Consider the following 288,358-nt stretch of genomic DNA (forward strand, 5'->3'; position numbering starts at 1 on the left):
AAAAACAAAAATACAGCATTGTGTGGGGAAAAAGGGAGGCAGCTCTCACAGGAGAACTTAGCAGCTTTTTTGTTTTGTTTTTTTTCCGCACCAACAATCCAAACTCTCCCTCAGAGATCCCTTCGCCTCCTCGGAATGAAAGGATTGGTCAGAAATAAAAACACATCTATATTTAAAGACATCCTGCAGACTCATGCATCCCCACGTCCCCACCCCTATGATTTCTGATTGGTATGAATTTGGAGGAACAGAAAATATAATGACAAGATGAATGCAGCCGTATGTGGGGAACATAACTGGATTTCAAATTTATTGGAAAAAAAAAAAAAAAACAAGAATGCAGCACCATGAATCATAAGACCTGTATGTCTCAAGTACAATATCAGAAGTCTACAGTGAAGTAGTCCTAATGTGAAAAACAAAAACAAGTCCAGTGGGGATGAGAGAACAGAAGAGAACCCCAAATCAACAGAATATCTGAACAGACGGAGAACCTCGAGAAAACCAAACACGGGGCTGTTTTTTCTGCGTCCGCTGTGAGGACACAGAAGCTGGTAATCATATGGAATGATCCTATCGGGGTGGAGAAACCCCCTCCTCCTCCTCCTCCTCCTCCTCCCCCCCGCCTCTCTAATGCATCTTTAAAACGGATGATTAACGTGTCGCTTTTGCTTGCATCATTCCCCCCCCCCTCCCCTCCCCTCCCCCTTTCCAAAATCAAACACTTGTTTACTGCAGCACAGACTCAGCAACGTGCCAAATCAGAAAAAAAAAAAAAATATGGAACGCTGACAAAACAAAAATAAAACAACTCTTGCTTTCAGTTACATCTCAGCATTTATCCAACCTGGGTACCATGACAACAGGTACGACTTTTTATAACTTTGTACAGACATTTGTGTGGAAGTTTGTACTTTCCAGACATAATAGAGCCTGTTTGCACAGTCCGGCACATGAGGAAACACTGGGGGGGAAAATTTCAAGTTACATGTGATTTCTTGGTTTTTTTTCAGAGTCCAAATCACTTTTTTTCCACTGATTCTGTAATGACGTCCAGAGTCAACGATCAGTTTTGAGCAGAACGTGGTCATTTTTTTCTTTTTTTTAAAAGTTTTTCTGAAAATAAAGAAGGAAGAGACAGAAAATAAGAAAAGGAGAAATCCGTGAAGAAGTCCTTGCTTCTCTTAGGTCTGTACATTTTCCCCTCCCCAAACTCCCTGAGCCCCATTTCAACGCAGCTTCACGGGGTCGAGGAGGTACACAGCGTCACACACACTCGCGCACACACACACACCAACACTCATACATACGCACACTCGACAAAGGTCCTAAAAGCTTCCTGACTGTGTCCTTACTCCGGGTCCCTGGAGGGGGGAGTGCTGGAACTGGCTGAGGCTCGTCCCTCTCTGTGGATAGTGTGTCTGTCCAGAGGCCGACAGCAGCCTGGAGCCGGCCTGCAGCGTTGTCTGTCCAGGGCTGCCGGACTTCAGGCTACGTGACGCCTGCGGCTGACTCCCTCTGGAGGCCTGGGCGCCTGAGTCTAGTTTAGTCTGCCCATGAGCCCTAGGTCCCGGGCTGGGAGACCCCACCAGGCCGCCGCTGTTCAAAAGGCTTGCTTTTAAGTGACTGTTGCTGTAGCCGTGGCTCCCGTCCACGTTACTGCTGCTGCCGCTGTGCTGGTGAAGGGAGCCCCCTGGTGGCCTGGAGTCTGAGGAGGAGGTTGTGGGGTGACTGGGGTAGGAGGGAGGAGGGTGGTGGTCCTGGGACATTCCTGGGTGAGACGAGGAGAGGCGCGGATGGAAGCTCTGGCCCGATGAGGGACTGCAGGAACCCCGGAATGGAGAGTTGGAGGTTTGCTGGAGGAATGACGGGCTGTCGGTCTGACGGTGGCTTTCTGATGACTGAACACACACAAACACACACACTCGTTTGTGACAATGACACCATTTCTGAGGCTGCATGTTAGGTCAGGAGGAAGTGACCTGGAAGACATTTGTGATTACATCATGCAAGTATTCATGACGCTGGTCACTACAGGATTGCATCTTTTATAACAAAGTGAATAAATATCTGTATATCTATGTACTCGTTGCTCCATAAAAGATGGTGATTTAAATCATCAGTATTGTCAGTTACTTAACCATTCATTGTTATTTTTATCTCTGCAATTGTTTTCTATGGCAGAGTCGCCGTGTAAGAAGCAAGTCAACCACAACATGACTGTGATTCTCTTAAACTGACACTTTCAGTCCACAAGTAGACAAATTATCTGCAGAGGTCTCCTCATCACTAAAACAAAAACTTTGTGATACAAGTGGTGAAGACTGCACAAAAATAGTTTCATGTTTAGAATCTGTGCTTCTTGAATGCTCCTTAGCTTGTCATCTGAGCTGCTCCTAACTAAACTTCAGCTTCAGTTCAGGTGTTTTTAAGTCTGTTATTTCACTGGATGAAGACGTGACCACAGACAGTGAGAAAGTAGCCATTAATGTTTTAATGTCGGACTCACAGCGGGGGCTCATGGCCACGTATCCTGAGAGTAAAACATCTGGCTTCAGTTGATCGGATTTGACTGACAAATGTTTAGTCTGCATGGACTAAATACTGAACTAGTGATGAAGGCTAATCAGGAGTTTACTAAATGTCCTACAATGGAATGGATTATTAACAGACAGGAGACAATAACAGCAGATGAAAATGTAGGATCCATACTTTACATTTGAATATTAATGTTAATATTGTAAGTCAAGTTTAAAAGAAAACATCCTGCACACTACTCTTGCTCAGCATCACCGAAACGAGCAAGCGGTATACTTGATTTCTTCTTTTCAATGTGATAGATTTTATGTCCTATGCTCCCACTTTATGAGAGGGTTTGAGATGCAAACACCATCTTTAAAATATTGCGGGTCAAAAATTTAATATTTTTCCATCAATTTTAAATTCAAAATGAATGTTTGGCAACAAATTAAAGTCAAATGTGAATGCTGCCGAAATGCTTTAAAGACGAGGTCGTTGAAGTTGAGAGATTGTTGGATCTTAAAAGCAACACAGAAATAGACACTAAAACAAATATCATTGTCACAAACAAATACTCTGGGGAAAAGATGATAAATGGTTTGTATGGGGTACCTGGTACACAGAGGGACTGTATCTATGAGGACTCTTCATGGGAGAGGCCATGGACGCCGCCGGCATGTCGTATCGATCTGCATCTGGAAGTTGATGCACAACATATTTGAATGATTCTTATTAAGATAGCATACTGTGTTATTCTAGTATTCTATGATGAGGGCTGCATACCAGACTCCTTCTCTGTAGAGCCGTCACCCCTCTTGTAATTACGCTCCATCTTGATGCTTCGTAGCACTCGCTCCAGAACCCCCTGACCTTCCCTGAGACGTTCAACAGTCGTGGGAACCATCCTATGAAGAGATATGAATAGACAGGTTATCTTACAGTGAACTGAACATTTTCATAAATGTCCTGAATACCATCACCAAGCTTTAAAATATGTTTGAATCTATATCAGTATGTGTTCAAATTAACTTCTTAAAACATTCTCTGGGACATGCACTGAAAAAAGCCTGAATCCAAATGTCTGCACTGTCTCAGTTGAGGAACATTATTTTACGCATGTTCTGAAAGCGGTGATGGAAACTCATCCAGCTCTCAAGAGAAGAGGCCTAAATGAACTTTGAGCGAGAACCATTTGTAGCAGGCTTTAGCATGAAACCTCACTGATTAAATAACAATAAAAAATGAAACTACACATCAGATCTGTATCTTAGGTCGAGGATTATGAAAACCCAAATCACGTAGAATGAATATGTTTAATGTTAATTTTATTAAAACATGACCAGAAGTTATTTTTAGGAAAATGATGACAGAGTGAAATGTTTATGGATCCATATTAGTATTTGATATCGTTGCCTTTGAGTCTGCGTCCATTAGGGCAGTTAAATGAATCAGAATGTCATCATTATCCAAGCACATAAAACACGTTACAAAAGTCTGAAACTGATTTTACATCAACAAGCAATCCCTTTTTACCTGATGGATATAATGTTCATACTATAACAACATTTCCATGCAGTCTGCTAAAGCATACGGTAGCTATCTGACCGTTCAGTGGTGAAGAAAACTAAGATTTTAGGATTCATCTGGATTCAGGAGTGTCATGTTGCAAATCCCACTTCAGATCGTAAAACTGAAAAATGTTATTGGATATTTTTCTCATTTCCTGAAGGCCTACTGTGTAGTTTATAAAGCCATGCATTCTCACAACACTGTAGACTTAACAGTAAGACAGTGAAGGCATCACAGTGTGTATAACTGAGTGTGGACTCAATTTGGATTCAGTCTTGAACTTAGTGAGCCATCATAGTCGGCCTCTCACCACTGGTTGTTGTCCTGGCGTCTGGGCTGCCCTGACGAGCCCTGGTGGTCAGGAGGGCTGACCTCCTCTACCTGTGGGATGGAGGGTGTGTGTGCTGTGGAGCTGAAGGAGGAGCTCTGTGGGGAGGCCAGGGGCTGCATCTGCATCTGCTGATGAGGATGTTGATGAGGATGAGGATGGGGATGAGGGTGAGGATGGGGATGGGGATGATGGGAGTCCTGGCTGTAGTGGGAGCTGGGCCGGGTGGGGGTGCCGCCCATAGACGAGCTGTTTCCGATCAGCTCCAGGTCGCGCCCGCTGCCCTGCTTCCTCTTACGGTACTCCAGCAAAGACACCTGCGGCCGCAGAGGGAGAAGGAGTATTAACGACGTGGGACTGACACAAGTCTGATCTGCAGGTCTGACACACAACCTCATGTCATTCACACCGATGCTGGGCTGCATCATTCACCAAAAAACTTCACTGAGTGATGAGCAGACCGCATGCACCACACCAGAGAGGACTCACCTGGAAACAGTGCTTACACAAACATTCAATATGACAAACCTTCGTTACCATGGAGATAACCTTTAACATGGAAAAAGACACTACGCATCCCTGTTTCATTCCGTTAATCTACTCGTAGAATCCGTCAAACTGTATAAAAACTGTGTTCTGAATGTTAGTAACATACAGCAGCTGAAGCTTCGACGACAGAGCAGGCAACTTGAAAATGCACCACGCAATGATGCAACCACGCCGAAATAACAATGACACAAACACAGATATCCACAGAGAGATCGAGCACACACACACACACCAACATTTTATACACACACCTCCACTATTGACAATGAGAATGAAAGCACTCTTCCTGGTTTAATGCTGGCATGATACAGAAAATATGGAGGATATGAAAGAGGCAGGGGAGCAGGATAATGACAGCAGGTCGTATCCTGACATGGACGGCTCTTTTCTGCATCCTGACATTAAGATTATATTTACAGGAGTATGCAGAGGTCAGCTGTGTTGTCGTCGGGAGATTTGTCAGGGTTGGGAAATTACCAACCACCAGAAACCACTCAGGTGTGTAGTGATCCCACGGGTCTCCTGCTATATTTGCATTGAGGCATTTCTGGGACACATTTGACCTGTGTCAGGTAACCAACACCTGGTCAGTTTGTGAAGAGGATGTCATCAATGAAGGGTTTTGCACATTTTTCAAGCAAAAAAAGTCAAAACTTTGGTGGCTCCAGCTTCTTGTCATTTGTGATGCTGAATTAAGAGTCCATGGGTTACTGGAAATCTAAAGTAATCGTTAGTTGCTTCTCTACAGGCTTTAGATATTTATGTGTTATGTTTGTTTTGTCACGAGCACTTCAGGTGGAACTGAAGCTGCAGCTTTGCATCAGAAAAGTCTCTGATGAGTCTCCTCTTCTGTGCCGCTGAAACACCGTTTGATGGAAAACATTACTGATAATGAAAATCAACGTCTTTGAGAACTAGGGCTGGAAGGTGTATCACGATTCGATTCAGAATCTATTTTGGATTCAAAACGATTCTGGATTCATGATTCAAAGTCTATTTTTGAATGAGTACATACTTCAGGATCTACTCCAGTCATCTGTGAGACTGGATGAATTTCTTGTTGCTCTATTTGGCATTCTACTAAGTTAAAGAGCTGGCCTTAGCACTTAGCAGGGATGGACTGATCAGACCAGTTATGAATCTATTTCAAGGATCTCCATTTTTACATAAATCAATTTTTTCCCACCTCTATTGAGAACCATAACTATTATTAAACTTGTGAACAGTCTTATTGGCCAACGTGTTGCTTTACATTGTTTTAAGTAGAAACAACAATTATAAGAGTTTGTCCAACACTGTATTTTATTGATTGTGTAGATGTAATGTGGGCACATGAGAGATGACCTGTATGATTTATAAAAGGTTCATCTTTATCTTCTTGATTTGTACTTGGCCTATTATTGAGTTGTTATCATTTCTGTTGTGTTAATTATTATTGCTATGTTTGTCTTTTTCTGTTCTGCCTTGACCTTTGAATAATGTCATGTGTGGATTTTTGTTTGGACGAGTGGAGCCCAGGAAGAGTAGAAACTACTTGAGTGGGGTAGTGGGGGAGTGGGGATCCAAATTAATAAATGCAGGCAGGTAGACGGGCAGGTGGACAGTCTAAACTTGGGTCAGACGAGGTCAGAATATAAAGATTAGAGAGACTTAATACAAGCTTTTAAAAGCCGTAGGTTTAGTTGTTTTCTGCCTGAGATTTTGATTTACCTATTGCTAATAGGACGACTAGAGTTATTTCCAATAAATTGTCTACTCTTGCTTTTATAATAGAAATGTTCATAATGAGTTCTGGGCCAAAATTGCTGCGTGTAAAAAATCCCATCTATTTCAGGTTCAACTCTGTATTTCTGCCCTTCCGTTTGGGTTAATGTGTGACATTGTTAACGTCCCATGTTGTAGCCGAGCTTGTCTTTTCTAATGTCCAACATTAGGGAGTTTTAGCCCTGCTTCCAGTAGACATGGATGATCACAGTTTGAAAACGAGCCATGGATGAGATGGAGCAAAGACACACATGGCTTCATCTCACGACCATCATGAGAATTCATGAACCATTGGCCTCTTGTGCTGAAGGCAATGGATGAACCTTTAACACTCTTTGATGAGTTTGACTGAAATGGCATAAAGGTAACTTGGAACTGCTGCGTCGTAATTTGATGTAGGTACGTGGGAGAGGAGGGGGGGGCGGAGCCGTCGGTGCATGGCGTGGGTGTTGTATGCAGATGCAGAGAAACAATATTTACATGCACACTTCTAAAGATGTAGTTGTAGGGAGAATATTCACCATATTTTGTACTGGCTTGTATTCACTTCTTACAGCTATAGCCTGGTAATCTGGCTTCCCTGTCAGCAGACTAATGGTATGCTGGTTGGCCCTCTGCCTTGGAAGAAAAGTGGAAGAGAGACTTGGCAAAAAGTTTCAAGGAGCAACGACTGAGGGAGAGGATGAGGGGAGAGGGAAGGAGGAGGAGGAGGAGGAGGAGGAGGAGGAGGAGGAGGAGGAGGAGGAGGAGGAGGAATGGTCAAAGCTATAAAGTGGAAATCATCAGGTATACACAGAAAATGGTTAAATCGGTTTTTAAATGCTTGTCGCTTTTGGATTTGACCAGCCGACACAAAAGACCAATCATATATTTCAGACAAAGGTCAAAGACAGAGCAAGGGAAGAAGCACATCATGAAGTTTGGCTTATCAGTTTGCACAAAGCACACTGCCTGAGAGAACAGATACAACGCTTCAACATTTACCTGAAAACCTTTCAGATTATCACGCAAATTAAGACGAGGGGAACTTGCCTTCTTCTTTTGTGGCGGGTTGCTGGTGTGAGGAGGCGTGCCACTATCCGGGTAGCCACCCCCATAATGAGGCTCGCCGTAGGGTGACATGGAGCCAGGGCCCACGTCTCCCATAAGCCCCTGGCCGCTTATAGAGCTGTGGAAGGACTCCGCCGGGGAAAAGCCTCCCTCCGACTGTGAGAGGCGGCGGTCTGTGGCAACAGGGTTTCCCAGGTTTGCGTTGAGGGGCGAGCAGGTGTATATGAGGTTGAACTCTGTCCTGAAGGCCTGCTCCCTGTTTTGAGGGTTGAGGTCCGATGAGGGGCAGGACACTGGGTTTAGGGAAGTGGCCCCTAGAGAAGACGAATCGTGGCCTGAGGGGCCGCCGGGAAGGGGAAAGTCATCTAAGGTCACAGCCACGGGACTCTCCAGGCTGCAGGGGAGGGACAGGTCGGGGAACTGGGGCCGAGGGACATCAAAGTCCGTCTGCAGACACGGCTGAATAAAACACAAGAGGGAGAGGACAAAATGAAAAAGCCATATTTTGAATTGAAGGTCGTTAGCATTGAACCGTTTGCATTAAGCGTCAATGAGAGAAGGAGAGAGATGTAAACAAACCTCAGGAGAGATGGACTCTGGTCGATGGACAGGAGACGCCTCAGGGGATGATATGTTCTAAACAGACGAGCGAAGGCGATTAGAAAACTATATTCAGACAATCTGCACAGGCGAATTAAAAGCCAATTGGGTTCATTAAAGTCTAAACATTCATAACAAAGACTTTAATCCAAAACAGATTTAATGATGTCAAGCCTTAAAGGTTAATCCGTATACAAACAGTAGTGTATCCTCATAATTAAGAATGTGCCCTAGATATACTTCCACATAATTATAAACACTAAATATACCCAAAGGGACTCGAGTCTCTTAGATACACGGTTAGCGTAGCAGCAACCTCTCGCCAACTGGCTACAAGAGAAAAGACCACTCCCCCTTCTAGCAGACTTTTAAGAAGTGTGCGAATATTTAGGTTTTTAGTACTCACAGGATGAATCACCCCACCTAACAGTTTCATTTATCAAAACGAGCTAATCCAATACTCAAAGTTATGATCCAAATTGTACTTATTGCACCCCCAGGTTATATACAATTAACTCATAAGTTGGAAAAGGTAATGTAGGACAGCTGTTTCAGTTTAATGTTCTTTGGATTTGGCAACACTATTGATGTCTGAGAGAGGAATTTAGAGGCTCTGTTTAAAAATACTAATGGATCGTTTTTAATTCAGAGGGACAAAAAGCCAGCACGCTAAATGGCCAGTATGCTGATGAAGTCCTAGTGCTGAAACGCGTCCGTTGTTGATCCATACGCTGCTGCTCTACATGGATAAAACAAACTTTGAAGGACATTTAGCTGCTAACTTTTCTGTCTCTTTTTAGTCTTGTTGCGGTCTTGCATCTGAAATATTGTATTACGGTTGAGTGTGCTCTGTATTTTTTAATTCATGTGAGCTCAGAGACTTTATTTGTATATCTTGGGAGTTGATTGGGATGGACGCCTTACCTCAAATTGCAGCGGTGTGTTGCAGCGGCTGGCGGGCAGGGAGGGCATGGGTGAGTAGACCAGGCCGTTTGGCAGCAGGGAGCCACAGGGGGTTTGGAGCAGCCGGTGGAGGGAGTCGTCTGGGAGCGGTGGTGTGATGGGTGACAGCGGGCGAAGCAGGTGGTCCAGCGGTGCTGGTGTCATCTCTGACATATACTTGGAACGGCGCTTCTTGAAAGGTGCGTTAACCTCTGTGATTTGAGAAAAATAAAGAGGGGTAAGCATCAACAGGAAAATGTTTTTATTTTCTTGATTGTAATGACATCACCCTATGTAGCATTTTGGATCTTAATCATAGTTATTTTTCTTTTCAACTTTTAATTTTCTTTTTACACCACGTCTTGATTCAGAAGACCCCCACCCCCGTCCTGTCTGACAGGAATAGTGTACCCCTTTGATGTGTGAGCGACCAGATGAGGAGGATTTCAGGAGCAGTCTTGCACATGTGCACATGTGAAAACAGATTAAGATGGACAAAGGTGGGGATGTACATACCAGTGGAGAGGGGGTTGGGGGTGGATCTGCTACTGGTGCTTTGCTGGGAGGAGGTTGACTCTGTGCCGTCCTCCACACTCGCTGAGCAGCTCTCATCCTCCAGCTGTTTCAACCATCTCTGCATGAGACAACAGCGATGTTAGAAACAAACAGTAAACTCTAGACGGACCATGTTTGACTGAACTTTAAAATGTATCTTCATTAAACGGAGCACAACAACTATGAAAGTCCACTTTTACAAAAGAAGAAGCGTTTGTAGAATGATGTTGTAATGAACTGTCATGCTTTGATACATCCAATTGTATTTCAGACAAGATTTCTGACAACTTGTTTAAGGGCGTGCAGACAGAAATGTACCATATTTCTCTAAAGTTTGTGTAAATAAAAACCTGGCCTGTTAGTCACACCTTCCTGCATCTCTCACCTTTTTAAAGCAGCCATAAGTGCCGTCCATTTGGAGCGGGCGCGGCCGGCTTCTCTCAGGGTTGAAGGGGGAGCCGAAGCGAACGTAGTGTCTGGGTGTGGTGCAGATGAGCGATGAGTGGGAGAGGCCTGGCAGCATGTTGAGGGTGGTGGCCAGCACTGTGGGGTCGGTGGTTATCCGCAGCGTGCGCTCAACGGGCACCTCTTGGTGGATCTTGTCCCCTGCAGGTATCTTGTCATTCAACCATTCAGTAACCAGGTACTGAGAGCAGAAAGAAATAAAAATCATCAGCTCTGAATTCACACAGCTACACAACAAGACGAATAATGTCCACAAAGTCTTACGGCCTCCTACCTTCTTTGTCTTGGGGTAGCGCAAATTGCCTCTATTAATACAGTTCAGACCCTGACCGTCTCCATCAAGGAGATGACCTAAACTGTTTTCTTGTTCAGCACCGTATGGGCCCTGAGATCCCTCTTCATCCAGAGCAGCACCCTGATCACCCGACGACGGTGTGGCTGCCATTGCGGCGGCCGCAGCAGCTGCCTGCTGTGCGAGGGCTTGACGCTGCCGCCGGGCACGCTGGGACGAGCTGGAGCGGTAGCGAGAGATGCGACTTTTGGGCCGGGGCTTGGTTGGTCGTGCAGGTTTAGGGGGAGCAGCTGGGGCGGTCAGGTTGTTTAATGAAGTCTTTTCTTCATTGGATGGTGGGTCCTGTGATTGAAGGTTTCAATAACATATATTAGAAAATCACAAAAGAAAGAAAGATCGACGGAAAGTTGGATTTTGATTTTCCTTACTGACCATTACATAGGTGGCGCGTCGCGTGCTGATCCCTACTCCAGCGTTGCTGGGTGTGGCGGTGTTCCCTGCGGGGTTTCCTGCCCCGTCCTCAGTTTCCACACCCTCCTCCTTTGCGTCTGCTCCTCCCACTCTCCTCCGCCGTCTCTCCAGGGCGTTACATGTCTACATTAAGTCAGAGACAAAAGAGAGGATGAAATATCTGAAACATTTACTTCACAGTCAGTTTTTCCTCGTTTATTGCTGGTACTGGAATCGATGATTACGTTGAACAAATATCAAAAACATTTTACTTTTTTATTGGAGATTGCGACCCCGTTTTCATCTATCTCTCCTTCCTCTCCATCTTCCCCCTTCACCTCGTCCAGCAGTCTCTCCTAATAGTAAAGAAAAGCAACATGTTAGGAACAAACCCCAACCTCTGACATCCAAGCAATGACGGCTGTCTGGTAGAAACTTTTTTTTAAAACACTCCCAGTTTTTAGAATACTTCACGGTCTCTTGTTTTTGGCGTTGAATGAAGCTGAATGCCTTTATTAGACTTTATTATGTGTAACCATTTTTCACACAGACCTCTGCATCACTGGTCCCGATGCTGTCTTTGGCCTCCTGGATCTGGTCCGGGGTCTGGTTGCTGTCCCCAGACGTGCTGCCTTCTAGCTCTCTCCTCCGGGCTTTTCTCCGCCGGGTTTCAGCGCCGACCAGAGAGGAGGGAGGCGGCAGGGAGGGCGGACTCAGCAAGCTCTCCCTGGGCTTCAGGTTGTGCTTTTGCACCGGGCAGTTCTGGTTGCCCTTGTGGCAGGCACAGTCCACTTTGTAATTACTGGTAGATTGTGATGAGAGAGGAGAAGATTACACTGGAGAACGTGACATACCGCTAAAAATATGCTTTCACCCAAACAAGTGATTTGTTTAAGGGCAGGTGGAAAATATCGAGCTTTACTCACCAGCTATTGAACTCGTAGTCAAATCCAATGGTGACCTCGGCGTCCTTTGTAATTTGACTCACAGCATAGATACATAGATGGATCATGCCCTCAGCAATCATATGCCGGACCTTTTGAGGGAAACACACGACGTAGATGTCTTAGTTTTATTAAAGAAGCCTTAAGTTCAAAGCGATCAAACAACTCAAAACAACAGAAAGAAACATAACTGACAAACATGAAGCTTTGTGTCTGACCTCAGCATTGGGTGTACACGACCTCCTGATGAAGCGAGCATCGTTTCCAAACGTCCTCGCATCAACACACATCTCAACATCATTAAACTTTGAGTAAAACAGCACAAATGGGTAGGGTCTGGAGAGGAAAGAGGACACACGGTATGAAAAACCAGGAAAACAAATTCCACAACAGTGGAGTCTTTGTGGGTGTAACTAACGGAAAATAGAAAACCATGATGTCTTACTTTTTGAAGAAGTGCCCGTTGACTTCAAACTGCTGCTTGAGCATGACTTTCCCCCGATATTCGATGATGAGCGTGTCTGGCTCCAGCGTCTTGGCGGCTCGGAGGATCTTCCGGTGTTTCTGCACCCGTGTTACCCGCCCCAACTGGAGCTACAAACAGCCAATACTACATTACTCATTTGCTAATGCAGACAAAGCTCAAACATGGTAAAATTTGAAAACACTTAAGAAATGATAAAATTGCCAATTTTAGCCACAGTAAGATGCTCTTCTTGAACCAAAAACTCTACAGACAAAAAGAGTAATTTTACTTTGCAGACCACAGGAGGCTCAACTCTATCTCTTCCTCAAATGGTTATATTTGGGAGCTCTACATTATTTATGTAATTTGCAATCTGCTTCAGATCCCCAAAGTCACACAACAACACAGACAAAACAACCCACTGAGCCAGACAAAGACGTACACAGTCCTGTGTTGATGTGAAGTAAAAGCACTGAAGCGGGTGGCTTTGAAGAGAGAGCTGTTATGGCTGTTGCTCGTAAAAAAAGAAAGCCTTTAACAATACAACGGTCCATCTCTGTAGGGATAATTGTTGTAATGTTGTCAGAAGGTTTTAATAAGAATGTGAGACAAAGCGTGTTAGTTAATCGGTCACATTCACTGGTTCAGATTATGTCGCAGCCCTTAAAAGATTGTCTTGCTGTTACTGGCAGAAGCAATCCATCGGAGCAATTCCTGAACTGTTTGAACCTATTAGTCATTGAGGCCCTCCTGTGTGTTAAAATGGGGCCAAGATTTAAACAGGCTGGAATTTCCCCTTTGAGACGGGAAAAATGTGACAGGGCTTTATTTTTGAAAAACGAGCAAACACATTGTGATCTTGCTAAATTTGGTCTTTTCTTGGATGGCGAGCTCTCTTGTTCTCTTGATTTGTCATTTAAAAAGAATTATATGATGTGTGTAATTGGCAGAAATGGGAGTAAGTCACACATGTACAAGTAACAAATAAGTCTCAAGCAAGTCGCAAGTCACTGCGGTAAGAATCAAGCAAGTCATACAAAATTCTTCAGTTACTAATTGGCTTCATTATAACTGGCTAATCTCATTGCATCCTTTTGTGAAAGCAGTTGAGGTAATGTAACGTTTGGTGTCAAAGTGCATGTATGGGACTGACCTGCATCTGTGAGCCCAGCACTGTGTTATTACAGGCCAGCTCCGTGAGGTTAATGGTGTCCATGGTGTCCACCGAGGCGTGGATCTGTGTGTTGGAGGGAGGTGGTGTGGCACCGCTCTCAGTCTTTGAAACGGTGTTGCTGGCAGTACGATGAAGCTGGAGAAGTGTCTGGACATCGGCACTGTACTGGTTTGCCAGAGCCTCCTCATACTGGTCCGTCCACTGGCGGATCCTCGTCTCCCACCCCTCTGCCGTGTTCTCGTCTAAAACACTGGCTTCGGTTGTCGAGTTCTGAACAAAAAAAGGGGGGAAGCATGAGCTAATAGAAATGCTAAACTTCAGGGTCAAATATGTCAGATTGACTTGGATATTACCTTCATCCTCATGGACTTCCTTGAACCCTCTCTGAAAGCCTGAAATAGAGAAAATGAAACCACATTGAGACACAGCAGAAACTATTTACCAATCGAAAACAAATTGAGGAAGTCATCTTGAGGACAGCTTGTAAGAGTTCCTAAATGGGCTTTCCAGAAGCAGTCAATAATTTCTTGACTGATGCTAATCCGCAGTTCTTAGAGTATCATTACCTTGACTTTCTTGCCCTTTGGCGTTCCACGGGCCTTCTCCGTGCTCTTCTTCCTCTTTTTGGATTTGCTCCTCTTCACCCTGTTGACAGTCAGTTTGATGCTGGTGGGCGTATGCTGGGTGGCCGTGTAGGAGATGGTGGAGGGGGATACCTCCTCGTCACCACTCTCAGTGGCACTGCTCTCTCCAGCTGCAATAAAATAAAGTCATCATCAAACATGACGGGGAAATATGTTCTTCTTTTACATAGCAACGAATATCGCATTATATGAATTTACATCAAAACAAAAACAAAAAGAGAGGAGAGGGACAGTGTACCTGAGACATTTTCTGTTTTTCTGTGTTGGCCTTCTCCTCCTTTCCTCCTGTCCAGACCGCTGCAAAAAAAACCACAAAAACACTTTAGGACACGATGCAAAAGAACCATAAGTCATGTGCAAGAGTTATAGATGGCCAACAGTTTTGGAAAAACAGTTTTGATTTGAAAAGTAACCATAAAGATTAAGTATGGCCGTGTCAGAAGCTTTACACCAAAAAGACCCCAGAAACATTTGGTCCAATAATAATAATATATTTATCAAAGTGTGTTCCTACAGGACATTCATCTTTCTGTTTGCAAAAATATTTATTCCAAACTGCAAAAGTTGCTGATGTAGGAAAAACAACAACAACAACATATATTTACATAACAATATGTAGTAAACAGTTACTTTTTTTGTGTTTCTGCACAAACGGAATCATTATTACAGAAAGGAAAGCCTGTCCTTTAACTCAAACCAGGACAGAGATACAGGACAGAATTAGAGATGGGACAGATCCGATCTAATATCAGCATCGGGTCCAATATTGACGTAATTTACGCATCGGAAATTGGACCGATTGTGCCGATCCACATCACTGATCAAGAAGGATTAAACATTCTTTGCTCGTACAGTCTCACTTTAAAGACGCTCAGACTGAACTGTAAGAAGTGTTCATAAATCGTCTCCATGACGACGTTCAGATGAGATGGAGCAGCTCCTTCTTTATAAAAAGTACAATTCTTACACTTCAGTTTTAAATATTTATTTTGAAAAGCTTACAGTTATTGCTGCTTCCTGTTTGTATGTGATGCCAGCGAAAGTTCAAACTAATAAATTTAGAATAATTTCAATTTTGACAACAGCTTTGTGTCGCCTTACACATAATACCAACAGCAACAGAATTGGACCGGAACTGAAGAGCATTCACGAGAGTAAAATCGGCTCTGTTTTGTTCTGACTTAACGAGATAATTAGCTTTGAACTGAGACTTGTGTTTTTCTGATTTTTTCTCATGTGAATGTAAAACGCTCCCGTCATTTCCTCAACTGCACGTAAAACAGCGGCTGTAACTTCTTCTCCAGCTTCCTGACCGGGCTGGTTTCCCATCTCTCACCTGCAGTTGTCACATTTGATGAGCAGGCCGTCCGGCGTCAGGCTGCAGTGACACCAGCTGGCCACAGCCCCGTCCTCGTCTGAGGAACTGTCGCTGTCGGCTGAGTTGTCCTCAGTAGTGTCGTGGTAGCGTGAGCCGCGTACCACGCCGTTGAGATCCATGCGGGGAATGATGGTTTGGGAGAGCGGGGAGGCGGGTGGGGTAGGGGGAGGGGGCGCGCCATAGTTGTGATCCTGACAACACACAACGGAAGACTGTTGCATCTTCAAACAACGGGTGTTCAGGCAAAAAGGGAAACGGAAAATAGAGACGAATGAAAATGAGGGCAAAAAAAACAGGTATGTGAAACAGTACAGCTGTTAATAACAGAAGTAGATCGTGGTTACAGAAGACTAATAGCAGGATAGACATTCATGTTCTCAATCAAACTAGAGGCAAACCCAATCCTTACTCTTACTGCTCTAATTTAACAGAACAAGCAACAAAAAGATTAGGAAACAAGACAAGATTGGTCCATTACACCCAGTTATTTAGTGTAGCTTTGACTGAATGAAGCTACTCTTTAATACAAAAAATGAAAGTTACACTAATTTCATACAATAAGACATGCTATGATTAGAACTGGTGATTAGATAAGAGCTCGTTTGAACTCACAGCATATGGTAGTCCCCGATACCCATGACTCTGTGCGCTCCCACAGCTGTGGTTGTTGTAGTTTTTCTCATTCACGGCAGGGCTTGCTTCAACTGACTCAGGGCTGCAAAAATAACACACAAAAATATATTGTTTAAGAATGAAAAGTAAACGGGAATGATGAGAGGATGCAGCAGAAATGTGCCGTTATGCTTTTTATAATCAGCTTACATCGAGAGGCTTAATTGACAGGATCTTAAAACATGTTGCCAAAGCATATCCACGCTGATTATGACTCAAGGATATGTGCATAACAGAATGAAGTCGGGCTAGACACTCATCAGTCACTAGATGGCACCAAAACCCTGAAGTTGCTCTGAAGCGTCGAGAGATGCCGTTTAGGAAATGGAATGCAGGCCGCCATTATGTTATGCAACTCCTTTTCTGCCCTTTAAAGTCTGGCCAGACATCATCGAAACAACCTTGTCTTCACCTCACCATCTCTGAACTCTCCAAAGTTATTCAATCAGCTTTACGATTTACAAAGAATCAAAATGCCAAATGCCCCGACACAACACGACATGGATCTGTGTGTGTGTGTTGTGTAACAAAGCAGAGATGGCTTATTCTCCTGTGTTTCAGAAACAATCCTCCTGACAGAAGTTGGGAGGAAACTAAAAGGGGGCCTTTAATGGGGTGGATGAGAGAGAGAGAAAGAGAGAGAGAGAGAGAGAGAGACCAATGCAATCCACATAAGCTCAGTCACATAAGAAGGCTTACTGTCAGCAACTGTTCTTACTAAGGGCTGTCTTTGGAGCCTTCTTTATACAAACAGAGCCTGATGTGGGGAAAGAACTAATGATTACAAGACCTCTGAAACTGTAATTAAAACTACAGAAACTCACTATTTAAGTCACTATTAAAGGCTGCATAATCAGCCAGTTATTCACCATTCTGATATCCTTAAATAAGGAAGTGATAGTTTAAAATAAGGTCACAGCAGTGTTAAGAAATCCTCTGGTAATAATTGTAGTTTTACATAAGAACTGGCATTCAGGCAGACAACAGAATATTTCTGCTGTTTGAAGTTTCATGTCATGCCACTGCCTCTTTTAACTGTATTACCAAACAAGATGAAGGATTTAAGTGAGCTAAAGTAAGCAGCAGTTTGGCCTGTAGCCCCGCAATCCCGTTCAGAGAGGAGAGCGTCAGAGGGACACTGATTTTTTAATATGAAACTGCTTCGTTTGGTTCACAACCAGTTTTTATCAAAGGGTCCCTTTTGTTTTTTTGAGGGGAGGGAAAGACCATTGAGCTGGGTTAGTTTACAGAGTGCCCTGCGATAAGTCCCACATTGCCCTCTGTGTTCAATGACGCAGCTAAAAACAAAATCATCAGAGAATCGACTGATGATACTGGAGCTAACTTTGGGGTCTCCTCATCTGACGTTTTTAAAATCAACAACTTCCAGCCTTAATAAAGGTCAATAAAGTGAGGATATTATGATTTTAGAGGACATATTAATACGACCCCTTACGCATGACACAAGGCCTAACAAAGATGTTATTTTATATGGTCAGCCTAATGCAAGGATCAATGATAGACTGCTTCTTTTTTGAGAAGCCCATGGACGTCCTCAACACCCATTAGAGGTGACCGAAAGGTAATCAACCATAGACAGCAAAAGGAAATGTCCCACCACTCATTAGCACAGTTCTGCCATCGTTTACATTCGGCTATTGATCAGAACATTTTTCCACCAACCCGACGGCTTAGATCTGATGGTGCGGCAACCAGAGGAGAGTTCACGAGGCAAGTAATGAATGCAGCCAGACAATAACATAAAAATGGATGAATCCCCGGTTTAACCAGACTGTCAAACATGAAAACGACAGTGATCACACGTTATATTAACCCCTAAGATACAGAAGGGGAAAGAGCCTGCCAGTGCTTACACGCATGTTTTTATCTATGTTCTCTTTTGTTGGATTTTTCAGATGCCTCACATACCTCGAGTCTTTACATCTGAAACTAAAGGTTATGTGAGTCAGTAATCTTACCTATTCATCAAATTAAAAATTTGACCTTTTGTTAAACAGACTGAATTAAACAAATCAAACTGTGTAAACTGTATGAACAAAATACTTCTCAACATATCAGAAGTGATTAGAACTATTTACACATTTTAGTGTCTGAGATAAGCGATGCATTTATGTGTTTTTAGCACTGACGCGTCCTTAAGTTACACACAAAACAGAACGTTATGAAGTCTTCGATGAACATAAGTTTGAAGACAAAGTAAAAAAAAAAAAACTCCCAGCTTTCCACCTGTAAAGGAATGAAAGCTCATGCCTTCAGTTTTTTAATTTATATTGTTCCAAACAATGACAAACAAAATGACGCAGCTGCTGCCTGAAGTATCTCCATCGGGTTACATTAATCTGCATTTAAAAATAGTGCCCGGTAGAAGTTATGTGCTGATCAGTCCCTTGGGCCCTTTCTTTGACTTTAAAACTCCCCTTTGTTTTCTCTGCCTGCAGCTTTTCAAGTGATGTTGATGATCAGGTTAAACAGGAAGTTTGTTTACAACCTGTGGCACTGTGCACGCTTTCTTTGCATAACAGGTGTCAACAAGTCTGTCGGGAGAGGTAAATGTGTCAGAGGTGGAATTGAAGGGTGAACGAATAAAAATATGGCCTACGTTGTATATGAAGCTTTTTTTTGTAAGAGTAGGTCACATTCATCCGAGTCTCTATCCGCTAGTTGTGAGTACTTACTCTGATCCAGCAGCCATATCTGAGTAAGACGTTTCAGGTGTGGTGACTCCCAGCGCGATTACTATGCTCATGACGTCCAGCACAGCGACGCGAGGGAGGGGGTAAGAGGGGGAAGGAGGGGGTGGGGGCGGGGAGGGACAGGATGGGATGGGGGAGGGGGAGGAGGAGAGGTGAGAAGAGGAATCACAGGGTCCCAAGTACAGCAGCAGACCACTCTAGAGGTGGGGCGCCGCGGAGCCGTAGCCCACGGCTGACGGTCATGGGGGGACCTGAGGAGAGAGAGAGGGGAGCAGATAGAGAAACCATCAGACATCCGCACAGACACAACCAGGATACAGGCAACAAACAGGCTGCTGCATGACTCATCATGTCATGTGATGTGATGGAAAAAACCCACACTTCACTGGCAAGCACTGCGGTGTAAACATTTTGGATTGATTCCCCTGACAGCTGATTGTCTGAATAAAATCTGTCATCTTTAATTACATGATAAATATAGTGAACACTTGTTTTAATTAAAAACATCTTAAGAAGTGAGGCTTTAACAAAAAACATTGATACCATGATGCAACCATGACAAAGCACCAGCAACCACATTTAAACAATCAACTGTGAAAGACTTTTTTTGTGGGGTCGGCAGAAGTTTAAAGGCTGTTTGACCTCCTCACTTACCAACGGGTCAACAAGGGAAAGACACTTAAACTTAAAAGTGATCGAGCTGCCTTTCACCTTTTACTGACTGTTTTGTAAGTGACGCAAGATCCTCAAACATTTTACAGGAAGAAATGAAAGGTAGCAGGAAGGGAAGAGTTGTGAATAACAGTAGAGTACAGCAAATGATTTGCCAACCAGCACAATACCTGTGAGCTTGAAATTAAACCACAGTAGTTATTTGAAATGCTACAAAGCATGGTCCACCTTCAACAAGACAACAGGCTGTGATTAGCAGCACCGTCTGCTACCACAAAAAAAAAAACAGATGTGCAAATGTAGAAGGAACAGAGCGGGGTCGTCACCAAGTCAATCCAACAACAGAAGGTCACCTTGGAGACAGCAGCATGACTTAAGTGAAGGGCAGCGTTATAAAAGGACAGGATATATGGCTAAATTCAAGGCCTGTTCTTTTTAATTATTTAAACCAACTATTTAGAACCGAGCTGGGGCGGAGAGCTTTTAAGGTTTCTGCACATTTTGCTTGGATTATTATTACATTATTATGATGCAAAACTTAGTTAATCTGAATGTTTTGAAATAATCCTTATTCATTATTTTTCTTATATGAAATGTGTACTGTATATGTTTGAGTGCTTTGTTTTTAAAGGTCTATTTTTGGGCTTTGTATGCCTTTATTTGAGAGATAGGACAGTGGATAGAGTCAGAAATCGGGGAGAGAAAGAGTGGGGAATGACATGTGGGAATGGAGCCACAGGTGGGTTATGAACCTTGGCCACCCACTTGGAGGACCACAGCCTCCATAGTGGCGCGGGCGCACTAACCACTATGCTACCAGCGCCCTCCAGTTTGAGTGCTTTTGTTGTTGAAATTGTGTGTTGCACATATTCTTGTCCAGGTCTCCCTTTAAAAATAGACCTCCCATCTCAATGGGACTGACCTGGCTAAGTAAAAACTCATGAAATGGTCAAATACCAATTTAACAACCAAAATAATAATGCTTGACTTGTATGGTGGTAACGGTTTGATCATGTGCCGGGGTGCCAGTTAGGTTTTAAGCCTAACAATACTGAAGTCAGAGTAATGCAAGTCAGTATCTTTTATGAAAAAGGAGAACTCTTCAAGAACCCACACTGACACAACCAAAAAACACTAACCAATAAAGCATCACAAACAGTCTGGTTATATTTGTTATTTTTCACACAAAAAAAGCAAAAGAGAGGAAAGGGGTTCCTTCTTGGAGAAAATCCATACAAGGGAAAAAGGGAGCAAACAAAGACAACATATAAGATCCTATAATAGGGACATGAAACCCGTAGCATAGGTGACACACACGCACTGAAATGAGTACGTTAAATTATCAATCAAAGCACAAAAACCGAGGAAAATAAAGATGTATGCATCATGAATGAAATGCAAAACACATAATGTAACTACCACTAAGTAGCTGTTATAGTTACACAACATAATACTGATACTGAATAAATGACTGGTCTGTTCAAGAATAGCAACAATCTGTCACATATGAACAAGCCCCGAAACTAAATGTTAGCCTTAGTTGAACATTGACAGATGCTTATAAGGGTCATTAAACAGCTCCCCTACACAGGGAAAAACATCCTTCTCGCACGCCTAATAAAGACTAAAAATGCGCTGACTCATGTTGCCAACGACGGCTTACATGTGAGAAGCACTGGAGAGCATTCATCTACGTCTAATAATATAACTTGATATGGACAAGATGTGATAAGTCTGTGTCTCTTCCATACAGAGGGCCCAAGCATAGAGGGGAGGGGGCTATTCAAAGAGCAGAAAAACAACCAGGGGCTTTACAGCTCTGCTTACACTCAGCCTCACATAACTGTGCACTAAAACTAGGAACCAGCAGGGGGCGCCTTCCTCACAGACGCCTGGAGGGGTGACTCATCCTACATCAGGCCCGACCCTCTTGTCATGTGACTGCTGAAACACTGACCCACACTCCTCTGCTTTCTCTCGAGCTCTTTCTTCCTTCCTCCCTGCTCGCTCACTCAGCCTCTCAGTCAGATACAGACGTTGAGACAGAAGAGCAGGCCTCCCTGTGCTCCATTCACATGCTCAGGAGGAGAGGTGTGGATTTTTAGAAAGGTTATCCCCAAGCAAACACATGCAGTTACGCTACCAAACAAACACTGACATGATCTGATTCACCATATAATAACCGCAGCCATTTTTCTCAGACAACCCTCTTAGGTCTGGATGCAAAAACTAAAACTAAACTAAAACACTTCACTCCAGGTGTAAAAATGGACAAACATAAATAATCTGGTAAATGTATTCTTCTAAGTAAATACAACTGACCAGATCAGTGAAAATCAAGAGGGACATTGCTACATACTGGAAGTCAAACAGCAGAAAGCATATGGTACTGGCAGCTAATTCACAATAACTTAAACTAGCATGCTAACAAACCATACTATGAGGTAAGATCTTAAAAAAGGTTCTCAAAATGTTCGGATACTTTTCAATACCAAGTGTTAGAAAGGATACCATCTCTATCATTTTAATGATTTATAATATTTGAAAAAACTTCAGATTTTATTTTATATGTTAAACCAAAAGCTGCTCCGAGCTAAATTTGTGCAATTTAGACATTTTACAGAAATTTGCCTATATTTTTTTGGTAATAAAAAACAAGAAATTAACCAATATTGGGGGCCTAGGACTTTTAGTTTTGTTGCCGTGGTTTCCAAATAGATATTCAGACGCTTAGATTTTCACTAAAATTGTATGCAAGTTAAAAATGTGGCATCTTTCGTGACAACTAATACTATGCGGTTACTATGGTTATGCTAGCTAGGAGGGGGTGAGGCCATCTTTGGTAGTTGTCTACAGTAATAAGTTATCAGACTGTTTCTCATAAATGCTCTTTTACCAGAATTTTCACGATTTTATTGTGATGAATATCAACGCAAATGGTGACGATTTATGAGATTCCCAATGTTTACACTTTGAAAATCTAGAAAACAGAAGAGCAGCTTCTTCCACGGCAAAATAGGAACCCTAACATTCAATCATGGGCTGTGTTACGTACAGAGCCACAACCAGCAGATGCATGACATTTCTGTACGGGCCCCATGGCTACAGCGACTGCTGCCCTCGCTCTCCGGCACCGAGGCAACCACAGTCGGGCCGGGGACTTCCAATAATGTCAAGGTCAGTTCAGCTGTGCTCACTGTCAAATGGAGAATGTCAGTCCCATCCAGCTGGACACACACTGGTAGGTAGCAACAGAAATGTCAGCTGGCAGCTGATTAACAAAGCAGAACTCAAATGAGAACATGAGACATGGAGGTGGATATAGACAGAGATTGGTTTTTCGATATGGGGTTAGGGTTTGTTCCTCTTTGAATTCACAGATAAGACCAGCATGAAGGGGCACAAAGAGTTAACATGAATCTGTAACATACTTAGATGTGATGGCATAGAGTGGATCCCATGGTGCCCCATCCAAAAACCACTGGTGGTTGGTTTATTATCCCTGTGGTTGATCACTGCCTCACAAAAATAGCCAACCCGCTCCTACCTAACTCACAAAGGGAGTCACTATTTGGGCCTCTTCCAAAAGAGCCAGACGGTGAACTAGGGAGGTAAATTCCATACGAAGAAGGAAAGCCTTTCTTCTACCTCGCTCCCTCCTCCTCATCCTCATCCTCCTCCCCCACCTCCCTCCTTTCCTTGTTCGTTCCTCTGGCCATGAATACCGGGCTCAAATTACCGGCAGAGCTCAACAAAGTCTTTTCACTTCCACTAGAACAGAGGCCATTTTGGAGACAAGTCCAAGGGGGAGGGACATACACACAAAATGAACAGCAAAACCTCTCTCTCCCTCTCCCCCTTATCATCTCTCACATTACCCTTCCTCCCCTCTTCCTTTTTATTTTAAACAAACAACAGCTCTGGCATATGGGCATTGTACTGCTCTAACACAAACTATTTGAGAATCCTTAAATATCTTAATGCATCTCTTGGGTATTAAATTAATCAAAGCAAATGCACAACACATGACAGGCACAGAACCTTGTACAGACAGATGTCTACTTTCAGTTTTATTCCTGTTAAATAACAAACTGAAGGAGAAAAAAAAACAGATGTTTTATCAATCAACAGCATACCAGTAGGTACATCAACAGCAGAAAATTTTAATATCTAATAACTGCAAATACATAAATGATCCGAAACACAACAAAGAGCAGATTCTAAAGCATGTGTTTTGTACAGTTTCTGATATTTAGTCTAGAATTAGTTATTTTTTACTTTGCTGCTGAGATGGCAAACTTGAGAAATTACAGATGTGTGTTATCTATGATGGCGCAAAAATCATGATCAATTTCAAAAGCACAAAACAAGCAGGAAACCCAATAACAACTGTACAGCAAGTGGATGTGTCAGAAAGGAGATTGAGAATTTAACTGAAGTCCCCATGAAACAGAACTATCTAACTGCTGTGTCGTGACGTATTTCCAACAGAAACGTCAAAGAACCAATCACAAGATAGAAGGCAGGACATAATGTTGAGATAAGGACCTGACCGATATGGGATTTTTTGGCAGATACCGATACCAATATTAGGGATAAAATGTATTCTGTTACTGATTTATCGGTCGATATCTTTCTTAGAAACATACACACACATTTATTGAGTTGATCCATCAAATGCTGTTATAAAGACTTGTAAAAAAGACTTTTATAATGAAGACAAGATTTTCTTTTTACAGCCTTATTGGCCAGAACAACAAAAATGAAATTAACAATTAAAAATGAATTTATATTGAATCAGCACATATCGGAGATAAAAACTAGCCAATACAGATAGTCATGTGACATGCTAATATCAGCCTATATTATCGGCTGAGTTTGGATGTATATGATTGGATCGTTTGCTACGACAAAGCTTCATAATTGGTGGAAAAATTAGTAAACATCCCTAAGAGCAGAATGAGTAATCAGACATTTGAATCGTTTTACAGGAAGATAAAATAATTATTTTGATGTAAAAGTACTCAGATAATGAAATGTTTTCTGCAGATAAATGAACATTTAAAACAATAACGCTGGTTTAAAACTGTGAAACTGTATTTTTTTATTTTAAACACGGTGTTAAAAAGAGTGTAGTTACAAGACGGCTTTGTTTATGGTTATTCAGTGAGCTCTAAGGTGATATTATGACGCTGCTTACTAGCTTACATAAGGATGTGAGATGTCGTGGTACTGTTTCATAAAACGGTTGCTTTATCACTCAGTGTTGCAAACAACATGACACTGCAATCTTTCTAACAGCCACACTTGAAGCTGAGCATATCTGGACACTTTCTGCAGACTCTTGCAACTTTAGAAGACAAGAAAAAATTCAGTTCGGTTTCCGTTGTACACCCTGAAACTCTCCTTTATTCACGTGCAGGAGAGACTCACTTCCCATATTAATTACTTCACATGGATATGTTACCCAATGGACCACTAACCACAAAGTAAAAGGCTCCATCATTAACACTACAGAAGTAGACGCATAGACAAAAGACAAGGTGCATTTTCCAGGTAAACAACCTCAAACATGTACACTCGTTCAAAATAAGCTCACAGGGAAGTTCAGTCCCAAATGGGAGACTTCAAAGCAAGGTTAAAAAAAATGTTGAAGGGGAGAAAATATGATTTAAACATAAAGTCGATACAGGGCATCTGTCTGGATCTGTACTACAACTAAGGGGGTAGTTAAACCTCTTGCAAAAATATACTTTGGTTTACCTGCCAAGTTGATGGATGAGAAGATCAATACCATTCTCAAACGTGTCTGTTACAGGTAACCATGGGAAACAGCTAGCCTTGCTCAAAGTGCTCCTTTTAAGCTGCATAACATTTTCTTCTACTGTTTGTGTAAAGAGAAAAACCATCAAGCTAAGCTATCTGATAGAGCCAGTTCTAGCTATGTTTGGTGTTTGCAAAACACAAACATTGTGTGTCCTTTCGTTTTAGGAAGGGAAATGTGTTATCCTGCAAATTTCGAGAGAATTTTAGGAGAACTGAAATTCTCCTGCTCTGATTGTTCACACATGCACCTCACAGGGGAAGACTATCCCCGTCGGACGAGAGGGAGGGTTCTCCTGAGGCAAGACATGGTTTACAAAGAACAATGCAGCAACAGTGTCAATAACACAGCAGAATAATGAGAATATTTAACTTTATATCAATGCAATGTGTAGTTTGACAGAATCACGATATCAACAAAAGAGCCGAGAACAAACTGAAGAACAGAAGACGTAATGCAGCAGTTTAATTACATGCACAGAGATCGTACCGGACATGTCTCGTCTACTCCAGCTGTGCATACAGTCTAAGGTCATGCAGCGATCGCAGGGACGTCACCTCCGACTCGCTCGAGGTCAATTGTCCTGATTATATCTTGTGTTCTCACAGCTCACTCAGACACCCAGATTTGTAGAATGCAACCGCTTTCTGCCTTGTTTTTACCTATTTTTATCTCTATTTGGTAACATAAACAGCTGTAAAAATGTGTGTAGAGAACGTCAGCATTTGTAAAGACCGCATATTCTTAAGTTTATGAAGTAGGGTACATCAATTGTGTTACCGATTGCATGTTGCTGATCTTTCACAGGCAGTCTAAGACCTCCACACTGAAGAAATGCACGTTCATGTCATGACTTTTTCTGCCCAATAAAACCCCTCTTCTCTGAATCAGCAGTTAGATATACTAGTTTGCCAGCATTATAGTTGTGACACAACAGATACACATCAGCTCATAACATCAATGGTACCACATTATTTGCCCATTACTTGATCATATAAAGGGCTGATATCAGCAAATAATACCGATGCCCATATCGTTGCATCTTTAGCCCACTCAACAGTGTCATCAGCGTAACAGCGTCATCTTCAAGTTAATCTAAGACATATTTCATCCTTTACAGTCAATTGTGCATTTCTCAATATCTCAAAATTTGATTGGATTTCGAGTCTTGGGTTTACGATTTGTTTCAAACATTTTCGCATCAAATTGATTCCCGATTCACAATACATCCTATACTTTTTTACAAAGAGGTGCTCCTTTCCTGATCTGCTCCAGTCTGCTGTGCACTTCATCACTTGAGAGCTTCAAATTATTATTTGACAATAAAAAGATCAATAAAATGTGTTTAAATGAAGTCAGCTTTTATGTTTGTAAAGTTACAATCAGCTGATTTTCATAATGAATAAATATATACACAGAGGAAAACATCAAACATAAATAAAATGTATTTATACTTGAATATAAATATAGTTTCAGTAGATCATACTGTAAATCTAAAGCCTACATGGTTGACGAGACTGAAGGCGACGGTCTTTCAAAACAGACGATGGTATGTTATTTTAATTGCCCGTTCTGAATTGGCTGCAGATCGGTAAAGTGACGCAGTGCGTGGGTCTGCAGTTCATGTGTGTTGTTCCACTTATTTCAACTCCTGTCTCTGGTAAACGATGTGTGCTCGGGCATTTGAATCGTTCCTGAAGTACTTCACTTGCATTTTGCAGATGCTGCATATGAAATACTTGGGGTCAGGCTTCCTCTTACACGGGGGGGATTATATCCACAGTGGGCTCTAACGCTTGCCTTCAATGAAAACAGGACAGACTGAATGCCTTGTTGCTCCACCTACAGTACAGGCAGTATGTTATTATGTCTGAGAGCCATACATTACTGACGCTGAGCGCTAGCTAATGTGAACAGCGCGACTGACGAGCAGGGACACCTCATGCTGCATCAGCGTATAACTGAAGGGTGGAGAGGGTGCACGGAAGAAAATGCCAGCAGCTGGTTTGCCGAGCTCAAACTGGCTGTTGGTGAAAATCTACCTAGGACATACGAAAGTACATCTTTAAATCTATTTTTGGATGTTTTAAGTCAAATCAGAATCTAAGAAATGAATAATTAAGATTCTGACGTGAATCGATTTTTTCCCACATCTCTTCATCACAGTATTGAAGTTAAAGAGCAAGAAACTGCTGCCATATGTATTATCCTTAATTGCCATGACAACGTAACCTTCATCCTTGTGCATACTTGGGAACATAATTTATTTAAGGGCTGAGGTCGTTTGATCTTGTATATTAACACAAGAGAGAAAACTACAAACAAAAGGCAAATATGAATATACATCTCAATATTCATTGAATATGCGTAGTGTCCATCTAGGCTTTAATCAGCAGCTACAGTAGTAAATTCACAATGCAGACAGGCTTTACATGACACTAGCAGACGGACAGGTTTTACACACACACACACACACGCACACACACACACACGGATGGACACATATCAACAATTTGGCTTTGAACATTATGTCCATACTCGCAGAGTGTCCACCTGTGCCTCGCCAAACCTCCACAACACATCCAGTCCAGTGAGATTACACCAGCCCCCTCAGTCTGCCCCCGCACACATGCTTGCTGTACAAGGCAGGATATGAATATATCTGCCATTCCCCAGCACTGCGCAGGTCGAGCTGCACTCTCTGAGCTACAGCAGGAGGAAATTGAAGATGAAAAACAGGCAAATCAATAGAGCCTGGCTCGAGGGCCAGCGGGATACGTGGCCAGAGGGAAAGCAAAGCTCATTGTAGATCTTATTTCACACTCACCCAAACACAATTTACAATATCACGAGGTAAAAATACTCAAATGCACAAATTATACTAAACATTTAAGACGCACACTTTGTTGGGTTCATGTGATACAGAACATACTGAACTGTATCACCTGTCAGTTTACTGATAGCTCGGCTCTTCATGGATTAACAAAAGCAAAACGGGGAACAGAATGAGGAAATTAAATATATAGAATGATGATTTACTAAATGTTTTATAAATATACAGAATAATAAATAAGAATATTGAATTACTCTGTATTTTAGCATATAATCAAAAATATTTTAATTTTTTTGAAAAAGGAACACACAGGTGACAAACATGAAAATAAATGCAAGTATTTATTTATGGGTTTAATGGTCAGTATCCATTGTCATGGTGACAGGACGGGCACAAAAAAGAAGCAAACACGAGGAGGCACTCACACAACACAAAAACAACACTACTACTTCACCATTTCAACCACCACTCTGTTTAAATTGTGTTGTCTTCCAAAGTCTCCTTTACAACAGGCTAAGTAAAAAGATAACGTGATGCAGTGGAAGAGACTGTTTCTCTCTGCAGCAGCACAATCACAGACCTTCACTACGGTTATAGTGCATGCTCTGGGGGTGTCTGAAACAGACATGGCTGCAGCAGAGCTGGTTGAAAGCACTCCTGGAGCAAGCTGCGATCAAATTGGCCAACTGTTGGGCTAGAGCAAAAATGATGAACAGCCATGCTAAGCCTGCACAGGCTGGATATGTGAATGTAAAGAAAGGACATACAGAATGATGATTACATCATTGGCAATATAATACATCTAAAAATAAAAATTATAAATTATGTGAGCAAGGCAATTTGCTGCCTTTGTGAGCCTGTTTCATGTATTTTTTGTCTAGCGATGTGTACTTACATCAACCCGTCATTCTATGTTGTTACGTTGGAGGTAGAGATAGATAACAATACCATTAAGCAGTCAGTGTTTCAATTAAACACACATTCAAATCCCTGCCATAAAAGTTTGTATATTCTCAATTTTTTAAATAGATACAGGATTTATGAGAATCCATGCAGCACAAAAAACTCAATTGTACCGATATATTTTTGCACCTTTACTGGAATATGCTTCAAGTCTTGCAGCAACATTGCTGTTGTCATGCTAAGCAGGCAAACATACTGGTAGAGCAGTGAGGCTCGCCATTAACACACCCAGAATGTACAGGGACCAGACCAGGAATGAGGGACGCACAATGGAAAGCACTTGCTATTTAGGTAAAATTAGAGGGGTGTTAGAGAGCGCAGTCAACAGCTAAGTCAGCATGACACAAAATCAAACCATGGATATCGGAAACATCTGTTTCAGGGCAAAAAAAAGCCAGCCACTGAGTAATGTGGAGGAGGAAAAAAAGGCAAAAATACTGTTGCCTGTTTGGGCCTGACTACTTCCTTCTGATCTGCCTCTGTTTCCCTCTGAATTCAAATTAAAAGCAGGCTTTTCTGTGGAAATAATTCATGCTTATAGAATGCATGAACAAAGACAGCTGCAAGACTTAAAAGGACATTTGAAAACAGAGATACTGGAGTCGGAGCTGACACAAGATCTTCACATTGTGCATCTGATATTTAGGACACACTCTTCACAATAGCAGTAGTCCCTGTAGGACATGTCTAGTCTACTCCCAAATGTGGGAAGGAATGTTTTCCTAATAACAGTCAAGCAGAGGCATGAAGCCAAGGACAGCCATCTTGTTGTTGGATAAGCTCCTAACGTAAACCAGAGATAACCTCTGTCTCTCATTCTTGTTCACACTACATGACAAACACATTTACATCACATTTCCATTTCCTCTTTTGGCTGGGAGTCTATTCCAGAGCGACACGAGGGCTTGCCCTGGCTCCACCTCGTGACAACATTTGCAGCATAACACATATGTGAGACTAACCAATGCAGGATTGCAAGGTGTCGCTCTAAGGGGGAAAAAAACACTGAGGTTGCCATTTTGAACTGCTGTGGAGCTTTTACTGTCTCACTCTGAGTTGAGTTCATGAAGTGATCACAGCAAACCACAAAAGGTCTCGAGGAAAGGAAACTAAAACTGTACTAATATTATGGAGAAAGTCTTTGTGTGTGAATAAAACAACATCCAGCTTTAAGAGTGGAACGAATCTAGGTTCAAACAGTTCAGAAGTGCTGCTCTATTTTAAGACCCAATCTGTTTAGGCATGTGAATGGCCAAGATGAAGCCTGTTGACAAAAAGGGAAACTCCCACCTCACTTATACCAACAGGAACCATTTGCTCAAGGTGACAGAGCAAGGATCTTTTGAACAAGAAAAACCTGGCACTAGACATCCAGTTACCCTTTTGTTTTTAGAACTGCCGCTGTGTATTACAAAACAAGACAGCTGTGAGCGGGTTGGTGTCGAGTGGCTCAACTTCGGTGCAAAAAGCTCTTGGTTGTTTTCCTTCTGCCCTGCTCCTTATTTGCTCTCTCATTCCCTGCCTGACAACACCCTCTGAGCAAATACACTCAGAAATGTGTGTGTGGATTTTGCAATTTTGATGTTTTCCTCTTTCACACAAAGCATTTTGGTATTTTAATTGCCGATTATTATCTTGTTGTTTTTAACATTACGGTTAGTTACATGAAAAGAAAGAAGCAGTTAGTAATTAGGGAATGGAAAAGAGAGAGAGAGAAAGAGAGAGAGAGAGAGAGAGAGAGGGACAATCTGGTGAAGCCTAAAATGGCTGCCTGCAGTTCAAAAGGTGGAGAGACAGAAACTCTGAATATTGGTGGGCTCTTTTCCTGCTTTATGCTCAGCCAAGTGTGGCAAGAAAGCAGGATGGACAGTGTAACAGTGAGAGGAGAAGAGGAAATGAAGGACAAAACATAAAACAAGACCAGAAGAGAGCGAGAGAGAGAGAGAGCAAGAGAGTGAGATGATTACGTAGAGTGCCTGCCTCACCCCCATTCTGCCTTGTTTCCCCCCCCCCCCCCCCCCCCCAGCCACCTCCTCCTCCACCATTATTCTCCCAAGAAGCATTGCTTCTCGGCACAAAACAGAATTAACCAGCACAGCCCTCTGCAACACTGCTCCCCCAGCGCCGAGGATACACTGCGCTCAATTGGAGCAGCTCCAGAGCTCCTGCACCAATAGGAAGACAGCGCCGAGGCAGGCGTCAGAGCGATTTGTTTTTAACCCCGTTGTGCAAGACTCTGAGCCGCACAACACAGAGCAGCTGCAGAGGGAAAGCTACAGAGGGGGAAGATATATGGACTGAAGTGAAAAAGGAAAGGCAGAAGGAACATTCAGTAAACACAAGAAATCAGGACATTACACATGCTAGCCCTTCATATTATTAATATATATAAATAGATAAGAAGTACATAATTACAAGTGTGCTTTTACATCTTAATATTTTTAATATAAAAGTATCATATAAATTGTATTGGTCATAAAAAGCAGTTTGAGGATTAAGTAAGCATCACTGCTTCTTACTCTTGTAAACTGTATCTTTCCATACAGATGCAGATTCACAATATTGGCTTTGCTGACATGGTCAGCCGGGCACGACACACATGAAACCATATTAACATATCAATAGCTACACCTGCCCTCCATGTAATGATCCAGAGTGCCATCAGCATGCAAATGGTACGCGAAAAAGACAGGGTTTCCCCCCCCCTCTCTATTCCTATTCCTCACACACGTACACCCCCTGCTCCTTTGCTTCTCCAACCGTCTGCAGCAAGACCGAATCCTGTCTTCTTCTTTTGGGAATGTGCCAACATCCTGCTTCACTCCCCCATGTACAAGCACACAAGCACACACACACCATACTTTACATTCTGTTCTGTGTATGATCTATACTCATTAGACCACATTCCACCTATTCTAATTGTGCTCTCCTTTACCAAACAATTACATATCTTGGTTTGTAACCGCTCCCTATATGTGAATGAGAGAGACAGACTTTATTTCCTCAGTAAACAGAAAACTGGGCCAGGCGTAACCTTGAATGTCTGCACATTCCTCAGATCTCAAATGTTTCAGAGGCCCATATTGGGAAAGAAGGGTCCACATCCTGCAGACAGATCCACACATACAAGCATAGGGCTTCTCTTGTAGGCAGTCCTCCTTCAAGAACAGATTTTTTTTAGGTCTGGAAAATGAACATGGCTGGTCAGTACACAACAGAGCAGTGATAAGCAGCCATGCAGTACATTCTTAGCTGTCCCAGGGTGGAAAGGTGAGTAAAGAAGGCAGGCCAGGGTCAGAAGGAGTAGTGGAGGGGCATATATGTTTCCTATGGTTCTGAGTGGCCAGGTTTGCATGCTGTAGCGGCCCACACAGTCTATTTAAAGATGTGAAGTATATTCGGAGAATGCCAGTTGCAACCAATGAAAACAAGGCTCGGCACACTGCAATCCAGCTTCCAACAGACATCAAGATCAATCCAAATACTTGTCGCTGGCTGGCTGAGCACTCCTAACAGGGCACGGGTGTAATCTTTGTACTCCTCGTGAACAAGGTCGACAACAAGCACACTGTACAGCCACATGTATACTTTTTTCAATAGATTTTTGATTGAAAAACATTGGATTACTGAGTGTAGTACTTTTAGGGTACAACCAAACATACTGACTTTGAAGCTCAAATGTTTTTTTCCTCATAATATTCGACAAGCAGATGGCATGAGTTGAAGAAAGAGTGATATAACTGAAGCCTGAGGTGTAACCAGTTGGGTCTGTGACACGTCAGACCTAAGTATCACTATAGAGCTGCTGCATTCATACATCCGGTGGCATATTCATTGACCTAACCGGGGCTTATAAATCAAGATAACATCGCCTTTCTCTCTTGTTATGTCCACTCTGCTCGGTCTCAAGAGTGCAGCACAATGTGAGGCTACGTGGTGCAACTGAGTGGAGCACAGCAGCTACTCTGTCGACGGTGAGGGCAGCCATTTGTGCCTGGGAAAATTCCGTACACATTAAAAAATAATACAAAAAAGAAACAACAGCAGGGGGTGTGTGTGTGTGTGCTTTATAATATCACTTGTTCCTGTATCTCATGATAACTTTAGTCAACACACTCGCTTCCTGGGTGTTTAATTTGAGCTCAGATCAATTACACTGGAAATGACGAGGCATATCAAACCGTGAGACCGAGTTTTGACCCTTAAAATGTGTGTGACATGAAAGTGAAACACTTAAAAGAAAATAACAGAATTATGCAACATTATCGTGTGTTTAAAACGTTGCTCCTACTAAAGCCCCTGAACTGGGTGGAAACCTGTGATTTGCTACTTTACTGCTCAGCATTTCAACTCACACTTTGAAATAAAAAATGGAGTCTTAAAAAAAAAAAAAAAAAAGGAAACAAGAGCTCCCCTCTAAAATACCACCCATTTCTCCCAACCGCCACCGAGGCTGGGGGGGTTGGTAGGATGGGAAGGGGGGGGAGGAGGAGGTGAGGAACAGCAAGTCACTACCCGACAGATCTGCTGGGTTTTTTTTGTGATTACTAGAGAGAAATTTCATACACAAACAGAGAGAAAACATAACAGAGCTTGATTCACACGCCTGAGCGAGGTTAGGGATTGTTGCCAACGACGACGTGATGTAACGTCAGCTAAACACCACCATGATGCGGGCTCCATGTTTTTTTTTTTCTCTCCCCCATAAAAACTAAACATTTTGCACCAGAAATCCTCAGCTTAACCTCTCTGTTTCAGCGTGTACACCAAGAGAGGCTCGTAATAAATGTGTAGTGTTGAGTTACGGTTCAAAATAAGGGACACAATCAGCTGGAAAACATCCAGAAAGTTGGCTAACAGGCTAGCACAGCAATTGTTGCCTATGGCTTGTCAGCTAAACCAACTGCTGGTTGCTTTGCTAACATGAGTCGTCATTACTGATCAAATTGCTGGTTTACGCTGAAATAAATTCGACAGTTTTGTGTCCTCCCACTAAAGTTAAAGACCCTACTGTTAAATTAAACATGCAACAAATTGTTTTGGTTGCAATTAAACTAATATGTTTGCTTCCTTAAGAGCTGTGGGTATAAACTTCCTAACCAAAAAAAACAGGACGGTGTCAGTCTAAATTTAACATCATAACAACAAGTTAAAAGTACTAATAATGTGTGTTTGTAACCTGTGTAGAAGGGGTTGTTAAAGCAACTCTATAGACAAACCAGGTTTATTTGTTATGGCTTCAAAATGACCACAATATGAAGCCTTTATTCGGATTTGGGCGTCAAAATCATAGCCCAGGTTGACTGCTTCATCCCGGGTATGAAAACTGAACCCCCCCCCTGAAAAGCAAGCAGACTGAATGCTACACGACCCAAACTCCTAAAAAAAAACTTGCAGAAAGCATTTAAGAGCTTGGGGTGATGTGATTGTTTTGAAATGTGTTTCATAGCATTTTTAAGTACTTTTTGACTGTATTTCTAGACTTGGTATGAAAAACAACACGAGGGGAGCTTGATGTAAAAAAAAAAAAAAAAAAAAAAAAGCCATGGGAGATGTGATGTCCACACACAGGCAAAGAGCAAACCCTGCAAAGCACACAACCATCAATATGGAAGCTTTACAGCAAAGTGAAAAGATAGTGAGGCCAACCAAGTTGTTGTAATAAACTTAAGGGGACGATAAGTAGTCAGCTGGCTGAGTTAGGTAGCTTCACAGCTAGTTGAAAACATGGTTAGTGCGTGACTGTTGTATTTATGTAATTGCATCCCTTTAGAGTATATTAATAAAAAATATTAACACATGTGTTAAGTACTCACCTAAAGCGGCATTCCAAACTTGTACAAGCGAGGTAAGTTAATGTACAGTGTGAAGTCCTTATAGTATCCCAACATCAAATCCAAGTAGGCCTGTAGTCCGACCTCGGCGTCTCCTGTATCCTTTGCCCTCAAAAGTAGCTCCCTCTCCAGGGGTAGAAAACAAACTTCTCAGTGTCTCCCACGCATAGACGGAAAGTTAAATTCCCTGTCCTGTTCGGGTGTACTGCATCCATTGAGTGTCTATTATAGATCCCCGGTGATTAAATCCATTTATATTAGTGTTTTTTATATTTAAAGTCGCTATTTATAATGGGGTATATGCTGCTGTATGTGATACAGGGCTCTGATTCTGTCTCGGGTCCTTACATTCGCCGAGGCGCCCATCCCCCTCATCGCCGGCATCGACCGCGGGTCCCAGCGAAACTGACACACAACCACGCAACGGGGTTTCCCTGGCGACCGTGCAGGGGCTCTCTCCTTGGGCGGCCCTTGCCGCTACATCCCGCCTCTCGCTTGCGATTGGACAAGAGATGTGTCAATCATGGAACACACGTTAGTCTTTGGTGAATTACAGCGTCCAATTTTTTTTTTCGCCATCTACGTATTTAAGGGGGCGGGACCTTCTTTGGGGAGGGGTGCGAAAATTCAGAAGCGTTATGATATGTGTACTGGTGGCGTACACGGAGGAGAGCATGGAGGAATCGCTTTGCACTCGGGGAGATAATTTGACACCGAACAGAGGATTCGTATCAACAAGTTTCGGGAAATGCTTGATATAAATTCAAAATGCCGAGGAGTTGATTTACAATTCGTTAGCGGGATTAATGTTTTTATCATTTGAGGGTTTACATCCGTCAATCTACCGTGGAAGGAGCTCTCATACTAATACATAGTAGCAAGCTTTAGCTACACGGGGTCTCTGGGGCCCACTTCCAGGGACACCAGAGGCAGGGTTAGCCCACTGGGTCAGCCCCACCTACCGGAATGTCAGATGAATGGAGTATGAGGTGTCGCTCCGGTAGCATCTGGTAAGGGGGTTGGACAGGGAGATTGACCAGTGCTCTCGGGTTGCACCTCCTTATTACTGGTCCCTCCTACTTTTGTTCCCGCTGCTGAAATTAGTGTCTTCCCACACTTGGCAGAGGCATGAATAATGGCCGTCGCAAGAGAAAATATATCTTCTAGTTGTGTCTCAATATAATTATTGCATTACTGCTGTTGTGTCTCATGAAGGGGCTTCAAAGCGAGCGCACATTTTGCAAAAGAGGTGCACCCCATTTTTTTCATACGTATTCAACTATTTTATTTTATGGCTACCATGCACACACAGATACTGTATAAGCCTGTTAACTCATCTGAACTGCGATACCAGTATATATTGTACATTCCTGCACAGCTCTGCAAGTCATATTGCACAGACATTGCTTTATATTCCTTATCAGAAAACCTCCTACTGTCTTTATTGCAGTGCACAAATAAACCAAGGTAAAATCCTCCTACAGTATATCTAAATCCAATAAAGATACTGTTTCAAGTAGTTACAATGACCCGATTGGTTTCTTGTCATGTCATGTCACTTGGGGGGGGGGGGGGGGGGGTCGGTCGGCTTTGATTGGCTGTTGTGACGAATGCCCACGTCATTTGTTGCAGTGGTCTGAAGACGATGAAATAAGACAGCAGTAGTAAAATGCAAACTCTAATAATGCGGGCAAAAGGTGTCCACAAAAGTAAAGACTATGCGCAACATACGAGCATAATAAGGAGGTGGCTGTCAAATATGTTTTCTGATGATTGTGTAAGGATGCATGAAAGGAAATGAAAGATTATAAAAGGCCTAGGTGATGTGATGTGAATTCATGCTCTTACGATGACGGATTTCCAATTAGTTGCACTTACTGTAGGTTTTCCCTCGACACAGCAAACTCTTTAAATGCTGACAAACCATCAGTAAGGCAGCATTTACTGGAACTGTGAGGCACTATTACATCAAAGTTAATACTTTACCATATCTTCCAAAACATATCAACACAAGTACCCATCGGAAACACAAATACGGATAATGAAACCAATAAACGTATCTTTCATTTTGATTTATATTCTAAAAATAGTAACATGTGTCACCGTTCCTTTAAGATAAGAACCCGATGTTCGTTTTTGAGTCAACTCATGGAGTGTTTCCTGTCTGTTTTTTGTTTTTTTTTGGTTACACTATCACCAGTTATTTCCGAGAAAACGTCATGTGGTTAATAGTTGAAGGGCATTTTCGGAGATTGTGGCAGCCAGACTGCCATGTTAGGCACTGAGCACATTTAACAATAGTGCCATTGTTACTGCGGCGAAACAGCAATGTCATACGGCCAGTCCAAAGAGCAGTTCACTGCAACATGGCTGTGTTCAACCCTCCCCCACACTGCTTTCACTGCCACAGCTCCTGCTGCAGCTCTCTTCTCATAGACACTCTGTATGTACGACTATATGAAGAGTACAAAGATCCAGTCTACTTGTTTTGTTTCTGCTTTTAATCCAGAGGCATTTTAATTGTCTGCACAGTCTGAAGCACTCACACGTTTTTTTTTTTTATTGTATAACACAAGAGGTATCAAAGTGTGGAAGTGTGGGTTAAAATTGACTTTGGGATTCCCAATGTTTTGTTCCAATATAGTATATTTCATTTTGCATGCATGACACTGCCTTTTTTTAAACATTTCTGTTACAAATAAATCTTCGACATTAACATAGCCAAGAATCCAGGGAGTGGCAGCGCCTCATGCCCACAAATACTTGTTAGTGAAAACATTGACACACAACAGCTCACACATCATTCTTTGTGTATCAAGATTATAAGTGTGCAAGACTATCATCAAGTCTGTAACAATTGTCATCCACCTTCTGCGTGTTTCAAGCTGCAAATTGATCCTTTTCATTTATGTAAACGTTCCACAACAGGCAGCCAGCGTCCTTTAAGTCAGGACCTATAAACTACATGACATGTTGGCTTGCCCATCATCAAATTCTATCAATAGTGTCTAATATTGTAGCTCAAGATTTTTTACCCCTTTGCAAAAGGAAAAAAAAAAAAAGATACAACACAACAAAGTCCAGTATTTGTGTGTACTGTTTAGGATGGCACACCACAGATTATACAGTATATGGCCCTAACAGGAATATGTATTCAAAATATAGCCATTTATCAGTAATAGGTAACATTATTAAGACTACAGGATAGGAATCTTTGGGTGAAGTTGCATACATACACACACACACTATCATTTAAATGTCAGAAATGAGTGTTCACATATCAGTTAATAAGTTACTCGTCACTTGAGAGTAGTGGATTGTACAGGAGAACTCTAAATGTGTTATGGGTATAGTTGTAATTACAAGATGTATTAGGCTACAGTACACCGCCCGTTAAATAACTATGTTAACAATATTTTTCATTCACCAAAAATACTTCACTTGACTTGCCATAACTGAAACTGGACAAAAGACAAGATGGGGTTGAAAACAGATTATGATACTATTAAGACTCTTCTAGGTATGTGACCTGGATGAAAAAAAAAAAAAAAAAAAAAAACAGAAAAAAGGTCACCAGCAAAGAGACTGCCCTCATCTCGTTCTCCTGTGAAGAACCGATGTCTCTCCCCCCTCCTGCTCTCAACCGCAGACGAAGCCGCTCAGACAAAGAATGAAAGGGAAACAAATGGCTGAGAGTGTTTGTTTTCTGGTGTTGGGACATTCCCCTTCTTCTTCAGTTCTTTTTTAAGGTTGTAACACTCTTGCATGCCGAGACTCTCTGTGCCGCTGGGAAATGTTGCCCTCTGCTGGTTGCACGGTGGCACTGCAGGGTCATGCCTTCCCCAATGTGGATTTCAGCCCCTCAGAGCAGCTTGAGGCTCCCAGTGACATTGTTCACCATGTCCTCCTCGCCCATGATGGCCAGGACAGTGCGGGACCCAGACTCCACCTGCAGGAGATACGAGAGCTCGTTCTATTGCTGATATTCTCATACATCATCACACCAAGCACGGATAATATTTGATAAGACTTTAACACACAAGATAGTTTTCAAAATGGTCAAGTTTTCTTACCTGGGTCAGCCCTGCATCCTGGACCAGATAAGTGGGCAGGCTGAGGCTCATGGCCAAGGCCTGCAGCTCTAGTAGATGAGCCACGTTGGTGCCCTGGACCACCACCTTCTTGGATCTGTATCAACATCCAGAACAATACCAAAAATGTATTTAAGCAGGCCCAAGATGTCACAAAAACAAAAAAGATCCTTTCTGTAGAAATTAAACAGAGCAAATAATCAAGTACAGAAAGCCTGTAGCTATGCCAGGTCAAATACATGAGGTCGACCTACGACTGAAAAAAGAATGCAAAGTGGGGCAGCTGTCCTGACCCACTTTAAAGATTACACTTCTTTAATTCTAGAGAGTTCGGGGGAAAAGTGATTAAGAAAATGAGGGTACATTATATGTGTACACACTACAGGAATCTGACTGTATTGGATTAACATTTTGGATTTATGCTTGATCCTCCTAAAGAGAAATATGCAATGTTCATGGACACATATCTTAATTAAATGTAAAAGCGATTTGAACTGCAGAACTGTGTACAAGCAGCACAGTTAAAGCCTTTAAGATTGCTACTGTTAATCGTTCTCAAAGGTCATGCCTTGCAGCTCTAATGCTTTGCTGTAATTATTAAATGAATGGTCACTGAAGCCTCATTCACAAGGGATAAGTATTAGCAGGACACCTCATGTGATGTAGAAATGGACCCCCCCTGTGTCCGTGTTATGGGCGTCACATTTGAACGGATAAGCAAAGTCATTATTTTGCTCAAATTTACAGATATTTCCCCCCCAAACACAATGTCACAGCTTAGTGCAACATTCTTATCTAAAGGAAACTGTAATGGGCTATGAGGTAATAACAGTTGATCATGCTGAAAAGTTGTTACATTTCCCTTTTGATGATCTTAGCTACTTCTCTATGCTCGCACAAAGAAAACAATGAAGCTGGCAAAAATGTATTACTTGTAATAAACAAGATGCAGAGTCACATCCAACTAAGACTTGAGACTTGTGTTTGGTAAAACATAGCAGGTAGTTTCAATGGAACTATGGCACGCTTACACAGGAATAACATCCCTGACCTTGACATTTTTTTACAAATCGCAAGAAATCCCCAGTGTGTACAAGTCCATTGCTATTGGGTTAAGGAGTAAATAACAACAATTCATAACAAACAGCACCATAACATTTGATGTATAGGACGCACAAGAAACCTGACAAGCCTTACCCGCTGTGGTCCCACTTCCAGGCCATCTCCCTCCAGCTGTTCTTCTCCTGTAGAGCCTGGTACAAACCCACAGCAGCATGGCCGACCTGGGCTGCCACCTGCACAAGCAGTTCACACCTTCACATTAAAAGCATCCTGCAACTGGCATCTATGTGTTGTTTCTAAACAGACTTCAAATAAAGTCACATGCTAAAAAAGAAAAAGGAACTGCCTTATAATCAACAACTTGGTGTATTGGAATGCAAACTCGGTCCTAAGACATATTTTTAAAGGTTTTCAGTGCTGACATGATCATAAAGTACACCTGGTAAATTCCAGACAAATACATAAAGGCTTTGTTAAATAAAAGAACACAGAGCAGCTTTGTCTGTGACCAGAGATAGTAGGTTTTAAATATAGCATTAAGAGCTTAAAAGGAGGCCTGATTAAAGAAAGAGTTGTCAGTAGCAGAACACCATGACTAAGACATTGTTCAATGTAGGGAAACATTGTCTTTGTGATGGCTTGTGTATCAACACTGAACATTTCCCTCAGTCTTCTTTGGCACTACTGGACTTGCCTTTCCAACACCCATGGCGAGGTCCATATTCACCACAAACACCATTTTGAACATGAGGTCATCATCTCCCTCCTCCTGAGGGTCAGAGCACACAAAGGGGAACACTGAGATTTGGCTTTGGACAAACTCCACAAGGTCTAATGTACCAAGGTGTACCTGTAGGGACTAAGGCTAGCTTATGGGCACCTCATTCTCCAGCTTGTTGTAGTAGTACATGGCCGCTTCCTCGGCAGACACGTTCCGAGTGTGCAGTAGTGCCTGGAGAGGTGAGGAACAAAGACAGAGGTCAGTGATCGGAGCAGTGAATATCTTTCATTTTGGCAAACATGTGATAGATTGAGTAATACATTCAAATAAACAAAATCTTTGCACTTTACTCTGCACAATATCATATCAATCATAACTTAAAATTTTAATAATCGGGGGTCGAAAGCAGTAGCAACGAGTCTAGCCGCTGTTGTAAATAACAGGTCAATCCTGAAGATACAGAGCAAAAGCTATTTCTAGAAAACATCTCAATATTCTACATATTTAAGAGTGTGTTATTGAAAATCATTAGATTATTTTAAAGAAATGAGTTCTGTATTGGGGGGGTACAGACATTTGACCGGCTGTAGGATGAAGGGGCATTGAGTGGGTGCACTATAAGAAACACTGAAGCGACAGTGTTAACTTCAGGTCATGTGACTTCATGCCAACATTCAAAAAAGGTACAATTCGCTTTTATCAAAATCCAAAGGGGGGTGTGCGTTGATGAAGACACTGATTAGGAACTAAATGTTATTTTGATGAATTGGATTTTCAACACTTTGATAAATGTATGAATCCTGGAGGATACATGGTCCAGATAGTTGTATAAAACCAGGATAATTACTCACATAGAGACATGTACTTTATAGATGATTGATAAAGAATCACTCTCTTTTAAATGTGTTTTATTGATTATTTAAACCAGTGAACCCATGTTTGATTCAACGGGACCCCATCATTTCTGACAAGTGCAGAGTGACGCTTTACATTGTGCACTAGTTTAAATGTTTGCTAAATGTTTGTATAGGGTTGGTAATATAATAACAGGAATATTGTTGTTAACAAGTAGATTTTTATTCAAAGATAAGAGTTTTTAAATTGTTTTTACAACATCTGTCAATAACTACTCTTCAACTTGTATGGAAAGCATAAATAAATATGTCAATTCATTGTTTATAAAATGTTTCAAACGTTGGTATGTTTATCAGAAGGGGGTAAATGTTATATCATATCCTAAACAGTCGATGTATTCTAGGAGACACAGAGTGTATATTGGAGAAAAAGGGTCATCTCCAAATATTCATACGCGTCTGCCCTTTAAAGGGTTAATGAGGTAATATTCTCCAAGTTGCAGTGATGACCAGGTTACAACGATCGACACATGGATTGATTCATCATCGACGCTACAGTAAGTGAAGAACCTGCATATGAGCATAGGATATTTTTCCGTAACCTTCAGGGGCCTCTGAATTTATTCAAATCGATATTGTACGGTGGCGACTTTGGCCCATCAGCACACACTGTATGACTGTAAAACAATAAATAAAGTAGCATATATTATTGTGATGAAACGTTAGATTTACTCCCACAGTGGGGAATTGGGATTTGTCAAGTAATGTCGTATTTATGTTAGAGAGTATTTAAATCATTGAAGGTCAGTGATGTGCGTATTTACATTTTAAGACAAGTTTCACTGGGACTCACTGACAGAATAATGAGAGGTTTCCTACCATGGCGCTGTGTGGTTATATTAAAGACATTACTGCATTACTGTGGTACAACACTGCCTCTCTTCTCTGCTGTTTACATTACTTGCTGCTATTTATCATACCAAGTCACTTTAATCATCACTTGTCACTTTATCTTGTCATTCTCTGCAAATACTGTCTCAATTCCCCCCAGTGAACTTCATTCATTTTGTACTGTATATACCCCCTGTTTTTATTTTTATTTATCTTATCTATTCTGTTTAATGTGTATTTTGAGCTTTCTTGTCTGTGCTGCTGTAACGCCTGAATTTCCCCTCTGGGGATCAATAAAGTATTATCCTATCCTTGTGAAAAATCAATCAATCAGAACTACCATGCATAACTGGGAAACCCTTGTATAAAGATATGGTGTATTGTAACTGATATGGTCTTAAATAATATTTGGATAACATTTTAAAGTCATAATAATAATGTATGGTTCATATAAATGTGGCCTAAATGCTGAAACAAGCTCACACCTGTTTCGCTGCCTCCTCTGGGATGTCCAGCTCTCGGAGCTGCTGCAGAAACACAGGGTTAACATCCTGGGAGGCAGAGTCTGGACCTGACTGCTCTGATGGCTCCATCCTTCACTGCAAAAGGGAGAAAAACAGTCAAAGTAAACACCCTCCGTGCACAATGCATAAAGAATACCATCAGGAAAAAAAAAAAGCTGGCAATGCCACCCAGGCCCGACTTGATAACATCAGCACTTACATGAACATGCAGACATATTTAATTTCATTCAAATGCAATGCAACCTATGCGCAAAACACAACAGCTAGGTGATTAAAAACAGACATTTGGCCTTGAATTCACACATTTTGTTGGATTTTCTGCACAGACTGGTGTGTGGTGGTAAACTGAGTCTACTTGAATTGGGTTAAATCGTCCTTACTTTCCAAACAAGGCCGTATTATAACTGACTGAACTGAATATTAACGCCCTCTACATACTCAAGGGTTGAATGTTAAGAGGAGTCAAAATATCTTACATGTCCTTCAGGAGTGACAGGTTTATCTGAACAAGTGATGAGTTAGAAAAGACAAAATTGTGTTGCACGCCATTCATAGTAGCATCGACAACAATGCAGCTAACGTTAGCGAAGCCCGCTCTCTTATATACTAATTTATATTATAATTTACTAAAGCCATACTGCTTATCACATATTAAACCATGCTGCTAAACATTTCTGATTTCTTAACTCACATACAACACGACTGTTTCGGTTTCTTTAAAGATAATGACACAAAGATGGCTAATGTTGGCATTAGCCGCTGAAGCTAACGGGGCTAGCTTGAGTCCGGCTAGTTGCCTATAGTTACCTGTTTTTGCGCAGCTTGCTCGACAGCAGGAAAGAGGACGGCGACTTCGCTGCGGGTGCAACAAGGCTTCAGTTTTAACCTACAATTAAGAAATGTGTGTTTGAATGTGTTTCAACATTCAGCGGGGACTCCAGACTGCTGTCTTCAGCGTTACTCCATCTTGGACTTGTGTGTTTGATGATGCCTCTTGTCGAGTGGGGTGTTACGGATTTTCTGGCGATATAAATTATGTTGTGATGAGATGCGCACGCAGCAAATGTAGCCTCTTCAACGTTCTAAAGGAAGATTATATTATATATCCATGTGAAACAGCTGTAAATTATTTAATTTAATAAATATTAATTTTATTATTAAATAAGTTTTATACTTCTTCCTACTCCTTTTCAGGCATATCAATTGAATATATGTAATTTGCTTTTTATTTTTATTTTTTTGTGAAATAATTTGAACAATATTTTCGTTTTTGTTTTGTATTTTTGATATGTTTGATTTTATTTGATGTGTCTGAAATAAATTTAATCAATCAATCAATCAATTGTAACTTAGTGTTCTGCAACTAGGACCATTTGTAAACTTAAAAACCCACTACACCAGTCCATTCAAATATGTGTAAACTGTAAACAGGCAAGATTATAGCCACCCAATTAAATATTCCCCCATCAATAAAAGCACACTGTAATGGCGGATTTGTAGTCTGATGGATTATTTATCAATAATTAGGCATTTATTGAAAATATTAAAATACATTGTTATTTTCTCTGTCCACCCCATGTGATGGAGAATCTGTACAAAACAATGACAGTAAATAACCATAAGAGCGGAGCTTTAAAAATGTTTTATTCTAAGAATATATACATATCAATATATAATATATTCATATTTAAGACTAGTAATGCTTAGTTAAATCCTGGTTGTATATATTCACATTCTTATTTTTGATATTTTTAGTACTTATTTACTTTGTATTTAATATTATATTGTGTTTAGATTTGCTAACATTGTGTTTTTTACTCATATTGTGTGTTTGGATAACCTGCTGCTGTAACGCCACAATTTCCCAGTTTGGGATCAATAAAGTAATTCTATTCTATATTTTTGACTTAAGTGAACATAAAGAAAAAAAAAAAAAACAGTGTGCATAAAGTCTCCTTAGTTGATTTTTTTTTCTGTGATGTTTTTTTTTTTTTTTTTTTTACAAATAACTACAATGATCTGATTGTAACATGAGAAAAATCACATCCTAACAGTACAAATCAAAATACTAATTTCCTTTTAATGATATTTTAATCCATTCCTATTTTGAATAACTACAGAGTAAATTTAAATCTTTCAGATGACATTTTAAAATCTATCAGTAATTTAATATCTCATGTTAACCGTAAGCACAGGTCAATCACAAATCATGCTCTGTAATTATAATTATAATACCCCCGACAAATGGGGGTGAAACTCTACTGTGGTCTATTTTAAATAATGTGAAACACTCTGATTGGTTTATTTGTTTGTGCTTTTGTTTTTGGAGTCAGACAGAAGTAGTCATACACTTTGACATCTTAAAAAGTTATATTTATTGCAAAAGTTGAGAGATCTGAGTGGTCTAGTACTGACAGACTTTGTATCAAGTTCAACATTTGTTAAAGGTGTATTGAATCATTTTAAATCTGGAACTTGTGCAATGTGTGTGAAGTGTCTGATGAATTGTCCCAAACAGTGAGACCATGTATCCTACTGATTGACAACTCCATTATTCAATATTCATTTAAACTGTCCAATGCACTGAATCTTAACCGGTAAATAATCTGTACATGTGCAATACTAAAACTACCGTTCATACTGCACTTTTTTCTTATTTTCTTTAACTCTCTGTGCTTTATTCATATCTTACTCTTCTATAACGTGCACTTGGTAGTACACATGTAGTATTTTTTCAACCCTCTTGCTTAATCTCTTATTTGATTCATATGACTTTATTTCTACAGCTATATTGTTTGTAAGATCTGTAAAAACCAAAATTCCCCCAGGGGATTATGAAATGATCTGATTCTGAAGGTGTAATGGTTTTAATGCTCTCATACACAAACCTTATCCAGGAACCTCAACAGATTCAATAATAATGTGGCATCTGAAAAGAGAAAGAAAACACGTATGCACATTTTAAGAATACTTTATTACATCAGTATCTGTGAGAAGTTGCCCCTTCTCTTATTAAACCGGTTAAATCACTACAGTTACATTTTAAAATCAGTATGTACAATGATATTAACACACAAAATATCCTTAAAACTGCTCCTTGCAGAGCCTGCTCTACATTGCCAAATTTTTACAACAGTTATAGTTTTGTTCCTCAGAGAGCGCCGACTTTAGCGACACTGAACTCGTGTTGAAGGATGCATGTATGAACCTATAGGTGACGCTGAGCATGGCTCCTGGGAATGACACACTTTAGGCCAAACACACACACTCACACACAAGAAGGAGGAGGAGGAGGGGCAAAGAAATGAGACCGAGTGAATCTTTTCACTCACATCCTGTTGGGTTACTCTCTACTAGGGCTGGGTATGAAGCCTCATTACTTATTTAGAGGAGACTAAACTGTGTCAACAGCTCTTATTACAACAGCTGGAACCAAATTTGGCACTTAAATGGGTCAGAATCTCAGTCTGGGTTTCTTATGGATATTGTGTGATTATCGCACCTTGAAAAAAAAAAGTGTAAACATCCTGCAAACTTGATTAACTCGCTGCTGATACTGTTGTGTACTCATACGTGTCAGAGGTTGTGTTAAAGTCAGTGGATAGATGACAAACATCCCATCATACCCAGCCCTGATAATCCCCCTGAAACCATCTCATTTTTGTCCTGTCAAAAAAAAGCAAACATCAGCAAACACGAGCTCATGTTTAATAGGCCTCTGTGCTCCAAATGAAAGCAGAACAGTGTGAAAACAGCAGGAATATGATTAATGCCAACCTGTAACAACTGGACCACACAGACCCTTCAGCGGATGACGCAGTGCCACCTCATGTTCAAATAAAAGACAACACCAAAACGTTTTCAATACGTACCGACACCTCAAGCTTGGGAGTGGAAGAGGATTCAAGATCTAAAAGGAATGTTAAAAATGTACAAAATAAGAGTATCACTGACGTGCACTATAAAACACAGCGGTTTGCACTTCATTTAGACGAGCTTCTTCATGGAAGTTTTCCCCCAAACATCTTTCCAGTGACGTGTACACTACAGCCACAGCCACATGAATAAGTAGAAAAGCAGGAAACAATAAAAAAAAACAGTCACTCAGTCTGGTTTAAGTACCTTAAAATGCTCACACGAGCAGATTGTGATTTCTAGTTTCACACAAAGGGAGAAGATACACTAGACATGTTTGAAATGTGTGTGAGTGTGTGTGCAGGTGAGTCTAGCTGATGTCTATGTGCAGAAAGACAGATCAGTCATTTGTTTCTCCAATAGTTAGAAATGTTCGCAGCAGTGTTGTGTTGGGTCAACAGAAGTCCGTTTAGTATTCAGAGGTAGAGAGCGGCACTGACTTGTTCAAGTCCCAGCATTCAGTGAAGGGGCTCGTAGAAATGGATGTGACCCAGGTTTCACTCTTAAACAGATGCCTGTGTCCAGAAAAATAAACTATGGAGGAGGATAAGGGTCATATGTAAAAAAAAAAAAGTACTTAAGTTAAAAATGTAAAGGGTGAGTCATGTCTTTAATTTTAGCAGAACGACAAATAAAAAAAATGGTTAAAAAGGAATAAAAGAGTCAGAATTTTTTTTTGGAGACACATAGCGGACTATAAATCTCAGAATTCTGATTTTTTTTACTTCCTATTTTTCCCGTTATTCTTAAAAATCTTACTTTGTTGTTGAAATTCTGAATTTAATCTCATGTTTAACACATGTTGACTTTCTTTTACTTATAAACGTATCATCAGACGTCTGACTTTATTATCAGGGTTTTCACTTTACACTCAATATTTGAAATTTGATTTGCATTTTAAAAAAATAAATAAAAATCAGTTAAAAAAAGTCAGAACAAAATGATCAGAGTGAGATATCTGAGTTTTTAACTTGAAATCTGTCTGTTGAAACCATCTGACGTCATTGTTTTCTGAATACTGCTGAATGTAACATCTTAAACTATAATAACCATTACTTTGTACTAGAAGCAAGAAAAACTGAAAACATCAGATGTAGATTGATTACCAGGGCAACACGGATAAATGGTGACACACACAAATCACCACACACACACACGCAGAGAAATCACTTTGGACCGTACAGCAGTGACAAGCACAAAAGGCATAAGAGGTACCGCTTCATAAAATTCACTCCAGAGTTTTAGGAGAAAAAAAAAAAGGGGGGGGGGGGGGGGGGGGCATCTAAAATCCTGATTCTTCAGTTTTTAGATCCGATCAGCTGACTGTGGATCAGCGGGTTTCTTCTGCTGTGTGAGACCATAAAGTTTGACATCCAGCACATGTTGTGAGGAGATAACAATGTTCCTTAATGAGTCTCTTCATGAAGTGAACATGGGGACAGCAGGCTCGTCTGGTATCACATCCCTCCTTTCTTTGTGTCCATGTGCTGCTCTTCCTCTATCGAGGGTCTCACAGTGTCCAGACTGAAGATACTGGTTCATCCTTAGCCAACTCCAAAAGCAAGGATAGAAGACGTCAGGGTGCGAACTTCAATGCCAAACTGAATCTTCTGATCCTCAGTGTTAAAAATAAAAAAAAACTTCTCTTCAAAATCTCTGCTTTGACTCCAACTCTTCCTCCATAGAGGACGGTGAGTACTATCCTCCCATTAGTCTGTCTGCTGTCATTTCTGTTTTCAGTTCAGCCTGCAGGGGGTGCAAGTCTCCTCATCCTCCGCCCACTTCCCGTCCCGCTCTGTGTACTCGTCTCTGGTGGGTGTTTCCTCTGTCACAAGTCGGTGACTTTATTCTCCACGGCGGCCGCGATCTGCTGCAGTCTGTAGCCAAGCTGCATTTTCTGGGCTGTGGGGTCTTCCTCCAGCGCTGTGATGATCTGATGGAAAAGAAGGATATCATACAAATATTAGGTTTATCATTCTCGTAACAGAAAGACAACGTTTAAGAAAAAACATAGTATCTAAGGGTTGACCTTTTAACAGACTGAAGTAGGTGATTTCCTCTTTAAAGGTTTGTTGTTTTTTGTCCTAAAGGGAGTTTTTTTACCCAATAGACTTCCACCTCAACCTGCCATGAGAAGCAGTGATTGGTTTGTAGTTGGGCTCTTTCACCCCGTAGTGCAGGACATTGTTATCTATGCCCATGTTGACTCGTTTAAGCCAGCTCTGATGTTTTCCTCAAACTACCCAAGTTGAGTTGGTGCCTAAATGGTGAGTGGGGCAGACATTATGAGTCTGGGTCTTTTACTACTTGCCAACATCCTCCCTTGTTAAAAAGTCTTGAAAACGATTCTGCTAAAGCATGAAATTGGTCACTAAAGCCCAGTTTCCACCAAGCGGTCCGGTTCAGATCGGTTCAATACCCATTTATTGGTGTTTCTACCGTCAAAAGTTGGGAATGGTACCAAAACCACCGTCCTACTTTTTTGGTGCCCTTCTGTTGGGGTGCCAAGGGTACTGATCTAACCCTAAAGGGTCCCTTTTGTTTACTGTGCCCCGTTCTTCTTCTTCTCCTTACGTTTAACTTAATAAAAGCGGTCTACACTGTGTTGGGCTGCTATGATATCACACTATTTCTTAGCTGAACCGTACCAAACTGTACTGAACCAAACCGGACTGCTTGGTGGAAACAGGGCATAAATAACTGTACTGAGTAATAAAACATACTGTAAGTTTAATATTCAGTCTTTATCACAACTGTTGGGACTGATTGCAGTAGAGCTAATGAGTTAAAAAAGGAGGCATGTATCTGTCTTCTATCAACACTCTTGTGCATGAAACAACTGTCAATAAAAACAGTGTCCATCATCTCTTGAAGAATGGATTAAATATTTTTTTTACAGTATGCTTTACAGGTCAGAAGTATATAAATACTAAAAAAAACTGTTCGAAGAGTACTTGAACATCTGCCTCCTTGCTGCAATTTTCAAAACCACCACCAGGGGGTGCTAAAGTCAAAATAATCAACTGACAAAAGACTAATTCCTCATTTAAAATGAAAACAACTTAAATCAAAAAGCTGCTGGTTTGACATGCAGCTCCTCAGCTTTAAATGCAGGTTTGTAAAATGTCAGGAAGAAGTTTTGACCTTTAATATACTGTACATTCAAACTTTAAGAAAGGCCTTACGATATGACGACAGTGCACAAACCATCACATTTTTGCATTGTTCCCTCAGTGATGTATATACACACCTGGTCGTAGTATTTGTTGATGTACTTGTAGAGCTCGTGAAGGGCCACCAGGTAGTTCAACTCTCCAGAATAATTCTGAAACACAAAGTATTCGTGTTAAGAGGTCTGCATGCTGCATCGCTCACACTGAGGAGCTCTGAGCAGTGAAAACACTCACCCGAGAAAGTTCAGCCAGAGCGGAGTTCATCTCCTGGTCACTGGCTGAGATGGTCTGCCTGATGTCTGCATAGTACCTGAAATAATCACACCAATGACATCAGGTTCACATGCATGAGTGAGGTTAACGGCTGCTTTAATAAGTAGAAGTTACAGATTTTACATTTTGTTTCTAAATTCTAAAACAACAAATATCAGATACTTCTATTCACACATGTCCGCATCCCCAAGAAGATGTTAACATGTTTTCATTTGAAATGAAATCCGAGCCCACCTTTCTACCATCTGCTTGTAGCGGGGGATGTCTCTGGCATACAGCAGCTTGTTGATGGGAGAGTCCTGTGCAAAGAGAACAAAGTGATTGAGAACCAAAGAGAAGCTGTTCATCAGCTCGTGTCTCAGTGTCATCAATGCTGCACAGCTGCCGGCAACTCAAACATCATTCAAAAGCTTTTGAACTTGATATGCTCTCACCCGTCCCAGCTTGTGCTCAGCGATGGTGCAGGAGTCCATGAAGGTCTGCGAGATGACGGTGAGCACGGCGTCCACGTGGTCCGACGCCTGGACGTCGAAGATAAACTGAGGGTTCTTCACGATGTTGATCCAGAAACGCAGAGGCAGACTGGAGAAACAGAGAGGACATCAGGAATTTAGCGTCAGGTCATTTTTAGGGGTTTGCATTCATTTTCTTAAACATTAAATTATAAGACGACTAAAAAACTGTGGACAAAACTGTGTTTGTGTTTGTGTCTCTGCTCTACCTGTTGGTCTTCCAGATGTGTATCGTCTCCGGGTCCGAGATGCCGTGCTGTCCCGCCTGGTCGTCCAGCAGGTCAAAGAAGTATTTGACAGCCAGCGGGACGGGACGACTGGTGCTGAGGATTACAGTGAACAGATCGTCCACAAACTTCTGCAGAGTCCCCTGAAGAACATGAAGGAGGAGGAAGAGTTTGAATGATTCTGTGTTACTGTCCCGCAAGAAACTTGAAAGATATCAGGAGGGTGTCAAAGTGTCAACTCCAGGAACTGCAGCACATGGGTGCAGCAGTTTATGTATTATGTAAGTTGAATACGTCAGGGTGCTGTGAAACTGTGCCTACTCAGGGCATCGAAAAAGTGACACTCTGGTGTGTCAGACGTTCTTGTGGTTTTTTAGCTCAGTCCAGTTGATGTGTGGGTATCTCCTCTGACATTTATGAGTTAACACATAAGTGACTCCTGTTGCTGTATGCCCACATGAACTACCCCATTCAGTATTCATACTTCTGTACAGGATTTGAATATTCCAAAAAGGACTGTGAAAAGGCAAGAATCTGGGACACAATATGCATCACAATAGAGCGGGTTCAGAATAAAAAAGTATGAGGTGACACATAAGTATACACCCCCAAAAAATGTTCTATTTTGTGAAAATATAACATTGAATCCTGCACTTGTTTTAGCACAGAGGAGTAATGTCAAACATCACACCACTACGTTTTGTGCAGTCTGAGTGAAGACGTTAACATTTGCCAACATCGGCTAAACAGTAGAGTCAACAGAGTCAGTAAAGTATCCCAAAATAGTTTTGTGATACTGAAGTTTAATAAAAATCTTCCTCACAAGCCATGCTTTTTATTTTTATTTTTAAATATATATTTTTTTTTGCCTTTATTCTGACACAGAAGAAGCAGAGCTTTTTCTGACACAACTTCACCAACTACCAAGGTGCATGAAGAGTGAAAGGCTTGAAGAGGTCAAAAAGCTCCAGCAACACTTAAAGTATGAAGATCAACTTGATTAACTTGATCTTTATGGTTGCAAAAATAGTTTCTTAGTGATTTAAAGAAAAAGTTGTGCATCAATTATTTTTAGTAAACCAATATAATAAACATACCAGTTTAATATAAATATGAAGAACTGGCATGGCAGCTGTATTAGAACCTCACTTGTTTGTGTGTGTGTGTGTGTGTGTGTGTGTGTGTGTGTGTGTGTGTGTGTGTGTGTGTGTGTGTGTGTGTGTGTGTGTGTGTGTGTGTGTGTGTATATACCTTCATGGACAGCAGGCGGGTCAGGTAGATCTCGGGGATGGCCTTGGCCCTCTCTCTCTCCCTCAGGCTGCCTCTGCGGTGTTTGGGCAGCTCGGGCTCCTCGCTGGCTTTCACCAGATGCCACAGCCTGACTCCGCCTTCATCTGCATCCTCCAGCATCGGAGTCTCTGCGGGGGGGAAAAACAATCACAAAACCTTTATTTAGTCATAGCTACCTCCCTGCGGTGATGCCCTTCTGTACCGGTGACAATAATACTGCTGACTCACTCTCTCCTGCCACGTAGTCGTGGTTGTCATGGTGAATGTGTTTGGTGTGACGAGGGACCAGCGCTACTGTCGCACCGTCTGGGACCTGATGAACAAAAAACAAACATACAGTGAGCACTATCTCACCACAAACCCTCCTTAGTGAGTAAAAACATGAAGAGTAACTGTACCTTGTAGTGCTGTAACGTGTTGAGGCGTTTCCAGTTGCCCTGAACGACGGACGTCAAGTCCTCGTCTGACAGGATGAGATGACCGGCAACACCCGACCTCCACTCTGAACGAGAGACAGAGATGATTCATTATAGAGGGACATAATAATAATAATAATAATAATAATAATAATACATTTTCTTTCAAAACTCTCAAGGTCACCTTACAAAGCAGAGATAAGAACAACAAAGTAACAACACAACGATAAAATTAAGATTAAAAACACAAATGTAAAGGATTTATGAGGCCGGGTGGAGAATGATCAGACTGAATAAGCCAGTTTAAAAAGATGTGTTTTGAGATGAGATTTGAAAATGGAGAGAGAGTCGATGTTATGGATTTGTGGTGGGATGGAGTTCCAGAGGTGGGGGAGGGGCAGAGCGGCTGAAGGCCCTGGACCCCATGGTGGACATGTCAAGCATGCTCAAATAACACGCTGCTAATGTAGGATTAGGATGACCTAATGACCCTTTACTTCTTTCATAATGTGTGTGTACTGATGTCCGATGTTGCCATAACAACAGATTGTGATTACAGTGAAACATGTGCCTTTACTCCAGCTTGTGCTTAGCTTAGTGGAGGTTCTTTAATTAAAGATTTACAGCATATGACGTCATTTTAATGTGAGATAACTTTGGTGAAACACCGACCAGAACATGAACCGTCCTGCATTTATTTCTGTCTTACAGTAGGGGGCGCCACTGGACCACAAATAAACACACACTTAAATACCAGAGTGTAGCCGCTCTGCAGAAGATGTAACTCTTAAAAAAGCTTTGAAGTGATGTTTATAGATCCTCACCCAGGTCCAGTGTGTCAGCGTGGGGTCTGTGGGAGAACGAGGTGCTCTTGTACACCTGATCCAGCAGCTTCTCTTTCACCTGGGTGATGGTGTCACAGTCTAAAACTTTAGAGGGCAGCGGCTGGCTCTCGTTCACTCCTCCGCCCTGAACCAACACATTCAGAGTCTGCAGGAGGAGGAGAAAAAAAAAAAGTTGATTAAAAAAAAAAAAATCAGAGGAGTCAAGGGGGATGTGTTAAGATTCCTTAATTAGATGCAAAGGTCAGACTTCTCCTCACCAGGGTCTTGTACTCCACGTCCTCTCGCAGCAGGCGGTTGTCATTGAGGGTGTACTTGGCCTTCCCCGTCACAGCGTCCACCGGGCCTTTATCTACCTGGTGCTTTATTGCCCTGAACAGCATGTAGAGAGACTCCCCCGCAGAGTCCTGCACAAACAAAAAGAACAACCGCAGACATGCCAAAGTTAATTAGTTAAAGCCTAACTCACTCTGCAGGAGAGAATGAAGCGTTCACATAACATGGACGTAACAACAAGGACGTCATTTAACCTGCGTTGAGTCAGCGAATTACACGCTGAGGGGCTGTGCTTTTTTTTTTACAACGTCTAAACTTTATCAAGAAAGTTGGACGTCACATTTTCACAAGACATTCTTTAACTATTTCCTTAAAGGCTTTATATGTGATTTTTTTCTAGCTAATGCTAGCGATCTTTATTTTGCTCGTATCTTCACACTGCGTGTAAATTTACCTGAAATGAGCGTGATCTAGAAACACAGTTAAGCAGTGAGTACAGTATGTTATTCTTCTTTTCTCTAGTTCCTCAATTAAACAACTTTTATACTCGAGGGGAGGAGTCAGCCGGCCGTCCGGGCGACGTAAACAAAGTGAAGATAGGACTCTGAAAACTCTGAAAACATCACAGACAGTGGGACTCGGGTGTTACACCCATTGTAGACAGTCATGACTCACAGAGTTATTTTCAGAGGAGATACTTGATTTATATTATATTTAAGTGTGAAAAATCACATATAAAGACTTTAAGCTTGATTGACACCTGTTTTGTTTTTTTTGTAGAAGCTAATCATGCAATCATGTCGTAAGCGTTGACTGACCCTGAGGAAAGCATAGAGGCAGATGGACATCCAGTTGGTCAGCAGCTTCTCCACCACCGTCTCCGTCCTGCAGAGAAGAACACAAGTTCAACCTCAGTCTGTAATCTAAATACTTTGTACCTTTGCGATCACACTCTTAATCCTCCTCCTTCTTCTTACCGTCGCAGCATCAGTTTGGGATTCTTGGCCACATACTGCTCGACCAGGTCGTTGAGGAGAGTTTTGAGGATGTCGGTGAAATACTCCAGCTTGCCGTGCAGGGACACGGTCAGCAGAGAGGCCACGTACGCCCGGTCTCTGGGGGAGAAGGTCCGCTGGCTCTCCAGAGTGTGAATGAACTGAGAAGAAAAGGGGCAATTAATCAATCTGCTCAAATACAGTGCATGTTTTTTGCATGGTGTTGTCGTTGTGTGTAAATGACTAGCAGGTTTAAACCGTCCTGGAAAATGTCCAAATTATTTCCTGAGCCATCAGTCACAAAACGCAGCTGTAACGACTGCAACATAATCCCCCGCTGGCCAACGAGCTCGGTCAAAGTGCATCCACTAAACGTGTTTGTTTTTGCCACCGACAGGGCTCAGATTGTTATTCCAAGTCTCTCACAGCATTACATAAAGATCCCTAAAGAGATGGACCTTTTAGTGACTGTAAGATCATTTTCCTCTAACCAGAAACAGCTGTGTCATCGCTCGCTTGAAAGGCACCAGACTCCATTGACAAAGACGGCAATTTAACCGCACAGAAACACAATTTGATCAAGTCAAAAGCTGCAAGAACATGTTACTTTTTTAACTTATTTTTAATACTTTAGTGTTTCAAATGGATCGATTAGATACAACAGAAACTTTGCACATCATAAAATCTTATAGATCGAGGAAGTGCTGGACAAAAACGACTCCACTGTTCTGCCTGCGGACGTGTTCTGTAAAATGACAGAGGTTTGGCTGTTTTTAAAAAAGAAGGATTTGATGACTCCTGATTATTGTTAGACGCTTTCAATACATACAAAGCCTGTACTTGGACAGGGGGCGTTTTCTCTGAAAGATAACTGTGCAGCCATTAAAGCCGCGTCAGAGCTGCCGGCTGAAGCGATCAACTGGGACATTCCAAAAGGGTTTCATTTACTATCATTTACAAAATACAGGCTGGTGATGATGGTGAGGATAGGTACCTTGGTGAGGAAGAGTTTACTGTTGAGCAGGTTGGACAGCTGCACCAGACCCTGCTCCACCGTCTGCCGCCGACACTCCTGAACGTCCAGGTCTCTCCTCAGAGGAGACTCTCTGTGGCCCGGGAAGAAGATGCGCTCGGCGTACTTCTTGTAGTCGAGGAAAGGGATGCCGGTGCCCACCAGGTCGCTGGACATGTCCATCATCTCCGTCATCAGGTCTGAAGGAGAAGGAGGGGGGTGGATCAGGGGTTGTGTGTTTTTTTAACTTTCTAACATTGTATTAAATTCAAACCGTGTTGGGAGGTAACAGCAGCAGCTTAAATATTGACTCTAGACTAAAATTAAACTCCTCTGCTGCAGACATGTGGGATGAGAGGAACATTTCATCCAGGACGAGTGATGTAATGGGTTGATTTCATGAGGCCGGTGTAAAAACAAAGTGGATCCTGTTAGCCTCCATGAAATAAAATAAACTTTCCTCCCTCTCTCTCTCTTTCCTGCTCTCCTCTCCTTTTGTCGTGTCACTCTTCTTACCTGTGAACTCTTTCTTGCAGCGGTCCCTCACGCTGGTCTCCAGGTTCTCCAGTTGGATCTGGACCTTCTTGTAGTCCCTCAGAGCCTGTTTACTCTTCCTCCTGACAGGAGAACGACAAAGACAGGAGCGTTGGGGGGGTCAGGCAGGGAGAGAAGCACAGAGGATAAGTAAAACCAGTTTCACACTGGATTAGTGGGATCCACTAAAACCTGTGAAAAAGGTTGACTCAAGTAATCTGACCCAACAAACCCCCCACCACCACTAAGGATCGGGGTTAATCACAGAGTCAAGCTGGGTCAGAAAATGGAAACACTACCTGATTTGGTAACACCCAAAGGGGGACTACACTGATCCCCTCTCTGTGCGGCGTCTTGATCGTACCTCACAGTGTGATAATGCTGTTCAAAGCCTGGCACTCAGACAGCTGCTCCTCCCCCAGCCTTACGGACTACGCTTTTGAACTACAGGTCCCAGGATGCTTGGTAGATGTTAACCCAAATAATAAAGTTGCACTAATTTCAATACAGTATGTTGTGACCTACTACTTTAACTTCTGTTGCAGATTTATTTTTTTTGATCACGGCCAAACTCTCGAGGCTGATGTTTGTTTGTTATCAGAACAGGAGGAACATGATTTAGGCTTAAGGAGTCTAACTCAACAGCAGACAAGACACACAATCAGAGTCCAGCCACCGACCTGTAAATGAGAACGATGATGAGGACGATGAGAGCGACAATCGACGCCCCGACGCCGACTCCAATCTGAGCCTCGAGGGGAAAGGTGGCCAGGCCCAGGTTGTCATACTGAACCTTTCCCAGGGAGAAGTTCAAGTTGCCCATTTGGACCTGAAACACACAGACACAAACACCTTTACTTCTTCTGGCCGAGGCTGTCCAGGTGTCACACTGCGTTGAATTCTACTACTTGTATTTCTACATGTGAAACGTGCTGAGGACTCACGGTGAACTCGGGCAGACTGTCGGAGCCCTCGCGCTTCTTGCCGTTGTGAAGCGGCGCAGGCTGCTGAGGTGGAGGCTCGCAGTACAGGTGGTTTCTAGTTAAAGTCTTCACAGCACACACACCTTCCCCGACCAACACAACCACCTCGTCCTTCGTGATGGCCAGATCCAGGTTTTCACCCTGAGAGCAAAAGGAGATAGGAGTCAATCCAGCATCTAGTTTAACCTCTAGTTCTTCTCAAGCTCAGTAAAAACATTAGCAAGGATTTTGTTTTTAAACGTCAGTCGAGGATATTCATGTGACTAAAACAGTTCAAGCTTTCATTCAGAGCACTTTTTACTGTGACAAATGTTTTAACAGCTGTGAAACACACACTCGTCTGTTCCTGTACCAAAATGACAAACAGTGATGCTGAACACCAAAGGCCATGATGGAAAGAAAAACCCACTGGATTCAAACTGATTTTCCACAGCTGTGTTAAGATTTTCTGATTTTAACAGACAGCTTGTCCTACTTTGTTAATCTTGGCATTCAGCTTGACATCAAGAGTGAAATACCCCAAAACCCACTTTAGATGTTTGATGAAGCATTCAAATTGATTTAAAAATAAAAAACGTTCACGGTCACCACAGAATAAATCTTCTTAAATAGTTTAAAATATTGTGCCAAATGTAAATGTCGACTTGTCATGTTTGGTTACTTCTTTATTCTAACATTCCCGTCTGCCTCAGCTGCGTCGAGCTAAATGTTAAAGGCCAGAAGTCACACCTCAGGTAGTGGTTCCACATTCCACTGATAATACTGACACTGTTAGCATGTTGGAATGCAGTGGTGAAGTGAAAATATGTTTATGTTTCCAGATCTTGCAGGAGTTTGTTTCTCAGAGAAATACAAGTCCCAAGAATAATTTGATGATTTGTACATTTTACAGTTATTTTTGTAGGAACATTTTTGTCTAAGCTAAGAGAGACAAAAAATGTTGGGAGAATAGAGTGAGGGATGACGTGCAGCAAAGGGCCAAGGTCGGATTCAAACCCACGGCCGCTGAGATGGAGGGCACGACATAACAGCTAGGCTACGCATACATTTCAGATTTGAATTTTAGTGTCAGATTGCGCAAAATATATGGGCTTTGTGAGAAACGGATCAAATATTACCTTCAGTGAGGCAGAACGAATCAGTCAAACTCTGGTCATAGAGACAACAAAATATGAGCCACACATCACAATCACACATTAAAACCGGTTTGAAAAGGTGAGTCTTGAGTAACGATTTGAATGTGGACTGGTCAGTGCAGGGTTGAATATGTATATACACTTTTTGACCTGTTCAATATGGATGTTAATGGTTCCGCCTGAGTCTTTACACTTGTAAATGTGAGAATTAAAGGTTTGAGTATTTGAAAGAGTGATAATGGCATCAACAATGTGAAAGGATAAATCAGACAAACACTATGCACGGCTGTATTTTTGACCTGTTTGTCATGTTTACTCTAGTTTTTGAAGGTTCAGCCTCAGCATTTAAACTTTTAAATTTGAAGGTATCAGCTTTAGAGAAACTTTAAACACCATCAACATCTTCTCCCTCTCACCTCCAGCTGGATGAAGCTGCCGGGGTTGTAGCGGTAGGCTTTCACCGGGTCCTGCTGGTTCAGGGGCCTCAGGACCGGGTTGGGTTCGTAGCTGAAGGTCTGGGTGCTCAGGCCGCTGAAGTCAAAGCGCAGGTTGTCCAGCAGAAACTCCACGGTGACCTTTGAACCCCAGACGGACGAGTCCACCACGGGGGAGCGACACAAGATGAGGGTGGAGGAGTTGACCTCGCAGCGCTCCACAAACTGTAGGAGACGGAAAGACGTTAAGTCAAGGGAGGCACTTGGAAATAACAAACCCAGAACACACAGACACAGACACACACAGACACACACACAGACACACACACACACACACACCCACACACACACACACACCTGTTTGACAGAGCACAGCGGGTCTCCAGGACAGATATGGTCAGGAAGCATCCTCACTGGCCTTTCCAAAGTCTTCCCTCTGCTTCCCTCCTGCTGCTCTCCACTCCTCCTCTTCCTCCTCCGTCGCTTCCTGCCTTTATTCTGGAGAGACTCTAACGGGGAGACCGTCACCACCATCCTCGGCTCCTGCACCACATCCAGGTTGTGGCCTGACACATAGATCAGCCGCCCACCGCTAGAACCAGAAACACAACTTGTGAATTTCTCAGCACTTTTCACTTCTGACACTTAACAACTTTTTTTTTTTTTTAAACAACAGGAGAAGGGAGGGGAGATGAAGGTCATACTCACTCCAGGAAGCTCTTTGCAGGCATGGCGTGGGTGATGTTGGGGTTGTTGGTGTAGCGGTAGGCGGGGGTGTTGAGGTGGCGTTGGCTGCTGTGGTAATGCAGGGTGACCCGGTGATCTCCGGTCTTATTACTGCTGCCTGTCACGCACTGAACACTGGACCTCTGCACCTCCGACACACTGAGGAGGAGGAGGAGGAGGAGGAGGAACAGATTCATAAACAATGTGACATTTCACTGACCCAAGGTCCAAAGTGTCTGTTCTCTTTCCTGCCCATCGGGTACAAAGAGGCCAAGGGTCAGACAGTCAGCAGGAACATACAGTATATGAAGGTTAATAGTGACTAAGAGAGAAACAGCAATTAGAGCAGCTTCTACTCCAAATAAATCAGTTTTAGGACCCGATCACTTCTCTGTTTTTCACACAGTTTTGGGGAGTGCATTAAAGTTAAACAAATTTAAACTTTTCAGCTGAAGACACAGAGCTGCTCATCAGTGTCACTTTTGACCAGAGCAGCCAATCAAATCAAGTAGAAGGCGCGCTTAACTACTTCCCAGACTTTTACTATGGGAGAACTGAACTGGTTTTTAAAAGTATAACTTTCAATATGTTTGCACCTCCCTCCATAAACATTCACACTTTGTTGAAACTCCTTTATTGATGGTTTGGGAAACAGTTCTGGCCCTGTTTGAGTTTGAAAACGTAGCGATGTGAATTATTGTATCCCGGCAGAAACAAAGAGTTCCTGACACAAAGACACTTTCGGTCAGGATTAGTCAGGATACGTCCTCCCTGATTCCTAAGGCCCAAATCATTTGACCCTCGTCTTTAAAAAAAAAGAAATATCAGCCTTAAATGACATGGTTGACTTATTTCAAGAATGACTCATCTTGTTGTCACTGAGCAGTGAAATTGAGCTTTTTCTTATCAGGCCAACACTGATTTATGCTGTTTTGCCTTTTTCTGTGTGCTGACTTACACCAACACATGCATGCTCAGTATATGTAAAATTATTTTTTTATATACATGTCAGCATGAAAGTATGGAAGGAGTTCCAAATTGGTTACACGGTGCCAGAGATCCTTTTCATTTGAAAACTATGAAAATCATCTAATGTGGATGTAGCCTTACATGTTACAGGAGACCCCTCCCACAGTGATGGTGAGGTCAGAGGGACGTCCTGTCAGAAGGTGTCGGCCAGTGATCGTCAAGGTCGTTCCTCCAGCTTTGGGCCCTCGCTCAGGAGACACACCCATCACAAACGGGTCCTGAGAGGAAGGAGAGCACAGAAGAAGAAAGCTTGTAAAGAACAACACCACATACACAGAGAGAGAGGGACGGCTGATGAATCAGATTAAGAAACAGCTGTGCTTAAAGATCATATTATACAACATGGATCTGGAGTCCCTCCAAGGGGACAGTTGACCCAGGTCATGCCCTCAAATTGGCCCTACAGATTAACAGAACCTGAAAATCCCATCACTTAGTCAAGCATTCAGTTTTTACTTTAATGTGTTCCCCCTTTCTAAATCTAATATAAACTTAGAAAACTACCACAGACAGAGGTTCATTTTTGGTTGTCTCATATGCACGGCTCAAATAACCTAAACACACACACACCTGCAAAAAAAACGCTCTCGAGGATACGATCTGCGTCCCCCCATCATCACAAGATTACTAGAAGCTACATCAAAACAAATATTCCCTGTCAGCTGGACGTCTGTAGATATTTCTGCCAACGTTTTCTTTCATGAATGGGGAGGGGGAAAACAGATTAAACAGGCGAGCCTGCTGTTGCCATGGTGATTTGACATGCTGCCTGTCAGTTTGTGCAAGGGGAAATTAGGAAAAAAAAAGTCCTGGATGAGGGAATCGGCTCGTGGCTCTGCAAACACTCTGAGTTTGTGAGCAGTCGCACGACCAAAATATCAAACATGTCAGAAATTCCTGCGACCAGTCGGGAGCAGCTGATCGGGCGCTGATCTGATGTCGTGCATCAGTGAACACGGCGGGAGTAACAACGTGCTATCAAGGCTGAAATTCAGCCCAACTCCCCAAAATCGGACTGAAATCGCACAGTGTACTCCTACTTACATTTAATTAAATAGACATAATGTATGTCGCCACACTTCAGTACGTCACATTTGTCAGTGACATAACCTTCCATGCACACGCCCTAACCAGTCGGCCACCGGTGCCCCAATGTGTTGCGTTTCCATGTTGCACTGATGTAGAATAATTGACTGCTGCTGGTTGACATCTGAAGACACTTTTCAGTATTCGTCATCAGACATTATGAAGTCTAAGCAGTTAAATGATTACTTTCAGAATTTAAATAATCATAGGATTCCCTACTTGTAATACTCCTGATGTGTTTGTACCTCATATTGTGATTGTTGGTTATAATATTCTGTCGCTACAGCACAATTCAGAGACAGTAAAACTAAATTGTAACTTCTTATAGTGATCTAATCTTTTCTGCTGTACCTGGTAACTGAATGTCTGGCTGGAAATGCCAAACTCTCCTCCGCTCACTTTAACAGACACATGGCCAATCTTCTCTCCTCCGCTCGCTTCGGTCCTGCACACAATCCTGAAACACAGACATCCCTCTCTGGTTTAATGCATGCACCCTGGAAGTATTTTAACCATTTGAAAACATGTGAACGACATTTTGCAAGGCTTCATTTTAATCCATTAAGAATTCTTCCCAAAAATGTATCTAATTTATCTGTTTGGACTTTAAAACAGGAAAATAAAGACACCAAACGTCTCCCCAGCCGGCTGCACCCTGCAGCTGTGTTTCTGTACCTGGAGGAGACCTCATAAAGGCGGGGGATGACGGTGCAGGGAACCCCAGCGACCAACACAGATTGGAGGATGTCTTCAGCCTTCTGGCCGAGGTTGGAGCCGGAGATGGTCAGCGGGGTGCCGCCGTCCAGCAGTCCGGAGAGAGGCTCGATCTGAGGGAAGACGGGAAAAACTTTAGCCAAAAAATTAAAAGATTGCACTTCAATATCACAGATCTCAGTTTAGACTCTGAAGGCAAAGAGAGAGCTGTGATTTGAAGATAAACGAAAAGGTCAAAAGTCAGTACTCACAGAGTGGATGACTGGAGCGGGGCACGTCTGCTGCACCGGTTCACTGCAGGAGTCTGAATACAGGCAGCTGGCGTGAGCACCGCTGCACCAAACACAGCCGTACTTCTGGTCGGCTGTGTGGCAGCGGCTGCAGTCGGAGCGTCCCACAGAGCAGTTATACAGAGTCACTGAGGACGGAGCAGACGCAGGTTTAATGGTGTCGACATTGAGTGTTGTGGTCAAGATAGTTTAAGAGAGTTCTGCTTTTTTTTTGCTCTCAAGGTATGATGAGAGGAGAAAAGCAGAAAGAGAAGAAAACAATCTGACACAGTAAATGTTAAAAAAAAGAAGATTTGATCCTCACCGTAGAGATCAGGAGAGCTGTCCACATGGAAGGTGTCCCTCCTCTTCACATACACCATGGCATTGTACTCCTCAACTGGAGCAGAGTATGTGTACTGGACCAACAAAAACAACATATTGTTTATTACTTTCTTTTATTATTTACATTATTTTGAAACATTTTTCCAGTATTTTCCTGCATGACAAACATTTCTTTACATCCTGCACAGTTTCAGACCTGGTGTAGTTGACAGGTGATGTCATAGTTTGATGGATTCGTGTCGTCCGTCTCCACGTAGGCGTCCACCACCACAGTCTGCCCCTCGATGACCAGCACACACTCGTAGTCCAGATCTGAGTCCTACACACACACAAAGACTGATGTTTAGCGAAGGGATCGCAAAGCAGGCAAATAAAGAGAGATAATATGTGTGTGTGTGTGTGTGTGTGTGTACCTGGTAGAGGTGCAGGTTGCGTGCCAGCAGCGTGATCTTTCTCTCCACTTTGACAGGCAGCAGTGATGAACCTTGGACCTTCTCCACGCAGGGACAAGCTGAGGAGCCCCAGCTGACATAAGAGCCCTCATCCCCCTGTTACCCAATACACACACATATACAAAAAATAAAAAACAATCCCAACACATCCTCTCCTTTTGAGTTGCATCGTGGGTAAAGTAGGCTCCAGGTTTTGATTCGGACAAAAGAATGTAAATTATGCACATTATCTACAGCCCTGATTTCAAACACTGATGAGTAATGTAGAAACGATATATGTTTGAAACTAACATGTCTCACTGTGTGAAGGAAATGTTGTAAAAATGTCTCGCTAATGTTCCCACACAGACACAAAGCTCAGTTTTGGTTTTATATTATGCATGTATGTTTTTAAAATCTCCATTTATCTGTCATTATTTTCATACACTATGGATCTCTGGTAGGCTCTTGACTCGTCAGATAATAATCAGAGGTCAAAGAAGGGTGAACAATTTGTATTCTAAAAAACAAAAACAAAAACTTTCAAAGTGATACTGAGCTGCAAATGAGAGCGAGAGAGAAAAAAAAATATGAGAACATTTAGAGATTTTTAGGGATCAGTCTAAAAAAAAGGGGAAAAGCAAAAACAACAAAAAGATCACAGGTGTGTGACAGCAGAGGAAGAGCAGGGAAACAAGGGCACACAGGGAGGCCTGTTTGAGCTTTGTTCCTGCAGCAGGAGCACAGAGTCCAGAAGAAGAAGAAGAAGGAGGAGGAGGAGGAGGAGGGAGACGGCTGGACTCACCGGGAGGAAGGCGTCAGCTGGATCATACTGGTAGTCCAGCTCTGAGTCAGAATCCATCAGTTGTGGGTAGGATGGGGGGGCGTGGTCGACCTCACCGTCACCTGACAACACAGCAGCGGCCGAAAACGAGGTCGTGTCGTTTTCCGGCTCGGCGTGGACATCTGGGTCTTCTTTTTCTGGCATCAGGAGCACATCCGAGGGCGCTTCTGGGCTTTCAGTCTGAGAGTCCTGTGTCGGTCCTGGAGTGGGAGCGTGGGTGAACAGATCCAGGTAGAGGGAGGGCTCAGGGTCGTCGGGTTCGCCCATCGGGAAGGGCAGTGGAAGGGGAAAGCCGGATGAGGTCGGAGTGGGAGGCTCTGCCAGGCTCAAAGCTCCCTCGGCTTCCTGGGCGTCGCTGGTGGGCGAATCAGTCACGACGTCCAGGTCGGGGGAGCCAGGATCTTGAGGCGGGATAATCAAAGGCACCACAGGATCCAGATCTGCGCTTAAACCTTCAGCTGCTGTTACAGGCTCCAGATCTACGGCACCCGTGAGGACGGTGGGTGTCACCGCGTCGCCTTCAGTGTCACTTAGTGTAACTACATATTCCCTTGCTTCAGTCTCGTCTTCCATCGCCGTGGTAACCTCTGGAGTGGGAGTTGTGGTAGGTGCAGGTGTCGTGGAGGGCAGGGTGGTGGCCGGCTGAGTTGGCAGGGTGGTGGGTGGGGTCGTGGGCTCAGGGGTGGTGGTGGTGGTGGTGGTGGGGGTGGTGGTTGTAGTAGTCGTAGGTGGGGTCGTGGGTGCGGGAGTGGTGGTCGGCTCCTGAGTGGTTGCTACAGTAACAGGGGCGGCAGTTGTCGTGGGCGTAGTAACGGTGGTTGTTTGTGTTGTTGTCATGGCGGCGGTTGTTGGGGCGGCGGTTGTGGTAGTGGATGTTGTGATGACTTTAATAGGTTTGGTGGTGGGAGGAGCTGAGGTGGGGAGTTTAAACTGGAGGAGGGGGGAGGAGGAGGGAGGAGGAGGGGAGGACATGAGGAGAGGGTGAGACAGAAATAAAAATCTAATGGACAAAGGGAAATGGAAATAACCAATAACTGAGCAAAAATATGATTCATAACACATAACCTGCTGTTATTGTGTTATTGTTGCTTATGACACGTACAAAGCAATGATTTTAGTTACAAAAATGTGATTTTACAGAAGAGGCACAAAAGATGACTTATGGGCCTTGATGAAAAAAAAATGAATCACTTGGCCCATTACTTACCTTTCAGAAACACTCATGTAGATTCACACAGTGCAACCTCACAACAGCTTTTTATGTAACTGAACCAGAGACTGAACATCCCTTTGTTTGGAACCGGTTTTTAACTGAGATTTACACGAGTAACTGTGTTGTGCAGCTGTTAAACAAAGAAGAGAAAAAGGTGGCCTGGAGATATATTTGGTGTTTTATTCATAATTCATTCTCTCTGCCTCATTAGAGGCGTCCTGAGGCAGCCTGAGCTTTTTGAATTTTAGGATGATTTTCAGAGCGAATGGGGTGGTGGCAGGGAGTTAAAGACGGCTAAATCAACGAGTGACAATAGACTCATTCAGACTGATGTTTCAAGACATGATATTTACACCCCTGTGATGTTTCTCTTTCAGTTTGAATGTTGTGGAGACGTGGGGGGTTTACGAAGTGATCCGTCCTCTGTATCGTCATAACAGAGGCGTTTACTGGGACGAGACAGCACAGGCCGAGGCCAGCGGGGGAGCGCAGCGCTGTGTGTGTGCGGAGCTCCTGCCGTGCCAAGCTCTCGCACTTCCACAAGGCAATGTGAACCCACAGACTGAGACACCAATATTACACATGATGACCACGGAGCCTCGTTACAGCGCTGTAGCGGAACGGCAGTCTGAAAAGGGCTAATGCTAGCACGAGGGTCAACGTGCTAAACTTGCTAAACATTTGGGATATTGAGGACATTAAAGAAGACAACTACTTGTAGTGTTATGATCTGAAAGTGAGCTGATTCTGTCATATTTGCTGTGTGGCTCAGGCTAAGGTTAGCAACAGCTGGCAGGCAGCTGCTAACAGGAGTTGTGTTCTGCAGTTTCTTTGGCACTTCATGAAACTCAAGCCTGGGCTACAGTTGTTTTTTTTTTTAAATCACTGCAACATTATTTTATAAATCCACATTTGCTTTAGTGTAAGGAACACAATCCAATGAAGACATGCTATGCTAATTAGTTTACAAATTAGCATCAATGTGTTGGTTCTGGACGGTAGCTAAAAGAAGTATAGTTTCAGGCAATCCTCAAAATCCATTGCAGGTTATTTGTTGCCTGTTATTTAGGGTAATTGTCTTTAGAGAGAAGTTCACTTGTTCGTCTTTTAAATTCAAATATCAAAATGTCTTTTACCTAACTTTTCTCAAAAAAACTTAAGCACATAAAAAACACTCAAACTAGAATCATATCGAAATCTGAGTTGGCTATAGTTACATCCATCCTTTACCGATTGAGTAACTTACATGGTGGTTGTAGATGACCACCCCCTCCTCACAGGTGGGCTTGTGGGTACACAGGTGCTGGTGAACGCACCAGTTACAGCCCCATCTGCTCGTAACACAACCACGACAGCTGCACAGAGAAACGACAGAGGGCACAGATCAGAGAGTTTAATGAAAGCGTCCGTGGAAGAATCTGCAGAAAGAACACAGATAAAAGCTGAAGGAGTCCAGGGTCAGGAACCATGGAGAGAATAATGAAGAGAGGGTCCAACAAAAGAAGTGTGAGCTTGGAGGAAAGGATGATGTAGAGACAGAAAGGCAGAGCTACTGTATCTGAGAGCACGGCATAATCAGATCACATCCAATCTGGTCCCTGCGGTAAGAAAGGTCAGCGATCTAATTGAATCGAGCCTCGGGTTTGATCAGAGTGCAGGAACAAAGAGAGAGAGAGAGGGGCTGATAGAGAGAGTGTGTGTGGAAACATAGTGAAGGATGTTACAGTACGCAAAACGCAGCCATTCCAGACTTTAATATTCACAAAGCATTTTTAACAATTTGATTCAGGGCTTATGTTTATTTTCACAAGGCCGAACCAGATACAGTTAGCCTCATTAGCGTTCGCTGTCTGCACTACAATTCTGTTGTGCTGAGCACGTTTGTGCAGACACAGGAGCGTGGTGAGTTTTTAGAAAGATTTGGAAAAACATGATTACGCCAAACGGAGCTTTCTCCTGATCCTAAACCAGAACCAGAACCAATCGTGGAGGAGCACAGCTAAGCCATGTTCTGAGCGTGACCGAATGTGAAGATGTGGAGGCTACTGAGAGAGAGTGAAGGTACCTGCAGCCCCTCCTTGGAATACTTTGGTGAAAGTATTTAAAGTAAGGGGTTACAGGTGTGGAGAGAGGAGTTAAAACCAGGACAGCAAGAAGGGAGAAAAATGTAACAGTAAAGTTGAAGGTTGAACTGACGGAGGGACAGCGTCTGGGAGGAGACAGGAGAGCAGAGAGCTTATAAATCATCGGTTTGTAACTCACGGCATGCTGCCAGACAGCTGCTTTACAGCCGTGCAGTCGTAGAAGGTGAAATCCCTCGCTGTGACGGTGACGTCCCCGAAGCGAAGGGACAGGGGGACGGTGACAAAGTCTGGAGGAGGAAAAAAAATAAAACACAGAGAGGAAGAGAGAAGAGGGCATGAGGACACAGAGGAGCTGGAAAACAACAAGAGTGACATCATGTTTCACCTGAGCACGGAGCTGAGCGAGGAAAAGCTCTGAAAATATTTGTCCAGGGCTTTATCGCCCTCTGATTCAAGAAGTCTGGGATGAGTAAGATCTTTCCCCCAAAACACGGCCAGAGAACGTGGGATCGAGGCTTTGGTTCCTGTTAGCCAAAACACACAGGCTTAATAGAAGCCATGTGCTCTCCTCCATCCTCAGCCCACAGAAGAGCAGACATAAACACAGCCCCGGCTCAAGGCTCTGAGAATTCACTCTACCAAGCAACACGCTCAAGTTCACCTGTTTTAAAAGCGGCTCTGTGAAGCTACATAATCTGAACCAGCTCCTGTTTTCCATTTCCATTTTAGACCATCATGTCTATAAGTGACAGTAGCATTGTAAGATGTCTGTGCAGAGTCATCCAGGTCGAGGTAATTCAAAGCTCGATCCAAAAAGGGAAACTTGACTTTGAGATCTTGAGGATTGTTTCACCTCTCCTCCAAACAAAAAAAAAAAGTTTCTTCAAATCTAAACTGACTGCTGGATGGAGCGAGAAATATAAGCCTCTCGACCTAGTTACACCTGGAGGTAACTCTGTGTCGTCTGCGAGCTGTTAGAGGCGTCGTATTTGCTGAGGTATTTTCTGAAATCAGAGAGGAGCAGGGAACAATCGCGTAGGTGAAGTGTAGTGCAAAAAAAACAGCAGACTGAGGAGGAAGATACGTCTGCTCACTCGCTCAAATGCTTCAACAAAGTTTTTTATTCCATCACAATCACAACGTTTCAACCCGAGTTCTTCTTCAGGTGATCATTTGTTCATATGGGTTGCCTTTTGTTTTGCTGATTTGACCCCACACAGTCCTCTGGTGATGCTCCTCGACCGATGTGACTTCTGCATGTTCTCAGATCTCTGCATTTAACAACTTGGCAAATGACAAGCTGTAAAAGGATTTTTTTCTTTAAAATAAAAATAGAGTTCTAACTAAGCGTATTGCTACTGAAGGGTCCTGACACATCAGACTGGGGGCATTTGAGGTCTTTGTACCTACTTTTTGTGGTGTGTTCAGGATTTTTGGAAATTGTTTGCAATGGATGGATAATGTCTTTTACGTCATGTCTGACCTCAGGAGACCCCCAAGGCCCCCCCTCCTGCCTGACAGGGATAGCCTCCCGCTGTGAGGAGCATATGTCAACAGCCAGGTCGGGAGAATCTCCTGAAATGATCTAGATATCTTCAGAATGGCATCTGTGAAGACGGCTTGAAGTGATGTATTTCTGATTTGTTGCCTCTTTGTCTTCACATGTTTTTGCTCCTAGTTTCTTATTTATTGATTTTCCACGAGCTGTGTGGCAGATGAGGACGACATAGCCTGAAAACATTGTGGCCTCGCAGATAACCCGGAGTCTGAACTTTGCAATGTATTTTTAAATCTCAAAGCACTCAGATGAGAATCTGTTCTTTAACTTAAAAGCAGCAGCTGCCCCGACAGGCCTCCAGCTCCGTCTTTTATTAAGTGAGCACGGACACTAACCCTCTTTAAATAAAGGAAAGCCACAGCTCGATCCTTAAATACCTCCTGTGTGTCTATATCTTAGGAAAGCCCCTCCAGGCTGAATCTCTCTGAGCCCCGCTCCCTGAGAACTACAACAAGCCACAAAGTTTCAGGAATGCGTGCATGGGAACCGGTGATTGTGTGTGTCGTGTACCTTTTTTTTTTTTTTTTTTTTTAGGAGTGTGACCTCTGCAGAGGATTAAATTTTTTATTTGCAATCCCCTTTGGTTTTTGCAGCGGACTTCCTATAACACACAAGCAGCTGTCACTCTAAACAACAACCCAAACCTAGAAAACCGCAAAAATGAAATGCAGTATATTTATGGGGGAGTTTTAAACTTTAAAACACACATGACTTCCTGCTGTGTAAGCTGGCTTAAAATAAAGAATTTGGGTTGTCCTAGATTGATGAAACATGGATTGCACTGTATATGTGTGTATGGTATGTGTGCACATGCAAACACATGCTTAAAACACACAGATATAAATCTCATTATGACCAAATCCTCCGGACACAAAGAGGGATGAAGAGTTCAGACCAGAGATGAAACTTCACCAGCTTCCTTCCTGAAAGGATAAATGGTCATGTCTTTGGCCTCAAACGCACTCACCCTGTCCTGGAGGCACCGTGGGTACACGGCGGGTGTCCGGAGAATGGCAGTGGACCCCGGTCGCTGTGACGATGGCGGGACTGTGGACGTCCTGGAAGTAGCAGGAGTAATACTCGTCTTTCTCCAACACAGGAAGTCCTGGGACCGACAGAGACACCTGAGGAAAGACGAAGAGTATGGCGTTAGATCAGATATCTGTGTGTCTTTCTCCACAAAATCTGATCTCAGACTGAACTTTACTGTCACTATACCAAGGTGCAGTGAACATTTGTAAGGATTCTCTACTGTGTAGTGCAGAGAAACAACACTAACAAATAGTGCAGGACAATAAATAAGGTTAAAAAAACAATAACGTCATAAAAAGTTACAATTAAGGAAGGTGCTTTAAATCAGTGGTTCTCAACTGGTTGAGCTTCAGGATCCACCAACTTCCCAAAATTTGTTATATTTTTCAATTAATCCGATTTATTTGAAGAAAGATTGTGCAGTTTGGACCTCAGTCGGTACGAAGTGTGATAAAACAAAGAAACTTAACAAAACAAACTTCATAGACTTTTTGACAGCATTTTTTTCTTTCCAAGCCCACATTTGCAGACCACTGAAAACAACTCGGCGACCCCCTTTTGGGTCCCTACCCACCGGTTGTGAACCGCTGCTTTAGGTGTGTGAAGTTAGCACGTCTCTGACAGAGAGAGGACAAACAAGACTGTCGAAGCAATGATTAAAAACCTCTTGTTAGAAAAGGATAGCTCTTCATATTCAGCAGGCAGAGTCAGTAAGAGGGGAATCTACACCTGAGCTGTTTGGAGGACAGTGAAGGACGAAGTGACAGCAGGCGATTAAACGCATAAATCTGACCTGCTCACCTGTAAATGTCAACGTGGAAAAATTGAGTTTTAAAAAGTGAGTTATATCTTCCTGCTGCCTGCAGGGACATGAACTCTACTCACATCTGAGTCCTTATTTTTTTTCATGCTCAGTGTTTGTTTTTTTTTTGGCTCCACCTGTCCTCAGGTGATGTTCCTGCACTGCACTTGGACACGTCATCTGTCAGTCCTATAGTGTGACCTCTACTGTCATGTCTCTCCTCTGACTGTCAGGTGACTAAACGTTGATGTAGGAGTGTTAGATCGTGGTCGTTCCCTTCAAGGACTACATGCTGCTGCACTAAGAGTTCTTTTTAAGTTTCTACAAATAAATCTGCATCAACCTGTGAAGATTGTCTGAGCGTGTAGTTCAGAGTCTGTGGAGACCCTCCCAGGTCTCTACAGTCGACCTTTGTAATGTTGTTTACAGATATGATGATACACCGTACAGACGGTTAGATGGATATCAAGAGTTTTTTTTTAGTTTGGCACCATCGCTGCTCGGGCACATCGTGTACGTTTTGAGCAGACTCACCGTCCTGCTCTCCTCCCGGCTGATGTTGGACGGGTTCAGGTCCTGGATGGTCAGACACTGCTGCTCCATGTCAAAGCTCCACAACCACTGGCCGGGCTGGTTCCCACGAGAACACTGTGACTGCAACGCACACCTGCAGGGAAAACGGCACAACACGGCGTCATGTACTCGACTCGACACGTCTCAACAAGCGGAAATGTAAGACGAGAAAAAGAGTTTTCTGTTTAGACTGCAAGGTGTTTTTTAAAGTGCACACCAACTTCTTCCTGGAAGCGGTTTTATTCCCTCTCTAGCTAGATGTAAACAAACTAGAAAGTAAAAACATGTTAGGAAGCCGAGAGGAAGGAAGTAAAGGGGCAGAGAGAGAAAAACATCCAGGTGGAGAGGCAGAGCTGAGAGGAGAGAGGAGGAGACACAGATGGGATGGAGAGAGGTAGATTTCTTTCATCAGACCTCCATCACTTTCCCAGCAGACCCCACTCAGTCCGTCCTTCTTTTTTTTTTTTTTTTTTTTAACATGACTTGGCAAAAACACTCCAGAAGATTGCCAGCTGCTTCCACGCCCGCTGACACTTCATCCCGCGTCAGAGCCGAACTTGTTTTTCTGCTGCATTTCTTTGAACTAGTCGCAAAACATTTCACACAGAAGACTCATTTGTGATGCATTTTTGCATTTCAAAGAGCAACAACAAGAATTAGCCTGCAGTCGTCACCGCTTCTTCTGATGTCAAACTTTACAAAGGAGTGAGAAGATGTTATTAATGCTAAACTCAATCCTATTACTAAAAGACAATAAATCATGTCTTCTCCTTCAAAGAAAGCACCATGACTCACTTCATGGCCTCAGGGTTCTTTTTTTTTTTTTAAAACGACAGCTTCACTTTCTGATTGGAAAGTAACTTAGCAGAGACGCTAATGCTAATTGGTGTTCGCAAACATTAGACAGATATTGCTGTGTAGCTCACATGACAGATGGAGAATCTTCTCATCTTGTTTCAGAGTTATGCTACATGTCATCATTTTAAGCTCCAGATCTTTGCCTGTCGTTAGGTTGACTGCAAATTGCATTGAGACAGCATTTCCAGCATGGCGTCCGCCATCAACAGACGCCTTTAGTTACCAATAGGTGATGTCCCTTTATGTCAGGGGTGGAGCAGCGATTTTAAAAGTGCGGGTGTTTTAATGCTAATATATTAGCACCCTCTAGCAAATCAACACATTCTGTTTCATTTAATGTCCATTAACTAATGTTAGCTGACACATCATACAACAAGACAAAGTTACTAAAGATAATTAGACTCTAACTTTATGAACATCCATTGTGAGTAACCCAGTTAACTCTAAAAACGAGATTCAAAACTGCTCTTTCTGATGCTTTTATTTTGCTTTTCTTATTGCCTCAGTCTCTTTATTTCCAGTCTTCATATAAAATGTGCTTTTATTTTGAAAAACTGCAAAGGGGACTTCCGCTACATCGTAAAAGTTACGGGAGTAAATAAATACAGCTAAAAGAACAACCAAGAGGAGAAAATGTAAAGATCTCCATGCTGTGTGTAAAGTAAATAAAAAGTGTGGGGGATGAAAATACGTTTCAGTGAAAGTGTGGGTGACGCAACTTCCACAACACCCACGGGTGAGACGCCCCTGCTTTATGTTACCACAGCTTGGAATTCCCAGAAAATGTGTGCAGGTTTCCCCTCAGGATCAAGGGTGTTAAAGACTTTTTGGACACTACTAATTCTAAAAATCTATTTCATTTTCATTCTTAATTTTCACATAGTTCATATGTTAAACTTTTTCTTTCTTTTAAAGATAAATGCAAAGAAATTCTTCTTTTGCTCAGACGGTTAAAATAATCCCTGTAATGATGTTAAGGAGACTGTAATTAATAATACAGAGTGCTGATTATCAGGATATATAGATTTGATGTACCTATTAGTGTCCTGACCTCTTTCAAACACATCCTTACATTAGATGTTCAAGGCTGTTATTGGAAAACTTCCACCTTACATAACAGACCTGTTGGAGTGGAATGTAGGCGCCTACACGACCCGTTCTTCCCTCGAGCTTTTACTGAATTCGGTAAATCAGCATTTTCTTTTTGATGCCCCAAACTCGTGGAACACCCTTCAGCAGACTCTAAGGATCTGAGTTCTTCCCTCTCTTACAGAGTTTAGGAATTTGAGTTCGAGCCCCTTTGTTTCAAATTGTAAAATGTTGTTTAGTGGATCAGTGTTTGTTGTGTTTTTTTCTTGTTTTACTCGACGGCATTGGAAATGACGGCAACCTCAGTGTCCTTTAGAGAATAAATAAAGGTTTGAAATGAAATGAGGTTTCAAAAATTACAATGGGGGGGGGGGGGGGGGGGGGGGCAATCGTGCTTAAGGGGTACAGGGTAACTTTGCCTAGAGTGAGTGTGCTCTCAATCTAGAAGAAGAAAATATCTACATATCAATTATTCTATGATAATCCCTTCAGGTAAATAACTAACATATCCATTCATCACATGGTCTCACCTTTTCTTAGGCTTTTAAGAGTCAGTAATTGGTTTATATAAAGTCATCAGAATCTAGAAGACGTACTCAGATTATAACGGAGGAGCTGTTTCCGTCTATCTGTGTGAGTCAAAGGAGATTATTTTAAAAACTTGACCTCTGGTCTTGTTAGGATGAATTTCAGCTGCACTTTCTAGGGAGCTTAAATCGGCGACACATGCAGGCCGGGCTGTCGTTTCTCTCACCTTCCCTCCAGGACGCACCAGCCACAGTAGGGGTCGTGTCCGAGCAGGCAGGAGTGGCAGTCTGGATGCTGCTGGCATTCAGCCACGGGCCTCTTCTGCAGCTGGAAGCAGGACAACACAATTATGTTCGGTCGTGCAAACCGCGCACACTAAGCTCAACAAAATCTGATTAAAGAGAATAGGTGGCCCACATACTCCGGGGTGGGGGGGGGGAACAATGGAAAATGAAAATATGTTCATTAGAATAATCCTAATGACCGGCTGCATTAGTGGAAGGGAGAATTGGGGCAGAAAAAAACAAAGTGAGTCAAAATGATTTCTCTAGCTTTAGAAGTGCAGCGCAGGAAAGACGGCCCTGAAACGAGGCCGAGAGATTACGACAGCGGATGTCTCATCTCTCTGAGTGTGCAGGTACCATGTTATGAGTCATGATGAAGAGATGCTCCTCGTTCTGGTCCAGGATCAGGTCTGAGCTGATGGCTGCGTTCTGCTGGATGGAGATGACATAATACTCCTCTACCTCACCGTTTGGCCCCAGGAACACCTGCAAAGACAAAACGATGCGGTGATTATGTAATCATGACACACTCTGCCCTTCTGTTGGGTCCTCATTAAAAAAGAAAACATAAAAAACAGATTCATTATTTTGACATTGTTCAGGGAAACCCAGGAGGAGGATTCTACAAAGGCTGTAATAACTGTTTATTGGAGAAAAACCAGTTGGGGGGACTTGAATAGGGATTGTTTTGGCATCGACTTTTTCAAATACCCATAATAAAGTTTGATGATTCATTGGACCCTCAGAGGCGCTGCTCTCAACTTTCAACTTGATTGTTCCCGAGGGGAAATTTGTTTGGCAGCCAGATGAAAACATTTAGAAACACAGAAACTTAGACTCCCTGAACGACATCAAACACATAAATACAAGAGGTCATCAGGTAACAACGGGAAATGTATAAAAACGTCCATAAAACCAGAATCAAAAACCCATCATCGATCATCATCTGTTTGTCAACAGGCAAGGTGGGCAACTGCTCAGGCACCAGACTAGTAGGGGGCTCACAAACTTAAACATAAGCAGTGACCCAAAATGTACAGATTTTGCAACGACAGTAGGAATCCTCCCTAAGGGGGCACCATCTCACCATCTGACAGGAGTCACTCTCGTTGCCCTGATAACCCCCAGCCCTGCAGAGATCTCTATTTATGACCACAAGTTCAGGAAAATTTGCTACATTTCGACTAACTTGGTTGACAAGTCCCACTCCCCTGACCACATCGTATTTCATATTACAAACATTATATTATGCACTTATATGCACTTGTATATTTGGATGCAAGAATACTTATTAGATTATTTTTCATGCATCTTTTGGTTTGTTTGGATGCATTTTTATCCTGTGATTTAAGTTGTTTATAGGTTTTTTACTCTTATTCCTGCACCGGTTCATTTTAATCTTATAGCTGTAGGTTTCATTTTTTTTGTCACAACTTTTAATAACTAATTATCAATTCTGCAGGTTTTTACATTTCACTTAAGCCTTAGATGTAATGTTTCAATATCTTATGTCATGTCATGTTTTGTAAGCTGCTACTGGATGCTATAATTTCTCTCAGGCTCAATAAAGTATCTGTCTGCATTGTTAACCTGCTTAACAGTCTGACAGAGTGAGGTGTTGTGCTACATGTGCTGCAGACAGTTTCTTAATAAACCTGCATGTTCTCTTGCAGCAGATGTTCTAGAAAACTTTTTTTTTTCTTCTTCCCATTGGCCCACATCAGAAACCATAGTCTTAATCAGGATATCTGTGAGAGGCCTGCTGACATATCAGAACTACAACGCTAATAAAGGAAATGAAGTGACGGCATTTAGGAAACGCCGCACCACAGGATAAGATAAGTTTAACAGCATGACGAGACACACACAGGTCATAAGACACGACAAGGCCCTTTTTCTGACCTTGTTGCGAGCTGTTTAAAGTCCGGAGCTGCTGTAATGTGGGTTAATACGAGAGGTCAGCCTGACCAACTGCTCCGCACTGGCCTCTTGATATCCTAAGATATTCCACTGTGAGGGCAACTGTGCTGAAACGAAGACCAGCGATCATCCTAATGGGAAAATCCAGAACAAGGGGGCAAGTCCACAATCTGCCCTGTGGTGTGCCAGGATGTGTCTCTGATGCCCAGCTAATCCCATCCTCCAGGTATGCAGAGGATTTAGGGTCAGCAATGCAGGCTGACACGCTTTGATCCCACATTTCCTCACAAAACGCACAGAGTATATCCTCTTCTTCTTCTTCTTCTACCCCAGCTTTAATATAAGTCTGCTGACACTGCAGAAAGTTACGGGATCTTCACAAAAGACAGGGAAACAGAGAAAAGTGAGAAAATGACGAGAGGTTGTCAAGGTTTAAAGCAAGCCCAGGACAAAACTTGATGTTTCATATAATAGAGAAAAGCAACAGAAAAACTGAGAGATGACATTTTAAACTGGAGAGGCGTCACAGCCGTGGCATGCTCGCTGCACAAAACCCGTCTTTCTTCCAGCATGACGCTCTGAGCTGACCTCGACAAAACAAACATTTAGAGATGGAATCTTAACTGGTCAGCAGTGCGTCTTCATGCAACCGTTAATTAGACCGGTTAGGTCCCAGCAATTAGACACCCCCCCTCCCCCCTCCCCTCCCAAAGAAAACACAACACACTGGCTTCTGTGTCCTGAACACCAGCGTCTCTTTATTTAGTCCTCTTGTTATTCCGAGTAGCTGCAATAAGCTCATCAGTGCTGCTAAGTCACCAAGTTTATCTGCCAGGGAGCTGAGGTTAACAACGCAGGGAGGGAGTCAACATGCTGCACTCAGAAGCTGGAGGCCTTTTTTTTAGTACAATTAAAAAAGGATATTTAAGGTTATAGCTTTCTTTACTTGTGACCTGTAGAAATGTTTAAAAGGCCTTCACATTCATCCTCAAGGTAAGAAACTTGGGACTGAAAGTTGCTGAATTGTTGGTGAATCAGCTTCCTGTTGAAATTGGTCGAGGGACAAACGAGGAAGTATTGGCAGTCATGTTGTGTTATCGTTCATTGATTAACTGTGTCTCGTGTGATTTGATTACGCCGTGCAATCGCTTCAGGAAATTGTATTTTCCCACTAAAATGAACGAGCAATTAAAAAGGTTATAAAACAGCTGACTGAATGGGTTATGGAAGTCGTCGTGTAAAAAGAGCTTTTTTACACGATGACAGACCTGCCTCAACACATCTGCGATTACTTTTCGGACCGTTAATCCTTCAGCCAGGAATGTGCTAGAAGAAAGCCTCCTCTCACTTGAACGTGACGAAGCACCGAGCCAGCTCTTATTATCCGACATCAGTGTTGGACCACTTTGAAGCTCTATTAGCTGTGGACAGCGTCGACATCTGCTTAATGGTCTCGTTGGCGTCTGTAACAGCTTGGATCGTCGAAAGAAAAATCCAAAATTATGATCTGGAAATTGGTCTGGTAGCTGGAGAGGTGCCAGTTCACGTCATGAGCATTGGCGATGTAGCCCTTTAGCAAGGCACCGGCCCCCTTAAAGTCAGGGTTGGCACATTTTGAAAACTAGCATGGTTTTGAAAGTAGCATTCCCTCAGTGCTCCGTCTGCACCCAGCCCCTCCCCTCTGTGCTCCCTCAAAAGCCACGCCCCCCTCACTCACACGCACGAGCGCCGTCGCTCCAGAAGTGGACCTCAGCTCATCGCTTTCATTGTGTAGAAACTACGTCGTCTCACGTCTCATTCAGCTGTAAGTAAACTCACAGTATAAACTCCGTCATCTGTGACGCGCTTTGAGAGTAGGCTAGAGAGCGAGCAGGGAGACAGGGAGGCTGTGATTGGTTCATCAGATTGGTAGCTCGTGGCAGACATTGGTTGAAGGTTTAACATGCCATTTCATAGACATGTCATATTTTGAATTAGGAGCTGCTGCAAGGGAAAGACTAGGAGAGAGCACGGCCTGTACTGCACAAACACGTTGGCAATATTTGTTCTGTTTGTTGCTGTGGTATCGATATCCTTTGATTACAACAAATCTTAGTGTCATGACAACCCTCTTAACAGCAGCACATTGATATTTAAGGTCAAGTTTTGGCGGTATAGAAAAGATTGCTTTCATGATGTACACCAACGTTTGAAAGACAAATAACAAGTTGGGTTACTCAACATTTAGGAAGCGCTGGACGGACAGACAGGCGGAGAGCGGCCTGATTCACTGTGAGAACGAGACCTCACAGATGAACTATGATCTAAAGCTGCTTCAATCAGCTGGAAAATAAATCAAACCGCTGAGTGATGCAGAAGGAGCGATCGGACAAACAACAACAACAAGAATCCTGGAGCCCAGAGACGACGCACGCATCAGTCAGTCAGCACACTTCATGAAGTACGTAATCAGATTCTGGGTCATGTGTCATATGGAGACGATGTCATCATGCATCATGACTAGAGACAGCAGCAGCTCAACCACGTTACCATAGTTACAGATAATAAAGGGAAATAACTGACCTTAATAAAAACGCTGTTCAGTCATGAGTGAATGTTCTGCATCACATATAGAAACGTTCAGATTGTCCCCACATGAATTTATTATTGACTTTTTAAGATTATATACTTATTATTTGTTGTGATTGACTTTGGCTTTGTGTAACCGACAATTACACAACCCGATCACGGTCTTCTTCGTTATTTCTTATTTTGGGGCTTTGGGCTTCTTCTTGATAGGACAGTGGATAGAGTTGGAAATCAGGGCGAGAGTGGGGAACGACATGAAGCCACAAAGAAGCCGCATGTCGGACTTGAACCCGGGCCGCCCACATGGAGGACTACAGCTAAAAGTCTGGATGAAAAATTCTGATGTTTGCGCTCGAACATGCGCCCCACCATGATGCAGTCTGGGAATTTTCATGTGTGCAGTGCATAACACTTTAGGATCCCATTTTACTCAAAAAAGGTTAAAAAACTAAATAATAATCAGTCATCTCCGGTCTTAATGAGTCCGTGTCTAAGGTGTTCTACCTTTAAATACTCATGATAACCCAACATTAGCATGTGGTTATCCTCTGTCAAGATGAATACAATTTCAAGGCTGTAGTTTGTCCTACTTTTTGTAATTTTACGTACAACCACAGCAATTCTTATTACAGTTCAACGATGACAGCCACTAGAGGGCATAGGATGACTATGAGCGATAAATAAAGGACACATTTTCTATATGGCAGACGGGAAAGACAGCAAGTGCCTGACTTTGTGTCTAATATTTGTTTTGCTATTGCAGAAATTGTGTTTTGTGTTTATCTCGTCTTCCCTTCTTTCTGTTCACACACACAACACGTTCACACACAGAGGATGCTACTGAGGTTTCAAACCGAGCGACCCATTGCTGGTGGTCAGGAGGGCAGAGAGTTGACAATGTGTCCCATTAAGGACGCTGAGATTGACACCGACACTGTCTGCTGTCGATGACTGATATCTCTTCATGGCAGTGAATGAGTCTCTCTGTTGGGAAGCGCACGTGTCTGCCAGTCAGCGATGATGAGCGCGGAGCTTCAGCATTTTCTGGTCTCTGGTTGATTGTGCAGCTCAGGCTTTAGCTGGCTCTGTGTGTGTGACGTAACTGTGCAAAAATACGTTAATGGCCGTCATTGTGCTACTAGTAGTGCCTGCGCAGGGGGGGCCTCAACCACAAGCTACCATTGAGAAAAAAAAAAGGCACAAAGAGGCAGTGTGTGGAGAAAACTCACGATCTGTAAACTACTGATATCAAGGGGTCTGCCTACAACACCCAACGTGTAGATTAAATCTAATCTTCTAATCTTCTCAACCGAATGGTTTAATTACATATGCTCACTTTCCCCTTTTCGTTTCTCTTTTGTTGTTGTTGTTGTTGTTGTTGTTTAAATCCACAACTGGACAACTCCTGTGTGTGACCGAGCCTCACTCTGAACTCTGTCTGAACCCACAGACACACCGTCATATGTGACCCCACAGTGTCGTGACGGCAGCACCTTGCAAATCTAATTGACAGCCGGTTGAGGGTTAACGACACTTCAGAGGAGCTTCACATGATCCGGCCAAAGAGCCGAACACTCGCACACTGTTTCGACATGACTGAAAGGTTGAGTGGCCCCGAGCAGGCGAACAAGAACATCCTGATAATTGAGTTGGACGAAGGATTGCCAACACGTCAAAGTCAAAACTACCTCAAACAAAAGTCTACAAAATCATGACAAACTGATGCAGAAAAGCTCTGGAAGCTGTGATATTATGAGACAGAATCAGACGTACCTCAGTGTTAATAAAAACACCCTAAAGACAAATATACAAATTTCATTGTTTTGACCTCAATACTGAATAAACTTAATTTACATGCAGCTTAATCCAAAATCACATTTTTAAGAAGCAGTATTCAGAATATATTTAAGGAACAAGTCAAGTTTTTGTTTTTTTGCACGACACGAGTAATTACTGTAATTAACCGTTATAAAAAAGTGATTAATCCCAAAAGAAGGTTAACTCCCTATAACTTCACAGATGTAAGGTTTTTGCTAACTTCTATTAACACACATTTACATGATTTATTTTAAAACCCTTTTCTTGTTTTTAGCTATTTTTGCCTTTTTAAAAACAGGACAGCCACAGAGAGAGAGGAGATGTTGGGCGGAGAGATTGGGGGAAGACCTGCAGCTGCGACAAGAACCACAGCTTCCGCAAAAGGAGCGCTCAACGCGTTTGTTGTGTTTACTTTGAAATGCTCATATTGCCATAACGGTGAAATTGCGATTAGTCGTGCAGCCCGACTGAAAAGCAACCCTGGAATCTGTTGGCTCCTCACTTTTAATCGATCTTTATTACAAGACTGCAGTTTTTAAAAGCAACATGACCAAAGGATAGAAGACGCCCAGAAGTCTTGGCCCCTAATTTTGAGTTATTCAGTAATCCACTGTTGATTGTCTCCCCTAGAGACAGAATCACAGACAGTCACCTGGATCCAATGATAATGAGTTATACGTCAATGGATGGTTTCTCATCCTTAAAAAAATGAAACCTTCACCATGAAGACCGGATGACTTCCAGATGTTTGTTCCATATGATAAAACCACTTTAGACACATTTTATTCACCAATGTTTCAATGGTCTTAGAACACCAGAGACGCTGTCCAAAAACAAACACACACGCCTCAGTGTATGTTTGCATCATTTACTGGATGAGTGGATTTGTAGCACAATCTCAGAGCATTCCTTCAACAAGATGTAGCAGGACGCTGCTCCTGAGATTATTTCAGCCCGCCTGCCTCTACACACTCAGACTATTTCAGACCTGGTCGACAGATGTCAGTTTTCTGGAGGTGAACAGAGAGAACAGCTGAACATGATGTATGCGGGGTCGACTGCCGGGTCTGAACAGGGACAGGTATTTCAGTAATGCAAGAAAAACTTAAAACATGTAAACAAAAATAAGGTCTGAACTCAAAATAATGACACTTGTTGCGAAGTATGCCAAGCTATGACTTCATTTTCCCAGCAATAACAACACAATGTCTGCATAACATCATGTACAAAGCACACTTTGTGAGTGATAGTGGTTTGTGCGTGTGCAGAACCACACCAGCATGAAAGCTGGCAGCCTGTCGGTGCATGTCTTCTTATCTGGGAGACCATCTTACCTTGTGCAGGTTCCCCTTAGAGTCCCCCAGGAAGGCGATGGTATGTCCCGCCCTCACGCTGACGGCCACAGCAGTGAGACGAGCAGACGGGCTGTCCAGGATGGTTTCTGCCTCTACGGCGATCCTGCTGGCCATCGGGCTGGGGGTGTGATCGGAGCCGCAGGGGTACGCTTCCAGAGTGTTCTGGTTGGGGAGAGGACACAGGAGAGGATAGTTAGTGAATGTATACTCTTAAGTTTCAAGTCAGTAGAGATGAGAAATATAGAAGAAAAATCATAGTATCAAAAGTCTCAAAACACATAATTAGAATAAAGTCAAATATGTTGATAAAACACATGTTTTAAGGTTGAACACCTTTTTAAAAGTTAACTCAAACTGCTGCATAAACACTTGGATGGAAAGTAGCCACAGGTCGGATTTAAACCTGGTCCGCCTGCAGCCTCCACATGGGGCACGCACCCACCACTTAGGCTACTGTCGCCCCTGGTTGCGGATGTTTTAACGCCCAGAGTTTTAGCTTTGATATGCATACTGACTGGCTGTTGTCCATTTTTCCTTCAGATGTGAATTTAATCCATCTTTTCCAAACAAAAGTCCACCTTCATGGACATAAATTAAAGAATTGCCCCATACTGAGATCATTTAATCTCTCAGCCTTATCAGTCTGACAATATGGGTCTATGAGAGATAAAATGGCACCAGGTTTTAAGTTGAGTTTTTCGGATATGCACCCAAAGGAGAGCTTAAAGGAAAAATGATATGCCCAGATAATGAAGAGAAAAGGCTGGGGATAATTCAATACTTTCTTTACTTTTAACAACACTTTCAGTTCCTCTCAAACAGGTTATTTTAAATCCACATTAGTCTGACAAAGCAGCCCTCAGAGTACCATGACGTAATGGCGTCATCGTACAAACCACTGTATCAGTGGATTTTTTGTACATCAAAATCGTCACCGTATCAGCCCCAAACATCTGTGGGGCGCCAGTGATACTTAAAGTACCACCATGAATAAATCACAACACCACCACACATCACACTGCATGTGGATTTCAAAGTGTATCCCTTGTTTTTGTACAAAAAAAGAAGAACCCCCCTCAGAGTGATTTGTTATTCATCTCTGAGCAACTAAGCTGGTTACCAAAAATAAAGCAGCAGTGCTCCTTTTGTGGTGGGTAAAAATCCCAGCAGGATTTAGTGTGGAGGGATTGGGGCTTTGGGAACAAACCATCACAGGATCCTAGTGACTTCTACCCTCAGTGCTTTTAAAGCTTAAAAGACAATTTGTTTTTGCCTCCACAGTTTGGCAGCGGGGAGTCTTTGCTCTGGCTGCGTTGTTGTCGTTTTTGGTCGAGGGGGGAACATTAAGTTTCAACAAGAACTTTTGGGGTCGACCGCTTTATCGTCGGTTATCCCAACAATAGGAAGTAGAGGCAATAAACCTGAGAGCTGTTGAAGCTCTGGTTTGCTCCGATGGATTGCTGGAGTTGGACGGCATGTTGTTTTGAAGAGACTCCTTATTTGGCCTGCTCTTAAGAAATAGAGACAGCCGAACCACCTTCACACGATCAACTCAAGTGGCCAGCTTCAAACTTTGTTGTACAACATAACTAAAGTGCTGCTAGGCTGCAGAGCATTGATCCAGTTAACCAGAGAGAGGGAAAGAAAGTTTAGACGCCCCTGTTTTGTCTGAACCATGAGAGGAAAACAACCAGGGGCTGACTGTATGCTAAGAATAGCCCCTGAACCACATTATGACTACTGTAAAAGTTATGAAGTTATGACGTCCAGTCTTGGACCGTGGCCCGGGAGCTTAAAGGCTGACTGCCCTGGCTTATGGCAGGCTGTGATTACACTGTAATACCTCATACTACCACTCAGGCTCCAATCATCAGGACGTTTAGCCTTCAACTCTCCGGGGAAGTAATAACCACGAGGGAGTAAGATAACAAGAAAAGATTGACTACAGTCGCGTCTGGGCTTCTATTTGGTACAGAAGGAGGCCTGATCACCAATAACAAAAGCATGTTCCCCAAAGCTTTGCGTGAGAGCAAGTCCCCCGTGCAGATGGACTCTCCTGGCAAAGTCTGGACCATGGATCAGGCTGCTTTGGTGTTGTTTGTGCAAAGGGATCCAATTGAGATTTGACATCTTAATGACACTGTAAATCTCTTTTGGGCTCCAAATCCCTCATCACTGTTCCCCTCTTAAGCCATATGGTTTGATTGGATTCCCCTCTAACCTTCACTTTAAAAACATGTATCGATATTAAATCTTCTAAGGGGTCATGACAGGGGGGTAGAGTGTCAGCCCATTCAAAAATGAATAACACAAGCATCTTGTAAAATATAATCCAATGCTGTAGAGTATTCTATCATACAAAGGAATATGTGTTGGATATTGCAGTTTTATTATGACTCTGAGTATCAGAAATTCCACCAGTAGCCTGGAAATTCAGCAAAACCTCCAGGTGGTAACACAGTCAATTAATTGACTGGTCTTCTCCACTTTTCAGTGCAGGGTAAATATCTATTAAAAGATATTTTTAGCAGCCAGCAGAAAAATGGTTACAGTCCAAACCTCAAACAGGCACCGACTACAAAGATATTGTGACTGATAAGGAAAGTATGGAGACGACTTGCAACTGCAGTACTGGGAAAAATGGATTGTGTTTTAAACTGGAGAGGTGAACCATGCCAAGTCATTTCCACATGTATTGTTATTTAATTATAGAATGTGTGGATGACTTTTATATATAAAGAAAATCTACCTTAAACAATAGACTGCTGATGACATGATCCAAGCCTTTGTGACTTCACCCATTGGTTTATGAATTGGACTTTTGAAGCCGATCGATGGCGCTCGACATATTGGAAACGCCGTCTCAAACTAAGTTTGTGTGTTTAAAGTTGAGATGATTTAAAGAAGACAATTAAGATAAAAACAAAGCAGGTTCATAATCAAAATGTGCACATATGGAGCTCCAGTATGTAGAGCTGGCACCCCATGTTCACAGGCTACAGTTCTTGTCGCCAAGTCGCTGGTTCGATTCCCTATCAGCAACCATTCTGTGTATTCCATCCTCATATGGTTCTATCTAAATGGTGAAAGGCAGCCAAAAAAAAATCTTTAAAGCGTATTAATGTTTTTTTTTTTCCATGCTCGGCTTTGGCCAAAACTCCAAGTCCAACTATTGGAAAAGGTCATTGGTAAGAAAAAAGTGGTACAGGAACACAGGCAACCAGTTGTGACCAAATTAAGTTATAACTTGTAATACATAATAAGGTTGGTTGCACCGCATTAGCTATTTTAAAAACCCATCGGCATGTTACATGAAGGCATTCTTCATTTTTCATGAAGTCATCACTGTACCTAATATTTTACAATTTGGAGTGAAATGGCATGAGAGCCCTTAACAAAACTGCAATTGCAAATATTCAGAGAGCACCTGGATGTGAGCACACATCAAAGACGCAGCGCTCCGTGTCCTGGGATGTATTCATATCTGTCCCCCCCCCCCCCCCATTTAATTCTCTTCTTTCCCTGATTGGCTGTGATTTTCCGCTCCACTGTGCATCTGTATGCCTTTAGTGTCTTATCCTCTTTCTCCTTCAGAGTCTCGTCTCTGCGGGGGTGTGTCTTTATCCGCCCTTGTCAGGCCTTGTTAAACATTACCCTCAACCCCACCCCACTAAGTACGTCTAATGCCGCCGATCGATTCCCTCCCTAACCAGCAATTCAATTAAATCACACCGCACCGCCCTGCTCCCCATCGAGTCGATCGGTTGCATGTGGCTACAAAAAGGTTGAGGAGGGTCAGCGCTTCTGTGTCCTCGACGCAGGAGGATGTGATAATAGAGACGGATGCCAAACAAGCCCATGATGTCCATTAAAATGTAATGTTTACATGCACACCAAGTGGAGTCAGGATTTCCAGAGTTGGTGTAATGACAGAGCTAATTTGATTCAATTCCTCCTCCGCAGCATTACATGTGCCCTCTTATAAAAAATGTCTAATTTCATTTGATGCTCCCTGTTACAAAGGTTGCTTTTGCAGGAAGAGGGCTGGACGGTTTCAGCTGGATGGTACCAGCTCCAGCAGAGGAAAGCTTTTTACTCAGTGTAGTCGTGAAACTGTGAAAAAAAGAATCATCTCATCTGTAAAGAAAAAATTCAGACATGTTCTTTTGTAAACAGAGCAATGAAAACAAGAAGATTGAGCCATTCAGTGACTGGTTCACTGTGTTTCCTCTGAGCCTTTTGTTTATGTGGACTCTTTCATTCAAAGGGGGAGCAAGCAAAAAAAAAAAAAAAAGCAGATATGTGGTCACACGGCTCATTCTTTTTCCTGTGGCCAGTCATTTTTAGCTCGTGTGCTTCCTTTCAGTAACACCCGGTCACACAAACATACAATTACACACGGTGACACATGGGAGTGGACTGCTATCTGCTTCATTATGTTGACCACTGCACGGTTTCACTGGAGAAAGTGAAGAGGCCTTGTGTCCTCTCCTGAGCTGCAGAACCTTTTGGATATATAGACGAGATGGTTCCACTACTTTTGTTTGAAATTGTAAAATGTTGTTTTCATGTCTGAGACTGTGCAGCTATTCTACTCTCTACGCACAGATACTTCTAAATCTATATTTTTTATCTTAATGAGACTTCCTGGTTGAATGAGAAATGACAAATATTGAAATGTTGATTGATTTCATTTAATCAGAGTAACTGTTGAATAGGGTAATTATCTGCAAGAGCTGTTTCTGTCTCTGAACAACTCTGCATGTCTTTAGTCCATGAAATACAGACTAAACATGAGGTTTATATTGAGTAATGGGAAAAGTCAAATTACTACTACTTCATCTTGATTAATTTTAATATTTTAGTGTAACAATAAATATAATCTTTAAGAGTTCAAAGTCACAGTTTATGAGACCAACAGTCTGCAGCGGGCGATGATCCAGTTTAACAACCTAAGGAATCATCCAGATTTTTCTCTGTGTGAAGTATAAATAGGCTAATTGGTTCTTTTAAACTGAAAACAAAATCTCATACACCTCCATGAAATGAAGGATCTCTTTTGACAGAGTTCATGGTTGGCTCTGACAGGATTGATGAAAGAAAAATGGAGATAAATTCAAAGCAGTTTGGTTCCCCTGTACGACTTCTTTACAGTAAAACTACAGAGCTAGAGACGCTGAAGTCAGCTTGTTACGTCAATCAGAGCGAATGAATGGTTGTAAACTTAAAACACAGTTAGGGTTGAGGCTTCAGGGCTGCATTGTAATTGGTCTGAACCAATGAAATATTACTACATAACTGTTTGTAGATTATGTTTTAAGGGGCTTCCAGATAGAATGAAATGATACACTGCACTCACAGCGGGGTGGGGCGCAGGGCAGGAGAGGAGTGCGCACACACAAAAACCATCAACACAAGTTGCTAGATGACCGAAAAAGATAAAAAATGTTTCTTTTTGGATGCACAATGTGAGCATCCAAAAAGTCCACTAGTGTCCACTATTCAGTAGAAAGCCATCGCCTTTCTTCTGCTGAGGAGGAGGAGACGAGCAGAAAAGAAGAAGAGGGTCATTTTATCAATGATTTTATAAACTACTTTTTCGTCAATAACTTTTCTGCACTCTTGTAAAGCAATTTGCAAACTGCGATTTAAATAAAGTTTGATTGATTGATGATTGATTGTGGACCATGAAACCCTCAGGGCACGACAGGATGTGTGGGAGTTTAGGCTCTTTAACGAATGATACACTTCATTTTCTTTTATGAAAATACCAACTTCTTGTTTTTTAAAGTCACATTCTAACATTCACATTTACCTCTGGCAGGTTGGCACAGTTGGATTTGACTTCGTACTCGATGTACGCCGCCTCCACTCCTGACTCTTTGCCCATCTGCGTGTAGCACAGGTCCCGGGTGGAGTTAATCCTGTGGTCCACATCTTCCAGGTTGAACATGCAGAGGGCCGAGTCCTCGCTGGGACGAGTCGATGAAGCCAAACGAGTGGAGAAGACGCCGAGAAGAGTCCCCGAACCTCGACTCCCGTCGCCCGCCTCGGTGAGCCCGAGCTGCACCGCCTGCAGGAGGTTGTATATTTTTCCCGCCCTGGATCGACACGTCAGAGGAACCTCCACGTAGGAGTAATACGCCTGGTCTTCCAAGCAAACGCGAGACACGTAGGTGCGGTACTCCCGAGACTGCGACTTTAAATCCCGCCTGTAGAAGAGGAAGTACACGTGCTGGCGGTGGGCGAAAGACGCTACAAAGTGATGGTCGTATTCTGAGAGGCGGCCGGCCACGGCTAACTTGGCGGTTTCCTCGTAGGAAAAGATGGGATCCTGGGCGAGGTTTCGCGTGGAAATAGGAGGGTGGCTGCTGGTGTAGCCCCGTCCCACAAACAGAAGAGGCTGCCTGTCGGGATGAGAGCGCACCACGAGTCCCACGGTGCTAACGTTAGGATGATTAGCTGCTACATATTGAGTATCCACCGGCCTCTCCGTGGAGAAAAGTACAACATCCACAGAGTCCAGACTTCGTTTCTGGCAGATTCCTTGGTTGACACTCCCGCACGTGATGAGCTCCATGGAGTACGGGTCCACCAGCAGGAGCTTGTTGTGGTTGCTCGTTGCCCTGGCCTGAGGGCAGTTCACCTCAGTCACGGGGGGTAAGCACTCCCTGCTGTCTGTGACGGGTCCAGTGGCAGCGTGGCGATCATACTGGAGGAATCGATCCAACTGGAACAGGTGATCCCGGGCCCCGACGTAGACCCGGCTCACAGAGGGGTCGGGGTGCAGGGCCAAGTGCTCGAACAGAGTGTCATTGCGTATAAAGGTGGGGTAATCACTGGAGGGGAAGGACTCCGATGCTCCGACGAGACCGCTGTGCAGTGAGGTGAAGGGCCGGCTGACGGCGAGCAGCAGGAGTGATAGCAGCGTTTGGACTGCTAACACCGAAACACAACGCACCATCCCCGGAGGCATGGCAGCAGATCTGAGGAGACGGAGAAAGAATGTCTTCATTCACAAAGGGTATACAGAGCACATAGATTCAATCATTTTTTCCATTCTATCTTTTCCACACAATGTGAGGTGTAAATGTTTTCAGAAATATTTTAACATAAGATAACAGAAGATTGAATTTCTCATTTGGAAATGGTGCTTCTTCTTACCATTTGTTCCCAGTGCTGTTTCACAGAGGTATGTCACCTCATCACCTCCCAGTAATTTGGGTCTAAACATGCATCCTTCAGGACACCTGCAACACAACGCAGAGAGAAGATACATCAGTATGCTGAATATTAAAAACAACCAGAGGGGTTTAAATGTGTTTACCTTTGAGCCTCTATTATGATAGAGTGATATTATGATGATTGATGTAATGACAGAGAAACGCTTTGAAAGCAGCAGCTATATACAAAACTGGATTTGAGAGCTTGACTATTGGACAATGCCATTTAAAGACACTTGTGACTGCAAATCAAAAACTTTGCATATCCAAATATTTGGGATTTTTGTCAGGGCGAATGCTATGCTTGTTGTTGAGCTAAATCTGGTGGGCGGGACCTTTGATAAGATTTTTGGGTACTAAAGCAAATCTTTTGATTTAAAAAATGCAAGTTATTCATTTGCATTCATAATTTGAAAAAAAGTGAATTACGTTAATGAATCTTTTTTTTTTGTTTTGCAGAATTCACTGTCAAATCTATTTTTTTCAATTCCAGTGTGAAAAGATGCTGCTTCACAAATGCTGAAACGAAGAACCCTCGTCCCCAAAGGAGATCACTATAAGACAAACATTGATGGTTCAGAAACCTCGTGGGAAGCTCTTGCGCATTAAAATTCCTGTCAGACTTATGTCTCACAGGCTACATCCGTTTTCTTGCTTGTAGAAAAGCCCTCAGCAGAGGCCAAGTCGAGTAGTGTCAGTCCAAGAGCTCTTTCATCGCCACACACACTCTGTCCAAGAATACAATCCCCCCCTCATTGCTAGGATACAAGGTACAAAACCCTTTCGGCTTCAGAGAGGGTGCCAGTAAAACAAGTTTGTGTGAGGTAAAGGAGGTGGCATGAGAACCTTTTGGTGGGGTCGAGTTTCCTTGTTTGGGGCAACTGAATCTGAACCACGCTCAATTTAAGAAAACCATAATGTCTCCTCTAGTTATGATTCCTTAACTACACTCATATCCTCCCTTTTCCCCTCCTCATTATCGCCCTCTTCTTTCCATGCACCGCTCCTCCCCACACTCCATCTCTGGCACAGAAGCGGGATTATCTCCTACGAGTTCAGGCGGATCTCCAGTGGGCTTATCCAAAGTGGAGGAGAGGGAAAAAAGACGGAGACAGACTGAAAAAGACACTATTCAGTCCGCTGAACAGACTCCCATCCTCGACGAGTGTATACACACAAACACACACACACACACACACACACACACACACACACACACCTCTCTTTCCCTGCCACACTAGGAGCATTAGAAAGCTTGCTTTGTTGGTGGCAGTCTTCTGTGTGGGAACGAGGGTAAAGTCCTGGCAACAGGCCAAAAAAAGAACACAAAAAAACAATCACCTAGAGCACAATTACGATGATCATTGTTATCTAAAACATTTCAAACCAAATGCGAATGAAATCTAAAACTCCTCATCAGGCACTTCCTCGAGCATGTTTGTTTTTCCGCGCTGATATCGAACCACCTCCTGTTCCAGCACAAGCAGAGTCACAGAGGTTAAGCAGGCTGATTGATGCCTCTGTGACGGAGCCTGAAATCATCTGATCTAAAACCAAACAGGGAGTCTTTAACCCCCTCGGGTTGGGGAAGGGCCAAGTTATCAGTGCCTGGTTTTTAAAGCTGCGACTCCGTGGCCCTAAAAGATCCTGCCATGACTCTCTGGTGGAAAAAAAAAAAAAAAGCACTTTACAGCCAATGCAGATAATCCTGAGAAAGCAGCGGCCCAGCGCTGCACGGAGCACAGAGACAGGAATGACAGGCATGTTAACTCATGGAAGCACTGGTTCAACAAATACAGTGCTGCTCCTGTTTCCTCCTCCAGCTAACAGTTTCCAAAAAGCTGGATTTAAACGATGCCGTGGTGGGAAAGAGTGTTGGATCTGAGATGGTGTTTGACTTTCATAATAACTCTGAGAATGCATGGGCTGTCACTTTAATTATCCAAGATGTCAGATTTGTGATCTTTGATAAAATTATAGTAAAAAACACGTTTCTATACCACAGCAACAAAAATATGAATCCTAGGCACCCCAATATAAGAGAATTCTCTTGTTTTTAAGTAAGACGAAAACAACAGAGTTCGCTATAAAATGCTATAATGAGAATATTTGCCTTCATAACAATGCTATGTATGGTACGGCAGAATCACAGTGTCAACAAAAAGAGTGGAGAACAACATACTGATGAACAGGAAACGTAATGCAACCTTCTAATTATGTGCAGGGAGATCGGAGCGTCTATGCACTGACTCCAGTCATAGTATATAAACATCACTCCCCCTTCCCTTTCATTGGCTCGTGCTGAATTCTCCGGATAATATCCTGCTGAATTCTCACATCAGCTCACTCTGACCTGCTGCAGAGAAAATACTAGAGGTCTGGCAGGAGAGACTCGGCTGTTTGTGTTCACACATACAGATCCTCCTGGTAATATCAGGAGTTTTCTGGAGATGTGAAAGCCCCCTCACCGTCTCTAAATGCAAACATTACACTATACAAACGTTTGTCAATGTACTCATGCAATAAGACAGTGCTCTCTGGCTCGCTCTCGTTGCAGCTTCTGATTAAAAATACGCTCAAAGATCTGAGGTTTTTTCTAAGCTTCTGTACTTTTTGAAACTTTGGATCTATAAAATAACAGATGGTTATTTTTAAACGAGTGGTATCAAACAGTATTCAACATTGTAACAACGTTAATCTTAGAGAAGAAGAATAAAAAGTCCTCTATTTAAATTCCCTTTGTGCTGAAAGCTGTAAATCAAATAGCCAAAAACGACGGTAGGCTCGACCGCCATCAACTTTTTTTTCCCTTTACTGCAGTCTATAATCCAATCACACTCATCTCCGTTCACAGTGTGAGATACATGAGAACAACAGAATGGACTTCTGATTGGATTCAAATCGCATCTCACCACCGGGTTGGAAGTCCATATTTTTCTGTGACTCCAGCCGGTCAAAAGGTACGAGTCTGTCGAGACGAGGAGGAGGAAATGTGTGCCTGTAATGGCTTCGTCTAAATGTTCCGGTACTTTTAGGTAATGGACTCCACTCTGTTCAAGCACTCTCTGTAGAAACAGTATCGGGAGTCAACAAAAATGTTGTTTATGGAGAGGAAAGCAGGCGTAATGCTGTGCCCTGTAGTCGGCTTGGATTCTCTCCGGTCCCTCAACAAACACACACTCAGTGACAATGCAACTTTCTTCTTCTGCTGTGACATTCATATATATTATTTTTTATTATTTAAATTGGCACCCACAGTATATATGTATAGCAAAAAAGTAAAAAAAACTTCTTGAACCTGCAATGCTTCCTTAGGCATTTTAGTTTGAATTTAGAAACAGGAAAAAAGGAAATATAAAAAGTAAAAGATTCATTGAAAAATGGGAAAATATGTAAAAGTGTAAATGATAAATGATGGGATGAATTGAGCTTTCAAACTGTGAGTATATGAATTTAGGCAGGCAGGCCATCGAGTCTTATTCCTCTAACTTTAGATAAAACCACTTCATAAGTACACGTGGTGCATTCATGTGATGTCGGACACATAAAAAAAAAGTAGTCTTTCAAAGATCATTACGAAGACATGATCATTCACACGCTCGCTTTTATATTTATTTACATTTAAACTGTTCATGTTGTTGTTTGTGTTAGAACTTTTTGAAGATTATTTCTCATCAAAACTCTTTCTGTACTTCAGTCCGTGTTTATGTTTAATAATGTTTGTGTTGCTCCAGTGTTCGTCCTGATCTGCACGTCGGTCCACGCTTGTTGTTTTCACATTGATACAGCTCTGTAAAATAAACGGACTGGACTTCCCGGATTGTGTGTCGGCCAACAGAAGCAACAAACCTCGTCCTCCCTAATGTGTTCATTTTAACACATCGCTGACTTTGGCCGGATAGTCTGAAAACATTAACGCTCATATTTCATCATCAGGCTGCTGGATGTCGAGAGTGATCGACCAACGTTTGCTTATTTGAGTTACACATGCATCCATATCAGTTGATCAGAATCATTAAGTGACAGTATAGAAAAGTAACAAATAGAACTTAAATCACTAAAACACTGTGATGCACTTAAGCCTCGATTAGACATCAGCACAAAGACAGAATGTGAAATGTATTTTTCTCTAATCGTGAAACTAAAAAAGGTTGATTTTCCTGCACATTCAGTGGACAAACTTGTAGTCAGGAAGTCTCCGCAACATCCTGCAAGCTTGGGCACCACGCTGAACCCTTAAGACTGGAGAAAACATAAATCGGCCATAAGATTTTTTTCTGTCTTGCAACATATGCAACCCACTGACACGATTGAAACATTCTCAAATATCAGTAATTAAAATCTGCTCAAATGAAGTTTCTTTTTTTCAAACTTTCTGAAATCAGTTTTGCAATGGGCCTTTAAAATCCATCATGTTTGGGGCGCTGGTTGGCCAAGTGGTATGCCCCAGGTAAAGAGGCTGGTGTCCTCGAAGCGGGCGACATGGGTTTAAGTCCAACCAGCAGCTCCTTTCCTGAAAGTCATTCCCCAAATTCTCCCTGTTTTCCGAATATATCCACTCACTGTCCTATCGACAAAAGCCATAAAAGTCAGAAAATAAATCTTGTGTGTGTGTGTGTGTGGGGCAATTCTGATTTATTTTGGTAAATCTTGAGTTAGTTTTTAAAGGGACAGTGTCAGAGGAACATGCAGAGGCCGGGGAACATGTGTCCCATGTGACAATCAGTTTTATTTGTTTTGGAGATTTTTACACCGAGGATGTTCCTCTCCTTGCTCAATCCTCGACAAAGTTCATCTGTCAGTGAAATATTCTCTCATTAATCCATATCTCTCATTGTTTAACATTGAAGAGCGCAGGGCGATAGCATCAGAGTGATGGATCATGGGAGGATGGTCTCAACAGAGCTCTGGGAACAGGATTACTTTTGATAAGTTGAGCTGCCAAAGTCGACAGAAAGCAAACTGGGGACGGGAGGGGAGGGGAGGGGGGGGGGGGGGCACTTTGTTCATAAAAGAGAGATTAAAGGTAAATGCATTTTCTACCTTGTGCTGATGTATTGTTTAGAGGTCTGATACTAATGGGGCCGTAAGAAGCAGACAGAACCAGCAGAGTGAATCCACCGTACAGCAAACAGGAGTACCTCAACCTGCCACAAACCGGACTGGAGCCGGAGCTGCAGCCTAAAGACTGCACAAGCCGCAGAGGCATTCCTGGGAGGCACATTCAATTGAGCCATCATCCGCTTCATTGAGTCCAGCCTTTCATTCATTTTCAATTCAGCTATTCCTACATTCTGGTGCAGACAGAGAGAGAGAGGGACAACAGCAGGGAGAAGGACGGAGCAGATTTGAAGTGAAAAAACGCTGGCAGTGAAACATTAGCGGACAGAAAAACGGGGTTACAGGAAAACAATGGGGAAAGGGGAGGACGGGGTGAGACAGAAAAAAAGGGGGGGGGGGGGGGGGTGGGAGCGAGGGGAAATCGCCCCACAAACAAGTGCAACAAGCTTCAAGGCTCGGTGCTCACCCGAGAACTGATGGAATGTGACTAATGATAATAAACTGTAGAGAGACGGGGGTGTGAGGGAGGAGAGGAGGGAGGGAGAGAGAGAGAGAGAGAGAGAGAGGGAGGGACGGAAAGGAAGGATGATGGCACAAAGAGAGAGACTGACGAGGGGAGGGAGGGAGAGAGAGAGAGAATAAGAGATTAGGGAGGGAGAGAAGGAGGAAGAGAGAGAGAGGCAGGGAAAGAGACGGAGAGAGATGAGGGAGGGAGAAAGAGAGAAAAAGGAGAGGGGAGACAGGGGTAAAAAAGGGGAGAGGGAGAGACAAGACGAGGGAGGAGAGAAGGGAGAGAGCAGGTAAGAGACGAGATAATGAAGTAAGGAGGGAGAGATCGAGAGAGAGGGAGGGCGAGAGAGAGATTAGCAGTGAGAGAGCCAAGCGAGGGAGGAAAGGAAAGAGAGAGGAAAGGAGGGAGGGAGAGGATGAGGTGGCCATTAATTACAGTGCCTACCCATAATGCCTCATTCAGCACCCACTCATTGACAGAACAACGGGGAGGGGAAATAAAGCAAGTTTCTAATTAGTGACATGATTGTGAGCATAAACACACAAACTTGCACACACACACACCCACCCAGGCCTATAATGAGAAGTCCTCCTCTGCACACTTTAACAAATAAACACACTCCAAATGCCCACACACACACACACACACACACACACACACACACACACACACACACACACACACACACACACACACACACACACACACACACACACACACACACACACACACACACACACACACACACACACACACACACACACACACACACACACACACACACACACACACACACACACACACACACACACACACACACACACACACACACACACACACACACACACACACACACACACACACACACACACACACACACACACACACACACACACACACACACACACACACACACACACACACACACACACACACACACACACACACACACACACACACACACACACACACACACACACACACACACACACACACACACACACACACAGTGGAATAATGGGACTGTCCGAGGCCTTGAGTGAACGCAGCCATCTGCAATCAGTCATTGCCTTTACATCAACAAACAGCGTTTTTACAAAAGGACGCTTTAGCGGCTGAGAGAGCGATGGTGTTCAATTACAGAAACGCTGAGAGGAAACATCCTCCTCCTCCTGCTGATGATGATGTGATATACGACCTCCGTACAGAAAATGAGCTACTTTGTAACACTTAACAAATGTTCATACTGTCTTTATCTAAATCCTAATAACGCTGTTTACAGACCATTGACTGTATATACATATGGACAATGCATCTCCACATGCTCCAGTTGTACAAAAAATTGAAGCCAAAATACTCCATGCAATGGAAAACTGAAAATCTTTGTGCTGGTGATGTCATTTGGAGTCTCGCAGTATGGGATCTGATGGTTGAATGTCCCGCCCCTTTCGCTAACTAAAACACACATTTTTACTCACCAATAACATCAACAAGGCAAAGATCCCTCAGGTCGGTACAGGTCACCGCAGAAGAACACACTGTTGTGTTGGCTTAGACTCACAGATATGAAAAAGTTCATCGCCTCTTGTGTTTTTTTACGTTTACTCTACTCTGATAATCCGATGCACGAAGCGCCACAGGGAGCCGTATTTGTCACCTGAGTGGAGTTAAAGCTTTTTAACACATCAAATGACTTATTGAAACTAAACTTCTAAGGAAAGTGAAGTGACAGAATCCATGTTTCAGAAAAACTAATGCACATGTATTTTAATGATAATGTTTGATCCACGTCCCTCCTGTTAACATGCGGAGACCTGATTTTGTATCGGGATAGCCTTTAAAACAACAACCCCCACGAGCCTCTGCTTCAACTTTTTGTGCCGGAGAAGCCAGTTGGAGTCGAATCAAAGCTGGAGCAAAATTAAGAGCAGCTCGCTGTTGGGATTTGAAACAGGACACTGTTGAAATCTTAAATTCAAACCATAAACTGACCCAGTTCACCCGACGTGAAAGTGAACTAGTTAAAGCTGCTGAATGTTTCATAACCGTTCTAAAACATGAAGTCTTTGTGTCATGGTGTATTCATGCAGAATATGCAGAATGGGGGAAACCTCCTGTTAGCCTGTTTTTTTCGCTCCAGTGATTACCCTAAAATTGCCATTTTTTTTTTGAATATTTTCCATAGAACTGTTTTAATTTTGTTGCATTTCCTGAGTGGTTAAAATGACACCATGTACAAACAGTGTGAAATATAAACGACAGAACCCCGACTAGAGATGCACCGAGTGGGAAAATCAGGGCTGATATCGATGTTTGAAATAACAATTTAGCCGATTGACCGTACCAATGTTTGACTCATGACTTCTTTTTGGTGTAAGATTCCACAATGCAACCTTTTTCTCTCTCACAAGTCAGAGTTTGTTCAACAGGTGACTTCCTCTGCACGATAAAAACCCCCGTCTCTGTACCAACAAACATCGGCTACTGACATCTGTTCATGCCACATTATTTGCCTTTGTGCCGATGTCTCTCAGCCGGGCGATATCGGCCGATACCGATGTTGAACCGATGCATCTGAGCACCCCTAACCACAACATGACAGGTTAAAGGGGCTTTTGTCTTTGCACTGCTTCTGGTCCCCCACAGCGTCTGAGTGTAATCATTTCCCCCTGATTAGTTACACATAGGTAACACATTTACTTTTTAAATCCCTGCAATAAATCTTCCTCCTCTGCAGACAGCGAGTGTGGAGAGAGATTTTTTTTTACTGTTCTGCCATCTGCCGCGGTGTCTCTCACCCTGAAGGTAGCTCTTTATAGAAGCTATTAATAACAGACCGGGTTGGTATCTTCAGAGCGGACGGATCACTCGTGCTGCCAACATCGCTTCCGGAGATGTTCAGGCTGCAAACTGAAACCTGCACAGCTGTTCGTTATGAAGAGGGAGATTTCCATTTCTTACACGGGATCAAATACAAAATCTGAGAGTGGAAATTAAAACACATTCTCATTTTTTTTTTTTATCTTTCTGACCTTATCTGCAGCACACAAGCATGTTTTATAAGACAGCTGTTCACCTCTCATTTTCTAATTCTGAGTTTCTTTTCTTATTTTGTATCGTCTCGTTCAGAAGCAGCAGTCGTGCTTACTGTACTGTGTGTCAGTTGGTGAATTCCCTCTCTCCGGCCTGGACAGTCGGCTGGCCGGCTGACAAGAAAGTTATTTATAGAGAAACCCCCAACAATGGCTGCCCGGCTAAAAAGAACACATTCCTCCTCGGCTGATGAACTTCACGGAGGAGGAGGAGGAGGAGGAGGAGGAGGGCGGCAATCATCGCCCTGCACTCTTCTGGGAAACGTCCGTCTAGAAATGAAGACATGAAAGTCCCTCTGATGAGGCCCTTTAAAGGAATGAAGTCCTTCAGTGACATGACAGTGGACATGTTTCAGTGGTCAGTGGTTTAGCGGCGGCGGGGGGGGGAGACACTTGTCGCTGCAGAGGAGCTGTGTGTGGGTAAAGGAAGTTCCCATGGTAGTTAAACTTCATGGCCCTGAAGTAATCGCCCTGGGGTGACAGAGGTCGAGACTGGATACAAGACAGGACGGATATCCGGGCTCTCTGGGATCACCTCCACGTTTTGGGTGAATCGTGAATCAGAGTTTCCGTCTGGGTGTGGAGGTCAAAGTTCACTGAGATCAAATGTGACTGACACAAAAGTATGATTAATGCAGGATGAGGGTAAAACAATCCCTCTCTTTATTTGTTTGGTTAGTTTGTTGTAAGTTGCCTAACATGTAGGTTTGGCAACTTTGATTTGAATCAGAGCAGAGAAATGAGATCATGAGCTTCACACAGACTTCTGTAGTTAATTATTTGCATTGTGATGGATCCAAGATTTAATGTTGTTTCTCTCATAAAGGATCAAATGGAGCCGTGCATTGTCTGTTTTCTTTAGATGCGTTTACTTATTTGTGTCAATTGGTATTTTTTCTTTACTGTAATTGTGTATTAAGTTTTCTTAAAGATTTATTTTTGGGGCTTTTTGTGTCTTTACTGGAGAGATAGGACAGTGGATAGAGTCAGAAATCAGAGAGAGAGAGAGAGAGAGAGAGAGAGAGAGAGAGAGACATGCAGGAAAGGAGCCACAGGTCAGATTCAACCTGGGCCGCACGCTTGGAGGATTACAACCTCCAACATGGCGCACGCACTAACCACTGTCCCACCAGCGTCCCCATCAAATGCATTTTATAAAGCAGTTCATAAGAAGAAGAGAGATGAGGCACTTTAACATGTGTCATTCGTAATACTCACATGAGAAACAAATAAATATGCTTTTAAACTTGTATGTTGTATTTAATCTTTTCATATTTAAGACTAGTAATGCTTAGTTAAATCCTGGTTGTATATATTCACATTCTTAGTTTTAATATTTTTAGTGATATTTACTTTGTATTTAATATTATATTGTGTTTAAATTTGCTAATATTGTGTTTTTTACTCATATTGTGTGTTTGGACAACCTGCTGCTATAACGCCACAATTTCCCAGTTTGGGATCAATAAAGTAATTCTATTCTATTCTAAACTTAAATGTTTATCTGATCCTGAACTCTTTTCTTACACTTGGAATTTGGGATCAACACTCTGCATGTCCCTACATCATTAAAGTCAACAGATAAACCTACAATATCCATCTCTACCACTTTTCCTGTTGCAGGGTCTGGGGGATCTGGAGCCGATCCCAGCTGTCATTGGACGAGAGGCGGGGGTACACCCTGGACTGTTGGCCAGTCAATCACAGGGCTGACATACAGAAACCTACAGTATGTGAAGTAAATGACAAGATATGATACACACTAAGTAACCACCTTCTTTAAAAAAAAAAAAAGCAGAGGGACACAGATATTCAGTAAAAACAAAAGAGGAACAAAGCTGATCGGACAGGGAAGGAAATGCCCGACGTCTCCAATCACGCTGAGCAAGCAGAGCACTGAGTCATGACATCATGATGAGGGGCACGTCCGCGGGTGGAATTAGATGTTAAAAGGGCATAAATGAGTGCGAGTAGCTGGTCATCGGGGCCATCATTATAAACAGCCACAGCTGCCAGACAGGAAGCTATTAAAGTCGCTGGAGTTTATCTGCATCGTAACTCAGACGCAGACAGGTGCGGCTGGCAGCAAACACATCATAAAGTATCTACAGCGGCACGAGCGATAACTTCTGAACGCGCTCGAGTGGAGAGGCTGAAAATGCTTCGGGGTTAAGTTGTAACTCATGTCCCTCCTCTGGTTTTATTCAGCTGTGGGGGATCCGTTTCACAACCGGACGGAGCCTTGAAACAAAAAAGAAATCACATCTCAAAAGAGACACAGAGACGAGGCAGAAGTCCTCCTGAGCTGATAATGAGGGGTCAGCTCACTGGAATCATCTCTTAACGAGGTTTACATTGTTTTTCACAACGCTACAATAAATATTATCAAACAGTACTTCTATTTTTAGAATTAATTCATTTCATTGTATGGATTTTTTTTTCTTTCTGTAATTTGCATTTTCTCTCAGCATTGTTTGCAGCACGAGGAGTGGAATATAAAAGTTCATAGCACTAGACTGAAAGGCCAAGGTATAATAAAAGTAATAAAAGTAAATGTATATCAAGTGACCATCAGTATTAACTAATCCCATTCATACACCGCCGACGAAGCAGCGGGAGCAACTTGGTGTCTCGCCCAAGGACACATTGGGCATGGGACCGACTCTACCACTGAGCCACATTTAAAAACAGCAGTGGTTGACCAAAGTGGTGAATAATGCACTAAAGAGTGATGCATATAGAGACAGAAACAAACAACACATGAAGTCGTTATCAGAATAATTTAAAAATCAAATGTTAGTCGAGGCGTTACCTGATCCAGTAATCTACTCTGAGCACCGTCTGCAGCCTGTGTATCCCAGAATCACATGTGAGAGGACAGTGGACTACAGTAAGACATGATACACATAACATTATATTTAATAACATGGCTAAGTTATTATATTTTATATATTGAGATGACTTTTTGGCTATGTTTTAAAAATCTGATAGTTTCCATTCTGATCATTGTGTTTTTTACCACAGGTGGTTTGATCAAGTGTTGTGTGTGCATGTGCGTGTGTGTGTGTGTGTGTGTGTGTGTGTGTGTGTGTGTGTGTGTGTGTGTGTGTGTGTGTGTGTGTATGTGTGTGTGTGTGCATGTAAGTGTCTCAAATCCAACTTTTAAACCCCGTTGTTCAGGTCAGTCAGTGTGGATGGCAACAGTCCAAACGAGACGTATATTTACACGGCGCAGACCGAGTGGACACACAAACACTCAGGGTGTCATTACCAACTTAAAACACTGAGACACACTCCTGGAAACTGTGTTTAACTGCTTAAAAAAGTCTGAATGCTTGAGTGGGCCGGGGGGGGGGGGGTTAAAAGATGACATTCAGTCCCACAGACAGGAAGAGTCACTCGACCAGGTGAGGGGGGGGTCATCAGACAGGGGCGGAGCTTAACTGATGATGATGATGAAGTCAGACTGGGCCTTAAGGACAGGTTAGATAACACATTTATAACAAACATTAAAGAGGCGGGGCTGAGATAGAGAGGGGGGTGGGGTGGGGGGGTGGGACAGAGCTTGTTGTGACTCCAGCAGGAGGCGATGAACCAGGACTCTGCAGCAGACTGTAAAAACTCACTGAGGTCTTTTCAGTGAATAGCGGCGCTGTTCCGTCAGAGCTCCAGTGGGCCGGAGAGCTCTAATCCTGAGGCAAACGAGCCAAACACAACCTTTGACATTGGTCTGCTCTGTCCCGCTCACTCAAGCCCTGCCCACAGCACATCGGAGCCTATTTTGGACACAAGTGTGTGTGACCACCGGGCCTTTTTGGGCCCAGCGGGTTTCTACACAGAACATCTTCTTCCCACAGGCTGAGGGGTTTAAAGGGGTCATTTAGGACCAGTTATCTGCTACAGGCTGCACAGAGCTCTGCAGCAACCACAGGACCTGGGACAGATGTTTAGTAGTTATGTGTGTATATATATATATATATATTTATTGATTATTGAGCTTTATTCTCTAACCCATTTCAGTTTGTGTCTTATTTCCCTTTCATTCTCTTTGCTCAGACAACGTCACTCGTGTTTTGAATTCTGTGATCACAACAGAGGATTCATTCACGTGTGGAGGCTTATTGTTGATGACGCAGCGTGTTGTAACGATCATCCTAAACTTAGAGGGCAGAATAACAGACCACATAAGCAGCGTCGGCGTTGTACAGGAGGGACGACCCTGCATACGTCATACGGTTATATACAGGTTTAAAAAAATTAAAAATAAAAAATGTCCATCAATAGACCTGGGTCGCTCGTCCGAGTATCGTCAATGTGTGGAAAACCCTGTTACCAGCTTTTATTATCGGATTTGAAAAAATCTAAATCTGAATCAGATCTGTTTCATATTTAGTCGTGTAAATATTAGTCTTTTCTTATTATGTTTGTTGTTGATATTTAATGTTGTACCTGTACATTAGAGAACACAGTTCACTGAAGTTAAATTCCTTGTGTGTGTAAGCACACCTGGCCAATAAATCTGATTCTGATTCTGTAAAAAACAACTTCTGGTGACACTGCCTTGATCGCAGGAGTCATGATGTCATGCTGCTGCCTTCTGCCCTCTTTGATTGTGTTTTTACTGTAGAGGAAGATATAAGTGTCCAAGACCAATCTCCCAACATCACAACTGTGATACTTGCTTAGCATTTATATAAGATACATTCACAGTTTAACCATTGAACCACCTTCTGAAGGCATGCATCATTAATGGGAAAAAAACACAGTCAGCTTGCTAAGTTTAATACTTTTTTGAAAGTGAAAAACAAAACAATCATGTTTTAACCAGCGCTAGTTAAAAAAACAATCTTACAATCTACAGCTCTTTAGATTCCTGAGGATTATCTTGATGTCTATATCCACACATCACAGAACCTAATGAATGAGACGTGATCGAGGTAAAGACTAGAGCAGACACAAACACCAGAGGAAGACAACATACTGTAGGCCGGGTCATTTAGCACTTAGACAAGTTGTGAAACAATAATCAGGATTTTATATCTCCTGGAAGCAAACAGAAGCTGCAGCTTGTCGTGCTATCAGGTGTGATCATGCTCTTACAAACAGCACAAAGTCACTGTGTAGAGTCTGTGTGTGTTTGCATGCTTTGGGTGGTGCACGTTTTAGTCTTCACGAGGCAATCCCTTCAAAGAGAAATTAAGCTCGTGTTTAAACTCTCGTCATGCCGATTGGAGGCGTTCAGGGCTGTGCTAACGTTATCTGAAAGAATGCAGAAACTCCTCTGACGGAGAGGGGAAAGTAAGAAGGACACACTCTGTCATTAAATGTTCATCACCGAGCTGCACAGCTCCGCAGCAGTCTGGGGCCTTACAAACAGCTGGAGAAGGGACACACAGCTGGAAGCGCAGCACATAAAGATTGCACACATGAATGACGACGTGGTTGAGCAGGGGCTGAGAGTTGGAACTTTTGTGAAACGCAGATGCTGAGCCGCGATGGTTAATGGGTTAAAAGCACTGAAGCTTAAGTATGAGAACAACAATGTTTACTAAATTATTCACAAGTCACCAGAGTCCAGATGCACGTTTTCTATTCATATACACCGCCGCCGAGTTCGAGAATAGCCACTCATAAAAAACCTCCAACTAACGTCAGCTTTCTCTCTGAAGCCGTCCTGACCTCTTTTTCTTCAACACTTCTGTCTTTTCTTGTGCCTTTGTAGTCTCGGGAGGAACTCAAAAGGAAATGCAAATAAGAGCTCACACATTTGGACAGCCTCTCCCTCGGAGGCATTTCAGGGTATCGCCGGCTTCTGCACGCAAAAAAAGTGACACGAGGTTGTTGTGTGCAGAGCGAGGCTACTCCGACAAAAAAACTCCTCGCCTGAAAGAAAAGTCAGGCCTCCGGGGCAGGAAGCCCGAGTGGCTGACAGCCGGACAGACTGTTCACAAATTCACATTTGTGTCAATGGATTCACAAGAATTGTTTAAAAAGAAGAAGAAAAGAAGTCAAACTTTAGTGCAAAATCATTTCTTTTTTGAATATAAAATGTGAAGGAGTGAGATGATTCAAACACTATGAAGCCTGCTTGGTTTATGTGTTAGTACCCTGTTTTTAAAAATGACAGAATTGACGAGGGAATTCTTGATGGTTTATTTACATCGTGTCCTTACAGCACTCGACGTCAGCGACAGAATCAGCCTGATTTAATTGTTTCCTATAGGAGTGGTCTGACTGCCGGCGAGTGAATCAGCGCAAAGCAGCTTGACGCGGCGCAGTGTTTGTACCCCGACGCTCCGTTTCTAGTTTCCTCTCTGTGGCTCGCTTAGGCGGACGATGAACGATGAAGGAGGAGAAGCCACTGACACTCGCCTTTCTCACTCAGCAGAGCTCACTCGCTTGTTTTGCAAAAGTGAAGATGACGGTGCATTAATGATATCCACATCAGTGATTTAAATGTTGAGCTTTGACTTTTTCTCGGCTCACAGCGAGCCTTTAATTAACGAGCGTCTGAATGTTGGGATTAGAGTCACAATACAAAAGAACCACACATCCGTTAATCGACCTTCAACACAAAAGCACTAGATGTCCCATTGTTTGAAAGTGGAATCTGAAATTCACAGAGCAAAGAATGAAAAACTTAACCGATGCAGTGTGGATGCTCTCGTGCTGTTAGGACACGGTCATGATATTCTAATATTCAAATAGAGATTTATTTTTAAAAAGTGTTTATGCGACTATTATCTCGTCTTGTTTCATATACAAATTGTATTTAAATAATCACCAGTGACTTCTGGATAGTAGTAAATCTTAAAATTCCGATCCCTTCTTCAGCCTTGATTTCAATTTAGTCTCTTTTTTAAATTATTGTTGAACAAATCAGACGATGTCATCATTCACTAGGGTGAGTTAAAAGCTGTAAAAAGTAACTACAAGATTTGATGGTCTATGAAATGAGATCGTCAACCCCCGCACCCATACACGAGGTCCTCACATCCCCACCAGCTCCTGCAGCCAGCTGAGTCGCACCTCCACCTGGGTCTGTGTCCGCCTCACCAGATAAAGTGCCGGTTCAGGGCTTGTAATTCAGCCCGGTCTAACGTGCTCTGAAGGCACACTCTCACTCTGACAGTCTTATCTTCTTCTTGATGCTGTGTGTGAGTGACTGAACAAAGCCAGAAGCTGCTCCATATTCATGACTGCAGTCACAGGAGAGGGGACCAGACACACACACACACACACACACAGAGAGACACACACACACACACACACACACACACACACACACACACACACACACACACACACACACACACACACACACACACACACACACACACACACACACACACACACACACACACACACACACACACACACACACACACACACACACACACACACACACACACACACACACACACACACACACACACACACACACACACACACACACACACACACACACACACACACACACACACACACACACACACACACACACACACACACACACACACACACACACACACACACACACACACACACACACACACACACACACACACACACACACACACACACACACACACACACACACACACACCCCTCAGGCCTTGACAGCTTGTTAAGGCTACTTGGCCTTACAGTACAGGATTTCATACAGACAGCACAGTACTGACTCTGAGAATTGAACCCGGCGGTGTAACTGGGAAAGTGTGATCGGTCAAAGTTTCCTGGCAACAGCGAGAAAGACAGTTCTCCCTGAAACATGAAACATCCACTTAAAAAGCTCAGGAGTGTGCACACGTGGATCTCCATCTGCAGATACTCCCATCCAAACACTCTCACCTCATTTTTAATGATCCTGCCATATTCTCTCTGAAACAGATATTCAAATGAGATGATTTACTGCCCGATTCAGATTTTAAAGAGAGAGGGACTGCTTAATGAACTCCACCGACAGCGAGCCAGCTTTCCCAGAATTCGGCACAGAGCCCCGTTACCACACATTATCAAAGATGGCTGCAACAAAGACAGGCTAGACATCAAAGAGGCTTCATGCACAAGAGGGAGTCTCGTCTCAGTGTGAGATCATTGGTCATTTTTTTTTTTTTTTGCAGGAATTTTGGTTAAAATGTTGAATAATGATGGTAGAAAGAAATTTGAAAAATAAGCCTTATGTGGGGTTGTACGGTGGTGCAGTGGTTAGCGCTGTTGCCTCACTGCGAGGACGATCCTGGTTTGAATCCCCGTTCTGACAGGAGCCTCTCTGTGTGGAGTTTGCATGTTCTCTCCAGGTACTCCGGCTTCCTCCCACAGTCCAAAAAACATGCTCGTTAGGTTAATTGGTGACTCTACATTTGACTGTAGGTGTGAGTGTGTCTGGTTGTCTGTCTCTATATAATCAGCCTTGTGATTGACGGGCGACCAGACCAGGGTGTAACCCCGCCTCTCGCCCAATGACAGCTCGGATCAACTCCAGACCCCTGAGACCCCTGAATAGGGAAAAAGCATTATAGATGATGGATGGATTGGGAATTTCTCAGAGATTTTCTAACTGAATCTTTGTGCAACTCTGGTCATTTAACATTTTAAAAATGACCAGTCTAATTTTCCACCTAAAAGAGGAATAGAGTTCAGTGGTTTTTCAACATTTTGTCAAGCAAGATAAAAGTTTAAAAGGCTCAAATACGTCTCTGCGTGTGCAAGAGAGTGAAGACAAAGAAGCAAAATCGACCGTGTGTCAAAGATCATCTCCTCTGGCAGCGTTTCAAACTCTTATATCTCATTCCCTGGGGTCATTTTCATGGTCATGTTTTTTTAATGTTGCTCTATAATAATGAGATAGGTACAGGTCTGGGATGATCCTCTGTATGCAGAGCACATTCATTTGCCTCTTTTAAAAGAAAGGTTTCGGGTACTTGACTGAAATAGGCTGACATTGATCTGCAGACACCCGAGAGTCTCTATTATCGTTCAGCATACAGCCGGTCACTGTGGCATTAATATTTGAGAAAGGAGACACAAAAGGCTGTCAGCTGAAGGATGCTCATAGACTCTGCAGGGTCTCTTCAGCTCCCGGCTGTCCTTTTAAAACTACAAGAGTATGGATCACTTCTTCAATCTGCAGGACATCAAAACAACTTTCTCTTTATTTATGGTCTTCAGCTTCTGAAAAATGTTTGATGTCTAGAAACTGAAAAGTTTTGGGGGTTTTCTACAGATCCTATTTTTAAAGTCTTTTGAATTATCAGTTGATCGTCATTTTTTTAGAAGCCTTACACCCCAAGTTAATCATCTAATCTAACATCCACATCCGGCAGCTGCGGGTAAGGACAAACGGGGAGGTACTGTTCTTAAAAACATTGAAAAAATAAGACTTTTTCCAGAGACAAAGTGTGAGCTGAGTGACCTACAGCTTCTGCAATGACCATAAATCATGAGGGAAGGGGAGAAAGACAAACAATTGGGACTCTCATGGAGCAGAAACATTGCTTGTGGCACAAATAAACAAGCTATTTTTACAATTAGCTGTGAATGGGACGGTATAGCCGCGCTGCCAAGCCGGGACAGATGGATGTGATCAGAGATGGAAGGAGGTTGTGATTGCCTCTGGGTAAACTCTCAGGGGAGACACGGACTGTTTGTACGAGCAGCACAAAGACAATATGGAGGAAGTGACCACATGGGCATACATGAAAACAAACACACAAACATGAGAAAAGCCCTCGTCTCGGGTCGAGAAGCAGAAGCAGAGTTTGGGGGGATTGTTGCTTTGATTAGCCTCCTGGTAGATTGTTACCTCTGATCTTCTTCCATATCTCCAGGGGAACACACACTAGTGTTTATAAAAGTGGAGTTCATTCCCAAACATGCTCTCTTTTCTCAGTCGTCTTGAAGCTATTTCTGTTTTACAGCATCTACATTTAATACCACTGCTGTCCCGCTGGAGAGATGTTCAAGTTACCGGTAAGAGTCCAGCATCCCCAGTTACCGGTAAGAGTCCAGCATCCCCAGGATCCCCCCCCCCCCCCCCCCCCCTTTAAAAAACTCGATTTTTAAATTTTAATTAATATTGTTGAATAAAATGTGTGTACCGTTTTGAACCACGTCTCTGCTCAAGTGATTTTGAACCTCTGTGACCTTTTTCTGTTTAAAGTCAAAAGGTCCCCCCCCCCTTTTTTAATATAATTTCCCGGGGGTGAAATCCCCCAGGGTGGCATCGTCGGATTTAAATAAAACTAAAAACAAAATAAGCCCGCCACCTTGACACGGGACTCGATTATTCCAGCATCTCAGAGTATGAAAAGTGTTTGGAACTGGAAGTTAAAGACAGAAGCAAACTGAACTAAGGCTGCCCGACTTTACGATACTTTTCAATACCTCCAAATCTCCAAAGCTCCTAAATGCTGAAGCTTAAAAAAAAGTCATAATTTTACCGAAAGCTGCTGCAAGTGATAGAGAGAACGAGAGAGAGAGAGAGAGAGAGAGAGAGAGAGAGAGAGAGGTAATAAAAAACAAGAAATTAGCCACTATTGTAAGCCTTGGACTTGTATTTTAACTACTGCGGTTTCAAAAGATGAAGAATTGATTTGACCTATAATCATAGTTTTGACAAAATCTGGTATCGTGACAACCTACCCTGACAACACCTGTGAAAAAGAAAGTCACTTTTATAAGATCAAATTGATAAAAAAAAAAAAAACATTAAAAGGATGTTTTGTAAGGCTTATCACTCTGCATCCTTTGTGATTACTTAAAACACTGACTTGAAATGTAACGTGTACTGACTTGAAATGTAACGTGTCTGCACTGACAACCTGTACAGCTTGTCTAGTTAATATTCAACAGGTAAACCATCATTCAGCCGAGATAGAAAAGAAGATTTCCATGAAGATTTCTTTCAGATTCAGGAGCTTTCCCTCTACAATCTTGAAAGAAAACTTGAAAAATGTCGCAATCTAAGACACATAACAAGAAAAAAAAGGACTATTACGACCACAGTAAAGAACAAGACTAGCTAATCCACTGTAAAAACATCATAAACGCCTGAAACATTTTCACTCAGGCAGCAGGAAAGTACTTCAAATGTCGAGAGAAAAACTTGAGAAAAATCATATCTTCTAGTTGAGGAACCGAAAACATCTGATTCACGCCGACTCTCATTCCTCATCACTTCATTCTCCTCAACAGGTACCAAGAGGTCTGCTGTACAGTAAGCACAGATTTGGGACAGGGAACAATCTGTGTAAGCTGACATGATTTATTTTTGATGATGAAAAGAATCCAACAACAGGACATGTTCAGGTTCTGAGTGGTGCCGAGTTGGGTGAAAGATAAGCCTCGACAGACCTCTGAAACATTGAACAACCATTAGAGAAAATTCATTTCCTACTGACATGGTGCTCACCTCTGAGCATGCAAACACAACTCTCTCTCTCTCTCTCTCTCTCTCTCTCTCTCTCTCTCTCTCTCTCTCTCTCTCTCTCTCTCTCTCTCTCTCTCTCTCTCTCTCTCTCTCTCTCTCTCTCTCTCTCTCTCTCTCTCTCTCTCTCTCTCTCTCTCTCTCTCTCTCTCTCTCTCTCTCTCTCTCTCTCTCTCTCTCTCTCTCTCTCCCTCTCCCTCTCCCTCTCCCTCTCCCTCTCCCTCTCCCTCTCTCTCTCTCTCTCCCTCCCTCTCCCTCTCCCTCTCCCTAAACAGGCACCATAATCCTCTTTTCTTTGCAACACTGCTCTTTTTCCGAGCAGCGTTTTTTGACGTGCTGCTAGCTGTTGCAACCGGAGGATAATCTTAACGGCTGTGTTCTTGAAGGAAGGGCAGCAGTGGTGATTTTTTTGCAAATAGCATGCTCTCATAGAGGGGAAGGGCAAACCTGCACACACACACACACACACACACACACACACACACACACACACACACACACACACACAAACACTTTGGCATGTATAAAGGCTCCTTTCTGTGCCTTGCCTGGGCAATAACAAGGGCAGCGCAGAGGGAGTGAAGGGTAAATGTTAGTGTGGCGGCTGTGTTGTCTGGTCCTCTCTGAATGCTGTGTGTGTGTGTGTGTGTAAAACACACCGCTAACACAAAGAGCCTCTTTGTCGTCACATGCTTTTCCATAGTATTGCCTGCCTTCATAAACATTAGGGTGTGTGTTGCTTATGGAGCCGTGCTGTTGTATAGCATATAAAGGTGAGAATGAGGCCGTAAAACAGTTTGAAGACCTCTGCTGGAGCTCGTTTTTTTTTTTTTAATCAGACTGCTGAAGTGTCTGGAGTGCAGTAAAAACCTGAATGAGATTTTTAAAGGCAGAGTCTTAATTAAAAAAAATAAACTATTGTCCTGTCAAAGTACAGCCGGCCGCTCGGCAGCTTTGACGAGCCGTGTGACCATAAAGAGAGTCTGGCATTCCCGTAGCTGTGATAACGCTATAGGTGAAGGGACTTCTGTATAGAACTGACTGAAATAGATGTAGCCTCTTGGTTTCAAAAGATGCAGAAGTGCCATAAACCTGCACTCTTTAAACGTCCAGAAGGGGGCGACTCCTCCTGCTTCTAAAGGCTCTCAGCTAATCCACAATTTCCCAGTTTGGGATCAATAAAGTAATTCTATTCTATTCTAAATATAACAATACTATTCTGTTTTCTGGTGTTGCGCAACTCGCAGTCCATGCAAATATCCGCCGAGGGCACATGAGGATAATCTCTTTCCCACTAAATGCATTCCAGTTGACGTCCAGTCCACTCTCGGCCAGCTCTCTTCACCGGGCTCTGTGAAATGCCGTGGATTCCTCTTGGAGGTGAGCATGACGGGGCTGCAGAGCTCCAGGCTTGGTGAGGAGACGCAGACGTAGACCAGCAGCGAGTTATAGAGCTCGGGAGAGGGGGATTTTTTTTTAATTTTTTTTATGAGCTGCTGCTTACAATGCAAATGCCCTCCATATTTCAGGATATGGCACTGGGGGAGGGTGTGTATGTGAGTGTTAAGTGTGTGGATGTGTGGGTGAATTTTAAGTGTCTGTGCAAGTTGACGTTGTTAGCAGAAGCCTCGAGAGCAGAGATGTGTCAGAGAGAGAGAGAGAGAGAGAGAGAGAGAGGAAGGCCACAGTTTGTCACACAATATAATACAAAACCACGACTGTACAGTGAGCTACCGTTCTGTGTAATACAATCTAAGAACCATGACACTGTCTGAAGCCGTGAGTAATCTCTCACAACAAACCAGACCACCCTGAAAGATGGGCTTGGCATCGTGGGGGTTTTTGGCCACCGTCTGTGAGCGCGCCAGTATATGAAGCCGCTGCTGGGCGGGAGCAAAGCATGCTGGTCCGACAGAGCTGACAACCAGAGGAACTTCATGTGGATTAAAAAAAAAAATGAACGTAGATAAGAGCTCTGCACATTCCATCAAGATTGCATCAATGTTGTTTACTTCCATGCTGACAGTGTGTGTGTGTGTGTGTGTGTGTGTGTGTGTGTGTGTAGAGACATGAAGAGATGTCATCACCCTGACTTTCTTTCACCTCGGCCTGTTTTACAAGCGGGTGGTTCACAGTGAAGTGCTAAAAGATTCAGGGGTTAGTCTGGTTATTAGAGGGATGGAGGGAGGGGTAAAAGGAGGAGGAAAAAGAGAGACACACACCTCCTCTTCATCACACATCCTTCAAGACACATCTGTCACTGACTTCAGTAAGCCGGGGACAGCAGAAAAGAGCAGAAGCAGATAAACATGCCAACTCTCCTAAGCAGTTTTCACATTATGCACGAGTGAACACTTCTAGAGAAATCCTCCCGATCTGGTCGTTCACACTTCACCTCACAGCGGGAGACGATCCCTGTTGGATGGCAGTGTTTGTACGTTATAAGAAGAGAATGTTTGTACTCTAACTGTACTGTGATTCTTTATGCGAGGGCTTGAACAGTTCACACATTAGCTAAATCCGAAAAAAAAAAAAAAAACACAGAATTTGTATCCAGGGGTTGGCCGGGAAAAGTCCGGTTAAACTGATTTGGCTTTCGCCTTCTCGCTTCCAGCTCCTCCGGGCAATTATAGGTTGGATGTGTTAAATGTCAAAAACTTGGGACTGGTTTTTCTCTCCTCTATAGTCACAGATACATCCCTGTTCTTTTCTCCCAAACTCCCTCTATTGTTAACATTTTTGCTCCATTTTTTGCATACGCCCTTTACACTAGTCCTCTTCAGGTCAGTTTAAAAAAGAGATACCCCAAAGCCAAATATTTTCCCGAAGCATTAAAGACTGTGTAAGATTTTTAAAGTCTGTGACAACACTTGGATGAGAAGGTTGACATAAAGTGCTTTCACACTTTCACACTTGAGTTATTCATAATGAGGCGCATGGAAGGAACTGACTGAAACGCTGGCATAGTTTATCCGCATGTCAGGACCCGCGTCAGCTCCACCTCTTTGCCTGCTGTTAGATTGACTGAAAGCTAGTTGGGTTGACAGCATTTTAAGCATGTCGACTGCAATCGACGGGTTTTAAAAATCCCCTTTTAGGCACCGATCGGTGACATCACCATGACTTCTTCTGTGTTTACTTTCAGTCTACGGTCTCAGTACAGCTTCCCATGTAGTGATAACATGGCACACAAACTGCTAGACCATAATAACATTCTTTCAATGTATTAATTTATTAGAGATGACGTTTCCTGACTTGCACAACTGTAAAAGTCACTCATTGCATATCATCATCCTCTGTCTGTCAACACCAAATGGTAAAACAAGTGAACAATGAATAATAGCTCATCTCAGAGTCACTTATTTAAACTCCAGCTCTCACTCCAGCTCTGCACACCAGTCCTGAGTTATTAAAGTTCAGGTACAAGAACGCCTCTTTCACTCCCTCGCCATAAATAGTTCAGCATCTCTGCAGAAAACTCTCAGCATCCAGAGTTTAAATGCACACGAAGGGAACATTTTCTCCTCGGCTCTCAGCCTCACCTCCTACTGGGAATATACAGAAACGATCTGCACAGCGCAGCACGCTTTTTAAAAGGTGAGCCTAGAACGAAACAGGGCCTTAAATTATTTCTGTTACACGAGACAATAGGGAGTGTAAAAATTTCAAAAGGTCTTGAAAATTTATCTCCGTTTGAAAAGAGCATGACATGGCGTCCCTCCGGGAAGTCCACAGTGAAGTGGCCTGTTATAGCTGTGTGGCTCCACTCCTGCACAATAACGTCACTGTGTGTGTGTGTGTGTGTGTGTGTGTGTGTGTGTGTGTGTGTGTGTGTGCCGCTCGTTGCATGGGCAAATTGTTTGGATTTTGTGGTTGTTGCAGTGTTCTGGTGTAGAAGTTAAGTCACATTATGGTGAGTATTTTCAGCTGTGTGATGACTGACTGTTCATTGTGCATTCAGCAAAACGAGAGGTTCGAGGGACTGAAGGGCTTTCATTTTTTTTTTTTTTTTGAAACGAGCAGAGGTGCCTTCACACTCTTCTGCCGGCAGCAGCTGGTGACGTTTACGGGCTTACTGCGGTTCAATGCGAGCTGTGTCTGCACACTAATATCTTCGAGTACTAAATGAGCCCATTAGCAGGCAAAAATTAGGAGCAAATTAAAGAAATATAGAAAAACAGCAATTAAAGTGGATGCAGCTGGTTCTTTTTTTTTTTTTTTACACTAATTTTGCAGAGTACCGGGTAATTTAAGAAAAAGAAGTACTTTATTGATCCTGCAATTTTTACACTCTGTGACTGAGCCATGCTACACACACAGGCTGAAATACACACATGCACAAGCAGGTTTGAGGACATGCATTAATGGAGAGATGTCAGATTGAGGGAGGTTCCTTACTCAAGCGCACCTCAGCAGTGCTCAGGAAGTGATCCGGCACCTCTCCAGCTAGCAGACTTATTTCCAGATTTGGTCGAACCATCCGGCTCCCAAACAAAGTCCATACAGACTGAGCTGCTGCCACGCCCATTTTTGATGATTCTGCACATTATCGGAGGTTTTATTAAGCAGCAATTTCTGTCGTTTTAAGGATCACTGTTGCAAAGATGTGTTTTCATTAACCATGGTACTGCAGAAATATGTAACCTGCTCATGTAGTCCTAAATCAGAATGACTCGGCATTAATCCAATCTCTGTTAACTTCCTCAAACGTTCTTAAAACATTCCTCAAACTTTCTAGATAGTGACTGATGTATGTGCTTAATAAAACTTTAAGGCAACAAAGATTGATTCTGTGCTCTAAGAAGGTAGATATTCAGTGATGACTTTCTTGACATTTCTGGATCCTTTGTGGATCAGACATCCAGCAAACAATGTGTTGAGGTGATGTATGAAGAAACAGTATTTCTCAAAAGGGCTGTGCAAGAGACCGTGTGCCTGTGGGATGGCATACTCATCATGACTCACTTTTTGGATGAGCCAGGAAGAAACCGTTGGTCAAAAGGTAATTTCTTCGAATAAATCCAAATTCAAACCAACAGGAAACATCACACCTATAGGCGGATCCAGTGGCAGATTTGTGGGAGCATAACTGAGGGAACATCTCAGCGTCTACTGCTGCCTGCTGACTGTGATTAAAAACATCACACAGCATCTGAAGTCTAACCTACTGTAATCAGGTGATCTTTACATTATATACATCAGACACCGGGAGCAACAACAGCCTGATACAGAGAAGAAGAAGAAAAGTGACCTCCAGCCACACATCTGTGATTTAATATATTACACACTATAAAACGTTATCCTGCTCACTGTTTAGCTCAATTATTTAACAGCTGCTTTAAATAATCACAGACTAGATCAGAGCAGCTGAGACGTACCCATGTGTTTCCTGCTTCACATGGCTGTCCAAAAAAAAAAAGTAAAAAATAGTTCACTTCTACAGTCAGCTTGTATTCAAACCAGCAGAGGTTGTGTTGAGTCACCGTCGCAGTAAAGGCGGCTTGTCAACTTCTGTTTTATCTCTGGATTCATCCAAAAAGAAAACGGCAAATCCACAAGATTTTTTCTATCCGTTTGTGATGGTGAAGATATATTCAGATTTGTACTTGTTGTAACTATGCAGCTGGCCTTCCTGCAACCTTATAGACTGATTTATTTTCTGACACATTGCTAAAGTTTAGTGAGATTTAAGCACCAAAACAATCAGTCAGGTTCAGTTAAAGATCACGGTCAAAGCGCTCTGATGTGACTCACGTTCTTTGCATGACATGTTTTCTGTTTTGTCTTGCAAAGCTGTGTCCATTCTACTGAAATAATGGGTCTTTGGGGGGGTCTCGCACCCTGCTGCAATGACAACTGTTCAGCAAATTCAAGAAAGCTCGCCGATGGTTGTTTTTCTTGATTTAAGTAACATCCTTCTTTCACGCTGGATTTTGTCCCTAAATGTTTAACATGCATTTCAGAACATCCATTCACTTGAGACGTTTGTTTCTCATTTTCTATAAAAAAAAATAAAAGCATGCTACTTCTTAATTAATATGAAAGTTAAATTGAAAAAAGCATTGTTTATGATCAGAGGTGACATCTGAATGGAAAAGCCCGTGTGTCGGCACAAAGGGGCATAAATAGAAGAAGAAAAGGAATGTGTTGGGTTTAAATTATACTTCATGGAGGACAAAGAAAGTAATCCAGCATGTATAGATTCATGCATGAGTACATTGTGTGAACATGAATGCTTAGTGTGTGTGTGTGTGTGTTTGTTGGTCGGTGAAGAAATCTACAGTCAAGTCTCACATCTCCACTCATTCATCATTGCGCTCCAGACAGCACAAGGGTCAACCCTCTCCTTCCCCACACACACACACACACACACACAGCTCATTATACGGGAAGGCAGAGGATAACAGCACACACACAGACGCTGCTCTGAAATCAACCAAAGCATCAGTCACATCTAAACAAGGTCTGAGTGACCCGACCTTGAGAGGCAGAGCGGTGCTTTCATCTGGCCAGGAGGCAGGAAGTCAAGGTAGAGGAAGAAGCCAAGTGCAGCAGCTGGGACTGCAAACGTCTAATTTACTGAAAACACCCTGAATGTTTCAGTGTGTGGTGAAGCGTCTGACCTGAGCCACTGTGGTCCGACGATGACAGGATGGAGGTTCTCCCCTTGAGCCAGGCGTTCACAGGAGGTTCAAGTAGGATGAGAGTAGAGGGCAGCACTTCAAACGGAGAGGCGACTTTCTGAAAAAGAACGAAGGGAGACAAAACATAGAACATCAGTAAGACAGCAATAAAGAAATAAAGAGATGCCAGTTCAACATCAGAATACACAGATAAAAAAAGGAATTTGGCATCGGCATGGTCGTTAGATTTCTACCTAGCAACCAATTAGCATATTGCATTGGAACGAGGGAAAAGTAGAGAGCAGCACGCTGTAAAAAGTGGTTCACACCCTTTATACCAAATGTAATACAGTGAATAGTACTCCAATACACACACTAAGATGTTTTCTCATAGTCCACTGCACAGCTGCTACATTGCACCTTTTGTGTTTTTTATCTTATATATTGTAAGAGCTTCTTTTACTGTATTATTTAAGTTGTTTCTAGTTCTGCTTTATTTCCTTGTTAATTATTTAGCACCAATACACCAATTCAAATCCTTGTATGTGTAAATGTACTTTGCAATAAACCCCGATTCTGATTCTGATTCTGCATCGAAGTGACAACAGAAGAAAATAAACTCTGCAGTGAAATCAATAAGATCTAATAAGTGACATTATTTTATATTTTTTACATGTAGCTAGTGTTCCCACATTTCTACAGGGGTTAGTTTCTATGCAGTGGAGCTTCTTTGGATGCAGAGTAACTGATAGCGTATCTCTCCACACTTTGCAGGAAGCCTGTCTTACATTATGCACAAGGTTGCATCTGTTTAGGATCTGCTTCATGGTGCCCTTAAGTGCCAGTCTAAAAAAGGTCCTATTGTTTTACATGACTCAGATTAGAATACACATCGTGCTGTGGGTTGAAAATAAGACTTAAGTGTGACTATTTGTTACACATGGGCTCAGCTATAGTGTGAAAAACAGAGAGTGTGGGATTTCTACTCCTCCCTCTGCTTCAGATAAGATCGCACAATCGGCTTAAATTTATATAATTCACAAATTACAGTGTTTTAAATATGCACAGTGAATGAGAACAGCCTGATTTTTTTTTACAAACGCATGTTTTGCGTGCATGTCACCAGATGGGGGCCACTCAAAAGCACATGTCCAAGTTAAATTTTAACTCGCACACACACTCAGAAATTGGTCGCAGTCTGGTGCCTCATGTGGAGGAAGCCCTGAAGAACGGAGATCTGGTTCAACGTGGTCCGTTACGGGATCATCGGTATAACACAGAGTCAGGTGCACAGCTGTTTGAGTACTGATAGCGGGGTGAGGTGTCAGTGTGTGTGTCACAACCTCCAACACACACACACGCACGCATGAAGCACCACCAACTCAGTGTTGTGACAATAGCTGCCTCAGGAGGTAAAACCAACATCTCTCTCCACCCTAAAAAAAAAAATCCATACAGTGGTGCTGTCTTAAAGCTAGACCTGGAGGGGCCACTGGTGCACCCCCTCTTCCATCTGCATTTAATGACAGCCCCAGCCAATTCCCAGAGAAACCAGTCCCAAACCCAGCCATGGTTAAGACACCAAGATACCTTTCTGCAGAAGGTACGGTGAGTGTGTATGTGGGGGGGGGGGGGGGGATGATTAGGAGCTGGGACAGGTCATGGGCTTGATTTATGACTCATCCCAACCGTTGTGGGGCAATCAAAACGCACCAGTGGTCCCATTCTGCATCCGCATCCTCCTCCCCCCGGTGGCTGGGAAAAACAGGAGGGTGTGTGTGTGTGTGTGTGTGTGTTGGTCCTGAGTGAGCATCTCTCTTCCCTTCTGTTCTAATACAAGGGATGGACCAATGCATTAAAAACACAATAGGCGCCGTCCCAGCCCCCCCCATCAGTCACCTGCTGGTACCAATAGTGTTTGTGTCAGTTTGTGTGTGTGTGTGTATAAAAAGGGCTCAAAAGATGCCCATTCCTACCAAACACACCATCTTTAAACATCTCATCCAGTCCAACAGGATGATAGCAGCTTCATGATAAGAAAGGATCTGTCCTGCTGAAATCAATAAACCGTGATACAAATAAATAACCGTGTATTGAACTCAAAATATCTTCTGTTTGTCTCAATCTACAAACTCAGATTGGAGATTGATTCCACTTTAATGTTGTTCTCACTCAATCACCGTGCTGATAATACTTTTTTTTTTTTTTTTTTAATATTGGACACATGGATGGACGCTCGGAAAATACAAAAATCACACACCAATGCATCATAACACCAGCAGACATACTGAGAATGTTTATGTCCCCTGCTGTGTCACAGATGAGCTCCATGACAGATCAATACACACACACACACACACACACACACACACACACACACACACGCGCACACACACACACACACACACACAGTAGCGTCAGCCAACACCATACAATCAGCCTCGTCCGTCTCATGCAGGATCAAAGCCTCGGAGCCGAGTGAGTGCACGGCTCCCTTCTTGCACGTTGGAACAGGATAATCACCGGTCAGGTTTGTGTGCATGCTTGTGTGGTTTTGGGCTCTACAAGTACACAATCAGACAACAAAAGACCTCCAGTGTGTGAATGCAACCACGCCCTGACTGTGCCATAGACGATCAGCAAACACATCTCTCTTTGCTCACTTGTCCACAGTGAGAGAGAGAGAGAGGGGGGGGGGGGGAATCAGTCTGATCTCTTGAAGCTGGAGTTAATGACTGAGTCTGTTACTGGTTTCATTCTGTTTAATACTTCTCTCTCTCTCTCTCTGTACTGCAGCTAAACTTCTCCCTCCAGTTTTTTCCACTTCAGTGACCTGCGTGAGGATCCACCCGGTCGCCTCCGGAGGAAAGCCGCCGCTTTACTTTATTTTCTGTCCAGCTTGAACCTTATTAACTGGGAATCACTAAGAAAAACACTGAGCATGTAGAAGACTTGTTCATTGGTTAACTTTCTGCACAGGAAATTTAAACTCAGCAACAGGAATACCCCAGTGCTGCCAGATCCCAAATGATGTTGGTGTAGCTGCTTAGCATGACGTTATTATCCTTCACATCTGTACGACATCAGAATAACGCTCAGAAAGTCAATAAACAACAACATTGTTAAAAATATTAAAATATATTAATGAGCCAATTCTACACAGAAAATCATTGAAGGACTATTTCTATGCATGGAAAACGTCTACACGGACAAATATCCAAATCTATCAGCTGGATTATTATCTAGTAGAGGAACATTTCACCAGAGAGGGTCACAGTGGCATTTTTTTAAACCTCCATATGATTCTGGTTAAGATCAAACAATAGCGATACCGGTTTCACTTCCACTGTTTCACAATCCAATCCAAACAAGTCCTATAGGCACCTGATGTTCTAATAACCAAGAAGTGCAGGCCAACTCCTGCAACCTGTCTAAACTACACAAATACGTTGGCAATGTTTCAGTACAATATTGCCAACGTATTTGTGCAATTAAGACGATGATCCCTCTTTTTTAGCTCGCAGCAGCTTCTGTTTTAAAATATGACTGAAAGATCTGAAGTTCTTTATTGAAGCTTCAGGACTTTACCAAACTATTGATCATTCAAATAAATAGATTATCATTTTAAAAACACATTAAAAGTATCTATCATGACAACCCTAGTCGCAGTAAAACTTTGACCTTCCATCACAAAAGAGCTCAAAATTCTTCAGACCAAGATGGTTTTTGTGACACATTTGAAACTAATAAAACGTCAACATTTGGTGGACAATGAGGTTTTATTCTATTCTCTTCTATTCCATCGTTCTTAACAGCTGGACGGATGTAATGGATATGAATCAGGACAGTGTCAATGTAGAGTTCTTAACTTTTGGGTAACACTGTCATTACTTCATCACAATCCAATAAAACACGTATGTGAAGTGAATCACGTGTCCAAAGATGAGGAGATATTTGTTTTAAGTGTTCGTGACATATTGTGTTCACGATGATGCAGACGACGGACAGCTGACACGGAAACATAAAGCCTCCGGGCTCCGGCTGTCGCCAGCACGGAGGCATTTAAAAAAAAACAAGTGAGAGGATTTTGGAATCTCAGTGTCCCAAATCTGCGAGGCCTAATTAAAAAAAAGGATTGACTGGCTTCTTACAGTAGCTCTGCGTTGCGCGTGTTGATGTGGTTCAGTCTCACAACCGCAAAGAACAACATGTTTGTTTCCTCTTTTGTCTGAAACCCACACGGCCCGAGCAAATATTTGCGCTGCCGGTTTTTTAAAAGCTCCACAACAGCCTCCCCATGTGCTTCAGCGCACCCCGCTCCTGTCTTTGTGTGTGTGAACGAGTGTGTGTGTTCTTGGTGCCGCCTTGGTTATGAGAGCGATATTGAAGGATCAACAAAGTCCACCCCCCACACACACTGTTATCTGCACAGTGGCCTGACAGCAGCGTAACTACCAGTCATTACTCTGTCCTCCCTGCTGGCCGCCTCAGATAGAGCGAGGCTCACAGAAAAAAAAGCAGCAAACGCCGTGACTGATGCTGCTCCACATGTCCACACCAGCAAACTATAATCACACATTACACAGTAAATGCATAGACAGTTTAAACTCCAATCCATTTTGAACTATAGCAGCTGACAGGTAGAGAGCAGAGCTGCAGCTTCACAGAGTTTGTGAGGTTTTTTTTTTAGCTTTCCTGTGCGTCTCCTCACGCTGTGATGTAGACGTGTTTGCACAGCTAGTAAACAGCAGATGAGGAGGATACAAAGTGTGTTTGGTTTCACAGGCTGCTGGTCCTTTGGATGTGGAGGGGCTTTGAAGGTGTCAGGTAACAGATGCAGAGGCTGGCAGTAAACCAGAGACCAGCAATTACACACTCACTCAAAACACACACACAGAAAAACACCTCATCAACATGTTAACAAAAAACGCACAGTCACACTACTGTATAAGTGCGGCTTCAATTCCCACATGTCTTCATTAATTCTTCTTCTTCACAGCAGCAGCAGCAGCAGCAGCAGCGAGCACTCTGCGGTTCGGGGGCCGGGCACTCAGAGCACCGAAAACCACAATCAAAGACGAGCGGCTCCACAAGCAATCTGCTTTTCCAATCAGCTTCCTTCAGGCTGTGTGCACGTTCGGTTCAATTGGCCGCTCTGTTCTCTTGTGAGTTTAAAAGAGTCTGCATGTCCGTAAGGTCATTACACAGACTCATCCCCCCCCTCACCCTCACCCCCCACTGTGACAGGGCCCACACGCCCCTGTTTAATTGCTCCTCCATTCTCCTAGGCTCATCTGGGACGTCCCGTTTGTTAGAGAATATGTTTGATAGTTTCAGAGGAAATCAATTGATCTACGAGCCAACATGCTCATCAAACGCAGGGACCATGAATCAGTCCTCTGACGGGGTTAGTGTCCAGGAAGCCTCTGGTCTTAAGAAAGCTACTCGGTTAGCACATTTAAGCGTCAGACACACCCAAAGACACATTACAGAACTAGCTGCAATAAAAGGCCCACGGCTGGTTGTCTTTATGTCGCCTGATTCTGGGCAAGACGTTACACATTCGTTCTGCAATGCAGAGGAAAATGTTAATAGAACGAACTCTCTAATATAGCAGTGGGTCGTATTCTGTATTCATGATTTAGAGAAACCAGTAGACTTGTCATTGCCCCTCTTTCTGTTGTGCTTGTCGTCTGGTAAATCCAGTTGAACTGAGCTGTTTGTCACTTTTGCCCGAGGCTTCTCCCCCCTCTGAGTCGATGAAATATATCTTATCTCAGAGCTGCATTTATCACTGTGTTCACACCGCTCTTGCTCAACAATCAGCCAGTTTCATAATAACGCTCCCTGACCCTGATTACAAGTCTGACTAAACGGTGCAAATATCACTGGGCCTTATCGGCTGTCCTCGTTTTGTCTTCTTTTGCCGTGATTCAATAAGCTGAACAGCCAATCAATTTGATTCCTCTCCGTGAGGAGTTCAACTACCGATCGAACGAGCCTCATCAGCCAAAGAGCCACAGACAGTTCACTGTAATTGTTTTTTCTGATGTGCTTTTAATGCTTTCTTTACTTTCTTATTATTCCTGTCGGTCTGTCTGTGCTGCCACTGACAAGAGCTGCTTTCCATGGTTCTTATAGCAATGACAATAAAAGATATATTCTACTCTATAACTGTATGGACACACTAAAAACTATAAACTCAGATGTTAGCCAACGCTCAGCGACACCCGACAATGACCGATGGCTGACCGTCTGCCTGCTGAGTTGGGGACTTTTGCAAATCACATCTGTGAGAGCAATCATTCCCGATACCTTATATCATTCCTGATGCACATTTTCGTCACCTGGAGTCGTTTTTTTCAGCTGACTGATCGAAGATAAAAAAAAGATTTCCGTCTTGGTAACAGAGCACTGACTTCCTGTCATTTAAGCGACTTGGTTTCTAACAAACCTACAAAGTCAGAGATCTGTTTCTACTATCTCGATCACATTTCTTTTTCTCACCGGTACTTGGGAGCAACATGCCTCCATTTAAAACTTTAAAAACAAAAAAATGTGTTTATATTAGACATTTTGGCAGCTTTGCATTATTTTTAACAATTAAGCTCTGACACAAACTTCATTAAGCAGAATTAAAACCTTCACAAAAGTGGCTCTTAATCAGTGCGACTGCACATTTCATTGTTCTCCTCTACAATACGACAACACAAGCTTCAGCTGATGCAGGAAAATGCTCGATGCACTTCTTTTGACGAGCGAGTCCGAGGTCATTTGATTTTGAGTAGTTTTGCTTTTCTGCAGCTCTGCATTTAGAGTTTTGTGGCAGGTTGATGTTGATGAATGACGGCATGCATGCTAACATCCCCGTGTGTGTTTATAAAACCAGAGACTCTTCACTTCAGCATGTTTCAACGCAGTCGGCTGTAGTATTCAGTTTTGAATCATTTGACTCGACTTCGATCATTGTGGCGTTAAGGTGATACTATAATCACATAGCACCTCGTATGATGCCCGTCGATGTGTGCACTGTACTGGTGGAAGGCTTGCATCTGTTCTGAAGTCATTGCTGCACACATAGAGGGGTTTCCCTGCCCTGCAGAGCCACACTACTGGCTGTGATGACATGTCTCTTTGGAGGAGGGGTGGGGTGATGTGGATCTATAAATACATTTTTTAAATTCACTGATCTTTCCCATAATTCATTTTCAAACAGAAGGCCACTTCTAAAAGCCTGGTCATGCGGCTTTCTCTGCCGCTTTACCATGCTTTGGTTTTTCTGTTAATGCTTAATTGCTCGGTGGTTTAACGCAAAAGGGAAACAGTGAGGATGGGTTCCAATTTGCCAGCTGCCTCCCCCCCCCCCCCTTGAGACCAGCGCTGGCGTCTGTGTGTAAATGTGTGAGCAGGGAGTTGGGGGGTAGGGTGCCAAATGGTGTGTGTGTTGTTCTTTCGCCACTGTGTGAGGGTGTGTGTTGTGTGTGTGTGTGTGTGTGTGCATGTCAGTGGGTCAAACTCATTCCCTCGGGAGTAGCAAACGTTATTGATCAGCCCCATATGTGTGTTTAACTGTACCTCTGGGTATCATCTGGCCTCTATCCTTAATTTGTCCATTGTCTCTTTCCATCTATTCTCTCTCTCTTGATCTCATGAAGAGTGATCTCACTCCAACCACCAGCCTTGGCTCCATCCACTTCCTCATCGCCCATCCCTGTATTACATCTAATTTAGCTTTCTGTCTCGCTGTTATGCTCTTTCCCAGCCTCTCTATTAATTTAGTCTATCTTGGATGGATTGATGGATGGAGGGGGAGGGAAGGAGAACAGAGACAGAGGACGGACGGTTGAAATGAGAAAAGGTGACGAGGTGGAGGATGGGAGTCATTGAGAAGCAGAAATAACAGACGCCCGTCTGTGTTGAGACGTGTCTGTCTGGGAAGGCTCTACTCAGTCCTTAGGAAATCTCTGAATCAATCCAACAAACTCAAAAAAGAAAGAAGACCTTTTTAAACATCCTGACATACTTATTTGTTTGCTTTTTAACCTGAGCTGGAATGTATTTGGCCCCTGATTGACTAATGGATCCAAAAAGCTTTGGCTTGGAGCTCCAGTACATCACCAGCAGTTATTAAACAAGCTGCAATGGCTGTAATGCAGCTCATGGTGGCAAATGCATCTGATTAAAGTGTGTCCACTAAATGTGTTTGATTTATTCCACTGACGATTGCTCATATTGGAAACATTATAAAAAAAAAAAAGAAACCAGAAACATCTCCCACAAATGTCTCGGAAAAGCATCCAGACTCAATGAGTAACACAGACGTTTAATCTCCACCGTGGCCCCAGATCAGAGCCTGCAGTAATTGTCAATTTGACCTTTGAATTTTTTTTTGTGATTAGCTTTGTGTATGACCCCACCCACATTCTTCACCAATGTTGTAACATTTAACCCTCTGGGAGAAGATTCAGAGTCCCTCGAGCCAGACTGAACCTCTATAAACATTCATTTGTGCCCATTTATTTATTTAATTAGGACAGTGCACATTAATCAACAAATAGCATCCATGTAAATATGCTGGAATTAGCACTAAAGCTAAATTTCATCCGTAGTCCTGAGGCAGGTACTAAAAACAAAACAGATTTACAATTACAGGACGCCTCATATATCTAAATAACAGGTACTGCAGGATGAACCACGGGGTTGAGCAATAAGCCAATATATCACTGCTGCAAGAAGGGGTTTTATGTTCATGTGGAAACTTGTTAAATGAAACTGCTGCTGTTATGGGATGTTTGTTGATGTTTATTTTCTATGTGTAACCGCAGGACAGAGTTCAAGACAAATGTCCCGGTGAGGACATGAAGAGTATATCTCTTATTTTATGTCACAGAAATACTGAGGTGGTATTCAGTAAAATTCAATAAAATAAAAAGTGTTCTTAGAGGTAGAATCATTGTTCTTGTCAATGGAGTCCGGTGGCTTTGAAGAGTGTTCTGCAAAGGGAGTTTCTTATTCCAATAAAAATCATTTAACTCTTCAAAAAGGTCTCTTCCTTTCAGTGATTTTGTCAGACACTTTAACTCTTTTTACACATGCACTCCTGAAATGTCCAACAAGAAGATCCCACAGATGTCATCACCCCCTCACACTCAATTTCCTGAATACTATGATGCGTTCAGTCCGGGGTGGAAAATGTGTCCATCTGTATTTAAACATGCACCAAACAATGTCTGAGAACTTTTAGGATTTATGATAACAGCCTTAGAAAAGATTTACAGCCATCAGTGTCCAAACCTATCGTGGCAATTTCCAAAAACCTTTTGAGTGATTTGGAAAGAAACCATGTGAAAGGACAGGCCATACCTGAATGAACCTTTAGTTAGTGCAAGACTTTGGACATGTTTTTTTATAATCTCATAACAGATGGGGAAACAAATTAACACAGCTGCTGAGCCCCGAGCCTCGGCAACGAACAAGCAAATAACTACAACCAAATACCAACACCGCAGCAGAGAAGCATATCCTCTCATTTCAATACATTTGAATAGTAAAAAAAAAAAGCGGAGTGTGTAGCTCGCACGGCCCGGCTGAGAATGCCTCATTAGGGGCGAGTCTACTCAGTGGTGTTTTTGTTGTTGTCTTGTTTTTCTCTCAAGGGCTTTTGGACAAATTTGCATGCATAAATGGGGGAGTGGGGGAGGGGGAGTGGATCACATCAATTAAGCGAAAAGTTCTTTGTAGTTTGGGGATGTTTGGGTTAAAAGCTCTTCCACTCCAAACCTCCTTGTTCCAGCATTTTCCTTTGTCAAAGCCAGGCACAGTATGGAAGGCATGACCCACTTCTTTCACCTTTTCACAGCCCACCCCCCTCCATCCCCACACACACCACACACACACTTTTGATAGCAGGGGAATCCAAGATCAAAAGCGGTACACTGCCCGGTTAAAGCACTCAAGCCTGCGTGGATCTCATATCCTCAAGGTGTGGAGCATCTTCAAGGAGGAGGAGCATTAAAAGATGAGGTATGGGAACGAGATGGGACAAAAAGCTTCAGGCTGGGCTGAAAAAAGCCCCAGTCAACTGAGTGAAAGTCACGGGGATGGTCAAGCAGTGATTGAGATTCTGCAGCGTGCTCCGCTTGTCCGGGAAAGCCAAAGATGAATGTAGGTGACTTTTAAAATTTCAAAAAGAAGAGGACTCAATCAGTTGGATGAGTTGTCTTCATTCCTCCTCCGTCTTGTTCGTGGAAGTCATGTGAAGTTCGAGCATAGATCATGCCGCTCCCGAGATGAAAATACAATCAACCAAAAAAAAAAAAAAACAGAAGACAAAAGGACGTCTAAATGACATGATTTGATTATATTGTCCTGCTTTCTGCGAGCGGTTTCCAGCTGCCTTTGCTCGGGGGGAAAGTCACCTTGGTTCTCCCACGGTGCCGAGATATGGCAGGTCTGTTGTGATTTGAATGACATCACTTGTTTATCAACACTTTCATGTACTGTTTAGAAAAAAACATACTCAATCATTAGGTTTACCTCTAAAAGGAAAAGAAGAGCGGCGGCTTAGAAAAAAAAAAAAGCAGCATCTTCGTCATCTGGAACATTTCGTCCCTGGGAACAAATGGCCTGCCAGTGATTTACAGTCCTCCTGGGATGGATTTATGATTAGCAGCCACTTTCTGAGATGACCACATCCTTCAGGGATACACACAACAAGAGGACACCCAGTGATAATGGACTCTACTACTGACGGACTTTCTTAAGTACTTCACTTATGTACTGATTACAAACACCGCTACATCCCAGGAGGTTACCTCTGCAGGGAAACGAGCTGTTTGTTGTCTTTGCCTTCATCTCCTCAAGGGGCAAAACAGACCGTCTATTTTTAAATCCTTACATGGCTTTGATATTCTCCTTATAATTCAGTGCATGGATCACACAGTCTGCTTGGACCTTCCTTTTTAATCTCAAACAAAGCCAGGGGTGTTCTTAATTTCTGATGAGAATAAAACGGTTTCCCTCCCTAAAGAGTGTAAACATCATCATTTAAAGGTCACATATTATGCAAAATACACGTTACCATGTTTCTTTAACACTAATATGTGTCTCTAGTCTGTCTACAAACCCCCCAACTAAGAGAAAAGAAAATCTCTCTGTCTTTTGCCTGCTCCACTTTTCAGAAAACGTGTGCTATAAAAGGCCGTTTGGAGATTTTCCCTTCATGACATCACAAAGGGCAGTAGCCCCTCCCCCAGGTGGGTGACACTCCCACAGCGAGGTGTTTGTTTCTGCCCTCTGAGTCTGCCTTCTCACCGTAAACAATAGGACATGGAGCGAGAAAGCACGAGACACCCAAGCCCTTCCAGAGAGGGGGCGTGGCTAGACACCGCTCATTTACATATTTAAAGGTACAGACACAGAAACAGCCTGTTCTGAGCAGGGCTGAAATAGAGGAGTTTATAGACATGATCAAATACAGGATCAGAGTGGATTTAGAACAAGAAACTTCACACACATGTTTTGAGGAGCTCTGAGACTTATTTAAACTGGTTAAAAAGGAGGAGAATATGTGACCTTTAAGTGGTCTATGGTAATGTTATTTCTCTGTAGTCATCAGCTTTAAACGGTGTTCAGGCATAATCCAATTACATAACTTAACTTTCCTCGTCGCCCCCACTGTCGTTTTCCTTCTCCAGGATTGTTTAATCAATACTAATTAGGAGAACAGATGCTACAGTTATACACTGACAGCGTGTTTTATGAACAGCAGAGTCACATTATAGCAGCGGGAGTTAGATTTCACTCGTCACATGCCGAGAGTGAAGAAAGTCAATCCAAAAACAATGAAGACAAAGGCAGGGGACCAACATGACAATGGCGGAGTTACTAAAGTTAAAGATCAAAGATGTTCTATACATACAGGGAGTCAGAAAGACGACACACAAACAAACACTGCTGGAGAGCAAAGGAGAGAAACAACAAACAGTGTGACAGAAAAGAAAGACAGCGACACTGTTGTTCTTCTTGTCCAGATGGCCTTTTTAAAAAAAAAGTTATGTACGGTAGCTTCCTTAGACTTGGTGTATATTCCATCCAAGAGCACGGCAAATAGATTGATTTATTATAACTCTGGATAGCAATGCAGTCCACCATTTACAATGTTAGTATTTGCTGGCCAGACGTATTTTACTGTCTTTTCATTGTCCACTTAAAGTGAAATCTGGTTTTCTGTCTATCCTCTGCCTCTCTAAATACATACAAATGTAAAATTAGCGTCCTTCAAGTAAACAACAACACCACAGATCCTCAATCTTGGAAGGAATGTTGTGATGAGTTCATTTGAAAGATGGATGAAGTCCTCACTCTGGCAGCTCTTGTCTAGGTCAGTAGTGTTAACCCGATTCAGGCTGCCACTTCAAGAAACAATATTTATGCTTCTCTGACATTTGACCTTCATGAATGTCACAGAGGCGGAATAAGGGGACGAAGTGATCCCACCTCTGTGTCGCCATCAGAGGAAGTCAGCAGGGGAGAGGAGCACAGCGGGAGTGTATGTATGTGTCTGAATCTGTGTGTGTGCGGACTGGAGCGCCCGCTGTGAGTTTGCGTGAATGCACAAAAAGGTGTAATGACACCTGAGCTTAGTTACGGCGCTGTTACTGAAACACACGCTAAAAAGGTCTATTGTTTCATTTGGCTACAGAGCACTTTGAAATATAAGCACTCGCCAATGGGGGCCCATAAAACACATTTCATTGAACCACAAATGTGTCGGAGAATGACTGGTGTTTATGACCAGCAACCTTATCTTAAAGGACAGTGTTGTGCTGAGGCCTTAATGAGCTCTCACAGATGGTTCATAAAGACAGAGGCTAAAAACAAATCATCAGTCCACCGTGCTAATTCAACTAAAAAACAGCCGCTGCACTCCAAGACAACACTCTCTTAACGAGAGGAGAAAACAGACTCAGTAGGTGTGGTGTGTTTCTCCTCACCCTAACCCCCGATTCACACATACTCTGAGCGTGCAGCGTATATGAAACGTGCTCCGTTTCATATACGCTGCGAGTCTATTTTTTCCCGGAGTACGCTGCAGGCACACGTCAAGCTGGACAGAATATGACCGGACAGGAAGTCAGACAAGGAAACGGACAGAGCATCCGGTCAATTTCAAAATAAAACACAACATACGGACTCGTGATCGTATTGTTCATCACTTTATCAACATTACGTCAAAACAGGAACCGAATTAAGAACAATGCATCTTCAGAAAGACAGAGCAACACGTTGTTTGCGTGTTTTTCTCTTTATTCCCGCGGGATCTTGTAGTTCTCCTGTGATGTGTCAGGGGTGCGTTGACGTCCCAGAGACGGATCCAGTGTGAGTGGGCGCGAGCCGTCCGACGGAGCAAAACCGTGGGGCTGACGGACCGCGGCGCGCACGGGAAATATGTGTGAATTGGGGGTAAGGTGGTCCCATACAGGGCAAACAACTAACCACATTTTGACCTATGTCAAAACTAAGCGATCTAATGTTACAAATACATGGACTGAAATCATCAAAGAAAGATCAACTGAAGGCTAAAGTTAAGACATATTACACACATGCCGCCCCCCCCCCCCCCGAGAGGCAACACACAGCAGTCCCCCACTCCATGAGCCTCGCTCTCCCAGGAGCCAGCACTGGGCTCAGAGGCCAGGTGCAGCTCGTTGTGTAATCAGCAGCTTCACCTGGGCAGAGCGGGAGACAACTGAAGGACAGACGGGACAAACAGCACAGGAAACCACACACAGCCGTAACAGGTGCTCTTAACCACCGGCGACTTTTGCACTCGGATGAGACGGGGAGCTGCCGTCATCACTGTCGTCATTAGCAGGTCTCACCTCGCTTTGAGTCGCTTGTTTTGCTTGCTGGCAGCACCGGTTAACATCAGTCTGAGAAGACTTTTTCCACTTTGTTGAGTCTGTTTCATGTGGAGCCGGAGACACACCTCATAGCTGGCTCATACAAAAACTTCCTTAGAGTCTGGGCAGACAAAACATCAAGCCCGTTTGTCATCCACCACATCACTACGACAAAGGAATACCTGCACAAACAAAGTATTGTACCAAACTGAATAGAAGAAAGGGATGAACAAAGTTTCAAGCCAGCTACAGGGTATTTCCGGGGCTCAGGCTCAGCGGTCTTCAGATGAAGCCCATGACTTGAGTTAATCTGGTGACGCAGTATGGGGCTCGTTTAAGCAGGTTTATTTGCTATCACTACAGATTTTTTTTCTTTTTTTTTTTCATCAAACCCCCCTAATGTTAGTTAAGATGTCTGATACGCTTAAAAGCACGCTAATCTGCAGCCCCCCCCCCCCCATCTATCCCTCCCAGCTGAGGTCTGCACAGGGGCGAGTCTGAGCAAAGGTTCAGAGAGACCTGTAGCAGGCAGCTGTGGTGCAACACATGGTCACAGTGCAGGCTGAAGAAGAGGCTTTGATTCTGCATCAAACACATTTAAATATTTGGGTCCAGCTGTTAACTCGGGGGGGGGGGGGGGGGGGGGGGTGTTGTTTTCCATCTCAATAACATGTACTGGACTGTTGTTGTGAAGAGCCTTTTCAATCAGGATTCAATGATGAAATGATTTGATTCAAGTGAAATGAGATCATTGCTGAGAAAAATGGATTACTGAAGGGGGGGGGGTGTGGAGGCTTAAAATACATTTGGGTTTATACTGCAACATTTCAATACACAGGCTGATGAAACACAACACAGATCTTTCTTATGGTATCAGGACTTGTCATGCTTTTCATAATTTCCTCACATGGCGTCTCTATGTCCACTTCAAAGGGGAGCAGCATTGGTTAAAAATCAATCTACTGTCATCAGGGACAGCTGGTAGAAATGGACTCACAATGCCAAGCCCTCACTTTCTTATACATGACAGATGACATAATAAGTCATCAAATAACTTACAGCTGATTGTTTTAAATTCTGGTGCAGCCTAGAGTAGCAACCAAACTTAATTATTAGAAAAACAAAAAGTGTCTAAGGGCTTATTTATCACATCCCCAGCTTTGTATCATCCTTTCATTCACTTCTTTACTTGTAGTGTAAATGAGTGACAGATGTCATGACATGGCCCATTGACCTGCTGACCATTTAATCTTAATTCATTCAGAGCAGCCCACAGACTTTTGACCAATGACACAACATAGCGCTACAGACCGTAAAGATGCTAATAAACCCACTTAGCAGGTCTAAACTTAAGAAACAAGTTACATTCACCATGATTGCAATGTTTATTCTGTTAGCCAGTGGATGGTGTTTACCTTTATGTGTTGGCATCAAGACAGCCAATTAAAGGCGTTTTCACATTGGAACTACTGGATATTCTCCTGACCTGACTGTTCACATATGCTCCTCACAGCGGGAGACTATCCCTGTCAGACGGGGGGGGGGGGGGGGGGGGACGCAGAAGTACAGAGCTCACTCTATGACGCTATAATGAGAATATTTGCCTTTATACCAATGCTACATGTTCAACGGTATGACACTGTCAACAAAAGAGCGGAGAACAACATACTGATGAACAGAAAACAAAAAGCAGACGTTTAAATTACGTGCACGGAGATCGTAGCGGTCGTGTTCAAACAGTCAATGCACTGACAGGATATAAACGCCGCCGCCGCCACCACCTCCTAATGGTGAATTCTCCGGAGAATATCCTGCTGCGTTCTCACAATCGGAACTTGGTGCAGAAAAACCACCAGGGGGCCTGGCAGGTGTGAAGTGAATAAATCATACAGCTCCTCCTGGAAATATCAGGAGATTTTCACAAGTTTACAGCAAGTGTGAAAGCGCTATAAGATTTACATCCTGGTCGATCTGTGAGAAATTGTGCATCCCTTGGAGAGTAATGCACCTGCCACCAATGATTTAATTCTCAGTCAACTTTCCCGATATTGTGTTTGGATTAGTTTGTATATTTCTTTCAAACTTCATTTAAAAAAGCATCTAGTCCCTGAGAGCTTTGTTAGTCGAGCTCAAACTGTGATCGTGTAATTTCAGCTGCAGGCTGCTGATGATCATTTTTGACCAGCAGCGACTCATGCAAGCTGCCGTTGCATGTTTCTGCTTACTGCTGTCATATTAGTCAATGACCAATTGAAATGCTACTTTTGCAAGGCAGGGCTTTAGCTTCCTCCGCTGGCTCTGACTCAGATGATTTAAAAATACGTTATAGGACTGCACAATATCAAGTATGTATTTGTAACCATTTCAATGCAAATTTCCAGAGGCTTTAAGACCAACTCTGTGCCTCAGTCTGACAGAAGCAGGACAGTTACAATAATGGACCCTGGCCTGCAACCAAACTGAAAATAAAAACCTAAAATGAATCACGGCAAAGTGAAGCCAAACAGAAGATCCGATTTGCGTTTCCTTTCGCTAAATCAAATCAGAGACAATTGGTTTCATTGTGGTTTCAGGGGGTTCTGAATGCAGTTTTATTTTCAGCGCTTTCATGGGCGCAGTTTTCACTTTGTATTCGATCAAACAGAAAACGTTGTGTAGTATTTTAAAAGGACACTATTACGGGCCGCCGGTTGTTTTTGAGTGTGTGCCCGAGGAAAGGAAGCCAACACACCTTAAAATACACCACACATTTCACTCTCCTGCAGTGCTTCCTGTCTACACTGGCTGATCATTTCCCTGTAATCTAATGCTCGGCTTCTCATCTCCGGTAGCCTCAGCTATGTGCATGCATGCGTGTGTGTGTGTGTGTGTGTGTGTGTGTGTGTGTGTGTGTGTGTGTGTGTGTGTGTGTGTGTGTGTGTGTGTGTGTGTGTGTGTGCCATGGCTTTTTTTCCCCTTATAAAACAGGGAACCAGCATTTCACAGATGACGACGACAACACAGGATTTAAACCTGGCCATATTCCTGAACTAACTTGACTCACAATCACATGTAGGAAAACCTGTGTGTGTGTGTGTGTGTGTGTGTGTGTGTGTGTGTGTGTGTGTGTGTGTGTGTGTGTGTGTTTAGGTTTGTGTACCTTTATGTGTGTGCTAGAGGGCTTGTATGTTTTGCATGTAACACAAGGTCAAGTGTTGAAATGAGGCGTGTTTGGAGAATATGCTGCTCTCTGTTTATGTGTGTGTGAAGTGAACTAATCAGCAAGATGTTTTAAACTTTGAAGAGAGAATGGTCGCTCACGTATCGACGACAGACAAACTGTTTAAACACAGCTACCCAAAGCAAAGTTCATGTGTGCCCTCAGAGTCTGAAGTGTTCTGCACGTTCAGCTGAGTGAAAACAGGCAGCGGTTAATGTGGACACGATGATAACCTCTGGTGAGTGTAACTAAATGTGTCTATGTCCTTTGGGAGTAATGCTGTTAACCAGAGGGCAGGTGCTATTTCACAGCACTTACATGGTTAGTAAACTGGATCGCTGCAATTCCTATTTCTGTAACAACAAAAATCAAAGCAGGTCAAATTGATCCTACGAACTCAGACATATATCCTGAGAGGTCGCGCTGAATGAGTGGTTAAGGAGAAATGTGAGGAGAACCTGCCAACAGTGTCATTACAGGACAAACCACTTAGTGTTGATTTAGTCCTGAACAAGTCCAGGTCAGTGATAGGGCCGACACTGTTCTAGATTTTGCACTGATACAGAGTAACAATACATTACTAATATTAGCCAAAACCTTTGTTAATCCACAACCAGTCCAGATTTCATCAGAACTCCACAGCACAGTGTTTCCAGTTAATGTACATTTAAGGATTTATGTGATTTTTTGATCCAGCAGATGTCGCCCTTGAGCACCAGCATGAAACCAAAACAACTTGCGCTGCATTGTTGTGTTAGCATGCTAATGCTAGCGATCTTTATTATGCTCGTATCTTCACACTGCTTGTAAATTTACCTGAAATGAGCGTGATCTAGAAACACAGTTAAGCAGTGAGTACAGTATGTTATTCTTCTTTTCTCTAGTCCCTCAATTAAACAACTTTTATACACGAGGGGAGGAGTCAGCCGGCCGTCCGGGCGATGTAAACAAACTGAAGATAGGACTCTGAAAACTCTGAAAACATCACAGACAGTGGGACTCGGGTGTTACACCCATTTTAGACAGTCATGACTCACAGAGTTATTTTCAGAGGATATACTTGATTTATATTATATTTAAGTTTGAAAAATCACATAAAGACTTTAACTAGTCAATGACACATTTTTATTTGGCCGTCTGTGAACAGGACTAATCAGCCTCTGTCATCACAGCCTCTGCTCACGACAAACCGTTTTCTTGTGATGCAGTTCTCTTCCCAAAAAACGGGTCTAAGCCTCTGTCCTCCAGCTGAAGGACACTTGGATGGCGTCTCAAACCACTGAGCCAGTCCTCCACCCGGTTACAGCCAAACCTGAATGATGGGGTTCGGGGTTATGAAGCTGCTGACAGTGGGATGCGACCCTGGACGTTATGCTTATTTGAAACAGATGGCTGAATGCACGGGCCACAAAGAGAGGTTATGAGAAGACATAAACGGCTGACCCAACACCATCCCGCCCCATTCAACCACAACTGCTTCCTGGCTCCCCCCCCCACCCCCCCTCCTCTGGCCAGCCAAGTCCTCCAAACTCCACCCAAGCCTGGGAATAAATAGTCCTGGCTCATATTTCACAATGTAATCAAAACACTGGGCTTTGTGGGAGAGGATAGCAGCCTGGTAGAGTGGAGGGACAGGGAGCAGGAGGACAAGGAGGAGAAACAAGGAAGGGGGATTAGGCTTTAGTTTATGTAACCAAGGTCAGCTGGAGGAAAAACACAATAAGCCTTGGCGAAGACAAAAACATTAAGAGCGCAAGGGAGGAGGGCTGGCAGAGGAGAAGGGAAATATGAAAACAAACAGATAAAAGTCGCAGCAGGGAGGCCTCCGTTTGCCTGGCCCGAGCTTCTGGTTTTGGCGTGGGGAGGAGTAATTGGGAGCAGCCGCCAACACTTTAAATAGCTGCTGACTGTGGTGGGATGCGGTTGGAGGGAGGAAGTGGACTTGACACCACGGGAAGAGGAAACTGGAATCCCATAAGCCATTGTGTAACTCAGATGAATTACAGAAAAAAAAGAAGCTTCAGTGATGGTCCTCTACACAGATCTATTGGTGCAGTTTACAGTCTTCTCTGTTAAAATATGAACGAAACACATCTGGGCTAACCTAAGGAGAAAAGTCAGCTTCCTACCTATGGAAGTTCAGTGCTGGTTTCCTTCCATGTCGAATTCTTCCACGACCCCCATGAGGATTTGTCCAAACCTGCAGGAAGACAAGTAGAGAGCATTTTTTTTTTTACAGCTTTCTTCAATAAAATCCAAAAAGCATGACATAGAATACAAAAACAGTCTTTCAGGAGCCACAATGTGGAAAAAGATGATGTTAGCAGGAGTCGGTGGCTGTAATAATTTCTCTCTACAAAGTGAGCTTAAAGCATTCGCAACGCCTGCCGTGTCTTCTTAATTCATGCTACGCAGGTGAAGGCTCCTGTTCTCCATACAAGGCCGCTATTGTCCAGTATGACAACAAAGACCGCGCTGAACATGGCGAGGGAAGAGCAGCCACAAAAGTCACCGTTGAACAACAACAAAAAAAAAAAAGACAAATGGCTGCCATAGAATAGAGTTCCTGGCACAACATGAGACATGGCCTGTCAGAAATAATTCAATGATGGGTTGGAAAAAAATCTAATTTCTGATCTTCTTTGGGTGGAAAATTAACTTTTAAAAGATTCAGGGTAACGGTTAAATTCAGCAATGATGAAATTAATTGGATAGCCAGACATTTATTTTCCAATCCCACACCTCTATGCACTAATACCTATGCTTCTAATTGGTTGGATAGCCGGTTATAATGCATTCCCGATGTAAAGAGGCTAAATCCCCTGTAGCTGCAGCCTGGGACAGACTCTGACCCTCAACACTTTACCACAATAGTGTTGTAGACAGTAAACAAAGTTTTGATGGATGACTGGTGGACGAAATTCACTGAACTCACAAAATACATGAAAATGAAAACATGGCAACATCTCAATTATATTTTACAACATTGCTTAAACCTATAAACAAAAAACTTGAGGCTTTTAATTTACTGCTCAGAAGTTGTAGACTGCATCAACTTTATTCCATAGTTCTTGCTCAAATAACGTCCAGGATAGTTAAGCGTCTTGATTCTTAATGGCTTGCCACTTCACCCTCATTCTGGGTTTTGAATGACAACAGAATTGGAATATTTTCAATGAATATTTTACACTTAATTTATAAGTATGAAATAATAATTGTATACCAAATTTGAACGATGACTCAAATTACAAACAGTGACATCCAAAATTGGGCCGACAATACTTGTACTGAATACATCTTCACTCAAACAACCAAGCTTCATGGGCCGTATTCTGGAAAACAGTTAAAGTGAAATAAGACCTTCATGACTGCAGCAGTATTATTCCCTCGCCACGGGATATTCAAATGACAGTCATTGTCCAGGAATGCTGCCTTAACTTGGACGAAACTTGGTTAAATCTGGAGTTTTTCCAATCCACCCACAAAGCTTTTTTTTAAAAATGTGGTTTTCTGCAGCCCTCTGCCAGCTGATCCCACATTTCCTACCTCTGCCTTCTGGCTGGGATGCGTTGGGTCTTGTTTTACAGCAACTCCCAGAGTTGAGAAGGTGGCTCGGATGCAAAACTATCTTGTTCTCATTCATCTTTGACCCAGGCTGTTTGTGGGGTGAGGCCTGAGATGAGCAGGTTAGAAGCTGGAAATGCTAAGAGCGGTGTTGTGGAATTGTGGTTGAAGATTGATGGGCTGATAGTATTGACATGACAGGAACAGGAAGGATTGCGGTCTTTTCTCTAACGTTTGTTCCCCTCAGCGAGTTTCCTTTTCAAGGATTAAAGTCGACTTGCATCATACAATGGTTCATCAGGTTGAGCAAACAGAGAGGAGTTATCGGCGAGCCCTTAGCACCTTTGCTATGACAAAGTAACATTCAGCTGTCCAACGCTAAACCTAAAAAGTATAGTCCTGTTCTTTTAGCCAATGGCCCTTTGCCGTCAAGCCAATGAAAAAAAACCTTATGTAAGAGCTGTTAAGGGGGTGACTTGAATCCGGATGCATTCAAGCCTCAATGGCTCCAATTGTGGCCATGCAAAGAGACGGTGCCAAATTCAGCCAGCTCCCCCATTGTTAGAAAATGTACAGTGACTCAACTGGTGACATAGCTTGTTCGCTCGACCTCCAAATCCTATTACAGAGGGACATCACACCCAGGAGTCCTTTCACAACGCATCCACGGCTCCAAATACAAATGGACCTTATGACATTGCCGAGGGGGGAACCAACTCAGATCAGGACAGATTAACATGGGAGAGAAAAATATTACTCCCAATTGCGCCGTTCAGGCAGGGGAGCAGATATTTCTGTGAAAAGAAGGGTCACGTCCTTCAAAGCAGCTCGGACTGTCAAAGAAAAGGATTCTCGTAAGAAAACAGACTTTTAAATTCCACTTCCAGGCAATATAAAAGTCCCAGAACTCTGTTTGGGCGTTCACACTTGCCAGGCAATGATGGTAAACTTGGGTACACATGATAGCGCCGCAATGTTTGCCTTTTATTCGAATACTTCATTTTGCCTGTTGAGAAGAGCTTAAACAAGTAAATATCCCAAACACATCAAAAAAAAAGTCATCTCTTCATGGGAGGAAATGACACAGCACCACCAAAACCAACAGTGCCACCATTCCTGAGGTTGTTAAGCTGTCGGCCTAAAAACTTGCCTTGACAGTGTGCCTTGGGATGCAGCCGCTCTGTAATTAAATACCAGAAATTTCTGCTTTTTCCCCTCTCTGCTCCTTGGAAAATATATACAGGGTCTAAATACAACTTGTGCCCTGCCCTCTTCAAGCTCATTGGCAAGACTGAAGCCTTTCTGCTTTATTCCTCAACCCACATCTGGTCATTCAGCCTCAGATTGAATGGAGGATATACACCAACAATTCCCACCAGAAATAAGTCATGAGAGGCAGCTTTGGTGACGAACCAGGACTGAAACTGTGTAGTGGTTAAATAGGTAAATGTGTTACTGAACACTGAAAGGAGAAATTGGAGTAACTCAGGGATAAATCTTTTGACTTTGTAGTGAACTAATGAGAGACTGGGCATCTATCTCTAAGCCTTAATGAGATAGAGGATGAACGCTTCCAGCGACAGCTTGGTCATTAAGTTTAATTGTGTTCTCGCAATGAACATGACAACCACAGTGCTGTGTCTATGGCCAATTCATTCCTTTGCAGTACGTTTTCTAATGGCATGCAAAAAAGGGATAAACTCATCATCGTAATCTGACAACAACACATGGAATGTGTGCCAATTCCCCCAACTCGTATTAGTCATGATTGATTTTTAAAGTCTGAGGGGGAAACATGCAACGGTCATCAGCTTTACCCGTCTGTCGGCTTTAATTACCAACATTATTCCCTCCGTCCTCAGTGTGTGTGTGTGTGCGGCTCCAGAAGTGAGAATAATAATGCTTAATTTAATGTCTTCACACTCAACACTGCTCTCTTCAATACACCAACAAATCACTTTAATTATTGTCTGTAAAAAACAGACGGAAACCGCAAGCAAAAGTTAAGGTTTAAATATGATTTTGCATTTACTGGATATTTCGCTTGGGTCTTATTCTTCTAATTTTTGTCTTGTCAGTTGCACAGATCTTGGAAACCGATCACATCACTTCCCATTCACACACTGATGGTATAGGCTGATCAGTATTAACTCATCCCATTCAACATATTCAACAGCGGGAGCAATTTAGGGCAAAGTGTCTTGCCAAAGGAAACCTTTTTAACAAAAGTTGTCAGGAGTCAGAGCACTCTCTCAATGGCACAGATATGTTGGTATGGTTTCAGTACTGTTTAGACTGTGTGTGAGAGTTTGCCTCCATATTTTGGTTTAAATATAATCAAGAAATTGCCCAGAATTGGCTGGATGGGACTTAGAGTTTTGTAGCTATGGTATCAAAACAGGTTCTGATATTACTAGAATCATATCAAAGTTTTAGCATGTGGTATTGTGACAACCCTACTACAGACTATGTGGAACATCTGCGATAATAATGATCACACCAACTAAGTCAACGGTAACTTGTGGCTAGGTTTGATTGTCACTGATGTTAATCTTCATTGGGTTTCAGGAAGTCTTTTGCGATGTTTGAATCAAACATGTTCACACTGAAATACTATGAAAGACTGCAGCCCTACAAGGACGTTTACTCGGATGACTTAAGAGTTTCAGTTTGATTAAGTTTAAAGCGTTTTAAAAGCGTTCCGTAACCCGGTGACACCCGCAGTCCTTTCAGACGGACAATGTGACACAGGTTAATCCTGCATCAGTGGCTGAACTGAAGGGGTCAATGCACATCATCTGACCCGGCTCTGCCACATCCTGACTGCAAACTGAACAAAACATCTGGGTTTTGGTGAACAGATTTTACCAGAATAGATGAGTTTTTAGTTTAACGGTATTGAGGTGTAAATATCAAACGAGTGTCACTCATTTTAAGAGAGGCAGTATGATAAAGAGAAGTATCTTCAAAAGAGATATATTTGAGGATTTATTGGAATAATATATGAATTGATAGAAGAAAAGTGGTGGGTATATATATAAGCTGTACTTCTACCTACTCCCTTTGGGACTCTGTAACTTTGGTCTTGTTTGATTTTCAATATCTTATTTAAATTTTTTGGTCCAAAATAAAGTCTTTCATTCAAAAGAACAGAACTACAGATGTAGATTTAAATCTCAGCTGAAATGATAAGAGGCTGACCCATGACTCATTTGCCTATTATTAACCTAAAAGGTTAGTTGAACACACTTCTTGTGACAAGGGGAGGGGGGGGGGGGGATAAATGGAAAGAACAGCAGTGCTTCAGGCTGGTAACCCTGGTAACCCTGCTTCCGTCCTCTCCACCTCAGGGTTTTTACTCTCAGACCCCAGAATCAGTAACCTGGTGTGTCACGACTGTCAGCCACTTTCACACATCTGCAGAGTTCACACAAAGCCAAAGCCTACACAGCGCTCGGAGTCAACCTGTTTCCGCGGCGGCAGGCGGCAGGTTTGTGTGGCTCGCAGCCACTAACAATCAATTTGCTGAAGAGGATGTCATGCTTAAATTATCCAAGAGCAGCCAGAAAGAAATCTTCACCTGCAGCACCAAAAAAAAAACATCTAGAAATTCAAGCAAAGTGGAGCAGTAAATGGAGTGTGAACTTGTTCTTTTGCTCTCAGATTACGCTCGATAATGAATCGGATATGCAGCGGCAGCAGCTGAAGCCCAGGGGCAATCGATGGGGATACCCCCCTCCTCTGCCACAGTGCTAGACCCATGAAGCAGACAGTATTTACTTCAGTTGTAAAACAGGCCAGACCCTTTCCACTAAATCAGGACAAGTGTGTCTGACTGAGTGGTAGTGACTTTTATAAAATACATCACTGCCCAAACACTCAGCTCAAGGTTCAACTTTTTAAAGTTTCCATTCCTCTTTGGACAAAATGCAGCTTACAACTCGATTAAAATAAAAAATCCTCATGCCCTGCGATCCACCCGTAGATGACGTACATCGTCATCTGACTGATTGGAAACACAGAGCTTGGCCTACACCTGACTCGTACGGGGCAGAGCTGTTCGATTTTCATGTTTAAAATTGTGTTTCCACTACTATTTAATCAGTAGTGACAGCTCCTACAAAGGCTGCTACCAAAAACTCCCACAGGATTTCCACAGTTAAAATTTGATGAAATGTCAGTCTCCCACACAGAGCCACTTCTATTTCATGTGAAAGTGAGGGCTCCACAGTGTCCACAGTGGAAAAAAAGTACAAGACTGCGAGACTACAAGCTGCAAACTAGAGTATGAGGAGGCACTGGTGGGACAGGATGAGGCCTAAAGGTGACTGCAAATAGATTCATGGTATCAACAGTCACAAGCCCCATTCACACATTTACCACAATAACCCTGAGACACTGCATGTGAGAATGCAAACACATTGGACTTTAAAGCTTTTTTTTCTTACAGCCACCTAGTTTAGTTTGTCAGGGACTCTGTTCAACACACATTCATCTCGATTAGTGAGAGGAGATGCATTGCACCAGATTTGGCTGATTCCATCTGCAGTGCCTGGGCGTTACCCGCCTAGGTGAAAAAGTTCACATAAAGTCGGGACGAGCAAGAGTGAATGGAGCTTGTATTAGTTTGGAACATTCCCAGCGAGCAGGTCGGCGGTCTGATGAAGTCACTGAGGGGATTTCCACTCTTGTACACTCTAAACTAGCTCACCTTGATTCCCTGTAAGTCGTCATTCATTCTTTCATGTGTATTGCAGATGCGTCCTTATTCATGTTGTAGGGATATTGGCCAAAGAAGCAGTCACCATAATGGAGGCCAAGTACTCCTCCACATCCTGAACGTTCTACCTAAATGCCTTCCTCACAGTATTCCCAGTAGCTGAGGACTAAAGTCATTCAGTTAAGTTTCCACTGAGAGGTACATGTGTGAAAGGGATAGTCCAGAAAATGTGTCTTGAAATTGTCTCTAAGTTTATGGGTGAAAGTGGTGAATGAGTTATTGTTATATTTCTGCACTGATGCGCTTCTATTCATTCCCCATTTTAAAAGGAGACTTCAAAGGTTTTTTGTTATTTCATTTCAGCCCTAAAAAAAAGGTACTCGCATGAAATGAACAAAACAAAGAAAGATCATCTCTGCAGAGCAAGTGTGCCAAATTTGGAAAAGCTCCCTCGAGGGGTTCCTGGGAAATTGCGCCCGCATGTCTGCGATGGATGAACAGACAACCTCAAAACATAAAGCATCGAGCCAGAGCAGTTTAATTGCCTTATGATAGCGTGATATGATCAAAAACTTCGTAACCACAACTAAAAAGACACTTTTATTTAAAAAGGTTAAACGGTCTCAATGGGGAACTACTCATACACCAGTTTTTTTTCCAAATTAGTGTCAAAGAGCTGAACCAAATTTGTCTTGAAATGTTGTTTTCTTTTCTAATTTGACAACGAAGAACAGTTTTTTGAAAAGAAGGACTTTTACAGTGTTCAAATTAGCGCAGCAGAAGAATATGAAATTGCTTTGTACTCAGTCACAATCCTGTTTTTTCACACTCATGACAACGTGGTCTAAATGAGGTCATTGTCTTTTGATTGCCTTCGACTATGCAGCCCGTCGGGTCATGAGGTCGGAGGAGTAATCAGTTTTGTGTCCATGATCGATAAGCAGCAGACTGAACACGGGACACTGTACGGTCTGACGATGTCATCAGACATGATGTGGACCGAGCAGACGGACAGCTGGGCCGTTGGAGGGAACATTTTTATTTAACAACCCAGTCTGAAAACCCGGCTCAATCAGGAGATTTAGCAATTATTCATATTTTTAGATTTACATTTGAGCGCGCTAAGTCCCTTTGGATAAAAGCATCGGATGAATGAACAGAATTTAATGATGATTGAAAGCGTTCTACATGATTTCATCTAAATCAGTTCCTTGTTTCCCCTCACTCTCATTTCAGACGTCATGAGGTAAGATGAAATGTAAAAAAAAAAAAACGCTATCTGTGTGCAGTGATTTGACAACATTTCTGATGCATTCATTTTCCCAAAGCTCCGCCGTGTCCACTCATCATCACAAACAAGTGATTTGGTTTATGAACCCACAGCTTAACCACATTTTTCCCCAGATGGAATGAGTCGTGCCAAAAACCACCGCCCCATGTTGCCTGGATGGTAGGAAAGTGTGTGTGTTAGTTTGTTTTTTTAATGTGAGTGGGTTGTTGAATATGGGGGCACTGACGCCATTTCCCTGCTTCCTAAACCCGCTCCAGCTGGATCTCACTGGGAATAACTGAGATAATAACCGAGCATTTGCTGACTAATAAGCATTTCTTATTAGAAATCACATCTCCCAAGTCCAGGGGCGTGTCCAGGTGTGGAAGAAATCAGCTGCCACCCCAAATATCCTAAAACTATCAGGTCTTTTTTGCAGAAGGCTGCTAGTTTTCTTTAAAAATCAATGTAGGATATGTTTTTTTGTTTGAGCTTTCACTGTAAATAACAACTTTGTACATCTATTTCATAAGACAGGAAAGTAATGCACTCTGTCTTACTTGCAGTAAACTAACTGGCAATGTGTCAGGACCAAAACATTGCAAGTTGGACTGTTTAGGATTTTGCACATTTTTTAAGTGCCTTAAATTGTGACATCTATTTTTGTGTGTCATTAAAAAGGCAGACTAAGGTTGCCACTATCTTGTGTTATAATGTTGATATTATTATTGAGGTTGGAAAGGGTAAATAATTGATGTTTATTTGTGTGTGTGTATTTGTTTTTGTGCGCACATCACACTTAAGGCCACCCCTGTATGAGTTGGTGCCCCAGCTGGGCCACCCTAGTCAGAAAAAGTCTGGACACGCCCCTGCCCAAGTCCATGTCTAGTCCATGTACAGAGGCTGTTACCCTCCCTGGGTTTGAGTCCGGCCCGTGACTCCTTTCCCTCTGCACAGTCCTATCAAACGAAGGCATAAAAGCCCAAAAAGAAATCTAAAAAAACACTAAAAAAAATAATCCACAGAGCAAAAACTTCCAAACACCACGTATTCAGTCTCTGTTTACCCTCCAAGCAAAAAAAACAAACAGACTCTTACGAGCCCAGAATAAATGAGCAGATGACTTCAACATAACCTCTTTCTAATAAGAGCGCTGGTTTTGGCACGTGATAATTAACAATCAGTCGGAGCTCCTCCTGTGGAAACAATGCCTAATGTGTTTCTGTAAAACGCAGCAATAATGGGAGAAGAGGGGGGATGGGGTGGGGATGGGGGGGGGGGGGGTGGTTTGTGCAGTAAAACTTTTACAGCTCCCCTCGCTGATCATCACTCCTGCTGAGGAACACGTGTGGTAAACCGCAAACATTTTACTGCCCTTCTCTTTGTCTGGATTCAGACAAACTAAATGAGGGTTACTACATTTTAAGATTTGTTTTCCCCCGGTTTATTTCAGCTGATTATAGCAGCGTTATTTATTATTTTACAGCAGCACCATTATGTTCGGTTTCCACTGTTGGCCTGAAGAAATACATTTATTACCTCTGCTGATTGATGAAACACTTCACACTACAATGTCGCCAAATGACTGTAAAAAAACAAAGATTATGTGTGTGTGTGTGTGTGTGTGTGTGTGGGGGGGGGGGGGGCATCACTTTACAACTTATTTTAGCAGAGGGGACGCAGACATCTTTACACTCTCGTTCCTCTCATACCTTGCAAACTGGTGCAATCAAAGTGGCTTCCAGTGCAGCCATAGGTGTATCAGACAACATATTAAAATGTATATCAAAACATGATTTAGTTGAAAAGGTTGTTTCTAGCGCTGCCTGTCATTTCCAAAAAAATAATTTTCTTACATTTGTGCAACTTGAAGAATTTACAGAATATCTGTGCATCCAAAAAAGTATATTAGACAATGCTGATCATTCTAATGTTATAAAGTCAATAAAGTTTTCTTCATGTATCACATTTCCCATTGGATGGGTGACTTATGCATGGATAGATTGACACCCTCTCACTGTTAATGATCACTGAAATTACGTTTGCATCAGCTCAGTCTCCAATAGTGCTATTATATATGATATCACCCAACTTGACATGACTGAGTTTTCATTTGAAAAATAGACCAACCCCTGTCCAGATGAGTTTGTGTTGAGCTGGTGTTAACAGGCAAAGAGGAACTGTTTATCTCTTCCAGAGAGTGTTGCTCCCTTTAGGGCAGAAAACCCTTGTCATGGACATTAAAACCACTTGAATAACTTCTTCTTTATTCCCATGAAGGAGGCAGTAACACTATAAAAATGTTAAATTTAACTGAACACCGCAGCTAGAATAAAAAGTGAAGTCAGCAGCATCTGACAACGCCCTATCGTGAAGAGAAGGTGGGTGTCTGTGTATTCATTTCTGAAGGTCTTGAGTTTCTCATTATTTACATAGCACAACTCCAGTTCCTCAAACTTTAAAAAGCAACAGCACCATGTACCAACAACCATGTACGCTAAGTGTCAACTTGACTAAATTTGTTTCCCCAACCATTCATTTGGGGCACCAACGGGATCCCCCACCACTCCAAGAGGAAGGCACAGAAATACTTCATTTAAAAATATTTTGTGTGTGCATTCTTTAGTTTCAAAAGACTTTTGTGACTGGGGCTGCGACTTATGCAGGAGTTGCATGAAGCGGTTGAAAACATATAATTAAATGAAACCGTCTTTGCATTGTTAAAGTCAGGCGACAAAGTGATATTTATCCACCAGAGAGAGAGAGAATGGCATGATGAAGCTTGAGTGAATAAACACAAAGAATCATCGTGTTTTATTGACCTTTACCTCCACCTTTCATATCTACGTCTGACATTATACAAACTAAAAGATTCTTAACCTTATAAAGTCAATGCAACGTGAACAGAGACTTTTGTTCTTTGTTCAGCGATTACGTTTTATCAGTGTGGTGTAATGAACACCATGAAAACTGGTTTCCATCAGAGTTCCACTAAGTAAAGGTGAAGAGATTTTAGCTGTTTATTGTGGACAAACTGGACATGCAACTTACACATTTGGTTGCATACTCTGACTCATGGAAGAACTACATGTAACTGTACTGGACTGTTGGAGTTACGTGTACTTGGGAGGAGGGGTGATGAACACACATACACGCTGACAAACCCCCCTCAGAGCGCTCCATAACCCCTGGAAACAGAGGCCTGGTTCATTTGCAGCCAGATTAAGGCTACTGAGGTGGAGCGGGTGGAAAAGATTATTCCTAGTAAGCAAGAAAAAAAAAAAAAAAACCTTAAGCTCTCCATTAATAACATGAAGAGGGTGTTATTTATGAAAGCTGTCTAAAGGCCTCGCTGGTGTTCACACAGAAGCCTTGTGTGCTGTTAAATGAGCTTTTACATCACAACCTAAACATCGACATACAGCGAGGGATGTAGAGTGCCGATGAGTCGTCGGATTCGGTTCGGGGTTTTTCACCAGGATTACAGCATAGAAAATGAGGAATGCAACCAAAATTTCAGATCAGCTTAAGAAATGTGTAAATCCAAGCCTCCCAAATCCAGCGCGGTGAGGCTGACGGTGCAGCCTGTAAACTGTGTGCAGCAGCTCAGCTTACCAGCAAGTGGCAAAGGTTGCCAGGAAACAGTGTGCGCTCACAGGGCGTTCACGTTCACACATAGACGCACAAACACACAGATGAAGTGACATATTCACAGGAACATTTCCACATGAAGATTCAGCACAGGGGGAAAAGTCCCACTCAGGGAGTGCGGGGTCAATACAAGGATTACCGTGCCCTGTGACCCCTGACCCCTGTGGGAGTTTGAACCAACAGGAAGTGTCATGGTAAGACGACACATGACGGGCAGGTTGTAAAAACACTGCTCCACAGGGGCGATATGTCTACCATCTAAGAATAACAAGTGACACCTACTGATGGTTTAACATACGTTTCAGACTTTCACAGGTTTCTGGCTTTCTGAACATGAACACTTGCTTCTTTTTCTATCATTTCATGTCAGTCTACTGGTTATAATCTGGTAAAACAATTGGTGAAATGATACAATGGTCAGGATTAACTAAATGGCAAATTCATCAAATATTAGAGATGCACCAATTGTAAAAAAAAAAAATCAGAGCCGTACCGTTGCTCAAAATACAATTTAGAAAGAGGAGTGTGCACACATACAGGTAACACGCATACATGAGCAGGACAAGAAAACTGCAGAGAAAGAGTACACACACTGCGGCCTGGCCTGAGGAAGATCTTGTAGATCAAAAATGCAGTAAAATACCCAATTAGACGATTGTCAATTCCGGTAATGGTGTTTTATTCATTGCTTCATACCTGTTTGATCAGAGATGTTTAAATTGTTGTTAGTCCCTTCTCTTGAAATGTCACTCGAACCAGTCTTATAATTCCAAAAGACAGTATCAGGCTCTAATGCCGACTGTCGTTCCATGAGCTATATCTACGCCCCCAGGATGTCCCTCCATCGGAGATAGAAACAGAGGCGTTACAGGGACGAGGAGGGATCGGCAGAACCAGCGGGAGAGAGCAGCGCTGTGTGTGTGTGTGTGTCTAAGTCTGTGTTTTTGTAGAGCTCATGTTGTTTCTCTTCACGTTGTGCTTCCGCAATGCCATAACGAACTGTGAAATGACAGACTGGGACACTGGTATTACACCCCTTGCAGAATCACTATGAATATGCAAAGAGTTAATGATGGTGGTGCATCTTTACGGCGCAGATTCACACTAGAACAAAGGGCTTATGACTCCCAACACTGTCAACATTTCTTTCTACTTTAACTAAGCAGGATAAATATTTGACCATTGCTTGTAAGACCATCTTACAGCAGACTGTTTCAGGACATGGCGTCCTTTAAACCAGGAGCATCGGTGTTCAGCTTGCATACCTAAAGCTAGGTAAGGTCGACGCGTCCCGGGATCATTGTTCTGTACCAGTGGAGTTCACCAGCAGCCGGCCAAGGTCTTGAACTTTTTATACGCCTCTCCAACATTCGTCTTTGGCTTTCCATAGCAACCCCCTTTTCCCAGGCCGGAGGGTCCCTCCCCACTCAGCGTTTAAAGGGAGTTTAAGAGTGGGGGGTGTTGAGTCGATTTAGGGGGAGCTGTCTTAAGAAAAAGGGCGTTTCTGGGGAAACTGAGCGGTCCTCCAAGAGCTTTCATGGTCGCCACTTGGCAACAGTTGGCTGTCGGTATTTCCAAATGCTGATTTTCACGCTTGCCTGCGTGCCACGAAAAAGCCACACACACACACTCTCATGAAGGCGGGGGGGGGGGGGGGGGGAACTCCAACTAGTGTCACCACAGCAGATGCCTCTTGTATTGTTGCCGCTGGAGTCAAAAGCTAATGCTAGCTGCCTGACGTCATGTAAATGATATTCAATTTCAAGCGTGCCTCGAGGTCCATTCATTTCAAACAGGAGTCAGGATGCGATGCCACCTGTTTGTCTGGTGCAAAAGAACAATGCAGCACAAGCAAAAGAGATTTCACACCGATTAACCCGTACATAAAGCTGACCATAAATCTTAAAAGTTTCCAAATGAAAATGCTCCTACAGGTTCTTGGCTTTCATGATAACTCCACCAAGTTTGTTTTTAAGTAGTGCGTTGGATAACGGAGCGTAACTGTAATCTTCCAGATGGTGGACACTCCTCTTCAGCCACACCTACTCACCTGTCCTTCCTCTGAGGAGACGGCAAAGGAGTGTTCAGTAAACACCAGCTGTTTTACCAACTGACAGACAAGAGGAGGAGACACTCTCACATCCTCTTTCTCCCCTTTCCTCCTCGCCCCTCGAGGTACGCCTTCACCTCTCAAACCCCCTCTTTTTCCCCCTCACAATTCCCCCTGCTTTGGCTTGTTTGGCCGGTCTTTTCAGCCCTCCTCCTCAACAAAAGAAACAAATGGAGGCAGGGCAACTTTCCCTCTTTAACCCCCCTGCAGAGAAGAGAAGCACAGTGTAGAAAACTCGCAGACCACCCCCCCCCTTTCAGTCGCAAAGTGTTGCACAGCAAAAAGTGTCTGCAAGCAAGAAACAAATGCAAACTACATGCAAAAAGCTTTTTTTTTCTGTAGAGTATGCACACCAGTGCACAGGTGCAAACACCACCAAAAAATGCAAACCTCGATTTATTTTGTCTACTGCCAAGCTGTTTACACATTCTGGATCAGTTTTCAAGAGCTAACGCATGCAAAGCTCAGCCCAGTGAATTTTAAAAAGTGAACGCTTTGTTCATGTCCTTCAGAAGCTGTTACACCTAGTTTGGGGTTTTTTGGACCTTGGGAGCCAGAGTGTTTGTGAGGGGTGGGGCCCATGTTGGCAGCTTTTCACAGTTTTTTTCCAGTGTGGTGCTGTGAAACTGTGCTTTTCCACTGTCGGAACTGAATAACACGTAGCATAACATGTAGCCATCGGCTAAATCTCAGCTCTCCAGTGTCTATAAAGCTTCATTTGAGCAGAGGGTGTAATACTTTCCAGCTTCGTTTCAGAAGTTGCTGGCATCACATCAAGCACGACTGTGACAAATCCGACTGGTGATTGAGGTCACATTCACACAAGAACGCTTCACCCCCCAAAGTCCAGCTGGTTTGACTAGTCTGTGCTCAAGCAAGATACACCTCTTTGCTTAAGTATGATACGGGACAACTGGGCCTAGTGTGAGTGAATGACAGTCAAAAACGCCCCAAAATTATCTTATGGAGTAAAAAAAAAATGATGCAGCACTGCCACATCTGTATTAACCAGCAGAAACCTTTTAAACAGAGATCCCACTAAAGCTTTGCCATTACACCTACTTACCCTGACAGGTCTATAAACAAACTGTGGGAGCTTTGGATTCAACACCAAAGACGGTATAAAACATGCACGTAGTCTCTAGTAACGTTACTCAAGGGGACATTTTTGAAGCCCCCAATTTGAAGGGATGGCCATATTTGTCTCAACCTAACTCAGTCAACCTAGCGACAGGCAAAGATTTATTAAAACATTCACCCCTGTACAGTGTGTGCAGATAATGACATGAACTATTCAGACCAAAAGTTTGGCATAACTGGCTTTACGAGCTAGTCTCAAGTGGACACTCGAGGACCTTTGGGGTTGTTTTTTTTACGCTTCAGTATTGGCTTCATCTTTCCACACCGGAGGTTGCTGCTCGTTCAACACGCGCTGTTCCTGTCTGCCAGCTCCCGTGGTTACAAAGACGTCTTTTCATCTCTGCTACATCACTGTTACTACCTCCCCTGCAGGATGGGAACTTTGCCCCACCATCCCCACCTTCATACCTTTTACACAGACGAGTGATAACAGTCCCGTCTTTAACAATCTGGATGAAAGCAGCTGATATTTATTTAATAGGACACTACTTGGTCCAACAAAGATGTTCCAAGTCATCGTCAGTATTTGGGAAGAGGAGGCCATGCAGAGGCAGCTCTGTGACTGTGGAATAAAAAACGCTTCTCAGGGTGTGGCATCAGCACAGATGAACAAGGGGTCACAATATTCCCATCTCAACCCGTCACAACACTCTCTTCAACTTGTACCTCTCCAATGAAGATTTTGAATCATTGCTTTCACGGAGCAGCGGCTTTATGGACGTGTTGGTTGCAGAATAGGAGTAGGAGAGTGTCATGCCCCTCCGCAGAAGCAGAATTCATGCAAAAACGCAGTTTGTGAAGCGCTAGTTTGAACTCAAATAATACATAAACAGGTCAGATTTAAATGAAATATGTTGCCTCGTTCGGTTTTCACAGCTCTGAGTCATGTATTAACAAAAAAAAAAAATCAGATTTGGGCCACATTTGCCTCGCCGATTTAATGTCGCCTCAGGGGCCATGTTCTAATTTACATCTTTTTTTTTATTTTGGATTCTTATTATGACAGTTTCTCGTAACGCCGATGCCTTTGAGAAATTTGGTTCAATGGGGAAAAAAAAGATTTCTCCCTCTGCAAATTTTTGGCACACATTAAAATCCTTGTGAGCAATATTCAGGCCTACACAGCAGTTTCAGAGCCTCCAGTCATAAAAAAATTATAACGTAAGCCTTTCATCTGATCCTCTCTGTCTGCATGTCTCTAGGTTTAAAATAAGGGTCTATTAGGATGTGGCAGTGAGGCAGCAGGCTTTGCTTAAAGACAGAGAAAAAGAAGGAGATCTCAGGTGAAGGATGGATTAATTCACGCCTTGAAGGGGAAGGATCTCAGAAATACAAAAAGATGAACAGTATGTGGCTGTTTTTCATGTGTTCAGATTCCCTCCGCCCTCGCCTCCCCCAGGTGGAGTCGTCATCGTGAGTGCAATGACAAAGCCCTTCCTCATCCATGTCACCTTATCTCACCAGCCGGGGCCTCTTTCTCTGAGGGCCTTTCACATGCGGCTGCTTCAGCTCCACTGATGGGGAGTCATATGAAGCGGGGGGGGGGGATGCATGAATACAGGCACCAGGGAATACTGAGAAAATGAGAGCTGGGGGAAAGTGTCAAGTGTTTGAGGTAGAAGCGCTGAATTGTAGAAGGAAGTAAAGGGTGGATTTGCTTCGTTTTTTTGCACTCGATGCCAGACTCATGAGGCTACAGGCAGCATGTATTAAAATGAAGAAAAAGGAGAGCAGGATACAGAACCGATCGGGGTAAATGCCCTTTAGTAGCAACATGTAATGAAGTGAGAGAAGACACTTTTTTCCCCGGTCTCGATTCCCATTTCAAAACTTTTTCTCAGTAATCTTCTAAATATTTTACACAGTACGAGGACACACCCTTCTTGTGCATGAATCAGTATTAAGAGCTTCTGATTAATAATCTCCTTTAGCTTCAAGGGCCCGATATAGTCAAAGGGAATCAGCAGCAGACAGGGACATGCAGACGGTTAGTATTTACTACACTACCACATGTTTGGCAGTGTGTGCAGTCTGTGTGTACATCCATAAATTGTGGGTTACACACAGACAATCTGCCTGCAATGAGACATTTCTACCATCAAGGCTAAAGAGCTCAACAGTGACCGCCCACTTTTATTTTGGCGGCTCTGGTTCCGGAAGTAAATTTCAAATCCACCTTTTTGACATTTCACACAAATCCTAATATCCATAGACCAGGGATGGGCAACTTTGGTCACAGCGAGGGCCACATTCATTTAATTCTGACTGCTAGAGGGCCAAATTGTAGGATACAAAAACGATTCCAATCAATTATGTCTCAAATTTAACTCAACATATACCAGTGATCAAATATTATTATGGACATATTTCTGGGTTTTATGATTTCATGGCAGATTTTGTCATGTTTTCTTCATGTTTCCAATTGATATATAAAAATTGACCTGAAGGCCACCTTGAGGGTTGATTGGGGCCGCCAGTTGCCCACCCCTGCCATAGACTGAAGCCTGGAACAAAGACAATCAGCTACCCCAATACTCAGAACTATAATACAATTTGATTCTGCGCATGAATGAATGGCATTTAAAAAAACTGTGAAAAAAAAGCAAAGGTACAAGAGTCCGTATAGGGACTTGGGTTGGAAACCGGAGGGTCGCCAGTTCAAGTCCAGAGGCGGACCATAATATGGAAGTTGGTCTGGTAGCTACCTAGAGCTGGAGTGTAGAGTGCTGCCGAGGTACGCTCCCTGTGTAGCGGTGTGAAGCAGCCCCACTCTGACATCTCTCCACTAATGCATGTCCACAGGTCCTGTTTGTGCATGTGTGTGTATTTCATGTCTGTGTGTGTGAGAAGCATGTTTCTCATAAGAGAGTGTAAAATCTGAATTTCCCTCAGGGATTAATAAAGTATAATTCAAATAAAAAAAATATACAGGCTGACTGATCACTGATACAATAAACAGAATCTGAATTGTAGAGTTCTGTCGTCTAGTCAAGTTCAAGAGGCTGAATGAGCTTGTGTTAACCATTTAATCATGTGTGCTACAACACTGACCTTAAGCAAACACACAAGCTCCATTCATTACACACACACACACACACACACACACACACACACACACACACACACACACACACACACACACACACACACACACAATGAGCTGCATGTGGTGGAGGCATGCAGCATACCCTGATGAGTTAATAATTCACAGTCCTACAGAGCACTTCACTCGCTGCTTCAAAGGGATTTCAACACTCAAATGTATTTTACAATCCTCAGCACTTCCATGTATCTGGGTCCTCATTAACATATCTGAATAATGAACCGGCTTCCCTGTCTAATTAAATCCTCAGAGAGTCCCGGGGAGGGTTGTTGCAGATCTTTATATCAAAGAGAAATCAAGACTTTTGCTGATTCAGATAATGGACGTGGAGCTACATCCTGTCCACCTCCAGGCTACAGTGTTGTAATGTTCACCTTGAGCGATATGCAGAGAGATGTGGGCGAGTCCAAAATGTGACGAGCGGTAACTGGAGAGTTTGATTCTCGGGGCGCAGCAGCTCCCCTCACGCAGACGGGCGGAAATCATCAGGAATTCATGTTGCTGCGACTTTAAGGGATCTCTTTAATCAGCCTCAAACTCTCCCTCAATATGCAAAAAAAAAAAAAAAAAACCCAATTGAGTTTCTATCACTTTTATCTCCATGTTTGTATGTACAAATGTGCATAATCACAACATGAATATGCAAATGTAACACTGCCACGGTGCAAAAACAAACACGCACCAACTTTATTTATTGATGCATTCAACCATCTTTTAATAATTTCCCTTCTAACACTGACACGTTGAGATACACACAGTGAGCCGTCTCAGATGAGGCTATATTTAATATCTGCCATCTTAAGGTGCCCTATAGGGCATCTCGCGGGGAGGGGGGGGGGGGGGGCACCTCCGCCTCGTATCAGATTCCTTGGCCGCCTCTTATCCCTCCGCCCGGGGTTTGCACCACCAGCATATTGTTCCTAATCTTGGTGCATCTGTTGGCTTACAAAGCCCTATTAAACAGCCAGACCACTCTGATAAGGTTACTGACTTAATGCTCAGTGACATAATTAAATTGAGTATTTAATCTGGCCATTGGAGCCAGAGAGCTCCGGACCCCCTGCTGGGCAATCTGAGTGTTCACATGTTGAATCTCCGCCTGCCCCTTCCACAACAACTTTGATCCCCCTTTTGGGATGATCGTGCTCACCAAACAGGCGAGATCAAAATGGGTGCAGGGATACCATCACCCCCAAAGATTTTCTTTTGGGGCTAATCTCTGGTCCAAATAACTCCATTAGGAAAGTAGAGTGAACTGGGGTTGTAAGATTTTAAAAACATAAAGACTGGGGTAAAGTGGATCAAACTATACTACTCAAACAAATTAAAAAAGGAAGACATCATCTAAATTGACCTCGCCAAAAAAACAAGGATCAATGTTAGGCGAGAGACGCACAACAATCGTAATCCTTAAAGATCTACTTTGAGAAATAAGCATCCTGCCGTTCATTTTTAGAAGATTTGTCTTTTAAAGTTTCTTAGTGCGCACTCCCACTAGTACACTACTCTTATAACATCGTGATACAACACATGCATGGCTTTACGTGATCACGAAGCGTGCTTAGTTTACAAGACAAGCGGACTCGATCAATAAAAGAGACGCACGGTGGAGTCCGTGTCCGCACATCGAAGAACAACATGACGGCTACTTTACTGACTTTTTGATTTTGAGTCATTTTTAATCAGATACAGCCATCACACTTTGCTTGTGCTCGTGCATGAACCGTACCGTGCCGAAGCACACCTCTTGCAAGGCGTGCCCGAGCCAAGGAAGTGTACCATGCTAGAGCACGGATCGGTGTACCCGCGCTAGTCAAACGATCTGGACTTTAGGGGTAAGTTGGATTGGGCACAGTACGGCTTGCCATGTGAGAGTGGCGCCCTAATATTGAAAAACTTCTACCTATTTGTAGGTGAAAATGTCCACACTGGAAGGTAGAACAAAAAGGCCCGCTTTCAGACTAACTTGCATACTTTTCAAACTCTGTCTCGTCAAAAGTATTCCAGGTATTTTTTACAGAAAGTGACAGTAATCGTTGAGTGATATATGACAAAAACAAAATTCCATACCTTGAAACTCTACTACACACCTGGTCATAACTGTGTTCAGTAGACGTGCTCGTCAGATCATTTGTTTCTCCCTCAGGCTTGGCAGCGAGCAACAGTCCTGAAGAGGTGACCCGATGAAGGCCACAAGCTGAAACGCGTCGGTCTACTAAAGTTCATGAAGTTGATCTTCATACTTTAAGTGTTGCTGGAGCGTTGCGACCTCTCCATGCACCTTGGTAGTTGGTGAAGTTGTGCCAGAAACCCCAACCAATCAGAGTTTAGGGAGCTGATCTTACAAGTACACCATTTTTCTCTTGACCAGCCTTAAGGCGATGATGGCGTTTAGAGTCCGACCATCTTTCCTGGTTGAAATGTCCCTTTACTCTTTCTGGCAGATACAGGCTTAAGTTTTCGCCTGTGATGTTTGCGGTCGGCCGCAGGGTCGCGGTGAGGGTTTTGACGCCACATGTTCCCTGCAGCCCTCAAAGTAGCCAGACACAGAAGAACAAGAGCAGTCGACACCCCCCCCCCCACCCCCCACCCCTGCTTCACCTTTTGGCCTTTGGCACCTTGACTGGGACAGAATTTGTAAAGTGAATCTTGTTTATTGGAGAGGCACTTTAACCACCTCTGCTGTCTGTTAAACGCTGCCATCTGTGAAGCTGACACTACGGTTTAAGTCTGATTAGATCAAAATGGAGAGATCAGAATAATGAAGTGTTGACATGTTTTTAAGGTCGTCCCCTTAAGTTTGACTAACTTTATTAATTAGAACTTTTAAATCAAGTGGCTTGGTTCTTCTCTTAAAATACAAGTAGTGCAAGATTCCTCGTGTTGTTTGCGGCGAGCTTTCTAGACTGAGATGATTGAAACATCAAAAAGTCCTCTTCATTAATCGGGCACACTTTTAAAATTGCATTTTTTCCCCCCCCATTCTCAGGTCACCACAAGTCAAGCCTTTAAAGGGGAAATGTGTACACCATAATGACGGCATTTATACACGAGGGCAAAGGTCATTCAGCAGGTCCAGACAGCCGTGGGTGCCGCTGTTCTGACTTTATCCAGGTACAAGTATGAAAAGGTGCCAGGCCGGCAGCTACTACTGATAATAAACAATGTTTGACTTCAGGGCCAAAGAAAACATCTAACCCCACTCAAGCCTCAGAGACGCTCACTTCAACATGTCTTCTATTTCTGTCAAGCTAGAGTCAGTCTTGTTTGTCTCAGCGTGGACTTTACACAGATTTCTTAGAAACAAATGGCGATGGATTTTGTGTTTCATTAAAAGGAAAACGAGTTTACGACAGAGAGCGCACATTATGATGGGAGCAGCAACACACTAGAACAAGAAGGCACAACGTCTGGGCACATCCCAGTTTTCACAATACCACCCAAAAAAAAAAAATCCACAATAAATGAGCAATCATCATCATCATCTGGAGGGTATGCGCCATCTCATTTCCTGGCTTATACTAAGCCATCAATTATGTTATGAGGCAATTGGAGCAGATGGACATGGCTTAAGAAGGCACCAGACTGTGAGAGGAGATCAACACCCCTGGGACACAAAAACACACTCTCACTGGCCGCCCCTCCGATGAACCGTCGGCTGTGACACTTGTTACCGAGTGGATGTTGATTTGCCCGAGATGAGGCAAGGAAAAAAAACATGGAGATCTGCATCTGACCTTTGATCGTAAAGAGTGTCATCATCAGCCACAGCAGGACTCTTTCTGATGATTTGCATATACATTCACTTGTATGCATTGACACTTACACTGCTGTGGCATTTCTCACAGGACGCTGTGATTATTAATGAATGCTCTACTGGATGATTAATCACCGTGGGTTATAAAACTCAACTCAACTCATGAATCTTACAATCAGTGGGGGGTTAAGTTAATTGACCCAATTTGATCTCAAACTGATCTTCTGTGTCTTTAGACTTCTTTAAAAAACCATCAGTCACGCGGAAGATGTCAGAAACAAACCCTGACACAAAAACACCCACTGTACCTTTCATATATAATTCTATAGTGTAAATACTCTCTCTTATCAACATGGACAAATCAATGTCCAAGATGCGTCTCACAAAGCTGCACACTGTCAAATCCAACTATATTACATTTAAATATTGTTATTTCATCATGACATCATGGTAGCTTCACTCATTTTGTTTGTCATTTATGTATTCTCTGCATCATTGTAAAGGAGGGTCACCCTTCAATGATCGCTCCGAGAACTTAAAAGTTGATGATGACATCATTCATTTAGCTCGCTGCACCATTGCACTGTTTTTCCTATCTTGCTGTACCGTCAAGGAAAAGTTAGACCTGAAGATATCAGTGATTGGTGCGTTGTTTTGACTCATCCTGTCTGGTGTACTTGCATGAACACTTTTCTGAATGGCAGTAACAGATTCACCTTTGTGTCCATTTCATGTGTAAATATATTAAGAGATCTGAAAAGTCAGAGTCTGCTCACTTGTAGTTTAAACAACATAAAGCTGGACTCAAACACAAACAGACCTGCTCAACTAGAAAGAACAAAAAGAAAAAAGCCCATCAACATGAATTATTTGACTTCTGTTGTAATTCAACGCATACATAATAGAGAAATAGATCATACATGTGAAGTTTATTCACCTGTTAAAACTTCACAATCCGGATTTTAAATAAGAAACTAAATTAAAGTAAGTGGTGTAGCAACGAAATGTGACTTAAAAGCAAAACTCAAAGTTTGTTTTTGGGCTGGAGAAAGTGTGAGAAGGTTAAAAAAACAGGAGACATAATCTGCTACATTAGGAATACACTAGAATAAAGCGAGTAGGTCTGTCAGACAGATGCAGGGACGAGTTTGGCGTCTCATTCAAAAGTTGTTGTTTTTGTTTCTGTTTAGAAAAAGTGAAGTTTTGGAGATTGGGTCAGCCCCATGGCAGTGTGAATTTTCTTTCAAGGTCACTTCGAGATTTAAAAAAAAAAAAAGCGTTAGACTGAGTCTACACCTCCAAAAGCATAATGAACAGAGTTATAGCCTGGAGCGACGACGCCTCGAGGGGGTGTTATGGATGAGTTGGTTACCTTGCGTAAAGCACACTGCGTTAGCTAACATTGCTTTTATCCAGTAATTAGGAGGGAAAGCATGAGTAAAAATCAAGTGTTTAACTTTAACACGGGGGGGTTTTCTATAAAGAAAAGTTGCCATTTAAGGTTACAAGATTATTGCTTGTAAAAAGAGAGAAACTGGAGGTCATTCAGGGGGGGGGAGTTGACAAACATACGCAGCTGAAATACATTTTAACCTGATAAATAACAACAGAAGTAGTTCCTGTTCTAACACAGTCTGTAAACTCACCTTGCTCTGAGAACTCTTCAGTCACTTGCTCCAAACGCGGGTTTTTACTCCTCGGGAAACTACTTTCACCGTTTTCATTAAATGTATCCAATCAGTCCGGAACCGGTACTTTCTTTTTTTTTTTTTTTTTAATCAAAGCACACACACGAAATGAGCCGGGAGCGATAACGTTGTTTCTCGAGGTTACGAGATCACAAATTCCAACGCCATTCAGTCCAGACTTGCAAGGTTTTTCCTCTCAGGCATCCAACTTTCCCAGGCTTACACACCTTTCAGCAGAAAAAGAAAAATCAGTGCAGTTACTCCGTGCAGCAGAAAGTCCCGCTTTTAGTTTTGTGTCTTGTGTCCTCTGCTCGGTTTAGCCCAGCAGGTTTCTCCCCCCACATGTAGCCGGTAAGTGGTGGTGGCAATGATTTGGGGCTTTCAGCGGCCAGCTCTCCACAGGCGTAAAAAGGGGGTTTGGCAAAGGGGGATATAGCGTGCTGCGTTCATGGACACCTCGTTTTTTTTGTTTTGCAAGCTGTACCTATATGAAACTAGGGCTGCGCAATTTATCGCGATTTTATTGTTACCTCGATGTGAACCTTCACAATGAAAACATCACGAAAGTCTGAATTTTCAGCAATAAATAAAAAAAACTTTAAATGCAGCCTTGTCAAGCAATGATTTTTTACCGTCAACATGTGTAATGTGTGGATGCCTAATGCATAATGTTCACGCTTTAACACCATTTAGATGCAAAAAAAAAACAAAACTATCAGCTACCCTCAGATTTAAATGGGGGGGGGGGGGGATTATTTCAGATTTATTTTGGATTCAGGAGGGACATGTTGTAAACTTATAGGTAGTATTTTGTATCCAAAGACCTAGGCATAATGTCCACGCTTTCACACCATTTTAATACAGCTACCTCAGATTTATGAATGCCAATTGATAAAAAAATAAGTAATTAATTAAGTTAAGGAGGAAATTTTTTTTTTTTTTTTGGTGTATTGAAGTTTAAGGAGGGACATGTTTCAAACAAATGTATAAAACATGAAGAACTGCACAAAAACATAGAAACTGAGTTAAAGCTTACACTCTTTATTTTTATTTTTCATATCATTATTTGAATATTGAACGATGTCATCCGAAATCGCATATTTTTATCGTGTCCTGCAGGCCTACATGAAGCCAGATCCGGTATGTCAATGGCTGAATGCAAAATGTTGAAACTTTGTAAAGGACATGATTTGTACCAACATAAAGTTTCAACTCAACTAAAGCTTTAAAAAAATGACAGGCACCTCTGCATCTACTGTATATAATGGACAATAATAACAACAATACAGCAAGTTCACACATAGAGGAGGAAAATGGACTCTCTATCGTCGCATGTCTTTATTAACATACTGACTTTGGAACGCCAGATAGCCTAGCAGTTAAATCTCACACTTCATGTACAGAGGCTACAGTCCTCATAGCGCTGGCTGTGGGTTTGAATCTGACCTCGTCCCTTTGCTGCAAGTCATCGCCCACTCTCTTCCCCAAACATGTCCTGTCTCTCTTCAGCCGTCCAATAAAGGCAAAAATGGCTCCAGAAGTATCTTTTAATAAAACATACTTATTTTAAGTTGTAGACTTTAACTATATGTATTTGTACACCAATGTACCAGTGTGTAAATGCAATATTTCCCACAGTATGTGAAGGCAACATTAGCCCATAGAAAATGACTGGTGCATGGCAGACCCCTTCTGGCCAACTGGAGAAATGCATCCCATAGAGCTGTCATCTTTGAACCCCTAAAGTTTGTTATCACACTTTTTTTATAAATAAAATATTCCATAATCAACCTTTTAACAACTTAACCATTTGTTAAGAGAGAGACACGTCTAATGTGTCATTTAAAGCATACATGCAACAGTGTAGATACATTTATTTAAGTATATTTGACGTCTGCTTTCTTCTCTCATGGACCCCTGAGGATGCATTTGCAAGATTAAAAAAAACTACCAAAAAAATGTTTTACTAATAGAAGGAAATCAAAGAGATGATTTTTTAATGAGATTTTTTGCATCAGCCTGAAGGGATAATGAAGTTTGAAACATGCATTCGTTAAGCATCGAGCTGGAATGGCTGGAATGTAAGATGTACATACTTCCTATGATCAATGATGTTGTTGAGTTTTAATCTGCCCCCCCCCCCCCCCCCCCCCCCCTCCATTTACAGAGGACGTGTCATGATCGGAGACATCACATGCATATCAATGGAGACCACACAGAAATCACAAAACCCTTACAGGACGCTCGCTCGCTCACTCGCTCTCCCTCTCTCTCTCTCTCTCTCTCTCCCTCTCTCTCTCTATCTTTGTCCCCTCCTCTGAAAAGAAGCCTTTTATCTCCCCTCTTTTAATTCTTCTGTAATGAAACTAAACTGAGGCTGGATAAGTCACACTCACTTCAAAGATCACTCAGCCCCACCCGCCAATATCACTCTTTTAATCCCCCCCAGTTCAAGGACAAGACAACAAAAGAGGGATCTGCTCTGCGCTCTGTTAGTACAGTTGTAACATGTTTGAATGAAAACATTTCAGAAAATACTTCAATCACAGAAGCTGTGTTTACAGAACAGAAGCATGTGATCATATATCCAATAGAACTGTACGGTTAATCAATTCATGACGTTTAGCCAAACTTAACTTAGGCAGATGCTGGCTCAAGTTATAGGTTCATTTTGTATACAAATCATAAGATAATATCAGAAGTTTTTGCATCAAAAGCAGAATAAAGATATTAAAGTCAACCAAGAAGCAACTTAAATACAAATAAATAAAATGTATATAAGAAATATGAGATCAAATATCGACCTAAAGATGCAAAGAAAAATGACAAAGGGTTAAACGGACGCGCTTGTTGTGCATGATGAAGGTTAAAGTATAAATTACACACAATGTGCAGTGTAAAAAAACATAACTCCTCAAGTTCCTCGTCCATTACACATAAAACAGTTAATGTAACGTTGACCATGGGGCTGGATAAAGTCTGTGTCAGGTTGGGGTAAGTTGTTATTGATTTGTCCCGGAGTAGAGGGGAAGGAAAAACTCTTCTAATATACAATAAAATCTCATTTTCAAGGTTTGGATTCTGGGCGACAAACACTCAAATCTTTGTGATTTCATGCAGCAAAGACTCCCACAATCCTCTGCACCGTGTAGAGAGGCTCTAAGAGATCAGAACCGCCAGATATATATTTTTGTTTCCATGAGATTCCCACATGTACCTTTACAAAAACTTCATAATAAATGCCTCTGTGTGTTTGGTGTAAGGCCGTTATTCAGCAGTATTTATCTATGAACGAGTTAAACAATCAGTTCCATTTCATCCTCCTTGATTATCCTTACTGCCTCGTGATATTGACACACAGCATGTAAGGTAATGCTTCTTCACAGCAGATAAAGGATTTGATATAAGACATCTGCTTCGGCTCTCAATGAACACAGTGTTGATATGAGAAGCTAATGAAACATTGTCATATTAGTACAAGTCCAATATCATATCATGCATCCCTACAACATGTAACAAGTACATTACAGCTTCTTTTTTATATTTTTACTTTATTTATTTCAATTCATTTCATTTGAATTATTTTTATTTGAACATATTTTCAAATGTAATAATTTCAGTGTTTTTTAAATTTTCTATTTTTCTTTTCTTTCCTCTGTCATGATGCTTTTTGATGTGTTGTGTGAAGCACTTTGAATTGCCTTGTTGTTGAAATGTGCGACATAAATAAACTTGCCTTGCCTTCTGTAGAACTTCTCCAAGTATACCACCTACAGTGGAAACACACACACACACACACGCACACACACACACACACACACACACACACACACACACACACACACACACACACACACACACACACACACACACAGACGTCAGGAGGTGCATATTAGTGGAGAATCTGTTTAACAGACCTTTGAGCTTGAGAGGAGAAATGATGCCACCAAAACTACAAGAACCAGGAAATTTGGTTAAGGGCGCTGGTGGGGTACGGGTTAGTGCGCGCCCCCCCCCATGTACAAAGGGCGGCCCAGGTTCAAATCTGACCTGTGGCTCCTTTCCCGTCATTCCCCGCTCTCTCTCTCTCTCTCTGATTTCTGTCTCTATCCACTGTCCTATCTCTACAATAAAGGCACAAAAATAAATTGTGTTGAAATAATGAGAAACATTATGTTGTTGTTATCTTCACCACTTAAAGGCACTTGTGGCATTCTTCATACAAAACACCAAATTGGGGGGTAATAGACTTTACAAAAAGTTTACATCCCTGCCCAGGAAAACGAGTGTGAGGCTGTTTGTGAGGATTTTGTGTTTGTATTTCTCAGCACAGACCTGCATTCATCGCAGGGCGAGAGGAAAGTGAGTCTGAAAAGTGAAAAAGTTGTTGTGTGAATGAGCGTGTCTGTCTGTCTGCAGCAACACACTGTATTCATGTCCCTGTGAAAAACACTGCACCATTCATCCCCAAAGTCACACACACACACACACACACACACACACACACACCGTGCACACACACACACACACACACATACACACACAGGGCTCTCGTTACTTCTGAGAACCAACTTGTCTTAAGAGAGGAGCTGGGCGGGCGGGCAGCCTGGGATGGGATGGGGGATTAGGGGGATGGAGGGTGGGAGTGTGGCTGGTGGGCGATGGATGGCTGGGGGAGGAGTGGGTGAGAGTGGGTCAGAGGGCAACCCCCTCCCCTCCCAATATGCTAATTTACCACATACCCAAACAGTGACAGACACTCTAATTTCAGCTCTAATTCATGGAGGATCTTTGTGGGAAACTTAAAATCAACGACCTGATTAGTTATTGCGTTTTTATCTTTAAATTAAAAAATGATGCTCAGCCGTATCCTCTATTTGAAAGGCAATAAAGGATTCAAGGGTCCCAGAAACCTGCCATGATGGAGGACATTATTTGTCAGAAGGTTTTTGTGTGTCAGGCGGATTTCAGTCAGTGAAGAGAAAGTACTAGAAGTGTAATGCATAATGTTATTTTTGCATTTTAATTCTTTTTTTTTTTTTGAAGGTTTGCTTAAAACTTTCAGAGGCTACAGTTGAGGTGATGTCAAGTTGCCAACCTCACTACTAGATGTCACACCCTCTGCCTCGTCCCAGCAAGCAGGCTTCCTCTCTGTGTGTGTGTGTGTGTGTGTGTGTGTGTGTGTGCTTGATTACAAGAGATAGTTAGAAATTGTGTAATTATGAACACTATGAAATAAGCATCTGTGTGATAAATTGTAGGATGTACTTTAAAAGTATATATCTTACAAAATGTTTGAAATCATACAGTCTATGGCTGAGAGTTACATCAACATGTGAAGAGCCTTAATTAGTGATTGGATGCACCTGTGGAGGTAATCACATGTCGAGAAACTCAACATATTCATGTCTCACTTTGCACTGAATAAAGTCATAGTTGGATTGAAATTTCTGCACAAATATTTTTTTATTTTTGTGTGTTAAAAAATATTCTTCATCTGGTGTTTGGAGAACATTTCTTCATTTTCTCCTCAGCTTGAGAAACTCTTCATCCAGTTAAAGGTCCTCCTCACTACTCCTCACAGTTTGACACCTTAGGAGCTCTCTTAAGGGCTAAGACACTTCTGTGAATAACTTTCATCTTTACAGGGATCTTGTCCTTACTTTACGGGGAAATTCTTAGAAAATGTCCTGATTCTAAGAATTTTGTCACTAGGAGCGACTCTTAAGGAGTACTTAAGGAGGCTTTGTGAGTACGGCCCCTGGGCTTCTCCTCCAGCACTCTGCCAGATCAACTCTGTTTCTCACTGCCCCAACTTCTGCCTCCATTATTCTCCTGCTTCTTTTGGATTTCACCTTCATGCACCACCGTTCCTTGCATGTACAATCAGCATGCATCTGTGGATCTCTGGACTCAGGCTATTGGAGAAAAAAAAAGGTTCCAGGTTCCAGATCCAATAGCACCACCGTGTGGCCATTTGTAAAACAACTCCTAAACTATTTTAGGGAGAGGGAAGATATGAATCCATGTTGAATAATGATGATATAGTATTTCTGGAATCTTCTGTAACCTGTACTTTAAACTTTGCGTCCCACATGGGTCCAGGGAGAGACTCACCAGTCTTCTGCTTGAAAGATGTAGGCGTCTGTCCGAACCTCGGGAATGTCTTTACAACAGGAAAAAAAAATCAGGTTAGACTCTGTGGCCGGGTGAGGCTTACCATTAATTTATACATCCATAGCATTTACTGTCTTTAACTTCTTTTCAATTTCCAAAAGATATAGCAAATCGTATTATTGTTTTTAATAGTAAGTATCAAGTAGCCTAACTCTTTTATAAGAATAATAACATCTCAGTCTCTTTCTAATTTCATCTAACACAGACATGGTAAAGCACCACAACAGAACATCATTTTGAAATATGTGTAAATGATTATAGGCCTAGGCTATATAATTTTACTAATTTGTGTTAAAACCACATATAGCCTAAACCTACTTGGCCATACTTAGGCTATAGGCTATCTGTCGATTATTTTATAACAAATAAATAGGTAAAAAAAAATTATTTCTACAATAAATATTAAGTGTCAAATATTGGAACAAAATTTAAAAAAAGCTTGAAGTTTAATGTTTAATCACTGATATTATCTCTGTAGGTAAATCTGGCTGATCAAACCCTTATCACTAATGAGCCACTGGTTGTCATGGTAATAAGGACGGTTTGAATTGCTCAAAAACAATTTAGAGACCTCAGTTCTAAATTCTTTCTTCACTTGAGCGCTGACAGGAGATTCAGAAAAAGTGCAAATCTTCACCTGTGGAAAAAAGTTTTCAATTATTAAAAGAAAAAACCCGGGTTAAAATCTCCGCAGACAGAAGACATCTTCAGGAACTATTAAAAGTGTCGAAAACAATGGCCTCCGCTGGACTACACCGTGAGAAGTACCTGCTGACCTTGGGCATCGAGCACGTGCTTGATGAGTCTTAATGTCACGTCTATATTAAACTTGAGTTGGGCCTACTGCTGTTATTTCAGTGTAAATATGTGTACAAGTGACAGGAGGACAATGTGAGACATTTTAATGTACAGAATGCCAAACAAATTAATTTTAAGGTGACAATTTTTGGTCGAGTTAACATTGAAAATATGGGACAAACATGGCAACCGAGTAATTTTTCATAAAATGCTAAATGTTGTATATTTCGTTCGTCATGACAACGTCGAAGTTTGGCGTTGGCACTGACGTCAGTGTGGTCAACCTTCACCCACTCCACTGCTAAGAGACGTTATGAAAGAGAATTTGTTTGATCGTAATTGTGACATTTGATCGTCAACTTTTGTTAACCTTGTTGGTCACAAAATCTCCTATTTACTGTCGTTTGTGGCCACAAGCCAGATAATGACATTTATTTAATTTAATAAATATAAATGTATGTCTAAGGATTTCTTCTGCTAAATCATTAATCAGTGTGTGATAAATTACAGGGAAAGAAATTTGTATTTTTTAATTAAAATGTTCCAAGAAATGATTTAAGACACAGTTTGTTACCATTTGTACGACAGAGGATTAGGACCCTGGAAGCTCGCATGAATGGAGTCTGGGTCTGTTAAAGTTGGCGGTTTGGGTTACGGTGACCACCAGGGCCATGGGGTGGGTAAATAAGTCGTCAGGGAACAATTTGGTTGAGGAGTTTCTTCATTGAGAGCTTATCCTTTTCTTTCGACTACAGAGAAGTGAGAGGACGAGGATGAAGAGGTTGATAAAAGAAGAACAGGGTTAGGGTTAGGGTTAGAACGTGGAACGTTAACAGCTGGATTATTGTGACCTCGGAAGGCTGGTCTTTGCCCCACTGTCTTCCACCAGGACCCCATGATGCCCCATAACGAGAACCTGATGGGTTTTCATTGTAAATATGTATATAGTTTATGTCATCATGGGGGTGGTACTCAGGTCAGTGATTTTTGGTGCGTCTTGCACATTTCTTTATTTCTTGGCGCTGACCTTTAGGTAAGACATGGGGGGGCAACTTCATGGGAGCTTTGACTGAATTCAATGAACTGGATGGATCACGAGCATCATCAGCCTCAGATTCCAGTTTCAGAAAGGACTGAAAGGATTTAGTGCAGCAGCTGCAGAAACAAAGTCAGAGCCAACATCACTACTGGTTCCCCGAAGAGAGGCTGACAGGAAACGGCAGAAATATGGTAAATGGACTTGAGCTTATATAGCACTTTTCTAGTCTTCTGACTACTCAAAGCGCTTTTACACCGCCTGTCACACCCACCCATTCATACCCTTTCACACACTGATGGTAGTGATCGCTATGTAGTATCATCAGAAGTAACTAATCCCATTCAGTCTTGCCCAAGGACACATCAGACATGTTGCTCAGCTGGGGATTGAACCCTTGACCTTCTGGTTGAGAGGCAACAACTCTTTGAAAAGAAGCCAATGAGGACTTTGATTCTGACTGTATTTCTAATTCAGTGAACCAGACCAGCCAGCCGGATAAGAAGAGACAAGAAGAGGAGACGCCTTGCACTCAGAACTTTTATCATTTTTATATACGACTATAAACACACAAACATACAAACACACATACAATCATTTTATTATATCAGAATTCCTAAAAATATATTTTTATATTATATTTAACCTTTTCACTCATATGCATTTTGTCTTTCAGGAAAACAAGGATACTCCCTGAGGACCAGATGAGACTAGAGACTTAGAACCAAGATAAACCAGAGGACCAGATGCGACCAGAGACTTAGAACCAGGATAAACCAGAGGACCAGATGAGACCAGAGACTTAGAACCAGGACACTCCCTAAGGACCAGATGAGACCAGAGACTTAGAACAGAGCGAGGACACTACCTGAGGACCAGATGAGACCAGAGACTTAGAACAGAGCCAGGACACTACCCGAGGACCAGATGAGACCAGAGCCTTAGAACCAGGACACTACCTGAGGACCAGATGAGACCAGAGACTTAGAACCAGGATAAACCAGAGGACCAGATGAGACCAGAACTTAGAACCAGGACACTCCCTAAGGACCAGATGAGACCAGAGACTTAGAACCAGGACACTACCTGAGGTCCAGATGAGACCAGAGACTTAGAACCAGGACACTCCCTGAGGACCAGATGAGATCACAGAACAATACTCCCTGAGGACCAGATGAGACCAGAGACTTAGAACCAGGATACTACCTGAGGACCAGATGAGACCAGAGACTTAGAACCAGGACACTCCCTGAGGACCAGATGAGACCAGAGACTTAGAACAATACTCCCATAGGACCAGATGAGACCAGAGAGACTTAGAACCAGGATACTACCCGAGGACCAGAGACTTAGAACCAGGACACTACCCGAGGACCAGATGAGACCAGAGACTTAGACCAGAACACTCCCTGAGGACCAGATGAGACCACAGAACAATACTCCCTGAGGACCAGATGAGCCCAGAGACTTAGAACAAGGACACTACCTGAGGACCAGATGAGACTAGAGACTTAGAACCAGGACACTACCTGAGGACCAGATTAGACCAGACACTTAGAACCAGGACACTCCCTGAGGACCAGATGAGACTAGAGACTTAGAACCAGGACACTCCCTGAGGACCAGATGAGACTTAGAACCAGGACACTACTTGAGGACCAGATGAGACCAGAGACCTAGAACCAGGACACTACTTGAGGAACAGATGAGACCAGAGACTTAGAACCAGGACACTAGTTGAGGACCAGATGAGACCAAAGACTTAGAACCAGGATAAACCAGAGGACCAGATGAGACCAGAGACTTAGAACCAGGACACTCCCTGAGGACCAGATGAGACTAGAGACTTAGAACCAGGACACTACCTGAGGACCAGATGAGACCAGAGACTAAGAACCAGGACACTCCCTGAGAACCAGATGAGACCAGAGACTTAGAACCAGGACACTACCTGAGGACCAGAGACTTAGAACCAGGACACTACCTGAGGACCAGATGAGACCAGAGACCTAGAACCAGGACACTACTTGAGGACCAGATGAGACCAGAGACTTAGAACCAGGACACTCCCTGAGGACCAGATGAGACCAGAGACTTAGAACCAGGACACTACCTGAGGACCAGATGAGACCAGAGACTTAGAACCAGGACACTCCCTGAGGACCAGATGAGACCAGAGACTTAGAACCAGGACACTACCTGAGGACCAGATGAGACCAGAGACTTAGAACTAGGACACTACTTGAGGACCAGATGAGACCAGAGACTTAGAACCAGGACACTACTTGAGGACCAGATGAGACCAGAGACTTAGAACCAGGACACTCCCTGAGGACCAGATGAGACCAGAGACTTAGAACCAGGACACTACTTGAGGACCAGATGAGACCAGAGACTTAGAACCAGGACACTCCCTGAGGACCAGATGAGACCAGAGACTTAGAACCAGGACACTACCTGAGGACCAGATGAGACCAGAGACTTAGAACCAGGACACTACTTGAGGACCAGATGAGACCAGAGACTTAGAACCAGGACACTACTTGAGGACCAGATGAGACCAGAGACTTAGAACCAGGACACCCCCTGAGGACCAGATGAGACCAGAGACTTAGAACCAGGACACTACCTGAGGACCAGATGAGACCAGAGACTTAGAACCAGGACACTCCCTGAGGACCAGATTAGACCAGAGACTTAGAACCAGGACACTACCTGAGGACCAGATGAGACTAGAGACTTAGAACCAGGACACTCCCTGAGGACCAGATGAGACCAGAGACATAGAACCAGGACACTACCTGAGGACCAGATGAGACCAGAGACCTAGAACCAGGACACTACCTGAGGACCAGATGAGACCAGAGACTTAGAACCAGGACACTACCTGAGGACCAGATGAGACCAGAGACTTAGAACCAGGACCCTACCTGAGGACCAGATGAGACCAGAGACTTAGAACCAGGACACTCCCTGAGGACCAGATTAGACCAGAGACTTAGAACCAGGACACTACCTGAGGACCAGATGAGACCAGAGACTTAGAACCAGGACACTCCCTGAGGACCAGATGAGACCAGAGACATAGAACCAGGACACTACCTGAGGACCAGATGAGACCAGAGACATAGAACCAGGACACTACCTGAGGACCAGATGAGACCAGAGACTTAGAACCAGGACACTACCTGAGGACCAGATGAGACCAGAGACTTAGAACCAGGACACTACCTGAGGACCAGATGAGACCAGAGACTTAGAACCAGGACACTGTGCAGTATGCAGTCATTTGCATCCAACTTTTTACACCTTCGTTTGTCTCTAATAAACTAGTACTCACTTTTTGAAGATTTCTTTCGGTTAAAGTTGACTTATTCTTTTAGGTTAGACTAATTTAAGGATGTGTACCAACTCAGTGGTTCATTGCTCAGGACAGATGACCACAAACAAGGAGTTCCGGTCCAGTGTTTTATTTCTTGAAATGGTTTAACTGGTTCATCTGGTAACAAAGGGAAAGGGAAGCAAAATATATTAATAATAGACATATGTTTCTAAGTCATAATGAAAATCTTATTAAATGTAGATGAAACATTCTCTATTAATCTGAAAGTAAGGATATTACTTGACTACAATAGCAACTAAATCCGCACAGGAAATAAAGTCATAAACTATCAAAATATTAATATACTGTGAGCTGGCTGCCTTCAGTGGCTCCGGGGCGACGAGAGAGGAGGGCGAGAGGATTTTCTACACCGTTACTTTTTGTTTGTGAATTTGCAGTCCTATGGAAGTCCGATGACCTGTGATCCTACCTGCATAATACAAAACAAAAAGGTGAATGATACCTCTTACTCTGACAAAGTTATGCAGTTGAAGAATAGTCTCTAATTGCATCTATAGGTCTTAACAATGATCTGTGCACTGTATACGTTAAACATAATGGCTGAAGTATTTCACTCCTACAAAATCTATATTTATTTTTTTAAAGTAACAAAAACAGATGCGGACAAAAGTTTTGAGACATTCTTAAAATATTTTCTTTTCTCTTTTTTTTTTAACATTGAACAAAACACTTGGAAGTGATCAAATGATCACCTCCCACAATAATAATAATAAACGTTTTTTTTCTAAACTTTACACTGCTGTTGTTCACTAGAACTGGTCTGTATAGGTTACTGTCTGGTGTGCTGCAGAGGGCAACGCAAGTTCATTTCTGATCCCGTCCTCCTCAGGACATCTGGGTAATAATAATAATAATAATAATAATAATAATAATATAATAACTTCATTTATATAGCACCTTTTAAAAACACAGGTTTACAAAGTGCTTTGACAAACAGCAAAAACAAAAACAAACTAAACCAAACACAGAAGAACATAAACCACAACAAGAACATAACAAATGTAAAATACTAAAAATAATTAAATACAATTCAACAGGAAAGAACCCAAAGTGCACGATACCCAACAGACATATATAACCCGACAATCACAAGAACCATCACAAGAACCATCACAAGAACCATCATGAGAACCATCATAAGAACCATCACAAGAACCATCACAAGAACCATCATAAGAACCATCACAAGAACCATCACAAGAACCATCATAAGAACCATCACAAGAACCATCATAAGAACCATCATAAGAACCATCATAAGAACCATCACAAGAACCATCACAAGAACCATCATAAGAACCATCATAAGAACCATCATAAGAACCATCACAAGAACCATCACAAGAACCATCACAAGAACCATCATAAGAACCATCACAAGAACCATCATAAGAACCATCATAAGAACCATCACAAGAACCATCATAAGAACCATCATAAGAACCATCATAAGAACCATCACAAGAACCATCACAAGAACCATCATAAGAACCATCACAAGAACCATCACAAGAACCATCACAAGAACCATCACAAGAACCATCATAAGAACCATCATAAGAACCATCACAAGAACCATCACAAGAACCATCACAAGAACCATCATAAGAACCATCATAAGAACCATCATAAGAACCATCACAAGAACCATTATAAGAACCATCACAAGAACCATCATAAGAACCATCATAAGAACCATCACAAGAACCATCATAAGAACCATCATAAGAACCCAGGCAAAACAAGAAGAAAACATGGATAAAAAAAAAGTGATGTTGCACCACTCCTATTTTCCACCAGATGGCGACCTGCACTTCCAATAGGCACCTGAATACCTCCGCATGTTGTGCACAGGGCTGTCTGTGATTTCATGTTGTAGAAAGAAAATCAAATTCTATTTTAAATTCTGTATGTTGAACCCGACAAATAAGCTAGTACTGAAAGAGAGTGACATCAAAAGCGAGACCAACAGGTGCAGTTTAACTTGATAAAGATGTATCCTACTTTGAATAAGTAGGCTATAGAGCAGCGGTGTCCAAACTTTTTTTCTTGCGGGCAAAAATTGTCGTGTTAGAATCGCTCACGGGCCACAGGTTTTGTTTTTTGAAATATAGTTGAAAAAAATAGTAAGGCTTTGTAGATCAGAATCAAAAGGCTTGCTAAAGAAACCCTTTAATAGAAGGAAATCAAATATTTTGATTTCTTCGTTCTACTTTATTAGTTTTTTTCTCAGAATCAAGCCTGTAACGTGTTTCATTTTTTTGGAAAAGCTTTCTGCATTTAGCTCAGGTCATTAAATGGTTAAACAACAGTCCGCTTGTTTGCAAAAACTTTGCATATGTTTTTTTTTTTTTTTAAATAGTAAAAGCTGTAGATTAAAAAACAAAACAAAAAAACAACAACATACATGTTACTGAACATTTTCTATTTTAGGAATATTGTTCAGCCCTTGTTAACATGAAAAAGAAAAATAAGATAATGTGCCAATCGTAATCGAGGCCTCGGGCCAAAATCTTCTGATTCTTTATTTGAAGTCACGGGCCGCAAAAAAATCCCCTCAAGGGCCGCAAATGGCCCTCGGGCCGCACTTTGGACACCCCTGCTATAGAGGCTTATTACAGAAGGAAATAACGCTTTAAATGCATAACAATAACTGTGAGTCTACCAGGAAGGGACTTAGATCAACGTATTAGATATATAGATCCTTTAATAATCCTTTACAGGAAATTACAGCTTGAAGATAACACCACACATTTCATCAGATAGCTTCCATAATTAATACGTTAAAATACAATTAAAAAAACTTTTTAAAAAAGTGCAAAGTTATTTTTGTGCATTACGTTTTGATAAATAATATGAGGGGTTAAATTAAATAGAAACAAACCCAAACTAAAACCAGAAGAGAGCGCACGCACTGCTTCCGCTTTCTAAACGCGGACGCGCGCAAATCATGATAGTGCGTGCGCGCTTCCGTGAGGCACAGACAAAAATGGCGGCCGCCGCCAGACTAGGTAAGTCGACTTAAGCGGCAGTTTAAACCGTTTATTTTCGTTGTTTTTCGCTATAGAGGGGCGGCTTTTAACACGGCATAACGACGACGTCAAAGTTAAACAATTACCAGGCGTCCAGTCGTGGGGGAAGTTTTGACCGTAGAGTAAGAAAACCGCCCCCCCCCTCCCCTGTCACTAACGCCGCTAGCTTAGCTCGTTAGCTCAGGAAGCTAGTCCACAGTCTTTGAGAAACAACTGGCTATCCTCGATGTAAAATCAGGCGGTGTGAAGCCTTTCGGGAACATAAATATCTACGTGAGGATTAAATCCACACGACAGACCGCTGTTGTTGTCGGTGTCGTCGGTACACTGTGTTCTGTGTGCGGTGACGCCCGTGATGATTAAGTTGTGTGCTAAGATAACGTTAGCTTCTTTCAGCGACCGGAGAGTCACCGCAAACCGGAAGAAAAAGCACAAACGAAGCCTGCTGCCAAGTTTCTCATCGTTTCTCATACTGAAACACATCAAATATTCTGTGTGTGTTGGTAAATGTAGGTTCATTAAGCAGGAATGTAAACATCGTGATTATCAACCAGCTTTAAGACAGAGTATTAGAGATGAGCATTGAAGACCCGGATGTTCAGACTAAACTCTGCCATGAAAGTTTCATATCTTACAGTTTTGGGTGTTAACTTTATATGACAATGGTTTCTAAAACTTTAAAAGGAAAATGGATTTGAGCTTGTATATTTATTTTCTAGTCTTCTAACTACTCTACAATTCAATTCACTTATATTAGCAGACACTTTTATCCAAAGCGACGTAGATCAGAGAGTAAGTACAACACAAGCAAGGATCTAGAAAAAAAGGGAACAATGTCAGTAAGAGCAAACGATCAGCTTTGAGTCCGATTGGACACACAGGTGCTGACAGGAAGTGACCAGAGGCAAAGCACAACATTGAGGGCAGTTCTTGAGAGCTCTAATCAGTATAGAAACCATCTTATAAGTCGTCGTTATCAAACAAAAACCATTGTCATTACCATCATCATCATCAATGATATGGAGACCATCATCATTAAGTTAGTAGGTATTCATGAAAGAGCTGGGTCTTTAGCTTTTTCTTAAAGGTGCAGAGGGACTCTAAATTCCACCACCGGGGGGCGACAGAGGAGAAGAGTCTAGTCAGCGTCTCAGGACCCTGTTGTGAAGGTTGGAATCAGACGCCTTTCATTGACAGAGCGTAGTGTGGGGGGAGGGAGTGTAGACCTGGATGAGAGAGTTAAAGTAAGGAGGAGCCGTTTTTTCGCTGTTTTGTAATCGAGCAGGAGAGTTTTAAATATGATGCGAGCAGTAACTGGGAGCCAGTGTAAGGAGATGAACAGCGGAGTGACATGCGCTTTTACACCACAGGTCACACCTACACATGCACACACTGTTGGCAGAGGTTGCCATGTAAAGTGTACAGTATTGACTAATCCTATTCATTCATACGCCGCCGACGAAGCAGCAGGAGCAACTAGGGCTGGGCGATATGGACCAAAACTCATATCTCGATATTGTTTAGCTGAATGGCGATACTCGATATATATTGATATGTATTTTATTAACAGTGAAAACACATGGAAAAATAAACTACCTGTTTGTGAATTTATAAATATTATAAAATAAAGATGTTCCTTAAATACAATAAGAGAGAGAGGAGGAGCAGGGTGAAAAGGGACAGACAGTCAGTCATCATCAGTGAGATGAGAAAAAGGTGACCTGGCACCTCTGTAACATTATTTTACTGCGACATAAACTATATCGATATTAACATGGTAACATGGTTGTAAGATGAGCCTCCTTTCAGCTAGGGTTGTCAAGAGCTAATTTTGAACTTTGATACGATCCAAGTAAAAATCTAATGGTATCGATACCTGTTTTGATACCAGAGTAACAAAATGTAAGTCCTTGGCACCAAATATTGGGTATTGTCTTGTTTTTAATGTCAAGAAATTGGAAGCAAACTCCCACACACACACAGTCTAAATTTATTTAGAAGTATCCTTGGTACTTTTCAATATCATCAATCATTAAAAAACAGAACAGCGATTGTATCATTTTAAAAGTGGTATCAAAACATTTGATGATGCAGCAAATGTGAGCATATCTTTTGATAGCAACGTTTGTACAGAGAAATATGTTGTGATAAAGTTGTATTCATCATCCCTTTTTTTTCTATGTTTGAAGGCATTATAGTTCCCCGCAACTTTCGGCTGCTAGAAGAACTGGAGGAGGGTCAGAAGGGAGTTGGAGATGGTACCGTGAGCTGGGGCCTGGCAGATGATGAAGACATGACGCTATCTCATTGGAATGGCATGATCATCGGTCCGGCAAAGGTGAGCCACTCCCAAAGACATAGACATTCCCCAATATAATACTTGAAAGAAAGGAAAATGCCAGCATCACTGTCAACAGGGGCGGCCTGCGATGAGGGGAGTGTTGCAAAAGACAACAGGTCTTAACATGGAGTGCATGTGGTCCAGGAGGTGTCACATGATGCGCTGTAGTTGTAGGGTAGATAAAGAGGATTAGGTGTAGTAAGGGGGGTAATTATCAGACATATGTACAGCATAAGCATCTAACACTTGGGCTCAAAGTAACTGATTCACTACAAATGTCCTGATGTGTATTTTCCCCAACATAGTTAAAGTAGTAACACGAGGGAAATTAGGCGACAGTCTGGTTTTGTGGTTTGAGTGAGGCTCACCCAAGTCATTATGGTAAACAACACCTTTTATTCTCTATGATTTTAGTACAGCATAGCACATGAATGTCTGCTAACTTTTCATAAAAAATATTTAACAGAGGGGAGGGAGGTTATTAACATCAAACTATTATCCCACTTTTTAAAACTCACTCAATAATTAAATTTGAAACAGACTCATTAACACTTCTAAAGCATCTTACAGCTGCTGTTTACACAAAAGATGATGATGTCATGGCTTTGCATGTCATTTGTTAGTTGGGCCCATTCAGCTGCCCCAGTAACTTGAGTCCTGAGTAAGGTGACTGGAGCTGTTGTGCCTGCTTCAATTACTCAGCGACACATGATTCAAATTCTGTAAGTTAAACTGAGTCTAACTGTGTGTTACCTGCTACCAATTAAAAGACAAGGCACATTGTTCCAGTGGCGAGATTTGTCCTTACAAACAGGATATTTTTGCGTTTTCCCTAAATGTTGAGTAAGCTGGCACACAAGGGAAACCGGCAGTGTCTAAAGGATAAGAATTGAGAATAAAAATTCCAACTCAAATCCTCCCCAAATAGGAAATTAGCAACCCTGGCGGAGTTGTGCTGCGCCATTGTTCATTATTATTAGCAGTATAATAATGAGATGCTATATTCTCACACCAGCCGCTCCCTCTTCTTTCACTCTGTGGCGCTCTCTCTCTTTCTGAATGGTTAGTGCCATGGTTATAGGAATGCCAATATATGCCAATGGTTAAAGGAAATGTTTGATCAAATAAGGTGAGCAAGGCTTACATGGGCCGTGACTGGAGACATCTTAGTCGACCAATGTTCAGAGGTCGGGACTGAACTTATTATGATTATTGATATTATTTAGCTATTGGAGACCACACACCATCACACTCCTCGACTCACCCTTTAAACTAACCCTTCTACTTCTTTAACTGCAGACTGTCTATGAAAGCAGGATTTACAGTCTGAAAATCGAATGTGGACCCAAGTACCCGGACCACCCCCCTCTTATCCGCTTTGTGAACAAGATCAACCTGACTGGGGTACACAACTCGAATGGTGTGGTGAGTATGAAGAACACACTAGCACACATTCCTCAATATTAGATCAAAATTATTTTGTACCATTTCCCTCCTTACTTATTTAAAACAATTATTCAGTACTCCTCTTCCCCTCTTTCCCCCCCCACACTGGATAAGAAGTTTTTATCCGTCAGTTTTACATTTGTTTCCTTTCATCTCGACTTCCTGCAGCTGATGCATTGATCAATACCTTAACCATGTTGAGGTGTCGGGTAACACCTACACAATCACTCTACAGCCATTATGCATGTTACAAAAAAAACAGCAATAATGATGGCAAACAATGTGGGATATCAGACCAACCAGTCTTACTAAACATCACGTGTGTAGAAATGTATAGATCTGGTAGAATTGACCACAAAACAACGTACGTAAAAAGCTAGAAAGGGCTTACTGTCTGCGTCGTTTAGATGCACGCCGGGCAGCTACAGGGCCTTGCAAACCTGCGGCATATGCTACGACTTAGATTTGTGTAAACCAGGCTAAAAACTTTATCGTGGACATGTGCTGTCATGACTACAGGTGCAGCCACCACCTTCTGCACACGGCCTCATGTCTTTTTTTTTACATTTATTGCATATTGCAATCAGCCAAAGCAAGGCGGACCGAGCTTGCAACAACTCCTCAAGTAAAGACAAGATTGAGAGCTCCACTACTGTACTGGTAGCTACTAGGATTGTAAACTTCACATGGCAAAAATAGATGCTACTAGAAAGAGCTTCACAGCCGCACAGAAACTTCATGTTGTGGACTGAAAGCAATAGAAATTGGAAGACAGTTAAGACATTTTTCCCTTTTCTTGGTGACGTCCAACAAAGTCCAGAATTCATTATTATTCTCTTTCAAAAAAACTTGTTCGAAATGAAGATAAAGTTTGTAACCTAAAACTACAGTTCCACAAATTGAAGCCATTTGATCAGTATTTTAATGGAGGCCTTAATTTTAATGTCGTCTCTCAGGTGGACATAAAGACGGTGATGCCTCAGACCAAGTGGAAGAGCAACTACAACCTCCGGATGGTACTGCAGGCGCTCAGACAGCACATGATGACAAAAGACAACCACAGACTGTCCCAGCCGCCTGACGGCCAGATGTACAGCAACTGAGGCTCCCGCTGCTTTCCCTCCCTGCTAAACACACACGCACACACACACATTCACTATCAAACACACACTCACACACACACATATATAAAAAGCATCCTTAACACTGATTCTACCACTTTCCCAAAAAAGCAAAACCATCATGTAATCCAAGACTCTCCACTCCCTCTTCCGTCCTTGGGGGCCTCCCATTGGACAGAGGGAAGGGTGCGCAGGTGAACCTGACATCCTCAACCAGTGCCCATTCATTATGACAGAACAAGAATACTGTACATCTTACTAATGTTATTTTTTATTATCTTTGTGTTCTACATCCTGATTGTAAAATAACAAACGACCTGATTGAGTGTACAAGTCTTGTGTGTGTGTGAGAGTGTGTGTGTGTGTGTGCCAGGATTCTTCACAGTTAGTCCCTGGTATCAACTCGCCACTCAACAAAAAACAAGTATGTTAAATGTTTGGACCATTCCGATTTTTATTTCAAACATCTTGTAGAATAATGAAACAGATTTTCCCCCTGAAAGATTAAAAAAAGTAACCCCCCCTAAAAAGCTTTGCTTGGATTCCTAGCCAGGGTTAGCCTCAAGTTCCCCAGCTTCCGCAATCCCGACGATGTGAATTTGACGGGCCTCTCTAAAAACGGGCGCACGTCCGGTACACGGGGATAAACTGCTACTCGACATTCAGCGGCGTATGTATCAACAGGGCACTACTGGCTCATCACTCATGTTCTCAGACTCGTCTTCTGTGTGCCATATGGTTCATAGCGCTTTGTGATAGTGATTGATTATTAGCAGCCAGTGGGAGGGGGATAGTTTAAAGGGCGATTGGGAGGGGGGTGGGGAGGGGGGTACAGGTCTTTGTGCTTTTCTTTCTTCAGAGAACGTAGAGCGTACGTAGAGCTTGAGTGAAGGATCACCACTGTACTTTAGTCTGTGTGGGGCAGGAGGAGCTGTGATTGTTCTCGTTTTCTTTTCTTTTTCTTTGGGTTTCTAGTTTTGGTTTCTTTAGTCTCTGGGCTAACCCGAGTCGTCTCATCTCTCATACAGTAACAAAAAAAGAAAAAAAAAATAGCCCACTGAACGCAATGTATGGATTTGGATGTTTATTTTATAACAAGGGTTGAATCTAATCAGGGTGATGGTGACCTATTGCATGGTTTTATTTGAATTAAATGTTATTACTTTTGCATGCCTTTGTGTCATGATTCTTTTGAGCACATTTCCCTTCACTGTATCCTGCAGCAATACAACATTTGCTGAAAACAAAAAAGAGGATTGTCCTGAAAGGTTATGAAAAACTTTTCATTATGGACACCTCCGTTAAATTATGTATATACACTTGTGAGGCCCCGACAACAGGTGTTTGTATGTTGGTCAGCGACAGTGAAGAGAATTACATCAAAAAATAACTTTTTTTTTTTATCATCGAATTCTTGTGCAAGTCTGAAGCTGGCATATTCTTGCCAACTGTAGACTCAGAAATCTATGGAAGCCCTGAGAGGACATGCATCCATACATTTTGTTTTAGGCCCCGTGTCCACATAGTGTTTTATTTTGAGTGTCATCGTCTTTTTTTCAGTTGATTTAAATGAGGAGAGAGCGTTCGCAGCAGAAAGTGGCCGACTGGAGAAAAAGCGCAGCTCCCAGCTTCTTTTTTCTTCCGACCGCCCTGCGTTTTTTGTGCGGCCGCTCAGAGCGCTCAATTTAAAAGTCTTTCAACTTTTCAGAAAGGCGTCAAAATGTTAGATTTTCCCTGCGTTTTTGCCGCATACTGATCATGTCTTGTACTCGCATCCTCTTTGCTCCGTGTCTGATTGGGTAAAAAAACAAGCTCAAATATAAAACATGCAGTAAAAAAATATTGTAGCAGTGTCGGCCGTACCGCAAACACTCCCGAGCGCACAGCCAGCTCTTTTCTACCTGGAAAAACACTAGGTGGGCACGGGGCCGTACTCATGTTTTTCATGATAACAACGAACTTGTCTTTGTTTTTCTCAAGATAACGCTGCTTTTCCTGTGATATTCATGAGTGTGTTTCTGTGAAACATGGGAAACCCAGAGTTGTTCTCTTGAGATTACAAAAAGTCGAGAACTTGAGAAAACAACTGGAAAATAATCGTTAAACTGGGCGAGATAAAATGTATGGGTGTATATCCCCTTTGGGCTTCCGTGCATATCAGTTGTTTTATTTAATTTTCTTTGTTTTGCTCACAACAAAGCTAGAACAAGTTAGCTGAACCGTTTTGAGGCCCACCCTTAAAAACAAGTCAGAAACAGGGTCTTCCTCACTTCATTATCTTCAGCCCTAGCTTTGTGTAAAACATCACACGTTTATCTGCATGTGAAAGGAGTCATACGCTGACTAATCAGAAGGATAACTCATAACATTTAGAGCAAACTTTAATATGATTGTACAATAAATGATAACGATGAATGAATGGAAGTGATCCTCTAATGGCCACTACTAACAGAAAAAATAATAAAAACATCTTAGATCATGCACCTTCTCTCCATGAGATGTGACAAAGCTCCAGAGGCCCAGCGTACTCCTCATCACACCTAATGTAAAAAATATATTTGTGTAAAATCAACACAGCTCTCTTCACTATTGCATCTTCCAGCTTTGTCCTTCTAAGAACTTGTAGCATAAAATATCTCTGCAATGATCACGGTGTGGGGAGTTGTCATTATTTATGTTGTTAAAGCTACACAGCAAACAAAGACTGCAGCTCAGAGTGCTCTACATAGAGGGAGATAGATGCACTCACTTCTTCAGATGAAAACACAGAGAAGGAACACTAAATAAATGATTGAGTGCCGTTATAATTATAAGGTGGAAAGTGTAAAATCAAGTGACTTAGGCTTAGACTTTATTGTCCGAAAGGGGAAATTCTTCTTCACATCACTGCACAGGTTTGACAGCAGTCAACAAATAGTAACAGCACAGAGAAATACAAAAGAACACATGACACAAAAACACATCTTTTGAGTGAGATCAGTTTTAAAGAAGTGCAGCTGTGCAAAAAAAAAAAAAAAAAAACTACCAAGAAAGTCATTGAAGGTTAAAAACTAATTTGAAGGGATGAGTTTTTCTAAGCTCTTCTTGAGCATTCAGGCTTCAATGATATCTACCTGAATGTGTAAGGTGTTCTTAAGAAGATAGTTGCATCTTCTTGAAAGGAAAAAAAGTAGCAATATAGCTTCCTGTTAGCCCATTAAAGTCTTTGTATTAAATCTGAATTAATGCAAAAGGAAGGTTTTAAGAAGTGATGCTAAAATACAGCTTTCTGTCATTATTAATAAACATGCAATAAAATGGAAAACCTGAGCTGCTGCATGTTCGTTTCTCAAAGTGCATCCTGCTGTTAGAAATGATCCAACAGGCTGTTTTCAGTGCCCGGCCTGTAACACTAATATCATGGTATAAAATCTTCTACATTAAGCTCGTCTGTCGTGTGTTTTCTGTCCTGATTCACATTTATTGCAGTCAGTCTTAAGTGAGACTGGACAGAGTACCCAGCAGAGTTAAGAGGGTTTTCTCTTAATACGTCACACCCCAGTACAATGTGACAGGCATAAATGTAAAAAAAAACAAGCGTTTGGAGCGGCCTGTATCTCCACTTCTCGTCCGTCTTGCCGGTCTGACAGCGAGATGCTTCTGTAAGCGCGACCAGACGCAGCATCCCCGTTCAACAGCTGTTCTTGCTTCTATTTGCATCGTCTCTGCTGCAGGGGAAACAGGACAAAGAGTGGCACGTGACCCGAGCTCTGGGGAGAAGAGACCAGTGAATCAATCACAGTGGGTGATACAGCTGGGTGCCCTTCACTCCCGTATAAACCACACACACACACAGGACTTTCAAGGAGAAACAGTCTGCTAGATGCAGTGCTGGTATTCACAAAGCCTCCTAAATACTAAGAATTTCCCTTTAAAGTTAAGACTAGATCCCTGTAAAGATGAAACTTATTCACAAAGTGTCTTAGCCCTTAAGAGAGCTCCTAAGGTGTGAAACTGTGAGGAGTAGTGAGGAGGACTTTTAACAGGAAGAAGACTTTCTCAAGCTGAGGAGAAAATAATGAAAGGCTCTTTAAACACTGCATGATGCATATTCTTATTGTGTCATAGTTGGGCCGAACAGAAGAAAAAATATATTTATGCAGACATATCAAAAGGTTTGTGAAAACAAACATTCTGAGAATCCTGTTAGAGAGCTCCGAATTTAGCTTTAAAAAAAATTTCCTAGAAAGGATTTTTAGCTTCGGAGTGATTTAGGATTCATCAGAGCGACCCTGAGCGAGGAAGAGACAGAAAATGTTATCTTAGTGAGGAGGCGGGGTCGACCCTGTTCCTAGGTATGACACATTTTTTCAGAAGTTGTTTAAAAGAAATTGAGAGAAAAAGTAATAATAGAAAAAAAAGTAATCATAGAATCTAGTCAGACATTATGTAATTATGAACACTTGAAATTATAATCTGTGTGATCATTGGTAAAGATTCTTTAAAAGTATAAAGCCTACAAGATGAAATCACATGCCCACATGTGCAGCAGCTTCTTCACATGCTGAGAGTTACATCAACATGTGAAGAAGCTTAATTAGTGATTGGATGCACCTGTGGAGGTAATCACCTGTAGAGAAACTCAACATGCATGTCTCACTTTGCACTGAATAAAGTCATATATGGATTGAAATGTCCGCACAAATCATTTTTGTCTCTTCAGCCAAACTATGATTCAAAAATATTCTCCATGCAGTAATTAAAGAACATTTCTCCATTTTCCCCTCAGCTTGAGAAACTCTTCATCCAGTTAAAAGTCCTCCTCACTACTCCTCACAGTTTGACACCTTAGGAGCTCTCTTAAGGGCTAAGATGTGGAATAATTTACAACACTCTCTCAAGATGGACTCTCTTGTTTCTCTTGGACAAATTAAGACGGTGATTTCAAACCACTTTACCACAGTGTGCGATTGTTTTTACTGAGAATCATCCTGACCCTTGACCCCCTGATCCTTTTTGTTTTTTATTTGTAACTCGACGTTATTGTAAATGAGGAAAAACCTCAATGATTTTGGAGGCTTAAATAAAAGTTTGAAATGAAGATTCTTTGTGAATAACTTTCATCTTTACAGGGATCTAGTCTTTACTTTGAGGGGAAATTTCTTAGAAAATGTGACGATTCTAAGAATTTTCTGTCACTAGGAGCGACTCTTAGTACTTAGGAGGCTTTGTGAATACGGCCCCTTAAAGTACATAAAGGAGAAATAATGAATATGACAATTGATGTTTCCTTCTTGAAGGATAAGTAGAAATGTTTTATTGGTTGATTCTTCGTATTTTAATGAATCAGATTTGTTAAAATGAGGACAATCTGAAAAGTTCTACTTAAATTTAACTTCTGTTTGTACCAATAGATGTGACATGTTTGCTGACTGGGGACATCCTAAAGGTGAACTCTGTCAGAGTGACACATCCAATCCCTCTAACAGCCCTAATGACAACGGGACAGCTTGGTCAGTGTGTGTGTGTGTGTATGTGTGTGGGACAGGAGTAAGGCCCTCAATCACTTTAATCGTATCTGCTGTGATGGACAAGCTCCTCACTCGCCTAACTGTATCAAAGAGTGAAAGACGAGGCAGCGTGGTGTGTCGCTCAATCAGCATAATTGTACGTGAACAGTCGCAGTTCAACCTTGGGGCCCATCTGACACACGCTGGGGCAGAAGGAGGTAACAAGTTGATTCATAAGAGTGAAGCAACTAGTGGTCCCCCCCCCCTTTGTGTTCCCTCAAGACCACCAGTGAGTTTTATTAAATTCTATTACGATTCACAAGCTTCTTTATTCTTCCAGGAAAGTCCCAGCACGATCACTTAACCAGAAGAATGACACAGACCCAAAAGGAAGGGCTGACATCTTGTTCCCTCGACCTTAGACCTTTACTCATGTATTCTTTGTTCACACAAGTCATGAGTTAATAATAATAACTTATCATTGTTGTTGTTGACTTTCTGAATTGAAAGCACATGAACAGAGCCTCCAGGAAGTGCGCTGTAAAAATGAAGCCAACTTTACATGGTGGCCAAACCTGGTATTGCAACATCACATTGGGCCCAAAAAGATTATTTGATAAGCTCACATTGGGAAAGAGACGTCTAAAGATCAGCGGGTACATTATTTTAGGTACATGTACTTCCTGATATTTTAACCCTTTTAAAATCAAGAGGTCCTAAAAGTTGTAAAATGCAATAAAAGCCGAATTCAGAGATATTCTGTGAACATGGATCAGAGCCACGGGACTCCCATTCGTGCATGCTCTAAAACAGTGGTGCTCAACTGGTGGGTCGAGACCCAAAAGTGGGTCGAGAATGTGTGAAGTAGGAAGAAAATAATTGTGTCAAAAAGTTTATAAAGAGCTTTTAAAACATGCTTGTTTTATTCTGTATGTCATGTTTTGTACCGTCTTGGTCCAAACCTCCACTATTTAAAACAATCTAATTGGTTGAAAAATATCAGAAATTTGGGTTGCAATGTATCATTAAGGAGTTGGTGGTGGGTCCTGAGGGTAGACCAGTTAGGAAACCACTGATCTAAAGGCGCTGACACACCAAGGAGATCGCCGGCTGCTAGTTGGACCGTCGGTGAGCAATTGTCGCTCTGGTTTTTGCTGTGTGTCCAGCTCCGTCAGACTTTTTACCAAAGCAAGTGTAAGATGGAGATGAGATTTATTTTTGTGAAGTTTTATTTTATAGATCTTCACTTTTCTCAGGTTGAGATAATATACATTATTTGATTTAATGCTAATTTAATTTATATTTACAATTTGTACTTTACAAGAGTATCTGTTTGATATGATGCACTGTGCCTTTAAGGTTACCCATGGTTATGGTTGGAGGAGTGATATTGCTTTAAGACAAGTAAGGTGTCGCTGTTGTTGTTGTTCAGTCTTGATATGTCATGCTCTGTTACGGACGGACATTAAAAGTATGAGACGCACAGCAGAAGTTGTCCCCGTGCTTTTACTTACCCACACCCGAAGATATATCTTTAATTAAGTATGTTTAGTGTTATAGACAACTGAGGATAATCAACATCATCCAAGAAGCGCCGTTACACAAGTAAACAACTCCAGTCAAGAGGAAACTTTTTATTTATTTATTATTCTCCATTAGAAGTATTACGAGTGGTGAGCGACAGCGGTGTAATAAGTGCATTTACATGGACTTAAGTATCCCAGTTTTGACCGTTTATTTTAAGTATGACATTATGTGTGCATGTAAACATCATTTTTAGAAACCGGGTTAAGCCCTTCTTATCCCTGATTTTGAAAACGGGATACTGTGGCATGTACTGTATATGCCTGACCCTGTTGTCTGACAGCTGCAGACTACCTGGGCAGGTGCAAACAAACAACAAAACAAACACGGTGAACAATGAGAGCGTCTTACTTCTGGAGCGATGAAGAAACTGAGTTTTGTCTTTTGGTAATGAAAGTGTTGAATATAATTGAAGGTTTAGACGAGAGGAAGCATCAAAACGCTGACCTTTTCAATTCTGTGGGAACAGGCGACAGGACGCTGGTTTCCCAACGTGTTGTGTGGACGAGTCAGGGGCCTGCGCAAATAAGTTGCAGTAATCAGAAACCAGGAAACTAGTATTTATCATGTATAGAGGGATATGAATAACCAGATTTCTGTGCATGTAAACGGCATATCCTGAATATGATCAAAACCAGGAAAAGGCTCATAACCGGGAAGTCAAGTCGAGGGAAACACACTCAATAAGACTTTTTCTATACTACTGCTACTACCACCTCTATCTGGTGTTTAGGTCTAAAAAGGATTTCAACAGGTACCGACAGGTCTCATCCCAGGTTGTTGGACCCTTTTGCCCTCTCCATTCACTTCTCATTCAGAAACAAAAAGGTGTATTTTGTAGTAAGGTATCTCACGTTTCATACACACATGAAAGTGAAAACTATTCTTCCTGTTTCATCACAATCAGAAATACTTTATCACGAGCAGCTTTGAGTTGGGAAAAAAAAACAACAAGATTTTCAGGAAGGGGGAATGGAACCTCAAATTTGCCAGATTTTCCCGTAGTCCAGGGTTACTGGAAACATGCGGTTAAAACACTTAATGCATTGCTTACTTTGAGTTTGTCCAAGGCCGTGGATCCTGTCTGGACATGCCCAGTTCACACATTGTTGAGCCAAATTGGGAGCCATTCAGAAACCCTCCATTTGGTTTTAAAGCGAGGGCATGATGCCTCTCCATAAAGTGTGCAGGGTAAGGAGGGATCAGCTGTTAGGAGGGCTGTTTTTTTGCGTTCATCTGCTCAAGATGTAAATGGAAGAATCAACAACAGTATGAGGCGGTCAAACTCTGTCCAACCTTACAAAGGTTCTCTCCTTCTGTGAATGGTTCAGACGTTTTATTTATTTAATTTATTTAACCAGGAAAAAGTCTCATTGAGGTTAAAAATCTCTTTTACGAGAGCGTCTTGGCTCAAGACAGGCAGCAGAACAATTACAGGGTTTCAGACATAAAACACATAAATACAGGAATCACAAACAGAACCGTTCATCAGAATCTGTCATAAGTCATCAGCAACAAAGCCATCAAAAAGGGGCAATACGAGTTAGCTAAAACATCTACAGTCAGATATTTCTGCCTCCAGATCATTAAGACGACCTTTAAAAACATTAAAGGAAAAACCAGCTCCCAAAGATTTAAAGTATCTTGCAACCGATTCCAAGAAGAGGGAGCAGCATACATGAACGCCCTTTTTCCTAATTCAGAAACGGGCTTCAGGGATGGTTAGAAGGTGTAAATCCTGCGAGCGAAGATGGTAACTTACATTACATTTTTTGAAGTTTACCTTTAACTGCTCATTTCCTAAAATCAGCTAACTTAGCATAAAAACTTTAAACTAGAGAGGGGAAGTGTCTGTGTGTTTAATGTTGATTGTGACATTTGTGGTGTTTCATTCAGCAGCCTCCGGAACGGAAACGTCCGGGCATGTTGAGGAGTGAAAGGAGCTCATGAGTCAGTGATGAAGCGTCTTCATGAGATGTTTTAGGAATGATTAGGAGCTGCAGATACACCATCAGGAGAAGTAGCCGCGCCTTCTTCTTCTTCTTCTTCTCTCTCCCTGAGTCCAGAAACTCCAAGATGAGTTGTTCCCTGCACACGTTTCACAAGAATACATTTTTCGATATGTCTAAGCAGAATTAGAAAACAAGGGTCATATGAGGGAGGATTTTGTGAATGGACCAAACTTTCAGGATTGAATTCTCACAATACACTCTAATAAACACCTGTGTGCTTTGTGCCGTCGACATCTCTAATTTTCACATGAGAAATCTTCATTCACACACCATCTTGATAATTAACTCCATTGGCCGGATTGCACTCCATTTGTTACATTCACATGTAAAGCGACGGGAGGGGCAGGGTGTGTGTGTGTGTGTGTGTGTGTGTGTGTGTGTGTTGTAGACCAGTTGTCGGAGGTGTCAGATGGTCGCTGACACACACACTCCCACATCCATTCTCCTGCACGACCCCGGTGTGTGTCGAGGACTCAGCAGAGCAGTGTGCAGGAGCCCATCTGCTCGCGAGGTCAATACCACTTTCTCCTTTTCTCTCTCTCTCTCTCCCTTTCACACACACACACACACACACACACACACACACACACACACACACACACACACACACACACACACAGACCCATGCCGGGTGTGCCAATTAGCAGAATGAGACAGATTTTTTCCTCAGTGGTGATTTGCATTTTTTATGGTGAGCACATGGTTTTAATACTCACATTAATTGGTTGAAATGAAGATCCTGCTCTTAAAAAAAACCTGAATCTATCTAAACTTTGGGCTACATTCAAATCTTTGATATGATATTCCTGAGTACATGACGCTCATTTAAAAGTTATAAAGGCGTAATATGGCTTTTATGAATGTTTAGTGAAGATAAAACATTTAATGTGCAGTCTCTGCTCTTACATGCAGCTACAAGTCTTTGCATCACTTTCCTGATTTTCTCAAAACTAAAAAAAAAAACATGCACGATTACAGAGAAATGTCCTCAGAGAAAAGGTAATTTAAAACCTTGGAATTTAGCTGAGTGCAATATATTGTATTTTTTCCTCCGCTGCTTTCAGTCTGGTTGTTAGGCGTCTTTAACGCTGACGTAGGCGTGTTTCTTCCGGTCAAACAGGTTTAACTGTAGATCTGTGGAGTGACGACCTGCTAACCTCGTCTAACCAGCTCATCTGGTGACGATGATGACGATGCATGCTGCTCTCAGTTACGTCGAGAATTAACCATTTGCAATCTGATGTCAAACATGATCTATAATAAAGCTCATTAGGGAGTGCAACAAAAAAAAAAATAGTACTTTTATGAAGTACACATGAGAGCAGGGAGGACGGATTTGCTGCCCCAGAAATCTTTCTGACTCGTGTGTCCACATATGCAGGGCGTCTCAGGAGGCAGGATATGACGTAAAAAGGACGTCTGGGAATGACAGACGAAGCAACAGCTATACTGATAGCTTTGCCTTCATATCAATTCTACGTGCAATAGGACATATTCAAACTATAAACGAAGAAATGCAAAGAGTATTTAGCAGCAACGTCTATGTGCATGACAATCAAAGTGGTGATGTAAATGTCCTCACCCTAAACAGTTTGCATGCCATGAATTTCCCTGAATAGTCCCTGATTTATTCACACATCAGCTCCCCCAAACTTCAAGTTGAAATTTAGCTAGGGGGCTGGCTGAAAAAAGAAGAAGATAAAATCATGAAAATGTGTTGTGTAAGTGTGAAAACACCATTAGAGAGAGCAGCACAGTTACAGTGAATTTGCCTAAAATGTGTAAAAGATGAATAGACAAAGAATATGCACAAAGTTTGTTGGAAAAAAAAAACATAGACTTTGGCTAGTCGCACTTTGTTATTGCACAATAATCTCCGCTTTCTTTGGATCTGTGAGCTCTAAATTGAGGGTGGTTTGTGTCGTCAAACTTCATAAGCTCGTCAGACGGATGTCTAGAGTTAAGCTGTTAGTAGAGGCTGCAGGAGAAACTGTGTCCTGTAACTCAAAATGTTTGTAATCTCTGTAAAGATGGAGTCAGGTACGTTGGCCTGGAAGAGCTCGTGTTGCAACAAAGCTTTCATTGAAGGCAGGTTTCCTTTAGGGCAACCCCTTAGAGCATGCACTTGAAGCACTTGAAGCACTTGAAGCACTTGAAGCACCTGCAATCGTAAGTTGGATTTTGAAAGAAGTGAAAAAAAAAATGCTAATGCCACGTTGTGCTTTCACCTCCTCACTGCAACTTTTTTTTCTTAGGTGCAAGAATGTTAAAGTTCAATCAACAAACCTAACCCAGCTAGTAGCAGCTTTTGCTCCAAAATGCACATAGATACTTAAAGGCTTTATATGCGATTTTTTGATCCAGCAGATGTCGCCCTTGAGCACCAGCATGAAACCAAAACAACTTGCGCTGCATTGTTGTGTTAGCATGCTAATGCTAGTGATCTTTATTATGCTCGTATCTTCACACTGCATGTAAATTTACCTGAAATGAGCGTGATCTAGAAACACAGTTAAGCAGTGAGTACAGTATGTTATTCTTCTTTTCTCTAGTCCCTCAATTAAACAACTTTTATACGAGAGGGGAGGAGTCAGCCGGCCGTCCCGACGATGTAAACAAAGTGAAGATAGGACTCTGAAAACTCTGAAAACATCACAGACAGTGGGACTCGGGTGTTACACCCATTGTAGACAGTCATGACTCACAGAGTTATTTTCAGAGGAGATACTTGATTTCTATTATATTTAAGTGTGAAAAATCACATAGAAAGCCTTTAACATAGTTTATCACCACATGGGACGTTCCGGGCCTTTATAACCCTTCATTGTCTGATTTCTTTGAAACGTCACATGTGCTGATAAACTTCATTAAATGTGATTTGGAGCGGCTTCTGCTGTGCTGACTCTTTTTTCTTTAACCCACTTAACGATGTGCGTGCCGTTTTTTAAATACATTTTTTGTAAGATATTTTAGAACATTTTTCATTTTCAGCTTGCTTTAGAGAAAATAATCAGCGTGTTTCGTTTTTAAACATTTTTTTAATGAACACCATCGTTTTGTTCTTTTTTTTTCCATAACTTCAAATTCTCTCCCCTCGCTCTCTGAAATCCAGCAGGTCGATTTTAAACCCGCGTCGTTTAGTGTTTGGATTAATATCCTTCCACTGCACCTCCTCGACAAAATGAGCAATAAAGCAGAGTGAGTGTTTGGGAAATGGAGAGTTCTCTGAGTGGGGTCACCGAGGCTGTAAATCCCCCCCCCCCCCCCCCCCCCTGCAGGTCTGCAGCCTCCTGTGGCCCCGGGCCTGCCTGCGCTCTGCAGCGTGGATGGTTGTAAGGTGACGGAATGCAAACCCCCACCCCCCACCCGTCCCCTTATCCAGCCCTACCACCCCCCCCCCCTCTCCCTCACACACCCACACTCTCACCCTCAGCACCATTATGAAATCCCAGCAGATGGCCAGGAGACAAAGGGTGTGTGAGGGTGAGAGGCCCACATTTCCCCGACCCCTACCTTTATCCAACAAGAAGCAGGCAGTCTGTTGTCGCATTACAGCTGGAACCCGCTGAAACTTCTCCCTCGCCCCCCCCCCCCCCTGTAACCCTCACACACACACACACACACACACACACACACACACACACTTTTCTTGCCACGTGCCTCTCAATTAAGACAAATCGACAGCGCTTTACTCCGTCCCTTGTTCATGCAGATGTGGTGATTTAGCTCTTTACATCTTCAGCAGAACAAGCTCCTTTAATGTGAGGACATTAGCCTAAATGACTCCCGGTGTCCTTTATCAGACAAGAGCTCCCATTTGGGGGGGCCCGCCGGCAGGTAATTCTTCTTTTAACAGTGCAATTGAACCGGCCTGCGCTGAAGGGCTATTTGGCAAAGAGCCATTTAGTGTAAGTGCTCTCAAGGCCGGCGAATGACACTTGTAGAGACAATGTCACCCCCACTGACACCATCAGTTGATTGTGTATTGAACAGATATGGAGGAGCCGCGTCGGGCCCTCGGCCAGCAGCATGCAGTATTATTGGCAGGGCAAAGTCCAAGGCGAGTGTCCGAGGAGAAGCAAATTCAGGTGCAGGTTCTCTGTCAATACCAGGCGCCAAGGACACGAGGACAGACGCTGCGAGGTGATAAACCAGCGCATTTAAATGATAGTGCTGCTGCAGGATCATTTTTTTACTGACTGCAGCAAAGTGCAAACACCGTCTCCGGGATCGCTCCCAAACATGGCGAGAGAAAGTCCTTGAATATGAATAAGTCCTCCTCCTATTCGAACAGTTTGAGCGCCAAAGATGAGTCCATCAACTGTTTGAGTTTCATTTCTTAGAGTTAGATGTCACATATCTGCATGGCTGATAATCAACGGGGGAAACACAAATTTGTTATTTGTGGGGTTCTGTCACCTCTGAGATTTAAAAAAAAAAAAAAAAGGTATGTGCACGCAGGTTGCCATGTCGCGGACACAGACGCTTCAGTATTTAACCAGCTATGCGTCGTTCTTGAAACCTTTCTGCGTCCGTAATGTGCAGCGTTAGAGCGCCTTCATTAGAGACACAGGAGAGTGGATAGAGCTGGAAATCGGGGGCGAGAGAGAGAGTGGAGAACGACATGCGGGAAAAAAGCCACAGGTAGGATTCAAACCTGGGCCGCCCGCTTTGAGGATTGCATCCTTTGTACATGGGCTGCGTGAGAGAACCACTCAGTCACCCCTGTAGTAAACATTTTGAATTCCAGTCTAAATCTAATTTTAATCCAATCTAATTTTTTTTGTAATTAATTACATTTTTTTAAATATTTTCCATTTTTTCTTCCTATCTTAAATTATTTGATTCTGTTTTTATTTGTCCTTGTCTTCAGATCTCATTGATGTTCCTCTGAGTATTTCAATCACAATAAGTTCTTGTGTTTGAAATGTGCTGAGCAGCTGCTTTACCTTTTTTCTCTTCCCTGCAGTCTGACTCTAGCTTCCTGAGACAAGCAAAGTGATTCTTTAATGATTCATAAAAAAGCTTTCCCCTGTGATGACAGCCGATCGTGTTTCAGCTCTCCACGCTGATAGTTTCACACCGGACGACAAAAAGCTCCCACGCACGACTCTTAAACGCTGCTCAGACCTTGTTATCAGATTCTGCAGTCACAGGCAGATATATCTGCTCGCAGAGATTACAACTGGACTCACTACGCCTGGATTCATTTGCATACAGACGGGAGGAGGGGTCGGGGGTTCACCTTCTGATCTCTTTTGAGGAAGCTGCTGATGAAGGACGGGTTTTTTAAAAACATTAGAATATTTCTACTAAATATAACCCATCTGTTGTATCCACAGCTTCATCTGCCATCCTCCATGTCATCCTTCTCACAATATTCCCACTTCATCACTTTGTTGTTTTTTTTTTTTCCCATTTTGGACGGCATCTGTAGCTCTTTTTTTCTTCTTTGCTTCTCCCGAGAGACCCCCGGCATCCGACCGAGCAGAGGCCAGTGACACGTGTGATTGATGACCCCGAGGATGGAGGGGAGAGAGATGGACAGATTCCTTTTATCAGGATTGAGGTCTGACTAGATTAAAATGCACTTGTACAACGCCTCCTCCCCCCCTTTTTTATTTTTTTTTTGGCATCCCCGTCAGCCTCTTCAGCATTTCTCTCCCCCTGTCAGTCACCTCACCTTACTCATCTCCTCCTCTGACCTCTCCCCCCCAGCCTCTCCACTCCAGGTGACACGGTGCAGACAGGGGCCGATTGTGCGAGACTTTAACCAGTCACTTCCAAATTGACTTGAGGTGTTTTGGTTATTTTGCTCCTGCGTAGAAGTGTGCGAGACAAATCTCAGTGGAGCCTTCCTAACACCATTTGCACAAAGCTGGTTGGTTAAGAAAAAAAAAAGCATGAAATGTGTTGGGACATAAATCACAAGTCTCTCTCTCTCTCTCTCTCTCTGAAGCTAAAAACCACAATCAACCTTTTTAAAAAGAAAGCCTGCGGAGTGAAGAGGGGGAAATTCTCCGTTTTATTCGCACTCACTAAATGCTGATTAAAAGAAAAGAGACAATCACTCTCATTCAGCGGCGCGCAGCTGCCTCGCTGTCAGATGGCAGAGTGGGAGATTTCTGTGGAGGTGCTGAAAAGATGCCTCAGTGAAAAGGACCTGGGTTTGTTTTTCAGATGGCTCTCTAATGACTGGATGTGATTAACACAAATTATCTCACTTATCACCCGCTCAACAGGCTTAGATAGACAGTCTCTGGCTGCCATTGCTACTTAACATGCATTTAATCAGACTCAGCAGGCGGAATCGCAAAAACACACACGAGCAGCGATGACCAGATTTCTCCAGCAGGAAAAACCAGACTCTGCACAATATTATTTCCTCTGAGTTTCAGGGTGTATCGTCTTATTTCATGACAGTTGCAGCGGCGTTTGAAGCTGAATATCAGCAAATATTCCCACAATTTGAGAAATGTATTCTCTTGTATCATGGGGAAGCCCAAAGTGACCTTCCATAGAATTCATTCTCCTCATTTTCCTGTGATTCCTGAGTTAACTTAAGGCGTTTTTTTTATAGAGATCCAGATAAAATACCTCTCGAGAGGATGACATAAATAGGTCAAGAAAACTTTCTCAAAGTGATCCAAAATGTTTGGATGTGTGGCCGACTGAGGGCTTCCGTACCAGACGGACGTTTTTGGTTCCAGTACGGCTGCACTGATTTGTTTCTTTGACACCAGATATTTGCATGTGACATCTTCTTGGTCTCTTATTTTTTAAGAAATACTTCCCTCACTTATTCACTTTTTGCAACAGGATGCATTTTAAAAACTTTTTTTCCAGTGCACAAACTGTCAGATCTGAGTTCCTTTACTTTTCTCTTTGACCTGTCTTATACTTCTTCTTTTGTGCAATAAAGATTCTTATCAACATTAAGGGTGCGTCACTTCTGGTTTTTCCCTGCTAAGAAAGTTGTTAAGGTCAGTGGTTCTCAACTGGTGGTTCGGGACCCAAGAGTGGGTCGTGGAGGCGTTTTCAGTGGGTCTGGTAGGTCAAATTGTGTCAGAAAGTCTATGAAGCGCTGGTTAAATATGTTTGTTTTCAGCCTCTTTTCTTCCGTTGTTTTTCATTAAATGAATCTGATTGGTTGGAAGAATTTCAGAAATTTGGTTTGTGATATCGCATGAAAGAACTGATGGTTGTTCCTGAGGCTAGACCAGTTGAGGATCCACTGGTTTGGATCATCCAGCACCATTAGCTTGTTTTAATGTCTTGCTGCTTGTGTTTCTTGCACCTCTGGACTCTTTTTATTTGTGTGTGATTCGACTTCATGTGTGAGATATGAGCAGTTAACCTGATGAACTCTCTCTGTGTTTCCACAAAAACAGAGGGTCAAAGTGACTCAAGTAAAAAAAGGTGGATTTGTTGAGGACTATTTTCAGTGCCAGATGAATCCACTTTTTGGAGAATTCAGGGGCAGCAGGACATTTTCACCTGGAGTCAAAATCAATACAGTTCAGTGTGAAACCTGAATATATCACACACTGCAACAGCGTGGCTATTTGATGTGTTGTTTTTGTTTTTTTAAGATGTATTTTTTTATTTTTTTAATGCCTTTATCGTAGACATAGGACAGTGGATAGATTGGAAATCACTGTGGAATGAAATATGGGAAAAGAGCCACTGGCCGGAGTCAAATCCGTGCCGTCTGCTCGGAGGACTACAGCCTCCGCATGCTGTGTGTGCACAAACCACTAGACTGGCGCCCCCCTTATCGATGTGTTTTTTTTAATAGCTTGTATCCAACATTGGAGCTCTTTGGCGCATATATTGAAGAAATATCAGGCTTTTTGTAACCTGTTGGTGGGGTCGACTTAATGACAGTTTTGGTCTGAACATTGACTTTAATAACACAAAAAAAAGTAGTAATGTAAGAAAAATAATAAATAATTGTTTTCACCTTTGGGCTGCTCTCTCACGTCACACCAGACACCAGTCTCTTCTGTAAACATGTTGCTGCCAGAGCGACTGAATTACCCCCCCCCCCCCCTTCCCCTCCATCAACATCTGTCTGTGAGATTATATATATTTTTTTATTATCCAGGCAAACTGAACTGTACCGAGCAGAGACCATCTGTGACGGAGCTCCGCTGTGTTTAAGCTGCTGTCGTCTCTCTGTGGCCAACCAGAATTTAACCCCGTGACCCCGCAGGCACCCAGAGGTCAGCCCGTCACAGCCGACGGACCGGAAGTCACCGAGGAGGGCCTTTTTATTCTGATGAGGGTTATATGGCACCATGGAGGGCTGGGAGGGGGGCGGGCGGGGGGGGGGGGGGGAGGCCTTTAGAGAGACATAAAACTGCCAGAGACACGCAGGGGAGGAGAGGGTTAAACGTGCAAGCTGCTTTCACTGAAATACAGAGTTTATAACAGTTAACCGAGCTTCATCTGCACCCCTCGTACAACCTTCAGTTGCTCAGGTCCATGCCTCCTTTCTTTTTACCCTGCGTCAGGCTTCATTTATCCAAACACTTCATCAACACACAGCGCTGTAAACAAAAACATAAAGACATGCTGAGAAGGAAAGGGCCCCTGTATCCACTTCAAATAGAAAGGTTTGAACATATTCTGTTTACATTGTTTGATATGAATGTTGACATCTGACTTAGGCTTCATATGAGTAAGAGAAAAATGAGTTTTTAAATCACGCGTCATTGTTCCTGGAAAGAACGACAGGAGTCATTTGGTGCTTTTCCTGTCGTTTGTTTTTTTTTTCAAAAGAAGCTCAATTACGCCGTCTTTAATTTGACGGTCGAGGACGGGAATCTTTCCTCCGGCTTTTAAAAATGGTAAAAACATTAAAGGGAATGACAGGTTCATCTGAGTATGTCACTTAAAAAAAATTAAATATGTCTGCAATGTTGATCAATCAGCTCAGGAGAAACTGCTTCATTCAAGAGTTTTCTTTTCTATGACTGAAATGTGTCGGTCAGCGTCTGACAGGATAAGAATCAATCAACATATACAGAAGAAGAAAATAACAGATCATCATCACCTTCACATGCACGTGTACTTTAAACACTCACAGGCTTCAAGTATTTATCTAATTGATGCGTTATGTGCAGAGAATGTGATTTTGCATTCATAGGATTTACAACAGCAGCTTTTTCTGTTTCACTGGATTAAAAAACAAACATTAAAATCAGTCCGAACTATTTTAGCCTCTTTTTTTTTTTTTTTTTTGCCTTTTTCAGTTTGAACAATGATTGTCAGCATTAAATAGTTTCATTTAATTTCTTTTTTATTTGTTCCGAACATGTCAAAACACACAACACGTTCACAGACAAAAAAACGATTCACATTTTATCTCAATCCATGTTCGTAAAGGAGCAGGAAGAAGAATAAATCTTATTTATCTTATTTCATTTGTAAATGAAGTTTCTGTTTGGTTTCTTGTGTCTTTTTTTCCCAAACGTTGGTGTCTTGTTATCTCACTTCTGGGCCTGCCACATTTTTAAAACATGACAGGATCACGAGTGAAATAAAATAAATCATGGCCGAATAAAAGACAAAGATCTGCATCCAAGTGACAAGAGCAAACATTTCCCCTACAAATAATTTCAAAGTAAGACTTTTTATTTTGTAATGTTGACAAAAACTTAAAATAAAATAAAAACCTTTTTGAAACAGATGATAAAAAAATACAGTGAAATTCAAAGATAACATATATCAGACTGAATCTTTTTTAGAATTTGACACATTATCAAACCTGTTTCCACACCTGGTACTAACATTTAACACAAGTGACCATAATGCAGACAAGTGTACGTACATTAATAGTAACTGGGAGCTTTTTTGAAAGTGCTGTAAACATCACAAAATCCATGAATTATGACATTTTTTGGTATTTTTGTGCCTTCATTGTAGAGATAGAACAGTGGATAGAGTCAGAAATCAGGGAGAGAGAGTGAGGAATGACATGAGGGAAAAGAGCCAAAGGTCGGAATTGAACCTGGGTCGCCCGCTTTGAGGACTACATCCTCTGCACATGGGACGCGCGCACTAACCACTCGGCTACCTGCGTCCTAAATCCATGTATTATAATAAATATTATCATCAATAAAGCAGAAAGCAAATATTCAAACCAGATGTTGGTAATAATGGAATCAAATGCAGATGTTTGTAAACAGAAATCAGGGGATTACAGTCCAGCAGAGAACATCTCACTCTGAATAGCACCTGACAGTTCAAGATAAACTCGTCACAGTGAACGACAAACGGTGCTGAGATTCCACGCTGCAGATACTTTTACATGAACAGCATGTCTGACCTTAATCTGATGAACACTGCACCATTCATCTGAGCATTTTGTTAATGATCAGCATTAATGATGATATCAGAGGTGGCGGATTTGGTGTGAGGAGGTATTTTTTTTTTGTGTTGGAGGGGGTGGAGGAGAGGTAGCATAAATTGTGTTAGCTACTTCATTGAAAGACAATAGAGGACAAGATGTTGTGTGTAGTGTCACCCACGTGCTTCTGCACCACTATTGTCTGCTTTCCTTCCCTGGGAGAGGGGAGACGGAGGGGTGAAAGCAGGAGGAGGAGGAGGAGGAGGAGGATGTGGGAGGAGGAGGAGGAGGAGGAGGAGGAGGTTTTCTGACTGCTGTGTGTGCATGTGTGTGTGTGTGTGTGTGTGTGTGTGTGTGTGTGTGTGTGTGTGCGTGTGTGTGTGTGTGTGTGTGTGCGTGCAGCATGTGCACTGAGAAGCACAGACGGCTCGTGGTAATTTGATGTGTGTCCCCGGGGATGTTTGATGGATTAATGCTAAGCAGCTCCCTCTTCCAAACGCACCACCTGATCTTTGGGGCTCGTGCCCCACATATAAAAGGCTGCAGTAGTGCTGAGCTCAGCTAGACCAGACATCTCTCTCTCCCTATCTCTCTCTCACTCTCTCTCTCTCTCTCTCTCTGCCTCTGTTTCCATCTTCATCCTCACTGTCCTCAGCTTTCTCTCTCCTCTCTGCTGCTTTCACTTACATCTTCTTTTCCCTCTTCCTTCTCTAGCTTTAAACCATCACCAGGATTCTTTTTTTTTTTTTTTTTTTTAAACCTTTTTTTTTCCTTCTCCATCCCTTCTGTTGTTTGGCCCATCCAAGAAGGCCTCCTCCTGGAAGCACTGCTCTCTTCTTCTTTCAAACCATCAAGGCTGTTTTGACGTTTTTCTATGAGGCTCTAGCGATCCGGTTTGTCATCAGGGTGAACAAGATGCCACGCTCCTTTTTGGTGAAGCAGCCGAAGGTTCATGACTTCTCATCTTCCAGCTACTACCACCACCAGCAGCAGCAGCAGCAGTGGGACGACTCGTACACTGTGACACATGCCATCACTGAGTCGGCCACCAACTTGGCGGTGCGTTTGAGCGAAAACGGTAAGTTCAGCGTCAACTTTTCTGCTGATTTCGGCTGATTTTTAGCTTCATATTCCGTCGTTTTAGGGATGATCCACATGGTCCTTTTTTATGAGATAGTGAGCATGCATTCATGCAGCAGTGTTTACATTGTTGTTGATGTTGTCTCTGCTATATAATCGCTCATGGAAAACCCCCTTAAAGCCCCCCCCCCCCGCAGGCATCGCATACCCCCCCTTCTGTACGCTTCAGGACTTTTGTTTTGTAACTCGTGCGGATGCTAAATAGTATTCAGGTCACGCCGGCTCAATCTGCTTAACACTCAAACCAGATCACACAGCAGCCTCTGGCTTTAATACTATTGTGTACATGAGTGATGAGATATATACGTGCGCACACGGGAAAATCTGATGCAAGCTTTTGTCAGGTCCAACTAGAAAGAAAGGAGGAGAGAGAAAACTCGTGAGAAAGCAGATCGCCACATGGGACTGTGTTGTCCTTAGATGGTGCAGTTGCCCTTGAGTCTTTCCTCTTATCATCCAAGCTCCCCCCCCCTCCTCTTCCACCCCCCCCCCCCCCCCCCCCCCCCAACTCGTTCATCTCTGCATCTCTCTCCATCTGATCCTGCAGGATGTTAGATAGCCACAGGGAGTAGGATTGCAGCAACACAATCCATACGTGGAGCAGGGGAGAGGGAGAGGTGATGGAACGGGGTTTTTTTTTTTTTTTTTTAGAGGATGGGTATTGACTGGAAAATAGAGAGTGCTGCAGGTAATTCAATAAAGTGCAACATGAGCAGTACAGTGGCAGACAGTAGGGTTTCATCCTCAGGATTTCTACACACAGGCTGGAGGGGGAGAGAAGAAACAATGTGTGTGTGTGTGTGTGTGTGTGTGGCTTTGAGAAACATCCAAAGAAATGTGTGCTTTGAGTAGACCCCCCCCCTCTCTCTCCCCCCCTTTAAAAACCACCAGCAGCATCACAGATCTTGTGTTTCGAGTTGAATAATTTGTCCCCCAGATTTAGGATGCCAGCTGTCTGCTTCCCTTTGTGTTCCAGTGTGTGTGCATGTGTGTGTGTGTGTGTGTGTGTGCGTGTGTGTGTGTGTGTGTGTGTGTGGCGTATGGGGTGGTAGAGGAGGGGCTCAATATACCATTGACTGCTGCTGTTAAGATCAGACAGAAAACCCTCCGCCAAGCACACACCCTCCCTTCCTCCTTTTTTTTTTTTTTTTGTTTGTTGCCAAATCGCAGTCCCCCACCTGTCACTCAATCTCCGCCTTACTTTCCTCATGCATACTCAGAAAAAAGAGCACAGATGGGGAATGATCTGATTAAAATGATTTAGTGATTGAGGGGATTTTCGCTGCTTGCCGAGACGCTCTGTTTTGATCACCCCCCCCCCCCCCACCCCCCTCCCCTCTTGCAACCCCGTCACAGAGTCAGATGTGATGCTTTTCCGCTGGTGCGACAGGTGGATTTAGAGCGAGTTCCTCTCGGGCTGTTTTGTCTCTGTCAGCACATTGTGTTTTTTCCTCTTATGGTAGCACTTGTTGGAGCCAGTTGAGGTATTGATTAGGGGCAGAACTGTGCACCAAAGACTCATTAATATTTCATCCCTGAAGCTTGCTGAACCTGGCACTTACAAATAGCTTCCGGTATAGGTTTCATATTGATTAGAGGGCACTTTTCCTCAAAGGTTACCGAGACCATCATGAGGTGTTCCATTACTTTAATAGAAAACAGAAACAACTGTGAAACGAAGGTATTAGGTACTGAACTAATGGAGCTAGAGCTGCAACCTTTGATCAGCAAATTGCATTGATGTATTAAAAGAAAAATCAATCACCAGAGTGTTAATAATTGATGAGAGATTCAAGCTTTTTAAATGTTAAAAGAATTTGCTTCTTTGTGTCATTTTGCAAGGACGTCACTTTGATTTTGATGAGCACTATTTTGGGATTAATCACAAGATAATCAGCAGGTTAATGAATTACAAAAACAAATGTAGATGGTGGCAATTAAAGTTACACATATGAACCTTTAGCTAGGTTCTTTTGGATAGCAAAGTGGCTCTTTTTTTACCGTAATTATATAGAATGCGTTCATGCTTCATCCTACATGACTGAAAACTACTTTGCCATTCTCTCTAATTTTTCCTTCATTAAACTTCAACGTTCTGCTTATTAGGAGTGTAGTTTCCGTCCATGACTGATGATCTCGATATCTCAATAAGCTTTGCTCAGTTTGGGTTTCTTGCCCCAAAAATGAGCAAAAAGCATGTTGGTGGGAGGGGGGTTGGTAATTCATGAACAACGACTTCCTAACCAGCTATGAAGAAGCAGTAGATGGAGGAAAACTCCTGCAAAATCCCCCTTTGTGGAATTATTGACGATAAATTCTGAAGACCCACACTCTGATTTCTGGTGGACAAATTTAAAACCCTTACCTCAGTGTGCAACCTTTTCAACGCAGTATTGCCCTTTTTTTATTCATCCTAATTCTGCGTATCGTAAATATATGCAAACTTTTGTGTTTTTGGACGTTTGAATAAATGACTCAAAAACCAAAAACAAACCTAGAAGACTGACTATTGCTGTGTTGTCATTTTACTGCCTATAACCTCTATTGGTTGGATGAAGGGATCACAGCGTGCAGATAGAATAAGACCACATTTTCCACTATAAAGTATCGCAGTCGATATAAAAAAAATGTTTTAGCAGAAAGATAAAACGGCTTCGTCGACAGGGGAAGTATAGAAAAAAAGTTCCTGTAGCTGTTTGTATAAAAAGTGTAACAAACAACATATTAAATAATTGTTTTTATCGTTTTCCAGGCTACATCCACGATTACATAATCCCCTCAGTGTTGTCGAGCACAAAGGAGTCGGGTCATGGGCAGACCGGGCTCTCCACGGAGCCCCTGTACTCCCCAGGCGGCAGCGTCGGTGAAGAGTTCTCCGACCACGACATGGAGCATCCGGACAGCCCCGTCTCCAGCGGCACCCTGGAGTCCGATGTCAGCGGCCACGAGTTAGAGTCGTGCGGCATCAACGCCTTCCTCGTCTCGGATGGACGCTCTCGCCGGCGGTCCAACAAGCGGTCACCCTGGAAAGCCGGCAGCCAATCGGACAGCGGCGAGGATGCCGAGTCGGCGGACAGCAGCCCCGCCAAGGGGGCGTCCAAAGGGCGCCACATGTGCGGCGAGTGCGGCAAGTCGTACGCGACGTCATCCAACCTGAGCAGACACAAGCAGACTCACCGCAGCCTGGACAGCCAGCAGGCCAGGAAGTGCAACACGTGCCACAAAGTGTACGTGTCCATGCCGGCGCTCGCCATGCACATGCTGACCCACAACCTGAAGCACGAGTGCACGGTGTGCGGGAAGGCCTTCAGTCGGCCGTGGCTCCTGCAGGGCCACATGAGGTCCCACACCGGGGAGAAGCCGTTCGCCTGTGCCCACTGCGGCAAGGCGTTCGCCGACCGCTCCAACCTGCGCGCCCACATGCAGACGCACTCGGCCTTCAAGCACTACTCCTGCAAACGCTGCAACAAAACCTTCGCCCTCAAGTCCTACCTGAACAAGCACTACGAGTCGGCCTGCTTCAAAGGTCACCAAGGAGACGACGACGACTGCAGCTCTGAGGACTGATGAAGAAATATCTTTCTTTTCGCTTTTCTACACTTTTTTCATAATTCAAAACATCAAAGTCAGAGAAAACGTCTCTTCTCTTCTCGTTCTCAGGCTTGTCACATGCATGCATCATAATCCTGCCTTTTTGATAAGCAATAACCTCACTTTAAATTATTCAGGAATCATGTATGAAACCCATAAAAGTCAGTATGTGAAATATTTTATATCGGTTTTTTTTATATAAATTGAATTGCAATAATTTAAATGCCAGTGTTATTTTCTATGCCGATGACTAGCTCTTAATTTACCTCAAACTGTTTCTTATTTGTTCAAATGATGAATTTGCCGTATTTATTAATTTATTTAACTATTTATTTGCCAATGTTGAAAATTATTTATTTATTATTGGTTGATGTATTCGTGAATTTTAACATGGATTTATGAGAAAAGCCATGTATTGGATTTGTTGAAAACAAAAGCCAAAATATATTCTGACTCTCTATATTTCTCTGTCTGATCAATTCGGTGATGACAATAAAACTGATTAAAATCAATAACGGCTGAAGCTTCGTTCGTTTGCTCGTGTCTGAAGAAGTGCCCTGTGATTGACTGACAAACAGTCCAGGGTGTAACCCCGGCTCTCGCCCAATGACAGCTAAGGATCAGCTCCAGCCCCCCTTGACCCCGAACAGGATAAGCTTTATAGATTATGGAGGGATTGGACGGTATCACTAAATTTAAACAAGAACAATAATGCTTTCACCTTCACAAAAACAACTAGATGTATTTCCTTTTTATTCACATGCCTGTCTATCAAATGCCAAGCAGACATTTTTTAAATAAGTCACATTTTTCCACATGTCACATCCAGATCTTATCTGCAAACTGTCACTGCTTCATTGCTTGAAAACTGGTTAGTTCAGACCAAAAGGCGGGTGTGTCATCTCCCTTATGTAACTCGTGAAAGTTTGTCCACACTATCATTGTGCACTGGTTAAAGGCTTTATATGTGATTTTTGATCCAGCAGATGTCGCCCTTGAGCACCAGCATGAAACCAAAACAACTTGTGCAGCATTGTTGTGTTAGCATGCTAATGCTAGTGATCTTTATTGTCCTCCATCTTCACACTGCATGTAAATTTACCTGAAATGAGCGTGATCTAGAAACACAGTTAAGCAGTGAGTACAGTATGTTATTCTTCTTTTCTCTAGTCCCTCAGTTAAACAACTTTTATACACGAGGGGAGGAGTCAGCCGGCCGTCCAGGCGATGTAAACAAAGTGAAGATAGGACTCTGAAAACTCTGAAAACATCACAGACAGTGGGACTCGGGTATTACACCCATTGTAGACAGTCATGTCTCACAGAGTTATTTTCAGAGGATATACTTGATTTATATTATATTTAAGTGTGAAAAATCACAAATAAAGACTTTAAACGCAACCAGTGAATCTACACCACTGCAGATTAGTCAGCTCACCAAACACTTCTTCAAGTATTTTGTCTGGGAAGCTTGACTGCTTTTTCCACTTTATGGTCATCAGTGCCAAATGTGATGGCCTGTAAGCAAGGTCAGGCTCTGCTTTGTAAAATAATTTCTCTGATGAAAACAAACTACTGTGTTTGGTTTCAATCCTAAACCTCAAAAGCCTCTTTATTATTTTAGATATGTATTAAAGGGTCTGAGGGTCTAAGAGTGTTTCTCTTCTTTAGCTCCCACAGGCTTGAATACATGTACACAATGATTAAGTTAGTCAAGGGACAAAAAAGTTTAGTGAAGCAGAATAATATTTTCTTTCTTTACTAGTGTGATCTTGTGACTCTGCTTACGGTGCATAGATAAAGCTGCTACAGGTTCATCCTGGTTTCTGTTGGTAATGATCTTCAAAGTTAGAACCTCTAAATTAATCATAGGTTATTAAAAAGGTAGAAATCATAGAACATATTTCATTCCCTTTTAGCTAGTTACTATTGGACATTATTCCAGTACCTGCTGCGCCACATACCAAACAATCGGCAAACACGCTAGCAAGCGACAAACTGGTCGTTTAAACAATGAAAACTTTACAGCTCTGTTCATTTTGTCTGATACACCGTAAACTGTGTCTCCTCGTCTGTCCAAAAATGTCTGCTTCTCCCACCCACTCAACATCTTGATATCTCTGTCTTCTTTTCTTCCCGGATTTTTTCTACGCATTATCCTGTTTGACTTTTGGGTCCAAGCCCAGTACGGGAACTGTGGAGCAATCCCCGTTTTTTTTTAGTTTTTTTTTTTTTACCATAATTCAAAAGTAGATCAATGTGTTTGTCATAACCACCACATGAGATGCAAACCTTCAGCTGAGGGTGTCGGCAGCACCCATCTACAGCCTGCCCTCCTCCCACCATGCTGCCATGTTAGGAGGTTCCTTATGATCCGATCCCGCTCGAGCACAGAGCAGGATGTGCTCAGGGTCAGGTGTCATGAGAACTGGACTGCTGGTCCAGACACAACAAGGCCTCATGGGAAATACAAGAATGTGTCTCAGTAGACCAGTAGGCTATTTTCAGATACAATGGCCACCATTAAAAAGACATTTTGGTGTCTGATAGATCCATATACTGTACTTACAATGTGCACTCACAAACACAGACTTCAGGAAGAACAGGGTCAACCCGGCCTGATGGGAAGATAAAAATACACCACGCAGTGCGGAGAAAATGTTAAAGTGAGGCTACATACAAAAGGGGAACAGGAGCTAAACTTGAGATGATAACTGCTGGATGTGAAACTTCACAAAACCACTTTAATATGTCCGTGTTGTTCGTTAAGCGTGTCATCTAAGCAACCCTGATTGCACATTTTTATTGGTTAAGAAAACCTATAATTTATCAGTTATGCATGAGGGTGAAATTGTTGGAAGTCATTAACAGAGCAACAAAAATATGAATGTTTTTATGGATAGTGGAACAAGGAAACTCATTGACCGTATTTCACTGCACAAACAAACTAAAGCTATCAACATGGACGTCGATCACTGCTGCCATCAGTAACGGATGCGATGGGACAGCGGACAGTGAAGGTGATGCTTTTCGATTTATTCATTTATTTATTTTAAAGATTTATTTTTGGGCATTTTTTGCCTTTATTAGAGAGACAGGACAGTGGAAAGAGTCATACATCAGGGAGAAAGAGAGTGGGGAATGACACGCGGGAAAGGATCCACAGGTCGGACTCGAAACCCAGGCCGCCCGCCTGGAGGACCGCTTTTCGATTCATTAAAACAAGGTTTGCCTGCTACAATGAATTGTTCTCGTCTGTGACCGTTACTTTGTAATACCTCAGATATAGTCTGACTTTGGAAAGTTTAGCTTGCGCCAATCATAAATGTTAATGATACACTGAGTGGTGATTCTAGAGTCTGGTGGGGCCCTTGGCAACAATAATAACAATAATAACAATAATAATAATAATAACAATAATAATAATAATAATAATAATAATAATAATAATAATAATCTTTATTTATAGAGCACTTTTCAAAAACAAGTTACAAAGTGCTTTACAAGGACAGCAAACATAAAAACAGGCAGGTCATAGAATAATAAACAAGGCAAGATTAAGGAATAAAAATCACTTTAAAATATAAAATCCCTTTTAAAAGAACTTTAAAATACATACAATTATTTTAAAGGAATTCTAAAAAGTGAAAATAGTAAAACAATTTAAAATCAACAAAAATCAGGAAAGGCTCGCCGGAAAAAGTGTGTCTTAAGAAGGGACTTAAAAGAGATGAGTGATTCTGCTGACCTGATCTCCTCGGGCAGGTCGTTCCATAGTCTTGGAGCCCTCACGAAAAATGCTCCATCCCCTTTTGTTTTTAATTTTAAAATCAATTGGGGGCCCTCCAACCGGCGTCCATTACCATCATGTTTGCAAGTGTCCCGACGCTTACTCCTCATACTCTCTTTTTGTTTCTTTTTTCTCTTCTGTAGAAGGATAATTCCTCAAAATGTTTCTTTGTTGACTGTCATTGGCTAACTTTGGTTTTCACAGCAATAATGCACGTGAAAAATTATCAGGGCAACTAGAGTGAGTGCTGTCAGACGGGGCCCCCTTAGGGAGGTTTTGCACATTTTAGGCCACTTCTTTGGTTTAAAGTTTGTCAGCCCTCAGGGGCCCCCTCTACTGGTCTGGGGGCCCCAAACAGTTGCCTGCCTTGCCTGTTGACAAGCAACACCTCTGGATACACAAACAGATCTTGAGTATAGATGATGAAGCCCAGGATGTGACTTTGTCGGACGCTCAACTGATCAACTAATCATTCATCATGTACACATGCTCAACCTTCACCTAAATCCACACTAGGACAAAATGACAGATGAGAAATATACGGCTCACTTGACCTCTTTAAGCCCCATAAAAATAAGCCATCAAGCTGTACCGTACATGTCGGCAAACATGAAACTTCCTCCTCAGACAAAGGAGCGGGAGCATGACTGCAGGTCATCACTGCTTGCCAATCAACATGGAGGATATGGCCGCCGTGTCCAAAGCAGGTTGAATGACCTCGAGGCCCAAAACGGAAAAAAAGTCTTTTTATAGCCGCCTTGATCAGATCCCAAGCCTTGTCCGTTACATCATGTCAGACAATCTTTTTTACAGCCAACATGTCGATGTCTCTGCTGCGATAAACTCTGCTGACCCACAGAGGCCTTGTCTCAGAGAGGTCCCAGGTGACTCTTGAGGAAGCCGACAGACGTGGGCTGAAGGAACGCCGAGCCCCGGCCTGCAGGAACATTAAAGGCAGCGCTGGGCTTCTCCAAAAAGAATCATCGCGTGTGAGTCAACTTCCTGTATTGCAGGGGTTGACCTGATGTTCTGCCTGTTTTCGGGGTTCCCGTGAGAGATGATGACACACTAGTTCTAGCGGCCCCCTGGATTAAGAGACACCTGCTTCTCTCAGATATTAGCCTCGTAAAAAGTCGTCTCAGGGTGTTTGTTTTAGCTCAGGTGTTACCTCAAAGCGAAACGTAATAAAGTGTCAGCCCATAAAACAGAAGATTTTCAACATGTAGAGTTCTGGACTGAATCTCATAATGATGATGTCGCCTCATATAAACGGACAACTTGGAATCTTCAGATGTGGAAGTTGTAAAAATTGAGGCTTCAATCCAAACCAGAGGTAAAAACAAGCGGCGGATGTGGATGGAGGCCATTTGTTGAACTTTTAGTGACACGCCGGCCCACCTGTCCCGGTCGCTCAAAGTGTCAGAGCTGTGAAAGACGAGCAGAGTGTTCAGGAGGGAAAAAAGAGGGGAGAAAGTGAAGGAGCAAGACGGATAGACGAGTGTTATCTTCAGGTCACATTTAGGGTCAAGTGAAAGACAACACTGTTACAGAGGGTTACAGTAGCTTCGATCTGCAGGAGAAGCACCATCAGCTCCTGCGTTTACTGATGGCCTAAATGTCTCCATCGACAGACAGTGGAGTCAACATTTATTCCCATGCTTTAGGTTTAGTTCAACAATGTGGGAAAAAGAACTTCTCTACTTTCTTTGACAGAGTTAGATGAGAAGATTGACCAAACACGCAAGCGGACAAGATTAGTGTATTTTTTCAACTCGGCCTAGTGTGAGCACAGTTTAGATATAACACAGTGAAACACGTCCAACAAACAAGAGACAGACTGACAGTAAAGAGGTTCAGACGAGTCCACCTAAAGTCCGTCTCCTGGGGTTGCTACAAGTCATTTTTATTGTATTTATAGGAGGATTATATTTTGGCATGTGTTAATCTTTGTCCATAAAGTGATGTTGAATGTAAACCACATGAAACACACGATCGAAGAGTATTGACACAGCGATTTTTTGCGAGCCAGGTAACACAGACGTCAGCACATTAGCATCCTGGGAGAAAGAACGTCACAAACACAGGTGATCATTCAGGTGTGAGCTTTCTGTCTCGGAAATACCGACATTATGGTACAACGATAAAGACCTCTGATTTCTAGCAAAACTCCAAATGTTTGTGGCATTGTCTTTGGCAATACAATTTTAAATAAATAGTGTGTGAAAATAGAAATTGCTTTAATTCTTCTGTATTGGTAACGTTATTTGCACAGACATCGTGCAGTTCTTTTGGAGTTAATCCAGGATTTTTGTCTTTAACACATCTTTCCCAGGTTTTCTGATCTCTTAAACTCTCAAATGAAAAAGCCTAATATCTATCTTTTACAAGAGGACAGTTACAGGAAACGGGCTGTGTCGTCCCCACAACCACCGCCGTCCTCATTCATGCACGGCCTGCTCCGACCTCCAGCTCAGCGGCGAGGAAGTGTGGACAACAGGGACGCAAAGAATATTTCTTTCGGCATATTATCACATGTGCTCTTTTGTAAAGCGTCTCGAGATAACACTTGTAATGAATTGGGCGCTAAACAAATAATGATTGATTGCTTTATTGATTAATTGAAACTTGTTTTGCCCTGTAACCATGACACATACAGTGTAAGAGTTGATGAAGATATCAGATCTTGAGATGCAAGATAAGATCAAAACAACTTGAGGCAGTGTGCTCCCCTCGGCTTCACCCCCCCCTACAGTTGAGCACGGAGTGACGAGACGATGAGTGCACGCTCCGTCAGTGTTAGCCGTCTGCTGGGAGAAAAACGTGTGCTCAGATAACTTGACTCATCGGAAACAGCTGCACCGGGGAGAAAAGAGACTCCTCCCAACAGCCAGCTGCAGCCTGCTGCAAACGGCCTTTTTACCATTTATTTTTATGTAATTCTGCTTCATTAGACAGAGCGGAGCAGAATCCAACAGAGTGGTTTGAGTATTTGAGAGGGTTTCATCTACTCTACATGGGTACTTTATATGTAAGTACTATATAAGTAATAAGTAATGGTCCTATGACATCACATGGGACAGAGGACAGGAGACAGTTTATTATTTGGTGCAATGTCTTTTATACGACTGTACTATTCTGTTTTTATTATACATGGATCTCATCATTTTGTAATTTTTCTGCAAAATTGCATCAATAAGCTAACATGCAGATCGAGGCAGATGTGCAGGAACGCAAACTAGTTGGAAACTGGCAAGTATAAGTCGACAGGTTGACACTTTGGAAAGCAAATGGTATGAGTACAATTATTACATTTTTCAAATAAATGATAAATGGACTTGAGCTTGTAAAGCGATTTTCTAGTCTTCTGACTCCTCAAAGTGTTTTTACGCCGCAGGTCACACCTACACATTCACACTCTGATGGTAGAGGTGCTAAAGTGACCATCAGAAGTAACCAATCACATTCATTTACATTCATAAGCCGCCAACGATCTTTCAGGATCTTGCAGGAACAGTCCTTTTTAGCAGTATCATCCAACAATACTCACAATTTAGTCAACACACTCCGTCAGGGCTGTAATCCCCCCCCCCCCCCCCCCCTCATCAGGAATTTAGTGGCATTCCTTAAGGTTGATGTAGGGGCCGAGGGGTTGGGGGGGTTAAAGTATTTACGGTTCCAAACTGTGAAGCGCTGGCGGTGCTGGGGGAGAGAGAGTGCAGCGGGGTCGTGTTGCTGGCTGGCCACGCGTGGTAAAACACCATGGTGTCCCGCTTTATGAGCTGAACCAGGGTCCACACAGGTCACTGTTGTTGGTGCAGCTGAGCTGGGGTCCAGGGGCCGCCGGGGCCCCCGTTTTGATGTGTCGAGGGGTTGTGTTTGTAAAAACAGGCCCTTTGATGACACCCTCTCCCTTTTCCAGCAGTCGGCCCCTCCCTCCCTCCCTCCCTCCACCAGCTACGCTCAATCTGGAAGCCATTTGCTTTCTTTCCACGGGGAAAGTTCAGGCTTGATCACCTCCAGCATCTGCTGAGTGTTTATTTACCCACAGCACTTCAGCCGTCAGACAAACTGACACAGGGCAAACACAGAGTAACGCATCACACACAAAACCCACTGAGCACAGGAGCCAGCACAGTGAACACATAATACACTTTGTTTATGTGCATGCATCTTAAACTGGGAAAGATCCTCATAGCATCACAGTCCCTGCAGTCTCAAAGAAACATTCTCAGCCTGATCATGTGGTGAACAATAACGTCTCTACATAATGAAGTACATGACAACATCTCGATATTTGAATCCCCTTCGATTCTCTTGAACGATAAGAATTGGGCATTTACATTCACAACTTTTTCGGGGTCGTGACAGTTTCTGTGACTCAAAGAAGAAATGTGGAGAAACTCTGGCAAAACTGAGGCCGATTGTGAAAGGAAGTCCAGAATCTGAGAGGAGGAAATTCCAAAGTGCTGATCTGTGTGACAAAGTCTGCAAGGTGCACGACCGCAAGTCACACAAACATTGTGAGATTTAATGCTGTGTGTCGAGCCTTTTAAAAAAAAACTTTCTAGTCCATTTAAGCTGGTGTAACACGCTGAAAATGCTTTTGCATATTTTCATTTTTTTTCTGTCATTTTGTTATATCAGTGTGTCTAGTTAAACTAATTTAATTTCCAGAAGTATAATTTATATTTCTAAGATCATCAGTAAAAGAAAACAAAGATATAAACAGTAAATACTGTGTGTGTTTTATCTACCTTTTAAGATTAAGACGCTGGCCCTTTAAGGGAGGCTCAGTGAAGAAGACACAGAGGTGTGCGTAGGCTGAAAAACTAAGCTTGTGTAAAGCTGTGGGGCATTTCTTTAATAAAAGTTGCTAAAAGTGAAGATGGACGAGTTCTGACCGGTTCATTTCAAGGGTGCAACATTACCTTAGAACTTCTAAACAACGTGAAAAACAATGTTCCTGCAAAACAAATGAAAAGACGTCACTCTGAATGCCTCAAAGGATTATTAGGTTGAGTCACATATTGGTGGATGATATAGTTTGGGATTCAACATCAAAATATTTTCAGCTAGATGCTCTTAAAGTATAAAAAATGAAATGATGTATTGATTCAGAGAAATGACCCTCTTATTGATCTGTTATTATTATTATAATTAAATACACTCATTTATTAATCCATCATTTGTAGAGAAGAGGCAGGGGTAGCGGCTCAGAATGGAAAAAGTGACACTGGGATCATGTGACATGCAGTGTAACCACTCCATGTGCTCCCATTAAAGATTGTTACTGGTTAAACTGGGCTCTACGCTGCTTCACTTTCTATCTGCTGCTGGGCGCTTCAGTCCGTCTGAACACTTCTTTACATTTTATTAACCTCTGATCACAAATACTCAGTTTCCTGTTTTTAGGTTCACTTGACTGAAATCCCTTCAAGGGTCTTAAAGTAATTAGGGGAAATAAAATAGACGTTACAAAGCATGTACATGTATGTCTTCTGTACCCCAAAGAGAGAGTAGTCTGACCTTTTTTTGGGGGCAGCAGCCTTTTGCCTTTTTTTGCCAAATGAAGAAAACCATAATTCTGTTTTTAGGGCTGAATCAGGGCTTTACATTCCTCCAAATCAATGCAAATCTTTATATGACATCTAAGTGATTGCCCGGTAGCTCATCTTCACTTACAAACAGCAGAAGTTTTTAATTAACAGAATAAAGTTTATTGTTTAATGCAAAGTGTATCCATGACTAAAGTTTAACATCAGGCATGCACGTCCTGCAGGAACACAATAGAGCGTAACCAGAAGCTGAGAATGTGTCAAACATCTACAACCTGCTCCTGCGTGCTTCATGTGTCATAAGGCCCAATCAGCATAATACGACCTGATCTGTGTTTGTGGGAAAGAAGAATCATCCACTAGAGCTTCAGCAGTCATAAGAAGCATCCAGGAATCCAGAAAAACAGTCTGTGTGGAGAAAAAGAGTGGAACAAAATCTCCCATAATGCAATCCTGGAACTCGTCATCTAACAATGAGTAAATCTATCAAGCAGCAACCTCTGATGTTGAAAAATGAAGCCAATGTTGAGGTGCAAAAACTGCAATACCTCCTTAGTTTGGTTAAGCTGATGCACCAGATTCTCTGAATATTGCTCAGAGCTCATATGTGAGAAACAGTCTGCTCTCACAAAGCTGCTTTATCTTAAGCTGCAAATTAAAAGGTCACTGGCAACCAAACAGAGGTCAAAACATGAATCATACGTCATCTGTAGCAGTTTCAATCGATCGCTGCATAAAGCCAAGGATAGAGTTTCTAATGTACCATTCACCTGACACTCTTCAGCAACTGCAGGTTCTCTGGAGCTTGGAGCACTGATCATGTGTAAAGAATCATATCAGACGTTGGTTAACAAGCATCACTACTCTTTTGAAAATCCAGCTGCACAATGAGCGAGTGATGCAGCACATGGGACCAACCCTGCAGACTGAAATGAACGTGTTCTCTCAGGCAATATTTTTTACAGTGATTATTCCAAGTGCATGCAATGGCTAACATCGATGATGATGTGATCTTTTTATCAGAGGTGTTGAATTATAGCATGTCGTATACATTTCTGAGATTGAATTACCCTAATGTGATATAAAGAAATGTGTCTGGGGCAGCATTAGTCTTTAAATAAAACTGACTATTGAGGATGAATCTGAATTTAAACGGTCAATATAGAACAATACTTAAAGATATTCCTCTGGTTGTTAAATCATTCAGTGAATAATTGGTCTCTGTGTAAGAATCTGCACCTTAAAGTGTCTTTGAGTATTTAGAACAGTGCTATATAAATCTAATTTATTATTATTATTATTATTAAAGTCACTAAAATGGCACTCAGTGCATGCATTCTTCTTCTTTTAAAGCCTCCAGAGACACATTTCCTGCATGAAAAGAGATGTATAAAGAAGCCATGTGTCATTTCCTAAAGGTTGCTGTTTAAAGAACTGCACATATAGAGCCATGCCTGTTTGCTCTCAGCTCATAAAAACTCATTTTGGTGAAGGTAATTGAGGTGTCCACACTTTGCAATACCCAAATGTGACTTTTAAGAGCAAAACATTTGGGAGAATGGGAGCTCGTGCGTGTGCCCACCCCTCCCCTTACAGCTGAGGTGCTACTGTAGTGGCTATAAGAGCCCTCCCTGTTATGAAGACTAACATACTGACTGGTCCATCCTGTGGGGAGAGACTTTAACAAACCGAGGACTTCAGCTGGCTAAAGGTTGGAGTAACCGCGACTATTACGCGCGGCTCTGTTTTCTTATTGGAAGTAACAGTGAGTCACTTTCCCCCTTGTGATGATGGCTTTCACTATGCTGAGGCCGGTGTCCACGCATCCCTTCTCCTACCCCGCTGACCTGACCTTGATATCGGACGACGAGGAGGGGAACCGCAGCGAGAGCGACGGCAGCACCGACCAGGGCTACGGCTGCTGCGGGACTCCGGCGGAGGGTTACCGGTTGGAGTCCGGCGTCGTGGTGCCGCACAGGAACGCCGCGAACGCCCGGGAGAGATACCGGACCCAGAACGTGAACACGGCCTTCACGGCTCTGCGGACACTCATCCCCACGGAGCCGGTGGACAGAAAACTCTCCAAAATCGAGACGCTGCGCCTGGCGTCCAGCTACATCGCGCACTTGGCGAACGTGCTGGTGGTCGGGGACGGGAGGGAGGACGGCCAGCCGTGCCTCACTGCGGTCTACAAGGAGGTGAAGGGGCGTAAAGAAGGCAAGAAGCCCCGGACTATCTGCACATTCTGCCTCAGCAACCAACGGAAAGGGGTCAGTACATTTTCCTTCACCCTGGGAGCTGTCACACAAAACTCCATTTCCAAATCGTTAAGTTCTAGCTTACAATGTATTTCTAGGCCAACCTTAAACTTATACACTATTAATTAAAATGTATTTATAATTCCTCAAAGTCGACTGCTAATACGGCTTACAACGTTCAAAGGTATAATTTTGTTATTTCCTGCAAAATCATTTCTGTGAAAGACTCAACTCAAGTGTGCATAATTATACTGTGGAACCAATTAGGTCAAATATAGCCAACTTCATGGACAATATGCATGCCGAATATCCAATATACACCAAATATTACAGTCAAAGTTATGCAACTTATTGACTGATCACAAAATGTGTTCCTGCAGAAGGATGAGTGTAAAAATGGAAAATTCATGAATGAGGTTCAGCAACAAGGAAGCAGGGCAGATCAGTGAGTAGGCGTATTAGTCAATTTCATTTTAGTGAGTCATTTTTTAAAATACAGTAGATAACAAACCAGCTCAGACAACTTCTACTGTCACATCACATCCGAGTGAACATGCATCCTTGCGATTAGACTATTTCTTAATACGTATTTAAGCTGTTTGAATATCAGAATTTAGGGTTTCAGAACAATTAATTTATTGGAAGAATCAGCCTCTTAAAACTAGTTGACATAGGTCGTCCTGTGTGTTTTTATTTGTACATCTCTTTGACTATCAATCAGTCAATCAACTTTTATTTGTATTGAGGCGATTCATAACCAACATTTTCACAAGACACTTTACAAAAAGATTCAGATTCAGGCCGTCCACTTTTTTAAAGTTCAGAGTGCATCACATGGTTCTGAGTCCGTTCCACTTCAGCTGGAGGTCGTGTGACACACTGGGGTTAACAAACTGCATGGATGTCTGTGCACGCTGAAGTTCATATCTCTGTGTTGGGATTTAGTTTATTTATAGGTGCCATATCATTCAGTGCATGCATGGAGATATCCTTTAAAGGGAAAAACTGTATTTTTTTAATGTAATTTCCTTTCTGTACCTCCTTTCTCAGGGCAGTCAATGAAAACAACTGAACTTGTGTTTCCTTACTAGTGTTGAAGGTTTGAATTAAAGGTTATTTCCCTCTTTGTTCACAGGGGAGACACAGTTCACATGACAGACGAGATTGTCCCAAAATGCATGGGAGCAGTGCGAGACAGATAAGCCGGCGATGAAACTGTGACTCGGAGTGGGATGAGCTCTACTCTTCAAAGCAGACCTCCATCGACCTTTCCCCCGACTCAAGGAGCATCTCTGCACAATGACAGACTTTTACGAGTGCTCGGATGTTTTCGGGGAGCTTGGCTCATCGGTCCCTTTACCCTGCAGCAAGACCTGAGAGGAGGACTGACACAAAATCTCACCAGCATGTCACCAGCACATACAGTTACAACGGTCTAAGTGAAGAAGAAGGGAATGTTGTAAAAATTAGAAAATTATAACCTTTTTCTGCCTTTATCTCATTGGATAATAATTTAGGCATTTTATTTTTTAAACAGGAAGTAAGTAGTATCTTTTTGGATCATGCTATCCACTTAGCTTAACAACACAACCAGTACTCCAAATCTAAGGAAGGATATCTTCATGTTTCAATACATGAACTGACAGAAGATAATAACTTCATCTATAAAGATCAAAGATTGTTTTAAATCAAATATGTCTTTATTACACACGAGTCAATTCTCTTAAATTTCATCTATAAAGTTACAGTTAAATCCTATCATTTGAAAATGGCCGAGATTGCATGAAAGTTAGCATGACTTCTTGATAAAAGCGTCGGTCAGAGACACAGAGCTGCTGTGGTGCCTCACACTCTTTACTGAGTAAGGACCTGATGAGGTTAACTCGCCCAAAGTTAGCATTGTTTATTTCAAAGTGATAATGTCAAAGGTCCTCATTGTCGTCAAATAGTTTTACACAATGTCGACCGTGCCTGGCATCCACTGAGGAAAAGCTGTTGCATTGTCAAAATAACAAGCTGTGTGTAACGTTGAGGGCGATATTCCTTGGAAAAAAATCTGAAGACTGTATGTGTGGAGAGGTGTGATGTTTCCTCCTCTGCCATCACTGCATGTGAATGGTTCCTAAAGGGAGGGTTGAAAATGATGTCTAGAGATGATTAATTGTGAAACCGACCAAAGAGAAGAAACAGAGATCTTTGAGATTGTCACTTAGAATGATTTTGATTTTGGAAGCGTGGTTCACAATCAGACTGTGCGGCTGCAGGAACGATATGTGAGAGAGGACAGACCACTACTCGAGCTGCTGAGAGCAACAGGAGATAACTGTGGGACACTACTTTGTTTGCTTTTTCAGATACATGTTGTAATGTACTTTGAAATTAAATTTATTTTTACATAGACATTCCTCTCTCTCTCTCTCTCTCTCTCTGTCTCTGTTACAAGTTGTTAAAGGTTTATGTGCTTTTGCATAGTTTGATAATAACCTAAGATTTAATTTCTGATATACAGAAAGTATTCTGGTTGTTGAGTTGTAGTTGTCATAGCTAGTTGTTTTTTATTAGTCTATATTTAAAAGTTTAAAGTCACCATTTGGTCCAGGCAGTTTGTCGCTAAAAAAAACACAGTTATGTAATTTCTCTAATTGTAAATGACCTCAACACTAAATCTTCATGCAGATAGATTTGCATTTATTCACCCAGCTTTGAGATGTTGGTCTCTGACCCAGTTCAAAGATAACATCCTTTTCCAGCAGTAATGTCCATAATACTCTGTATAGTCCATTAAGAACCTGTTTAGAGGAACGTCATGCAATTAAGAAAATAGTCTCTATGAAGTGTGCAGAGGATTTGTATTTGGTCAAGTGCAGAAAGCTTAGATTTAGGTAAATCAAAACCTGGAAATAAATCAGAATGTAAATGTATTATGAGGGGTCATTTGTGTAAACTGAGCTTAGATTCTCCAACCTCAACTCTTAAAACGTTTTGAGAAACGTAAATAAAAACAGAATGTGATGACTGCAAAACATTGAAACCCAATATTTAATTTTAAAATATCACAAAGACAGAATATCAGATGTCGACACTGAAAAAAGGAAATTGTCTTTGTCAAATAATTTACACCTTTTGAATTTGGTGCCAGCAACTCGTTTACAAAAAGTTGATGTTAACCACTCCTTTAGCCTTTAAAGGTCACATATTATGCAAAATACACTTCACCATGTTCCTCTAACTCTAATATGTGTCCCTAGTCTGTCTACAAACCCCCCAATGATGAGAAAAGTCCATCCTCTCTGTCTTTTGTCTGCTCCACTTTTCAGAAAATGTGTGCTCAAACAGGCCGTTTGGAGATTTTCCCTTCATGATATCACAAAGGGCAGTAACCCCTCCCCCAGGTGGGTGACACTCCCACAGCTAGGTGTTTGTTCTGCCCTCTGAGTCTGCCTTCTCACCGTAAACAATAGGACATGGAGCGAGAAAGCCCCGAGTACACCCAAGCCCTTCCAGAGAGGGGGCGTGGTCAGACACAGCTCATTTACATATTTAAAGGTACAGACACAGAAACAGCCTGTTCTGAGCAGGGCTGAAATAGAGGGGTTTATAGGGCATGATCAAATACAGGATCAGAGTGGATTTAGAACAAGAAACTTCACAAACTCTTCACAGACTTGGGGAGCTCTGAAACTGGTTGTTGAAGAGGAGGATAATATGTGACCTTTAACAACCCTCTGTAAACGTTAAGGAAATGAGGAGAGCAGTTTCTGTCATTTTTAAAAAGTGGAATGTTTAACCATTGTTTCTTAATGTAGGATTTCAGCTATTCAACAGCTCAGGGTCTCCTTTGTCTTATTTTACGTTTCATACCGTGCCAAATATTTTCAATGAGTGACGGGTCGGGACGACAGGATGGCCAGTTTAACACCCAGACCCTTTGACAACAGAGCCATGCTGTTGCCATGGTTTGACTTTGTCTTGCTGAAATAAGCAACAAGGCCTTAACTGAAAAAGAAGTTGTCTATTTGTGCAGATAAAATGAGAAAAAATTAAAAAAGACTAGTGTGCATACATCCAATTGCATGGTTGCAGGTGCAGGACAAACAAAGTAAAAACTGCAGAAAAAAAGAGAAAGGTCCGCACACTGTTCAGCTCCCAATGATCAACTTTATTAAGGGCAGCGTTTAGATCCAAAGGATCTTCTTTGTTTGTGCAGATAACCCATGCAATTGTCCCAACACAATGAAATGTCTTTGTTCCAACATTTGATATGTTGTCTTTGTGCTATTAGGCTCACATCCCAAGTCTTTAGGAAATGTTTGCAGATCCTTCTCACTGCAAAAAAAAAAAAAGTAGTCTCTCTGACTCTCACCCCCTCTTAAATCTGTACCTTCCTGAATGCTCTAAAGGTTAAAAAACACATGCAGAGTTCATGTAAGTTTAGGTCATGCTGGAGCCCAGGGGAACAAACCACTTAACCATTACTGGCATCTTCTGCATGAGGAGGAAACATATATGGGGAATTCCAATGGAGCTTTACCTTGTACCGTCTGAGTAAGGCCAAGGAATCTCGACGGAGGAAGCAATCAATCTCTTCCTCTGCGGGCTCCCTGTGAAACCTGTGTATCCCAGCAGTGTGTGACCACAGAGAGCCTTGTTAGGGTGGTAGATGCACAGTGCCAGCTCGGAAGGCATGAATCAGAGTCAACTCTGGGAAAGGGTAAAGGCAAAACAGGAAAGACACAAATTAGTGTTGTTGGATCTATTGTGCTGACTGATGATTACTCATGGGGACCATCAGGGAGTGGAGAACATTACTGGAGCCGTGCCAACAAGATCAACCACAGGGAGGAAGAAGCTAAGATGAACGTTTGGTGTTAGAGCTTAAAAAATCCCTCTTCAGAAATAGATTTGTAATATTCTTGTTTTCCTGAATGCAGCTGGAACTAGAGAAGCTGCTTTTTCTTTTTCATAAATAATACAGGGTTTAAAGGTTTGGGACATTTGGAATTTGAATCCTGGAAAATACTGAAATCTGAGGGCTGGTTTTTTTGGCATGGCTCGGCTCTGGCAGTAAATCTCCAGGGTTAGGATCCACATGTGGTGTTGATCAGTCACAGCTAATATCACCTAGCACCCTGTGTCCAGACAAACACAGCTGCTGATGAATTAACGTTATAGATCACACATGGAGAGCAGAGAGTTGTGTGAGAATCAGTGTACATGAAGAGATGCATAGAAATACAGATTTTTTGATTGGATGAACCAAGAGGTGCACAGAGAGATGTGAGAATGAACGCCAAAATGAATTGGAAAAGCTGCATTATCTTTCAAAAGTCCAACTGTGTGTGTAAAAAAAGAGGCAGAGTCAGAGTTGTGTGCAGAGGGTTGGTTGGGCCCCCCTTGCTGATTGGCCACCCAAGGTGCCACCCCAAAAATCCTAAACTGTGATTGGCTATTTTCCCTGGCAGGATTTTATGTAAAACAGGACAATTTAGGCGTTTATGCACAAGGCTGCCAAGAGTTCTCTTTACATATCAATGAAGCATTATTCTTTTTTGTACTTTAAATTATAAATGAATATTTTGCACGTCTATTTCATAAAACTGAGGCATAGAGAAGTAATGCACATGGTCTTACTTGCGATGAACTAACTGAACTATTTTTTGGGGTGCAAAATATTGATAATGACTTGATACCCAAGTCAAACTAGTCTAGACACGCCCCTCAGCAGAGTACAGCTGTAACTCTCTATGTTGAACCTGTTTTTTAAAGATGTATTTTTGGGCTTTTAATGGAGAGACAGGACAGTGGATAGAGTTGGAAATCAGAGAGAGAGTAGGGAATGAAATGCGGGAAAGGAGGCACAGGCCAGATTTTAACCTGGGCCGCCCGCTTGGAAGACTACAGCCTCTATACATGGGGCGCTCGCACCAACCACTGCGCCACCTGTGCCTCCATATTTTTTTTATTGATAATTGAATAAAAACTTCATGCGACCCCACGTGGTGTCGGGACTCCAAGGTGGAGAAAGCCTGCCTTAGGCCTCTGTATTTCATTGAAATGAATCTTTTGTAAAAGCAAAGCAGCTGTGAGGACTTTGATTTTTCTTACGTTCATAGCTCTTGTGTCGTATCTTTCTGTTGGTCCTCGTCTGTACTGTACATGCATGTCTGACATTCTCCAACATCAAAAACACAACAAAAACTCGTCCTGCTTCATTTTAAAGAATGACTGACTGTGAAGAAACTTTAAACTCATTATGACTTCATTTTGCCAGAAAAGATGTGAAATAAAACCCTTTTTGTGTGAATGCTGTGAAACAGTCACACATAATCTGACAGACATTCAAATAACTGTGTTTAAAACCTGATGATCTCACTTTGGATGTCTTATACAGGAATCAGTTTTAAACAAGGCTGTTTCATAACCAGTTACAAACTCCTCGCAGTACATTTAACTACACGTTTTGTGGCGCAACACTTGACTCACAGCCAACCACCAGATTTATATCACATTTTAACGCTTTGACAACTCAGTTATGACAAAACCGAATCCTTTAAATCACCCCTGAAGGGATGTTCAGCGGTACACCCCTCTGGAAGAAATCTTAGTACTCTCACGGTCCTCCGGGGCAGCACAAATAACTGCACACTTGCACAAAAGTTTTCTCTCCACCTGTCAGAGCCGAGGCCTAATGAGAAGCTGCTGTGTGAGTTTATCCTGCAGCGCTGAGGGCCGGCAGAGGCCTGCTCTAATGGCTCCCAGAGGCCACCCCGGGCAGGAAGATGTCATAGACGAACAGGAAGGAAAAAGGCCTGAGTTCTTGACCCTGCCGAGACCCTCCCTGTGGGGCCGGGGCCCTGGTTTAATGCCAGCTTTGACATCAATCGGGGTCCACATGGTCCAGCAAGCTCAGCTGATCCCTGTTTTAAATCCTGGGTGGGAAAGCACGGCTGCACAAAACTCTGAGTCAGAGTGCCATAAATTCAGATTTCACAATCAATCTGTTAATGAGTTGGTTGTAGGACGTATTAAACATAAAATAAAACACTTAACAATCTCTTCATAAAACATGGAGGTTAATAAAAGTAAACACAAGTAGTAGAGAAATGAAAACTGGAGGGTTTGAGATATAAACACACTGAGAAATCTGCTGATTAAAATATATACAGGCAGATTGTGTTTTCCCTTTTTGTGAGTAAAGACAAACATAAGTATCTACATAAGATAGAACGATCATAAGCAACTTTCATTTTGTCTGGATATTGGCACCCCCTGTGGACGACTCTTATCTCCTTGGTGATCTTGTCTTGTACATCGACCTGGGGCGCCAGTAGCTATAGTGGTTAGTGCATGCGCCCCATTTACGGAGGCTATACTAGACATGTGGCTCCTTTCCCACATGTCATTCCCCACTCTCTCTCTCACACCCCGATCTCTGACTCGATCCTCTCTCCTGTCTCTGAAATGAAGGCATAAAAAGCCCCAAAATAAACCTTCAAAAAAAAGTCTGCACCCCATTTACGGAGGCTATACTGTTGTCCTTCAAGGGGGGGGCGCCCCGGGTTTGAATCAGACCTGTGGCTCCTTTCTCAAATGTTATTTACCACTCTCTCTCTCTCTCTCTCTCTCTCTCCATGATTTCCAACAGTACCTACAATCCTACCTCTACAATAAAGGGCCATAAAGCGCCAAAATAAATCTTGAAAAACGCCTGATATTTCCTGGAGGAGCTGTATGTGTGAACACAAACTTCACCCGGAGTTTCTCCTGACAGACCCCTAGTATTTATTCCGCAGCAAGTCAGAGTGAGCTGATGTGAGAACGCAGCAGGATATTATCAGGAGAATTCACCTTGAGCCAATGGGAGGGGGTAGGACAGGGATAGTCCCCCGCTGTGAGGAGCATAATGTGAACAGCCAGGTCAGGAGAATCTCCGGAGCAGTCCTCCTGAAGTTATCTCGATATTTTCAGGAGTGTATATGTGAAAACGGAAAAAAGAGACATCAGTATTCAATTCAGTCTGTTACATAACCGGTTTAAAACTCCTCACATGAGCTTCAATAAGTAAAATGTGAAGTTGGCCAACAATTTGTTAAAAGTAGTGTTGTAGTATAAAAAAAAGGTCAACAGAGTAGATACAGAGGACGACATAATACAGAGGGGTGAAGTTGAGTCTTTATCATGTAATAAGAATCTTTTATATAAACAATGAGTATAAAGGAATGTGTGGAAAACCAAGTGTGAGCAGTGTGATTTCTTGTTAAAGTTAATGACATCCCCAAACAGGATAATATTAAGTTCCATGTGAACATAAATTAATCCGTCAAACACTTTAGAGACGCTTTTCAGGTCTTCATCTCCATCTGGTTAGCATTAGAGGAGACACCATGGGGCAAATTGGAAGGGGCTAAGATTGCAGTACTGTTCCCCACCACCTCACTTCTAACCCCCTCAGCAGACCCTTATGGTGCTGTATGTCATCTGTTTGACAGGTCAGACATCTTCCACCCCCTCACTGACTCTTACTCAACCTCACAGTTTCCCCGCCCGGCTGGCCCATCAGAGGAGATAATCGCCATCGGACACGCAGCCTTGGATAGACCATTTCCGATTTTTCCGATTCTTTTCCATTGATGGGTGGAGTGGGAGAGCGAGGGGAGCAACCTAATATACTCTGCAGCAGCCAAACAGCCTTTAACTGGGCCAGACACTGTGTTGTGACTGTGTCTGTGTGGGTTTCTATGAACTCTTACATGGAATTCACCTTCAATCATTGTTTGATTGCCATCACAAATATAATTATTTAGAGACTGTGGTAACCCTGTTGAGGGATGTCTGCTTAAAAAAGAGACACACAAAGAAAGCCCTGCTACAGGATATCTGCATAATTTAGCCCAAGTGAATGTCAGCGCTGTTAGCTCAAGTCAACAACAACCTCTGATTATGAAGGAATAATGAAGCCAATGCGGAAGTGCAAAAAAAAACTTTAGTTCCTCGATTGTCCACTTGACGCTGGCGGCAAAAGCCCTGGAAGTCAAACACACCCATTCAAAAAATGTCAGTTTTTACAGCAAAAATTACCATGTTGGCTGCATGGTGGTGCAGTGGTTAGCGCTGTTGCCTCACAGCGAAAAGGTTCATGGTTCAAATCCCGGTCGGACAGGATCCTCTCTGTGTGGAGTTTGTACTTTTCCCCCCGACCAGTTCCCTCTGGGTACTCAGGCTTCCTCCCACAGTCCAGGTTAACTGGTGACTCTAAATTGCCCGTAGGTAACTGGTTGTCTGTCTCTATATCTGTCAGCCCTGTGATTGACTGGAGACCAGTCCAGTGTGTAACCCCGCCTCTCGCCCAATGACAACTGGGATTTGCTCCCCTGCAACCCCAAATGGTAAAAAAACGGTTAAAGATAATGGTTGGACGGACGGATGGAAATGACCATGTTTACAGGCTTGAATAGCTAATTTATTTTCCAGCGCACACTGTACAGGGGGGGTTCATTGTTTTATAACTCATCCTTTTAGATTTTATTAAAGATAAGAGTTATTCATAATAAAGTTCATTGCTGACCTAACCGGCGCGGTGCAGCTGTTCCTCAGGAAGCTTAAAACCCGCCTACATTCCAGCTCTTGTCCTGGTGTTAGGTTGACTGAAAGTTAGGTCGAAACAACCCTCTTGTTTTCATGATTGATGGTTTCCTTACGTGTGATGTGGTTGTTTCTTTTTTGTACATTCATTTATTATTTGGATTTAGCTTTGTGTAAATGTTTCTAATGTAACTTTTATGAAAGAATCGAGAGTGATGCTCTTTATCCGTGATACTAAAGGCCTTTAATAAATTCCATTTTTGCTTGCATTAATGGGATTTTCAGCCTTAAACACAGCAGCAGGACATTCTCCTTAAGCAATAAGCAATCGAGATTTCAACCCTGAGCTGAGCATGACGTCAGAGGAAAAATGGCCGCAATGTGGACGTTTGAATATGTTTGTCAAGACAGGGAGATGATGAGGTGGACAACTTGTATTGGAAGTAAACCTTTGAGTTTGAAACATTTGGACACTTTCTCAAAATATTATCCTGAAACAAACATAAAAATGCATACGGATACTTTCCCTGTCAGCTGAGGTTAGAGCGGATCTATTACAGTGTCAGAGTTGGCCTGTTTATGCCAAGAACGGTTAATTTGACCGAGACAAATCAGTCCAACAGCAGCTGAATGTGTGTGTGTGGGCGTGTTTGTTGGCGTGTGTTCTCAGGGCGAATGTGTTGCAGACAGTCTCTGGGAACTATTGTTTCCCTCCCAACATGCACTGGGAGGAAGCGGAGGACTGACCTGAGACATTAGCACAGACATTATCATTCCAGCGGGGCGGGGGCTCTTGATTGCTCTCTGCTTGGCTCCATGCTCCGGAGCTTCACTTCGGGGCGGCGGTCCTTAATGCCGAGGTGAAAGGTGACTAATCTGAGGCCTGATGTCTGATGGCAGACATCCGCAGCAGCCTCACGTCCATCACAGCAGCTTTGAGGCATTGTGGCTTTCTTGCTTTTATCTTTTCCCAGATAAATACTTGACTTCTTAAGAGATTTGTACATACATATTTGATCCTGCATGCACTGCAGAAGAGACGTAACAACTTGAAGGGCAGATACATCTCAAACGAGGTTTTCCTACCAATCATTTAACCATGCTCTGCACACCCTTTAACCTGCAAAGTAAACACAGTTTGGACGACATTTCTCGTGTCCAAAGACACACACACAAAGCCAAATATATTAAGTTGTGACCTAAGATGGGAAAACTCCACCGGGTGTGAGGCAGTCTGTGAATCTGCGGACAAGAGGACTGATGTTAAACGATAATAAATCAACTGGAGCCTCCTGTAGCTGTGGGTGGATGGGACAGAATCTACGTCCGAAAACTTTGAACCAGTTTCAACACCCAGAGCAATTGTTAAGAGGATATCCTCAATCAAGGCCCCAAAGAGCACAATGAATGGTCTCGCTGACAGAAACCTCGCTGCCCTGCAACAACCTCCCGGACCTGCCCGCTGTGTGCTGGAAAAGAACGAGCGCTCCAAACACAACAGCTCAGTGACACCTGAACTTTACTTCTCGTTGAATGATGCCAAAAGGAGAATACTTCCATTTTAAATCTGTCACTCATGCCTAAGTGGTTCCTCGCATTAAGTAAGCTAAACTTTTAAATGGTTGTTATATTACTGTCTTCACACACCGGTAACTCATGGAGCGTATGAAAAATGAAGCCAATGCGGAAGTGCAAAATCCTGTAGTTCGTCGAAGTGTCCGCTTGAGGCTGGCTCCGAGAGGAAGTCACATAAACACATTCGGCAAAAAAAACTGTTTTTACAGCATAAATAAACATGTTTACAGCCTGGTACAAAAAAAATAGGTCTGATTAGTTATTGTCATCACTGTATGGGGATTTTGAAAACAATACGTGGTATCCATAGTTAGGTGTGTAGCTGACATGATTGACAGGTGGGCGCTATGTAATGGTTCGTCAGGAGGCTTAAAACCCGCCTCCGCTCCAGCTCTCAGCCTGTCGTTAGGTTGACTGAAAGTTAGGCTGAGACAGGATTTACAGCATCAAGAACCCCCTGCAGGAACAGATGGACGACATCACTCAGGCTTCGTCCATTAATATTTACACTCTATAGTTACTGCCCTTTGTGATGTCATGAAGGTAAAATCTCCAAACGGCCTGTTTGAGCACACGTTTCCTGAAAAGTGGTGCAGGAACAAGACGGAGAGGATGGACTTTTCTCATCATTGGGGGGTTTGTAGACAAACTAGGGACACATATTAGCGTTAGAAAAACATGGTGAAGTACATTTTGAATAATATGTGACCTTTAAAAGAACATAATCAATCATCACTCCATATCATCATCACAGTTTGTCTGCTTCAGCTTCTCCAATAAATTGGAACGTCACCCAAAGTCATTTCATTTTGGACATTTGTTTTCTTCTTGGATACGGGTCAAGGTGAAGACATTTCCAAACACCTACGGGGGTGACTAACAGTATGTTTAGAACATGAGGCCAATAGCTAGTCACTACAGGATCGTTTAATATTCAACATGAACCACGCGAGCACAATTAAGTCAAAAATATTTATATTATTTTTTGCAAGATTTTGACACATGGTAAAGTAATGCAGGGTCCTTCTTGTGACGGGGTAGATGAGACTCAGGTCGACCTTTCAATTTTGCATGAACTGTTCATGATCAGCACACTTTATGTATGTCTTTAGATGGAGGCTCATAGGTTATGAAGAGTATCATTTTCCTTTATATTTTAACTTATTGACCATCAAATCAGCCTGAGTGTTCATTAAAAAGACAAACGGGAAGACATGTTTTATTTAAAGAACACTAAGAAGAAATGAAAATAGCAAAAATTCTTCTTACTTGTTAAACATATTTTGGCCAGCTTGAAAAACCACAGTACCATGTGCATCTTGAATGTTTGGGCGCCCCCTTGTGGACATAGTAAGTACTCCCCCACACACTTCCACCATCTCTATTCCCTTTCCGGCAAGATTATATGGTTTGTAAATTTGGTTGAGGACTGGTAAAAGTGATCTGTCATTTGTCCCAGCGCTCCTTAAAGTGTTTCACATATTGTAAATGTGTTTTCTAAAAGGTAAATTTGTTTAGTCCGTGGTCATATGTAATATTGTTTCATAAATTGTAAAAATGTTTCCAAAATTGTATTTTGTCTCAAGCCTTATAAAAGTGTTTCAGACTTTGTAACTTTGGTTTCCACTTCCCAGCCAGCGTAGGTTATAAGGTTTGCCAGACCTTACACTCAAATCAAAATCTGACCACTTATTTAGAAAGCCATGTTTAATCCATGAGGTCAAACTTTTGCATATATAACATATATATATATATATTTTTTTTCCCATCAACTCCATTTTTAATAGATCAATGCCTGTTTCATTTTGCTGATAGAGGGTTAACATTCTCAGTCTTTCTATTGTATGTATGTGTGTATGAAAACGTGCATAGGTTACTGTATATGTGTTTATATTTAATTGTGTAAAAAAAGAGTGTTTTTAGTGGGAGGCTACGGCAGCTAAGCTGCAAAAAGGACAGATTTAAAAACACTTTTTTACCTACTGCAATTGCACTTTATAACGACTTCCCTTTAAGTAAGGACAGAAGACATTTAAACTTTTAAACTTTAGCCTGAGTTGCATATATCATATATCAAACTGTATTGTGGGCTCATGTTTTTTTTGTGTGGATGGGATATGTATGTATATATGTGTTGTGTGTTTGTATGTATGCTGGCTGCTGGAACACCTAAATTTCCCTGCTGGGATGAATAAAGTATATCTTATCTTATCTTATATTTATCTTAATTCGATTTGTTTAGTTGATTTATTTGTCTGAGGTGAGGTGAGGTCCCTTGTATAAGCCTGTTGGCTTCTTGACCTCTCCTGACACACCTTTTATGTTTTTGTTAATCCTATTTTGATGTATTCTTATATGTGTGCTAATAAATAATAAAATAAAATAAAATAAAATAAAATTTGGAGAAATTGCACTTTGATTTAAGGCCCTAATCCACCGAAATATTAATCTTACACGTTTGAATCAAAAGACAGATTGATAAGAAGATGTGAGTTTGGGCAAATACAGCAAGCGACATACAGTAACGCTATCCAAATGTATTCTGTTAATGGCCTGTAGAGGGCGGCAGTACGCCTTGGCTGCGTCTAGCCTGCCGGAAATTAAGAGACGAAGAAGAGGCTTGTCCCTTCACGGCCTCCGTTGCAGTATTCAGGGGACGTAGGTTGGCGGTGATGGTCGGCCATATTGTCTCTGATACAGCAGAAATCACACACCGGCGACGGAGGGAGGCGAGGATCGTTGTCTGACGAAAACTCCGCTTATCGGGAAGCATTTCTGTCGTCGTGTTGTTCAAGGGGGTAAATATTCACTCCTAAATATGATAACGCTGACTCATATTATCAGTTAAAAACCAGTTTATTAACGGGCGCTAACGTTAGCATGCGAGCTACTAAAGGCCCGCATAATGCAGGAGTTGATCCGGTGTACTGTCGAGATCTGCTACCGTGCTGAAAAATGCAAGCGTGGCATAAAACAATAGCAAAGGCTTATCAGTTTCAGCTTTAAATAACCTAATATTAATGAACTACTCAGTCTATATGTGTTATCATATACTAAATAGGGGTGCATTGTATTTAGGATATCAGGGGAAGCGTTTCTAAATAGACAATTATCTCCTATCAAACAATGCAAACAAGTACAGAATCACTTTTAAATGGTCTGTAAGGAACGGGAAGCATGTTTTGATCCTCTGTGATAACACCTTTTATTTAAGGTTTGTAGAGGGGGCATTTCTCGATGGCGACACACACTGCACAGAACCGCATGGTGGCTCATCTAGATGGGTAGCAGAATTCGACATAACACCTGTTGGTCAGGAGAAGGTCTTATTTGGTGTCTTTGTGGATAATAATGGATTTTTTGGGGTTTCTCAGTGGAGGGAATGAGCCTTCAGATGAATATTATTTTATCCAGGTTGACATGAGATATTGAGGTATGCAGCAGTCACCCATTGATGTAGTATTTTGGTGATAGTAAGAGGATGAGGAGTATGGTCAGAAGCTTCTCATTCAGATGCTTTAAATGGTCAGCAAAGATTGTAAACATCTGGCATTAACTATTTGTAGTTGTGTAGCTTTCTTTGTGTAAATCAACATGTTTGGGTCTGAATTTGCACTTGCAACTGTAGGTGGAAATCAATTATATTAAGACAGGTGCATATAGGAGAGGAATGACTTTTTGCAGAAAAATTGCAGTCAAACTACTGCAAGAAGTCTGATTGATCAAAAACTAAACTTTCGTCGATCTACATTGGGTGCCTGGTATTGATATCGTTTGATTTCTATCAAAGTTTTAAATTCTGCTATCATGAAACGTTGAAAATAACACTTTTCAATTCATATGAAAACAGAAACATACCACAGTGGGTCCATTTACGTTACACTACAGTCATTTTAAATGAAACCGCAAAGGCATTTGAATACTGGCTTTCATCAACATCACAAAGGCTGTAAAGAGAGCGGCGTGACCTCTCTATATGTAGATGATCGTAGCCAAACTGAAGGTTACTGTAAACTAATGGTAGGTTGATTAATTTAATGACCCGTTAAGATGGGGCACTCGGGGGGGGGGGGGGTAAATGAAGTGTATACGGATACCCCGAAATGAAATCTACATACCATCTGAAATGTGTTGATTCAATTATATAATAGCCCAGCAGAATTTAAATACAGGCACGGGTATCTTTTGGATTTCATTGATACAGGTATTGACGATAATAAATACTCTCATTGATACATTGATCACAAACTACAGACCTAACTTTTACAAAATCATAGAAGGGTTAAAGAAACGTGCTGCAGAATGAAGCCGGGCAGATGATCTCCAGTCTGTCGGTTTCTGCCCTGGTGATGGCTGGCTGTAAAGTGTTGGCTAAACCACGTTTGAACCAGACGATGTTAATGCTGCGTGACAGTTTTTTCTGCTTTGGCACGCTGAGATTGACTCTTTGGCTCGGTGTCTGCAGCACCACAGAACAGGAAAGCAACTCGATGCAAAGGGATTATACAAATGAATATTAGCAGAAAGCACAGGATTACTTTCTAGATAAATTATGGGGTTTAACGTAGAACATCAACCTCATATAGGCTCTTATAATTAGTGAGGGGCTTAACTTAAACTCAAATTGGCTTAGTCTGATTAACAATGTCAACACCTATATAGTAGTATTATCAGCCCCGCACTTAACACCTACTTTTAGCCTACATGACTCTTGGTGTTTTAATGACTTTCTCTCTTCTGTCATTGTTGTGAAAACATCTGATTTTCTACACAATCTAAATATTACCACTGTCAAGTTCAAAAGTTGTTTAACCCACTCTGACAGTCATCACAGGAGCAGAATGACTCAAGCTGTTCCGCACCTCCTCCTCACGCTTTCCTAAGTCAAACAAGCCCTCCGTATCCGTCACCTTACCGTGCTTTCATCACAGTTTATTTTCATTTTAAGACTCGCTTCATAGCCTTCCACGCTGTCGCTCCCTAAACGTCCCTCTGTATGATGATGCAGTTAAAAGACACAGACGTGCACCCTCTTCCCAAACACTGATATCTTCTGCTTTCATGATTTTATTGGTGGTCATATGTCAGTAAAAGACATGTCCAACCCCTAATTTTACGTTAGAATAAACTGTGCACCGTCCCACATTCATTTGAGGTGACTAATCTAATCAAGAGTCGTAGTTTGTTTCCTCTGGGAAGTATTTGATCTGCTGGCTTTAATTGATTTGATATTGATGTTTGAAGACAAAGGATTAGGAATTAAATTTCTCTTTGTTTCCCTTTCCCAATTTCTTAGCTATCCCACCGTGCCCGTGGTGGCCCCTTCCCCTCCCCGTCCTCAGGCAAAGCCCCCCCCCCCCCCCAAATCCCTTGCCCTGTCGCCCCCCCACCTTCCCTCCTCTTCCTCCCTCCCTCCCACCCATCCTTCCTTCCTGTACTCTCAACGGTCATCTACTGCAGTGACGTCTCCCCACCATCTCTGCCAAGCTGTCGGACATGTCAGGACCCGTGCCGAGCCGGGCCAGGGTGTACACCGAGGTCAACACTCACCGGCCGAGGGAGTACTGGGACTATGAGTCCCACGTGGTTGAGTGGGGGTAAATACCTTGTTTGCTCTTAACATTATGCAGGATGATGCGAGAAACCTCCTCAACCCAGCCTAACACTCGATTCTGATCGTTTCCTCCCAGAAACCAGGACGACTTTCAGTTGGTGCGGAAGCTAGGACGTGGCAAGTACAGTGAAGTCTTTGAGGCCATCAACATCACAAATAATGAGAAGGTGGTGGTGAAGATACTCAAGGTAAGTCGTTAGCAAGACAGATCAAGAGCCTGGAGGAAGTCGCTGGCTCTGATTTGATTTAATGCTTTAATGCCATCTGACTAACTCTGCCCCGTCCTGTCACCTTCAGCCTGTGAAGAAAAAGAAGATCAAGCGCGAGATCAAGATTTTGGAAAACCTACGTGGCGGTCCCAACATTATCTCCCTCATAGATATTGTGAAAGACCCAGTTGTAAGTACAGTTTGTACCTGATTGTTTCATCATGAGGTGACAATTTTATTGCATATAGCTTGTGCTAACATTTATTTATATAAAACATCAGGGGTTCTGAAATATCATTACTGTACCAATAGTTTGGTGAGACCACCAGCTGTGCAAGCGTGTCCATTTCACTTGTGCTTGGGAAATATGTGTCTGTAAGTACTGAAGTTAGTTAGCTGTATCCGATCAGTTAGTCAGCCTCGTATTGCTGTGTTGTGTCAGGGCTCTCTCCAAATAATTCAACATCCATAATCTAATTATAAAGATACCGGACTGCCATCTTAATAAATAGAAATCATACTTAAAATAACCCAAAAATCTGGTGTATAAGACGCATTTTAAATACAGATTTTATCATCTTTAAAGTCGTCTGCATCCTTAAATACACATACGACCAAAATATCAGTATAAATGCTGAAACATGCACGGTCATCATAACACTGTACGCCATCAGATGCTACTGAATACTCGCCCCTGTTCATTGTGTATTGCAAGTGGCCGCTGCCCCGCTCAAAACATGCTGGGATACATAGTGATGCAGACCAGGCGTTCTCCTTTGTGAGGTCATAATCCTGCAGTTTAAAGAATCTTGTGGAGCGCTGCTTTGATTGAAATGACTGCTCAATTTAAGTAAACAAGTGACCAGTGGAGGTTGGAAGCCCAACTTGCGGGCTGTTGGTCCGCACTTCACAACTATCATCTGATAGTACGGCTAAGAGTTCAACTTGCGTATCAGGTTGAAAGTTCAACTACCATACTCTTAGATAGCAGGAGGTCAAACTCAACGTGGCAGAAGGTACTAAAAGAGAGCAACACTGCTGCACAGAAACTGCACGTTGTGGACTTGGAGACTGCCAATAGACACTGCGTCTTATCTACCGATCGACTAATAGAAGATTCTTCTTACATGCAGAAGTCCATTAATACTACATGTGAAGTTGTTTGTTTTATGAAATAGTTCAAATCAGGTCAACAGACTGTGCTGCTCCCAGCCTGTTCAAAACATGTTGACTGCAACCTTTAACTTTATTCATCAAAATATTAAACTATAAGAATCTAAAAGATATTTCACCATACGTTTGTGTCATGGTGATGCAAGTGCAGTTTGCCCCAATGTTAGGAGAGAAAATCTCAACAGCAAGGTCAGTGTTAAAAGCTCATACGTCCTCTACAGTCACCAAGAACTGAGGAGACAAAGTCGACAAGGAACTAGAGGTCTGTTCACACGTCACTGCTTTTCACAAATGGTGAAGATAACACAGATTACAGAGAGGCATCATCCTGTTCTTTGCATCAGAATGGGTTAGTTAATAGACGATACCACCGGAAAGTCTCAAAGTATCAGTCCAGGCAGTCCAGAGCCCTCTGCAGAAGATGCGTAAGGTTTCTGTTTTTGCTGGAACATGGTGCATCAATTTACCACAGATTGAGTGGGACAGGAAGTCACACATCAAAACAACATTAAAAATCTGGGTATTTTCAGAATAAAACACTGCATTTTGACGGCTGGGAACTCCTTGGTCTCAAGACTCCAGTTGTGCAACAGTGCTAATTCTTTCAGCACTTTGAGAACGTAGCCTGGGATTGTTGACGGAAAAGTGAGCACGGAGCGGTGCCAGAGCAGCGCTGACACCAATCTGGTGGAAGTTCTGGTTTGTTTGGCTGTTTCTGGGTTTCAGTGTGACACTTGATGTTTAAGCTTATCAAGTATGCTGTTTGGATGCCACTCCTTGTTAGGCTTCTTTATGCAGTGTTTAATTTTGAAGAGGTGGAGTCCAACAAGTTATGTGATCATCAACCATTTCTTGACAAAGTGATTGTGTGAACGGACGGGCAAATCTAAGGAATCATTAGTTGTGACCCTAGATTTGCCTTCTTCTCTCACTTGAATGATCCCGTGGAGAGCCCTGTGTAGGAGGCACCCTGCTTAGGAATCACCCTGTGTAGGAGGCACCCTGTGTAGGAAGCACTCTTTGTCTAACTAACAAAACTAAATATTAGATTGCCCAGTTTGACAGTAAAATCCTGATAGAATGAAGAAATCACAAGGCACCCATGATGTAAAAATACCACTTTTCTCAAGTTCCCCAGTGATTATTTAACTGTTTTAGATGTGACTTTGAGTGTTTTGATTATTAAAACTTTTATTAGGTTGACAGTGAAATGTGGTAGACTAGTTGCACCTTTAGTTTACACTGTGAGCAACAGACTCATAAACTCTTCCAGAAAACCCTCCAGCATGTTGTTACTCGCCTGGTGTAGTTGCATGTTTTGACAAAGGCAGGTCTCAATCAGAGGTCCCTGTGCCTTAAGTGTTGATAAGTTAAAAAAAAAAACAAAAAAAACATAAAGATGAACTTCAACATCTGTCCAAGAAAGACAGAATGATGCTCGTGTGTGTAGCAGCCGTGCAGCAGGTTAGCATACTGTCTTAAAAAGCAAAAGCAGATTCTTGATGTGAATTTAAAACTGTGCACAGTTGAATATTCTTTCAGGTTTAACTTTACAATTTTACAGCCTTTCCTGTGTTTGGAATTTGTTAAAAAGAAAATAAAAAAAGCATGTCTCATATTGATGCCTGTCCCAAATAGAGGCGGGATCATTTCCTAGACATAACTAAATAAAAGCCTGGGCAATAAATTGAAGTTTAACGATAAGTGAGAATGCTTATTTTGTAAAATTTGCGGTCTTTACTTTGTCTTGTAGTCTTCTGTCCGTTAGTTTAGTAATCCCCTCTGCGGTTGAAAAATAGCCCCCTGCCATGAGGCAACAAAATACGATACTAGGCATATAGAAAAGCTGTTTTCACTACTTCAGTGGTAAAGCTGGTCAACCTGTAAACGGGACTAAAGGAGAGAAACGATAATGGATGAAAGCTGACGCCTCATTGTCTGCCTTGCTCATAAACAGGAAATAAATGAGTTGGTATAAAAGGACTGAATGTTGCTCACAGTGCCGCTCCCTGCTTAGTTTGTGTAGAGCTAGCATTAGTGCCTTAGCTTTTGACACTCTTGTTATATCAGATAGCTCAATGTAATTGGGACTTTTGGCAGAACTGCATACTAAAAAACACTATCTCTAATGTTTTCAGTCCCGGACGCCCGCCTTGGTCTTTGAACATGTTAACAACACAGACTTCAAGGTAGGAACTCAACTTTGTCTTTGATGCATGAAACATTTTGTGGAATCGTAGAAACCTCCTTTCTTGGCATACTCGTTGTTTTCCCGTACACGTGTGTGTATGTGATGGAGGAATAAGAAAGTCCAGTGCTATGTCTTCGGTGCCAGATGGTCACCCGTCTTCTGGTTCTATCCTCAATCGCTGGCACATTTTCACAGAAGGGTCTGAGTGATAACTTGCTGTATTATTAATAAAACGGGGAAACATTACCATTATAAACTCCTCTGTCTTTGTTTTGCTCTCCAGCAACTGTACCAGACCCTGACAGACTATGACATCCGGTTCTACATGTACGAAATCCTCAAGGTGAGTTCTCCATGTTTCAGCCAACTCTCAGCATGTAATTTTTGACCTCTAAATGTCCTGCAGGAGGAGGACATTTTCATTTTTGGCACAAGTGCAGCTCCAAAACTCTGTTTGTGCCATCAACACTGTGTGTTGTCCAGTATACAGAAGATCCTTGTTATCTGTTGATGCTTTAGACTTACAGGGACAAAAATAAACCTGTTAAATAAATATAAAAAATCCTTTCTCTTGTCTGCAGGCCCTGGACTACTGCCACAGTATGGGAATCATGCACAGAGATGTGAAACCACATAATGTGATGATTGATCATGAACATCGTAAGGTGAGTTATAAACAGTCATTGCCCAGCTTTAACAAAAAAACAAAAAAAAATTGAACGATGAAATGTAACTGTATTCTGTTGTTTCATCTCAACTGCTGTTCTTTTTCCATATGTTATGCTTAGGTTTATTAAATCAATAATGCATGACCAGTAAGGCTGCACTCACACTGCAAGCCTTCATGTTCAATTCAGATTTTTTTGCCTGTCTGATATTTTGTGTGGCTCTTCACATTACCTGTATCACACTACTGTGGGAATCCACAATTGACAGTGACCCAAATTTGATGTGATAAGATCAGATTCCATGTGACTTTTCACACTGTGATTCATTAAAAACAGATCTGAATCACATAAGAGCAAAAAAAAAATCAGATCTGGGTCACTTTTGGCTGCAGTGGCCTAATTGACTTGGGCAAATCTTTTGGATGTTTTTTTAGTATATAACAGCTTCATATCTTTATGTGCAGTTGCGTCTTATTGACTGGGGTCTGGCCGAGTTTTACCACCCAGGACAGGAGTACAACGTCAGAGTCGCCTCCCGCTACTTCAAAGGACCTGAGCTCCTGGTGGACTATCAGGTACATGTGGGCTAATTTAGCTTTGGTTGGAGGTGGCATGATTTATGTATCTAAAGTGGTGTTACATGATTAAACATGTTGACCAGTACATGGATAAAAAAGCACACCAAAATATTTAAAGAAATGCTTCTCTGGGAATCTGGAGCTCCTGGTTTCCATCTTACCTGTGCTCCTTGTAAGGCTTGTGTTGTGTTTGTTTCAGATGTATGACTACAGTCTGGATATGTGGAGCTTGGGCTGTATGTTGGCCAGTATGATCTTCAGGAAGGAGCCCTTCTTCCATGGCCATGACAACTATGACCAGGTAAGCTCAATGCAGGCTCGTTTCTCATGACTCAAGAGATTCATGTTTTTCTTTTATTTTTAAACATCAGCATCTTTCTGGTCAAAGAAGTCGACCCAATATGTCTGTCGCTCAGAGCTGACATGCTGTTTGTTCTCCTGCAGTTGGTGAGAATAGCAAAAGTTCTGGGGACTGAAGACCTTTACGACTACATTGACAAGTACAACATTGAGTTGGAACCTCGCTTCAATGACATTCTCGGAAGGTGAGGACTTACTACAGTCTCCTGATGATGTCACAGCGGTGTATGAGGGCTGCATTATTGTCGCAAATGTGCAATAAACACAATCTGAAGGACCACAACGATGCAAAAAGAAAGAGATTTTTGTGCAAGGGCTTTGCATCTGCAGTGATCTACTTCAGAGGTCAAATGTGCTGTATACACACGCCAACGTTTTCACTGTTAACTAATCAGATGAAGCCCCTGCTATCTGCAAGAAGCTTAAAATGCAATGCTCTTTGTTGGTCTTTTGATATCTGTTTTTTAACTTTTGCCTCCAGGCATTCTCGTAAGCGGTGGGAGCGGTTCGTCCACAGTGAGAACCAGCACCTGGTCAGCCCCGAGGCGCTGGATTTCCTGGACAAGTTGCTGCGTTACGACCACCAGGCTCGGCTGACCGCTCGCGAGGCCATGGATCACCCGTACTTCTGTAAGCGCTCATGAAACGTGTGCTTGTGTATAAGAAACTAAACCCATCGTCCACGTGAACATCAAGTGATTTCCTTTTTGCTTTTTGTCGTTTCTTCAATCAGTCCCCATCGTGAAAGATCAGTCTCGCGTGGCCGGATCAGCCAACCTGCCCAGCGGGAACCCAGCTGTTAGCTCATCTAGCATGATCACTGGTGAGAACATGCACGCCATGAAGTGATCAAACTGTCCTGCAGCCTTGATAAGAAATGTATGGAAATGTCTTCTTTTTTTTTTACTTAATGTGTTTCTGTTGATGAAAACTCCAGTCCAGTATCTTTTATAAGCAATCTTTCTCATGCTGATATTTTATTTGACCTACTTGCTGAGATCTCTGAGCAGACTTTGACAACAGCGTTAACAGGTTTTTTCAAGTCTACAGAGTTTAATAACATTAATCAAGCCAGTGATTTAAAAGAGAGAGCAGACTTGTTTACTACTCCCTCTTTGGAAATGTCGTCAGGTGTCATCAGTTTTCTAACCCCCCTCTTTCCTCTCCTCCTCCCCTCCTCAGGTATCTCTGCCTTGCCAGCCTCCACTGCCCTGGGTCCCCTCACTGGCTCGCCAGTCCTGTCTGCTGCCACCAACGTCCTGAGCACCCCGGTGCCCGCTGCCGTTGGTGCCCCACAGTGACACTCCTCCGAAATCCACTCCCACTCTCTCCCCTTAAACACCACAACCATCACCCAGTCTGGGGAAGGGGGGAGAAACTAGACTAGGTGCCACTCTGCCAGCCCTCATCACATCAAACCTAACCCCCCCGGTGTGACCGCGCCCAAACAAACTCCTGGCTGGAGGACGCTCTCGTCTAAGAAAAAGAAAAAGACGTTTTCCCCCTTTTCCTCCTCCAATGAACACGTTAACCTGACATATGAAATGAATGTTCTGTGTAATTGAAATATACAGGTATTCCTTTCATCCCCCCCCCCCTCCCCACGAGTGAATACAAAGGAGTGTGTGTTTCTGTGAGTGTGTGTGGTGATGAGTCTGAGAGGGGTGTATCATCCACGGCTGATTCGGGGTCTCAACAGCATGTTTTTAAGTTTGGCTCGTGAAGGCAGTGGTCGAAGAGTACATCAGCAGACGGCAAAAAAGAAAAGTGTTGGCCATCAGGACCAAAAGGAGCACATCCTGTATAGCTTACTGCTGCAACACAAACCCTGACGAGAACACATAATATACCTACATGAGTGTAAACACCCTTCAGATCACAGCATTTGGAAAGTGTTTGGTGCTGTTCCTGATGCTCCAGGTGTAACACAATGACACTTCAACAGTCTCTGCCTGACTCGTTCTGTCTTGCCTTTTCTTACCAAACCAGATAACCAGTCTCCTTTTTGATATGCGACTCCCCCCTCCCCCCCCCCCCCCCCCCCCCCCCGCCACGGTATCCCTTATTAGTTTTATATTTAAATGTAATGGATTGCTGGACGAGTGGTTTCGAAACCCACTCTCGTGTTGTACAATGGACGCTTAAGGAAGCCAGGTAAGGTTCATTCAGGTTTCTCAAAGAAATGGTTCCTCAAAACGTGCTGCTTTCCACTTCCTTGAATTACTTCAAGTGGCTTTTCTTGAATTATTTCAAGACATAACCAAAGTTTACTCCGTTGGTTGGAAGAAGAGACTGACCAAACCTAGTTTTTGTTATGTTGGGAGTTACTCATGGGAGACGCTGCGACGCAATGTGGGACGACAACATGACGCAAAAAATAACCCGCAGGTGACTGAAGTGCTGTTAAAGTGTTGGAGGAAAGTTCAGTTCTGTAAAGTGTAGTGACATGGGTAAAGCTCTAGTTGACTTTCACCAACATGTTGAGGGAAGTACTGGAAATTGAATAGCACTTGAAGAGTAGAGTCCCCCCTCCCCCCCATCCCAACCCCCCTCCAGTGTTTTAGTGCCAGAGTTTGAAAGTGTAAGTTTTAGACCCTGCTGTAAATATGCATCTTTTTTTCCTTTTCTTTTTTTTTTTTTTTTCATCTGACAACCTGCAAATGCAAATAAATCTGAACATGTATACAATGACCTGAGAACGGAGCAGTTTGAGTCCCTACATCACTGTATATATTTTTATGTCCTTATGTAGAAGACTAGTATTTGAAAATATTTGTGTAAATAAACAGGTGTTTTATTTATCGGGTACATCCGACTGATTCATGTCCGTCATGTTCTTGAAGGTACGATAGAATGGACTAAAGCTGTTATTCATTTATTTTTTGCAAAGTAGGCCACTAAAGCTTATATCATCTCAAATATGTCTTAACAGTTCTCAAGGCCAAGATAAATCTGTACTTTTATAGTTGGGACGGGAGCCACGACAAGACTCGACATGCTAATAGTTGCCATGGAAACCGAACACCGGATGTTACGTAAAAGACGGCTACAAAATGAAGCGACCCTTACTGTCTAAGATTACCTCAAGTTTCTACATGTTTGTTAGGAGAGGAGAATTCAGTTGTATTCAACTGGTTGCAATCTGCAACCTCACCACTAGATGGTGCTAAATCCAACACATTGAATCTTTAAGAGTGTGTAGTGTGTCTGTTTCTCTCTGGTCTAATATCAGTTTGTTTCACATTGGGAGTTAGCACCACTGAAATACAAAATCATTTGTGTCCTGCGTCATCTTTCTAAAAAAAAAAAACTCAAATATTTTAAATACACAGTCCTCATTTAATTAAGTTAAATTTGAAGGTTAACAGTTTCATATTTAGTCTGTAGTGTTCATACTTTATGGATTTGCCTAAATACATTTGTTTTATATTCCCGAAAATTCACATTAATATATATATTAATATTCTGGCCAAAAACTGACCATCTTTAAACGATAGCAATGGCTCAGAATGTGCAAATTATACAATGACAGTAGGAAACCTAAGGTGGACAAATCTGACAGTACTCAATCTTGTTGCACTGCTAAGCGTTCCTGTGAAAACTTACATTGGTCACTTAAAGTAGCCGTTGGTGTCTGGTTATTTTTAACACAATGACGATGAATGCTGGTTAGAGGCCGGGCCCCCAGTGAGCTTTGCTTGAAGCCCCAATCAGTGTGTGAATGTGTAGGTGTTTACCAAAGATGTCAAAAGCTTTTCGATGACTGATAAGGTTGAGAGCGTCAGTTCTGCAGCTGGTTTGTCATAAATAAAACATCAACACATGATTTAACAGAAATCACTTTATTACAAGGTTACTCAAAAAATACAACACATTGATCCAGTGTGACTACAACCAACTTTCAGATGTAAACTTTAACTTCAGATTGCAGTGAGCGACTCTTCTCTTCAAGTCAATCCCTCTATGTGGGATGAGACTTTCTAATTGATAATTATCAGTACTGTGATATTAAATGAATCAACCCGAGGAGCTGACTTGAAACTGTACTCTCTGGTACTTGGCTGTTCTGTTTCTTATAACGCAGCATTCATCATTGTGGTAAAACCTGAAAGAAGGAGGACAAAAACAGAACAGATCAGCATTTTTCACCTGATGTGTTATCAGGTTGTATTTTATCAGACACATTCAGATCGTACCTGTTTGAACGCAGCTCCTCGTCGATCTCCTCCAGAGTCTTGCCTTTGGTCTCGGGTAGCATGAAGTGGAAGAAGGCTGCGGCTGCGACAGCGATTACGCCGTACAGGAAAAACATCCCAGACAGACCGATCCAATCTGGTGCGGTAGAAGAGAACATGTAGTCCAGGGTATGCTAATCATCTAAATCAGGTAAAGAACTAGTAAACTCGTGGTAATTAGTGTATGCTTTTAATTACATAGACATCACCTTTAAAAAATTATGAAAGGAAATATTAAAGGAGCAGTATGTAACTCTGATGCCTAGTGTTTAAAATGGGTACTGCAGTCTAAATTCAAAATATTGGCGAGCGCTGTCTCCCCCCGCCCCCTCCTCAGAGTCGATGTGCATGAAGGTTGCCATGTCCTGGACACTGAAGCTTCAGTGTTTATCCAGCTCTGCATGGGTCTGTAAACCTTTCTGTGTTCTAACCTCTCTCCATTTTTCAAAAAGCATCTCCAATATTGATCCTAGTTTGAGCACGTTTCTGCTCGTGGAGCTTATTAGAAACATGCAGAGGCTTTTTAGGTCGGGTACAATCACTTCTATCTGAACCACTTCTCTTCACCATCGCTGCAACACCTGTTGGTTTGATGTTTGACTGGTAAACCAACAGGTGTTGCAAAACGGCCGTGTGGGGGCGCCTTAAAACCGCCTGCCTTCTCTCATCCAAACAAAAACAGAGCATTCAGGAGCAGAATCTAAAGTTAGAAGGAGGACATACTGACTGCTGCATTGTTGTCAGAGAAGCCAGCACTTCAACATAGCATGTTTCCTTTAATGTCTGATCAGATAGTAAGGTCACTTTATGATTTATTTGGTAGATATCTTACATATTGGATCTTTAATACCCACAGAATAGTCTTACATGAGTTTTTATCTTCAATGTTAAAATTAAAATGACTGTATCCCCTGATTGTAACCCACATGCTACATATACATATTTATTCCCTTCCATCATTTGTAGTTAGATGACTTAAATATACATGTGTAATATGCTCTCATGTGGTTGAACTATCCCCAAACTCTCACTGGCTCTCACCCTCACGGAGTGATTCAGCTCATTCCTGTGGTTTCAGGTCTGGCAGCTTTATGGTTTTAATCCAACAGGTTTCAGAAGCATGCAGCTGTTTACAGTTTAATAGTTATGGGCAATGCCATGCACACTCAGGGAGCGAGTAGCTTGAGAGCACATTGGTGCCTTTAGCAGATAAAGAGATAAAGAGCCAAACACTTTGAGTCATAGAGAGAAGAAGTGGAGAGAATCAAAACTCCTCTAGATGTGCTGTTCCTTTAGCAGGATGTGTAATAGGGCACTGCGCTCTGTCATGTAAGACTCAAACATGTTTTATGTTGGTGTTACACGGATCATTTCGATCTTGAATTTTTAAGTTAGAAATGGCCAAAATACACACAAACAGGACCTGTGGACATGCATTAGTGGAGAGATGTCAGAGTGAGGCGACCCTCCAGGTTTCCATCCCAAGTCCCTACAGATTGACCTACTGCCGCCCCAAATATTTGTCCTGCTTTTTTGTGCTTTTATATCAGAATCGTTTTCTAAAAGTAAATTTACACAAACAGGCAATTTGACTTGGTGTTTTGGTGCAAAGAAATAAAAGAGTAAGAAGCTATGAAAGCTATGAAGTGCTCCTGCTGACAGGGAACTTAAATAGAATAAGACAAAAATATAAAATACAATATGTATGTAAAGAACACAAAGTGTACAAATGGTGGTGCAATGGAGGAGCTGTACAGTCGTGCAGGTAAACAACATGGTAAATAGTTTGAGTTGTTAATTAGGTTTAATTGGTTATCTTGGCTGTACTCCATGCAGCTTTTTCTGATCCCATAGTCTGGGTATTATTCTTGCTGACGGAGCTAAATCCTGATTCATGTTGAAATAAAACTGAACTTTTCTAACTGTGAACAAATACTCGAAAATGTCTTATTAGAAAATAATAATGTGCGAGAACTCACCGATAAAATTCAAGAAAGTGAACGTGACCAGCAGGTTGGCGGCCCAGTTGAAGCAGTTTGTGAACGCGAAGGCCCGCCCTCTGATTGCAGCTGGAAATATTTCACTCAGGAGAAGCCACGTCACTGTCGAAGACAAAGGACGCCTTATTGTTTCACTGAAATCACCCACAAGACAAGGCAACTTTCTCTGTTGTAGAATAGAACTGGACTGATATGGGATCTTTGAGACTAAGACTGATGCTGATTTTAGAGGGGAGGGGGGGACAATACCCATTTCCAACAACATTGTGATTTTTGAAGCTGGAATGAAAATAGCTCTTCTCTATTTGGATTGTGCACAGATTTGCTTCAATATATCACCTCCAGGAAACTCAGAATGCTTCTTTCTTTAAAACCCTGACACTCTTTGTGATACACTGTAAACATATTTTAGCACAGAACAAAGTCTGCTTGTCTCTGATGCTCCGCTACACGTCTGCAGAAAGTGTTGAGTGGGCTGTATAAACGACAGACTATGGAGCGCAGTCTGATGAACAAACTAAAGACACAAGACACATGGGAAAGGAGCCACATGTTGGATTCAGACCTATAGGCCTCCTGCTTGGACGGCTTAACCTTCTGTAGGTTAAGCACATTTTAGAATTTATGTGATCTGATGATACTTGTATATAAAGTATTCTAATATCACACTTTATTTGATAATGGTATTTAATTCAGAAGATAACAGCTCCATGATATTTACTTATGTATGCTGATAGCGTGGTTGTGTTAGAACACAAATTGCTTTGTGAAGCTTTAATGACTTTTCAGTATTTTAAGTATCTGTTATTTTCTAAACTTGCCTTTGTACAGAAGCCCTAAGAGGACAAGCTTCAAACATTTTTTTTTGTGTAAAAACATGTACATTTTCGATTGTTTTCCTGAGATCTAGTTTGGATACTTGCTCACTTGTGGCAAGCCAATTTCTGTAGTTTGATCGGGAATCTTGAAAAATAACCTCATTACGATGTGAAAATGTGAAATAATATGTATTGATTTATGTGCACTTAGGGCTTCCATACCTTTGATTTAGATTTTATTTTGCTGCCTTTTGCGAAGCCCTTTGTTTTGTTGGATTTTGAGGATTGCACTAGAAGCAAAGGTAATTTTTGTTTGTATTTCACATTTAAATCAGCAATTCAAAATGAAAACCTTGACATCTAAACCATTACAAAAAGACAAATATTCAGTAAAATACTAACTTGGTCCAAATCCAACGGCGTATGCACTGACGACAGCCATCAAGCAGAAGAGAATGATCCAGTTCACGACGTGATTATGGACGCTGGGCGACGATTCCAGAGACGTGTTCGTTGAATTCTGTCCAAATTGATGAAGTATCTCATCCTCAGTTTGTGTTTTGTTATACAGGAGTCTTTGGTTCTCTTTAAAAGGTGTTTCGGTTACTGACTGGTTAAAAACAGTCAAATGAGGCAGATCCGTGTTGTTAACATTGAAGTTTGTAGAGTTACACGGCGTCTGAGCGTCCATCGCTGACTGTCCACCGAGGAGGCCGATGGTTATCATGCACAACGCCATCACAGAGCATCCGCTGATGAGCAGAGGCCTCCTGCCCACCCTGTCCGAGAACACCATGGAGGTCAGAGTGGCGACCACTTTGACCAACCCCAACCCCACGGAGGCCAGCAGCGCAGAGGCATCGCTGTGAAACCCGACAGAGTGGAAGATGGTGGAGGCGTAGAGGAGGACGTTGGGCTGGCCGGTGAACTGCTGAAAGAGCACCAGACCGAGACCAATGACAGTCCGAGTCCTCATGTTGTCTTCACGCTGGAAGAAGTACCAGCTGCTGCTCTGAATATTCTTGTTTTCGACTACTGTTGAGTCTTCTGGTGATTCTTGGTTTTCGCCGTCGCCGATGAGGTTTCTTTCCGCTTGCGAGCACTCTCTTTGGCTTAAAGATTTGTTAGTGTTTGATGGAAGAAACAAGACACAAACCAGCTGAATAAAAGTTGGAACTACTGCTAATCCAAACATCCACTTCCACCCTCTTGTCAAGTCAGACAGTATGTAGTTCATGGCGTAAGCTGCCAGGATGCCCACGGTGACTCCAGCTTCGTACAGGGTCACCAGGAAGCCCCTGTGATCCGGGGTAACCATCTCGGACACAAAGATGCAGCAGGACATGGAGGATATACACATGGCGAACCCCACCGTGATCCTGCCCACCACCAGTGCAGGATACGAGCTGATGAGCAGGATCAGACTGCCGGTCAGGATCAGGATGTTGCTGAAGATGATGGACTTCCTGCGGCCCTGGTGGTCGATCAGGCAGCCGCCCACTATAGAGGCCAGCAGAGCCCCGACCAGCAAGGAGCTGACCAGAACCTCCTGCTGGACGCATGACAGTCCGAAGTCGGCCTTGAGCTGCAGCAAAGCGCCTGAGATGATGCCCAACTCGTAACCAAAGACCAGGCCTCCCAAAGTGGACACAGCACTGGCCAACAGGAGGATTGCCCTACCTGAGTGGGGGGGATAACAGAGGGGTTTTTGAAAAGTGCGCCCAAGCAAAAGACTGAATTACATATATTTAAATTTCTAAAGAATCTCTATGGGGAATTAGGAGTTTTCCATTTTCATTAGAACATCTGGATTCAGGATTTGCTGAATCATTGTCCAACCCACCATCATGGTAACTCTCTTTAACGCATGAGGACCCAAACCTGGCCCGGGAGCTGTGCCGGTCCACTCTTCATAATGGCTATAGTCCAGATTTTGAACTGACATTATCCATTTCTGGGTCTCTCACCTCTTTCACACGCACCCTGTTTTGTTTTCAAACATGAACAGGTCCAATGGGATCTGGGAACATCTTTTCATGGTCCATTAGAGTACGGGTTAGTCAAATTGAACCCAAAAAGGCCTCTACATTAAGGCCAGGCAAGACAGACCTTGTGGTGCAGTACAACTGTCAGTATGCCCACTACAAAAATAACTTCAGCATTACATGAACTAATCCATTAAACATTCTTGTTCCTTCTTCTCATTAGCAGAAATCTTGTAGAAGTTGCAGTTTTTCATGCTCAAGTCCACAGCATGCTACCTAAAGGTTACATATTATGCATGATACACAAAATACACTTCACCATGTTTTTCTAACACTAACATGTGTCCCTGGCCCGTCTACAAACCCCCCAATGATAAGAAAAGTCCATCCTCTCCATCTTTTGCCTGCTCCACTTTTCAGAAAATGTGTGCTCAAACAGACCGTTTGGAGATTTTCCCTTCATGACATCACAAAGGGCAGTAACCCCTCCCCCCAGGTGGGTGACACTCCCACAGCTAGGTGTTTGTTCTGCCCTCTGAGTCTGCATTTCCACCTTAAACTACAAGGTAGGAGCAAGAAAGCACAAGCCCTTCCAGAGAGGGGGCGTGGTCAGACACAGCTCATTTACATTTAAAGGTACAGACACAGAAACAGCCTGTTCTGAGCAGGGCTGAAATAGAGGGGTTTATAGGCATGATCAAATACAGGATCAGAGTGGATTTAGAACAAGAAACTTCACAGACATGTTTCGGAGAGCTCTGAGACTTATTTAAACTTTTTCAAAAGGAGGACAATATGTGACCTTTAAGTATTAATGCAAAAGTAGTTACAATCTAATATCTGGAACAAGCCAATCTGGATACTGAGCATCATAGCTTTATGTGTTAGTACATTTGAGTGACAATATGTCTTGAATAAACTTAGATAAATATATTTATATATGGCAGAAAAAGAGAAAGTTACTCATCTGCCCTATAGACTGGACTTCTTATGTGTAAGTGTTAACCTCAGATACATATAGTGACTGGAGGAGAGCAGCCAAACAGACAAAATCTTCTGCTTCAGTCAGTTGTCTAAATGTGAAAGTGTTCGGGTGACTAATTTGAAAAGTAGACTCATAAGGGTTAGAAAGACAACAAATAAACCTGATATTCCAGTATGATTGTCTCGCATGTCTCTGATAGGAAACCTTAAAGTTACACAATACAAACAACCAAATGGTAATAAATGATTTACTGAAGAGAATGAGCGTAATGCAATAGATGAAATGGTAATATATATATCAATCACAGTGCTTTGTCCTTTAGAAAATCAATTAAACAGATTTAACGCAGTTGTGCATTTGACACTGTATCAGGTTTTTCCCGGTGTATCTTATCTCGGGAAAGTGTCGAGAATAAGTTTTGATATCTTTGTCGTTCTATTTGGTTTCCAAATGAATGATACAAATGATATCACTCTGAGTGTTCTGCAGCCGTGCCTCTCATTAACCCGAGTCTTTCATGTTCAGTGACATTGACAGAAATGCAAATGAGGCAGGCTGCGATCCAAATGAAGGCTGCTGAATGTCAGTCCTTCTTAAAGAGTAGCTTTACTGACACAGACACAGTCCAGATGAGAACTCATCAATGTTTTATTTTAACATTTAATTGATTGTTTTTAATAAGTTCATGATAAAAAAAAAAAAACCTTGTTTGTCTAAATGTAGTATCGGAAACACTGGCACAAAATGTCACACTAAGCAGCTTTACAGGGAGATCTAAACCTTATCTGACTTTTATAGCTCAACATACTTTATATTAAAGTAGATAAAATGCACTTAGACCTGCGTGATCATATTCCCAACATTATTGTTTTACACTTACCCATTGCCTCTCTCCTGCTATGTGCACATTGTAGTCAGGCTCTCCCGGTTTTAATTTGTTTAATGGAAGACATCCTCTGTGGAAAAAGAAGCACAAGTATAATATTATTAAAATGTCGTTCCAATCTCCAGTTTCTGCAGCACTCTCCTGGTCTGGTCCCCACGGCGAGTCCTGCTCAGAGAACGGACAGCCCAGAAGAGCCTGTTGCAGCCCCGTCTCCACGGCAACCGTTTTGTTGATTGCCATGATTTCACTAGGAGGGGGTCCACTTGAGATGGAATCAGCAAAACACACAGCTGTGTAGCAAACAGTTATCGTCTGATAACGACACAGGAGTGAGGAATTTAGTGTGTGTGTGTGTGTGTGTGCGCCTCTGACTCGACAACTAGGAGGAATGTGCACCTGTGTGATGACAAAATCAACTTCACAGCTCAGATTAGAAAGACTAAAGGTCTCACAGAAATCCACTGGGAGACATCCAAGAATTGAACACAGGGCAGTTCTGTGAGTACTCACTGGACTTATTTCGGGTTTCAAACTGAAATCCATATCCCATCGACCCCGTCAACATCCTAATGATCGTGAAGATTGCAAAATTTTAGCCCCGCTTAGCTCTTTGTCCAGTGAATTTCAACGTACTAGCTCCTATTTATAGAGCTAAGCTGTTAACCCACTATAACAGCAACCAGCAAGTCATAAATACACTTTGTCCAAACATTTTCTTTTTATGCTTCAGGGCCCTAAAGAGCTGCACATTCCACCCCAGAGCCATCACTGAACAAGAACTCCACACACTTTATTGTGTTGATATCAGACTTTAGAAAAAAACTTCCCGCACAACCCAAAATGAAACGATACATCTTTAACGACCTTGTCTTTGTAGTAGGCTACTCACCATGTAGAGAATTGAATCTGTCGCCCATCCCTTAAGCCATCATACCTCTGCTGTCAACACTGCTGGAAACTGGAAACTTGGAGAGACATTCCGGTAAGTCTCAGGGCAGACAGGACTTCCTGTTCTGATAGAAAAAATGTGATTACAGTTTGAAACCAGCACGGTTGAGAATTCCTTTGAGTGCTCAGATTGACGTGAAACCGAAACGGACAACAGAGCCGGCATGATCTGCTGGTGTCTTGATATCATAGACTGTATAGTTGTATTCACTGTTATATTATTTACAGTCTATGGTTGACATGCTTTAGAACTCAAAAGTAGGTAAGAGGCCGTAGGTTTTTTGAAGACATTAACACGACTCTAAGTAAAATAATCATAAATTAACACTGATTTAGTATTATACGTTTTTTTATTTATTTTTTAGCTCTTTTGTCTCATTGGTGTGGAGTCAATGGCCTGCTTCTGCAGACAGGGGCGCTGCTTGTCACCAGGCAAGGCAGGCAACTGCTTGGTTGCCCCCAGACCAGTAGGGGGGCCCCAGGGGGCTGACAAACTTTGGACCAAAGCAGCAACACAAAATGTGAAAATTTTTGCAATGACAGTAGGAAACCTCCATAAGGGGCTCCCATCTGACCGCATCCCCTCTCGTTGCCCTGCTGGTCAGAGGGCCCCTGAAATAACTTTTACCTATAGGGCCCCAACAAACCGTAGAATCGCCACTGGATGTGGATCCGCCTAACTCCAACTGTTAATACTCTCAGCCAGAGCTGGCCCGGACTCACCTGGTGCCCTAGGTAAGATTTTAGCTGGTGCCCCTTGTGATGCAACCAATTCTACCACCTTCATAGAGCTTTGCGTTTTACAGATTGTCTTTATTTAAACCTGATGTTTATCTGTACGGTCAGTGTCCCTCACTTCTGATAACTGGTCTGCCCTCCTCCCCCACAATGAGCAGGTAGCGTGCAGCGGTGTTGGTATGTGTCAGGTTGAGCAGGGGACTTTTTAAATAGGTGATGTAGTGATGCTTTCTTCACTTCTTTTGTTATATTACTGAATACTAGAATAAAAATTACATTAGATAAACTAACATTTAGTGATCGTGAAATACATGTTTCCTTCTTTTTTTCATTATTATCTTCAACTTTTCTTCCTCACTCATTTCAAATGCCAGGACGGCCGGTTTCTCTCTGTGTTGTAAGACTTATGCAGACTACAAACAAAGGACTGGATGGGTTGATTTCACATTTTGTGGGTCAGTAGTCACTCAGGTTACCCAAATATATGTTCAAAAACACTGTAGAAGTGGATTTTTCACAATATGTCCCCTTTAAGAATAATCTAATAGCTGCTCGACCCAGCTGCTATAAGCAACATTATAGGTCCTCCCTGTTTCATCATCACTACCGTTGTTAATGTTTATAATAGAATGACATATCTATTATCATACGTTGATGTTACTATCTTTTTACCATTATTAATGACACATAGCTTTAAATCTTAAAATAAATTATAAATTTTGTTCTGTTTGTATACTTCTCTTTGCATCTCCCTCTATCTCACTTTCCAAGCCCGACACCGTTTCATCAGACGGCTGATCAACATGAGTCAGCTCCTGCTCTGAGGTTTCTGCACGAGGTTTAACGGCAGTATTTTCTTTCCACTGTGACCTTACTTAACGTTGCCTGACTGCTCATGTTGGCTTAATGTTGAGTCTCTGCAAATAATAACCTAAAGAGTACAGTCAAGACCTGCTCTTTAGTAAAGCGTCTTGTGATAACATTTGTTTTCTGCTATACAAATAAAGATCGATAAGACAGAAATAAAAGTATAACCGTAGATTAACATGTAAGTGTTTAAAAGAATGATTGAATTGTTCAAAAATCAGCACATTTTTATAGATTAATTTCTGTACACTCTATGCTGCTGTCTCCCTTTTAACTCCATTCAGTTCTAATCACACTTATTTAACATTTAGCACTTAAGACAGGCTTTAAAGCTGGAAAACAACAACACAAATATGAGTCCAGTTCTCATAACAAAGCGTTTCTATTCTTGGTGTAAGCTGCTTATCCACGGAGAAAAAAGACTTCAGATCCTTAAAAAGTAAAAAGAACAATAAAAAAAAAATCTGCCAAGTGTACTGTTTGTATAAAAAGTATAAAAACAACTTGTGCAGCACCAGTCCCTTTAATCCTTTAATATGGATATCTAAATATTGGTGGATTAGAATGAATTATTTCAGGGCTGTGGCAGGTCAAGGATTAACTGCATCAGGCTGCTTTGGGTGATTACAGCATTGCATCAAATTACATGAGATTAAAGTTTCATAACAAATTATAAACTTGCAGATTAATTGTTATATGACCAATGAGGTGCAGAATTAAGCTCAGTTATTGACTTTTAAGTGTTATGGAGTAAACGAAAGTACCATATTTTAAATGGTACTGATACAGGAGTAAGTGTAGTCCTGCTTTATTTACATTCCAACACTGGTTCTGGCTCTCTCGGTGATTTTCTCCTTAACAGAAAAACAGATGTGTGCTTTTCAGACCCTCTTTAACAGGTCGTGCAGTAAACAAGTAGTTCTATAGACCCGTTATTCATGGTCTCTGTGTGTCCTCTGTCCAGGAATTCAGCTCTTATAAAACATAACATATCGCTTTGCCTCTCACATTTTGAGCGCAGCAAACTGTAATATGGTGCCGGATTCTATGTTTTTTAGAAATTAGACATCCGGGGGGAAAGAAATGGTCCTACCGTAAACTGCAGAGAGAGACAGGGAGATGCTCCGGGAAACTTCTGTGTCTTCAGGAAGTTTGAGCTCTTAGCGACGTGGCAACAGCGTCAAGTTACAAGAACAGGAACAATGTGGACGGAGTTTGGACGCCAGAGGTCGACAGATGTGTTTTCACAGGAGAGGAAAAAGTCCGACACCACTGCAGTCCAGTTCAGTTTGACCAGTGTGAGTGCTCTGCTCGATTGGAAGAGGTGTGCTTCACGGTACAGGTCATGCACGGACACACACACGCACGCAGGTACACAACTTTGACAGCCTTTATTCTGGAGGAATCCCGGAGTGTTCTGGCTGTGTAGTGACTATCTAATGTCCACATTTCTTATATTGCTTTTAGTCACTTGCATATAGGTGTATGGAAAGTTCTTGACGCGTAAAAAATAAACAAATGTCCAAAATTAAAGTACTTTCTGATGTTCCAGTTTATTGTCACATAAACCGTGATGATGATATGATGAGTTGTTATTTCCGAGATTATACTGTTGTCGTTCTTTTCTTATCTTAAATAGCCGACTTGCGTTATCCTGTGTTACGGTGTGTTACGGTAAGAACCGTATGTTCCCACCACCTATGCCCCCGTTTCCTGTTCACCTGTGACATAGGCTATATACACTCAACCAACCACCTGACCAATTAACCCAAATGATCAATTATCACCACCTAGTGTCCAAATTGAGTACATAAATAAACATACAAACAAAAGCCATTGAAATAAAACACATAAATACACACACACACTAAATTGGCTCCTACAGACTGTATCTGACTAAAATGACTCAAAATAAGACACAAAGTAGCTGTCATGTTCTCCGTTCTTTGTTTAACTCTAGAATTTCAAAATAAAATGTTTATGACTTAAATAAAAAGAAAATGTTTCTATAAATAAAATTGACCACGTGTTGGTTACTGTACTCATGTGTAAATATTATGTAGCCTACTCGCAAGTTGCAGGAAAATATATTTATTCACTGTTAGAAATCTAAACCTCACAAATAAGGAATTGACAGAATCACTTTATTTAACATTTTTTATTTCTATCCTCCCAATAAGCAGTCCCCTCCTCTTTTTTGTTTTGTTTTCTTGTGTCATTTAATATTTTTGTTTTTCTCATTAGCCATAGATGTGCTCTACAAATAAATATAAGAATCCTCGATTTTGATTGGATGGTAGAGGTATACATCACCACAGCTGGGTTATTTTCCCTCAGATACTTGGAACCTTTCAAGGCATTCCCATTGCAGATAATATCTGACTTTAGTTCCAGGGACTTTATTTTACCTCCTAAAAAGTTCCTGCTTTGGGATAGTACTTCCAAAAGTACAATAATTTGAGGGGTGGGGCCCTTATGTGCAAACTCATTTCTGTTAATTTGAGAATTAAAATTCAGCTTGGGGGAAACAGTAGATGCAAAGTTTTGCCCAAATTTTCATGTTATTTCCTATGTTTAAACGTTTTTCCTATTTTTAATACTCTAGTATATGTGATGTTTATCAAAGTTAACAAAGCCTACCTGTACATGTATGTAAATGTTTAAATGAACATGTTTTTGTAAATGAATATGGATCAATGAAGTTTCTAAAAACTTTCAAGTTGCAGGCAGAGGTGATGCCAGGATTTCTGTCCCTATGAAAAGATATGTCACTTGGCCCTTCCACCACAGCCAACAGCCAACCATGAGATATTTATATCCACAACGTATTACACAAATAACAAGCTTTGAATCAAGGCTGTCAAAATGTTCCTCCTTCATACCTTCTGCTCCCACGCATTTTCAAACTATACAATCCCTTTCGACCGTGTCAAACTTCAACTTGTCTGACTTAGAAAAAACAACGTCAAAGAAAGGTGCGTCAGAGAAGAATGAGTTCACCAAAACAAGCAGACAAATTCCTACACACTGTCCAAAATGCACAAATTTGTTGGCAATGTATTTATGAAATTCAGAGTGTGTTAGAGTTTACCCCCAATTTTGTTAGTTAAAAACAAGAGGTGAACCACATTTTGATGTCTAAGACTTATTTTCTGTTGCCATGCTTTGAAACAGGAATGAATCAATATGATTTGGTGTTTTGAGAGCCAAATCGGAGTTTAAAAATCTGAATAGCATAATGGCATTTTTAATGAAACAATAACAACGAATAAAACAATTTAATAAATGCATATTTTTGTTATCTGAATATTTTTCAAGCATCTTAAAGGTTTGAAAACACTTTAATTTATTTTAAAGTGTTAAGAATGATTGTGATGACGTTTCAAATGACCTAACAAATCATATTAAAGAGAAAAGATGATGTTCCCAGCAGGGGATAAGTGTAGAAAATATATGCATTAACCCGTTATTCATTGTTAATCTATGAGATATAATTTAGGCTATCATTATTAATTTATCAATTGGAGGTATAGGTAATAACACTCCTTAATTTAAAGTAAAGGAAACGAGAATCATTTATTTTTATATGTCTATCTGTTCACTCAGTACACTCAGTTTACTGCACATTGCACATTTCAAGTTTACTTTTTCTTAAAATTTTATTTTTTACCATTTTGTTTTGTACCTTTTGCACTATTTAGAATTTATTACTGTAAATATTATTTATCTTATTTTACCTTATTTTATTTCATCTTATTTTACCTTATTTTGGTTGTATTGCACCGTGGGACGGAGACAAACGCAATTTCGATTCCACTGTATGTCTGGCATATTTTGAAATTGACAATAAAGTTGACTTGACTTGACTTGACTTGTCTGTGCTATCTATGTGTACTACTCATGTCGGCCGCTAGGTGGCAGCCTTCATAAACAGAGCACAGGAAGCACTCAGACAGCGCACACACGCAGAAGAAGGCGGAAGTAAACATGGCTCAGGAGAGAAGCATGGCGGTGACAGAGTTTCTGAGCAAAGCGGAGTTGATAAAACAAGGCGCAGAAGCGAGAGTGTACCGGACGGAGTTTCTGGGAAAGCCCACCATCGTGAAGGAAAGGTTCCCGAAACGGTACCGACACCCGGCGCTGGACGAGAAGCTGACACACCGGAGGACGGTGCAGGAGGTCCGCTCCATACTGCGCTGCCGTAAAGCAGGCGAGTGATTATCATGTTATTATGTACTGGTTTTATTATTCTAAGTGACTTTCTTCATGCAGGAATGATTCTTTCTGTACGGTAAATTGAATGTCTCTCTGTAATAACATTTTCCTGTTTCATAAAATTAAATAAATTGTAAATGTTACATGTTAATAAAGGTTTTTTTTTTACAGTACAACAACAGACAGACTCCTTTGTTTACCACCGACAGCTGGATTTATTTTTACTGACTAACATGTCAGATGTGTTTGTGATTGATCCAATAATCATTTGTTGTTTTCTTGTTTTGCCTCAAGAAGATAAAAGTTGCGAAATCACCAAATTCATCAATTCAATTCAATTAAAAAAAACTTTATTTGTGCAGGTAGACGAAACATTTTAACCTAAATATAAAGTGTCAATTTAAATACAACTTACAGCTTAAACTTAACTTAAAATGCAAAATATAAAAAGAGTAGATCTAAGTGGACAGTGATCGGACTAATAGATGTAAACAGAACTATGTGCAGTAAACAAGAAATAAATATATATATACAGAGCTATGTGCAAGTAGGCAAACTGAATGATAAGTTATTAAGGTGCATGGTGAATAATGGAACAACAGAACTAATATATACAATATAACTGTAAAGGTAAAAATGAGATAAATAAAGTGACCGTAGTGCAATGATGGATAAGAAACAACAGGAATAAAGTAACCAGAGCTGGATGAATACTGAAATAAAATATGTAGAATAAATAAATAAACCAAATGAATTCTCAACTGTCTAAATAAAATACACAGAGTACTCCTGGACGCTTTAAAACTACTGTTTCAATTAATGAGTTAGTAAGTTACATTTTAAGAGGGAAAGCTACGAGCAGAGAAGTTAAAACATATCAAGAGAGATGAACGTGTTAATGTGTCGGCTTGTAGTTTAAAATGTTCCTCGTGTGACCCACACAGCTTTCTGGTTTTATGCCCCTAAAATGTGGAACTCACTACCTCTGGGTGTTAAAGTAAACTGAAGACATATCCTTTTAAATCTGGCCTCTTACTTGGAGAGATTTTAAAGGTTTATTTCTGTTTTTATTCATTTTTTTATTTCCTGTCTGTCAGTCCTTTTGTGGAGCACGTTGGGGCTGTATGCTTTTATTTATGAGAAATGCTGTAAAAATAAAGTCAAGATAAGGTGAGAAAAGTGTTTTTTTTTATAGTGGATGAGCTTTAGGATGAGGGGTTTGTAGCTTTTACCAGTTTCAGATAAAATCAAAAAAGCAGAATAAGTGACTTGTTTCTGTTCCTGCTTTGTGCTAGACTCTTAACTTGAATCTGTCCATGTCCATGTAAAAATGTCAGCGTTATGAACATTACATTTTTTGCACGTCCCATCAAGATCTTTATTTCTCCTGGCCGTCTTTATTTTTCGTCGTATGTTTCTGTCGATAACAAAAATACAGATGAATCAGATTCTCATCCTGGATTATTTCCAGTACGAGCCTCCAGTGTGTGACGTTTGTCTTCCTCTTTTCCCCCTCAGGTATTTCCACCCCTGTCGTCTACTTCGTGGACTACACCTCCCACTGTATTTTCCTGGAAGAGATTGTAGGATCCGTTACGGTCCGTGACCACATTGCATCCGCTCAGCAGTCGGGTTCCCGTACAGAATCGGAGCTGGAGCAGCTGGCCGACAGGGTGGGCATGATCCTGGGCAGAATGCACGACGAGGACGTCATCCACGGCGACCTGACCACCTCTAACATGCTGCTGAAACGTGGCCCTGAGGACGGGGAGGACGAGTTAGTGCTCATTGATTTTGGCCTGAGTTACAACTCTGCTCTGCCGGAGGATAAAGGGGTGGACTTGTATGTGCTGGAGAAGGCTTTTCTCAGTACCCACCCCAACACAGAGTCGCTGTTCGAGAAGCTGCTGAAGAGCTACGCTGCGTCATCCAAGAAGTCGGCGGCGGTCGTGAAAAAGCTGGACGAGGTTCGGTTGAGAGGGAGGAAGAGGTCGATGGTGGGGTGATGAACTTTCTGTGCACAAGGGACGAACGTCTCTGTAAATAATGTTTAGAGACACGTTTGATTTACAAAGCTGTTCATGTGCAAAAATAAATCTGTATATAAAGTCACATCCCCGATTAAAACAAACGTTTACTACACAAAAGATGAATTTGTGATGATGTTGCATTTTGGAGCAGTTCATGTTGAGTCTATTCATCAGTAGGACACATCTAAACCTGCTCACTTCTGTTACTGCGGATGTTGTGGTAGCGTATTACTAAACCACATCTCTATGGAACCAGACATTTCAGTGAACATGCACAGTTATTTCTTTAAAGGGAAAAAGACGCCCTGATGTGAAGAAGTCAAATCAGACTGAATGAAAAATCTTAACCTGATATAATCACTTCCTGTGTTGAGCTCCAGTATACTTAGCTTAAAATATTGATGAATATGATAATGCAAACTTACACATATATATTCAAATACCTATGAAAAAAATATTGTCGAGCATAAAGAATATAGTTTGCTTACCAGGGAATTTAGGCCCGGTGTCCACCTACAGTGTAGCGTTTGTCCCAAGCAGGAAGGCGCTGGCTGTGCACTCGATTGCACTTGCGTGAAGCGTTTGTGCGCTGAGAAGAAAAGCGCTGCACATCCGTCCTGTTTCTATGACAACAGTCTGTTAACAACAGCTGCTGTATGACAGACACGGGATTTGTTACTTTTTACGATACGTTTAATATTTGAAATCTTTTTTTCAGACACGGAGCAAAGAGGATGTGGGTTCAAGACACGATCCGTAGGCGGCAAAAAAAAATGCATTTGTAAAAGAGCGCCGGTTACGTCAACAACACCTTTTTCTAAAAAGTTGAAATATTTTTAGGCGGCCACTCTCTGCTGGGAACGCTCTCTACTTATTGAAAACAACAAAAACGCTGGCGCTCAGAAAAAAAAACGCTAGGTGGACTCGGGTCCTTTAAGGAAACTGTAAACCAAACATTTTAAATGAATTTATTGTAGCGACAGGACAGTTGATAGAGTTTGAAAGCGGGGAAGAAGGAGCCACAGGTCGGGATTTGAACCCGGGCCGTCTACTTTAAAGGTCACATATTATGCAAAACAAGACACTTGACACACATGTGTTAAGGAGCTCTGAGACTTATTTAAACTTGTGGAAAAGGATTTATCATGTGTGACCTTGAAGGACGACAACCTCTGAACATGTGGCGTGCAAATTAACTACTAGACCACTGGCGCCCCCTGGCTGCCCATTTTAGGACTTCAGGATAAACATGGTGTTGGAGGGGATAGGCAGCATTAAGAGGTTTAATGAAAAGAACTTGAGACCAGATCTATGACAGGTTATTAATATATTTAAGATGCTTTGCTAACGAGTAGTGTAAGCAGTGAGAAGGTCAAACATGAAAGATTGAGCCTTTGATTCTCAGGAGGCCACAGAAGAAACTGCATATGTGGAGTGACATCACAGTATTTAACAGCTGCAACAAATGGAAATTATTAACCACATTGGTGTTATAGAAGAGTTGTTTTTATGACTTCGACATACACATTTATTTTAGTGTAAATAGGACTAAATCCGTCCCTCTGAAGTGAGTCATACTGCACATTTCTTTCTGCAAGGCGGTGTGAAGCAGGTTGTATCCACAGGTCAAAGTCCAGGAGGAGGTGCAACAAAAGAACACAGCCATGAACCGACAAGCCCGAAACTAAACCTGTTCAGTGATTCAACCACCATGTGATCTCCAGTCCAAGGAATCAGTTTGAACTTCAACTTAACCGAGACGAGTGCGTCCAAGTTTGCTTTCGCTTTTTGGGTTAGGGTGTAAACATGTACTGAAAATGGAGTTCCTACAGAATCAGGAAATGATGATGAAAGTCATGCTCATTGTTTTGTTCATGCAAGGTAAGTGTCCTGCATTCATTCTCGTCAAAGTTTCAAAGGTGTCAGAGGTCTTCAAAAGGCACTTCAGAAATTCCTTCTGTGCTTGCAGGTTCTTCAGCCGACACCCCGAGGGAGCTCAGCGTGTTGGCGGGGACAGATGTGACTCTCGGCTGCGTCTTTGATAAGCTGTCCAAGCAGGTGGAGTGGAGCGCTCTGACCGTTGAGTGGATCACGGTGGATAAACGTGGAGGGAAGAGCATTGTGTACACTTTTGAAGATGGTAAAGTGCTCTTGAACAGAGGCGGCTCTGTGGTGGATAAAACGCGGTTACTGCAAAGCGACGCGTCCCTGAAGCTTTGCAATGTGACTGTGGGGGATGAAGGAGTCTACACATGCAGAATCATCACACCTGTCGTCTACACTGAGACCGTTTCTGTGGAAGTGCTCGGTAAACCTCTCTCTGTTTCTCTGCTTATCTGTGTCAAATACTCTGGATCTCTACCAGAAGATGAACCAATTGGGAAAATCGATGCTGATACCGATGTTTGATTCATGACTTCTTCTGGTGTAAGACTCCCACAAAGTAAGATGAACGAGATGCCGGCATTAAATCAATTTGGCACAACAAATAAACATCAGTACATGCCACGTTATTTGCAGATGTGCCGATGTCTGACAACAAGGCCGATATCAGCTGATGCATTGGTGCATCCCTAGTATGTATTCAACATTTGCTACGGACCCAGAAAAAAACATCAGAAGTTTAGCAAGAATATGCTGAAAAGCGGGGAAAGTGTTTTATTTGCTTCTTTCCACTGAGCGATCCCTTGGATGATTCTTCTCTCGCCACTAACACAAGAACATTTTTCAACTCAGCACAGCAGAACAGGCGTTGAAAAATTATAGATTTAAACATAGAAAGAGACAGAAAAGTCAGCACACAAATGTCCTTTAGGTTTCCTTTATTTCAGGTGCTGCATAAAGGAAACCTAAAGGACATTTGTGTGCTCACTTTTCTGTCTCTTTCTAGATTTCTTGCGCTCGTGCGCTTACTGTGTTTACTTGTCGAGTGCGCTCCTTTGTTGTTGTTGTTTTTGCACAAACTCTAACACATCAGTTATCTCGGTATGAAATTGTTAGAACATCAGAGAAAAAGTTGAGTTTCTGTCCATCCTGTGAATATCTCAACCGGTCTGGGAATTTGTGAGAATATCAGAATGTCTGACTGACAAATAAGTGGTTTCAGTGCGTCCAACAAATGTAGTTGTTAACTGCTGTATCGGCACTGACTGGGCTGAGAGAAGAAGATAGCAGCATTTCTACAAAACTTGTTTACTACTGGAAATGCATGACTGAGATTTAGGTGAATTATGAATGGATTCCAGGTTCTATTAAAGGCTGATATACTGTTATTTTTGCAGGCTGCGATTCTTTCTAATACAATGTGTTCTGTGAGTAGGTTGGTCCAGTGGGTTATGTGGCAGTATCTTTTTGATTTCCAGTTCTGATAGATGATCTTCTTGGCGATAGTTAGAGAAACGAGTAGCGGGTTTTTGTAGTTTTTTGGCATGGTGATTTGTGATGTGTCTCCAAGTAAGCAAAGTAATGTGGAGGGGAGGATTCTGCAGCATGATGTTGAATTTTTGTAATTACACCCAAACTAAAAATGAATATACTGTTTTTTGATCTCTCCCCTAGCTCGGCCCTCAGTGTTGCTTCCAGAGACGGCGGCGTTGATGGAGGGCCAGGAGAAGACGATACAGTGTAACATCACAGGATACTATCCAGACCAGCTGGACGTGACGTGGCACATCCAAAACGGCTCCACCACCGTCCTTGCAGGCTTAAACCCACTCTTCAGTGTCTGCACCAATATGGCCGCTCACAACCCAGATGGCACTTATAGCATTCGCAGCGGCATCACTCTGCACTCGTCGGCAGTGAAGGGCGGAGACGTACGCCTCATCTGCAGGGTGGAGCACCAGACCTTCAGTCAGCCCTACAACAGATCCATAACACTGAAAGTTCAAGGTATCATCAGTGTCTGTTATCATGACATTTCAACTGGAAAAAATGTGACAGAGAACTTCAGCACGAGGATTCAGACATCCTCATGAAACAGAAAATATTTATTCAGTCACTCATGAAGTGTCATCCATTCTGAATTATACGTTCTTTTATATTATTGATGTCACACGGGTTGTTTTTCTTACAGCTCCATCACTCCCCTCTTCCATTGTCGGTGTTCTGATTGGCCTCGGGAGTCTTTTGATTTTTGGGATGATCGTCTCTCTTATTGGAAGTTTTCTGGTGATCATCAGGCATCTCTCTAAAGGTACATCTCAATCTGAATACAACACATTTTTCATTTAAAGGCTTTATATGTGATTTTTTGATCCAGCAGATGTCGCCCTTGAGCACCAGCATGAAACCAAAACAACTCGCGCTGCATTGTTGTGTTAGCATGCTAATGCTAGCGATCTTTATTATGCTCGTATCTTCACACTGCATGTAAATTTACCTGAAATGAGCGTGATCTAGAAACACAGTTAAGCAGTGAGTACAGTATGTTATTCTTCTTTTCTCTAGTCCCTCAATTAAACAACTTTTATACGTGAGGGGAGGAGTCAGCCGGCCGTCCGGGCGATGTAAACAAACTGAAGATAGGACTCTGAAAACTCTGAAAACATCACAGACAGTGGGACTCGGGTGTTACACCCATTGTAGACAGTCATGACTCACAGAGTTATTTTCAGAGGATATACTTGATTTATATTACAATTAAGTGTGAAAAATCACATATAAAGCCTTTAAAGGGACTTTAATCTATTTCAATTTTTTTTTTTTTCCCCCTCAAACTAAAACTTTGTTGTCGTTGTTGCGGAGGCTGTGGTCCTACAGGCAGGCGGCCCATGTTCAAGTTCCGACCTGTGGCTCATTTCCCGCGTATCATTCCCCAATTTCTTTCTCTCCCATCTTTTATTTTTTCATTCATTTTTTAAAGATTTGGGGAGAGTGGGAAATGACATGCGGGAAAAGAAGCCAGACATCGGATTTGACCCTGTTACTTAAAGATGAAATTATTATAGTGGAAATAAATTATTCCACCCTTAACTTCAGACCTACTGTAACCCCATTGCTGATATTGCTCGCATCTTTTGCATACCGTGGTCATGCTCATCTCCATCACCTGTTGGAAATTCCTGACGGCTTAAAGTGCAGAAAGCTTTTCGTTGAGTCGCAAATGACCAGCTCAACCTTCATCTTTTTTTGCTTCCCATTGCTTGTTGTAGCTGCAATTTATTTTCTATTTTTGCAAGTTTATCCTTATTTTATATTATATATATATATATATATATATATTTATCTATACAGAGGTGCTGCTTATCAACAGGAAAGGCAGGCAACTTCTTGGTGCTCCAGACCAGTAGGGGGCCCCAAAGCAGCAGCTGAAATTGTGCACATTTTTCATTAACGATAGGAAACCTCCTTAAAGGGGGCCATCTGACAGCACTAACTCTCCTTGCCCTGTTGAAGTCTGGTTGGAGGACCCCCCCAATTGATTTGTGCCTAGGCCCCCAACAGACTCTAGAATAGACACTGTCTACACGTTACAAGTCAGCTGAACAACAACTCCATGAAGGGAATTTATTTCAGCAGGTTTTGGACCTTTTGCAGCTGAAAGTTAAAAAAAAAGTGTCATCTGTTGAGTAAAGAGAAGTGACGTCAACATACGGGACAGCGGGATGTTCCGGCTAATATGGGATGGTTTACAACCTTAAAGTAAAGACCCCTCCAATGTCTGAAAAACAGCATGAGACTTCAGGGCTGTTTGCCTCCCAGGAATGAAAAGAGAGATTACAGACTGGACTCATAATGTCAGAGAAACTTTGGTAGTTCTGAATTGGAAGTAGTGCTGCTGGAAGTGAATATCTAAAGAAGTTTTATTGTATTGCATTAAGTTGAGTAAGCAGTGGATAGACAGTGTAAGTAGATTTTAAGAAGACATCTCTGACTGTTTGGTTAATGAGGCCCCAACGATGGTGTAATAGGATGCATCTCTTTTGTCTCTCAACAGATCCACCGAGTGTTTCTCAAATCACACCCAACATCATTTATGCCGAGGTGCCGACACAGCTTCAGTGCACGATCCGGGGAGAAAAAAAAAGACAGGGGCTCAGAGTGAAATGGTTTCGTTTGAGAAGCCTCGCAGAGTCGGATGTCCCGTCGGAGTCGGCTCCTCTGTTGGTCACCGAGGAGCTGAGCCACAAGGCGTCTCTCAAGTCAGACGGCAAACAACACACATCAGTCCTGCCCGTGTGTCTGAGTGTCACTGAAGACATGACCAAGTACCAGTGTGTGGTTCAGTGCAGGAACAAGACCATCGTCAGAGAGACCACAGTCGATGTAAAAGGTGAGTGTAGCTCCAACGTACGGCGGCCGTCGAGGGCAATCATGCTGCAAAGGCCTTAATGATAATGATACCCTAAAAACAGTACGCAAATCCAAAACAAATTCAAAATTCAAACTCATATGCATGAACCCCTGATAAGTCCAGAAATGGGCACAAAGAAATCGACATCCCTCTCTCATTCCAATCCCATTTCCACCACTGTCTTCACCGTCCTCTGTGTCACAGTCCAGTTCTCGCTCTAAGTCTCTTGGCTGCAGTAATTTAACTCCCTGTCACTCTCCGTCATCAAACCATGCCACATCCCCAACTTCTCCTTCCCCGCCACGGTGCTTCAACTTCAATCAACTTCAATCTACCTGTGGTCCGGTTCTCCAAAGCTTTCTTGCTGGATCCAGGAGTGAACGCCAACACTTCCCCTTTATTTAGTGGCTGATGTCGAGCAGAGTCAGCTTAAAAATAACCACCAGCTGTGCAGCCAACTGAGCTCCGTAACTTAAGCTACTTAGCAGCTACTTTAGCAGAGATATACCTCAAACCATTTCTCAATTTAGTGTTGTGTTTTTTTTTTTGGTACATATTAGTTTAGTGTTTTTGCATGGTTGTAATGGCTTCAAACTAAATCAATTAGGTAAGCCATTGCTGAGCGGGTTTAACACGCTATCAAATAAAAACAAAAGGCAGCCGCAAATGCGGTATAGATAATGGATGGATGAATCCTTTATTTATTTAATTTGAAAGAAACTGGTTGAGTGTCCTGGCCTGACCGTCAAGATCATCCAGAAACACATCAGGAAGAACAGCCAGATGAGTCAGCCTCCAAGTCATCTAATAAAGGATAAAGGATATGAAATCTAACATCCTCTTAAAATCATCCAATGAGGGCAGATCGTTAAGTCTCAGCTTTGTTTGTAACTTGTTCCAAGGAAAAGGAGCAACAAACTTAGACGACTTTTTCCCCAGATCAGATCTATCTTTCAGAATAGAAAACAAGAAAAGGTCCTGAGATCGAAGGTTGGAAGTCCCTGTAATCCTCTGACTGATGTAGGTCATAAAGGTCTGAAGGTAGTAGACCTAAGATGGACTAGTTGGTAAGAACACTCCAGTGTTTAAGTCTGGGTTTGGTCAATGAAGACCATCCAACACGTTCATATAACAAACAGTGATGATGCAGATCAACCTTTGTAACCTAAATCTGAAACTATTAAGCAATGTCATAGTTTCAGCAAATGGGACAAATAAAGGAAAATGTTCTGTACTGTTCATATATTTGTGTTTTGTGAATGACCAGCATGATTTCACATGACTGACTGCTCTCTCGTCTCCTCCCCGTCCCTCCAGTGGAGCCGTCTCTCCTCCAGATCTCCAGCATCCCTCAGATCCCGAAGGTGGAGAAACGGCTGGTTCTCTGCTGTCGGGTGGAGAACTTCTATCCCTCAGATGTGGACCTGGTGTGGTCCAGGGACGACGGCGAGCGGGTTTGCTCCATCACGCACTACGGACCTTTCTCCGCCCCGAACCGCCTGTACAGCGTGTGGAGTAAGATCGAGCTGCTCATGGCCAGAGAGGACGAGAAAGTAGTGTACACCTGCCGCGTTTACCACACCAGCTTCCCCGAGCAGGGCTACAGAGATGTCATGTACCACATCAACACCCGAGGTATAAAAGCATCAAATCATTTTCTGCAAACACATTTCTCTTCTTCTTTTAATCAAATTTTAAAGGTCACATATTCTCCTCCTTTTCAACCAGTTTAAATAAGTCTCAGAGCTCTCTTAAATATGTGTGTGAAGTTTCTTGTTCTAAATCCACTCTGATCCTGTATTTGATCATGTCTATAAACGCCTCTATTTCAGCCCTGCTCAGAACAGGCTGTTTCTGTGTCTGTACCTTTAAATATGTAAATGAGCTGTGTCTGACCACGCCCCCTCTCTGGAAGGGCTTGGGTGTCTCGGGCTTTCTCGCTCCATGTCCTACTTTTTACAGTGAGAAGGCAGACTCAGAGGGCAGAACAAACACCTAGCTGTGGGAGTGTCACCCACCTGGGGGAGGGGCTACTGCCCTTTGTGATGTCATGATGGGAAAATCTCCAAACAGCCTGTTTGAGCACACATTTTCTGAAAAGTGGAGCAGGCAAAAGACGGAGAGGATGGACTTTTCTTATAATTGGGGGGTTTGTAGACAGACTAGGGACACATATATAAGAAGAAACATGGTGAAGTGTATTTAGCATAATATGTGACCTTTAAATCTGTTGTTGTTATGGATTTCATTTGTGTCAACACCATTTAAAGTATATGTAAGTGGTGGGCTTCTGCGTTGTGTTGTGATAGTTTTTAATGATGCAGTTAGTTACACTGGGATACTTTTCAGAGACCACATTTATTCTCTCTGGCAAAGAAAAAGGAAAAGCACAGAAAAAAAACTTCATGTAACTAATTTTCACCTGTTTAATGACTCTGTGTCCCATGTCTGTTTGAACAGGAACTGCTCCTGATCCAAAGTTCATTGAGTGTGAACCACAAGTCCCTCTGATGAATAAAGAGTGCACTCTGCACCTCTGCATCGAGAACTTCTGTCCTGAGGACCTGACCGTGACCTGGACTAAAAATGAAGAGGAGGTTCCCTCGGGTGTCTTCAACACTCCCCCGAGCCTGAACATTAACGGCCTCTACTCCATGTTCACTTTTCTCAATTTCACTCCCGCTGAGGACGACAGAGGTGCTGAGTTCAGGTGCAAGGTGGTCCACAGCGCCCAGAAGGAACCGGGAGAGGAGAGGTTCTTCACGCTGCCAGTCCTGCAGGTGCCAAACGGCTGCTGACAGAAGCATCAGTAAACCATTGAGCAGAATGAGGCCTAAAGACTGAAGGTTACAGGGGAAGCTGCAGATCACAGACTGTATAAAACATGGACATACTCTCAGTGACGTCACCCATTGGATGTTGAAAATGCTGTCTAAAGTCACTTTCGGTCGAGCTAGAAGTAGGCAAAGCGGTTGAGCTGAGCCTCCTGGCAAACAGCTACAATGTTCTTGCCTGTGAGTTAACTTAACTCAACATGCTGTAACTATTCAAATTTTACTTTTAGCCCTAAAATAATCAAAACAATAAGGAAATGAGGTATTGAAACCAAGTGTTTGTACCAGGCTGTGAACGTGTTTAAAATAGGCATTAGTAGAATATGGGTGTCAATGGGACTTCTGGGATTTTTGCATTACTCTCGATGAACTTCATTTTTTTTTGCACTTCCACATTGGTATCATTTTTTATCACCAGAGGTCGCCATTTGCAGCAGACATAACACAGTGGTTATACTTCAGCCAGATGGGCTGCAGCCCATTTCTGAAGTGTTACAGGAGCCTTTAAGAAGCCGCTCCTCCTCTATTTTTCACAGAGCCGCTTCAAGCTGCACAGAGCAGATAAAGATAGCAGGAAGTTAGACACAGGGCAGGGATAGCTAGACAGGTAACTTTCAAAACTGTCTTTTGCAATAGAAGTTTGTTTGAAGTAGTAAATTCCTCTTTGTTTTGTTGAAACAGTCCTAAACTTTTTAAAGATGAACTGTCCACTTGGTGGTTTCCTTAGAACTACACACCATGGGGACTGTTTTTTTCCGCTCTTCATTCGCACCATCATGATACCTCCTCTGAAGCAGGAGCTAAAAAGGTTCCTCTAAACGGGGTTCTAGGAACTAAAATAGTTCATAGTTCCTGTAGTGTGTAATCAATAAAAAAGGGGGAGGGTTCCAACAGTTCCTAAAACTATAATAAAGTTCCTGCAGTCCGATAACGTCTGTTGTTACTCTCCTTTTCCCCTGCAAAAGCTGCATGAAAACATTGTTTCTGCTCACACTTCATGAAGTCAAGTAAACATTTGGCATAGAGGGCGAGATGTCCACGTGCTTGTGCGCACAACATAATAACTGTAACAAAGTAAAATAACAGTCAAACTAGATGTGCTCGCTTTTGCAGGAAAATACATTAACAATTGCAAACTGGTATGTAAGCTACTGTACGTGATTCATCTTTTTTTATGGACTGCTGCTATCTAGGTAGGACCTTTTTTTTAAAGACTGGTACTGCATAACCCTAACTGGAAAACAAAACATACACGTGCTGTCATATAAATTATTATATAAGCCAAGGTCCAAATGCAAACCAGACGTGAGGCCTTCAATCACCCAACTCTAAGAAAAAAAAAAGGTATGACCTTCAGATTCAGATATAATAACTTATTCATCTATAAATAGCTATATATATAAATAGCATACCTATATGCTAGAAACATCATTTGTGAAACATCAGACTGGATATTTAAGAATTCATTTCACTCTTTTGAATTTGAGGAATAAACTCGTTTTTGATTAAAAGGCAAAAAAATAGCTCCCAAATAAAATGTTTTTATGTGGTTATCTACTATTTAAAAGTTTGTGTTTGATTAAAATGACCTTTTTTAAATATTATTATTCTGTTAGAGCAAGTAGAAAAAGATGTCCCAATTAACAAGGATTATTAGACGCAATGCAGACAAGACAGTATCAGCAGCAGTAACATATATCTTTTACCCGTCTTACAACAGCACCGCACTGACATTCACATTTCCCCCCTGTCCCGAGCCCAGTGCAAAGCAACATCTAGATGTCCTCAAATTCATAGACAAGAATAATAATAATAATACTAAAAATACTGAGCTAATGATGAAAGAAAGAAAATAAATAAATAAACAAAAACATTCGCACACAACAGCAATTAAAAAACAAACAAAACAAACCCACACATTTTCTGACGAGCTGCAGGACATGCTTTCAGTGTTCATCAGTGATTCAGCAGTGATTTCTTCATAGAGTGTCTGGTCAAGTTTGTCCACAAGGGGGCAGTGTTGCTCCATGTCGAAGAGCCACACTGGAGACTGAATGAGGTACAGCATGTCTCTTTCTCTCCCCCCCCCACACCCCCCACACCCCCCACTGAAGGACGGGAGCTTAATGTGTTCATCATGCTGAGAGAGAAGACAACAGGGAGGAAATGCAGAGTGTTCAAACGGAGATTCACGACGCTCAGACACATTTTACAAAAAAATACACAGATAATGTTTGGAGTTTTGTGCTGCAGATTTCGCCTAATGAGACTTCCAAAAGCTCTGTGCATGTTAACTTTTCAGTGGTGAATCACCTCTTCAGTAGAGTATTATATCCTATGGACTATCGAATGTAAATCAAGGGATTCAAAATGCTCACCAAACCAACATTTATTTATCCAGTGTGAGCTTTCCATTTCTCTCCTTCCTGTGAATATAGTGTTCAGATAAAGGTTTGAGCAGAGGATTAAAAGATGCAGCGTTGTGCACTCTGCTGTTAAAGGTGGAATAAAGACTTACAGCTCGAGTAAACAACATGCAGCTTTCAACAATGGACGCTACCGCAGCAGCGTTCTGAAAAATCCTTCAATCTCCCCATCATGAAAATCAAACTGCAATCTGATGCATGGCGGTACGGTATATAAAAGTATATAAAATGGTAAATGGACCTGAGCTTGTATAGCCAGTTCTCGTCTTCTGACTACTCAAAGTCATTTTTACACCGCAGGTCACACCTTCACATTCACACACTGATTATGCACAGTGACAAAACGCTGACGCAGCAGCGCGAGCAATTTGGGGTGTGTCCTGCCCAAGGTGTGTGGGTGCAGGAGCTGGGGATAGAGCCCTCGACCTGCCGTTTTAGAGAAACAAGAAAGATGGCCGACTCTACCACTGAGCCAAAGCCACTCCAGTATGTAAGCTGTTTTACTGCAGAAGGGAACCATCAGGGCCACTCTCCCCAGAGACGGTTTAAAGTATCCTATTTGTTTTTTAAAGGTTGAAAATGTCATTCGCACCAATTTTATTTTTCCCATTCCTAAATTGACAGTGAACACTAAAACTAAATGTTTCAGAGAAAATAAACCCTTGAAAACCTGCCTCTTCAGTTTGTTTACTAGTAAGTAAACGTTTAAATCAGTGCTTCCCAAACTTTATCTGCCAGCCCTGGTATACAGCCAGCTTAACTCAAATGTGCTCACTAAGATGAGAACCATAGATGAGAGTATTCTGCCTGTTTGGGGTGTCGACGTTGAATGATGGGTGATGAGGAGAAATGCAGCTGACCATACACGACACACACTGAGAAATGTATTTAGGTGCTGAATGTGAAGATGCCATTGTCTAATGTTTATCTATATTGTATTATTATTTTTGTATCAATAGACTATAGGCCTTCATGTCTTCTTCTAATAAAAATATCTTGGCAATTGTGTAAGTTTTTAAGTCTATCTACTGAGGAATGAAAATCTATTTTGTTATAATAACAGGCTAATAAAAAAACTTTGTCGATGTGAGAATCATTTGTAATGACCAATCACAGCTTCCATCTCAGTGGGTGGGCTCTGTTATGACAAGTTCCGCCGAATCACAAAGCTAGATAAAAGTTTGAACTATCCAGCTAGCCTTTTCCCACGTTTGAAGCAGAGCCTTTATTTATTTTGTATTTTTTTAAGTAGAGAGGTAAATATTGGATTGAAGCTGCAGGTGACGTTACTGCTTGCAAAAAAAAAAAAAAAGGACATGGTTGCAGCTGTATTATCCATGCTGTTTTCCGGATGAACTTTTCATGACAAGTTGGAGTCAATCAGTTTAAGAAGTGATGGAGCATGGCCCTCATTGATGCATTTCAACTCCAGCAATTACAAGCCAGACCTGCGGTGGACTTCGATTTCAAGTCGTGTGTTCATCAAAAAGTAAGTGATTTAAAATCTATCAGGCCGCCGTGCCAACATAATTTAGTTTATATAAGGTTCATAGGGAAAACTTAATTTAGCCTAGTAGAATTACCGGTGTTACTGTGTAAATAGTGACCATGCTAACTGCCGACTTTCAGCCGACTATGGTTGTCATAGTTACAACAACAACAGCTGTGAAAAGTGTTTTTGTTTTACATTTTTATTAAAATGTCAAAATACCCATTAGATGTGTCTTTAATGAAAAACTAATCAAAGAGGCAAAGTCAGGACACTATCTGTCTTGAACATCTGCTGTAACTATGACAACCGCAGAAGCGTTCGGCTGAAAGTCGCCAGTAAACATGGTAACGCTTCACACCGTAACACCGGTCAGTCAGTAAATTTAATATTTAGTGATTATTAACGGTAATCATGCATGTTTAATTAATAACTGCCTGCTGCGCCAATCTTTTTACATTATTATGAATAGTCCTCTTATTGCTTGTTTGTTGGGGAATGATCGCTGTTCACTGCCTGTCGTCCTGAGGTGTCTGTCTGTGTGCAACCTGTTATGATGGGTAGTCTCATACAGCCTATGAGATTTTATTGGTCTTGTGTTGTAGGTAGGAGGGGAAGCTGTCATGCTTTTGCACCCCAGCCAATTTCTGATGGAGATTGTATGAAAGGAGGATTTTCATTTTGCTTAAGAAATCAGCTGGTTTTTTTTTGTTTCGGTGACAGCTCACTCTCTCCATGCTGTTTTCTCGTTGTATTTCTAAGGCTGGACTTTTTTTTTGTTTCAGATCTAGAATAGTAACTGTGCTTCAGACTGACCACATTTAAGCACATTATATCTTCTTATCAAAGCCCACAGACATTTTTTTAAAATGAAAAAAGGGACTAAAATAGTAAAAATAACTGTTGAGGAGCGAGAAACCAAAGCGACCTCAGAGAGGACACATTTTCATTCGCGAAGCGGACCCTTCCAGGAATAGATCCAATCTGTGACCGCGCCAGCAGAGAGGTCACTGAATAGAAATGAGGTTAAGAAATGTGAAGTTCTCTTTATAAGACTCTGAGGACTGAGCAGCTGTTTGAGGCTGACGTGCAGTGGATGTTATACTTTCTTCTCCTTACTTGGCAGAGCTGAGAGAGGTCGCAGTAGAACACGAGTCCATGGAACAATAAAGAAAGTCTCTCATTTGATTTCTTAGAGAACAAACTCTTTGGTAAAAGCAAATACCTTATAAGTCATCCCATGATGTGACATACAGTTGCAAGAAAAAGTATGTGAACCCTTTGGAATTTCCTAGTTTTCTACATAAATTGGTCATAAAATGTGTTCTGATCTTCAACAATAGACAAACACAGTCTGCTTAAACTAATACAACACAAACAATTATATGTTTTTGTTGAACACAACATGTAAACAGTCACAGTGCAAAGTGGAAAAAGTATGTGAACGCTTGGATTTAATAACTGGTTGACCCTCCTTTTGGCAGCAATAACCTCAACCAAACGTTTCCTGTAGTTGCAGATCAGACCTGCACAACGGTCAGGAGGAATTTTGGAACCATTCCTCTTTACAAAACTTTTTCAGTTCAGCAATATTCTCGGGATGTCTGGTGTGAATCGCTCTCTTGAGGTCATGCCACAGCACCTCTATCGGGTTGAGGTCAGGACTCCAGAAGGCGTATTTTCTTCTGTTGTTGATTTACTTCTGTGCTTTGGGGGTCGTTGTCCTGTTGCATCACCCATCTTCTGTTGAGCTTCAATTGGTGGACAGATGGCCTTAAGTTTTCCTGCAAAATGTCTTGATAAACTTGGGAATTCATTTTTCCGTCGATGATAGCAATCTGTCCAGGCCCTGATGCAGCAAAGCAGCCCCAAACCACGATGCCCCCTCCACCGTACTTCACAGTTGGGATGAGGTTCTGATGTTGGTGTGCTGTGCCTTTTCGTTCTCCACACGTAGTGTTGTGTGTTCCTTCATCTGTCCACAGGATGTTTTGCCGGTAGTGCTGTGGAACATCCAGGTGCTCTTTTGCAAACTTCAAACGTGCAGCAATGGTTTTTTTTAGACAGCAGTGGCTTTCTCCGTGGTGTCCTCCCATGAACTCCATTCTTGTTTAGTGTTTTACGTATCGTAGACTCGTCAACAGAGATGTTAGCGTGTGCCAGAGATTTGTGTAAGTCTTTAGTTGACACTCTAGGATTCTTCTTCACCTCATTGAGCATTCTGCACTGTGCTCTTGCAGTCATCTTTACAGGACGGCCACTTCTAGGGAGAGTAGCAACAGTGCTGAACTTTCTCCATTTATAGACAGTTTGTCTTACCGTGGACTGATGAACATCGAGGCTTTTAGAGATTCTTTTGTAACCCTTTCCAGCTTTATGCAAGTCAACAATTCTTAACCGTAGGTCTTTGAGAGCTCTTTTGCGCGAGGCATGGTTCACATCAGGCAAAGCTTCTTGAGAGTAGCAAACTGAAAACTGGAGTGTGTGTTTTACAGGGCAGGGCAGCTTTAACCAACACCTCCAATCTCGTCTCATTGATTGGACTCCAGGTTGGCTGACTCCTGACTCCAATTAGCTCTTGGAGAAGTCATTTGCCTCGGGGTTCACATACGTTTTCCACCCTGCACTGTGAATGTTTACATGTTGTGTTCAACAAAAACATGAAAACATATAATTGTTGTGTGTGTTGATAGTTTAAGCAGACTATGTTTGTCTATTGTTGTGACTTAGATGAAGATCAGAACACATTTTATGACCAATTTATGTAGAAAACTAAGAAATTCCAAAGGGTTCACATACTTTTTCTTGCAACTGTATTTGACTCTTTCTTCATCACCTATAGACCTTCTTACTCTCTCTTTTAGTTTGCTTTACGCGTCATGTGTTTAGTCTGTGTCACCACGGTAGGAGACTAGGAGTAAGAACTGCTTGATGAATTTTTATTCATTTATTTTCGGGGAAACAAAAGCTCTTGGTGTACGATGTAACCAAGAAATCCAACCTTGGTGATTTGGTCTCCACAGTAAGCTGACACACTCGAGTCTCGAGGATCCTGAATCGTAATGTTTAATCTCAAGTCAAGTGAAGTCTGTAAAATCAAATTGTGCGAATCAGAATTGTGAATGAGATTAAACCAAAGTGCAGCACCTGAGACTGTTGAAAATAAAATCACTGGCAATAAAAAAAAAAGAAGCCTATTGGCATTTTTTCACGCTTGCAGAAAAAATCTGAAAAACTCCTGATATTTCCAGGAGGAGCTGTATGTGTGAACGCAAACAGACACATTTTTTACTCGGACTTCACCTGGAGTTTCTCCTGACAGACACCTAGAATTTTTTCTGAGTGAGCCAATGTGAGAATGCAGCAGGATATTGTCAGGAGAATTAACATCGAGCCAATGGGTGATGGGTGGGTGATGTTTATATTCTGTGACTGTACACGGTGCATAGAGTGTATGCATGTGACCGCTACGATCTCCGTGCACATAATTAAACATCTGCATTATGTTTTCTGTTCGTCAGTATGTTGTTCTCCGTTCTTTTGGTGATAGTCTGACTCCGTCAAGCTACATAGCATTGATATAAAGGCAAATGTTGTCATTATAGCGTCGTATAGCGGACTCTGTTGCTTCATCCGCTACGTCCACGTCTTCTTTTTTAAATCATATCTTACCTAAGGAGACCCCCCAGTCCCCCCTCCTGTCTGACAGGGATAGTCTCCAGCTGTGAGGAGCATAATGTGAACAGCCAGGTCAGGAGAATATCCAGAGCGGTCCTCCTGAAGTTATCTAGATATTTTCAGGAGTGCAGATGTGAAAACAGCTTCACTGTTGTGGATAGCAGTCAAAAACTTTCATTTAACTCAGACCTCAAAGTTCCCCAGCATTAAAAGTTAGTTATATCCTCCTTCTGTCTACTGTCCCCTCTTTAATCCTGAGTAACAAAAGTGAAATATAATATGGAAACCTCACGAGTTACTCTCTAAAGCTCTTTAATAGATTTCCATGAATTTTTACAAACTTTTCAATTCCTCTTTCTTCACGGCACACAACAGAAAAGGTTTTTGTGCTTATATGCACCGGGGAGTAAAAAAAAAAAATCAATTTGTTAAAAAAGTACGAGTTTGCGGGTGAATCGGTTCAGCAATAAAAAAAAAAAAAAAATCTGTAATTAAAGGATATAATGAGATCTCCCTGTGAATGGAGAGAAATGAGCACTTTCATCAATGGCAGCGATCACATTGTGTCTCAGGGAGGCGGCGTTGAAAAGGCGCGCTTGTCACATATGGGCAGAGCACAGACTGCATTGAAAGTGTTGAAATGGGAAGGTGCAGGCGAAGGATTTTCCACTCCGCTGCCTCTCCCTCTCATGCACAGTCTAATGGAAATCTTACAGCTGAATAATATATTCATTTGTTCGGCTCAGGTCCTCGTAGAGAACATGCTCCTGTAGTTTACCTCACTTTAATTAATCCTACAAATGTGATGTTTAACTAAATATCATTTTAATATACTCTCATAAAGGAGCTGTTTGTGAATATGTAATGAGTCTCAAATGACATCTTTATCATTAGAATGGGTGAGAAGTGAGGTATGCAAAGTGGACACACAAAAACACACAAATACACACCTGCAAGTTTCCATATAGTCTGAGGAAGAAGAAACCACGAGCGCCTTACTCTAATGTCGTCTACTCAGCTTTTAGCAGGATAAATATTTACAGGCAAGGAAAGAAAACAAGTAGAAATACGTGTATTCCTGCAGGAAATTCAAAATTATACTGACAGTTAAAGCCACATTCACCTGATGAAGTTCAGATAAACATGTTATTTTAAGATTAAAAAATCAGGAAATGAGGCCTGAATGAATTGTTAAAAGTGGAAAAAAAAAAGCAATCAAATTATACTCCTGAAGTGTTTTGAAATTAGATAAACTAATTAAAGCAGTATCTCATTTCAAAACACCGAACAAGGGACCTCATAGGCAGATTTTTTTTATTTTAACAAGCGATCCAGAGCACCCTCCATCCATCCATTTGGGGGCTGGAGCCGATCCCAGCTGTCATTGGGCGAGAGGCGGGGTTACACCCTGGAGTGGTGGCAACCAGACACACTCACATTCACACCTACAGTCAAATGTAGAGTCACCAAAAAACCTAATGAGCATGTTTTTGGACTGTGGGAGGAAGCCGGAGTACCTGGAGAGAACATGCAAACTCCACACAGAGAGGCTCCTGTAAGAACAGGGATTCAAACCAGGAACCTCTGCTCTGTAAGGCCCCACCGTGCAGCCAATCCAGGCCTCATTACTTGTTTTTTTGATATCTTTAAATAAGATGTTTATCCCGACTAAACAAGGCAAAGCGTTTTTTGCATTGCACAGAGTCAGCAGCACACAACGGTGCGTGAACTGAATGTGCTTTGACAGCTCTGAAGTGATGTTTCAGGCAGCATTTATGAGCACTTGATTAGGGCGGTGCAGCCCGTCATTAGGGACAGATGTGTGTTTTATGGGGCACACGGCAGTAAGAGGCCCCCGCGCAGGCTCTCTCGTCTCTGCGGCTTGTAATCTGGTAACGCCTCGGAGAGACTGATACTTTGTCTCTGTGTGTCTGAGAGCTTTGTTGCTGTTAGGGGGAGATTCGCCGAGGGATACAAAGACAAAAAGTGCCGTTTATAAAAGACAACAAGATCAGTTGTGTTGAAGGGCGTGCAGAAATAAAACAAGTATTTGTCTCCGCTGCTGAGTTTGTCAAGAGGGGAGCTTATGTTTTCAGTGAAGACGCGTGTCATCGGGATGAAGCTGACAATATGAGATGACAATTAATATTAAAAACAAGACACTTAATACAGGACTGAGTGAATATTAGGCCTAAAAGTGAGAGAACAAAGACAAACACAGAGAGACCAAGAGTTTGTCCATCACAAGTCCATATTGGTGGGATCTGATAGATTTTCTTTAGTATTAGTATTCACACATTAGGTGTTCAATCCCCACAGGTCACGAAGCAGATTGATGGAAATCGAACCATCTTGCTTCAAAGCCAATTATGTTCTCTTTTTATCTCGGACGTGAAAAGTACATCTGCATAATGCTATGCAGGCTTTAGATCACAGGCCCTTTGCACGGAGGCTGATAGCGTTACCATGGGAACACTGCTAATTGTGAGTATCAAAGGTCACTCATTTCACAGGGAGGTCAATAGAAAATCTGACATATTCCCAAATAAGCATCATATTTGAATCTTTTGACTCAACACATTATTCTCCCTGACGATCGAGTTCTTGGTTGCAGTAAATATTTCTCATTTGTTTTTTAAGTAAAACTTTTTCTCATCTTGACACACTTTATGCTGGACAACAGAATCTGCTCCACAGACCTTAAAAATACCTCTTAAAGGATCAATCTGTAAGATATCTACTGAACTAAATGATAAAGTGACCTTACTATATGATATATATATGATCAGACATTAAAGGAAACATGCTATGTTGAAGTGCTGGCTTCTCTGACAACAATGCAGCAGCCAGTATGTCCTCCTTCTAACTTTAGATTCTGCTCCTGAATGCTCTGGATTTGTTTGGACCAGAGAAGGTAGGCGGTTTCAAACGCCCCTCGGTTTGCCAGATATGAGAGCAGTTATCAGGTCAACAGGTGTTGCAGCGATGAAAGCGGGTCAAGAGAAGTGGTTCAGATAGAAGTGATTGTACCCGACCTAAAAAGCCTCTGCATGTTTCTAATAAGCTCCACGAGCAGAAACGTGCTCAAACTAGGATCAATATTGGAGATGCTTTTTGAAAAATGGAGAGAGGTTAGAACACAGAAAGGTTTACAGACCCATGCAGAGCTGGATAAACACTGAAGCTTCAGTGTCTGTCTACCTATACTTTATTGTTTATTTTTCCGGCAAAAATTCACATGTAGGCAGATAGGCCTAGAAGGCGTACATTCCATCTGCGGCTTCTAGGTCTCCTATCTTGGCCATCAAACTCTCTATCTGTTGTCTCAGTTGGTGTGTTGTTTGAATCAGCGCTGAGGCCATCCACCACTCCAAGACGCTCCTCAGCCCCCGTTAGCCAGCTTGAGTACTATTTAAGCTCATCATTTGACTGTATAACTGTGTTCAAACTTTATTGCAGAGTCTTCCTTCAAGTCTATCGTTCAACTGTTCATTGCACTCAAGATTTCATTAGAGGTTTTGTCTGACAAAGGGTCGTCACTCCGAGTGTCCTCGATGCCTAAAGCAAGTTGTTCAGGAGGTCACCATTCTTCAGTGTTGTTGCTTTTCTGCGCCCAGTCATTTGTTTCATCGCTACGACTTAATAAACTGTGATTAACTCTGTCACTGTAAAGAGTTCATTGCAAACATTGAAACACCCAATCTGCGTCAACACAGCGCCATAACCGTTGGCGCTGTGTCTACCCTCAACATTTTAATCTGTACTTTTCTACTCCCATGTTTTCAAAACATCATCATAATGCTGTCCTTCCTGATTATTTCATCTGCAGTTTTTGGAAGTCTCGCAAATAAGACGCCATGTTAAGTTAGCTTTGCAAATGACTCGCAGGTGGAAACGTAATTTTAGAGGTGTAATTTGAACTTTTATGCACTGAGTACACTTCAGAGTCTGCACAGTGTCATTTAGATCAAATATATTTACTGTGCAAAACATTAAAGTCAAATCAATGAGTATCTGTACTTGTGCCATCTCTGTCCATAGAACTCCACAGATCATGTCTTGCTTTTTAAATTTAACATTTTACATCACATTATAACATTTATGTTGCCAAGAAGATGAATCATACTGACTGTAGTGATTCCCTTAACGCTCCCTCTATAGGATAACATGAGCTTTTGAGTGAACTATCAGCTGTCAAATAGATTACAAGATATAATGACCTTTTAAAAAGCCTTGAAGGCAACCTCCAACCGCAGCATGTACCCAGTCTGAAGTGACCTGCACCCCTGTTCTCTCTGCTGTAAGGAGGGAGTTTGTGATGCTCAGCTGTTGATCTCTCAGCAGGGACCGAGCTTCTCTACAGGGCAGCTCTATAACACATCAGGAGAGCACAGCACTGACAGCCTGCAGGGACTCACCTTCTGCTCGCCGCCCGGCCGGAGCTGCCAGTAAAAAGAGCAATGGTAGTCAGAGCACACAGATATGGCCATGCATTAAGTTTACACATTGCTGCCGTTACGGACTTTGAAATAAAAACTCAAAGTCAGTAACAGTAATCTTGATATCTCTTTGGAGATTGTAATGTTTCAATTTGTTCTTTTTAAGGCTCCATTCTCTTCTGGGCTGGTAAAAGCCGAGCTCTCAGGAACACTGGACAGTAATTCACAACATTTAACTCAACAAGGTACTCTGTTCTTCTATATGAGACCCAGAGATAAAATTGTTATTGACTCTTTTCTATCAAAATGATCTACTCTACTTTAAATGAAAATCATAGAGGTAGAAGTTTTTCTAGATATTTCCTACCTAACAGTAAGAGTTCGGCCTGCATGATACGAGGAATAGATGCGATGTGCGACTACATTGATCAAAATTGCGATAACTATATAAAGTGTAAACCAATTCTTAACAAATGTATCAAAAAATACATCCCCCATATGGATGTCATGACTGGAGACTAGCAGTTTTTTACCTTTTATTTCTTCTGTGAAGTTGTGCATATTGACTCTTTTGGGATTGACTCACTTTTTATGTCAAGCCCCCAAGTGGCCACTGGAGGAACTTCAGTTCTTGGCACTTCAGTGTTGGCTTTCTTTCTGAGCCCTGGGGATGCTTTTTGTTTCGCACACTTGTTCAATGAAAACATAAAATCAAAAGAAACAAGTGGTAGTAAAATATTGCTTATTTTGTGACTCGCCGGCTTGTTGGTGTAATTCTGTAGCTGGTAAGCTAACAGAGCTAGCTGATCCTGTGGCTAAGATAACAGGAGCTATAACTCCTCTAAGAACAACTATTTCTGCACATACAGCACTTACATTGGTACGTTTTCTTCCTTCTGGCTCTCACAACTCCCTAGACATGACTTGGGACTTAGTTTAGTGTGATTAAAAATGTAGACAGAGTAGAAATGAATGCTTCTCTTTGCTGAATCCTATCCTGAGGCTGTTGTAGGAACATCTGCACACTCTGAACTTAGTCTACTTTGCAAACCCCTGGGCTGAAATCAACACCCAATCATCACCAGGTTGTCAGGATTGAGCAGGAGTTGGCTGCAGCAAATTTGTTATCTAATACCTATAATTTGATTTGAGGAGGCACATTGGAAACATTGCTACAAATTAGGTACAACCATAGCTGAAGGCGAAATACGACCCACGTTAAATAGAGCCGTAAAGGGGATTAGACAGGTGGTGTTAATGGCCAGACTATCGACGGCGCTGCCTTTGGACTCATCACTGAGAATAAACTCAATAAACGCAACAAGTTCAAACATAATTTCTCATTCTCAAAACAAGAGGATTCCAGGCCAGGCTTTATGGGTATGAGGTCAAAGGTTTTCAATTTTCTGAAGATCATTTATTTTCTGTCTAGGGCCTGACCGATATTGATATTAGTTAGAGAAAAAATCAGATACCGATAAATCAGCCGATATCTTTCTGTGATATATCTTCGATCTGTAGAAATAGATGGACACATTTATTGCATTAGTCCCTTTTTTTTTATTTATTGCACCAAACATTTGTGGAAATACAATGAAGACAAGATGGTCACTCAACTGGAAAGTAACTGGGCATGTACTTACATCTAAAACACTCGACAGAGAACTGCTAGTGATACAATGAAACTCTAATGAAATGCTCTTTGACTGATGAATAAATCTAGTAATAGCAACGCATATCTGCAATAAAATTAGCCGATACCTTTAGCCACTTGACACGCTACCATTGTCCGATATTATCAGCTGGCAGATTAATCGGTCGGGCTCTAATCCTGTTTTATGGTCTTATGTCTCACTAAGTATTTTGATATATACTGGTAGAACAGGGGATTCATCATTCTATTGCCAGTCTGCATTTTTAACCACCTTCCAAATATAATTTAGTGAATCATCATGCTGATTAAATCAATGGACATGAAAGAAGGAAGCCTTAAAAGTCCTGAGCAGAGAAGAATCTATTGTCCAGTTGTAGTTTTTATTATAGATCACTGTAAAGAGGGTTTAGAAGAATTATATCCTGCAGCGGGCCTACAGCTTAGGATGACATTGGACCAACAAAGACAACACTGATCAAATTCTATGAGACAATAGAAAGGTGTTGGGACACCATTATTTGCTTCCAAACATCCATCCATCTCCCCAACCTGGACATTGTGAGTTTGAGCAGCACTAGATAAACCGAACACGTCTGAATCTCATATCTAAATATTCCGAATAGGAACATTATTCAAAGGAGAGCAGGCTCTGTCAATACACACACTCACAGGCTGGAGATACAGCCTCATGGGCTGTTCTGGATGAGAGACAGTTTCCCTTTGCAGGCCGTGTGTCTTCAGGCATCCTGAAATACATGCAGAAGAGAAATGATGCAGATGAGCAATGTTCCTCTTGGCTGCCTAACAACCCCCGCCAAGCCCCACCAATACACACCCAGCTGGCCAGGAAAACACACACAACGACACAGTTACAATCTGTACACACATGCATGCGCATCGTCAGCAGCCCTGGCTCCATGATGGCACAACCATCTGCCCCCAGCTACAAAAGTGAGAGCGAGTTCTGTTTGACCCTGAGCGAGATGTTGGTGCTAATGGGGCTATGGCGTCTGCATTGGCCCAATGTGCCAGTTCTCATTAGAGGCAAACACCACACACAGACACACAGACAAACAAACTAGTACACCATGCAGAGACCTTATATATAGTGGTATGGTATGTTACGGTTTCGTATTATATCGTATCTATAGGGCCCGACCGATATGTAATTTTTGGGGCCGATACTGATATTGATATTGGGGGAGAAAATATCTGATACTGATATTTCAGCCTATAATTTTCTTAGATCAATGTTTGATTAGTAGAGATGGATAGATATACTCATTTATTCCATTGGTCCCCCAAATGCAGTTATCAAACACTTGTGGAAAATATCTAACAAAGAGAAGATGGTCACTCAACTGCAAAGTAACTGTGCATACGTGCGTCAGCACTTGACACTCTGGAGAGTGATAATGCTCGTTGTAATCCATATATATAAAAGTTATTTTTCAATAACATAATCATGTATATACTGAAATATTATCCTCTCACCAATCTATTCACACTGCGTATGTAAACACATTTTTTTGCACTACTCACCACTGCACTATTGTCTTATTTAGCCTTGTATATATTAGTGTTTTTTTTTTGCTTATATTATGTTTAATGTTTAACTTTATACATTGAGAGCACAGTTACTGAAGACAAATTCCGTGTGTGTAAGCATACATGGCCAATAAAGCTGATTCTATTCTATTCTATATAGCACAGTCTGTGTAACACAGTGATACTCAAATTTGTTTGTTATTTGAAGAGTGACTAAATCTCGTAATATCGGCGCATATCTGTGATAAAATTAGCCGATACAGATGATGTCACTTGATATGCTAACATCGTCTGATAATATTGGCTGGCCGTTTAATCGATCGTATGGTGGGGCTGGAGGAGGAGAAATGTGAATGGTTGGCAAACACCAAGTTGTCAATGTTGTCTAGTACATCAGTCTAGGCTCAAGGCTAATTCATTAGCAGGCTAATGAGCTAGTAAAATAAATGTTTTCCCCTCAAAAAGAGATCCTATTCATGATGGTAGCTGACTAACTCAGGTTGAGGAATGTTAGCCTCTTGCATTAATGAATATCCACAACAAAAGCAATGACAATTTATTTTGATATTTCATATAGCCTGTAATTCAAGATTCTTCTCGTTGATATGACAAATGTTTAAATACAAAGAAGTATGATTTCTGTAGCTGTGTTTACACTTGGTAAGGTCGATCATTTTCCACAGCTGAATTGGTGCAGATGTTGGATATTGTTTCATTCTCTGCACTGAGAGCAGGGGGTCTTTGTGAGCAAAAGGTTTGTTAGTGAAAACTTGCCGGAGAAAAACACAAGAAGCCGAAGCTGAGCTGTCAGATTTATGGCATTTTATGCACAGTATCTATGTAGCTGTTGTAACACTTCAAGTATTGCATTGTAGCTTAACACTGTTTGTACACTGTGTTTGTCGTTAGCGTCAACACCACGGGACACATTTTGCCAGTTTCTCTGAGTCTAACAGAACTTCTAAGTTGCACGCATTAAAGGAAAGAAAATAGACTTGAGGTCTAACAATGTGCCTCAGGTTACACTTAAACTGGTAAAGCCAAGATAAAGCCATTTATGCTTCTTATGTAGACAGCTGGATTGACTGAAGTAGCAGTGTATCCGTGCCATGAGATTAGAATAAGACAGACGACTGAAAAATAAATCTGAACACCTCCTGTGTGGAGCTTATGCATCTGATGCGAGTGCAGCCTAACCCGTATAAATCCAGATTAAAAGTGAGACGGCCACTAAAAGTTTCAGGAATCAGCTTCTGGGGAAAACAAATGTCTGGTCCATCATTTTCTCGACACTGAGGGCTTTTTCTAAAGCGATTCCAATGCTCAAATATCTGAGAAACCTTTCTTAGTCAAACTAGTTGCACATGTTTTTCTGCCCGTCCAGTTTAGATACTTCTGTAAACCTTCTTCTGGAAAAGACCCCAGACTCATTGTTGCGGAGCTATTTAGGTACGTGTTAAACAGGTTATCAAACCATTAGGACTCACCCGCCTGCAGACATCTGACCAGTCCTTCTGGTCCAACAGTGACACGATGGATACATCACAGCTCATTCTGCACTAATGGCAGCACGAGTCAACACATTTCTCCTTATAATTACTAAAAAAACCCAAAAAAACAACCATGTTTGGTGTATGAAAAAAACCAGATTCAAATTAGTGCCTTTTCTGAGAACTATTTTTATCACCATCAGCGTTTAGTCGGTGTGGTTAAAGAGCTCCATCTGGGGCTCAAGCTGCTCGCTCCTGCCAGCTACTCGTCTTATTAGCACCTTTTAGACAATTCCTGCCATGACGATAAAGGAAAGAGGAAGCCCAGCCCACCTGTCCCCATCTGCTGCATGCTGTCTGTTTTAAGAGCTGCAGCCGGTTTGTCTCATTTTCCATGGTTACATAAACTTCATGTTAGATACATACTCACAGTAACTTGTCAAGTAAAAAAATCCTGTTTTAAATGTACAACATGTATAACTTTTACGCAAAAATATCTAAATTAATTTAAAATGGACTAAACTTATGTTAGGTTATATATTTTTTGTTGAATGTTTACATTACCTCAAATATTTACAACAGTTATCAAAGCCAGAGAAATCCATAATTGTGTTGTAATGGGACGTGTCTTGTCTTCAACGCCGCCATGATAGAGCCGCCGTGACAAGACAATGTTTATCGTTGCCGTGGAAACACCAGATATTACATCAAAGATTGCTTCATAAGGAAGCAGGGATTGCTACTGAAAGCTGCCGTACTGTTGCTGTATGTGCTGCTGTGATAAACGTCATGTAAATTATGCTTAGATACATTAGCTCGTCGGTAAACGTATTCTCTTCCTCAGGTCGGTTTCGCCCGGTCGTCTTGACTACGGTCAACTTGGAGTTCGTTATCATCGGGCGGACTCCCATGATTCCCCGCCAGCCTTGACATCATCTCTCGTTATTGTTTTGATTGAGGGCCCCCTGGTGGCAGTTTTATATACTGTGCGTTTAATAACTTAATGTCACATAATGCCTCAGAGGGCTTTCCTTAAAGGCTTAATATGTGATTGTTCACACTTAAATATAATATAAATCAAGTATATCCTCTGAAAATAACTCTGTGAGTCATGACTGTCTACAATGGGTGTAACACCCGAGTCCCACTGTCTGTGATGTTTTCAGAGTCCTATCTTCAGTTTGTTTACATCGTCAGGACGGCCGGCTGACTCCTCCCCTCGAGTATAAAAGTTGTTTAATTGAGGGACTAGAGAAAAGAAGAATAACATACTGTACTCACTGCTTAACTGTGTTTTTAGATCACGCTCATTTCAGGTAAATTTACATGCAGTGTGAAGATACGAGCATAATAAAGATCGCTAGCATTAGCATGCTAACACAACAATGCAGCGCGAGTTGTTTTGGTTTCATGCTGGTGCTCAAGGGCGACATCTGCTGGATCAAAAATATCTGCCGCACATAAAGCCTTTAAACACTCTATTTTCATTAGAAAAAAACGCTTACCATCAATACATACATAAGTGATATGTTCCCAGACGTCTGTGTCTCTAAATTAAAATTACATTCAATTTTTTAATATCCACAATCACGATTGTATGATGAATGGAGAATGGAGTCAGGTGCTTGCCTGGGAGTTGCTCTGACATTTAGAGCTAATTTTCATCCATTCAGTGACAGTATACAATCTCCCTCAGAGAGATTTGAAAGCAGATTGCATCACATGTATGAAGAGAAGATCAACAGATGTACACCCGTTTACTCTCACTCAGTTAGAGATACAGTATGAAACACATATTCTAAAGACTGCTGTGTGTGCAAGAGGGAGCAATGCACCAGCTCATGGGGGAGCTGAGGTGGCAGAAAGAAAGAAAATAATAAAGAAGAATAAAGCCTGAATAAGAAATATGTGGAGAGACGTGGTCAACAGTAGTTGTCTGTTCTTCATCTTGAGCTGCAGGTGAGATATTAACTGTCCGTTTTAATATCTGTCAACAGCGCACCATGCTGGCTAACGTTAGCCTCAGGGTATGAATTTTTGCAAGACTTGGCAACACCTTAAGTGACAATTTCTTCTTTTTAGTCACCTTTTCTTTTGTTTGTCACCTCCTGAAGTAAACCTGCAGTGTCCCATTTGTTTTGTTCAAAAATGTTTGAATATTTATTTATCTTTATGCTTAAAGTCTGAGTAAAGCAAAAAGTCGCTGTTAAAGTCTTTATAAGTGATTTTTCACACTTAAATATAATATAAATCAAGTACATCCTCTGAAAATAACTCTGTGAGTCATGACTGTCTACAATGGGTGTAACACCCGAGTCCCACTGTCTGTGATGTTTTCAAAGTTTTCAGAGTCCTATCTTCAGTTTGTTTCATTTCAGGTAAATTTACATGCAGTGTGAAGATACGAGCATAATAAAGATTGCTAGCATTAGCATGCTAACACAACAATGCAGCGTGAGTTGTTTTGGTTTCATGCTGGTGCTCAAGGGCGACATCTGCTGGATCAAAAAATCACATATAAAGCCTTTAACATGTGACATGAGTGAGAGCTATGTTTGACTGAATTATAGATTTAGACAGTTTTTCATCACTTTTAAGTTTGGCACTTAGGCGGGGCCAAATTGGGGGCTTGATAACGCACTGGGGTCCCTCAGCATAACCCCCCCCCCCCCCCCCCCCCCCCAGGACTACAAGGATCATCAATCACTGAGCGCTTTAACATCTTAAATACTCTCACTCCATCGCGAGTTAGTTTCAACAATTCACTGTTTTTTCAGTTTTGCTAGCCAGCCATGTCCCCACTCCGTCAGAGCATCTTCACTGGATGCCAGAATTTAAATTTCACTTTTTGTAGTCAGTCTGTGAAACCTTTAGAGGAGCTTTGCCTGATTTGCAGCTAAAAAGATTCCTTATTAATCTGATACTTTGTCAGTAATAACTCTTGTTTAAGCCTCTTCTAAAACAGTTTCAGCTGCTGTCTCTTTAAGGCCCGCCTCCCCACATGCCAACTCTTTTCTGATTGGCCAGCTCTCTGGACGCCGTCTGGGCGGCAGACTGATCCTGGGATCACTCCAACATACGTTTACCTCATGATTTGAAACTTTGCCCACACTTAGGATGGGCATCCAGCATTGTAACACTATATATGTGTCATCAGTACTGACCCTGCTTCTCCTCCTACCAACCACGACTACCGCTAAAGACACTGAAGTGAATCCTTATAACGCTGATAGGTCAACTTTAATGAAGAAGTACATGGTGTGAAACCAACAAGCGACATGAAGACGATGAGTTACTGTAATATTTCTAGCCGCCTCTTGTTTTTTTTCCTAAATGTAACCAAACATCTTATCACACTAAAAAACCAACTACAACTTGTGTGTCTGAATGAGAAGCCGAGAAGAAGCTTCTGAATACGACATCCTAGAATGAAAACACAAGAAGCACAATGTCTTCAACAATTTACAGCTTCCTTTCAGTCAGAGACGGGTCATTATTCACAACACACTAATGTCATGTTTTGTTCACCTGCTGAGAGTTCAGATGCATTTTCAGTGTGCTGTGTTTCGCCTCCGTCCAGATGCAGCAGCAGCAGCAGCCACTGGAACGGTATATCTAACTCCTCCGCCATACAAGCAAATGTGACAAGTAGTTGAACATTATACCACATCCAGGAATGAATTTAAAAGATATATCCCCATGGTAACATCCTCCATCTCACCCCCCCCCCCCCCCCACCCTCCAGCACGTACACACTGACACCCACAAAGAGAAGAATAAAAAAGAAGTCAGTGCCAGGGGGGGCGGCGTGAAACAAAAGCCTCCTCCCGGTTGTCAGAATCAATATTGGCATGTATGACAAAGACGGAGGGTCTCTAAAGAAAACTGCGAGATTGAATACGGCGCTGGAAATGACAAGTGACAAGCGGGCCGCTGTCTGAGGCTGACAGACGAGCTAACGACCAGAGACCTCCATGACAGATGCTCTCCAACACGTCAAGGAAAGAGAGGACGCTGGGGACCGAGATGACAGCACCCACAACCGCATTAAATCTCCTAAAAAACAAAGGACCGGCCTCACAGAAAAAAAGGAAACCCACTTGCCCCCTCTGGCTCTGCATTTAGAGAACAAACAGCCCGCTGCTTTCTTCACACACACACACAGATATATAATCCTCTGCATTTCTTTTATTGTCTTTTATGTCATGTTTAGCGGCACTTTGTGTGACCTAAATGTTTTTGAACAATCTAAAAAGGAAGGCTCATCAATTTTAAAATAACAGCCTTAAAATGCTCGCCTGCATCGTGTGTTTACAGCGCCTGACAGAAAAGAAACCCGCTGCAAGAATATGTTGAGCTCAGGTTTGATGGTTTTACTACGACTACACTTTTTTTTTGTCTCATTGTATACAACAACTCTCCCAACTTCCAAATAAATATTCTCATTTAAGTCTTAATTTGGAAAACAGGCAACTAAACTGGAAGGCTTCTCTATGAAGCGTGGGCAGTAAAAACGTGGATTTATTAAATAAAACATTTTGCTTTCTGGAGTTCACTCACGAAAGTCAACTTCTGATTGGTATAATTCATAAGTTACACAACAGATGATCTCTAATCAAACTTTAAACCAGAGTTTAGCTGAGGTTAAAAATGTCTTATTGTAGGAAAAATAATAATTAATTCAGTCTAAGTTCAAAAGTTTCCATGGAGTTCTTTTCTACTTCATACAAACACAAGATCAAGTAGTTTTATTAATCAAGGATTTATTGAAGTGCTTGCATCACAGCGTTCTGACCTTTCTAACTTTGATTATTTTACAAAGACAACGACGGACTTGGAGAGTTTCATTTAGTTTTGCTGTAATTTAATAGTTTTCTTTCATAGTTAAAGTTAACTTTAGTTTGTAGAATCTCTATTCAACATACGATCCAGCTCAAGATCCTTGAATATTATGAATGAATTAAAAGTAGAAATGTTTTTTTATGACGGAGAAGAAAAAGCAGCTTTGTTAAATAATGAAATACTTCATTCTTTCCAAGCTTTGGCCTTGGTCTAATGTCAACTGATTTCTTTAATGAAAGAGACTTTGATCGTTAATTAACTTTTAAAAATTCTATTAAAAAGTCAGACAGGAAAATAAAACAGTGCAGCACACATGGAGCAAATCAAAAAGTCAATGTAGCGCTCTGTGCAGCTGATTGCTTTATCAGATTCATGTTCTGCAAAATCTTTCCCCTAAGTGATGTCATTGTTTTAAGAACAGGGGTGACAAATATACATGTAAGGCAAAATGTACGAGAAGTAGGTTGTTTAAGGAAGCACTAAAACCGGGTGGTGAAGGAGCCAAATGCCAATGGGGTGTCCTACCACTCCCTGTTAGGGTTTAGTATCTCCACCATAACAGTCTGCCCCCTATGTGTTAGAACATCTGGGTTATAAGACATCATGTCAGGAATAATACATACAAAAACAGATCCTTTGTTGAGGCATTCATTTGTAACTTGCAATTTGCCCAATATATTTAAATCTACAACAACTATTCTACATTTGTAAATGGACTCTGTAAATGTTCTTCTGTTCTTTGTTCTGTCATTTTTTGAACTGTCCAAACTGCACAATTCTTCAAGAAATCAATCTGATTGGTTGAAAATATCTGAAATTTGTTGAGTTGGTCCTGAGGCTAAACTAGTGGAGAACCTCATGTCTTGTAGTGTGGATCCCGCTTCAAGTGAAAAAGTTTTCACTTTTGAAGCAGTTTTCAACATCTTCTCACCGGCGAGTCATTTAAAAAACACCAAAGTAGCTCAGTGGGAAACATTGAATTCCTTTTTGATAATAAGAGGGGTTCAGTAGTTTGGATTTGTCCAGGCTTAAAATACTGCACATATTAATTTTGACAGTTGTCCAACAGTAGAAGGCTAATATATTCAGGTCCTCTCAGAGCCAAAAACTTTACAGCTAAATGGAACATCTTTGATTTCAATACCTTCCACATGAAAAAAGTACTCCTGTTCTCCAAAGCGTGTGTGATGTGTGTGTGCGTGTGTGTTGACTTTTAATTCTCTGCTCTCGCCCCGTTTTGAATTGAAGAGCTGGTAAACCTCTGAAATGAAATGTCTGCACACACAAGTGTGGAGTGGCAATCACATTCAACTTGCTAAAAAGTCTTTAGCTGCTGAAAAGCTTGATTTCCATCCAATTCCCAATTGGCAGCCGGGCAATTTCCTCTCGAGGAGGACTATTTTATTTGGAGTGGGCATGTTGAAGAAAAACAAGCCGTGCTCTGCTGATAACTTGGCAGATATGTTGATGAATATTCAATTTTGTATGAAGAACAACATGTTGAGTTTTTATGCTCCTTGGGACTTTGGTTGTGAAAATGTATTCTTAAAAAAACACTGTAGTTACTTTTAGAAATCAGAAGAGAATTAAACAAACCAAATGAAGAAAATTCAAAATGATAGCTTTTCAACCCAACAGTGACGGTGAATCCAACATTGTTACTGCCAAAAGTGAAGGCTGAGCTTGTTTTCAAAATTATGAATGTTCGAGGAAACTTTAAATCTTTATGAAAGCAAAATGTGAGCAGCCGTTCAATATGACTTTGATGCAAACCTGACGAATCAAAAGTCTCTCTCCCTCTCTCCCCCCCTCTCTCTTCCTGTACGGCTCTACAGCTTCAGACGAGGACGCTAGGGATCGGGCCAGAGCGCTCAACTCGCCGCTTGATGGGTGTATCCCTGAAAAGTGGGCGTGTTTGTTTTTCTCCTGGACCTCTCCACCCACTCTTGATAGCCAAGTTGTTTTTGCTATAGGTTACGCAATAAGTGACGTAGCCTCAATGAATGCACCTGATTGGATAAATGCGCCGCTAGTCTGGACTCATTTGCATACAATAGAGCTCTGGACTATTCTTGTCCGGCGAGCGCGCTTCTCAAAACTCGCCGCAACGATCCCATAATGCATTGCGTGAGTGCCTCTCCGGCTCTCCATAGGAAATGTAAAGAAAGCGCTAAGACGCTATCCGTCATCGGAACCAATGAGCTGTAATGTTACTTCCTCTCTCTCTCTTCCTTTTTATTGATCCATCTTTCTATCCCCTTTTTTCTTTTTCATTTTCCCTCTTTCGTTAGTTCTTTCTTCGTTCGTTTATTTTTTGTCTCCCTGCCTAGATTAATCAGACCAAAT

At 42.2% G+C, this 288,358-nt stretch overlaps 9 protein-coding genes, 1 non-coding gene and 1 gene segment (V, D, J or C); 7 read left to right on the forward strand and 4 right to left on the reverse strand.

Moving 5' to 3' along the window:
- Window positions 1-280: 280 nt before the first annotated feature.
- Window positions 281-35,618, reverse strand: setd5 (SET domain containing 5). 3 transcript variants are annotated; one of them, XM_061041494.1, is made up of 25 exons: window positions 35,185-35,618; window positions 19,059-19,327; window positions 16,303-16,405; window positions 15,649-15,881; window positions 14,551-14,609; window positions 14,235-14,422; window positions 14,022-14,060; window positions 13,648-13,938; window positions 12,474-12,622; window positions 12,247-12,364; window positions 12,011-12,120; window positions 11,637-11,886; window positions 11,357-11,440; window positions 11,067-11,228; window positions 10,617-10,976; window positions 10,263-10,523; window positions 9,839-9,956; window positions 9,305-9,534; window positions 8,360-8,416; window positions 7,763-8,239; window positions 7,252-7,344; window positions 4,400-4,734; window positions 3,304-3,425; window positions 3,133-3,215; window positions 281-1,901 (listed from the first exon to the last, which is right to left on the reverse strand). In XM_061041494.1, exons 2-25 carry the CDS (start codon window positions 19,127-19,129, stop codon window positions 1,329-1,331), a joined length of 4,566 nt encoding a protein of 1,521 aa, XP_060897477.1. In that variant the 5' UTR covers window positions 19,130-19,327; window positions 35,185-35,618; the 3' UTR covers window positions 281-1,328. The 3 variants fall into 3 exon arrangements, with proteins under 3 accessions (XP_060897477.1, XP_060897476.1, XP_060897479.1); XM_061041493.1 differs by having other exon boundaries at window positions 15,649-15,911; XM_061041496.1 differs by lacking the exon at window positions 7,252-7,344 and having other exon boundaries at window positions 15,649-15,911.
- Window positions 35,619-37,685: 2,067 nt separating this feature from the next.
- si:dkey-19e4.5 (UBA_like_SF and PTH2 domain-containing protein) lies at window positions 37,686-44,371 on the reverse strand. Its single transcript, XM_061041497.1, has 7 exons — window positions 44,153-44,371; window positions 43,307-43,420; window positions 41,236-41,307; window positions 41,050-41,124; window positions 40,491-40,588; window positions 39,276-39,390; window positions 37,686-39,151 (listed from the first exon to the last, which is right to left on the reverse strand). The coding sequence occupies exons 2-7, from the start codon at window positions 43,412-43,414 to the stop codon at window positions 39,065-39,067; spliced, it is 555 nt and encodes a 184-aa protein (XP_060897480.1). The 5' UTR covers window positions 43,415-43,420; window positions 44,153-44,371; the 3' UTR covers window positions 37,686-39,064.
- Window positions 44,372-46,300: 1,929 nt separating this feature from the next.
- Window positions 46,301-158,899, reverse strand: plxnb1b (plexin b1b). 2 transcript variants are annotated; one of them, XM_061041504.1, is made up of 40 exons: window positions 158,492-158,899; window positions 135,660-135,730; window positions 116,428-116,545; window positions 89,654-89,739; window positions 88,305-89,475; window positions 82,469-82,651; window positions 75,186-75,314; window positions 74,771-74,871; window positions 72,031-72,163; window positions 70,630-70,786; window positions 68,283-68,391; window positions 67,267-67,375; window positions 64,769-65,737; window positions 63,946-64,080; window positions 63,729-63,851; window positions 63,513-63,606; window positions 63,170-63,336; window positions 62,880-63,031; window positions 62,556-62,661; window positions 61,200-61,336; window positions 60,072-60,248; window positions 59,721-59,955; window positions 59,346-59,588; window positions 57,755-57,934; window positions 57,491-57,639; window positions 56,793-56,893; window positions 56,259-56,476; window positions 55,247-55,425; window positions 55,088-55,154; window positions 54,254-54,400; window positions 53,976-54,141; window positions 53,134-53,237; window positions 52,964-53,048; window positions 52,697-52,863; window positions 51,428-51,588; window positions 51,141-51,288; window positions 50,941-51,005; window positions 50,668-50,743; window positions 50,511-50,585; window positions 46,301-49,193 (listed from the first exon to the last, which is right to left on the reverse strand). In XM_061041504.1, the coding sequence occupies exons 5-40, from the start codon at window positions 89,463-89,465 to the stop codon at window positions 49,089-49,091; spliced, it is 6,813 nt and encodes a 2,270-aa protein (XP_060897487.1). In that variant the 5' UTR covers window positions 89,466-89,475; window positions 89,654-89,739; window positions 116,428-116,545; window positions 135,660-135,730; window positions 158,492-158,899; the 3' UTR covers window positions 46,301-49,088. The 2 variants fall into 2 exon arrangements, with proteins under 2 accessions (XP_060897487.1, XP_060897488.1); XM_061041505.1 differs by lacking the exon at window positions 135,660-135,730.
- Window positions 158,900-172,865: 13,966 nt separating this feature from the next.
- ube2v1 (ubiquitin-conjugating enzyme E2 variant 1) lies at window positions 172,866-179,057 on the forward strand. The gene is made up of 4 exons (XM_061041525.1): window positions 172,866-172,958; window positions 175,169-175,317; window positions 176,620-176,745; window positions 177,723-179,057. Exons 1-4 carry the CDS (start codon window positions 172,898-172,900, stop codon window positions 177,867-177,869), a joined length of 483 nt encoding a protein of 160 aa, XP_060897508.1. The 5' UTR covers window positions 172,866-172,897; the 3' UTR covers window positions 177,870-179,057.
- Window positions 179,058-197,747: 18,690 nt separating this feature from the next.
- On the forward strand, window positions 197,748-202,585 carry LOC132977099 (transcriptional repressor scratch 1-like). The gene is made up of 2 exons (XM_061041498.1): window positions 197,748-198,404; window positions 201,219-202,585. The coding sequence occupies exons 1-2, from the start codon at window positions 198,242-198,244 to the stop codon at window positions 202,031-202,033; spliced, it is 978 nt and encodes a 325-aa protein (XP_060897481.1). The 5' UTR covers window positions 197,748-198,241; the 3' UTR covers window positions 202,034-202,585.
- A 10,437-nt stretch (window positions 202,586-213,022) lies between these two features.
- Window positions 213,023-216,060, forward strand: LOC132977100 (transcription factor 15-like). Its single transcript, XM_061041499.1, has 2 exons — window positions 213,023-213,672; window positions 214,796-216,060. The coding sequence occupies exons 1-2, from the start codon at window positions 213,190-213,192 to the stop codon at window positions 214,871-214,873; spliced, it is 561 nt and encodes a 186-aa protein (XP_060897482.1). The 5' UTR covers window positions 213,023-213,189; the 3' UTR covers window positions 214,874-216,060.
- An 11,395-nt stretch (window positions 216,061-227,455) lies between these two features.
- Window positions 227,456-238,411, forward strand: LOC132977111 (casein kinase II subunit alpha). Of its 2 annotated transcripts, none has more exons than XM_061041517.1 (13): window positions 227,456-227,615; window positions 230,114-230,414; window positions 230,508-230,619; window positions 230,729-230,830; window positions 233,952-234,002; window positions 234,288-234,347; window positions 234,586-234,669; window positions 235,137-235,247; window positions 235,450-235,551; window positions 235,695-235,795; window positions 236,092-236,240; window positions 236,344-236,489; window positions 236,793-238,411. In XM_061041517.1, the coding sequence occupies exons 2-12, from the start codon at window positions 230,314-230,316 to the stop codon at window positions 236,457-236,459; spliced, it is 1,089 nt and encodes a 362-aa protein (XP_060897500.1). In that variant the 5' UTR covers window positions 227,456-227,615; window positions 230,114-230,313; the 3' UTR covers window positions 236,460-236,489; window positions 236,793-238,411. The 2 variants fall into 2 exon arrangements, with proteins under 2 accessions (XP_060897500.1, XP_060897499.1); XM_061041516.1 differs by having other exon boundaries at window positions 236,344-236,433.
- Window positions 234,057-234,193, forward strand: LOC132978273 (small nucleolar RNA SNORA57). Its single transcript, XR_009673888.1, has one exon. It is a non-coding gene; the product is annotated as a small nucleolar RNA SNORA57 (small nucleolar RNA).
- A 1,022-nt stretch (window positions 238,412-239,433) lies between the features above and the next one.
- slc2a10 (solute carrier family 2 member 10) lies at window positions 239,434-250,317 on the reverse strand. Of its 3 annotated transcripts, none has more exons than XM_061041514.1 (7): window positions 250,166-250,317; window positions 247,409-247,532; window positions 246,514-246,589; window positions 243,066-244,343; window positions 241,825-241,947; window positions 239,807-239,942; window positions 239,434-239,715 (listed from the first exon to the last, which is right to left on the reverse strand). In XM_061041514.1, exons 3-7 carry the CDS (start codon window positions 246,515-246,517, stop codon window positions 239,628-239,630), a joined length of 1,629 nt encoding a protein of 542 aa, XP_060897497.1. In that variant the 5' UTR covers window positions 246,518-246,589; window positions 247,409-247,532; window positions 250,166-250,317; the 3' UTR covers window positions 239,434-239,627. The 3 variants fall into 3 exon arrangements, with proteins under 3 accessions (XP_060897497.1, XP_060897496.1, XP_060897498.1); XM_061041513.1 differs by having other exon boundaries at window positions 250,081-250,313; XM_061041515.1 differs by having other exon boundaries at window positions 247,409-247,527; window positions 250,166-250,310.
- A 2,705-nt stretch (window positions 250,318-253,022) lies between these two features.
- tp53rk (TP53 regulating kinase) lies at window positions 253,023-255,436 on the forward strand. Its single transcript, XM_061041500.1, has 2 exons — window positions 253,023-253,282; window positions 254,806-255,436. The coding sequence occupies exons 1-2, from the start codon at window positions 253,060-253,062 to the stop codon at window positions 255,291-255,293; spliced, it is 711 nt and encodes a 236-aa protein (XP_060897483.1). The 5' UTR covers window positions 253,023-253,059; the 3' UTR covers window positions 255,294-255,436.
- Window positions 255,437-256,952: 1,516 nt separating this feature from the next.
- LOC132977102 (immunoglobulin heavy constant epsilon-like) lies at window positions 256,953-265,399 on the forward strand. The segment is given in 7 exon segments: window positions 256,953-257,198; window positions 257,287-257,625; window positions 258,876-259,208; window positions 259,393-259,512; window positions 261,256-261,591; window positions 262,930-263,247; window positions 264,073-265,399. Coding segments are annotated over 7 exon segments (1,848 nt in total).
- Window positions 265,400-288,358: the final 22,959 nt, after the last annotated feature.

Source organism: Labrus mixtus, chromosome 7 (genome assembly GCF_963584025.1).
Source record: "Labrus mixtus chromosome 7, fLabMix1.1, whole genome shotgun sequence".
NCBI classification, from domain to species: Eukaryota; Metazoa; Chordata; class Actinopteri; order Labriformes; family Labridae; genus Labrus; species Labrus mixtus.

Bases quoted from the DNA above. Each gene is read 5' to 3' on its own strand.
- tp53rk (XM_061041500.1), top strand. From the start codon at position 253,060: ATGGCTCAGGAGAGAAGCATGGCGGTGACAGAGTTTCTGAGCAAAGCG. The intron at 253,283-254,805 runs GCGAGTGATTAT...TTTCCCCCTCAG, and splicing joins ACTGCGCTGCCGTAAAGCAG to GTATTTCCACCCCTGTCGTC.
- slc2a10 (XM_061041514.1), bottom strand. The intron at 241,948-243,065 runs GTTAGTATTTTA...TGTCTTCGACAG, and splicing joins CGCCGTTGGATTTGGACCAA to TGACGTGGCTTCTCCTGAGT. The intron at 239,716-239,806 runs GTACGATCTGAA...TCCTTCTTTCAG, and splicing joins GAGGAGCTGCGTTCAAACAG to GTTTTACCACAATGATGAAT.
- setd5 (XM_061041493.1), bottom strand. From the start codon at position 19,129: ATGAGCATAGTAATCGCGCTGGGAGTCACCACACCTGAAACGTCTTAC. The intron at 10,977-11,066 runs GTCAGTAAGGAA...CTTCAATCACAG, and splicing joins GACGCGCCACCTATGTAATG to GACCCACCATCCAATGAAGA. The intron at 7,345-7,762 runs GCAAGTTCCCCT...CTTCCAAGGCAG, and splicing joins ACCCGCCACAAAAGAAGAAG to AGGGCCAACCAGCATACCAT.
- ube2v1 (XM_061041525.1), top strand. From the start codon at position 172,898: ATGATAGTGCGTGCGCGCTTCCGTGAGGCACAGACAAAAATGGCGGCC. The intron at 175,318-176,619 runs GTGAGCCACTCC...CTTTAACTGCAG, and splicing joins TGATCATCGGTCCGGCAAAG to ACTGTCTATGAAAGCAGGAT. The intron at 176,746-177,722 runs GTGAGTATGAAG...GTCGTCTCTCAG, and splicing joins TACACAACTCGAATGGTGTG to GTGGACATAAAGACGGTGAT.
- LOC132977111 (XM_061041516.1), top strand. From the start codon at position 230,314: ATGTCAGGACCCGTGCCGAGCCGGGCCAGGGTGTACACCGAGGTCAAC. The intron at 230,831-233,951 runs GTAAGTACAGTT...TAATGTTTTCAG, and splicing joins ATATTGTGAAAGACCCAGTT to TCCCGGACGCCCGCCTTGGT. The intron at 234,003-234,287 runs GTAGGAACTCAA...TTTGCTCTCCAG, and splicing joins TTAACAACACAGACTTCAAG to CAACTGTACCAGACCCTGAC.
- LOC132977099 (XM_061041498.1), top strand. From the start codon at position 198,242: ATGCCACGCTCCTTTTTGGTGAAGCAGCCGAAGGTTCATGACTTCTCA. The intron at 198,405-201,218 runs GTAAGTTCAGCG...ATCGTTTTCCAG, and splicing joins GGTGCGTTTGAGCGAAAACG to GCTACATCCACGATTACATA.
- si:dkey-19e4.5 (XM_061041497.1), bottom strand. From the start codon at position 43,414: ATGGAGCCATCAGAGCAGTCAGGTCCAGACTCTGCCTCCCAGGATGTT. The intron at 41,125-41,235 runs GTGCCCATAAGC...TCTGACCCTCAG, and splicing joins ACAACAAGCTGGAGAATGAG to GAGGAGGGAGATGATGACCT. The intron at 39,152-39,275 runs GTAAGAAAACTT...TATCTCCTGCAG, and splicing joins AGGATGCAGGGCTGACCCAG to GTGGAGTCTGGGTCCCGCAC.
- plxnb1b (XM_061041505.1), bottom strand. From the start codon at position 89,465: ATGCCTCCGGGGATGGTGCGTTGTGTTTCGGTGTTAGCAGTCCAAACG. The intron at 68,392-70,629 runs GTGAGTGCGTTT...TTCCTCCTCCAG, and splicing joins CACGGTGCCTCCAGGACAGG to ACTTTGTCACCGTCCCCCTG. The intron at 63,607-63,728 runs GTCTGAAACTGT...TTGTTGGTCCAG, and splicing joins TCACCTGTCAACTACACCAG to TACACATACTCTGCTCCAGT.
- LOC132977100 (XM_061041499.1), top strand. From the start codon at position 213,190: ATGATGGCTTTCACTATGCTGAGGCCGGTGTCCACGCATCCCTTCTCC. The intron at 213,673-214,795 runs GTCAGTACATTT...CTTTGTTCACAG, and splicing joins TCAGCAACCAACGGAAAGGG to GGGAGACACAGTTCACATGA.